The following is a 239465-nucleotide window of genomic DNA, read 5'->3' as shown; positions in this document are numbered from 1 at the left end:
CCCTGACAAGAAAGAATATGCAATGTTGCCTTAGCCTTTAAAGGTCTGTGCTGAATGATCATCAGCAGTGTTGGGCACGTTACTTTAAAAAAGTAATTAGTTATAGTTACTCACCACTTCTTCCAAAAAGTAACTGAGTTAGAAACTGAATGACTCTATAGTACTCTATATATAGTACGAAAGTAACTATTTCCGTTACTTTAAAAAGAAGTTGTTGTATGTCAAAGAATTTGAAATTTTCTGAGCAGTATTCGAGTCAGTTGAATAGAGAAGAACAGACAGGTAGTTGTGTTATAAAATCTTGTAATATTTATTGCACCTCACCAGCAACAGATTTATACTACACTTGAAGTGCAACAAAAAATAAACAGTAAACAATATAATAAAATAACAATCAGCAGTAAACAATATAAAGTGAGTTTAATAAATTAAATCTCTCAAAACTTCACTCTCACTCACTCTTCAGCAGATTTGAATTGCTTACCACACATGTCGACAAAAGCTTTGCCCCGGGACATAAATTACACTTTACATGCACGTCCTTTCCTTTTATTTCGACCAACTTGAAATAGTGTTTATAGCTCCACCTCGTAAAGGACAAATTTTCCTCTGAACGCTCTGCCATCATATCCCTCTGCATCTGTTTTGGGTGTGTGTTTTTGCCGCACGTGCTGTTCCAGTTTGTGTGTGAAAACACCGGCTCTGATTCGCTTACCATGACACATGACTCTAACCCTCAGCCAATCAGAATCACTTCCATCGCATCTATCCAGGGGGTACACAGATAGCCTCGTCCCCCTACTCCTCCCGTCACCCTCAAAGCGTCTGCCGTCCTCAAGATGGAAGCAGCATTTGTAAAATGACGTGCGGTCGAGTAACGTTTTGTGAACGCTGCCTTTTATTTTGGCTCAACAAGACTCAACACAATACAGCACACGCGTGGGAATGCGGGCTTCAACTCCGGCCTCCTAGTACTTGCCGGTTATCGTTTTTGCTGCCGTAAAGTAGGTGACGTGAAGTGCTGCAAACGTAAACACAGCGCTGCACAATGGATATATGACAGAATTCTTGCTGGCTGACAGTGGGGGATGGGAACGAGGCTAGCATTCAGGTGTAGCAAACACAGAAACGTTAGCAAGCTTTGGAAAGCATTGTCTGATTGAAGCAGGGGCAAACAGCCTGGAGTCATAAGAAGTACGTGCGCTATTCTCGAATCTGAGTCACCCCAATTCTTGGATGACAAATAAACAGAGCAGAGTAGACTTGCTACAGCTGGTGGTTTCTTCAGTTTATTCAGAGTAAGTAACGCACCGCTTTTGACCGTCAGTAACGGTAACTGCATTGTAACGGCGGAAAAAATAATTAGTTAGATTACCCCGTTACTGAAAAAATAACGCCGTTACGTAACGGCGTTATTTATAACGGCGTTATTCCCAACACTGATCATCAGACGCTAAAATCATACAATGTGAGTTCCGGATTTTTTTTTTTTTTATGTCACTATAAGTGGAAATGCATCTGATTGAAATTTCAGATCTCTACTTATTATCTCAGTGGGTAAACTTGCGAAATCACACGGTGCATAAATACTTCTGCTCCTCACTGTATATACTGTATATGTAAATTGTAATTAATATCATACTGTGCTATTATTATCATCATCGCCAAAATCAGTGCCAAATAAAAACTAGAGGAAGTCTGAAGTCATCACTTTGGAGTAATAGTGACGGCTATGTACAATGATTCACCTTTTATGGCTCTTCAGTACGGTGGCCCTGAAGTGCAAAACACAACAGCAAATCAAAAAACACAACGGCAAATTAAAAAACAAAACGCCAAATTAAAAAACACAACTGCAAATCACATAACAAAATAACAAATTAAAAAACAAAACGCCAAATCACATAACAAAAAAACAAATTAAAAAACACAACTGCAAATCACAACAAAAAAACAAATCAAAAAACACAACGCCAAATTAAAAAACACAATTGCAAATCACAAAACAAAAAAACAAATGAAAAAACACAACGACAAATCACATAACAAAATAAGTGTTTTGCACTTCAGGGCCACCGTACTAAACAGATTTCAGACAACAGCAAAAAGGCAGGAAACAAAGATGAGAAACGATGCAGCCAGTGCTCTTCTTCACCTCCAGGACAGCTGCCAGCACCCCCCTGTGGACATTGTACAACCAGCGTCTCCTGAGGGTCTAGCCAATACTGATGGCGCTGAAGCATCCACCAGCTCCATCGTCCAAGTGACTCAAGTCCAAGTAGACAGTGAAGTCCAGAGACTCTTATCAGAGAACATGACATTACGGGCAGAGCTGGAATCTTTGCTGTTGATAATGCTGATGAAAATGCAATGAATGTACATTAAATGTTAATTACAGAATATACTTTTTGCACATTACAGTTTTCTGCAAATGAAATTACAAATGCAAATAACTGATGAAATGAGTTCATTTACATGCACACTAATTATCTGATTATTAACAGACCTCTTCAGTTCTTCAAATCAAATCCTAATCAATAACATACAGCCTCCCCTAAACTCCTGGTTGGGAGGTAACAACAAATGTAAACAAAAAATGTAAACAATAACATCAGATGTGGGCTGCCAAAAACGGTTTTGAAATTATAATATCTTGGACACATATGGTTGTCAGTAGTGAAAGCATTTGAAAGAAACGTCATGATTTATGTCTTATGTAAATTTTATGTTATGATTTAATGACATATTGAAGGCTCTAACTTGTCCATATTGAATATTCCAATTTAAATGTTTTTTTTTTTGTGTATGTGTATATGTATATATATATATATATATATATATATATATATATATATATATATATATATATATATATATATGCAGATGACAGTTAATTTTGCTCTTAGCACAATATTGCTTTTATTGTCCATAGAGGGCATCAACAATAAATAAATAAAAACTATATATGTATGGATAGGTCTGATGCGACTGAACATTTTGAGTGATCGCAAGCAAAATAATATTCATAAATGACTTTGAAATGGGACGTTTTTTTCCTATGTGTCGCAAAAACAAATCAGCACACAAGGGTTAACAGGAGGACGCCTTGAGCCTAAACGCGTTTGTGTTTAGGTCATGTGCATCAGGTACGTGCATCTGGTCACGTTGCCATTCCTGAAGTAAGTCATTTATAAGTCCTAAGTTTCGTTGCAGTTGTTAATGCCTGTCATTTCGATCGGGTAATTACCCAAATGACAATGCCCGTAGTAGCGAGCGTTCTTCCAACAAACATGGCGGACCGGAAGTGGTAAATTTTATCAATGGAACGGTGTATTGATATAGTAATAAAATCACATGAGTAGACGACATGTCAGCCAACCTATCTACTTATGACAGGCCAACAACAACAACAAAAATGTCGCACTTCAACAAACAGGCAGTAGGAGTCACCCTCGTTTATCAAAAAAAGCCATTAATGTTCTACTTACGTCTTTGTAAAACCAATGTTGCATTGTTGTAGGTTTTCAAAGCTGTTGTGGCTGAAATGATGAAAACATTGAGCCGATTGGGGATCTGTATGCATACGTCATTTTGTGACGTAGGTGAGTAGGGTCTATATTTCCGCGTTCAGAGTGGTGGCGAGGCTTCCTGGAAGTTACGTCATGAGGTAGCGGTCGGCAGGACGGCGCGTCCCTCGTTGCTATGGTGTTGCTATGGCTATAACTCAAAAACTACGTGGTCAGTTATTATTATTATTTTTTTTTTATGTGACTTTTTGAGAGAGCGAATTATGCATTTAATACAATTCAACTGAGTAAAACACTTAAGAGCGAAATCTGAAAACCTTTTCAGTTGCCCTTTAAAATGAAAGGAACCAACAGGTTGCTTTGCAATCTTTTATTAGAATGCTGTCTACGTTAGCTCAATGGCTGCCATTGACAGCACTAGACATCCAATTCATTTTGACTTGATTGGACATCTAGCGCGGTCAATGGCATTGAAACTATAGCATTCGCAGCCAGTTTTTTGTGTGCATTTACAGGTCACCTCCTTTTCATTTTAGGGCATTTACAGGTTACTTCCTATTGATTTATTGTCACTCCCTAGTCATTTGGGGACGTTTTTAAATCACTTTTAAGTAACCAACATCAACAGGAAGTGACTTAGAAACGCCCCCAAATCAACAGGAAGTGACTGAAAATGAACAGCAAATGATGTGCAATGTCCCAAAATGAAGTCATTGCCTGGTATCGGCTGCCAATGAAATAGACATCCAATCTGTTTGAAGTGGGAGGGGTGGAACGAATGATTGGCTGCAACCCTCCCACTTCAAACTGATTGGGTGTGTGATAAGCTCATTGAAATTCACAGCAGGAGGAGGAAAAGAGCTACCCATGTATCGTTAATCGTTGTATTGTGGCGTTACTATTTACATAATTCACTCGGAGGAACGTATAAGGAGGGAGTTCCGCCCGGACCCATATAGTTGTTGCACTCCTCTCTGTTCAGCTGTGACCTCGTGCTTTGGTGTGCAAGTCCTGCTCCATTAAGAAATAAATGTTTTCAAGTGTTGACCAAGATACTCCGCCTCCGACTCCTTCCTGGCACTACAGTATCGCCATATCGTGAGATCGTTATCCTGAGTCTTGTATCGCGTATCGTATTGTGAGCTACCCAGAGGTTTCCACACTCCTACTGTAAATACCCCCAAATCAACAGAAAGTGACTTGAACTGCCCCAAAAATCACTCCTTGCCTCGCATTTACTGCCACTGTCAGCCATAGACGTCCAATCTGTTTGAAGTGGGAGGGATTCATCAATTTGCTGCCACCCACCCAGTGATAAAATAGTGATAAACTGGCGCACCGAAAGCGACACGTCACTTTTGCTCATTAATATTCATGACGTTAGCAATTGTGGCTCAGGAGGTCAACCTCCTGTTTGTCCCCAATAGTAAATTAATGGAAATAGTGTACAAACGAGATGTTTACTGAGCTAAACCTACCAATTCTGTCCGAAAATGATGTCCCTGGTGCCCAATTCACTGAATGGCTTCAACTTGCTGGCGTTAAACTGGTCTTTTGGACGTCGGTGCAAGTTGATACATTCTACACATTTTTTCCTCCGAGTTTCTGGTTTCGGGAAACGTATGAAGAAAACATCCTTCATTGTCATAATGTTCATAGTCGTTTCTACAAGTTCCATATCAGCAGTGTTTGATCGGCATGTTTATTTATTTATTTTTTTAAGATTACCAGAGAAAACAAGCAGAAATATAATGGGACTGTGTGTGAGGGCGTGTGTATAATGTCCCACTTCCGCGTTACGATGGCGACGTCACGGTTTAAAAATAGCATTCGTGCAGTGCACTATACACAGCAGAATGATGAACAGAGCGTTTTTCTGTTCATTAGTTTTTATTATATTGTGACCCATGTATCGGTAATTGTATACGTATATGGTGGGATCATACTTATTGTGAGCCTTGTATCACAAATCTTACCATATTGTGAGGTTCCCAACCCTAGTGCAAAGTCTGCAAGAAGACTTTTTCATGAGGTAGCCTATAAGGGGTTTCAAAGCCCTTGAGTTGAAAATGAGAGTAGAAAAAAAGCCAGCGGTCTGTCGCAGCAGCTCTGTGTTAACGGTAAAATAAGAGCAGCTTTTTTATTTATTAGAAATTGTTGCAACACGTTTTGGACTTAAATGATATTTTTTTCATTATGATTATTTTTACGGTCTTAAAAAGCATTGCATTTGACTTTTAAAAGGGTGCAAGACTCCTGTGCCACAGCTCTGCAATATGGAAGTAGATGAAGGCCACTATAGAAAAAAACGGTAGCCAAGATTCTCCGAATTCTGAGAATCAAGTTAGAATCTAACCCTAACTACCTTCTTTTTCTCCAGTGGCCCTAATCCTCTTCCATAACATAGGCTACGTGAACTAAGATTGTTACCACGTTCAGAGTCAGAATTAACGATGTCGTGTACCAGTAGAGGAAAAAAATTTCATTCCGAATGCCGAGCCATGACAAATTCATGAAGCTAAACAAGGATATGCATTGAAGATGCCTTCGAACAATGAACACAACTCGCTGATAAGGAAGAATGAAAAAATTGCCAAGATCCACAACTTATCCAAAGGTGAAGTACTTTTCCTATATTACTTTCCTGTATGGTAAATTGACATTTGGAATATGAACAAGAATGGTAGGTTTGTGCGAAATTGTCTATTAACCAGGGCAAAGTCGGCATCTTTATGATGAAATCAGGAGTGCCAAAATTAGAAAAAAACCAAAATGAATTAATAAATATAAAGAGAAATAAATAAAGATAATACAAGTATATTTTGTCTTTGAAAAACACAAATGGAAAAACAATGGCATTTTTTTCTTTGCCTTTGCTAAAGCTCCCCTGAATAATTTGGGGGTTTTTTTATTTAAAAATACAAATAATGCTGACATTCACTATGAAGTTGCCAGAATAGTAGTTTAAATCAATAATCATATGACCTGTCATTATTAACTTAAATATGATCATAAAGCTATCAGTGTCCCCTGACTTCATAGAGTAAGGTAGAGAGCCCCTTCAGTGCGTCTCTTTCCAATCTATTTTACTTGTTCATATAGATAACGCCCACATCTCTTAAAATCCAGTTCGTGTTTTCCCTGTGACCTTTTTATTATCGCAGTTGGTATTACCAGGAGCATGTGTGCGTGTACGTCTGACACATAGTCGTGTACAGAGCAGAGTATGAATAGATGGATGAAGGATGGACATAAGGTTTTTCAAGGAAGTCAGTATTTATCACTGCTGGTAGTAACAGTTAGTTAGCTCCAGCCCCCAGCTAACAGCAGAAAGTCGCATGTAATTAATGAACCAAATGCTCACTACAATCTCTGTGCACGTCTTACCTTTGTTGTTTTGCAGTCAAAGGTTACATCCCAGCTCCAGTGTTGTCACAGATTACTTGAAAAGTAATTTAATTACTGATTACACCTCAAAAAAGTAATCTAGTTACTTTACTGATTACTTCATTATCAAAGTAACTAAGTTACTTTAAAAGTAATCTATCAGTTACTTTTTACCCATTTTTCTCCCTTTGCCGCCTCAGCATATAAGAATGACAACAGAAAAATGTCGTCACATGTAATTGACTTTCCGATGATTGAATTTAAAGGGGAATATCAGAATTTCGCGCTACCTTGGCCACTTTGGAGCCCTGAAACTAACAAATATCTGACAAACTGCTTGCAATTTGTTGAAATCAACTCCACCGACCAATTAAACCCCGCTAACTCTAAGATTAAGCCTAATGTCAAAACATCTGAATTTCGGCTTATGGTTAACAGCACATCAGTGCCAATGTAAAACAATGCAAACTGACTGCACAAATTGCAAAGGTGGTGGCGGGCGTGGATGTGCGTGCACAACCTGGAAGTACTCCTCTCCGGTCAATTTGGCCACAAAACGTGGCAGCAAATAAGCACTTTACACTCAATCAGACTCATAACACATTCCACAGATGCTAAACGAACACGTCACCTGACGGCATAAATGTGCAACACGCATATGATGTAAACAAAGCTTGCCAACTTGGAGTGCTGAATGCCCGTTGTTGCTACAGCAAAGCTACGAAACGGCCACGCATGTAGGGGGTCCAACCTTTTGCTGATACCCTCCAGAATGAAGAAAAGGTACTCACCTTCATTCATGGATATCCACAGATCATCATTCCCTCGCAACGTTTCAACACTCGGGTCAAATGTCCACCCGCCTGGCCCACGCCTTCAGTCCCACAACACATGTGACGCGAGACCAAAACAGGAAATAGCTAAGAGGTTGTCATGGAAACACGTACCGGGAACCTTTTAGCATTTTCTATTCAAAATGCTCTTCGTACATGACTACAATATTCTTCATTCTACATACGTTATGAGGCAATGAAAAAATAGGAACGCAGAGACATTAAGGAAACTAACTTTAATCAGATTACTGGTGTAGAAAAATGAACGCGTTAGATTACTCGTTACTGAAAAAAGTAATCAGATTACAGTAACTCGTTACTAACTAACGCGTTACTGACAACACTGCCCAGCTCTAAAATAACGCTGCTACGTAGCTGCTGCTGGCAAGTTTGTCTGAAATGCATTGTGAAACCTAATAGAGTTAGGTGTGCACTCTTTTTACCACTATCTTTAGAGTGACTTCCTTCTGGAGCATCAGCTGTGTTTCTCACTTTACGCACAGGTGAGTACAGGAGCTGAGCTCATTCACTTATGATTATCATCAGTGGATAGTCTAGGCCTGTCGCGATAACAAATTTTAGATATGTGATATTATTGCGCCCCCCCACTCCCAATTAAAAAAAACAAAACAATTTACAATAACACAGTGAGACTACAGTATATATTAATAGATCAAGTACACCCATTTAAATGCGATAAATGTTTACTCTTGAATTAAAAAATACTGTTTAAGAAATCACATCTAAAAATAATAGACCATGCCTCTTAAGTAAAAGACAACAATATTAATACCGCACAGAAACACAGAATAAATAAAATGTGTTTTTCAAGAAAAAATAAAATAAAATTGCACTTAATAACAAAACTTTTCCCCTCATAGCTTCTGCTATGTTGTTCGATAGGGATGCAACGATACAGTTAAGTCACGGTTCGGTACGATTTTCGATACGGGGGACACAATTTTCGATTTGATTAAATGCATTTAATGCCCTGAAAAAAAAATGACAATTGTATTTTTTTATTTTTTATTTTTATTTTATTTTTTGCTAACGAGCAAAAATAAATTGCCATCATGTAAACATGCATTTTAGTGCATAATATTTATGTGCTTACTTCTCACTGATCTGAAGAAATTTTTTATAAAAGTGCTGAGAACAATCTTTACTGTTTGTAAAGTGAGGCGGGGCACACTGTTGATTGCTACAGCTCTCTTAGCAGCTAGGTTTGCTACATGAGCAAAACATCCTATTTTTGGTCCGAATCCATATGTATCACGTACTGAATTAACAATATTTGCAGCATTATCTATAGTCACTGATATGGATTGATTTGGCCTGCTTAACTTCCATTCAGTCATGGCGGTTTATAATTCATCGATGTAGTATATGGACCACGTGTCCCATAATCATTCTGGGCTCACGTCGCCAATGGCATGGGACGTAGCACAAGTAGTTTGCTACAGTATTTCATGATGTCTAGTGTGTGCGCGCATTAAATAAGTTAGCATTAGCAAACGCCACAGAAGTCGCGTCTGCTCATTACGGCACAACATCAGCATATGACAATCGACTTTCATAAACAGGACGAGTCTGAAGCACAGCGCTCTTAATTTACCACTCAATGTTCATCATGTCCATTCAGCTGTCCCTTGTCAAAGCGAGGTTGTTCGTAGCAGCCAAGTCAGTAACAATGTTTTGGCGGACTTTGTTGTAAATATCAGGAAGTGCATGCACGACTTTCCACCTCCACGATGAAACGTTCTTCGTCCATGTCTGCTGGTATTTAAACCGTGGTGTTTAATAAGACACTAGGCTGTTGTTGACTCCAGGCCTGGAGCCGCCCATTTTGACGGATGCGTCCCCAGCAAGAATAGAAAATCGGCTAAACCATTCGGCGGGCTCCGGCACGCCGAAGATGGTCCGCAGTCAATCCGGAGCACTGACGCGGCCGGTACAGGGTGAACAATAGGATATAATGGGAACGGATTGGCTCCGGCGCAATTTTTTGCCGGACCTGGAACGAAGATGCATTTTGCGTATTTGGTAACAAGGAATCAGAACTTTTAACAGCACGTCTGCCGCATGCGCACACGCACACGCACGTGCGCGCGAAACGATAAATCGCAGCGGAAAAATTACCGCCTTCATTTTTATATATCGTGCGATAAATGGAATTATTGCATATTGCGACAGCCTTAGGATAGTCATAATAACACACTAATAATAATCACTCCACCACCTTTATTGACCTGTCGGAGTCAGAGCAGAGGAGGAAAGACGGGGACAGGAGAGAAACCTCTACTTAAAAAGTGAGTCGGAGACTAATGATTAGAAAGGGGAGAAAGCCAAGAAGATGATTATACTGTATATAGCATACATACACCCCACCCCACCCAACCCCCTACACACATATACAGTAGGCTACAGGCCTACAGGTGTTTGGACACACCTTCTCATTCGTACATTGTCTTTATTTTCATGACTATTTACATTGTGAATTCTTACTGAAAGTAAGAAAACTATGAATGAACATGTGTGGAATTATGTACTTAGCAAAAAAAAGGGAAGATAACTAAAAACATAATATTCTATTATCTTCAAAGTGGCCACCCTCTGCTTCGATTACTTTTTTGCACACTCTTGCCATTCTCTTGATGAGCTTCAAGAAGTTGTCACCTAAAATGGTTTTTGACTTCACAGGTGTACCTTTTCATGGTTAATTAGTGGAAGTTATTGCTTTATCAATGGGGTTAGGACCTTCATTAGTGTTGCATTGAATGAGGTGTGCCCAAACTTTTTCTAACATGTATGTGTGTATGTATGTATGTATGTATGTATGTATGTATGTATGTATGTATGTATGTATGTACGTATGCATGCATGTATGCATGTATGTATGTATAACGTTTGGAAATATGTTGCCTTGGGTGTGTGTTTGTGTGTAAGGCAAACTAACCTGACCCAGATTATAATTCAAGTAATTAGTAGTATTTTCAGGGTTTAAAATTTCTTTCAAATATTTGGGAACAACAATTACTGTTTACAACATGAGGTGCATGGAGTGCTGCTGGGTGGAGAAAGTGTACTAATACTTCCAGTGCTCTTTGGTGGAGGGATAAAAAAAGTGATGATTCAAAAAACCGAGGCATTTAGGAAGTAGAAAAATAAAAAGCCTTTATTAATCATGGCTTTGTTCTGATTAAAAAATGTCATCAAGATGTCTTGATGAAGGCCTACACGGCCAAAACATGTCGACAATTTTTAATCAGAACAAAGCCATGATTTAATAAAGGCTTTTTTTTTTATATACTTCCGGAGTGCCTCGTTTTTTTTTTAATTAAAAAACTTACTGTGTTCTGAGCGAAAGTCATGGCATTAGCCTCTATGATTATATATATTGTTAGCTGTTTGTGAAGTTTTGTGCTTGTACTCTACATTTGCTTACATCCTGTGTAACTCCTGCGGGCTAAGCCCCCCTTGTTCTTAAAACCTATTGACGCCCCTGCTGATACAGCAATAACAATCCACACTAACGGTTAGCATGCATAAGTGGCGTCCGCACAAAATAAACAGTACAAACGGTGTTATATACAGGTGTTGCCTCTGTGGATACTTCACAAGCAATAGATGTGCAAGTAGGCTTGCAGCTGTCATTGTCAGCCCCCCCTCTGTTGCCTGGGAGCAAAGGAAATGCTCTCCTCCTCATGTGTGTGAGTGCGCTCTTCTTCATGTGCGCAAATATGTTCTTCGTATGTGCATGCGCTCTTACTCGCGTGTGGAAGTACTACCTGCTCTATGCTTTCTGTGCCAAAATAAAAGCATGAATCACAAAAGTCAATAAATAATTAAAAATAATAATAATAATAACCGACTGGAGAAAAAATGGCGGACTCCAGCATCATAAAGTCCAAATCACTAAAGTCGAGTACTTCATAACCCGGGAACTATCTGTACGTGTTTACTGTATTCCCACATATTTGTTCATTTTACTTGCTCTATTCATTTCCATATTGTTTGTCTTACTAAATTCTTTAACTTGACTCTATTTGGATAAGATAGGAATGGGAGCCCGCAGCTTCTTCTCTGGAGTAAGGACATAGGCAGGTAACATTATAGTGATCTGCTTGTGGCTGCCTTGTAAATTTCCACTTTCACGTGAGCCACTTGGGCTAAGATGGCCGTTGGCTTTAGCCTCCTTATACGTATTTTGAATAACAAAAGGTGTATGCGTCGGAAGGTCGAGGCCACATCTTCTCGAAGGGCACCGGAGACCTGGCCGGCCAGCTTTTAATTATTCATTAACGACAAAATGTATTTGACTTTTTGCTTTCTTTTGCTCCGGAATTGTGTGTCGTCATCTCCTGTTCATTTAAGAGAACCTGTTAAAAGAGACAATCAACATTTTTCTTCTTCAGTTTTATTTCATGAACAGATGTTTTAAAACAATGGTATCATCATAGATTTGAGGTAAAACTCCCGACAGTAACACAATGTAAACAAAACCGCAAACAACAATGCTATAGCAAAAGATTCCCAAAAAACAGCAATACTTGGTGCTGGCTGATATGTCTTTAATTTCATACCACTGTTTGATGCGATATTTATGACATTCTGAAAGTTTAAAAAGTATCAAACGGAACAAGATCAAATTGGTTTACATTATAAACCATATTTATTTAGCAATTTATTTCAGAATGCCATCAAGTGTGTGTGTCATTAGCTAACTAGCTTTGACAAAATATTGATTGAATCGAGCGATACAATGTATTGCCAGCCACTAAAACTCCTCAAACTACAAAATGAAGTGACAGTTCGTGTGGATTAACTCATTCGGTGCCATGGAAGTTTGACATCGGATGTACCGGTATATTTGTAATGATAAATGCTAGCCCCTTCTAGTTAAAACAGAATGGATGTCTGTGGTCTTCCAGCCACAGAGTAATGTAAATATGGTTGCCAACCGTCCCTTAAAAAACGGAATCGTCCGGTATTCAGTCACAAAAGTACGTGTCCCGTATTAAGCTCACAAGGGATGTGCTTTGTCCCGTATTATCATGAAAATTGAAAATAGTGTTGAATTTGTAAATTGAACAAAGACTGAATGGCGCTTTTTAAGAATATACTGTACGTATATAGGAGAGCTCATTCACCCGCCTCTCATGCTTTCTGACCAATGAGCTAATAGAACAATGACCATGCCGCTCATCTCAATGGTCGAGGAGGTTCTGTGGCTTGCCGTGAGGAAAAAAAAGGGAAGACAACATGAGAGTGTGGGAGATTTGGTGCAGCTTGACTAAAAAGGTTGTTCAAAATGGTGATCCTTTTTTTTCTCTTGTTCTTCTCTGTGTACTTTATTTTCACTCTTTGAATTATAATGTGTTCTGTCAATTTCCTTTGCATTTCCACCATAGACTTCATAATGATATTGACGGGTCATAGTCGACCTTCACTGCTCCATGCCTTCAAGTAGGGGGCCACCCCACAATCCGCTTGAGTTATTCGCAGCCGGTCGCAGCGACACATGCAGCGATTCAACGCTGGATTTAGGTTGAAATATGTACGAAAGTTGTATCGCATACAAACAGGAGGGATTGTCTCAGGAGTGATTTGTTCGAGGATTCAAGGTAATTATTATACTTTTCGTTCAAGAACTTTCAACATAAAAAGCTCTTTGTTTTAAGGATGCCACCATATTGAATAACAGACTAGACAGACATCGTACTTCGACATATTCACGTAAAATAACTGCTAACTGCACGCTTTTTTTGTGTTGCTTTTAACGAAGAATCGAGACTGTTTTACGCCCATATCTATAAAGAATTCAGGGATTTAAGCATTTATTCACCAGAATTTTCAACGCAAAAACCTCTTTGTTGTACTAAGGGGGCCGCCACATTGACTTAACGAGCAGCACATTTGACATATTCACATAAAATAAACGCTAACTGCACGTTGTTTTTTTTTTTTGTTTTTTTTTGCTTTTAACCAAGAATCAAGACTGTTTTGCGTCCATATGCATAAAGAATTCGGGGATTTAAGCATTTATTCGCAAGACTTTTCAACAAAAAAAGCTCTTTGACTGTAATCCACTCGGTCAGCTTCGGCCCCGCGCCCTGTGTCCCTTCTATCATTATGAAGTCTGTTTCCACATCATATTTGCAGTGAAACATTTGCGAAACTATAAGGGTACTTTGAATGCGCCTAAGTTTTTTTTTTTTTTTTTTTTTTTTTTAAAAAGGTCAAGCTCAGAGTTAACGTTTGCAATTCGATCACGTGATCGGAAATCGGGCTGATTGCGCCATTTTTCAGAGGATCGGAATCGGGTGAAAAAGATCGGGTTTTTAATTAAAAAATATATATATATTTATGCTTTTCTGCTTCGTGCTCGTAGAGCGCCACAGCCCTCACCCTCCCTCCTGCTAAGCCAGTACTTCTCAAATAGTGGGGCGCACCCCCCTGGGGAGGCGCAGAGCGATGCCGGGGGGGGCGCATGTGACCTCGGAGAACATGGTTTTTTATTTTTGAACTAAGGAAGAGCACACAGAAAACAGATAAGAAGAGCAGTGCGCCGCCGCCGTTTTCGAAAGCCGTTTTCCGACCCGACTCACTCACGCAGCGACTTGTGACGACGCAGTGTCTTGTCCGGGTCTCACGTCGGCGCCCGAGAAATGCCATTTTCGGCTTGGGATCGTCACGACGACCGCCCTCACTTACGGTTCTACCTCGGCCGCCGAGAATGCGCTTTTTTCGTGCTGTTTGCCTTTTAGCTTTGACTTTTAATACAGTGGATGATGAGGAAAGACCACTGTTTACTCTGTCTAAAAATAATTATAGCGGACAGCCAGAAAACAAATCAATTAAGACGCCACTTAAAGACATTAGACCCCAATCTCATTGATAATCCGCTTGATTGTTTTTCAGCGAAAACGTGCCGAATATTGCCAACAATCGTCCTGCTTTGTCAGTGTTATATCAGTAAACCAGTGAGCATTGTTAGCATGCTCATTGCAAAATAACTCCACACCATTGCAAAGGAGGTGTGAGCAGTAAAAATAAAAACTGTCCTTCTGTCCAAGGACACTCTTTTTTCTTTTATTCATTTTTGTTTTTTCGGTCAATTGTTTTGGCATATTGTCCTCATGAGTGAATGTTTCTAATGAATTTGAATTTGTTATTATTTACTGATCTTATTACATTTTATTTTTCTGTATCAAATGGTCAAAAATGTACGTTGAGTGTATTTTTACATTTTGGATGTGACTTTTTTAAATTCAGGCAAATTGATGCGCGTCAAGTCTTCTCAGTTACAAACAAAACAATGTTAATAAAGTTATACTTTATTATAAGTTGATCTATGTTACTTTTTTTCTTTATTAGAAAAAAAAGGACATAATGTTAGGCAGATGCGTATTTACAATAGTAATTTTATAGACAAATGATACTATTTACAGTGGCGGCAGAGAGCTTGGGGGGGGCGCGAAACATTTACATCTTCCTTGGGGGGGCGTAACAGAAAATAATTGAGAAGCACTGTGCTAAGCAGTGCGGCCAAACTGTCCAGCTTGTGTTTGACAGGTTTGTAGCTTTTATCTTGCCAGAGAAGCTTGGCAGCGCTACGATCAAAGGCATAAATCTGTCAATCATCGTTAAACTTGCATAAGTGTGCTGTGGCAACTCATTGTATAACTCTGTCAAGCATTTAATAAAGACAAACATTTTTCTACGCTATTCTTGTTGAAAAATGATTCACATTATAAAGGCGTCACGGTGAGACAGAAACACTTTTTTTTTTCGGTATCGGATTGTGATTGGTATCAGCAGATTCTCAAAATCAGGTGGGTTGGACTCGGATGCAAAAATATGCAATTGGGATGTCCCTAAATTTTATTCCAGTATTTTTTTGTTTTAAAAATACATTCCTGATCATTATTTTTTCCGTGTGTATATCACTCAAACATGTATCTAATTAATTCAGTTTTGAGTAAAAAAGCCGACAAGCTCTACCAATGAGGTGTCCCTTTTTTTTTTTTTTTTCTCCAGGCAATCGACAATGACCTGCAAGGCTCGCCCATCCCTTCAATATTGGCAGGAAAAATACAAATGAAGCTAATGGAAGCAGATTAGTTTCTAGTGTTTTCTATAACTATGGTGGCTAAACTGGGAAAAAAGCACACCCAGTTCATTACGCATGTTGGTCTCCAATCTATTAGGCTTTGTGTCACATTGCGAGAGATCAATAGTCAAAATCCGAGCAAGAAGCTGGTGTTTCAGCTTTTCCTGTCAACACGGCAGTGCAGACCTAAACTGGTCACATGTTGACTGGAGCTCCAGGGCATCCAAGTGCTTCACAGCCATATTTCCATCAAAATCAGTCCTGAAAAACCTCCAAGAACAGAGGCGGAAATAACTCAGTTGGGCACTCCACTTTCATGTGTAGGAATCTGCTTGCATGGCAGGCGCCGATCATCCGCAGGTCCGTCACCTTCATGAGCAACTTTGGCCAGAAATGAGCTACTTTATGTTTGCGGTAGTTGATGTAGTGTTCAAAAGCCAGCAGGAATTCCTCTTGGCAACGTTCGATCTGATCCACGCTACTCAGTCCTGGACGATCTGATGAAAAAAAGCAGGGATTAGATCAGGGGTCCCCAAACTTTTTCCTGTGAGGGCCACATAACTTTTCCCTTCTCTGATGAGGGGCCGGATAAGTTTGTAACAGAAAAAGTGTGATGATTGCAGGAGTGACTAAATGAACATTTTTTATTGTTTTTCAGAAAGCCACAATCAAATAACCGTTTCTTAATGTAATGTAATGTAATGTAATGTAATGTAATGTAATATATAATTACCAAATAACCCTCTCTGGGTTCTTCACAGAAAAAAGCCAGGAAAATAAATAACACAAAATATCAAAATGCTCTCTGGTATTGTTCAGGGGGCCGGACCAAATGTGAAGGCTGGCCGTATCCGGCCGCGGGCCTTAGTTTGGGGACCCCTGGATTAGATGTTCGTAAGGCTTTATTGTTGTAGAAACAATTGCTGAGTCAAATTTTATGTTATATGTCGAAAAGATGTTGTGTCGAAGCGATCGTATGTCGAGGTACGACTGTACTTTGTATCCCAAAAGTTGATTGATATGCTCTCGCCAAGAATCGATGTATTGTTTTAAGAGGTGTCACTGGTTTAAAAAAAAAAAAAAAAAAAAAAAGAATAGTGTCTACGTTATCTTATATATTAATGTGTACACTGCACTACCCTCCACACACAATCCCATCACGATGCTGAGTAATGGCTGCCAGTTGGGTACCTGGCAGCCACGGTAAGTGGGTCCCTCACTTTTCGTTATCTCGGGGCAGGGCCTCCTCCTCAAGTTGTATGTACAAGTGATTCCTATATTACTGGGTTCTACACCTCACCTGCTGATTTGTGTACGCTCCACCCTGCCTAATCACATCTTTTTTTGACTCACCCCCAGCCCCTTCTTTCTCCTCAGTCCCCCATATGGTGTCCACAGCAAATACAATTAGCTAACGGTGGCACCACTATGTTCTAAAAATACACGATAATATCTGTCGCCGATAATTATTGGCCGATAATGGCAATTATGACGTCACACAGATAATCCAGATAATAAAAAAATTCAACCGATAATGCAATCCGATAATTATATACTTGATTTAGCCTCCAAATGTGCACAGCCGAAGAATTGAGCACGCCGCCTCCTCAACCCCTCCCCTCTCTGAAGCCCCTGATGGAGGAGGGGTTGAGGAGGCGGAGTTACACGACAAGAAATAGTTGAATATTATGGCGGCTGTTAATAAAAAAACGACGCTCTCGCCATCTGCGAAACATGTTCGCAGAAGTTCCACGAGGCCGAAAGAAAGCGTCCTCATTCAAAACCACTAACCCAGCATCCACTTAAAACTGCATCACAAAGATTTTTGGAACGAATACAAGGCTGCTGCTGGCGGGAATGCTAAGGCTATTGTAAACACAAGCTAAACTACGGGGCTTGTGACAATACAGAGTCGGGTTGTTTGGGAAAGCAGCCCTAGGCGGGTGGTAAACTCGCATCTAAGGCTAAACACCAGCACGACTGGAGACCGATAGTCTGCAAGTAGCCGTCTTCCGACGGAGCCCGCTGCTCTGGCCGGTCCGGCAGACCGCCACCGCCTCGCCATTGGCGGGGCGGGCAGAGCCCGGTTCCCCGGCTTCAGGAACTCTGGCGAACACCCCGGTTTCTCGAGCGTTCCCCCACGGCGTGCGAGCAGAGCCAGGCCCCGAATGCGCCATGGCGAACCGGCCGGTGCGGGCGGATTATCAGGTAGGAACGTAGCTGCCGAGACGAGACACGTTTTTTTTTTTTACCGAAATGACCAGAGAGCCAAAGCCCTGGATAAAAAAATAATGCAGTTTATACGACCACCATTCTTCATGAAAAACATGCCAATCACATTTTCACCACGGACATTTGGAAAAGTGATGTCCAGTAAGCAAGCTTATCACGACGGCACAGTGGTTAGATGTTGATTTAAACATGGAGAAAACGAAGTCAGCCAGTCAATAATGCATTCAGTATGTAAAATGACGAGCGGTCAGATGACTTTGTAACGCTGCCTTTATTTTCGGCTTAACAAAACTCAGGCAAAAAAACAACACGCACGGAGATGCGAGCTCCAACTCCATCCAAATAGTACTGCCGTGTATCAGTTTAGCTGCTGTAAAGTAAATGTTGTGAGTGCCGCAAATGTAAACAAAGCGCTGCAGAATGGGTACATGACATCTCGCTCTTTTGAGTTAATCTTTTTCATAGTGTGCAACAAAGCATATAACATTAGCAATCACTTTTCAAATTAATTTAACTTATTTGTCTGCTTAATTACAGTTACAGTGGATAATCAAAACTTATTGGCACTTATTAACACTTATCAGTTTAAATATGCACATTCCTGTTGTAATGAAATAACAATAATATTCTGTAGCCACAAATATTATTCAAAATCTTTTCTTCCTCCAGGTTTTTTTTAGGATTAACTATAATAATTTATTTCTTAAAATAAGGCTGTTAAGATTATTTTTAGCTACCGTAAATTCCGGATTACAAGCCGCTACTTTTTTCCCTCATTTTGAATCCTGCTGCGTATGCAATGATGCGGCCAATTTAGCAATTTTTCTAACGACCACCAGGAGCGCTCGAGCATAAAATGCAAGCATAAGACACGTGCAATATGTGTGTCGAGGAAGACGCTAGTTGGCACTCTTACCCGTATTTTAACTTTGTGCTTTGTGCACGAATAAAAGTAGCAGACCCTCATCTTTGTGCATTAGTAGAATTAGCATAGCCTGGTACTCCAGACTCACCGCTGTTCCAGCTATTGAGTCTGGCCACCATTAAGCGGATAAAATTTTCAGGGCGGAGCAAGCCACAGCAAACAGACAGCTGAGTGGACCAATCAGCGACGGGCGGGACGAGGGACTTGCGCGCGGAAGTAAACATACGAGGAGAGCGGAGTCTATGTAACATGGCTAGCGCGAGACAGACTGTTGTCACTGACTTGTGTCGATGTGTTTTTGGTAATTTAAAACTGATTTTACCGTGGATTGGAACATATTTTCGTCTCTCCTGTTCGCCATCTGTGTTGTGGAGACGACTTCCGACACGGAAGAGTGACACCGCTCGTTAAGAGCACGTCACGCAAATAAACGAATCTGATTAATCGATTGATTTTGTACTTGCTCGAGAGGGCGTTAATGGGCTGGGTCTCAGACTATTCTCTCTGTGTTTGAAAAACACACGGAGAACAGTCTGGCCGTGCCAGGCAAGAATTAGCATACCCGCATCATGCTAGAAGAAATGGATATGACGTGCCGAGTTGAATTGAAGGCTTGGATGGCCAGCGGCGTCAGATCGTTTACAAAAGTGGTCGTATGCGAAGAGCAACTTTTGCAAAAGTCTGACAGCGTGGAGCAGCGTGAAAAAAATCCACCATCACCAACGGGTTTCGAAAAGCCGGTCTGCTGCATGAAGAGGACGACACGCTAAGGAGTGAGCTTGAGGAGTCAGCTAAGTGCCGTGTTGCTGGCGCTGTTTGGAAAGAAAAGTTAAGGTATTGTAACGATGACAAATAGTAACCCGTTAAATTAGGTTGCAATTCTTTATTTTGGAAACTCGTCGAACAACACACGACTGCTGCCTCTAGCAGCCGACGCACACACCCAGACAAACCCGCAACAACAACGACAGCACGTCTCTAGCTCTTCCGCACCTCCCTTACCTGTAAATCACGCACTGTATCATAACCCGATTCGTTAAAATATGGTATTTAAACTTGGAAAACTGTGTATTTCTTTATAAATATTTCAGTTTAATATGTGGGCACACGCGGCTTGTAGGCAGGAGAGGCTTATGTATGTACAAAATGCTTTTTCCTTTAAAAATGTACTGGGTGAGGCTTGTAATCCGGGGCACTCAATGGTCCGGAAATTACGGTAGCTATTTTTCTTCCAAGAAATCTGAGAGAAATACACTTGAAGCGCTGGCAGATAATTTCACTTATTTCCAATAGATTTACACTTAAAACTGACTAGTTTTAAGGAGGTGTGTTTTGCAGTGTATTAATGTTATATATGTTAGGAATGGCTTACTTTTAAAGGCATTTTTGTGCAACTTAGGTATTTACTCTGTAAGTAATTGTTGCCAAAAGTTTACCATTACACAATGTCAGACAATCTGTCATTATTTAGATGTTGGAATTGAATACTTGTTCATATTTTATGTTGAAAAAAAAAGAGCAATAAATTATATTTTTGCACAGTAACATTTTCTTTTGTGTATACTTTAAAATTTTACATAAGTCTTTTAATAGAATTATCGGCTTGACATTATCGGTTGGAATGAGGGGGAAATTATCGGTTATCGGTTGAAAAATGTATTATCGTGCATCACTACTATATTCATAGGTAATGTTTCCATTATCCAGTACGCCCCCACCCCCCACCCCCTTAACCCCTTCCTGCTCGGTGCTTTCTCCTACTAAACGAAACAATAAATAATAACAGTGGGAGTATATCATACTGCAATGTAAAAGTAAAACTGTTCAGACTATAAGGACACTCAGATTCCCATTCTCCGTGTCAAGCAGCTGAACAGGACAGGTTAAATTTTTTTTTTTTTTTTAATGGGTTCCTCCCAATCACACCCGTCTGTAGTATTAAAGTCCTTGAGCAAATTAAAGGAATCCTCAGAAGGGCTGCTCTCCAGCACATAATTCAATGATTCCAAAAAGGTAGCCTTGAAAGCAAAGGTAAAGGTAGCCTTTAAAGCATCCAGATTCATTGATTCATCATACAGTAACGTCTTGCAAACTTCAACTGTCCAACCATTTCCAATTTGATGTTCGAGCCAATCAGGGGAAGGAGGCGGGACCAGGAAAAAACTATCTGCTTCAATACAATGTCCGCGTGCAAACCGGTTCTTGTAGGTTGGTCACTTTCTGAAATTTGGTCAGAAATACACTTAATTTCCTCATTATTGAACAGCAAAGAACGCCAAAGGTTTTTTGATGTTTCGATGAAACTTAATGCTTAAATGAATGCTTAATGTGGATTGGTTGCCTTCTGGTGGCAAGCCAATCAGGGGAAAGAGGCAGGAGCCATAGGTGTGACCAGAAAGCAACTATCTTCTTGAATACAATGCTGGAATGCAAAGCGGTTCCTGTAGATCCATTCCCTTTTTTTCCTGAAATACACTTCCTAATTAAAAAAAAGAGCAAAGAACATCACTAAAAGAAACGACGTTTTCGTGAGTGTGACGAGAAGCGCCATTGTTACTGCCATGGAACTATCAATCTGGCTTGCCAGGTTACCGAAAAGGGTCGGAACTGAAAATAATAAAACTTCATTCATATACAATTATAAGTTGTTGGTTTTTTTTCGTCTAATTGCGGCTTTAATATTCCTTTTTCATGGTGGAATAAATTCATTTCTTCAAACTTTGAGTGGTGCATTCACCTGACTAAGGTGCTGGCAGTGTGGTTTCAGTGCGTGAATGTGAGTGCGAGAGGCTGGCCACCTCCGTATGAGCTCATGCAACTGAATGGCAACCAGTTCAGGGAATATTCTTACTAAAATTAGCTGGGATGAGCACCCTGTGACCCAAAAGAGGATAAGCAGCTTAAAATGGACGGTAGATATTCCTATTTCAAAGACTATTAGCCAAATCAAGTTTTCAGATATCAAGTGCTTACCAGATGAAAGAAGGATAACTGCCTGTAAAAGAGCCACCTCAGAGTCATCCAAATTAAAGGAGGACAATGAGACACCGAGGTCAAAAATGGCATCCGACACTACTCCGAGGCCACCGTTTTTGAGTTGACCTCTGGTGACTGCCATCTCTCCATTTAGCGTGAGTGTCTCACTGTCGGGATCATAACGGATAGCAGCTCTCAGTGACATGACTTCCATACAGCAGCCTTTCAGCAAGATGATCTGGTCTTCACATGGCAGCTGTTACCAACGAAAAAGAGAGAAGTTCCATCATGTTTTAATAATACTGAATCTCTTAGATATAAAGGTTGCAAAAGTGCAAACATCCTAAACCTAACCTGCTCGCTAGCTAGCAGGTTTTCCAAAAGTTAAAGTCACCGCTCGAGAGGAAGTGACATCAGTTTGCACCAAGAGCGTAGGTTTGCATAGGGACAGTAAGAACATAACATTACCAACTTTTCAGGATGCTCAAATTGTCCTCACAAACTTTTGATCATCCTTATTTGCATTATATAATGACATCTATTATACTGGTAATTTAGATTGTCTTCCCGTAAGGTTAGAAATGACCCTGTCATTATTAAGTGAATTCCAGTTCCCCCTTTTGACTTGCTGAATGTGCAGGTCCATTTTGAATGGACGGATGAACTATATAAATGCGTTTGAAAACAAGCATATTGGTGAGTTCAATCATTTTATCTCTTTTTTGTCTTTTTATTTCATAGATACAGTAATATTAAACCTATGATAACAAATGATATATTTCATTAAAGTATACATGTATATAGAAATGTTAAATAATAATTTAAAAAAAGTGTTTCAGATTGCTAGGGCTGGATGCTCATTATCTAATGACTTCAAATACATAGATCATTTAGAAGTTCTTGTAAAACGATAGAACTGACCCTATCATATTAAATGAATTACTTTCATTATGTTTGGACTAACATTTCCCCCTTTCCACTTCCTGAATGTGCCAGTCCATTTTGTCCCCCCAAACGCATGTTTGATTGGCAGGTGACTTTACCCTGAAACATACACACACGGACTCACAGCTTCGACAGAAATACAACATGTCGAGAACATGCCGCTTTCCGCCCCTTTCGAAGAGGAGGGATATTAAGTAACTAATTAGTAAGTCATACGTTTTTTTTTTTCTTTTCCGGCCAGCAGTAAGTAATGTAAAAGATGTCAATGTTGTGGAGGTGGGGAACACACCATTAATTTTGCCACTGAAAGTCTGACCTGCATCAAAGTTAGCATAACGTTAAACTATGTCAGTACTTCTCAAATAGTGGGGCGCGCCCCCCTGGGGGGGCGCAGAGCGATGCCAGGGGGGGCGCGTGTGACCTCGGGGAACATGCTTTTTTTTTTTTCTGCCGTACTGGAATAAAGTGTACTTGCGCATCCACTCAGTGGGTGGCAGTGGCGCTCTCATTTTCAGAGTGCGTGCAGTATTTTTTAACTAAGGAAGAGCACTCATCACACAGAAAACAAATATGAAGAGCAGTGCGCCGCCGCCGTTTTCGAAAGCCGTTTTCCGACCGGACTCACTCACGCAGCGACCCACTGTCTTGTCCGGTTCTCACGCCGCCGCCCGATAAGTGCCATTTTCGGCTTGGGATCGTCACGACGACCGCCCTCACCTACGGTTCTACCTCGGCCGCTGAGAATGCGCTTTGTTCGTGCCGTTTGCCTTTTAGCTTTGACTTTTAATACTGTGGGTGATGAGGAAAGACTGTTTACTGTCTCTAAAAATAATTATAGCGGACCGCCAGAAGCCAAATCAATTAAGACGCCACTTAAAGACATTCGACCCCAATCTCATTGATAAGCCGCTTGATTGTTTTTCAGCGAAAACGTGCCGAATATTGCCAACAATCGTCCTGCTTTGTCAGTGTAAACCAGTGAGCATTGTTAGCATGCTCATTGCAAAATGACTCCACACCATTGCAAAGGAGGTAATACTGAGTGTGAGCAGCAAAAATAAAAACTGTCCTTCTGTCCAAGGACACTCTTTTTTTCCTTTATTCATTTTTGTTTTTTCGGTCAAATTTTTTGGCATATTGTCCTCATGAGTGAATGTTTCTAATCAATTTGAATTTGTAATTATTTACTGATTTTATTACATTTTATTTTTCTGTATCAAATGGTCAAAAATGTACGTTGAGTGTATTTTTACATTTTGGATGTGACTTTTTTAAATTCAGGCAAATTGATGCGCGTCAAGTCTTCTCTGTTACAAACAAAACAATGTTAATAAAGTTATACTTTATTATAAGTTGATCTATGTTACTTTTTTTCTTTATTAGAAAAAAAGGACACAATATTAGGCAGATGCGTATTTATAATAGTAATTTTATAGACAAATAATACTATTTACAGTGGCGGCAGAGAGTTTGGGGGGGCGCGAAACATTTACGCCTTGCTTGGGGGGGCGTAGCAGAAAATAATTGAGAAGCACTGAACTATGTGAATTTGCTAACCTGCAAAACTCGAAGTAGGAAGCTGCTTAGAGAGAAGTGTCCCCCTGTATGTATTTTCTACAGTTAACGTTAATTAAACTGTGAGAAATGTAGTGAACTGAGGTTTACCCCCTTCTTCCCAATTTTCATTTTTATTTCATTTATGTGGTCTTAAAGCAGCTCAAAGGAGCTTTCATTTTTTGTTGAGTTTGGCTGTGCTTGTGGTCAAAAGCAGTTGTGTTTACCTGTAGGACGGCTCCATTTTTATTCATTTTTGTTATTCCCGGACTAAGGAAGTTTTTTCTGTCATATTTAATTTCTTTATTTAGACAATGTTGAGTGGTCTGAAGACAAATTTTAGTTTTTGCATTCCTGGATAGTTAAGAGATTATTAACAAGTTTGCAATTCTTGTGTGTGTTAATATAATTTCAATTATGTTCAAATATTGCAATTTACATTTGCTAATTGAATCCAGACATTTATTCTGGAAGTTTTTTTTTTAGTTTCTTTAATAGTTTTTGAAAACAAAAGTTTGAATCGAACGGTGTATCACCTGAACCAATACATATGAAAGTTTGCATAAGTCAATACAGATTTATTTTGCATTGATCATTCAGCCTATCAATTAATTAGGTTCATATTTGTATGAAATGCAGCCCTGCAGCCCAAACTAGGAACTTTTTGTCTCCACTAGAGGGCACTCATGCTCTTTGTACCAATGATGCTCCATTTCTGCATTTTTTTTCCTTTGCCAGAATTCAATGATTTTTGTTGTTGTTGTATTTCTTTGGATTAATGTGGTTATGTGATTGGTTATTGGACAATATAATAACAGTTCATATCGATGACCTTGTGCTGAGAAAAAATACCATTGTTTAAAAAAAAAAAAAAAAATCTATCATCGTAAACAGTTACTCACAATGTTACTCATTACTTGAGTATTCTTTTCATCAAATACTTACATACTTATACTTGAGTACATTTTTTGGATGACCATTTTTACGTGAGTAATATTATTTTAAAGTAACGCTACTCTTACTTAAGTAAAAAATTTTGGCTACTCTACCCACCTCTGCTTATTACATACAATATACTCACTATTTTTGTATTCATTCAAATTTGGCGGCCTTGCAAACAACGGTCTTTATTTTCACCAAATCTAATATTTTTTTGACTTCGAATGGAGAGTCACGTAGAAGATTTTCCAAGGTCATAAAATGTTAAGTGAATACACCTACCTCACAAAACATTGGTAACTTTTTGGCAAAGTCCACCACTCGTGTTATTGCAGGGGTGATAATTTGTGTAAAACGGCTGAATGCCTCTAAATCCACTTGATTGACTCCTGCTGTATTTACAGGCTGAAAAGAAAAATACATTTTTAGTGCATAAAAATACAAACAGTGGAAAACAAAACAGCTTATTTAAACTTGAAACATGTTTTACTCTCAAAAAGTAAGGAGTGCGTCAGATGTTGAACTGACATTGTAGTTAAAAAAAAAAGAAAGTTTTTGCTTTGTTGTAAACCCCTTTGAGGACCTCTCGAGTTTTTGTAAAGGGAAATATAAATATTTTTTTATTTCTAATATACAGTATTCCTGCATCCAATTATATATAGTGTCATAGAGACAGTGGTAGAATGTAATGTAATGAGGTAAAAGTACTTTGTTACTATACTTAAGTGCATTTTTGTGTATCTGTACTTTACTTGAGTACAAATACAAAGTGGTACTATTTCATTACATTTTACAGTACGTATCTACTTTTTACTCCAGTACTTTTGTCGTCTGTTTTAAACGTCACTTTTGTTTTGTTTTTCTCTCATTGTGAATAGATAGTTTTGTTTTCATGCCTCTGACGCAATCAATAACCACCGTGCAACTATACCGTTATTGAACACTAGACGGAGCAACACGAGTACAAGCAAGATTAGGCAGGTGGACAAGATATCGACCAATAAAAAACAACAGTAATAGCAGCACGGCTTAAAATGGGTGCTGCACACTCTTGTACAGTAGGTGGGGGGTATGCACCTGTTAGTTGCTTGCAATCCACCATTAAAATAAGTTAAGATATAAGTTAAAAAATAAGTTATAAAAATAAGTTTTTCGAGCGTGTTAAGCGTTCTTTTACAGTGCAGTCAATTTTATTACATTTTCCCATTCTGCACAGTTTTGTAATGTATCTATATTTAAAATCTATATACCATATATATATCTATATCATATTTTTGCATGGGGAGAAAATGCATTTAATTTTTACTTGTAAATTTTAAATCAAGTACTTTTGTACTTCTACTTGAGTCCATTTTTTCTTAGATATTTGTACTTTTACGCTCCCGTCAAGAATCGATATAGCGTTTTAAAAAGGTGTCACTGTTTAATGAAAAAAAGGGGTTGCTACCAAAATCTTTCATTAGCATACTGTCTACGTTAGCTCACTGACTCCTATTGACGGCACTAGATCTCAATTCATTTTGACTGGATTGGACATGTAGCGCCGTCAATGGCACTGAAACCAGAGTATTCGCAGCCTTTTTAAAACAATATATCAACTCTTGGCAGGAGCGTATTAATAACCTTTTAGGCCACAACGTATCGCGATATATCACCTTTTCGGTATTTTGTCGCACCCATACTGTCAACCATAAAGCTATGACTACAACCTCTTCCCTAAGATGTTTGTGTTTTTTTTTTAATTATTTGGGACTTTTCTTTACACGTGTCCTTGTGAGTTAGGAGGAGGAAAAATATATTATCCAGGAGAAGCACTGCATTGTGGAGCAGCGGTCAATGCAGGGCGTGTTACAATTCCACCAAAGGCAGACTGAATTTTAGTGAGTGCACTGGCAAACGTGCTGCGATGCACCACGTGATTTGTGTGGTAAATTCAAACATATGAAAACATTATTACTCAACCCATATGCAAGACAATTTGAAGAATAATTCACTTATATACGTATCCGTATTTCTTGCGTTTATAAGCATAAAGCCAACGAAGGAATATCTGAGTGTCTTTGTGGTCTGAACAGTTTTAATGTATCACATGGGTTAGGGTTAATTCTTCTTCTATTGATTTATAGTGGCTTGCAAGCTAAACGTTACTGTTTACTGAGGCTGGGCTGCTACTGAGGTGTGTTAACACCCCAGTAATGGCGGCCACCACAAGGAGCGACGTCCTCAAATCTCTACTCTGATTAGTCTATTGAGTAGAGATGCAGATCGGTGAGTCAAGAGGCGGAGGCCAGAAAGCAGTCGTTAATAAATCATTTACTATTTCTGTGCGACCTGGTAGCAAATGCTCTCCGGACCCGTACCGTGGGTACAGCTGATTTATAGCATACTCATTGAATGCTTTTTTATAAACTTTTTTTTTTTTCATTTTCACCTCAAGAAAAAAAGAAAGAAAAATGTGTTTTTATCGTTTAATCCAGGGGTCGGGAAGCTTTTTGACCAACTGACACATCATATTTTTTCAAATGTGATAAATGTCCACATTATGTTAGATCATACCTTAGTTTCCTTCATCCCCACTGCCCTCTGGTCAGAGTTATTGAATAAATTGCAGGTTATTTCATTAAGAAGCATTGTTTCCTCAACCTGTTGGAAAATCAATAGGAAGTGTGACAATATGAGATGAAGGCATAGATTTTGGACAAAAGATAAGCAAATCATCAGGATGTCTGAGGGCAAGTCAAAAATGATCCGCACATTGCTCTATAGTGCACCCTAGCTTTAGTTTTTTCATTTTTTTTTTTAAACACACATCGACTACGGTGTCACATGATCATGGTCAGTTGACCTAATTGTTTGAGCAGTTTTAACGTGCTATTTTCATTTGATAAAAATGGACGATCCACGAGCACAATGCACCAGAGAAGAACATCGTGCCGTGGTCCGATTTTTGTGGTCAGAAGGTTCACTGGGGGCTGAAATTCACAAAAGACTCTTAGGATGAAAGGTGGATTGAGAAAGTTCAAAGTGGCCAGACAAGTGTGAAACATGCAGAAGGAGCAGGACGATGATCAACCTCCACCAATGAAGACAAGACTGAGCAAGCTCAACAAATGATATTGGCAAACCGACATATGAGTTAACACAATCTTTGCAGATCAGTCATTCAGATCAGTCAGTCAAGATGCATTAAAGGTTTGTAAATTTGCTTCTGATGAAGCAGTGCAAAAAGCGGTGCATAATGTTTGTGTGACCAGCGAAAGACTTTCTTTTCACACGGCATTCATAACCTTGCCGACCGCTGGAAAAAGTGCATGGAAATGGGTGGAGGTTTTTTTATTTTCACTTTTGTGTTTTTACAAATGAATAAAAACATAAAAGTGCTAATCATTTTGACTTGCCCTCGTATTTGTTGAATATCAAGAGAGAAAAAACAGAAAACCTTTTCTTGAGGCGAGAGTAGCTTAATAGCGGGAGAAAAAAGTATGTGAACGCTTTGGATTTAAAATGTTTGCATAAATTGGTTCGAAAATGAGAGCAGAAATTCCAAAGAAATCACAATATACAACGAGTCTGCTTCAACTACGCCAACAATTCAATATTTTCATTTTGGGGGAACCTGCAAACATTCACAGGAGGAAAAACTAAGTGGCCCCTTTGCAGCGCGAGTGTACATTACAATAAATTAATATCTCACTTCTAGACCCTTTGAAAAGAGGTGCTAGCTGTTGAGTGAGGGTTAGGCCAGGGGTCTGCAAGTCAAGTCTGTCCAGCTTATTTTCCATGTCTCCGTGTGAGAGACTCTCTAACTGCCCAGATAGTCACTCTGGACAATGTGAGTGTAGCCTCCAGCACTACAGTTAAAAACCTAAGAGTTCTATTTGACCCAGACCTATCGTTTAAAGCTCATATTAAACAAACCTGCAGAGCAGCCTTTTTTCACCTGCGCACCATAGCCAAAATTAGAAATATTCTGTCTAAAACGATGCAAAAAAATTCATTCACACGTTCAATACATCTAGATTGGACTACTGTAACTCCTTACTCGCAGCTTGTCCTAAAAATTCCCTAAAAGGTCTTCAGCTAGTCCAAAACGCAGCAGCAAGACTTTTAACAGGAACTAATAGAAGAGAGCACATCACCCCTGTGCTCCAAGCCCTTCACTGGCTTCCAGTGGAGTTTAGAATTAAATTTAAAATCCTCCTTCTTACATTTAAGACCATTAATGGTTTGGGGCCATCTTATCTCACAGATGCTCTGGTTCCATACCGCCCCAACAGAACACTTCGTTATCAGAATGCAGGTCTACTGGTAGTTCCCAGGGTCTCTAAAAGTACAGTAGGAGTTAGAGCCTTTAGTTACCAAGCTCCCGTCTTATGGAATCAGCTTCCAGCTAATATTAAAGAGGCTGATATAGTCTGTACATTTAAGATTAGACTGAAAATGTTCCTATTTGACAAAGCTTATGGTCAGGCTAGTTGAAAACAGACTGGACTCACAGTTCAGTCTAAGCTGCCCTAGGAGCAATAATGCTGGGGGAAGCACAGCCACTGAGTCATATCCCCTGTTTTTCACTCTACCTACCACTTGTCTTTACTTTAGTTCTCTTTTCTAATTCTAATATCTAGTTGACTAGTCTCTTCATCACTAGTCACCCGGTGTCCCCTTTCCCACCTCCCCTCTGGGGGAAGGGCTACTTTTTCACCTGCAGCTGACTGACTATCCTGACCCCAGCCTGGATGGACGTCCTCTTTTCCCCCCCGTCTCATCTGGCTAGATTGACCCCCTCATGTTCCCTCACTCCATTGCATCTCTACACACTGCAACTCCTTCTGCTAATACCCATCATCAGTCCTGGTGCATCTATAGCCTGTCCGTCCTAGGAGTGGATCTCTCCTGACTGTGGTTCTCCCCAAGGTTTCTCTTTTCCCACTGGGTTTTTGGAGTTTTTCTTTGCCGCCATGGAGGGTCTGAGGATGGGGGATGCCCAGGACATGAACTCAACTCATTCATCTACTGTATCTGATTGTGTATCAAATTGTAAAGCCCTCTGAGACAACCTTGTTGTGATATAGGGCTATACAAATAAAACTGAATTGAATTGAATGTCCAACTTTAACACACTAGAATCAAATCATCGGGGTCGTTATCAGCCTCCTGCAGAGCTTACTGATGAGCTGATCATTTGATTCAGGTGTGTTAGAGGAGGGACACATGGTAAACAAGCTGGATAGCGGCTCTCGAGGACCGGACTTGCAGACCCCTGGGTTAGGCTGAGGCAAGATGAGGAGTAGATATGGCTCACCACCATTACATCTATCAGTGTTTTTCAACCTTTTTTGAGTCAAGGCTCTTTTTTCCTTATAAAATTCCCAAGGCACATCACTGGCAAAAAATGAATTTCTTTGGCCTATAATACCAATATAAAAACATCATCTTGAATAGGAATCAAACTAACACAACGAAAGACAGGTTTTATAATCATACATTAACCTTTTGCAGTGGAGTAGGTATCATTGCATTCCCAGCGAAAGTTAATCCCACTACTTCAAGTTCTTTTTTTAGTCTTTGGTGAAAGATAGCTTTCGCTGTATTGCCTATCATAAGAGACTTTTTGCGAGGCAACACACTTTGCTTTCCTTTGACCGTTTGAGCCTTTATCTGGGTCAGGATTTTTTCCAGTGTCCAGTTCTGAGTGTGCATCTTTCCTCTTCAGAAACCTTTCCATCGTAGTATTGCTAGCTGCTAATTCTACTGTCACCGCCACCTAACGTATCACTAAACGTAGTAATAAGCAGTGTTGTTAATAACATTATTAGAGTATAATGACGTTTGTAACGGCATTATTTTTTTTCAGTAGTGAGTAATCCAGTTAATTACTTTTACATCTTTGCAATTCTGTTACCGTTACGGAGGATGTGAAGGGGCGTGTTACTACAATTTGGTTGAATGAAGTGCAAGTTGTGTGATTTTGTCACACATTCAACTGCCCGCCTGCCATGGAGAGTGCAGAGCGGGAGGGGGGAGGAGGAAAGGGGGTGGTGACGCCGGTGCAAACGCGATGATGATTGGCTAGGTGGCTTGGAGTGTTAGCATAGCATTCGCATTATCGTTAGCATTTGCATTTCACACGGCAAGTGTCTTCTTAACGCCAAATTATACCGGATGTGGTGTGCGGTACGGATCCGCCAAGATATATCGGAGCCAATCCGTTTCCATTCTATTAAAATTGTTCAAATTATACCGGCTGCATATGCGCTGCGGATTGACTGCGGACAAGGTCCGTCATACCGGAGCCCGCCGTACGGTTTGGGCTATTTTCTATGTTTCCTGGAGACGCATCCGTCAAAATGGGCGGGGCCAGGCCTGGCGTCAACCGGCCAGGTGCTTATTTAAACACCAGCGAACATGGACGATGAACGATTGATTATGTAGGTGGAAAGTCATAAAGTGATATATAACACAGTATATATAACACATAATATAACACAATCTGCATGGAACAATTAATTAAATAATTAATGTAATAGATTTTTTTTGTATTATATAGATCAGTATTTTTCGATCGGTGTGACGTGAAAGATCGACAGGTGTGCTATGAGAAATTATCCAATATCGCATTTTTTTGTTGTTGTTGTACGTTGTCGGGCGGAGTTGAAGGACGAAGGATCGAGTAGGTAGAAGGTTTCCGTCATGTGAAGATGAGCAAGGTATTGCTTGTGTCGCTTTCACGAGTTGCTCAGATTTCTAGCCATCAGCCACCTTACTGTCCGCTATAATGTAGACCCCAGCACGTCCACTGTACATTATTTGATTAGACTCGTCAAGTGTCGAAAGTGTCCTTTTCATTTTATCCATCTGTGACGACCGTCAATTCTCCCCCTGTGTTTCATTCCAACACATTGTCGTGGCCGATGGCTAGAAATCTGAGCAGTTCTTGAATGCGACACGAGTAGCTATCCAACAGCACCATGGTGCCATGCAAGCCTAAACGTCATCTCCAAACGAAATACCCGTCGCTTCAAAACAAGTCGATGGACTATTTTGTTCGCCTTCACGAAAACAGAGAAACAGGCAACTTTTTTGAGAAAAACTACAAAGGTAAATGAGAAAGCTCTCCAAGCCTTGTAGCTGAACTTGTTGCTAAATCCCAAAAAATCCCCCACACTGTGGCAGAGACATTAATACTACCTACCTGCAAAGCCACTGTCAGCGAGATGCTCGGACCTGATGCAGTTAAAGACATTGCCCCTGTCTGATCTTTTCAAGCCTAACTGCTATGAAAAATAAAAATCAGAGAGAGACTGAGAGCTTTTGAAGAAGGGCTTAGTGTATTCTTTTTTTCAATTCCGGCCAAGATATTGGCTTTGTGTTCAACTAAGCAGACTCAAGTTTCACACTGAGTAAGTATAAATATTGAGAAATTATTTTATAATTAGATATACTGTGCAGAAAGTAATTTTGGAGCATTTTTGGTTCCTGGTGTGCCGCGAGATTTTTTTCAATGTAAAAAGGTACTGTGACTGGGAAAAGGTTGAAAAACACTGATATAGATAACAAATTTCAACAAGGACACAATCCCACTTCAACCCACCTTATGCATATTTGAAAATGACTCTTTGAAAATTTTTAGGGCAACTTCAATAAGGGTAACGAGAGGCAACATGTGGACTATTTGCATGGTTGCAACTTTTTATTTTGTGATTGTCTTGGACTAAGAAAATGATATTTGCAGTGATGTTAGCTTGGCCTAGGTTGCAGTACAAAAAAAAAAAAAACATTAGCGGAAAAAGGGAGGAGAAAATCTCACCAGGAATTTCCGCTTCTGCTTCCAGCGATTTTCCTGGGCATTTGTTGCTATATGGGCCTCGGTAATCATGTGAATTAGGTCCCACTCCTCCTGGGTCGGCTCAAGTTGATCCAATACTGTTTTCTGTCGTTCCTCTTTGCGGCGACGCTCCCGGTTTTCCTCAATCAGTTTTCGCTTGGCAAGCCTCTTGGTCTCATCCAACACCACTTTAAAGTTCAAGGGGTAAAATGATTGGACAGGATATCCCATGAGGAGGGAAATACATCAATAGTTCATTTCAAATAAACAAGTCGAGCCAATGACATGCCATTGTGGTCCTCTTGTTCCAAGTATTTAAAGAGCTTACTTTTCTACATTTTTGTTTAACTTCATGATTCAATTTATACTCCAAAATGAAACCATGGACTAAACCAACAGGAACCTACTTCAAGTGCATTCATATTTATGAAAATGTTAGGTCTATTAATCCTATGGCAGTCAATGTAAATAGGGTTGGGAGCAATGAATTTCATGTAATGAGATTATGTAATCGATTTATAGAAATTATATAAATGTAACCACTTACTATTTGGAAGAAATATGTAATCAAATTACAGTTGCTTTAATAAATTCTAATGACAGAAATTATAATCCCGCAGTCAAAAGTTTTGAGACACCTCACCACTCAGTAGGATGAGAAAGTGTCTCAAAACTTTTCTTTCCACTGTTTTTTTCCACCCTTGGACTTTTTATGTATACCATTGTTGCAAATTTGAAACAATGTTAGGGGAGGAGGGAGGGTTTATATTTAGAACGATTGTGGAGACTATTGAGTAGTCTAATATTGTATTTTATAGCTCCCTCCGTTCTCCTTGCAAGCTTTTCAAAAAGTTGAGTGCCTTTTCTCCTTATTTTGGGTAATATTCATAAAGGTTCTCCAAAGGATTTCTATTTGAACTTGACATTTTAACGGTCCTTAAAACCGGATTGCAATATACCCGGAGTTCCCAGAGGCCGAGACGACAACCAGTCAAGTCTGTGCACGGCCTCTTTTTTGAGGGACTGGCCTCAGCTCCGTGTCTGGGAGCCAAGGGTTGACGCAAAGCCAAACAACTGAAGAATTCTCTCAAGGTAGGAAATTCACTCAACCATACGTTATGAGTGATTTGTGTGTTTGTCTAAATTGTCTAAGGGCGATGGTGTCGGATTTGTATTTGAACTCGACACTCATTTTCAGAGTGTGCGCAGTATTTTTGCACCAAACGAGAGCACACAACAAAGAGCTGGAGATATGAAGTGCAGGGAACAAACCCTTCAGCGACACCATGAAAAAATATTTGACAGGAATGTCGGAGATCTTTCCTGAAAGCTAAGATGAGGAAATATGACGAAGCGTGTGTAGCGTTTGGCTTCACTTTTAACACAGTGGCAGGCGAGGAAAGACTGGTATATTTACTGTGTCTAAAAATGTTAGCAGCGGACAGCACGAGGCCAAATCAATTAAGACGTTACTTAAAGACATTAGACCCCAATCACATTGATAAGCCGCTTGATTTTTTTTTTCCAGCAAAGACGTGACAAATATTGCCAACAATCGTCTGACTTTGTGAGTGTTACATCAGGAAACCAGCGAGCACTGTTAGCGTCATATTAAGTTGCTCAGTGCAAAAAAACTCACACTGCTGATACTGCCTGCAGCTTGAGATATGGTTTGGTCATGCTGGACGATATATGTGCTGCATAAACTGTACCTCTGTCCAATGACATTGTCGTTTTTGTTTTATTCATTTTTATTTTTCAGTATCAAATGATCTTAAAATGTTCCCTGAGTGTATGCTAACTGTTTGGATGTGACTTTAGTTTTTAATTTAGGCAAATTGATGCGCTTTAAGTCTTTTCTGTTACAAACAAAATTAATGTTATAAAGTTATACTTTATTGTAAGTTGATCTATATTGCTTTTTTCTTTAACAAAGACACAATCTTATGCAAGGTTTACTTATAAAAAATTTAAAAGACAAATTACACTATTTACAACTTAGTATCCCAACCCTTTGCTTGGCTATTGTTGAACCTGTATGCTTTTGCCTCGATAGCTTGCTCTAATTTTTATTTCAATATAACCCTCCTCTGCATCTTGTAGACCAGTGGTCTCCAAACTATTCCACATAGGGCCGTAGTGGGTGCAGGATTTCACTCCAAAAAAACAAGACCACACCTTTTCACCAATCTGGTGTTTTATAAGTGTAATCAGTTGATTTCAGTCAGGTGCTGCTTGTTTTTGTACAAACCACATTGGTTAAAAGGCCTGTGCTTGATCGATATGAACAAAAACCAGAATCAACAGCGTCCCTCGAGGACCGGTTTGGAGACCCCTGTTGTAGACCCTTTTACTTCAGCCTAGAGCAAGGGTGGGCAAACTAATTCACATAAGGCCGCGGTGGTTTTCCATTCCAACCTATCAATAGGGTTGGACATCATTTCAAATTGAACGATTCCGGTTCCAATTACTATTCCGCATTTCGATTCAGGTTCCGAACGATTCTCGATTATGATTCTTTTAAGTGGCAGGGTCAAGAAAAGAAAAAAAAGCAGGGTCAAAAAAATTGCCTGGTTTATATTAAAGTCTTAACTTCTCGATGAATTTTTAAATTATATGAACTTCTCACAGGGCTAATTTTAACTTGTATATAAAGATCAGTCTTTGAACTTGAGCAATTTTTTCCGCTCGGCGGTCAGGGCATCGAAACATGGAATCGCAATTTTAAAATTCGAACGATTCCGGGAGCATCGGAGTAATAGAACCGGTTCCCATCAATGCTCGATGCCCAACCCTACCTATCAATAGGATAGCTTTTCACCAATCTGCTGCTTTGCAAGCCCAATCAGTTGTTTGCAGTCAGGTGCTTCTTGTTTCAGTAGAAACCTCATTGGTTAAACTGTTTGTGCTGGTTTAGTTGGAACAAAGACCAGGACCCACTAGGGCCTTTGAGGACCAGTTTGCCCACCCCTGATCTAAAGACAACACATGCAACAGATATATGTTGATTACGTCTAATGATTGTTTTGACTTACAGTCTGTGGCCATTCCGACAGCAATACACTTCTTGAAGCGACAATCCTGGCACTGGTTTCTATTCACCTTGTCTATGGCACAATTTCTTTCATACTTACAAATGTAAGTTTGGCAAAGATTTTTCTGAATTGTTCGTCTGAAGAAGCCCTAGACAGTAGATGCAGACATATTTAGACACAGATAGATAGATACATAGACATATTTTCACACATTCTTCCAAATAATGAATTACCGTAATTTGTGGTGTATAATACACTCTCATGTGAAACACCCCCCCCCCCCCACCCCCGCTGAGCTCCCTTCACCCACTATAAAAATCATGCTTCAAAAACTGGAATTATGACAATTATTCTATGCTAGGCCATAACAAATAATAGGCAATAGGCAATCACAAATTTTGAGCAGGCGATATATTGTCTCATAAATTATTGCCGATATGCGATTCTATTGTAAAATAAATGAAAAATAAAACAAACAGTAATAAATATTAAAAAACACACATGCAATGCAAAACAAGTCATTTGAAAGCTAGCTAAGTGCAGAATATGAAATCGGAGAGAAACTCAATGCCATTTTTGTTCTCTGCCAATTAGAGCCCATCAAAAGTGTTTGTCCTTGCTTGTCCTGCAAGTGCGCATACTAGAAAATTTGAAGCCAAATTATTCATTGCCAATCCGAGTTTTCATCATGGGTATCATTTTAAAGCTATTCTTAGTGTAGAATCTGAAGTATGCGAGATTAACTCCAGAAATCTTTATTTACATTTTGAACATGACGTGCTTTTGTTTCGAAATGATCACCGGAACTACAGTATGTTCACTAAGCCGCTAACCGTAAGCTTTGCACTCTGTTTTAAAAAAAAAAAAAAAGTGCACTGCTCTTTTCGTCATGCAATGGTGTCCACTGGAATGCTGTAAACCAGCGAGTTTTCATTTTTGAAGTGTAATCTTTTAACCGCAGTTTGCGTTTTGGAGAAGACTGCCAATGTTTTATAGCAGGCTAAAGTGGTTAGTACAGTGTCATTTTTCCATTTTCCATTAGCCTGAATGTAGCAATGCTATCATTTTATAATGTTTAGTATAGATGGAGTTCCTTATTTTGTATGTCTGAACTTTAATTCTACAGCGTGGTAATGACCAATAAAAACATGGAAGGAACTGGAGTCTCATATGCAATCAACACGCACATTTGACGAGTGCATGCACACGCACACACACGCACGCACTAATGTATATGTCACTGCCTGTCAATTAAAGTTGACATACATGTCCGTCAGTGGCATTGGCATACATTGATGTCAATGGAATCGCATAAATGGGCGTCCTTCACATGGAAATTTATGGCCGTCATCGGAACGGTGTCGATGGCCAAACAGTGTAGGCTGGGTGGTATGCTGAAGAAATGCCATTAAAAGGGGAGAAACATAGGAATATTAAAGATGGTAGCTTTTGCATAACATGCTAACTAGGCTACATCAATTAGCCGACACCTCGGACTGCTGGCAGGACACTTTACGGTATTAGCCCCTGTGCTCCAGAATATACAGTATATGCTTTTTTGCTAAGATGGCAGCGTAGAGTTGAAATGCTGCAGTGATATGCAAAATCAACACATTTATTATTACTTCCATGAGGTGTTTTTTGTTTTGCTTGCCTCCCAACAGCGCAAGAAAATTTGTTTTACTCTATATTTAGATGATGAACTTGGTGGGTTCTACTAATTTCTTTCCCATCTGGAAATCCAGAATGGGAATTGATACAACATGTACAAACACACATTTACACAGATTCATGGCGAGTATAATCAATAAGTAAGGCTAAAACAACTAATCAATTAAAATCGATTAATAGATTAGTTGCCAACTAATTCGATAATCGATTTTTTACGGCAGCTATGAGCAGTCTCGTTTAGGTCCTTGTTTTTGTGTAATGTGAGGCTGTGCGCACGCGATTAGAGCAAGAGAGAGCGAGTTCACTGCTGCTGCTGTTGGGTTGCTGAATCAATAATATTTCAAAGTGTCGAGAGTCACATAGTCCTTTTTGTTGTTAGATCCAGTGCGCCTCTGTCAGATGTGAGTAAATGAAGCCATTTATATTGTTTGTATTTTTTGTTGATGAGATGTTACTACTTAGCACAGAGCGCTAAGTTACGAATCAGTGTCTTAAGTGTCAGTTTGTATTGTTTTTTTTGGAGAAGCATATTAGCACTTGAGTTATTGTTAGATAGTAAAGTTGTGTAATTTCTTTTTATAAAGACACCCCACACATAAACTCATTCATAAAACAGCTTAGAGTCCTCTTTCAATACAAACTGAAGTTGTAAATTGTCATACAAGAGTGTGCTTTGAAATTGGATTTGGATTGTATTTATGAACAAGTGTCAATCAGCAGCACTTCCTTTTATTTGAATGAACAGGACTTTTTTCTGACTTGTTTACTGAGACATTCTTTTTATGTTTTATACTCACAACCTTTAATAAAAACTTTAACAAGTTTTACGTACTGTATTTTCCGCACTTTAAGACGCACCTAAAAGCCTTAAATATTCTCAAAGGTCGACAGTGCGCCTTATAATCCGGTGCGCCTTATACATGGATCTATTTTGAGCCACAACAGGTCTCACGGCAATTTCAGAGCGCAGCTCCATCTAATAGATGCATCACATAACCCCAGTCTCTCCTATGCACCTTATAATGCGGTGTGCCTTATATATGAAAAAAGTAAGCCATTCATTGAAGGTGCACTTTATAATGCAGTAATATACTGTATTTAGTTATAGTGAGGAAAATATGGTACTTAAACAATACAGTTGAAGACCATAGATAAGTCAGGAAGCTGTAATAAAATATTATTTTTGAAGGAAATATTCATCTATTTTGTCTTCATTGTTACTTAGATGCCTAGAACAACTTCAACCAAAAAAACGGACATTTATCCGATGAATCGTTTAATTAATCGTCCCATTAATTGATTACTAAATTAATCGTGAGTTGCAGCCCTACCAATAAGTAAATATATACCTTTTTCATGTAATAATAAAAGTATACATTATGACAGGTTTTCTTAACTTCACTTTGTGTCATGTACTTTATGACCCCACCCAAAACAAAATACTTGGAAGATTACGTTTTTTTTTTTCTTTCGCTTTTACAATACATTCAGCGATAGATTTGTTACCTTACAGCCTTCACAGGTAATACAGCGATAATGGTAGCCTGTAGCTTTGTCACCACACACAATGCAAAGCTCATCTTTGTCCATGTAACTTGGTATGTACCCTGGGGAGAAGAATATGATTACAATTGTTTACTTTATGAGCTACGTACAGAACTTTTAAATACAGTGGCAGTGTTGTACATGATTGCGTTGAATAACCGATCGTTCATCGTTCAAATGTGAATTGAACACATCATGTTTCTGTCTCATGAACGTTACCCTGAATGCGCTCATTCTAGCATTTGTGAGGGGCATTCATTACCTCGTTCATAAGCTCAGAATTAAAGCCTTTCTGACAAAATTGCAGATAAAGTCACAGGCACACCATAAACAATAACAAAAACAAACCTTAATAGCGGAAAACTATCCAACCTGGCAACCCAATCTGCCTGTCACAGCTGTGTTGTTTTAGCAAATACGACAGCAAGGACACGGGGACGTAACAAGGTGTTCTGTCAGAGTTTGCTCCTAAAGCTTTTATGGTGATGAATAGGTATTCTTTCACATTCAGGTGGTCTCTCAATATTTTCCAAAGGAGATAAATAAACATGTTACATGATAAGCATACATGAGCAATATGAATATGGCGTCAATAAATGCTTCACTGAAAAGGTTAACGGTGAGAGAGCGGTGTGAAGTTGGGTTGAGCACAGCCACGTGGTAAGATGTGTGTGAGGAGAACTTTCCTTTGTGTGCATACATGACCAAACATAAGTACCAATTCCTTTCCTCACACATAGTTTTTGGTTTTTACTTCGGAATCGCTGCATTTGCAGCCGTTTGTGACATTATGCTCATGCGCAGAACCGCAATGTTGCAATTTCTGATGGGGTGCAAAATCTGACAGAACATCGGCCCAGTACCAACATTTAAGCGAGTTTAACTAACAGGTCGGTACCTATGCGGATTTGAAATTGAATATGAAGATGAATCCGACTAAGTTTTAGAGTTAAAGTGCATAAGATACAGTAATTGCTGTCTGTGGTTCTATATTGACGCTGTCAATAATAGCTTGCAGCAATAATTGGGGAGAAGAAAGAACATAACTACTTTTTACACATGAAAATTAAATGTTTTTTTCAAAAATTTTGAATTTAAAATTTGTGAACTGCAATTGAGAAGCCCATGTTCCCAGGCCAATTGAGAGATATAGTCTCTCCAGCACGTCCTGGGTCATCACCCCTGGTGGGACATGCCAGGAACACCTCTCCAGGGAGGCATCCGAAACAGATGCCCTAACTACCTCAGCTGGTTCCTCTCAATGTGGAGGAGTAGCGGCTTGCCCCTAAGTCCCTCCCGGAAGACCGAGCTTCTCACCCTATCTCTAGGGAAACTCATTTTGGCTGCTTGTATCCCGGATGTTGTTCTTTCGGTCACAACCCACAGCACGTGACCATAGATAAGAGTAGGAACATTGATACACTGGTAAATCGAGAGCTTTGCCTTTTGGCACAGCTCCTTCTTAACCACAGCGGACCGGTACTGAGTCCGCATCACTGTAGACGCTGCACCGATCTGCCTGTCGATACCCTGCTCCCTGCTACCCTCACTCGTGAACAAGACCCCGAGATACTTGAACTTCTCCACTTTCGACAGGATCGCATCCCCGACCCGGAGAGGACCCTGGTCTCAGATTTGGAGGTGCTGATCTTGATCCCAACCGCTTGACACTCAGCTGCGAACTGCTCCAGTAAGAATTGGAGATCAGGGCTTGATGAAGCCAACAGCACCATATCATCTGCAAAAAGTATAGATGCAATATTGAGGCCACCAAACCGGACCCCTCAATGCTTCGACTGCGCCTAGATATTATGTCCATAAAAGTTACGAAAAGACAAAGTGACAAAATGACAAAGGGCAACATTGCAGGAGTCCAACCCTCACTGGGAACGCTGCCTGCCGCCAATTCGGACCAAACTCTGACACTGGTTGTACAGCGACTGAACAGCCTTTACCAGGGTGCTCTGTACCCGTACTCCTGAAGCGCACCCCACAGGACTCCCCGAGGGACACGGTTGAACGCCTTCTCCAAATCCACAAAACACATGTAGACTGGTTGGGCGAACTCCCATGAGAGGACCCTAGCTACGGAAGCCCGTTACGCACAAAAAGGTGATTTCAGCAATAGTCTTGACCATGTTGCGGTCGCTTTCACACCTATTCGATATAGGTGTGAAAGGTGCACCACGGTCCTCTTGGAAGCAAACCCAGACCACCTCCCCGGCGAGTTTCGGACAGGCTGTTTGGTCCGGACCAGAGTTAGCTGGTTGGTATTCACACCATATCAAAACTCCACAAACTTTTTTATTTGGTCCATAACAAACAGGGCAGGTGTAAATACACTCTTATAAGCTTGCATAAAATGTCAAAAAATAATTAATCATGCAGAGTCATGCAGAAGCTGACACATGCTTTCCTGGCTGCATTGCAAGGAATAATTCTGTATCTGTCGTGATCTCGATCACTGGTGTCAAATGTGTGGCACGTGGATCAGAAGTGGCCAGCAAGGGGGTCCAATCTGGCCTGTGGTGTTGTTATGCCTGACAGTTATGTTGTAGCATATTCATACTGTACATACAATTTATACAAATCACATGCTTTTCTTTTGATATTGGTGCCTAAAACCAGAGATTTGTGCCCTACTGCACTTGGCTCACATTTGTTCATTCGCCCCCATCAAAATGACATTCTACGCCGCCAATGTCAGCCAGTGAATTAACAAAGACAGGAAGCGACCCAAAATCACACACCCTGATGTAGTAGATCACCGGACCATCTAGGTGGCCAGACAGACAAAAAAATCTCGATGTGCCAAAATAATTAACTTTCCATGTTCAGTCCAATATTTACTGAAAAAATGGGTATATATTTGGTTTATACACACACACACACACACACACACACACACACACACACACACACACACACACACACACACACACATATATATATAAAACACTATATATATATATATATATATATATATATATATATATATATATACTGGACTGTCTCAGAAAATTAGAATACACAATATTCTAATTTTTTGAGACAGTCCTGTGTATATATACAGGACTGTCTCAGGAAATTAGAATACACAATATTCTAATTCTCAGGAAATTAGAATACACAATATTCTAATTTCCTGAGACAGTCAGGAAATTAGAATATTGTGTATTCTAATTTCCTGAGACAGTCCTGTATATATACACAGGACTGTCTCAAAAAATTAGAATATTGTGTATTCTAATTTTCTGAGACAGTCCAGTATGTATGTATGTATGGTGGAAAAAGACAAGGCTGAAAAAGCAGTTTCTGCTCTTGCACACCTCTTTAAAATAAACTGCTGTATTTTAGAACAGAAAAGAAAAGAACTGTTGTGTTTGATAGAACAATGTGTCTATACTGTATGCTGCCATCGCAGATTCATGGCACAATAAGCCTCCGAACTATTTGGTGGTGCGTCCCCTCTTCCCATCCCTGAGGGCCGGTTGATGGGAGCGCGGGTGGCCCGGGGGACGACCCTGGATCCGGGGGGGGGGTTGACGATGGCTTCTTTGCTGGGCTGCGGGAGGAGGGATGCGCTGCGCTATGTCCTCCCCTATGTGTTTTCTATTGTTAACGTTACTTAAATCCTGAGAAATGTAGTGAACTCTGAAATATGGAACCAGAAAAACGTCAGCAAGAAGCTGCTTAGAGAGTCTGAGTTTCACAGGAAAGTGTTGACAGTAAAAAAAAACATAAAACACATGCTGATGTTTTCTTCTTGTAAATGGCTTAGTTTAGAATTTAGAAGGAAAGAAGGCGACAGCATGTTGTGACTTTACACTTTTGAAACCAAATTAGTTCATTTTATTAAAATGTATTCACTTATTTTCTACATTATTTGTTTCAAAATATTTTTATTTGCAGCCGATGCATTTTTTCCCAGATAATCATGCAATAATCATAATCGAGGTAAAAAGTTTAATTAATCCCAAGTTAGATTTTTTTTTTCCATAGTTGCTCAACCCATTGATGCTTGTGGACAAAAGGAGTAGTGTTTTACCTGAAAGATTCCGTTTTTATTTATTTTTATTTTTCCCATACTAAGAAGTTGTTTCTGTTACATTTAATTAATTTATTTAGACAGACGATGTTGAGTGGTCTTCAAACAAATGTTTTTTTTTTTTTTCATACCTGGAAGGTTAAGAGATTATTTACAAATCCGTATTTATTGTATACATTAATATAATTTAAGTTATGTTCAAATATTGCAATTTAAATTTGCTAATCAAATCGAGACATTTATTCTGGACGTTTTCAAAAATTTTTCTTTTGTAGTTTTTCAAAACAAAGGTGTATCAAACGGTGTATCACCTAAACCAATACAAATGAAAGTTAATATACTGTAAGTGAATACAGATATATTTTGCATTGTTCATTGAGCCCATGGGTGCTCTTTTTTTTTTGCTCCAAGATCAACTTTTCAAGCAGAAAAGCTCCCGCAAGCTACCTTAAAAGCAGGAAGGTGCTGGGGAGGTGCGGGGTGCTGCATTACCTCATATGTTGGTTACACAACATAATTACCTATGTACATTTAAATGGTGCTGCAATCTCAAACGTAGCCCACACAACACAACATACACACAACATAATCATAATTAACTACTAGTATGTACATTTAAACAAGATTTTTCTTTTTTTTTTTGGGGGGGGGGGGGGACTAGCGTTGTGATCGATGTAATGAGCACCCCTGATTTAGCCTGTCAATTAATTAGAGTAATTGGTGAGAAATGGAGCCCTGACCCCCGTTCACCCTATCTGCTTGGTCTGTCGCGTCCCCAGCAAAAAGTGTACATGCGTGCTGTTATATCGTCCCTACCAACATTAAAACCAAACTTACGCCCTTGGGTGAATGTAAAACTTTTAAAATATATAATCATTTTTGCATTAAAAAGAAAAAAAAAAGCAAACAAAATGCGTTTAATCGCGATGCCAGTTAACCATGGACTGCATGCCATTAATCCTTTAATCGCTTGACGAAGCTAGTATTAAAATCCGAGGAAATAATAGAACAAAAAAGGATCAGAGAGAAAAAATTGTGAGTTAACTACGAGTTAACAATGCGATTAAAAATTGTAATCATTTGCCAGCACTAATAAAAACATGACAAAGCCATTTGTCTACCTCGTTCATAAACAATGGGGTCAAGACTTACGTAACTGACACTTTGACCAAGGGATGTGCTTTTGACAGTTATCCAAAAATTTTCCAATTGTAACTTATTGTTGGTGAGAGTTTGGATCAAATTCTTTTGAGAAAGACATCAAACTCTCAAAACTCTTCTGAAAGTTTGCAAAGCCCACATGTCCGCATACGTACATTCGTTTATTGACTAGTGTATGCTTGTTAAAAATGCATGTAACAGAAAATTAGGAATATAAAATTAGTGAAAAATTCTGCTCACACTAGAAGAAATAGATAGAAATTCTAAGCATCATTTAATCTGTATAATTTTAGAATTCACCTCAGTACATTCTGCTTTGTAGCTCTCTAAAATATAAAGTATAGATTAGCATTGGTAAAAGTAATGGCTCTTTAATTAACATTAGGTAATGCATTTTTAGACAATAACTAATGCTTAAGTGACATTATATTAATTCATATAGTCCTTTATCTAACATTATAATAAGTTATAAAATATGTAACATAATTAATATATTAACGACTACCCAAGGGTTACATTTGGTTTACTGCACAATAAGGGTCCAAACAGTATTCAGTAGTAGTTAACTATGGTTAAGTCAAACTTACGTACCTGTGCGCACATTTTAAGGTTAATATTAGGTAACTAACCCTAAAGTTAGGTTTGCAGCACTCAATGACTCACAGAGCAATGTTTCCTAATTTGGAAGAATATATTCACTTACTCGGACCAGTACACATTAATAACTGTGTATTAACGCACTAATGTTTAGGTGAATTAATATGCATGAAGTAATGTTAATTAATATATTAAATAATGTTAGATACGTGATTATAATGTTACTAAAACATTGGTTATTGTCTAAAAAATGCATTAACTAATGTTAGTTAAGGCACCCTTATTGCAAAGTGTTACCGATGCATTTTTTTGAGGGGGGCGGGGGGTGGTCAATCGTTATCTTGAATGAGCCTTCTGTCGCTTCTCGTTCCAATCAATAATAATCCAATCAATAAGAAATCCGGCTGCATGACGCCAAGACTTGGATTTATGCTGCGACTTAAATTGGAAAGACCAGACATCATTGATTGATTGATTGATCAAAAAGTCATGCCTAATTATTCCAATGAAAAAGACAGGAGAGACAAACTAAAAAATGACTTTTACATGAACCTGAAAGAGCAAAAGTCACCTACCTTTCTTGTGTGCTCCTTGCATCCATTGCAGGTGTGGAAGGTCTGATTTATTCTCAGGAAAATGCTCAGGTTGATGATGGAAATTATTAAGGGGGACCTCAATGCTACAAATGTCACTCTTAATACCAAAAGGGACACCGCTATACAAACAATTATAGTGCTGGCTAGATGGCCAAACCTGCTCAAGGCAGGGCGGATGGTGAAGAGGTTGGGGTTCGTACCCTGGTCCTTCACCTGTGTACAAACAGTGTTCTCCACCACTCTGAAATGTGTATTCCCCAATCACAGAGTGAGGCATCTCATAAATGTCTGCTGGTATGCGGTAATTCATGATGGAAATACACAGTATCCAAATCCAAATCAATTCTGATAACTGAATATTCTTAAAACAAAATGAACGAGAGTTATTCAATTTCTCAAAAATCCTGGGAAAAAAATCCAGTCTCCCAACAAGACAAGTGGTGGTTATAAATATGACTACACCCTGCTGTCACAGTCCACAGGAAGCAACTGCCCACCCACCACCAACCGGCTGAATTGGGACGTAGAGATTTATGACGACGTAGAGCCCTAATCTCACACTCCACAAATCCTTGATGTGTCGCAGACAGTGCCGATGTCACAGATTAAGACCTTTCACATTGCACCTATGCTAAATACCCACTAGTACAAAGCCAGTAGAAAGCAATTCTAAACAAAACACATTCTATGGATTTGAAAATTTTGACATAAGGCTTAATCTTCAAGTTAGTGGGGGTTTAATTAGTCGGTGGAGTTGATTTCAACAAATTCTGTGTAATTTCTTAGTTATTAGTTAGTTTCAGGGCTCCGGAGTGGCTAAGATAGCACGAGTCAATGGTTTCTGCTTAGCATGCCAATAAAAAACAACATACGCACGCATTGGTATTTCAAACAATTATCTGCATTTTTGAATTTATTTGAACATGTAAGATCTGTTAATATAATTTTTTATTGGCATGCTAAGCAGGCATCATTTGCCACGTTTACATGGAGCCAAATATTCCAATTACAATCGGAATATTTGTTCAAACCGAATAAATGTGTTCCATATAAACACCTCATTCGGAATGAACAGGCCCAAACCGAATGGAATTTCATTCCGATTCACAGGGGTGGAATATTCCTTTTCCCAAACCGATTAGAAGTAAAATTATATCATGTAAACAGGGAAGCGGAAATGTGTCTGGTTGCGTTCTTTCTGCACATGCTCCGTACTGACGTGGTGACATCACTTCAATTTCAATTTAATTTCAATTTCAATTTATTCACACACACATTCATATTTACAAAGTGTACATAATATCTCAGTGCTGAGCCAAGATTATGTGTGAGTCAGGTCTCCTTAAGAAGCTACTAAAAGCTTATAGTCAGGAGCCTGCATACATTAAGACAATCACAAGAAACATTATCAGATCATTATCAGATGAGCAGAAGGGTGAGTTGCAGTTTTTTTACAATGTTCACATACTAAAACATAATAATGTACAATAACTCGATATATATATACACACACACATACACGCCCACACACACACAGAGAAAAAAAAAAAAAAAAAAAAAAAAAGAAATACTTCCCTAGAAGAAAGTTTATAACCTAGGTATGTTGGAATTGTTATATTTACTGATCAGAATACTTTTTAGCCTATTTTTAAAGATGGAGATGGATTTCAACACTTTTAGATTTTCGTCGAGCTCATTCCAAATCTGGGGGCCTCTATTTGTAATGCTCAGGCTGGTGCTAACAAGTCTTCTCTTTTTTCCACTGATGAGGTCTTTGTTTCTGGTGTTATGAGTATGGAGAGGAGTCCAGACTGGAATGAGCTCAGACAGTCTGCTATTCATATTATTTACAATTTGGAACATTGTACATGCGTTATGAAATGTGTTCAAATCAGTGAGTCGGAGAAGGCGTAAACTATAAAATAAGGAGTGGGTGGGAGCATTGAAACCAGCCCAGGACATGGCCCGTACTATCTTCTTTTGTAGAGTTTCTAATTTCTTTAGGTGACTGGAGAACGTGTTGCACCATATGATGTTACAGTAGTTGATATGGGGCTCAAACAAGGTTTTGTACAAGGTAAGAAGTGTGGTTAAAGGGAGATGGTGTCTTATTTTGAAGAATAGTCCAACGTATTTAGATAGTGTCGATAAAAGGTGTTCTATATGGCATTTGAAGTTGAGAGACTTATCAATGAAGACTCCCAGGAACTTGGTGGAATCAACTTGTAATAAATTGTCATCGTTTACTTTCAGACAAATCCTGTTTGTGTCAACTGCTTTCTTGTTTGATCTAAATACTATGTAATTGGTTTTGTTGATGTTGAGGGAAAGTTTGTTGCACCTGGTGACGTAAGTAACGTCACTTGCAACATGGCTTCCAAGCACACGCACAGCGTACCCACACAACTTTTTAAATGAACGGCGTATCATTCTGAAGTTTTGTTTCCACTCGAAAAGTTAAAACAGCAGCTGATCTGACGATCGATCTCCATGTTTTGCAACGTGACGCTTTGTTTTGATTAATCTCCGCATGTCAGACGGCAGTTGTCAAACGTCCTTTCGGAATAAAGGCAGACACATGTAAACGCTGGATCGGAATAGATGAAGTGACATGTAAACAGCTGATGTGAAATTTCCATTCGGAATGATTTGAATCGGTATGAATAAAAGTCAGCATGTAAATGTGGCTATTGACTCGCGCTAGCTTGGCCACTTCGGCGCCCAGAAACTAACGAATAACTGACAAACTGCACGGAATATGTTGAAATAAACTCCACCGACTAATTAAACCCCTAACTCGAAGTTTAAGCCTCAAGGCTGAGTTATGCTTCTGCGGCGGACATACGCCACCAAGGCAGACCCGTTTTACGACCCTTCGCCGTAGCTTGAAGTGCATCTCCACAATTTTCTGACTTCACGGCGTGGAGACATGAAACTAATGGACTGTGATCAGTACGCTCAGATTGTTGTTTCCGGTTCAGCGCGAAATCACCGCCATTTTCAAACATTGTTGTGTTTGTTCGGAGGCGAATGGCTACACGAAGCGGTGACACAGTCAGCCAAAAACTGCCAGTTTGGCTTGGTGGTGAATAGAGGAGGAACGCGTTCCCTTGCCGCAGAACTATCGAATGCTCATTGACACCGTCGTCCTTACGCCGTCACCGCAACGCAGAAGCATAACTCAGGCTTGATGTCAAAAATTCTGAACTGCGCCTTTAAAATAAAGACCTAGCCGTTAAAATGTTGTATATAAAAGTTGAAAGGCAATAAAACAACAACAAAAATGAATGAAATGAACAAAAACCCTACAAAGTATTTCAATATGATAATAATAATAATAATTTTTCTAACAAATCATGCGAATAGCACTTTAGAGACGGTCCTTTGCTTTGCTTAGCCAAAACTACACCTGAGGAGGCAAGATGGCTATTTACAATTTCTTTAAACCTAAGCTTTCAAAAGCTCTATGTATAGATATATATGTGTATATATAGTATATTGTTAGTTTATGTTATTGCTGCTACAGCGTTTTTGGGGTCATCAACATGTTTTGGCCCCCTTCCCACATAAGTCAGACTCCGCTTATGGTGAAGATACTGCAAAACTCAAGTTCACGCAGGGACGTAAGTGTACTTAAGGTTTAAACTCAGCCGTGGGAGCTAAATACGGATCACAAGTTCCCAACACCTGTAGTTTCTCTGAATAGCTGTGTTTTTTTTCATTATTCAGATGATCTAAATAGTCCTTCCTACTTAAAAAAAAAAAATGGAAAAATGCTGGTGCTGGCCATGTTTGTTTTATGGTCCAGAAGAACCACCTGACTGAAAGCTATGAATTGTCTCTCAATGTTACGTTTGCAAAGTTGAGAATGCAAAGCTTTAGTTTACATTATTTATTTATGTATTGTTTTGTCGCAGCTGAAGTTTTTCTTTGAAAGAGCAAGGGTATAGGTTTGCATCGGTACGGTACCAACTTTTCAGGATGCTCAAATTGTCCCCACCATCTTTTAAGCTACCTTATTTGCATTATATAATGAGTGTAGTTACTGTATATGGGTAATTTAGATTGTCTTGTTAAGGGGAAAATAGACCCTACCATTATTAAGTGAATCATTTTCATTATCTTCAGACTTACATTTATCTCTTTTCACTTGCTGAATGTGCCAGTCAATTTTTTCCCCCTCAAATGCACGTTTGATTGGCTGATGATTTGACCCGCCGCCCCCTCCTCCATCCACAAAGACGCAGACGCACACTTAACCCGCTGACAGAAATACAACATTTCGCAAATTTATTTTTGGGCCAGCACAAGCCACTCACTGTAAGTGATGTAAAAAAAAAAAAAAAAAAAACGTCAATGTGCTACTAGAATTCTGACTTGCATCAGAGTTAGCATAGCATTAATCAGTGTGAATTTGCTAACTTGCAAAACTACTTCGGTTAAGCCAGCCTCCACAAGGAACAACAAAGTCAAGTTAGCTGTGCTCCATTTGGATCATTGTTTGCATTATGTGCATAACCGTAGTGCAACGCGGTTGCTTCAGAGTGCGAGTCCCAAGCATGGGTCCACTTCAAAGGGACACTGACATGAATATGAACTGACATTATAAATTAAAAAAATATATATATATATGTGCAATGAAATCACACATCAGAGTATCATGAGTGAATTTTGGTTTGAGTCTTGTGGTAGTCTACAATGCCTCAGATGTAGATCACTCCTTGGATATCTCAGATTTTTAAAAAATGATTTCTTCCCCAAAACACTTTTATATTACACTACTTTAGTTTGAGTCAAGGGGTGCTCCAGTGTTATCCAGAAGTGGACCCATTCTTGGATAGTTACCCTTTTTTTAAATAAAGGGCCATGCACTTCAAAATGTTTCTTTAGCAGTTTTGGAAACGAAAGGTTTGGATCGAACCTTGTATCACCTAAACCAATTTACATAAAATGTAGTATAAGTAAATACAGATTTATTTTGCATTTATCATCTAGCCTATCAATTAATTAGGTTCATATTCTTGAGAAATGTAGCCCTGACCCCCGTCCGGTCTTATTATGTCCGCTCCCCAGCAAAAAGTGTACATGCAGGTTATGTTGTTATATCGTCCCTACAAATGTTGAGACCAAACCTACGCCCTTGTTAAAGAATGAGTGGAAAACAAGGGCCTAAAATTATATCATGTTTTATAATTGTAAACATTCCTATATTGGATGACTTTATTTCAATTCAAAACCCTTTGTTGAGCATGTTAGTGGTTTTCATTAAAATAAATCACTTTTTTTCCCCAATTCGAATGTTGCTTATTTCTGTCTATTTTTGGGCTAAATATGGTCATGAGAAAAACAAATATTTGCTCATATAGATGAAGTTGTGGTGAAACGATACCAAGCAAGGAAATGTTACTTTTTTTACTTGGCATATAGAGAAGCAAAACATAGTATTCAAAAACATCCAAAATAGGCTCAGGGCTTTAAGGCTTAATCTGTCTCCTTAGAGATATAAAAGCTCGACATTGCAGTTGGATAACTGTCTTGCATTGTTGCACTCAAAGAGACAACCACTTACTTAAGTTTGCATTTTTATTTGACCCTTTTCAAACCAACTATTTGGTGTATTTAGTTTTGATGTTACAAAATTGTCATGTCTTGTTGTTCATTGCTTTTTATGATTGTTACACATTTTGAAAAAAATTCCACTATTTAAATCAAAGCCTTTTCTAAGCTAACTTGGCTTAAAATGTGTTTTTTTCTTATAGGGTTTTACATACATTTTAAATGTACTAAAATGTAAATGGATGGACTACAAGCTGCTACTTTTTTCCATCATTTTGAATCCTGGAGCGTGTTCAATGATGCGGCCAATTTATCGATTTTTCTAACGGCCGCTGGGGGCGCTCGAGTGACACACATGGAATATATTAGTCAAAGAAGACAGTAGTTTGCACTATTACTATTTTAACTTTGTGCTTTGTGCATGAATAAAAGTAGCAGACCCTCATCTTTGAGCATGAGTAAAATTAGCAGACCCACATCATGGAACATGCTAGAAGAAATTAAAGTGGAATGAGAGGTTTGGATGATCAGCGGCGAGAGATCGTTTACCAAAACCAGCCGCATGTGAAGAGCAACTTTTGCACAAGTCTGCCAGTGGATCCAGATGGCATGGAGCAGTGTGAAAAAAATCCACCATCACCAATGGGTTTCGAAAAGCCGGTCTGCTGCGTGACGAAGAGGACGGCACAAGCTCAGGAATGAATTTGCCTCATTGAAAGCGACAGCAAAAGAGAGACTGAGAAGGTGCGTGGCGAAGTGTATCTGAGCCTATTCATATCCGACACTGAGGGTGAAGACTTCCATGCTTTTAGTGCACAGGAGGAAGATGAAGATGGCTAACAAAGTCTTTTATGTTTCTAATAACCAGCCCCGTTAGTGCTGTACTGCCGTGTTGCTGCTATGTAACTGCCGTGTTCCTGGAGCTGTTTGGAAAGAAAAGTGAAGGTGTGTTACTAAAATTAAAAAAAAAAAGACACCTGTATTTCTTTGTAAATATCTCATGTTACTATGCGGGCACATACGGCTTATAGACAGGAGAGGCTTAGGTATGTACAAAAGGGTTTTCCCTTTAAAAATGTACTGGGTGAGGCTTGTCATCAGGGGCGCCCAATCGTCCAGAAATTACGGTAGTCCAAAAATTTTTTTAAAAAAATAGATAAGATTGTGATTTTATTTTTTAAAAATTGTGATTTGATCTTTTTGCCATATCGCCGGCCCATAGTGAATAGTACAGTGGTAAAAAAAAAAGTAAAATACAGCTTTGCATTCTCAGCTTTGCAAATGTAACATTGAGAGACAATTCATATCTTTCAGTCACGTGGTTCTTCTGGACCATAAAACAATCATGGCCATCACCAGCATTTTTCCATTTTTTTAAAGTAGCAAGGACTATTTAGATCATCTGAATAATGAAGAAAAAAAATAGATATACAGAGAAACTACAGGTGCTGGGAACTTGTGATCCGTATTTAGCTCCCACGGCTATGTTTGAACCTCTAAGTACCTGTACGTCCCTGCATGAACTTGAGTTTGGCAATATCTTCACCATAGACGGAGTTTGACTTTTGTGGGAGGGGAGGCAAAACATGTTGATGACCCCAAAAACGCAGTGGCAGCAATACATTCTGAATAGCCATCTAGCCTCCTCAGGTGCAGTTTTGGCTAAGCAAAGCAAAGGACCATCTCTAAAGTGCTAGTCACATGATCTGTTCGAAAAATAATTTTGACCCATTATGAAATACTTTGTAGGGTTCTTGTCCATTTCATTCGTTTTTGTTGTATGCTGTTTTATTGCTTTACAACTTTTATAGACAACATTTAATGGCTAGGTCTTTATTTTAAAGGGGCAGTTCAGAATTTTTGACATTAGGCTTAAACTTGGATTTAGCAGGAGTTTAATTTGTCGGTGGAGTTTATTTCAACATATTTTGTACAGTTTGTCAGTTATTCGTTAGTTTAAGGCTTCCGGATTGGCTAAACTAGCGCGAGTCAATGATGCCTGCTTAGCATGCCATAAAAAAACGATATTACCAGATCTACCAAAGTCAAATAAATTCAAAATGCAGATCATTTTTCGAAATACCCATGCGGCCAAGCCTGGAGATTTTTAAGACAAGTAATTCTTAAAAGATAAATGTTAGTATGAGTTGTAATAATTTGATATCAAAACCCCTCTTAATGTTTTTATTTTAATAAAGTGTGTAAAATTATTTTAAGTGATAGGTCGCCATTCTTGTTACGTCGCAGTGCGTGACGTCACTGGTCCCGTTGCTGAAATTCCAGCGTGTCACTCGCTAGCTTTCCCTACATGTCGTCAGTTCTACCCTTCCTATTTGAACCAGATCTGAAAAGTGAAGAGCAGGACAGCACTGTCTGTCGTTCACAAGACGAGCTTCAGGAAAAATACGTGCAGCAAATACCTGATAAGACAAAAGTTGGGCAAAACTGGTGATGCGAGAGAGCGCTGTTGTGTTGGGAACTCCGGTTGGGAGCGAGAGTGTACGCTGTCCGGTTTTATTAGCAGATATTCAAGGTAAGCATATTGCGTTTTCAAACTTATCCCAATATAATTATGTAGAGTGTTAGCATCCAGAGCTGTCGTGTGCCTTACATACAGTACAGGCCAAAGAGCACACCTTGTGTAATCCATGTCTTGTACATTGTAACGCGTGGTAGCTAGGATACGTGTATAAAAGTACCAAAAAGGGGAGAAGCTTCCACTATGCACATTTATTCACAAAAAATAATATTTCCACCTTGACCACTCTTCACATGGGAGCTCAGCAGTAAGCAAACACGCATTCCCTGACTAACTCCAACATTGTTGTGAGGTCCACGTCAGAGTCACTGTCATCACTGTAGCGTGCCATAGTGCTTTAATTATTTAGTATGATTCGGGGAAAACTCCCACGAAGAATAGTCAACATAAAAGATAGCAACAGTAATCCAAATTCGCGTTTTTACTCACTCGAAGATCCAGGAATTAGACTGATCCCATGGCAATGTCGCAGCCGCGATCAGGCCGTCAATTCCACAAAATAGACTGATCCAAGAAGCCGCCGTGGGACCGACGAATCAAAAAAATGGACGGATCCGAAACCAATATTGCAGACGTGGTGGGACCATCGGATCCAGAAAATAGACTGATCCCTTACTTGACTGAGGATCCAGGAAAAATGTTCGGGCGCCAGTTGTAACGCGTGGTGGGTAGGGTACATGCATACAGGGACCAAAAAGGGGGAGAAGCTTCCACTTAAGCACATTTATTCACTAAAAATAATAATTCCACTTGACCACTCACTTCATTCCCTTTGTTTCCATTTGACTGGAAATTGCATCCAAAAGCAGCACATCGTGGCATTTTACTTCACGAGTTTAGGCAGCAATAAGCAATTGTTTAACACGCTACACATTTGGAAAGATACCAATTACGTCATCACTGCGAGCCCGCAAACCATGGCGCCAACTAACGGTCAGAATATGGACTAAATATTATAAAATCTTGCCATTGATTTAACATTTTATGTGTTTCTAACAACATATTTTAGTACTACAGAACAAATGTGTTTTATTAGAGCCTACATGTATTTAAGTCAGAGGATCACTTTAATAAAAAATCAGTCAGAAAGCTGTCGCTAGGTCAGAATGCTGGTGCCACATTGTAAATGCTAATATACAACTCAAACCCAAACTCAATTTTATCAACCTGTTGCGAACACAAATTTGTAATATGCATGTAGTAATTTGGGGCTGGAAAACATGGATAATTTGATGTATCTTGGTTAAGTCAAATTTAGAAAAAATTCTTTCAGACATGCGCAGATCTGCCTGATCTATTTCAAGCTTTTCTGACAGCAAAACATTCCCGCAAACGTCCACGGTGAACTGCACCATCAACCAGAGTTCTCTTCAGCACCTTCACTTACTTTAATTGCTTCACATCGATTTGGTAAGTAAATATTTTTCTCTTTAATAAACTGTCATGTTGCCTTGTTGTGTATGGCAACGTGACACTTTATAAAAGAGTAAAATATTGAAGCGCCTGTTATTTATCTGTTCCTTCGCAACTACTGCCGGAGTACTGTATTGTATATACGTATGTATATGTATATACTGTATTGGGTAGTTGTGGCAACCACGACTTGCTGTTGTTATGTCATGTGCGTTCTATCGAATAAAGTTAGCTGTTTCTTGTGGTTGTGTGGTGTATGGGGCACAAGAACAGTAATGTTAAAGCCAAAATTCAGTCTCTGTCATTCTCGCCACAATATTTACTTACCAAATCAAAGTGAAGTAAGTAAAGGCATTGAAGAAAGTTTTGGTTATACAAAATAAGGTTATACTACAGATTGTTCATTTTACACAAAGCATTACAAAACATTCAGCTGCCTGTCAAGAGCCAATGTCTCTTGTGTCTTAAATGCATTGTTAAGTATTCTTAAAAGCATCGTTGAGTGTTCTCCTTTCATTTATTTGGGGGTAGGGTCATCACCGTTTGAAAATGTGTTATTAATAAATAAGCATGTGGTGTTTATATTGTAGAATTATTTCAGGTAAAAAAAAAAATTAAAAAAAATTACCTGCATATGAAGAATGAGCAGCATTAAAGCTGACTAAGGTATCACTTCAGTACTGGAAGCTCACAATCAATAAATTACTGTAATCTAATTCATTCAAGTAACTTTATGTCCTGCAAACTCAAAATAAACAATTCACTATATTGTTATTATTATTAAGGTTCATTTATTTTGAGTCCTTAAAACTTGCCATCTGTTTAATGTGAGTAACAAAAATTACATTTTCTAAGGCAGCTTTTTTGCATTTTTTATAAGTCAACTTATCATATTTTACAGTGCAGAGTCCAAATACAGTGCTACTTACGAACATCTCTAGATACAGAATTTTCAGGTTAAGACACACCTCAACGGGAAAATATTGCATCTTGTTACGAAATAAATTTTAGGATACGAAAGGCAAAAATACTTTATGGCTGGTACTTGCATCTCCCAGAGTTAAGAGTTTACTGAACGTAACATACTTACAACTCCTCTGCCATTGGCTATTGCCTAGCATTCCTGGCATCCAATTGGCTAAGAGGGAACTCTACTGCATGTGTATGCGTGTACCCCAGCGTCCTCTTCATTCGTCCCTCGTGTTCCGACAGCTTTACATTCTTTCCTCTATTCTTGGTTTTTTACATTATGCACAACTCTCATTTTATCTGCATTGTACAATAATCTAATCGTAAGATGTATTTATTACATGTTTTGATGCATTTTTATACATTATAAAAGATTTATGTTTGAATTTTGGGGGGCTTGGAAAACACATCTGTACTTACAGAATTTTCAAGTTATGAAACTACTTCCAGAAGCATTTAATTTCGTATGTAGAGGTATCACTGTGCAAGGAAACTGGACCATATTAGACCGGTTATGAAATGGTTAAACTGGCTTCCAATGTGTCAAAAAAATTACTTCTTGTCTACAAAACACTTAATGGGCCTTGGATCAAAAAACACGCTTGATTTGTTTGACCGCAATGAAGCATCTAGACGCCGAAGGTCGTCTGGAACTGGTCTGCTGTATCTTCCATGAACAAGAACCAAGCAGGGTAAGCCAGCATTCAGTCACCTTTAGAACAAGTTACCTGAAGGTCTGAAGTGTGCTTAACCCGTTAGATAAAAACTATTGTTTACTACAGTATATTCATAAAGTTTTTTGCTTTTTATTAATTTTTTTGCTTTATTTCCATTTCAGTTATTTTTTAATACTTTTGATTATTTAATGTGATTTTTATGTATCATGTTATTTCCTCTTTCAATTGCCTTTGTTTTTAACTTTCTTTTTGATTTAATGTGATTTTTACGAATCATTTTATCTCTGTGGATCTTCAATTGCCTTGTGTTGAATTGTGCTATACAAATAAATTTGCCTTGCATTGCCTAAATCCTAGAAACAAAAAAGTACAAAATATTTTTGAGTTTGTAAAGTCAAGGTCAGACACTGCTATCTTTTTAACACACCTCATTCAAGTACAGTAATTGCCCAATTGCACAGCCTTAAAGTGCATGTGACATGAAAAAGCATGTTTATTTCATAATACACGCGGTATTTTATGCTCCTGAATGATATGGACCGCTTGGATGTGTATGGAAGCGATGGCTATATTTATTTAGTTTTTTTAATCCCACGGCATGAAAATTATTGACTTCCGGCTTCGGTCTTGCATTGAGGAGGAGGGCGCTGTTACGTGTACAGTTGAAGGCGTCCTCTTCACTTTCCAGCCGTACTGTTGTGTATGAGGACTAAGGATTCAGCTGATTTTGCGGATTAATACGTTTATTTTTCGCATCACGCCAGCCAAACGGCTGCAGAAAAATATTGCTGTATGAGTGAGAGGCGTGTGCGCCTTTTGGAGTTTCAAAAGGTTCCCATTCACTGTGGATATTGGCCAAAACAAGTCCGACTACTGTGGGACCATTGGACTTACGAGGAAGTGAGTAAACGTCTTGTTTTGTATTATGTCAAATACGAATACAGCGATTACAAAGTAAACACTACAAACGTTCTTTAAAGAAAGGACTACTTACGTTTGATCATTGATAGGCATGTAAAAAGCTCTCTTCATGCACATTAGCTGCACATTAGCTGCACAACAACTGCAGCCGCCCTCCTCCGGGAACGAGCTGTATATTGCTCTCCGCCGGGCGGTTTGCCGGTCCACAAAGACAGTCAACAACCCAGTCGTCATGTCAAATAATCCGGGCTAGTTATGTGTGATTTTCCGCTTCGAAGACTTTGAAACATCACTTGGTTCGGGTTAGCATGTCAGATAGCTGTCACGCCTCTTAGTTTGTTTACATTCTCCGAAGCCGGGGAAGGGAAATGACATGTGTCCGATTTAGGTGTCATAAAATATTGTTTGGGAGGTGCGACAGTAAAGGTGAAGTCAACAGTTTCGACCATTATGGAGTAATTTTGCCATGTCGTCCTGAATAAGTGCATTTTTATGATTTCGTATTCCATTTAGCAGAAGACTGTTATTTGTCATGACCATGCCATTTATTTAGCAATTGGGGAAAATACTTGGATAAAAAGAATATCCTGTAAAAATATTAAAGTAAAGAGACAGAAACAATGACATTTTGCAGCTCTCTTCGTCGCGTTTTCCTCGTTCTGAATAATTCCCCCTCAATGGGCTGAATTGTAAAACCGATGAGCCCAGTCTCCCGCTGACGTCATCCACCTGTTGGGGACGCTCGAGCCCTATAACGGTAGGCGTGGCTAACCGGCAGATTAAAAGACTAATTTCTCGTCATCTGCGCTTTGCTAAATTGTTGTATATAGTCGAATCGTCTCAAAATATGATTCTAATTCACATAATAATGCTATTTAAGACTTTTTTTTCTCCTGTCGTATGCTCTTTAAGAGTGTGTATGTCATGAATGCTGGGTCTTGTTGGTTTTCTGAGAATCTACTGCACCTACTGGTAACTTGTTTGCCATGTAGCAATTTTTTTTTTTTTTACGAAAAACCCTGAATTAATCTGTTGTGACATTATTTTGAACACTATTGTATATGGAACAATCAATCTTGCAGGTTAACTTTAACTTGTGTAATAATTTTTTAAAGTAACTCGGCTCTTTCACCAACTTCTACGGTCAAGCAGTCAAGGACGTAGATTTGCATTATCCAGGAACTACAGACTCACCGCTGTTCCAGCCATTGAGTCTGGCGGCCTTCCCACGGATCAAATTCCCAGGGCGGAGAAAACCACAGCAAACAGACAGCGGAGTGGACCAATCAGCGACAGGCAGAGGTGACGTTGGTAAAGCGACAAGAAATTCTTGTGCAGCGCAAGCGGAGAACAGAGAAGTTAATTTAACATGGCTAGTGCGAGACAGACTGTTGTCTGACTTGTGTCGATGTGTTTTTGGTCATTTAAAACTGATTTTACTGCGGATTGGAACATATTCTCGGCTCTGCTGTTCGCCATCTGAGATGACTTCAGACGTGCAAGAGTGGCGTTGCTCATTAAGAACACGTCACGCAAATAATCGAATCTGATTGCACGGATGATTTCGTCCGGCTCGATAGGTCATTAAGGAGGTGGGTCCCTGACTATTCTCACAGTGTTTGAAAAATACAGGGCGAACAGTCTGGCCATGCCAGGCAAGATTTGCATTGGGACAGTAGAGATATAACACTACCAACTTATTTGCATTATATAATGAGTTCAGTTACAGTATATACTGTAGGTAATTTAGATCGCCTTTTCATATGTTATAAGGATAGAATTGACCCTACCTTTAATAAGTGAATTATTTTCATTATGTTCACACTTACATTTGTCCCTTTTCACTTGCTGAATGTGCCAGTCCATTTTCCTCCCCTCAAACACTCAAACAGTCTGTTGACTTGACCCCCAACCCCTCCTGCCACATAGACACACGCACACTCACAAATGCCCGATAGATTCCTGTGGACAACATCCGCCCGCTTCGAAGAGGAGGGATAATAGAAGTTTTTTGAGGCCAGCAGCAGCCAATGTAAGTAATGTAAAAAGATGTCAATGTTGTGGAGGTGGGGGAAACACCACTAATTTTGCTACTGAAAGTCCGACCTGCGTCAGAGTTAGCATAACATTAAACTGTGTGAACTTGCTAACCTGCAAAACTACCGCGGTCAGCTCAGCCTCAACAAGGAACAACGAAGTCAAGCTAGCCGTCCTTCATTTGGATCATTTGAATTATGTACATTTCGGTATTGAAACGCGGTACCTCATGAGCAAGGTCACACTCTGCATCTGGTGATTTCTCTTGGGCTTCCGATCTCCATCAGAGAAATAGTGTATAATGCTATCTCGAACCACTTTCCCATCATTTTTTAATTTTCTGGCCCTTTGTCTGCCGGAAAGCCCACTTCTCCAGCTTGTTACCGCCGATGCTTCACTACATCTATAGCAGGACAGTTTGTGGTTGCCTTTGGAGACCTATAGCAGCATGCTGATGCTGTGTTGCTTTCTCCTCCCCGCTCAGACAGTCTACTCTCCACTTTCTCTTCCACTTGGTCTAGTGTTTTAGACTCCATTACCCCTTTTCAGAAAAGCACCAAACTCAAAGCCACTCCGTAGTTGAATGACTATACCCGTCTGCTCAGAAAAAAATGATGGCAAGCCAAACGGCCATCCATCCAGGACTGCTTTGTAACAGTATTGACTCTGGTATATACAACCACACCCCACTGCAGGCTAATCGGGAGGATTGGGATGAATCCCGGTGGGTCGGTCCAGGTTTTACACATTTTTAATACTAATATAAATTTTTTGGTTGGTATTTATTCATGACAGTGAGTAATACTTACATCCTGTTAAGGCTGTTACTGTGAGCCATTTAAAAAAAAAAAACCTTTCAAAATTGATTTTTTTTTTTTCCCAGACGCATTCTGATGTGTGCGGACGGGAAAAAAAATGTACAGCTCCCCCTGCTATTCGGAGTATGTTTTGAGCCAAATTAGCTACTTGCTCGGTGCTTGGATCATGGATAAAAAGACCGAGGGTGGGGCCGGAAAAAAAAAAGAACTACAAAAAAAAAAAAACGCACTTGTAAAAGAAGCTGAAGAAAAATTAGCATTTTTTTAATGCAACGAGAATTAAAAATGCAAATTACACCGTGCGATACGACAACAACATGTAACCGTGGAAACACTGACGTGTAGCACCTCACAGGTGCAGAGCAGGCAGGCAGAATTGCCATGTTCAGTGAGTGAAGATTAGAATTATTATCATCAATTATGTGGCGTCTTTAAAGTGCCATAAAATTGACTTGAATTGATCAGAATTCTTCGTAAAAAGGGAAAAAAAGAAAAAGGATTGGGGGGTTTATTACGTTTCTACCTTGGAGGTCTTGGAAACTATATGTCTGTAACTGTAAGTATTTCTATTCATTCATTCATTTTCCATGACGCTTTTCCTCACGTGGGTCGCGGAGGTGCTGGAGCCTATCCCAGCTAACTATGAGCAGAGGGCAGGGTACACCCTGAGGTGGTTGCCAGCCAGTCGCAGGGCACAATGAGACATACAGCCATTCACGCACACACTCATACCTATGGACAATTTAGAGCAGTGGTCTCAAACCGGTCCTCAAAGGGCCGCAGGGGGTACTGGATTTCATTCCAACCAAACGAGACAAATACCTTTTCACCAATCTGGTTTCTTACAAGTGTAATCAGTTGATTGCAATCAGGTGCTGCTTATGTTAGTAGAAACCTCATTGGTTGAACTGTTTGTGCTGGATCTGTTGGAACAAAAACCAGGACCCACTGCGGCCCTTTGTGGAGTCGGTTTGAGACCGCTGATTTAGAGTGTTCATTCAGCCTAACATGCATGTTTTTGGGATGTGGGAGGAAACCGGAGTTCCGGCAGGAAACCCACACAGGCACGGGGTGAACATGCAAACTCCACACAGAAAGGCCGGAGCCCGAGATTGAACCCTTGATGTCAGAACTATGAGACCGATGTGCTAACCACTCAGCCACCGTGCCGCCGAAGTAAGTATTTCTATATGAGCAAAATTTGTTAATAGGTCCTGCTGTATGGAAGCTCACCTATACTTATAACTTGTGGCTCACGTGAAGTGTGAGTTCTACATGGTGTTTGTATACCGGCATGTATTGTGCAGTTGTGTTGAGCGTATGCATGTTTCTTTGTTACAGTTTCACAAAGTTTAACGTACGACTTCATATAAAAAAAGAAAAGACCAAGCCTTGTGTTTTATTGGAGGACATTCAATGTTAGCCAGCCATTGGACAGTGCAGAAGGAAGCACACTGTTTTGGACAGTACACTTATCTGTTGGGCAGTACACTTATCTATTTTGTATTTTTTAAGAGATAAAAAGTAACCAAATAATCCAGACATACAATTTCCAAAAGAAACAAAAATATACATGTTTTTATTAAAAAGAGGAGGTATTGTAAGAATTTTGGAACTTTTGTTCAATTTTTTTTTTTTTAGATAATATAAAGTGGGCCGGTCTAAGGCATGAAATTCCCAGGCTGAAAATGAGTCCCACTCCGGCACTGCCCCACCGTATAAACGGGAGTAACGCCGTTATAAATAACGCCGTTACATAACGGCATTATTTTTTCAGTAACGGGGTAATCTAACTAATTACTTTTTCCGCCGTTACAACGCCGTTACCGTTACTCTCAAAAGCGGTGCGTTACTTACTCTGAATAAATTGAAGAAACTACCAGCCGTGTCGAGTCGACTCTATGCTCTGTTGATTTGTCATCCAAGACTTGGGGTGCGTTCAGGTTCGAGAACAGCGCACGTACTTCTGACTCCAAGCTGTTTGTCCCTGCTCATTCAATTAGACAATGCTTTCCAAAGTTTGGTAACGTTTCTGTGTTTGCTACACCTGATGCTAGCCACGTTCCCATCTCCCACTGTCAGCCAGCAATAATTCTGCTTCCATCATGAGGACGGCAGACGCCTTGAAGGTGACGTGAATTGTCGGGAAACGAGCCTTCCTGAATGCCCCTCGAGAGATGCGATGGAAGTGATTGTGATTGGCTGAGGGTTAGAGTCATGTCTCGTGATAAGCCAATCAGAGCCGGTGATTTCACAAGCAAACCGGAACAGCGGGTGCGGCAAACACACACACGCAAAACAGATGCACAGGGTCGGGATGGCAGAGCATTCAGAAGAAAAATTGTCCTTTAAGAGGTGGAGATATACTAGACACTATTTCAAGTTTGTCGAAATTAAAGGAAAGAACCTGCATGTAATGTGTAATTTATGTCCCGGGGCAAAGCTTTTGTCGACATCTGTGGTAAGTAGTTCAAATCTGCTGAAGCACGTAACAAGTTAACTACCTGTCTGTTCTTCTCTATTCCACTGACTCGAATACTGCTCAGAAAATTTCAAATTCTTTGACATACAACAAGTTCTTTTTAAGGTAACGGAAATAGTTACTTTCCCTGGTAACTAGTTACTTTTACTATAGAGTAATTCAGTTACTAACTCAGTTACTTTTTAGAAGAAGTAGTGAGTAATGTAACTAATTACTTTTTTAAAGTAACGTGCCCAACACTGGTCAGCTGCCACCTGTGAGGAGTTTTGGAGCTTTCTTTAAAAACAAACCTTCTTCAGTAAGGCAGAATGTCTGCAACTCAGGTATCTCATTGGATAATGTGCGTCCTCCAGAACTGCTCACTGTCTTTGAGCAATTTGATCTTATTTCATTGTCATCTTTCACTGAAATAGTTAATGGCATGAAACCCACTAACTGTCCCGTAAGTGTAATGCAGGCTAGGCTTCAGATGAAAGTTTTTAGGTTCCTAGGATCATGTCTGCTGGCTCTTATACAGTAAATACCTCTCTCAGCTCCAGTTCTGTCCCAGCTGCCTTTAATCAGGCTGTAGTCAGATTCCTTTTTTAAAAAAACACATCTCGACCCCTCTGTGCTGTCCAATTTTAGACCCGTCTCCCTCTTGCCTTTCCTTTTCAAAGTTTTAGAAAAAGTTGTTTATGTTAAATTGCAAATGTTCTTAGAGACAAACTCCACCCTTGACAAGTTTCAATCAGGCTTCAGATCTAGACACCGCAGTGAGGCAGCACTGTTAAAAGTGCATAACGACATTGCCCTTTCTGTGGATAATGGAAATTCAGCTGTGCTTGTTTTACCAGACCTCACAGCAGCATTCGATACGGTCGACCATGCAGTCCTTGTATTTCGTTTACAGCACTTCATAGGCATCCATGGCACGCTCTACAATGGTTTAAATCGTACCTGGAACCCTGGACCTTCTCGGTAATGATTGGAGAATTTTCCGCCTCACAAATGTCTCTGTCTAGCGGGATGCCGCAAGGTTCTATTTTAGGGCCTGTTCTGTTTGCACTTTATCTGTTACCTTTAACATTAATTATATTTAAAAAAAAAACATAATTTCTCTTTTCATTATTATGCTGATGACCTGCAGCTGTATTTGCCCCCGAGACCCAACACACTAACTGCTCTCACTAAATTGATGGAATGCATATCCGATGTGAAGCAGTGGCTAGCACATTTTTTCATCTTACCGAGAGCAAAACTGAAAGTATAACTTTCGGCACGCCAACCATGAGTAATGCCCTTGAGCCCAACTCTGGCGCTCTGGCGTCCTTCTTTAAGACACACGTTAAAAGTCTGTGATATTTGATAACAAACTCAACTTTGAAAAACAGTGTAGTTCTGTTGTAAGAGCTATTTTTTTCCAGCTCTGTCTCTTGGCCAAAGTGAAGCCTTTTCTTAGGCGCCATGACCTTGAAAAAGCAATCCATGCCTTCATAAGCTCAAGGCTTGACTACTGCAATGCGTTTTATGTTGGTCCTCCCAAGTACTCTATTTCTCGTCTTTCAAAATGCTGCTACTCGATTTTTTACCGGGTCACTCAGACGAGAACATACTACCCCCATGCTATCATCGCTCCACTGGCTCCCAGTTCAATTAATTTTTCAGTTCAATAATTCAGAATTGATTTTAAAGTTTTACTGTTTGTTTTTAATTCTATTAATGGCTAGGTTCTTTCTTATTTGTCAAAGATGTTAACCCTCCGTAACTCTGGCAGGGCTCTTCGTTCTACCGTCCAACTTCTTCTGCGAGTTCCAAGGTCGAGATTTATAGACCCTGCGACAGCATAAAAAAAAATCTTAAATAGCATTATTATGTAATATTAGAATCATATTTTGAGTCGATTTGCCTATATACACCAATTTGGCAAAGCACAGATGATGAGAAATTAGTCTTTAAATCTGCCGTTTAGCCACACCTGTCATTATAGCGCTGTAGCATCCCCAGCTCGGGCATGACGTCGGCTGGGTCACAATTTCAGCTGATTTAGAAATCAGCCCATTGAGGATGAAGATTCAGAACGAGGAAAATGCGACGAAAAGAGCAGCAAAATGTCATAATTGTTTTGTCTCACCACTCAGAGGCGTCGCATCCCATTAGGCAAACCAGGCAATTGCCTAGGGCCCCCAGCCAGCAGGGGCCCCCAGAGGGCCAACATATTTAGCACACGCAACTTTACTGAACTGTCGCAACGACAAGTGCGACAGTGCCAGTGAAAGCCTTGTGTCTGAAGGGGCCCCTTCACTCGCTCTACACTCCCCCCCTCCTTCATGTTACTCAGAGTGAGAGTGAGTGGCGATTTGGCTTTTTTTTAATTGGCGTATATCCAAAATGAAGAGAAGTTATCCTTCTGGAAGCGACAAAAGAAAGAAAAAAAAAAGCAGAAGAGGAGAAAAGGAAGCAAGACAGCGGTGAGTGTACTATGTTACTGTAGTTTTATGTCCTAATGTAGTAGAAGCCGGGCACTTTGAGTGTCCTAAAAAGCGCTCTATGAGACCGAGGCGTTATTAGGCCGTCAGGTCACCTACCTTTTCGTTCAGTTTCGCTCCGCTACCAGGGGCACTAAATAATTTCTTCTTCATAAAATTGATTTATTAGTTCTAAGTAAGAATCTGTGGAGTTCACCCTCTGAAAACGTGTCAATTTTTTGTTCACGGTGTTGAAACCCCGGGAGTATTTTGCGTTGAGGCGCATTGATCTCTGGTGTGCGCGTAGTGCCATTAGGTCGGGAGTGGTGTGATTTTGGTCACATGAGCCAATCAGGTAGCCGCTTTCTCCTCACCATAACAACCAGATATCAACAATGGCGACTACAACATCGGAGAGTGAAGAGCGAATGGAGGAAAAAAAGTTAAAAAGAGAGTGCCGAACGTGGGAATTAAACGATGCTACATGCATCTTTTTTCCGTGAAGAATGAGGACGTCTTGGACTTCACTTATAAATGGTGGAACACGAACAGAACCTGCTTAAAAAGTGGCTTTGTCTTCACGACGCTAACAAGTATCTTGCAGAAATATACCAACATTGCGTGGATATGGATTTTGAAAATATTCCTGGTGACGCTGGATTCAACACTACATGCTACCGGCGTGTTACTGATATACAGATATTGTTGAAAGCAAGCCATTCTGACCACCCTGCGAGTACTAGCGAAGTTGCAGAAGCGTCTGAAACTCCCAGCAAAAAACTTCGTTCCCGTTCAGGTTTGCCCATCGCTTCTGCTGACCCTGTCCTTCCAGCCATCTGCATCATTTGCAAAAAAAAAAGTTTCAAAGTATGCTCGTTTGGGATCGGAAGGCAAACGGCAGAGGGATCATCTCGCCAAAGCAGACACATTGTCGGCAGGTATGTGCATCACACACACGCGCCCTTTTTTTTTTTTTTTTTTTAACAATATGACCGATATTTATTAATGGACTGAAAATAATTTGTTGTTAATTTTAAGGCTATAGTTTAGTAAAAACGCGAGCTGCTGAATGATTTATCGAGTGAATCCAGCAGTGGTTACCAAACTCGGGTTAGCTGTGCCCCTCACATAGATCACAGCAACCCCCCCCCCCACCACCACCACCACCACCACCACCAACCTCAACAAACCCTTTACTTTTAAATCTGTGATGTGCATATACTGTGAAAAGCGGTGATGTGACAATAATACTTATTATAATTCTTTTTTGTGTAAAGGCCGGTTGCTGCAGGCAGCAGAGATGAAGAAAGACTCTTCAATCCTTCTACATATCAAAGACAAAGACTGTTGCAATGGAGGTGCCATACCATAAATCCTGTTACCGAGATTACACCAGGTTCTTAACCAAGTCAACAGCAACACAAACTGCAACGAGGGACGAAGAAATGTGAGTTATTACATTGCACTATTCCATTGACACTTTGCTAAAATTACACATTTCAAAGATTGAACAATTGGTCAACAACATGTCACTAGTATTCTGCTTGCCTTTAGCCAAAGCATTGACAGTGTTACTCTTTGCACATCCTAAGTATGTGTGTTTCAGACAACCCTATGCTGAGAGCTACAAACTCTTTTGTGAATAAGTGGTCCGTCAAAGGATTATCGTTGACAAAGAAGTGCTCAGAATGGACAAGCTAAGAAGGTTGTTCGTGAACACCATGAAGAACCATGAGGATCTTGATGCTTCAGACTACAGGTAATTTATAAATCTTCGTACAATTTTTTAAAATTTCTTTTATATTTAGTCTCTAAAAAAGGCTTTGAGAGAATGTTTAATTTTATTCTTTGGTGTATTTGTGCGAATGAGAAATATAAGTGCAAGAGTGAATGTGTGGGGGGGGGGGGGGGTGATGTGAATATGTGTGTCTTGTGCTCATCTTTCCCTTTAACTTTGTTTCAGGTAGGTTTTGCTGAAAAGAAAATTGAAGCGTGATTTCCCCCAGTTGGTTTTTCACACCCCTTTCCAGCGCACCATGTCTGAAATGTTTGTTTATTTTTTGAGACATTATCAACAACAGACAAATTTTTGGACAGGATACCTCAGTCATCGGCTACATTAGCAACCAAATCTACTGAGGTAAGCTAAGAAAGTGACACTGAACAAATGGCTAGCACAACATCTGGTTGGAAAACCAGCTCTTGGCCCAAGTGTTTGTTCAGCCCTCATTGGCATCCATACATTCACAGGTTGTGACTCGACCAGTGCCTTTCATGGCAAGGGCAAAACAAAGACATTTTCTCTTGCTTGTCAACAAGAAGAATACCTGACTGCGTTTACAGATCTGGGTAGTAGTTTTAACCTTTACCAGTCTACATTTGAGGCATTAAGCAAATATGTGTGCCATCTGTATGGCCAGTCAGCTGCCAAAAATGTCAACGATGCAAGATACAAAGCATTCTGTATGGCATCGTCAGCTTTGCCAGAACTGTCCATTCCTCCAACAAGTGATGCTTTCTTCCAACACAGCAAAAGGGCAAACTACCAAGCAGCAGTAATGCAACATTCTCTGATTGGTATGATGTGTGCCTCTTCACCAATTGGCAATGGATGGGACATTGAGGATGGTGAATTAACAGTAACATGGATGACTAGAAATCCTGCCCCACATAGTGTGCTACAGGTAGTCCACTGTGGTTGCAAGATAAGCAAGTGTGAGACTGAAAGATGTTCATGCTTGTCTGCAAAAATGTCTTGTACAGATTTATGCCACTGCCAGAACTGTGAAAATATTTCAAAGGAAACCAAGAGAGGCACATGGGATAATGACACTGATGATAGTGATATTGATGAGTAATCACCCACCATGTAAAATCTGTCCTATGTTTTGATTCATTATCAAGATGGTACTCTCCATTTTAACACTTAAAAAAAAAAAAAAAAAAGTATGTTTTCCCTTTTCCCAAAACATAGACCTTTGTTCAATTTGACTGCCCAAAAAAATGGATGTTCCAATGAAGTGCCATGGTTTTATTGTGAATGCACATTTGATATATATATATATATATATATATATATATATATATATATATATATATATATATATATATATATATATATATATATATATATATATATATATAATTTTTTATTTTTTTTATTTTGTGTGTGTGTGTGAGAGAGGCAGGGGTGGGGGTGTAAATGACATGCTGTGACATAATCTGACACTTTAATAAAAACTCTTTGTTACAATTATCTGGGCTCTTAATGCATCTATTTTCATCCAGTCCATTTTGTCTTGTTCCAGTTTCGAGTGGCATGGTAGTATTTTCAGCCATTTTTGGCCATTTTTGGCCAATGTGTGCTGCTTCTTGTGCACTTTTCATTTCATAGTAGGTTGTGAATTGTTTTCATATATAAAACATAAGCTTTTAGATAAATGTAACATATGTGCTTCATGTGCTCAACCTCTAGTTGAAGTGATGTTTTTGCACAGATTTGCTACATTTAATGATCTAAATTCACATATGAGTATACTAAACCACCAATACTTGTTTCTGATAATAAGTACATTTATGTATGACGTTTGAGAAAGATTTTGTGTTGCCTAATTTAATGTAAGACATTTTACAACCAGAAATGGCAGCACCAGATTTTCGTTTTTTGTTATTTCCCTATACAGTGCCTTGCAAAAGTATTCGGCCCCCTTGAATCTTGCAACCTTTCGCCACATTTCAGGCTTCAAACATAAAGATATGAAATTTAATTTTTTTGTCAAGAATCAACAACAAGTGGGACATAATCGTGAAGTGGAACAACACTTATTGGATAATTTAAACTTTTTTAACAAATAAAAAACTGAAAAGTGGGCGGCGTGCAATATTATTCGGCCCCTTTACTTTCAGTGCAGCAAACTCACTCCAGAAGTTCAGTGAGGATCTCTGAATGATCCAATGTTGTCCTAAATGACCGATGATGATAAATAGAATCCACCTATGTGTAATCAAGTCTCCGTATAAATGCACCTGCTCTGTGATAGTCTCAGGGTTCTGTTTAAAGTGCAGAGAGCATTATGAAAACCAAGGAACACACCAGGCAGGTCCGAGATACTTTTGTGGAGAAGTTTAAAGCCGGATTTGGATACAAAAAGATTTCCCAAGCTTTAAACATCTCAAGGAGCACTGTGCAAGCCATCATATTGAAATGGAAGGAGCATCAGACCACTGCAAATCTACCAAGACCCGGCCGTCCTTCCAAACTTTCTTCTCAAACAAGGAGAAAACTGATCAGAGATGCAGCCAAGAGGCCCATGATCACTCTGGATGAACTGCAGAGATCTACAGCTGAGGTGGGAGAGTCTGTCCATAGGACAACAATCAGTCGTACACTGCACAAATCTGGCCTTTATGGAAGAGTGGCAAGAAGAAAGCCATTTCTCAAAGATATCCATAAAAAGTCTTGTTTAAAGTTTGCCACAAGCCACCTGGGAGACACCAAACATGTGGAAGAAGGTGCTCTGGTCAGATGAAACCAAAATTGAACTTTTTGGCCACAATGCAAAACGATATGTTTGGCGTAAAAGCAACACAGCTCATCACCCTGAACACACCATCCCCACTGTCAAACATGGTGATGGCAGCATCATGGTTTGGGCCTGGTTTTCTTTAGCAGGGACAGGAAAGATGGTTAAAATTGACGGGAAGATGGATGCAGCCAAATACAGGAACATTCTGGAAGAAAACCTGTTGGTATCTGCACAAGACCTGAGACTGGGACGGAGACTTATCTTCCACCAGGACAATGATCCAAAACATAAAGCCAAATCTACAATGGAATGGTTAAAAAATAAACGTATCCAGGTGTTAGAATGGCCAAGTCAAAGTCCAGACCTGAATCCAATCGAGAATCTGTGGAAAAAGCTGAAGACTGCTGTTCACAAACACTCTCTATCCAACCTCACTGAGCTCAAGCTGTTTTGCAAGGAAGAATGGGCAAGAATATCAGTCTCTCGATGTGCAAAACTGATAGAAACATACCCCAAGCGACTTGCAGCTGTAATTGGAGCAAAAGGTGGCGCTACAAAGTATTAACGCAAGGGGGCCGAATAATATTGCACGCCCCAATTTTCAGTTTTTTATTTGTTAAAAAAGTTTAAATTATCCAATAAATTTTGTTCCACTTCACGATTGTGTCCCACTTGTTGTTGATTCTTGACAAAAAATTAAAATTTTATATCTTTATGTTTGAAGCCTGAAATGTGGCGAAAGGTTGCAAGGTTCAAGGGGGCCGAATACTTTTGCAAGGCACTGTATATATATACAGTATATTCCTGGCTTTTGACAAAATTGGTGCAGGGAAACGTTGGGTGAACTTTTAACCCAAAGTTCAGGAGGGTATTAACTATCAAAAAATGCATTAAACAAGTAGTGCCCAGACAGTGGAACGAAACTCATTTTCTAGGCACTTTTTCAGGGTCCACCCCAAGACCTATATTATACTTTTATGAAATATGCTATTGCTTCAAGTCCAACTGTCCCTCTTACTTGCACACGCTCGAAGGGCCCCATGTTGCTTGTTGCCTGGGGCCCTTAGCTCTTGAAGTACAATGGGTGTCCCCTTTTGGGACACCCTTGGGACACCCTGGGATCATCCCCAAGGGTGTCCCATTTTGGCACACCTTGGGATCCGCCCCCAAGTCGAGCCTAGCCTTTTTTTTGTTAATGGGGCCATTATTTATGCAACGCCAGCCGCATCCCATTTTTTTTTCTACTCCTACCCCTTGGCCCTTCAAACGGAGCAATAAGGGGTAGGGCTTGAAACGTCAGCCCTACGAATTGGGACACCTCTTTACACTCACGGACGTCATAAGTTCATTTGGCCAGTTGTTACGTAACCAAAAGCGACGATAAACAGTGCACTAAGTGCACTTGTGCGGTTAGCAAAACTGAAAAACAAAAACAAACATTACAAATGAAGAAACACAATGAATAATAAACTAACATTACAATTAGTGGTGTCGATTTTTTATTTATTACACCCCTAATTAGTGCACTTTTTATCGTGATTAATCTTTTTTAACTATTACTTTTCTGACTGAAGAAAACACATTGAGAGTAGATAATACTGGTCATCAGCTGTTAGAATATTATTTGGATATATAAAGCTTGTTTCATTTAATTTAAGCAAAGCAAACAAAACAAACATTTGTAACTAACAGAAGGGTCCACAACACATTCACATAGATGTGGCGCACTAGTTCAGTTTAATGTAATTTGGTTTCAAATTGAATGTAATATTTACACCATTGTATGAAACCTGAATGACAGTTTGTTTCTGAACCAAGAGTGGTATTTACTAATTCTTGCATATTTTTTTCCAGAAATTTCATGTGTGGTGCTCTTCATTTCACCACTGTTGCTTGGTTTGCTTAATTGTAGTATTTCTAAATATCTATGTATGTCAATGTATATCCACAGCAAATTGTTAATTGATCTTTTCAAAAATGTTTTTAACATGTAGAGCAGGGGTGTCCAAACTTTTTGCAAAGAGGGCTAGATTTGGTGTGGTAAAAATGTGGGGGGCCGACCTTGGCTGACGTCCTTTACTTAGAACAATATATTTAAGCAAATTTTAGCTAGCCATTCTGTGTGTCACATTTGCTTTATTTTTTTTTTCAATTAATCATTTCAACAATCTCGCAACTAGCCTTTGTGGCGTTCTCTTTCAACTCACGGGATCTTGTTGCTGTGAAATAAAACTAGCTTCAAGTTGCTTCAATTTCTCGCTGCGTATCTTCCCTGTAATCTTGTCGTACATGTCAGCGTGTCTTGTTTGGTAATATCGCCTCACATTGAACTCTTTAAAAACAGTGGCTGTCTCTTTGCAAATGAGGCAGACACAGTTGTTGCGTATTGCGTCCAATTTCCACCTATCCTTGAAGCGTCGGCCGTCGCAGTTAACTTTTTTGTTGTTGTTGATTGTTGCCATTTTAGAAAACTGGAAGTCAAGGGTCACACCGGGTAATGTTGCTTAGAGTACTGCTGCCTTTTAGTGGGTAAATGAGGATCAACATTTAATGTGTAAGCTACTTCATATGCTGGTAGCAGTACTGCTGGCCAATTTATTAGGTCTGTGTGTGGGCCAGACGTTATTGATCTTATGACAGTGGCTGAGGGCCGGATGAAATTTGACCACGGGCCACATTTGGCCCCCGGGCCGCACTTTGGACATGTCTGATGTAATGGGTATTCAAACAAATACATTCGAATAAATTAGAATTATTAAAATACTATGATTAAAATATCCTCAGAAGCTTAGCAGTTTAGTGTCAAGTAATAAGTATCTGAAAGTAGCCTTACTGAAGGTTTCGCCCAACCCCCTCCTGAGCTAATGGCTGAATTTGCAAGTAAAGAGAAAGTAGCTTGACTTAGGAAGGGCCAAACCAGTCAGGCAGGTTTGCAAGGAAGTTTTCGCCCAACCCCCTCCTGAGCTGAATTTGCAAGTAAAGAGAAAGTAGCTTGACTTAGGAAGGGCCAAACCAGTCAGGCAGGTTTGCAAGGAAGGTTTCGCCCAACCCGCTCCTGAGCTAAATTTGCAAGAAAAGAGAAAGTAGCTTGACTAAAGCCTGAGTTATACTTCTGCGTCAGACCTACGCCGTCAAGGAAGAATCGAGTTACGACCCTACGCCGTAGCCTGACGCGCACCTCTCGATTTTTGTAACCTTCGCGTCGCGTAGACGCGTATGACGTAGCGAAAACGGACTGTGATTGGTCCGCTCAGACTGTTGTTTCCGGTTTACCGCAAAAACACCGCCATTGTACAATAGAATCAAACATTGTTTTCTACACGCAAAAATGGACCAAGCTGACGGGAGTATCATCGAAGAGCAAGTCTCGTCAAGAAATTATTATTGTGATTGCCAAATGGCAAGGTCGGCGATCGAAAAAATAAATAAATGGAAGAACCACCGAGACGTGGGTGGTCGGAATCGAGTGGCCACATGAAGCGGTGACCCAGTCGGCCAAAAACTGCCAACTTTTTATCACTTTATGTCGTATTTTTGGTTGGTGCACTTCATCATTTACTGTGTACATATGTTTCAAGTATATGAAGAATAAAGCACAGATTTGGTGTCAAAAGAGTTGTTTTGATGTTTAATTTTCAATAACAGACAGTTCACACACACAATACATCATCACTGATTGAGAGTGCCTCGGTGCTTTTTATGATAACCTTAAAATCAAGCCTCCCAACGCAGTTTGGGAAGTTCCCTAGACGCCAGAAATCTGCTATGGCTTCCCACTGGCTGGTTGTAGGACACGGCAAACAAATCAGGCTGGAGGGCTTTGCAGACCTTGAACGCAGTGCTCGACGCCAGTTTGAAGCTAGCCGCCACAGCTAGCTCTCTCCACCCGAGTCTAAAACTCTCTGCGCGGCATCAAAAGTCGGCCAGACCGCCTCGAAACCGTCTTCTGCGTCGCCTGCCCGTCAACATTTGTATGTTCCATATTTATTCAGTGTTGATGAGCAGAATATTTACTTTCAAGAGTTCCATCTTGCGTTGTTTATTTTTCTCCGACTAGCGGAAGTAAACAAGCATGCCCCAAAACCGTACAAACATAACGCCACGTCCCTCTAGTGGCTTGGCGGTGAATTACAGAGCAACGCGTTCCCTCACCGCAGAACTATCAAATGTCGAATGACGCCGTAGTCGCTACGCCGTCACCGCAACGCGGGAGTATAACTCAGGCTTTAGGAAGGGCCAAACCAGTCAGGCAGGTTTGCAAGGAAGGTTTCGCCAACCCCCTCCTGAGCAAATGGCTGAATTTGCAAGTAAAGAGAAAGAAGCTTGACTTAGGAAGGGCCAAACCAGTCAGGCAGGTTTGCATTTGTTTGAATACCCTCTACATTTTAGAAACATTTTTGAAAAGATCAATTAACAATTTGCTGTGGATATACATTGATATACATAGATATTTAGAAATACTACAACTAAGCACACCAAGCAACAGCGGTGAAACGAAGAGCACTACACATGAAATTGCTGAGAAAAAATATGCAAGATTAGTAAATACCACTCTTGGTTCAGAAACAAACTATCATTCAGGTTTCATACAATGCTGTAAATATTACATTGAATTTGAAACCAAATTAAATTAAATTGAACTAGTGCTCAACATCTATGTGCATGTGTTGTGGACCCTTCCGTTAGTTACTATAGTGTTTGTTATTTTTTGCTTTGCTTAAATTAAATGAAACAAGCTTGATACATCCAAATAATATTCTAACAGCTGATGACCAGCATTATCTACTCTCAATGCGTTTTCTTCAGTCAGAAAAGTAATAGTTAAGAAAGATTAATCATGATAAACAGTGCACTAATAGGTGTGTAATAAAAAAAAAAAATCGACACCACTAATTGTAATGTTAGTTTATTGTTCATTGTGTTTCTTCATTTGTAATGTTTGTTTTGTTTTTCAGTTTTGCTAAACGCACAAGTGCACTTAGTGCACTTTTTATCGTCGCTTTTGGTTACGTAACAACTGGCCGAACGGACTTATGACGTACGTGAGTGTAAAGAGGTGTCCTAATTCGTAGGGCTGACGTTTCAATCCCTACTCCTTATTGCTTCGTTTGAAGGGCCAAGGGGTTGGGGAAGAAAAATAGAAACGGGATGCGGCCGGCAGTGCATAAGTAATGGCCCCATTTACAAAACAAAGGCTAGGCTCGGCTTGGGGGCGGATCCCAGGTAATATTAGGGAGCACCAAAACCCCCTGGTACTGCTAGTTAGGGACCCTTGCTACGCCTCTGTCTCCACTCCAATATTTTTACAGGATTTTCTTTTTATCTAAGTATTTTTCCCCAATTAATGGTATCGTCAGGACAAATAACAGTCTTGTGCTCAATGGAATATGAAATATTAGAAATGCAAAATTACTGCATAATGGTCAAAACTGTCGACATCTTGTACCTCCTGAACGGTATTTTATGCCACTGGAGTTAGTCCGGCTTTTGTCATTTCCCTGCCCCAGCTTCAGAGACAGAGGAAAGAGCGTAAACAAAGCAGAGGACGTGACAGCTAGCCGACCTGCTAACCCATACCGAGTGGCGTTTTCAAGTATTATTCACGCCTTCCGAAAAAGAAAAAGCACACAAAACTACCCCGTTCATGTCGCACGGCGGCGGGGTTGGCTGTCTTCACTGACAACTTGCGGCGAGCAAGTTACAGTTCGTCGTTGCCCTGCTGCGTGGAAGAGTGCTCGTTGAGGAGGAAGCAGCTGGAGAATGACCGCCAAGCAGCTGTTCCAATCTTTTTCGCCTTTCAATAACGGGAATTAAAGCACAAAACTACCCCAAGTCATGTCACACATGGCAGCGAGGGTGACAGCCTTCACCGATTGGCAGAGAGCAAGTTCGTCATTCTCCTGCTGCGGGCAGGAATGCTCATTGAGGGGTAAGCAGCTGGAGAATGACCGCCGGACAAACCAGCTGACATTGGAAGAGCGCATGGCTGCCCGAGCCCAACCCGAGGATTGTGGTCTATTGCAGGGCACACGAAGAGGGGTCTTGACGATATGGCGAACCGCAGACGAGAGTGGAGGGCTTCATGAGCAAAACCCGAGTATAGAGTTCTCTCGGCGGGCAAGTGAAGAGGATCGAGGGGGTGCACGACAAGCCGCCGGTCGTCAGCCATGTGGCCTTTTCGGTGGACAATCAGCCACGAAATGCAAACCAACTCCTTATTAAAACGTGTGACATTATCATGAACTATATTTTTCATTATTGTTAAGCACTTGGAGGACCTTTTGGGTTTTTGTAAAGGGCTATACAGTATAAAGAAATCTGATTTGGCTTCAGAGTGCAAGTCCCTTTATTAAAAATAACAACAAGAAAACGGGGAATATTCCGAGAATGGGTCCACTAAAGAGGGACATTGACATGAAAAAAAAAAAATCTGCGAAATGAAATCACACATTTCATGTTTCATGTTTCGTTCGAATATTCGGGTAGTCCACTATGCCTCAGATGTAGATCGGTAATTTGATATCTCTGATTTCTTTCATTAATATTTTCCCAAGTCATATTTATATTACAATACTTTAGTTTGACTCTAGGGGTGCTCCGTTGTCTCCTAGAAGTAGACCCATTGTTGGATAGCTCCCCATTTTTCTGATAAAAGGACTTGCACATCAAAATGTTTCTTTAGTAATGTCCCGTCCCCAGCAAATGTGTACATGCAGGTTATGCTGTTATATACTGTATATTATGGGTTAACATTGTTTTATATACAGTATAAAACACAGATAAGGCTGAAAAAGCATTTTCTGCTCTTGCACCCCTCTTTAAAATAAACTGCTGTATTTTAAGCCAAAAGAGTTGTTGTGTTTGATAGAACAATATGTCAATACGCTGCTAAAGCAGATTCATGGCGCATTAAGCCCCCAAGCTATTTTTAATTTGTCCCTTTTACCCTGGAGACCCCTGTTTACAGACGTCGCGCAACCGCTTTTGTTTCAACCCAGCCATAAAAAAAAGGTAAATAATCATATTTATTATTCGAATATTGTTTTTGCTTAGAATCATTGATGTCTAATATTTAGTTTAAAAAAAAAAACAACTTAAAAAAATTATTCACTCACATATTTTAAGCTTCTATTTTAAACAAATTTCGTCACAATGAAAAAATTTGCGTCTGTAAATAAGTCACGGATATCTACCTCGTAACTATTGCTTAATTGTATTTTTTTTGTTACTGTCACATTTTCCCCAATATTTTAGATGATAAATAATTGATCCAGACAAAGAAAAAAAAAAAACGTTTAAAAGGGTAAATATATGAAAATGAAAATCTCAACCATTCTTTGATGTCTGCGATTTCTGCATCACGACCCTTGTTATATTACCATGTGTCACCCATAAAATCCCCCAAAAATCCGGCTGTGGCCATTCACTGCTATGTCTTGACACTCGTTGATACATGCGACACGGAGTTTTGGGTTGGAAAAGAGGTAAGTACGCGATAATATCTCATTGAAATCATGGCGTCTTTAATCATGCACCCTCATGCTCTCACCTCCAGTTAGGGTTTTGCTGTTTAAAAAATTTTTTTCTCCAAAAATGCCCTACAGTTCAAAATCTTTCTTCCCCCAGAAAATTGAGATTTTAAGCTTTCCAATGATGTATCACACATGCATATATATTGGACAATTTTTAGAGTGGAAATTCAAGTCACCTGAGTGTTTTCTGCCATATACTAGTATATTATGCTATTAAATATATCCCTAACAATGTTGAGGCCAAACTGACGCCCTTGCAAGCAGTTGAGGTCGGCCGGTACATGCTCCAGCACACTCATAAACCTTCTGAGATGAGCCAGTGCGGAAAATGATAGAATGAGTCTTTGTATTTCATACCTGTGGGAGACTTGCTTTTTATATTAAATATATTATATTATTGTTGTGTTATTTTAACCTTTCAATTACCTTCATAACAGATATGTGCATTGATACGTTTTCTTTCATTTTCAAAATTCTTTCAAATGAATATTAGCATCACAGAAACAAAAGAGGAATTATTGACTTTGTTACTGTAATATGTGTGAGTGGATGGCAAGTAGCTATAACTAAGCAGTAACAGCTGGTATGAGGTAGGCCATTTGAGGCAAATCTGAGCGCAAAGAAGGCTTGATACCAGTTTAACTTTTCAATGAGGTGATGTCCTTGACATGCACTAATCTTGTTTGGAGTTTAAATGACTGTCATGTATTGTTAAGTGTTTATCAGACAGCAGCGCCTATCAATACTAAAGCAATCTGTTGTCTGGCTGGACAGTATTAATTCTAGGTTGTTTTTTTTTTTTTTTTTTTGCTTTACATATTGAGTTTTAAAGGATTAAAAATAAATGTCATTTTTAAAATGTGTTAAAGTACTCACTTGTTATTTTTCTGTAAGAAGAAATGTTAATAAAACACCTAGTACAAATAGGATAATAGTGAATCCCCCTTCAAAAACACATTTCGTGCACATTTTTGCAGAGATCTCATGATATTTTAGCCATTATGCACATGTACACTCACTTGTTCAAATCAACTATTGTTTTCATATCTACAATGTTTGCTCAGTATCAAAATAGTGTACCACTGACTGACCACTGATATTTTCCATCAAAATATGTGATTATAATATCTTTATTTTACTATAGTATTTAAAAAAAAAAGGGATGAAAATATATGTTATTAAATTAGGCCACATTGAAAAGTACTTTTTTCCCTTTTTTTTTTAAACAACAAGAAAAGACTTACCCTCTGAGGTGAGCCTCCTTTTGGTCTAATTGAATATCATCATATGAGCTCATTTTTCCTGTGTCAAGAAATGATGATGTCTCCAGCCTATGAGCCAATGAAATTGATGAGACTTTCTTTCTTTCAAAGCATTTCTTTTTGGCAACTATTGCTTCTTATCCATCCAAATAGTAACCAGGAATAAATGTCTCTGCGTCTGTTACGTTCCCACAGTGGCTCTTGAGCAGGTTTGCACAGACAAATTCCTTTTGGTGATTGATTACCTTAGGGGGGTTCAAAGCCGGTCATGTACAGTTTTTGGACATAGGTCATCTCCCTTAACCTGGGCCCTCAGCTGACTCGATACGCTGAGCCAGATGTCCTGAGCTACTCTTTCTTACCTGAGGACATGTAGGTGAACAATTCCTTGCAATTTAGGGAAACAACAGAAGGCTCCCTCCTTTACTGGTTAGCGTTTGAGAGGATTATCAAGCAGTTAAGAATGCACAATGCTGAAGCAATGTAATAGTCTACCTGTCATCAAAACGAGATCTTCATGAACAGTGTTGTTAATCCTACTTTAAAAAGTAATTAATTACAGCTACAAATTACTTCTTCCAAAAAGTAATTGAGTTAGTAACTCAGTTACCTGAATGTATGAGTAATTAGTTTCTTGGCAAAGTAACTGGTGTTACCGTTCATGTTTTTTTTTTTTTTCATTCCCAAAAAACCCCCCAAAATATAGTAACCTTCGCTATGTTTGGAAGTCATTTAATGTTCTGAATCAACCGTTAAAGTTGTAAAAGTGATCCACGGATAGAAAGATTTGTAGTTGTTAAGAGATAAATGTTAGTGCAAGTTATAATAATTTGATATTGAAACCCCTCTTGACAATTTGTAAAATTACTACTAGTAATTACTACTAACTAGTAGGTCGTCATTGTTGTTGACGTCGCAGGGCGGTGACGTCAAAGGGCCACGCTGTCAGAACTCCACCTGTCACTCTTAAAAATGTATGTAAATCTGACGTTAGTAGATTGTTGTTATTGGAGATACATGTGTGACAGTGTGGCAGTTTTTTTTTTTTTTTTTAAGGTTACTTTTTTTTTTTTACATTTTACATTTTTAAGGATACATTCACATATCAAAAGTAGACAGAAGGGGACTAATGCAATCGGTTCTTGTTTCGTGACGTTTCTGGCGCAATGCATTGTGGGTTTTCGTGTATTGCGGAACAACAACAAGCCCGCGACGTGATCCTTTGCTAGGCATCCATTCTGCGTGGTAATCGTTGAAAATGGTACACTCGTGTTGTGTGAAAGACTGCCATTCTAGGTCCCATGATAGAAACGAATGCAAAAAGGATGGGATAGGCTTTTTTTTTTAGCATTCTTGACTGGAAGAGAAGATATGGAACTCAGATGAGTTGACCAAGAGGCTTCGAATGGTTGCAGCGGTGAGAAGAAAGGCCATCACTTTTTATTCATCAACTGAAAACATGTCGGTCTGTTCCCTATATTTCCATAAAGGTAAGTAACTGGAAGTGTTAATGTTCTTCGGATGCTGATACTGACTGCATTTAAACGCTTATGGCGTGTGGTTGTGTTGTTTACTTTGGCTAACCACGCTAGTGTCTAAGAGAGGCTAACTGTAGCCCTACTGGCTAACTGTGCATAAGCAACAGGCGTTCACCGTATGGTACTAGTACACAAAAAAACAGTTCAAAGGTAACAAAGTAAGGGTAGTAATGAAGATGTAACAGCACACAATGAATGTTTATAAGTATGGGAGATGTGTTAGAAAAAAAATGCAATATTTACCTCCCGCTTAGGCTACTGATATGCTTGACCAACCACTCTGTGGAGGAGACTACAGATCTACTAAATCACCAGAAGAATCTTCTGCTTGTTTGTTATGCCTAATGATCAGTTAAACTTTAAAAAAAAAAAAAATAAATAAAAATAAAAAGTCTGTTGCATACAAATCAGTGCCATATGAGGTCAGGTCCCACCAGTTTAGACACACTACAAAGCTTTAAAATCCATTTTAAGTTACTAATGTTAACCTGTTGTATGACTGATACGACTTTTATAATTTCAGGAAAACCAGCATATGAAATAAATGAGGCAGACCCTGACTGGGCACCATCCTTACGCCTGGGACACACATGTGTTCAGCCCACCAACGTGGACCGCTCTTCTAGGCGAAGTAGGCGTGAGAAATTGAGGATGGAGGAAGACTGAGCTACAGGAGGAGCCGTCAGCGCCCTTTAGATGCTCCTTCTGACCTTCATGCGCCTGCGTTTGGACCTGCCTACACTACACATTGCACACATATTCCATGTTTCCCGTAAGACTGTGTATTGAGTGTTCAGTGGCATGGTGCCCTTTTTACATGCTAACTTGAGATGAGCAATTGTTTGACCCAACAGAGAAACACTCTATAAAACAAAGCCTCACGAGTTTGTTGAGTCCTTCTGACACAGAGTTGCAGTGATTATTGAGTTTTTTGAAATTTTTACAGAGAAACCATCAAATCTTAAGGCGCCTGCGCAAATGTTTTCTAGTTACAAGCATAACTACACCATGAAATACCTAACTGGAATCACACCAAAGGGGGGAATTTGTTTGATGTCAAAAGGTTGGGGTGGTCGCACAAGTGACAAACATATCACCTTGAACAGTGCTTTTTTTAATAACCTTTTGCCCGGGGACATTGTCTTGACTGACAGAGGCTTTGATATTCAAGAACATGTGGGTATGTTATGTGCAGAGGTCAAACTCCCTGCTTTCACAAACGGTCGCTGTCAGTTAGCTGGTAGAGATGTGGAGGAGACTAGGAAGGTGGCACATTTGAGGATCCATGTTGAACAGGTAATCTTTGCCAGAAGTATAATATCCAACAGGAACTATACCTATTAACTTGGTTTTGCCATGTGACGGCGAAGATTGCACATTGTTGGATAAGATTGTTTACGTATGCGGTGCCCTTACAAACCTTTGCCCAACTGTTGTGTTATACCATTTACTATGCTAACCGTTTCAGCCTTTCAAACTTGGCTGTTATTGATATTTTGTATTTGGTTGTGACTTGATTGTATTTAATAAAACATTAAGTCATCTTGAATCCTATTCTTTGTAAGTACAGCATGTGTCAATACTGTATTATATATATATATATATATATATATATATATATATATATATATATATATATATATATATATATATACACACGCATAATAATGTTAATACAAAGGACGACAGTTAACTACTTTGGCCAGGTACTTTTAATGTTGCCAAATTGTCAGTTAAAACAAATCACAAACTACCAACCACCACTAAAGTGGAGCACAGAGAGCAGAACCAACACATGTCTTTATCTGTTTCATGCGGTGTAGACCAACACAGGTTAAATAATAATGGAGCAGTGGCCTATACTACGAACCGAGTTCAACCTCCCCAGAAGTAATCCAGTTTACCATCGGGTAACCGGAGTTGACAAAACCTGGTTGTCTAGTTTGTGGTCAATCGGTGCTACGACGCTGATTATGAGGTTGATTAGTCGAACCTGTGTCAACCCAGTCAGAGTTACTGCGCGTTCACATAAAAGGGGGCGGTGACCAGAGTCAAACACTACTTTTGACGACGGCACGGGCACCTTACTTCACGGAGGAGGAATGCGCGATGATCATGCGGAATTATGAGGAATTAAAATCCACCCTCACCGCGAAATCCAACACCGCTTCGACGAGTAGAGCGCAACGGGTCTGTTGACAGCGAATTTACAGATCGTGTGATTTGTGAATGCGTCAATATGCCAGTTTACTTATGTCCATGAAAAGAAATAAAGCCTGCTGTCAGGACAATAAAATAAGATTTGGGACATTAACAGTAAGAAATAATTGTCACGCATCACCACACGAAACAGGATGATTGTATGTTTAGTCCCCTTGACTGTACGAATACGTATGTTCTTTTTTTTAGTTTGGACCTAAAAAATCCAGCCCGACCCGAGCCGAGTCCAATCAATAAACTTGATTTGCAGGCCCGAGCCCGACAATCCCCCCCCCAAAAAAAATTATGTCATATTTGTGAGGACTCAGGAAAAGAAGGAAATGCGGGGATGCCATGCGTTGTTGCGTAAATAAAAGCCCGTGTTTTGTAACGATTTTTCACAGTTAAACAAGACTGTAAGATGCATATTCAATAAACATTTATATCTTTTATATTTGTGCGTCTGTCCTATCAGTGGATTTGACATTTAATTTAATCTCCTCGAGTTGGCAGAAAAAAACGCAAGTTTTCTCAATGTTTAAATAGTCTACATATTTCTATGATTATTATAAATGCATCAATTTGAAGCGTTTCCATACCCCACTCCGAATCGCACGGCATACAGTGTTCTTACGCAGATATTCAGCATCACCGATGGAATACATATAGTGTCCCTGGCGAAAGAGCGCACGGACAGGCACACACAATCTGCGCGGTTGTGAGGGCCTGACTCGGCGGGTTACATTAGTGACGTCTGCCTAGATCAGTTGGCACAGGTAAAGAATTCCCTCAGCTGAAAATCTATATCTTTCATGGAGAACATCTTCCGGGTACGCCAGCGGATTCTGGCGGTCCCGAAATACCCGTGCCCTCCGGAGAGAGCCCCTCACAATCCGCGCGCCAATGTCGTATAGGTCGTCCAAGTACGCTGTCATTGTCAGGAGGACACGTCCGCGGAGGAGTGCTGTTTAAATAGAGCGTGGTTAATTGGAATCATGATGTTAAGCAAGATCTAACTCTGACACGACCAGGTTTGGCGTGTGGCGTGTGTTGCCATGGCAACACTTCTCGGTTCCAACATATCCACCTTTCGTAGTCTCGCATAGCCGCGAACTTACGTCGCACGTGATAAAGTTACTCTCGAAGTTACCCTGCTAAGCCAGAAAACCGGCTTCGTAGTATAGACCACAGATCTCATTATCACACGCAACCATGTCATCTTTGGTCTCCAGACCACAGCAGAGGCACCATAACTGACGTCATAACTGACAAATACCGATCTCTCGCTTCCTTTTCAAGCTTCTCCACATAAGGAGTCTTGTCGTTCTTCTGGCTTTTTCCCATTTTGATGTGACATTCGCGTGGCTGCTTACCCGCAAAATTGTCAACAAAACAAACGTGACCGGGGCGGATGTAGTCCAGTGGCCTATACTACGAACCGAGTTCAACCTCCCCAGAAGTAATCCAGTTTACCAGCGGGTAACCGGAGTTGACAAAACCTGGTTGTCTAGTTTGTGCTCAATCGGTGCTACGACGCTGATTATGAGGTTGATTAGTCGAACCTGTGTCAACCCAGTCAGAGTTATTGCGCGTTCACATAAAAGGGGGCGGAGAGCAGAGTCAAACACTACTTGTGACGATGGCACGGGCACCTTACTTCACAGAGGAGGAATGCGCGATGATTAAAATCCACCCTCACCGCGAAATCCAACACCGATTCGGCGAGTTGAGCGCGACGGGTCTGTTGACAGTGAATTTACAGATCGTGTGATTTGTGAATGCGTCAATATGCCAGTTTACTTATGTCCATGAAAAGAAATAAAGCCTGCTGTCAGGACAATAAAAGAAGATTTGGTACGTTAACAGTAAGAAATAATTTATCGCGCATCACCACATGAGGCAGGATGATTGTATGTTTAGTCTCCCTGACTGTATGAATACGTATGTTCTTTTTTTTAGTTTGGGCCTAAAAAATCCAGCTCGACCCGACCCGAGTCCGATCAATCAACTTGATTTGCAGGCCCAAGCCCAACCCCCCCCTCCCAAAATTTTATGTTATATTTGTGAGGACTCAGGAGAAGAAGAAAATGCCGGGATGCCATGCGTTGTTGCGTAAATTAAAGCCCGTCTTTTGTAACGAATTTTCGCTGACAAACAAGACTGTAAGATGCATATTCAATAAACATTTATATCTTTTATATTTGTGCGTCTGTCCTATCAGTGGATTTGACAATTTAATCTCTTCGAGTTGGCAGAAAAAAACGCAAGTTTTCTCAATGTTTAAATAGTCTACATATTTCTGTGATTATTATAAATATTTACACAACGAAATAACGCTGGAAAGTCCGTTAAATATATTTCTTGTATGAGAGCAAAGCTCCGCATTCGTTTACATTCAGCGATTTCAACAATCAATTTGAAGCGTTTCCATACCCCACTCCGAATCGCACGGCATACAGTGTTCTTACGCAGATATTCAGCATCACCGATGGACTCATGGAATACATATATTGTTCCTGGCAAAAGAGCGCACGGACAGGCACACAAGCTGAGCGGTTGTGAGGGCCTGACTCGGCGGGTTACATTAGTGACGTCCGCCTCGATCAGTTGGCACAGGTAAAGAATTTCCTCACTTGAAAATATGTCTTTCATGGAGAACATCTTCCAGGTACGGCAGCGAATTTTGGCGGTCCCGAAATACCCGTGCCCTCCGGAGAGAGCCCCTCACAATCCGCGCGCCAATGTCGTATGGGTCGTCCAAGTACACTGTCATTGTCAGGAGGACACGTCCGCGGAGGGGTGCTGTTTAAATAGAGCGTGGTTAATTGGAATCCTGATGTTAAGCAAGATCTAACTCTGACACGACCAGGTTTGGCGTGTGGCGTGTGTTGCCATGGCAACACTTCTCGGTTCCAACATATCCACCTTTCGTAGTCTCGCATAGCCGCGAACTTACGTCGCACGTGATAAAGTTACTCTCGAAGTTACCCTGCTAAGCCAGAAAACCGGCTTCGTAGTATAGGCCACAGGTCACTGAGATACACGAAAGATGGCGGCTCAGGTGGTCGTGATGACGTAGGTGACAACAACCGATTGGCTGACATACTGACATGATGAGCAAGGATAGCTAGCTCTGTTTGGTTCAAAATAATGCCCGTTTTCTCTCCCTAAGAGAGTTGGCTGGAAAACGGGGGACTGAGAGGTGTGGTTAGGAGCCTAACCCCTCTCCGTTTTTTTGGAACAATAAATAGAGGGGGAAAAAAACAAGCTTGATGAATTAAAGGGGCAATGCAAGGGAAAATTGCTCAAAATTTTGTATGGCTGTCAGAATGGCACTGCCGATAGTCTCCGCCAAATTGGATTACCGGACATATTTTCTTTCAGCCCACCTTGCCCTTGACCGACTGTGAGAAAAAGGGGATCTTTGCAGTTGAAGTTAGAGAAGTCAGCATTGCTGTCCAGTCCAGTCTAACAGAGACCCCTCTTGGCTATTCATAGTAACTTTACTGGGCTCATGTACGTAAAAGTGACATGAAAAACACAAAATTCTCTTTAAATAATTTCTCCTAAATGTGTATTTTACCTATATATTGTTATCATCACAATGATTTATGTCCAAGAGCCGACTGCCACCGTTGAGTAGGTTTTATTCATTTTCAAGCAACGTAAACAAAGTCTGAGCTGCTCCAGCTTTTTTTGCTACTTCCTGTCTCCAGTCATGTGAATTTGCACATTAGCTAAATATTTAGTTTCAAATGTTTCCAGATTTAACATTTAGATTTAGTATTGAAATATATATTTAAGATTTACATTTAGGATATATATTTAACATTTACATTTAAGATATACAGTATATTCAACATTTACATTTAAGATTTTAGGATATGAATTTAAGATTTAAATTAAATATTTAATTCTTGATTTAAACAATCAGGTTCAATATTTATTATTTAAAAATAAATATTTAATGTGCTAAATAATGTTGTAAATGTGTAAAAAAAAAAAAATAATAAAAAAACTAAAATTTTCACACATTATGAACACTGTGTGGCGCTAAATGTGAGAAAATGTTGTAATTTTCAGCATGTGCTGCTTTACAAAAGGCATCCCATATACGTATACTGTATAATGAAATGCACGCACAAAATGCAAAAAGATAATTAAGTCGAAAATACATTGTACTTTGGATACAAGTTATGGCAATATATATATATATATATATATATATATTTTTAATATATATATATATAACTGTTTTTTTTTTCTATCCAGATGGAGAAGTCACACCTTGCATATATTAAAGTCATATAGGCACCTCTGAGTGAACTTCGAGTCAAATTCAAGTATCTCGAGGCCGGGGCGAGTGTCCTCTATTTTGGAAATGAAATTATGGTCACCCTATCATAGCTCAATATTTAGTCATTTGTTTGCATGTTTAGTACTAATACTGCTACTTCAGCAGAATGGTTTTGCTTACCACTAATGATACTAATAAGTAACTAATAAGAATCTAAATAAATGCACAGAAAAAATATATACTTGAAACTCAGCTGGAGGAAGTGAAACTGAGTGTGTGTAGTAGAAAGTGAATAAACTCAAGAAAGGAATCCCTCGTTTGAATGTGGACACCCGTAAACACTGTTAGAACAACAATGCAGGTTTAAAGCAGGCTACAAGCATCATTTATTTGCTAAATGCCAAACATAAAATTAGCTGTGTAGTGTGTGTGTCATGTTGTAATGTCACCAAGCAGGCGTATTCATATTGTTGTTGTATTTTTTATATACTGCATTTATCACTTGCAGCAGCAATCATGTCTCTTGCTATTTATATAAATATATAAGTAAATACTGTATGTACTTACGTAACACATCCTCAATGTTTTTCTTTTATTAATTCACATTGTTCTAACGAGGCAACCGGGCTGGCAGTTACATTGCTGCAAAAGGTGCCCTTTTTCCCCTCTGAGCACCTACCCCATTGTTACATCTGATTGGTATAATGGAGTCATGTGGTTATTGTTGTGATGTCTCATTGGTGAAACTGAGACAGCCACAGTCCGCATCTCTGGCAAAAATAAAGTGGAAAAATTGAAGGACTCAAGAGTTGGCAATGTAAGACCACTTGAGCCAATTGGTTCGAGAAAGAGTTCATTTCTCGAGCTTCATGGGAGCATGGTACCCCGTACTGGTCAAGTGTATGATCACAGTCAGTTGTTGCTCAACCACAAGACTGATTTATTGTTTTTTTGTATGTGTTTGTTAGTTAGGAAGGAATTAATTTACAAAATATTGTTTGACCAAATCCTCTTTGTATAGATTATCACATATGTATGTACAGTGATCCCTCACTTATCACGTTAAGTGAAAAACCGCGGAACAGGGTAACCCCCCCACCCCCATTTTCAACATACATTTTTTTGTGTATCTATAATATCAATAAGTGGATATAAAATCCTATAAAGGCATGTTATCAACAGAACATTAAAAAGTATTAATATTAGGTCTGTCAAACAATTAAAATTTTTAATTGAGCTAATCACAGCTTTAAAATTAATTAATCATAATTAATCGCAATTCAAACCATCTATAAAATATGCCATATTTTTCTGTAAATTATAGTTGGAATGGAAAGACACAAGACGGATATATACATTCAACATACTGTACATAAGTACTGTATTTGTTTATTATAACAATAAATCAACAAGATGGCATAAACATTAACATTCTGTTAAAGCGATCCACTGATAGAAAGACTTGTAGTTCTTAAAAGATAAATGTTAGTACAAGCTATAGAAATTTTATATTAAAACCCCTCTTAATGTTCTCGTTTTAATAAAATTTGTAAAATTTTCAATCAAAAAATAAACTAGAAGCTCGCCATTGTTGATGTCAATAATGACACAATTCTCATGGTGCTGAAACCCATACAATCAGTCGCACCCAAGCGCCAGCAGAGGGCGACGAAACACACACACAAAAAAAAAAGTAACAAGTGGACATCACACTGTGCTGTCATTTTAATGTTTGAGCGGGGCATGTGCGTTAATTGCGTCAAATATTTTAACGTGATTAATTTAAAGAATTACTGCCCGTTAACACGTTAATTTTGACAGCCCTAATTAATATAAACAACATACATAACAATGTATAAATAATACTGTACATTCTCTCATAGGATACCTGTGTGTGTAAATGTTCATAAATACGTAGATGAAAATCAAGTGTACATAAATGTTTTTAGAACTCTTATTCTTGTAACAAGATTACTTATAACAAGATAAAAAAAAATTCTGCGATGCAGTGACTATGTGAAAATTGAGTCGCAAAGTAGAGAGGGATTACTGTAAAAAATAGTGTGTAGTGTGTGGGTGTGAAAATGATTCCCCAAATGGTATTATCATAATACAACAGGTTGCACATTATTTTTTTCTGAAATTGGCATGAACGTAATCAAGCAGAGGACAGTAAAAGTGTAACTTGAACACTGATGTACACTTGGTACAGCTGGGCAGCGAAGCTTCGGACATCATCATTTTCGGAACCGGCCCTAAATGAAGCGAGCCTCGGCACACGCTTCACAGAAATTTCCAGTCATTACTCGACACACGCTCCGAAGACTCAGCGCACCTCATTACATCATTAAGTAAAAAGTATTGCGTGGTAAAACTACTCAAGTACATTTTTCTCAAAAAGTTACAGGATTAGGATTCGGGGAATGGAGTGGATCCCAGAGTAGACTCAAACCCGATGTGATGATGAACAAGACAATTTATTAGCAGCAAGATCAGGAAAACACAATAGTGGAGTTTTCCGCTTATTGTGGTCGAGCCAGTGTGAAGCGATGCAGCTCGGAAAGGTGACAGGCGTATAATCCGAGAAGCTTGCAAAAGCAGGACCTGGGGCGAGAGCAAATACAGTAAATCGTGAGCCGGTGATCAGTTCAACAACAGGCATGAAAATCTCTCACCTTTCGACGAAATTTGCCGTTTTAAAGTCAAAAAGGGCAACCTACGTGAATTGCGTAGATCCGAGGAGAAATTCTTTTTGGGAGGAGGGGGGGTCGGGAGGTTTTATTTATTTATTATTATTATTATTATCATCATGTGATTAACTTACTACGTAAACTGATCGGTTCTTTAAAAAAGGTGACACGGACAGTCAGCAAATCCCTCTAGATGCTTCGCTGACGAGAACCAATCATCGGCCCAAGCTGCGTGCCATTATTCCAAACGCGCACACTCCTTACGTGAAACAAGGAGTGCTCGGCGAGCCTTTGGTTGCAATGCAAAGCTGCGAAAACAAAAAGCAGGCCTTATCCACACCGGGGCAGACCAGAGCGCAGCATACACACTTGCCTGTATTTGCCAGCAGATTGAATTTGGTGAGTAATGGTTTCAATCGTTTTCACATTTTGCGATATAAAAAAGTTAATGCCATTCGTTGCAGCTTGCGTTGAACACTGCCAGAGCTAGCCAAATCTCCCATGAAAAAAAATAGCTCCCGTTAAATTGGCGTCAAGCTTGTGTATTTAGCGGTAATATAAACGAAGAAACACACTGTTGAGTCAAATTAAGCGGCATGCTCTCGGATTAAGGGGTCGCCTCGCATCGCATCGCTCCCGTCGTCCGCCTTAGACGCGTTATTTTCGGCTGGGACTTGAGCTGACGGCCGGTGTTGGCACAACACCGGCCCGACGAGTGGTGGGAATGACTCTTGATTCTTAAAGCTTTTCAGAAATACAGGGATTCCTCGTTTTTCGCGGTTAATGGGGACCAGAACCCGCCGCAATAAGTGAAAACCGCGAAGTAGCGCCCCCCCCCCCCTTTTTTTGTGTGTGTGTTCAATGTATTTATTCAGATTTTACATTGGAAAAAAGATACATATACATAAGACGTTTTTTCACTTTTTTCACCAAAGTATCATTTATAAATGGTTTTCAAGCACTTCAAAATGTAAGAATTATGATAAGTTTTGAACATGTTACTGCCCCACTGAATTATTTCTAAACAAGAATAAAGTAGTAAGAAAATGCTTGGCTTTATTAAATGCTTCATACTGAGTCTACTCAAACCCTCTCAGGCTTTGTTAAACGGCGATTGACACATGTGCAAAGTTTTTCTTTTTATATATATTTTTTTGTTTGAAGCAATTTATTTGATTGAATAATAAAAAACACAAATGTCCTAGCCAAAATGTGGCCCAAACACAAAACATTACTTCAATGGAAAAATTTGTTTCAATCAAGAAAAATAGTTTTCAAATGCTTTTTTTGTCTCAAATTTATTTTTGCAATCAAAAACATTTTTTTTATTGAAGTGACTTTTTTGGGATTAAAAGTATAACTGTATTTTGATTGAAGCAACTTTGTTTTTGATAGAAGTAACTGTTTTTCGATTGAATAATAAAAACACAAATCTACCTCCATCGTTATTGAGAGAGAAAGAAATTAAGAAAGCTTTAAAACTAAAAGCCACCGGGGAGTCTGTTTTTTTTTTTTTTTTTCTAAATATTTATATTTCATTACATAGACATGCCTCGTAGGGAAAGGAGATTGAGGGATAAAAAAAGGAGTTGGATGAGGCTGCTAAAGGCAGTGGATACCTCATCAGCTGGGTGAATAGCAGACCTGGTAAGAACAGGTTTGCTAGGATAGTCGGATATTAAATACAATTATAAACACAATTACAATGTTATTTTTCTATAAGATTTTATGTCATTGCTTTATTAATCATTAGGTGCTAGAGTTGTTAAGTATGGATAATGATGAAATAATAGTTTTGAGAAAACTGTGCTGTTGGTGGCTCAGTGACCATCTGATGTGGTTTGTTCTCAGATGAACAAGTTGAGGAAGGAAGTTTTGATGCAGAGGTTGAAGGAAGAAAAGAGGCAGACTGACTGAGTCACAGCCAGAAAGTGTGGATGACAGTTTTGATTTGTATTCACTGTTGCCCCCTCCCAATTAAAGTATGTCACAGTCGCAGCCAATTATTATCTAAAACTGGTTAAAATTGAAGTTATGTTGTTTTAAGGTGTATTAAATACTTGTTCATGTGCCCCTTTTGATCTACGAGCACCCGCCCCTCCACCGGTCTCTGCACGGCCCTGCTGAAACACAGTGTGGGTCGACAGAGCTCAATATTTTGTTGGGGTGTACAGTGTACTGGAACATATTTCCTCCACTCTCTTCTCACTTTTTTAACCCCTGACCCATTTTCATGCCTGCAACAATGAAGACTGCGGGCTGCAAATGACGTAGGAAACAGACTAGTTGATCGGGCGACAAGCTGGCAGCGTCCACTGGCTGACTGATTGTCATTACCGGCACCTGTGGCCACTCCACCTGTCTGACGTCCAATCTGCAATCAGATCAAAACACGCACACCTGCCCGAGGTGGGCCAGCTCTCAAGGCCCAAGTACACTGCATGCGTGATCGTTGCGGTTCCGATCCGGTTCAGTGTTGCCTGCGTGCCACGCAGTCCGTCAAAAACAGGCAAATCATACCGGCTGCTGCACGGCTGCGGTCCGCCAACCTCGTCCCCCCCAGTGAGATCTCGCGTGATCGCGCGCGATAATGTGCCATTTAAAACAACGAAAAACACACGGAGTCTATACTCATCAGAGAAGCAGAGAGAGAGCACATATTTTCTTTGCATATTGATATTTTAGTTAATCTGGAATTAAGAGACAGACATGACTGAATCAGGACAGAAAAACACACATAACAGGACACCTTGCAGCTTCCTTTTTTATATTGTCCTTATAGAAAGGATCTGCTGCATCATAAATGATTTTGTGGGTTTCCACCTCCACGCTCGTGTTTAAACTGTGATTAGGCACCTGGGCTGTTACGTCCAGGCCCAGCTCCGCCCATTTTGTCGGATGCCTGTCCAGCAAATATAGAAAATAGCCTAAAATAGAACATAGCCTATACCATCCGGCGGGCATGCGGTGGTTCGCAGTCAAGCCAGAGCCGGACCGGAAACGCAACGATCACGCATGCGGTGTACTTGGGCCTTAACTGTTACAGCACAGGTGTCAAACCGATTCCAGAAAGGGCATAGTGGGTGCAGGTTTGCTTTCCAACCAATGAAGAGGACACCTTTTCACCAATTAGATCTTTTACATGTGTAATCAGTTAAACTTTGTCAGGTGCTGCTTGTTTCAGCAGGAAGTTCATTGGTTAAACTCTCTGCGTGTTATCGATTGGAACAAAATCCAGCACCCACTAGGCCCTTTCTGGAATCAGTTTGACACCTGTGTGTTACAGAGTAAATGTAACTCGTTATTACCGACCTCTGATAAGTACTTTCCATTTCTGATATACTTTGTAAATCTGCGCATGTCTAAAAAATTTGTTCCCGCCAAAAATGTGATGTACGAACACATGATCGGATCAATATTTTTACGGTCCGTGAAAACAAGGTATCCGATCATAAATTTAATCCAAATTCTGATCGGATCAAAGACATTTGTAGCCTATCAAGATGATTTAATGCTCAAACCGTCACAATTCATAAAACAGTGGACACATTTTAGATACTGGCAATGCAAAGCGTGGCATTTGTTCCTCCAAATCCAAATGAGTTTGAGAGGGCAATCCTTCTGCCCAAAGTCGGCCACGGCTGCGCGACGCACGGAACATAATTGAGATTGAACTCTGGTTCGGTGCGGTCCAGATTTAGTGTCGGAGGAAGGACACCGTGGTAACATGCCAGAGCGGTGATTGCGGTCTCCAGCGCTCCCGCAGCTCCGAGCAGATGTCCAGTTGCTCCTTTGGTGGAGGACACAGCCAGGCTTCCTGCACTTTGGTGAAAAAGCTTCTTAATTGCAGTGTTTTCCGCTGCATCACCCAAAGGAGTAGAGGTGGCGTGGGCATTCACATAAGACACATCTTCAGGTGAGATGCCAGAATCTTTAATGGCAGCTGACATGCATCTGTGCAGTAATCAGGAAAGTAGTATGATTGTCTTGTATTGTTTGCACACCCCCAACAGTTTATTTAAAGTGTATCTTTGGCGGTCAGCTGAAAAAAATATGCTGATGCATATGGTTTAAGAAGAACTGCAACCAAATGGGTTTATGCTACACTCGTTTGTTAATTAAAGGGGAAGTTCAGAATTTTTGACATTATGCTTAATCTTCCAAGTTTAATTAGTCGGTGGAGTCGATTTAAACAAATTCCATGCAGTTTGTCAGATATTTGTTAGTTTCAGAGCTCCGGAGTGGCTAAGCTAATGCGAGTCAATGGTCCCATCTTGGCATGTCAGTAAACAAACAATATTAACACATCTAACATTGTCAAATAAATTGAAAATGCAGTCAGTCTACCGCTTTTCGAGGGCATACAGTATATCCTCAAGCTGTCAATTTCTTTAAAGAAAAAGTTGAAGACATCCTTAAAACCAGAGCGATGAATGGCTTACATTCTTTACAAAAGAGTAAACCATTTCAAGATGAGCTATAATGACCTTATGCTGAGTTACCTGAATGCCCCATCGCCATCTGCAACGGGTGTGGTGATGTGGTTGGCATCTCCTGAGAGTCCATATCCCAACACCTCAGCATACATTTTGGCTCCACGTTTGATAGCGTGCTCCAGTTCTTCTAGCAGGAGTACAGCGGATCCCTCACCCATCACAAAGCCGTCTCTCTCTGGATGAAACGGCCTTGAAGCAAGTTTGGGATTGTCATTCCATTTAGTGGCAAGAGCACGAGCTCTTGCAAATCCAGCAATGGCGAGAGGTCCAACACAAGCGTCTGTTCCGCCTGTAACCATAGCAACGGCATCACCGTGGGCAATAAACCTTGCAGCATCCCCAATAGCATGCGCGCCAGTGGTGCAGGCTGTGGAGACAGAATGGTTCGGCCCCTTTAAATTGTGCTTGATACTGATGTGCCCAGCAGCCATGTTTACTAAAATACGAGGCACAAAGAAAGGGCTAATCTTCTTGTAGCCGTTTTTTCTAAAAGCTAAAGATGTAGATACTATTTCATCCAGTGACACCATGCCCATGCCAACAGCTACACCGGTGGTGAGTTGTTCATGGGAGGTTTTAGGGTACCATCCCGAGTCTTCCAGGGCAAGCTGAGCAGCTCCAAGTGCCATCACAGTGGCTGGTGACATGCTATTGATCTCTCCGCGAGATGCAAACATTTCCTCCTCATATTGTCCTTTTGCGATTCCTCTAGGGACCAACGCCGCTACTTTACATGGAATACTTTTGTATTCTTCTGAATTGAGAGCTACAATGCCACTCTGCCCCTTTATAAGAGCTTCCCAAGGTAACACCGTCCCTATACCCAGAGGACATACTAGACCTATGCCAGTAATAACAACCCTTCTTCGTTTCACAGTGCTGTGCCACCTAAAAGTCTGGTTTAGACACACGGGCATAGGAGTTTTAAACATGAGCCTTCCACTCTGTATTAATTGGAGATTACCCCAAAAGGACCGCGATGAAGAGAGCATAACGACGTATTCCCGTGCCTTTAGTAGATTTAAACTCGGTGAAAAACAGACAGGGCTGTTTTGTTTTTGTTTTTTAAACAAAAAGTACGTTTAGCCGCTGGTGTTGTTGTAATGCTTCACTTTCGCTTCCACTGCCGCTGTTGGTTGTGTTCAGGCAATCTTAGCAAATGCCAGTATCTTCCAAACGTAAATTAATACATAACCCATCAAACATACACTCTTATGTGTAAAAAAAAAAAAAAAAAAATTTTTTTTTTAATAAGCATTCCGAATCAATTTTTTTAAATGACACTACACCCATATCAAACATTATTTCAGGCTGCAAACCACTCAGGCGTCATTGGGACTGCTATACTCAAGACCCAAAACAGAAAGCTGCCACTGCCAGAGCCAAGGTAGCTAGCAATGAACTCGGAAGACGGAGGAACTATTAACAGTAATTAAACATAAAAAACAAAACTACTATAATGGCGTTGTCAGCAGCGGTTAGGATATTATGTGAGAACTCAAATGAAATCTTCTTTGACGTATGTAAGGTATTACTTTCATACGCCGACGATATTTTAAGGTATGTTTGTTAATAGAAGTGCAGTACTCACAACACTATGGTTTACTGTCGAGGGACTTGATCAATGTTCGCATATCAACTATCTGTCTTATGGTGCCTGATTTTAAACTGCATGTCCATGTTCCCGTTTTCGACAAGTTTAGTCAACATAAAACCATATATATTTTGCTGCTCGAGCCAAACTGAGCTGACCTATGTGCTCCAACGATGGACTCAATATTCCACAATGCACTGTATGTAAACAATAGACCAAGCACAGATCAGCAAACTGAAGAGTAGACCAATCAGAGATCGTTGTCTGTAATGGAAGCTTGCTAATGATTTTGTAATGGGAAATCTTTACACTTTCCCGACCTTGAAATACCCAACGACGTTAAATAATATTAAAATGCATACGAAAATATACTATAATCTTCATATCGAGACCTTTAAGTTTAGGATTTCCCAGATGCATATTTATGAAAAAGGCAAGGAAATGTGCAATTGCTTTTGAGACCATTTCTGTCATCTTGGCCGATTAGAAAGGTGTTTTTAAAAAACAAACCAAAACAAATCTTTTCGAGTTTATGTCATGATGAGGGTAACTTAGTTCGAATGGATTAAAATACCAGTATAAGAAACATTAAACCATACTTATTTGTTTATTTATTCCTTATGTACAGCATCGACTGGAGTAACCAAAAAAAAGTCACCAAAAAAAAAAAAAAAAAAATTCCCATCAAAGCAAGAAGCATTAAAAAAAAAAAAAAAACCTGACAGCCTTTTTCCGCCAGAGGGTGTAATTATTTTTACTTGTACAACTTCTTTGTAATATGAAACTATACTAACTGAATGATCTTTTTCACCAGGCATCCTAATGTGGAAAAATATAGATCAATACATATAGACAGTCCTACATTCTCTGGTAAGCTGCTGCCTATCAACGGTGCTGTGGAATGCCTCTTTGAAATGGGCTTTGTGGAGGTAAAGAGTTTTACTGTTTCTTACAAAGTGTTTGAATGAATGCTTAACGCGCAAATCTTACTGTTAATACAATATATGATGATAAATGAAATATATATATAAAAAAAAATGAGATATAGCGCTCTCAAAATTAATGGATTAATAGACAACTCTTTTGCTAAGCGATTAATCATTTTGAGCTATATCCTAACTTTTAATTGTAGAGATCCTCTTATTGCAGGTCTTAAGTTTAAACCGTAAACATTTTGTATGAGTTCTGTAATGAATGCGTACTGAGTATCTTTGGAGTAATTAATCCAACTAAACCCAGAGTCAGCTGGGATAATTTCCAGCAGCCCCACGACCCTTCTTGCAGGTAAATCAGGGGTGAAAGTGGTAGAGAACACCGTTCCGGTATAAAATTCAGGAGCGGAGGTGCTTTAAACTCGAAAATATGACGGCAACTGTCAAACCTCGTGTTAAAAAAAACAAAACTGTCAGGTTTCCAAACATGCATCAACAAAAGTACAATCTACCAACGTCAGATTTACATACAGTTCACAATTCTTAACAAGCCTAATAAAGTGCTTTTGTAGCATCATCCGATTCCACCGATATTGATCATTTATTTATACCACATGCGTACATTCAGATGACAAGATATAAACTTGGCCTGCAAGCAGGACTGAACGGGCCCTCGCAGTTTGGCGCAACTTTGACGGTACGCAGCTCAGGGTGGTGGAATGTGCTCGAAACTTGCCTCTTTTTGTTTTTTGTTTTGTTTTTTTATTGTGGAACCTCTTTTGTGTTGTGGGCATGGCTGACGGAGATGTTTTTGTATATCCTGAGATGAAAAATGCATTTACACACCCAGGTGAAAAAAACCCTATTTAAGAGGGTCCGACAAAAAAGGAGACGCTACTGAGCTGTGCAGCCATGCCCTTATTGAAAACCAAAATGAATCATCTAATTGGGCCAATTTGACAAAGTGTGCCAAATTTTGTGGCTCTATAAGCTGACTAAATCCATGAAGATGTCCATTTCCGTTTAATGGCGAACAAAGCGTCATCATGGCAACAGACAGCGACATGTGGACACGGGCCTTAAAATCTGGTTTTACAAAAGTTCTTGTAACTACACTGCCCAACTTGAAAGGAACTGGACATGTATTAGTAAAATGAGTGACCTTCCGTTGCCACTAGTTGGCGCTGTAGGGTTGATGCAAATGACCCCTACAAAGGGTACGACTCTTATCAAGTACGGGAAGTTTGGCACAGATATGTTGTATATCTGCCAAGTAATGACTGTTGGAAATTTGTGGTGAGAAAAAATGGCGACAGTCATTTTCACTTTCCTGTTTGGAAACATCTGCTTCAACAAAACCTCAATATTTTTCATCAGGCACCTGAACACATGTCCTAAGGCCCTGATGCAGGTTTGAGGTCAACTGATGTTTTTTTCCCTTGGAGGAGGAGCCTAGTAAAAAAATGGCATTTTGTGTTTCCAGCTGGGGGCGCCAGGCCTAATGACTAATATTTCATTGCAGTCATGTTCAGGTTGGGATACCTCTCATACATAGCAGATATGAAAAGGACTGAACCTTGCATCAGGGAGTTCTCAATCACTTTCTGAATTTGTGGTGTTGCCAAAAAAAGGCTGACTTTGGCACCCTGCCCAGGTCAAGCCAATGAATGGAAACTCATCATTTTGATAACTTAAGATTTCATTTTTCTCATGAACAGTTTCACCAATTTTCAGGGGGATCCAACTAAGTCCCGAGGCGCCAATGTCTCAAATGTGCACCCTGCAAATCGACTGTCTCAAATGTGCACCCTGCAAATCGACTTAAATTTCACATTCAATCCAAAATACCCGATTTCCTGTTGGGTTTGGTATATAGGGCCAATAGACTTTTTAGTGCAGTTTTCCACAAGGTATCGACTCCCCGATTTTCTTTGCTCTACGTTGAAAAAACCTAATAGGAGAGGCCTTTTTGACAATCACAAACTGGTAATTGATTCAAATTGGTCCAATTCGGCCTGGGAGGTTGTTCTGCCTGACAAGCACGTTGTAGCTCATTTATACTGTACATACAGAATCACATCCTTTATTTTTCAAACTGGTGATTTTGCACTCCTGCACTTGGCTAACTTTTGTGTCCGCAGTCACATTCGTTAATTCACCACCTCCGTCTAAATGGAATGGACGTCTAGCGGCGTCAATGGCAGTCATTGAATTAACAAAGAAGTGACCAAAAAAATCGCCCAAAAACCAACAGCAAATGACCTGAAATCAACAGGTAAAACCCGGGAATGCCCCAAAATCATCAGGAAGTGACCAATGAACAGGAAGTTTAATGGAAATGCCCTAAAACTAGCAGGAAATGACCCTGAATGTACAGAAAGTGACACTGAGAAACCCCAATATGGAAAGGAAGTGGCGCACCCGTAAGTACCCTAAAATTACAAGAAAGTGACCCAAAATTAAATCACTGGTTTCCACTGACAACAATAAACGTCCAATTGACTTGAACTGGGATGACTGGCTGTGAATATGGATATTTTGGTGCCATTTATGGCGCTAGACTGGGAGGGGGCGAATTCGTTTATTCGTCACCTACCAGTCCAAATGGATTGGACGTCTAGCGCCATCAATGGCAGCCAGTGAGTAAATTTATTTGGCGAAAAATACAATGGTTGGAAGATGATATATTATATTCAACACATGATTACTTAACAACAAAAGCCTCCTCCTCAACAAACTCATCATCAACAATAATTTAGATTTTTTTTTTTTTTGTCTCACAAGATTAAATCTCCTAAAATCAAACTCCTCTCCCGTATACTCTTACATTGACAGTCCCAGATTAGGATGACAAGGCGGAGGCATTGCTTCATCAGTCATTCATTCAATGCAACTGCAATGACAGCATGTAGACCAGTGGTGTCCAAACTATTCCACATAGGGCCGCAGTTGGTGCGGGTTTTTGTTCAAACCCATCATGAGGACAACCTTTCACCAATCTGTTGTCTCACAAGTGTAATCAGTTGATTGCAGTCAGGTGCTGCTTGTTTTAGCACAAACGTCAGTGGTTAAACTGTCTGTGCTTGATTGGTAGGAACAAAAACCAGGACCCACAGCGGCCCTTGATGACAGGTTTGGACACCCATGATGTAGACATTGCTCTATCAAACACAACAATTATTTTGTCTTAGAATACAGTAGTTTGTTTAAAAGTTGGGTGCAAGGTCAAAAACTGCTTTTTCAGTCTTGTGTGTGTTTTCCACCATATATTTGAAATTCTAGGCAGACACACATTTGGTATTTCCCAAGTCTGCATCATTGTACCAGCTGAAGATAATCAGAGAGTCCATAGCTGCACAAAGAGCCCAGAGACTTGGTGGAGGGCAGCATGACCACCTTTCGACTGAGGCGACTGCAGAAAGACAAACTTCATCAGACTCGTCCCTTCTTGATAATCCATCATCACAGGTAATCTTAAAGAGCTAATAAAGAGTTCAAGTGTAGAACATATTACTCAATGAAATTCCATTGAATGCATCATTCAATGTCTCAAAAAGAAAATAAGAAAAAAAACTTAGAATTGAGCGCGTAGTTTTGGAGTTACTGCCATAGCAACACCTTAGCAACAGGGACGCTCCTTGCTGCCAGCCTCTGCCTGATGACGTCAGTTACAGAACGCCATGCCAGCACTCCATTTACGGAAGTGAAGCTATCCTCGCGTTAATTCACAACAGTTATCTCAACCTTAAAATACAACACTTGCGATAACCATTTGGTTATTTCGGAACTGAAGGGCACCTCGGAACGTGAGCCTCACAGGCTTTAACCAGAATTTCATTAACGTGAAAGACCTTTTTGTGGATTTTTCTCCCAATTTGCGACTCCTCTCCGACGATGTCCGGCACAAGCTTGCTACAGCAGATCTGATGTGTGATTTTCAAAATAAAGCAGGTAAAGGAACAATTTGTATTTTACGTGCTATTTCAGATGGCTTATGGCAAATAGTACGTGAATAATGGACTATTATGTATTCATTTAGATGTCAAATTACACAAATTAAAAATTGAAATGGATGTTTAAATCTTTATAAAATACTCATTTGCAAGGTATGGCGGCTTTTATTGTGGCAGTGCTCCAGAATCTATGATATGTATCGGGGTTTCCCCTACATATAACACATTGTTGCGCAGCGCCACACCAAAATAAAAGGTGCCACGTCTTGCAAATGAGATTTTTTTTTTTTTTTTTTAAGACTGTTTCAAACTAGTGGCAGCCTAGTGTAAATGGTTCAGCGGCAACCTATTCATTGTGTATTGTACGTTATTATGCGCCGCCACCTTAAGAGATGGTGGAGCTGTGACGCAGGGGCAAGCGAGTAGGAAGAATGGGAAAACGGGCGATATAGCGGTCGCATGTTGCGGCAGCCCGCTGTTATTTTGTTATTGTTTTTCTTTATTATTGTTGCCACAATAAAGTGGGTAGGCCAATAGCGACTCCTCTCCTTCCCCCCATCCGGGGCATTACAGTATTTTGGATCGGACTTTTCGGCGAAAGTGAGCGGTGGACGGCAGTCTTGGATGGAACAGAATGAATTTGCACCGAGAGGCGGGGCCCAAAATAGAGCGCCGCTGTGCTAACGTCAACAACAGATCCAATAGCAGAGGGGCGTGCGTACTTATACCTGTGCTAACAGGCTGTTTCAGCTGACGGATACGTAATCATGGCTGACGAAACCTTGATAGATGCGTTTTTTTTCCAAGTTTTGTGAGCTCTGGAAGACTCGAAAAATGACTGCCATACCTCTCCTTGCTAAGCTAAGTGATACCTCGATGTGCTTTCATGTGGAAATGTAGTTCACGAACAAAACAAAAAAAAACATCTCACCGAAACTAGTAAAACTCTTTAAATGACTATTTGAATTTCCCCCCCACTCCTTGAAATGGGTCCGTTAACAGAAGCACTATGATTGTTGCGGTAATGTAGTACATACTAATTTCAATTTCTATTTATTCAATCTCACATTCATATTTACAAAGTGTACATCTCATAATGCTGAGCTAGGATCATGTGTGAGTCTGGTCTCCTTAAAAAGCTACTCAAAGCTTATAGCCTGGAGCCTTCGTACATTTAGGCAATCATAACAAAAATTATAAGAAGAGGAGAAAGTGTGATTTGTCGCATATACTGTACTCACCCATGCCACAACTGGACCTGACCCAGGCCAAAGCAGGAGTTTTCCTATGGTTGAAGCAGGGCTTGCATATGCGGTGATATAGGACACATATCATGAATGAGATTTTTGTCTTTTTCATTTTAAGTGGGCCATTCTTTCAATAAGCCATGTAACTTGCTTGATCCAAGGTTTTGAACATGCATGATACTGGTGTGTGTGTGGCCACAGCGTACACATCTGACGTTGCTTAGTTGTTCGCAGTGTGCTCAGGGAGCTTTGTGTCTGCTTAGAAACATGAAAAATTAGAAGGAACATTGGGCAGAACAAAAGCTGTTGAAGGACACCATGAACAAAATCTGCAACCTGCAACAAGCTGGTATGAGAGGATCTACAAAGGACAGGAAGCTTGGTGTGAATAGATCACCTGTTGGAGAAATTATTAGAAAAGGGAAGGGATACCCAAACAATGATAATCCTTCTCGATCTGAATTTAAAATTTTCCGGAGTGCAGTTTGGTACAGTTCAGAGAATTTTACTGACATGAAGAACCAATTTAGAAAACTATTTGGTACATATTCTGCAATGTTTAATTCCACCCATAAACATATTTACAGATACGTTCCTCAGTTTAAATAAAGTCTGGGACATACATATTTTTGAAACAAGCATGTTGCATTATTTTTCCAACAGTCGAACAGCAAGGACTTCTTTGTGACTCTTCAGTCAAACTTCCAACGTGTTCTACTGTATGAGAACCCTGAGCTTCAGCAGAAAGCCAGAACCTGCATTCCTTACAAGCAACTGTCCTCTGCTGCTGAGCAGAAGCTGAAGTTGGCTAAGGAGGCTGTGACAGGTACAGAAATTGAAATTTCAAATCAGTCATTTATGCACACAAAGAACATATCATATACATGTATCTTTTTGTGATACCATTCTGGCATTTTTGTAGCTTGCAAACTAGGAAAAGAGGACTTCCTGGTGCTGGAGTTGCTAAGGTGGTTCAAAAATGAATTCTTCTCCTGGGTTGACTGTTTGCCCTGCAGCCAATGCAGTGGCCCGACACAGAATACTGGTTCACTCAGCCCTACCGTCAATGATCTACGCTGGGGTGCCACGCGAGTGGAGAACCACTACTGTGAAACCTGCCAGTTATCCACCAGATTCCCTCGGTTTGTTCTGTATTTGTCTACTACAGAGTAGTGCACAGTAATATATACAGTGTATATATAAATATATAATATATATATATATTAGGGGTGCAACGGTTCAGTTAGGCCATGGTTCGGTTTGAACCTCTGTTTTGGGATCACGGTTTCGGTTCGGTTTCGGTTTGCGTTTTGCATTTTTAAAAAAATATTATTATTTTTTTTTAAACTGCTTGTATTTAAAAAAAAAATGAAATAAACACTTAAAATGTAAACATTTTCAACTGTTAAAATGCCTCTTAGCTCTTTGGCTAGTGTAGTGACTGACTACTGAAATACACACACAGTAGTAAAAAAGTTACTTGGCAAAGTAACTGGTGATACCTTTCATGAAAAAAACAAACAAACCCAAAAATATAGTAACCTTTGCTATGTTTGGAGGTCATTTAATGTTGTGAATCAACCGTTAAAGTTGATAAAATTGCTCCCGTTTTTGTATTAGTTCCCTTCTGTCTACTTTCGACATGTGAAAATTTTAAAACTGTTTCATCCTTTAAAGATACACTCAAGTCAAGATATTGCCGATATAGAAGTATTTTAGATAAAAAGTTGCTTAGGTTCGTTCGGAAGGTTTAGTCCAACAGAGCCTTTCTGAGAAGTGTACTGCTCTAAAATGGCGGCTGTTTACTAACGCTACCGAGTCTGTCATTTCGCATGTAGTTCTATATGCATAAGATATCTAGGCGTAGATTGTATGCTGTCGGCTACAGTCATGAAATATTGGAGCCACCTAGCCTAAGCATTGCGTTTGCTACAGCGTCTCAACAATTTCAATTTAATTCAATTTTATTTGTATAGCCCTCAATCACAACAGAAGTCTCAAAGGGCTTTACAGAGGCAATATGATACACAATTAGAAATGAAGCAACAAAGATGAATAGATACAGTTCAAGTCCTGGGTATCCCCTATCCTTAAGACCCTCCATGCCGGCAAGGAAAAACTCCAAAAACTCCAGAGTCAATTGGGAGAAAAATGAGAAACCTTGGGGACTACCACAGTCAGGAGAGATCCACTCCCAGGACTGATAGACAGGAACCCCAGAACTGCTAATGGGAATTAGCAAGCGAAGTTATAGTCCGTAAAAATACAGTGGAGTGAAGGAGCAAGAAGAGGTCCCTCTAGTCAGATGAGACGGGGGTAGCAGCGAGGACGTCTATCCAGCCAGGGGTCCGGACAGTCAGGAGGCTGCAGCTGAAAAATAGCCCCTCCCCAGAGGGGAGGGGGGAAAGGGGACACCGGTTGACTAGTGATGAAGAGACTAGACAACTAGATATTAACATTGGAAAATAGAAATAAAGTAAGACAAGTGGTAGGTAGAGTAAGAAAAGGAGATAGAACTCAGCGGCTGTACTGCCCCCAGCATTATAGCTTCTAGTGCAGCTTAGACTAAACTGTGAGTCTACTCCGACTTCAACTAGCCTAACCATAAGCTTTGTCGAATAGGAACGTTTTTAATCTAATCTTAAATGTGCAGACTGTCTCGGCTTCTTTAATACTAGCTGGAAGCTGATTCCATAAAACAGGGGCTTGGTGGCTAAAGGCTCTAGCTCCGACAGTACTTTTATAAACCCTGCGAACTACCAGTAGACCTGCATTCTGAGATCGGAGTGTTCTGTTGGGGCGGTATGGAACCAGAGCATCGGTGAGATAAGATGGCCCCAACCCATTAATGGTCTTAAATGTAAGAAGGAGTATTTTAAATGTAATTCTAAACTCGACTGGAAGCCAGTGAAGTGCCTGGAGCACAGGGGTGATGTGCTCTCTTCTATTGGTTCCTGTTAAAAGTCTTGCTGCTGCGTTTTGGACTAGCTGAAGACCTTTTAGAGAGCTTTTAGGACAAGCTGCTAGTAGGGAGTTACAGTAATCCAATCTCGATGTAACGAACGCGTGAATTAATTTTTCTGCATCGCTTTTAGATAAAATATAACAAACACTCTTCCCTCTCAGTGTCTGACTTTTCTCGCGTCATTCAACCAACTCATTAACGAACATTGTCTCGTTGCAGAAACGGTAACCAAATCCGAACGGATGAAAAAAAAAAAAAACGTAATGCAGATTTTGAACGTAACGTACGGCGAACACATTTAAAAATCAGTGCTCACTTGTACAAATTACAACGAGACCATACAACTTGACAGGTATGAATTATAGTGGACCGTCACAGTTAGGTATTAACACTCTGTAGCACGGGACGTCCAACTATCAATGGTCAGGGCGAAACTATGTGCTTTAGTGAAATCCTCTTCGATGGCTTTGCGTGCCATTTCATAAATGTCGGGGATTACGTTGTTGGAGAAATATGTCCGCGAGGGAACAATGTAACGCGGGTCAAGCGTTGCAAATAAATTAACGAAATTCGCCGTGTGTTTTGACTGGTGTCATCTTCGGGGTTGTCCTGCCCTGAGAAAGTGACATCTGTGGGTGATGCTGGCTGAGGTGTCGGAGTCATGTTATAAAAGTGTTGCCATTAGCATGGGGAACAAGCGCTGAGAAATGCTTGCAATTTTATTTTATTTTATTTTTTCAGTATTTTCCCTCCCTCCACATTGTAGTCCACGGGGAAACCAAAATGTTGCCATACCGCAGATTTGAAAGAAGCCGGTGCTTCCTAAAATTCGGTCTCTCTACTCCTCCGCTCGCTATAGCTATTTGTTTTCTTTCTTGTTTCACTTTCACTTCGCTCGTAAGCGAGGGAGGGCGTTACACGGCTTCTATTACACAGGTGCTTGACAGCGATCCGACATTTACTTGCGGGGCGGGAATTTCTCCACAGCGGTGCTTCACGTCACACACAGGCACACAGAGCTCGACCAATTAATTCCACAAGCGTTCAGAATACATTAATTGCAAAACCGAAAAGGCGCTGTTCATAAAGGCGTATTGAACCGTACAGGGCGAACCGTACGCGGCTTTGAACCGCAAACCGTTGCACCGCTATTTTATATATACATATATAATGGTGGAAAACAATGAGGTGACTTGAAGTTCCGCTCTGAGACCCCCAATTTGGCCAACTTTCAAAACTGTCCGATATGCATGTTTGATACATCATTGGAAAGCTTAAAATCTCAATTTTCTGGGGGAAGAAAAATTTGGAACAGGAGAGCATTAAAAAAAAAAAAAAAATTAAACAGCAAAACCCTATCTGGAGGTGAGAGCACCCGAGAGCAGAATTCCAGACGCCATGACTTTAACGAGATATTATCGCGTACTTACCTTGTTTCGATCCAAAAACTCCATGTAGCATGTATCACTGGGTGTTAAGACACAGTTGTGAATGGCCACAGCTGGATTTTTGGGCGATTTTATGGGTGAAACATAGTCCTATAACAAGGGTCGCGATGCAGAAATCGCAGACATCAAGGAGTAGTCGAGATGTCCTTTTTCATATATTTTCCCTTTAAAATGTTTTTTTCAATTTTTCTTTGTTTGGATCTATTATTTATCATCTAACATATCGGAGAAAATGCGTCAGTAACAAAAAAATACAATTCAGTAATAGTTATGAGGTAGATATCCGTGACTTTTTTTACAGACGCCCTTTTTTTCATTGTGACGTAATTTGTTTAAAAGTTTAAAATATGCGAATGAATCATTTTTAAAGTTTTTTTTTTTTTTTTTTTTTTTTTCTGAAATATTAGACATCAATTAATGATTCTAAGCTAAAAGTGACAGACATTTTGAATAATAAATATAATTACCTTCGTTTTATGGCAGGGTTGAAACAAAAGCGGTTGCGCGACGTCTGTAAACGGGGGTTTTCAGGGTAAAACAGACAAATTAAAAATAGTTCGGGGGCTTAATGCACCATGAGTCTGCTATGGCCACATATAGACACATTGTTCTATCAAACACAACAGTTGTTTTGGCTTAAAATACAGCAGTTTCTTTTAGAGAGGAATGCAAGAGCAGAAACTGCTTTTTCAGTCTTGTCTGTGTTTTCCGCCATACAGTGGGGCAAATAAGTATTTAGTCAACCACCAATTGTGAAAGTTCTCCTACTTGAAAAGATTACAGAGGCCTGTAATTGTCAACATGGGTAAACCTCAACCATGAGAGACAGAATGTGGAAAAAAACAGAAAATCACATTGTTTGATTTTTAAAGAATTTATTTGCAAATCATGGTGGAAAATAAGTATTCGGTCAATACCAAAAGTTCATCTCAATACTTTGATATGTACCCTTTGTGTGCAATAACGGAGGACAAACGTTTTCTGTAACTCTTCACTTTTCCCTTGGTGTAAAGAAATCAACTGTGGGAGCATTTATTAGAAAATGGGAGACATACATGACCACTGATAATTTCCCTCGATCTGGGGCTCCATGCAAGATCTCACCCCGTGGCGTCAAAATGATAACAAGAACGGTGAGCAAAAATCCCAGAACCACACGGGGGAACCTAGTGAATGACCTACAGAGAGCTGGGACCACAATAACAAAGGCTACTATCAGTAACACAATGCGCCGGCAGGGACTCAAATCCTGCACTGCCGGACGTGTCCCCCTGCTGAACCCAGTACATGTCCAGGCCCGCCTGCGGTTCGCTAGAGAGCATTTGGATGATTCAGAAGAGGACTGGGAGAATGTGTTATGGTCAGATGAAACCAAAATAGAACTTTTTGGTAGAAACACAGGTTCTCGTGTTCGGAGGAGAAAGAATACTCAATTACATCCGAAGAACATCATACCCACCGCGAAGCATGGGGGTGGAAACATCATGCTTTGGGGCTGTTTTTCTGCAAAGCGACTAGGACGACTGATCTGTGTAAAGGAAAGAATGAATGGGGCCATGTATCGAGAGATTTTCAGTGAAAATCTCCTTCCATCAGCAAGGGCATTGAAGATCAGACGTGGCTGGGTCTTTCAGCATGACAATGATCCCAAACCCACAGCCAGGGCAACAAAGGAGTGGCTTCGTAAGAAGCATTTCAAGGTCCTGGAGTGGCCTAGCCAGTCTCCAGATCTTAACCCCATAGAAAATCTGTGGAGGGAGTTGAAAGCCCCTGTTGCCCAACGACAGCCCCAAAACATCACTGCTCTAGAGGAGATCTGCATGGAGGAATGGGCCAAAATACCAGCAACAATGTGTGAAAAGCTTTTGAAGTTACATAAAACGTTTGGCCTCCGTAATTGCCAACAAAGGGTACATAACAAAGTATTGAGATGAACTTTTGGTATTGACCAAATACTTATTTTCCATCATGATTTGCAAATAAATTCTTTAAAAATCAAACAATGTGATTTTCTGTTTTTTTCCCCCCACATTCTGTCTCTCGTGGTTGAGGTTTATACATGTTGACAATTACAGGCCTCGCTAATATTTTCAAGTAGGAGAACTTTCACAATTAGTGGTTGACTAAATACTTATTTACCCGACTGTACATATAACCCCTAATCCTATAATTCATTTTCCAATAATACAACGATAATCTTGCTTCCTAATATTTTTATTTATGGACTACATATCAGGGCAAACAGCTCTTATCATTTTGTTAATGTGCCTATCACAAGGTTACTACTGCAAAAAACAATATTCTATGGCGATTTTTAACCATGGAGATCATCAAGTTATCCAAGCTGTATAGAACTTGCTAGGCAAAATTCTAATGTGTCCACATTTCTTCCTGTGTTTAGATGATCTTGAACTGACAAACAGTAGACATCAGTGAGGTACGAGTGCTTTGTTACTGGGCATTTAAAAAATAAGAGCAACAGGGCAGCTGGATACCGCGTTCCCTCTAAAGCAACACATTAACCTTAGCAATAAACCTAGCCAAGCCAAAAAGAACAAGTTATGATGAAACATTGTGATGGGGGAAAAACACAATAAAAGTCAAATTAAAAAGAAAATTCTAAAATAAGCTTTTCCTAATGAGTTGCTAACCTTTGTCATTAAACCGAACCATCCAATAGCTTGTCATTTCCAAATACTGAGAGCACAATGGTAGTTTTTAAAGTGTAAAATAAACAATTAAAAAATAAAAATCAAGTGATTTACTTACAGAGACTCACATGGTTGCTGTGATAACATTCATGTTGTTCAGTCGCTCAATAAGTTGTCTTTAGATGTGAGCTGGAAGTCTTTTGCAGTCAGTCTTTAGTTGTTAGCCCAGCATAAGTTATTATCCATTTTCTGACATTTACCCGTTTTTCCCTTTGTATATAACACAAGGTACAACAACCCGGAGAAGCTTCTCACAACCAGAAAGGGACGATGTGGGGAGTGGGCCAACTGTTTTACCCTATGTTGCAGAGCTGTTGGCCTTGAGGCTAGGTACATCTGGGACAGCACAGGTATGGGTTTTAGACACATTCATCACCGTCCAAATGTTACTTGAGGGTTCGTACAGGGTCCTTGAAATCCCTGAAAATGCTTGGATTTTACTCGTCACATTGACTACAGTAGATTTGTGTCCGTGCGTGCGTAGTTGGTAGTTAAATCAAGCGAACATTGTGCATACAGAGTAGTATTTAAATGCATATATGTGCATATCAGTGGTAGATCAAATATTTACTTTTTTTAAGTTCAGATACAAGTGCAGAAAATGTAAGTACAAGTATCTAAGAAAGAATTTACTCATGTAAAAGTACAAAAAGTACTTGCTTTAAAATTTACTTTATACAGTCCCTGACGAAAGTTTTGTCGCTTATCCATTTTGTAGAAACAATTGCTAATAACCGTACTATTAATTATTCAATTGTTTTCAGAAATGGCTCATAAGAAAGCTAAGACCCTCCCAAATGATGTTGAATGTACATAAATATATTTGTTTCACTGAAAAAAGATTTATCATTTAATGAAAACATAAAGGTTAAATTTTGGCAAGACAAACGTTTTTTCGCCTACAGAAAGTAGTGTGAAAATTACAGTTACATAAGTTACATAACACAAGCGAATTAAGTAGTGGTGCTGTGAGATCCAAATTTAATATTTTGTATGACTTCCATGGGCTTGAAGGGCTGCATCCAAGCGGTTCGGCAAGGATTCATACAATTTATTGATGAAGTCATCAGGAACATAAAAGAAAGCAGTCTTGCATGTCTCCCAGAGTTCATCAACATTATTGGGTCTCGTCTTCCATGGTTCCTCTTTCATCCTACCCCAGACATGCTCAATGATGTTCATGTCTGGTGACTGGGCTGGCCAGTCCTGGAGGAGCTTGATCTTCTTTGCCTTGAACTTTGAGGTAGAGATTGAAGTATGCGACGGAGCACCATCCTGCTGCAGAATCGGTCCCTTTTTATCGTTAGGAATGTAAGAGGCAGCTAAGATTTTTTGATATTTCAGACTATTTATGTTGCCTTCCAGCCTTCAGATCTCTCGGGGTGCAGACAATTTAAAAACCGTGTGGCATGTGCCCAAAGGCCCAAAGCCTGTCAAAAGGATGGACGCTGGAAAAGTGGCAAAAGGTGGATTTTTCAGATGAATCTTCCATTGAATTACACCACAGTCGCTGCAAATATTGCAGGAGACCTACTGGAGCTCGCTTGGATCCGAGATTAACTCAGAAAACTGAAGTTTGGTGGTGGCAAAATCATGGTCTGGGGTTACATCCAGTATGGAGGTGTACGAGAGATCTGCAGGGTGGAAGGCAACATAAATAGTCTGAAAGATCAACAAATCTGCCTCTTACATTCCTAACCATAAAAAGGGACAAATTCTGCAGCAGGATGGTGCTCCATCGCATACTTAAATCTTTACCTCAAAGTTCCTCAAGGCAAAGAAGATCAAGATCCTCCAGGACTGGCCAGCCCAGTCACCAGACATGAACAGGATGAAAGAGGAAGCATGGAAGACGAAACCCAAGAATGTTGATGAACTCTGGGAGGCATGCAAGACTGCTTTCTTTGATGTTCCTGATGACTTAATAAATTGATGAATCCTTAACCGCATGGATGCAGCCAATGGAAGTCATACAAAATATTAAATTTGGATCTCACAGCACCACTACTTAATTTGTTTTATGTTATGTAACATACTTTTGTATTTGAAGTACATTTTTTGTTCAATTTTCACACTACTTTCTGTAGGCGACAAAACTTTTGTCTTGCCAAAATTTGACCTTTATGTCTTTATTAAATGATAAATCTTTTTTCAGTGAAACATATTTTTGTATATTCAACATTATTTGCGAGGGTCTTGGCTTTCATATGAGCCATTTATGAAACCAATTGAATAATTAAAAGTCAGGTTATTAGCAATTGTTTCTCCAAAATGGATAAGCGACAAGACTTTTGTCAGGGACTGTCAGTAAAAAAAAATAATTTTCTCCCGATGCAAAAATGTAATGCATGTATGTATGTATGTACTGTGTATATATATATATATATATATATACACAGTGAGGAGCGGAAGTACTAGCACCCCTTGTGATTTTGCAATTCACCCACCTAGAAAATAGGTAGAGGTCTGAAATTTCAATCGTAGATGCATTTCCACTCATAGACATAATCTAAAAAAAATCTAGAAAACACAGTGTATGCTTTTTTTAAATACATTATTTTGTCATTTACTGGGGTTCATTAGTATTTGCACCCCTGAGAATCAGCAATAATTATGACATTCAAAGAGTTGTCAGTCTTCCCCATTAGTAAACACCCACCAACTACCCGTTTCAGCCCGTTATTGTCACCTGTGCACCTCACAGTCAGTCATAATCTAACTGCTACCATGGGCAAGACCAGAGAGCTTTCAAAAGAGACCAGAGAAAAAATTGTTCCAAAGCTGGAAAAGGCTATTGGACAATTGGAAAGATGCTTGGTTAGAGTAAATGTTAGAAAATGGAAAAGGCTAAACATGACTGATAATCTACTTTGGACTGGGGCTCAAAGTACAATATCTCTTTGTGGGGCATCACTCATGATGAGAAAAGTGAGGGCTTAGCCTCGAACTACAAGGCAGGAGCTGGTCAATGACCTGAAGAGAGCTGGATGCACAGTTTCAACGACTACTGTCATTACAACGTTACGGTGCAAATGTTTAAAATCATGCATTGCTCAGAAGGTTCCCCTGTTGAAGCCAGTACATATGAAGGTCCATCTGAAGTTTGCCAGGCACCATCTGAATGATGCAGAGGGGGCATGGGAGAAAGTCATGTGGTCAGATGAGACCAAAGTAGAACTTTTTTGGTGCAAACTTTACTCGTCGTGTGTGGAGGAAAAAGAAATATGAGTACAATCCATACAATGATGTACGTAGATACCAAACATCACAGCAAAGCTTCCATTGCGACAATAAAAGTATTTTGTGTATTTCTGTCGGTAGAAACATTTGTATTTTTTGGGCTAAGCGTTGTCTTGTCATTTTTCAGATCATGTATGGACAGAGATATACTCCGTTTCTCAGCGCCGCTGGCTGCACTGTGACTCATGCGAGAATGTATGTGATAAACCTTTACTGTACGAGCTTGGCTGGGGGAAGGAACTTTCCTATATTATGGCCTTCTCACGGGACCAGGTATGTTGCACCATTGGCATCATGTATGCACATTCATTTACTTTGATATTATGAATAGAATATTTTATAACGTGAAAAACTGTAGTACCTCAACATACGATCCTTTCGACATCTGACGTAAAATCTGACTTATTTGTCTCGACATATGACGATGTGCTCGAAATATGACAATTTATGACAGCGCTGCAATGTCATAGTTTTCTCGCAAGACAGCAGCACGGCAGATTTTCTTGTGAGAGAAATCAACATGGATCCCAAGAAGGTTAGTGCAGGTGGGGAAAAAAGAAGCTTTCCATTGGAATCAAGAAGGAAATAATTAGGGATGTCCTGATCCGATCACGTGATTGGAAATCGGGCCGATCGCGCCATCTCTCGCTATCCGTTCTCCCATTCTTCCTACTCTCTTCCCTCTGCGTCACAGCCCCCCAGTCCGTTTGTCTCTTAAGGGGGGCGCGCTTAGTTATGGGCGTTCCAATTCACATTGAATAGGTTGCTATGAACCTTTCACACAAGGCTACCGCTAGTTTGAAACGGCTATACTGCTCCCCTTGTGTGTAAGCGGACACAAGTTCGCAGCAAGTCAAACTCCATTCAAAAATGAATGCGGGAGTCAGGAAGCAGCATCCAAGCTCCAGGTGCTTTTATTTAGCTGCACTGTCACATCCAAAAATGAACCCAGGTGAAACTAAAAGAAATAGAATGTACAGAACGAAAATGATTGACAGGTCTGACTATCAATATGCTATATATGTCATATATATATGAAGCCAATTCCTATACAATGCCTCTCAATATTCTAATATTCAAATGAAGCATGCAGCAGCTGCCAAAGTTTACAAAGTGGTCAAAACGCTCCAAATATGACACATAAATCGCTAAATAACTATATGTGAAAAATGTTGTACTTACAGACGATGCCTTCGAAGGCGCAAACAACACGACAAGTTTAGAATAGCGTGAGCACAATAAACAATGCTGCCCAGCTCTCGTCAAACGGCGGACTGACGAAACGACTACAAAAATGGCCGCCGCGGTACTTCCTTCCTGTCGGACGGCTGTCAAAATAAAAGCAGGAACGAAAAATGCACATTGCAAAATGAAGGGCAGAACAACGGCCTTTAAAAAAAAACCTCATTTGCAAGGTGTGGCAGCCTTTATTTTGGTGTGGCGTTGCGCCACAATCTTATATAAGTAGGGGGAACCCTGTAGTTTAATTTTTACAGCGTTTCAAAGACGCCACGTGCTTGAACAGGCCATGAGACTTTTGATTGCAAGCTTTTATGTGGCAATGTGACTGTATTGTTAAGTCTGATTGCTATAATAGTCATGTGATTTCCATTGCGACGTCTCATTGGTGAAACTGGTAGAGTCACTGTCGGATCCTCTGGCAAAACTAGTCAAAGCTAATATGTAGAGTGAGGAGGAAAAAAAACTCTAGCCCAGCGTAGCAGAGTAACAGCGTTACTAACCCTTCACATATCTACTGAAGTAAAAAGTATGGCGTGGTAAAACTTCCCAAGAAGTACATGTTACTCAAGTAAATGTAATGTGTTACTACCCATCTCTGATAATAATAATTTTAATCTGTCAGTGTAAATACGAGGTTAGTTTTCTAAATATGCTCTGCAATTGAATGCAGAATTGTCGTAGCCCGGTACACCAGACTCACCGCTGTTCCAGCTATTGAGTCTGGCGACCGTTGAGCTGATCAAATTTCCAGGGCAGAGCACACCACAGCAGACAGACAGCGGAGCGGACCAATCAGCGACGGGCGGACGTGATGTTGGTAAATCGACAAGAAACTAGCGCGAGCAGAGAACGGAAATGTTTATTCAACATGGCTAGCTCGATACAGACTGTTGTCATTGACTTGTGTCGATGTTTTTTTGGTAATTTAAAACTGATTTAACCGCGGATTGGAACATATTCTCGGCTCTCCCGTTCAAAATCTGTGATGTTTGCGGAGACGACTTCCAAAGCGCAAGAGTGACATTGCTCGGTAAGAAGACGTTACGCAAATAGTCGAATCTGATTGGACGGATGATTTTGTTCTTGCTCGAGAGGCCGTTAATGGGCTGGCTCCCAGACTATTCTCACAGTGTTTGAAAAATACAGGGAGAACAGTCTGGCCGTGCCAGGCAACAATTGTCCAGGCTGTAGAAGAAGTAAGATGTTAGTTTACTGCCGCTTGCTTTTTCATGTGCCCCTGATGATAAATGGAAAAAGATCTCAGAACTCTCACTAAAGTGAATGTTTTGGTGTGTTTTGCAGGTGGTTGATGTGACATGGAGGTATTCCTGCAAACATCAAGAGGTTATGTCAAGAAGAACAAGTGTTCATGAGACTTTGCTGCTGCATGCCATTATTGGACTCAATGCTTTGGTATGATTTTACCTTTTCCCTGTAAAACTTGATGCTGTGTTGATCGTAATGTAAAATCTGGCTTCATACCTCAGAGACAACGCTCCCTGAGTGTCGAAAGGAAAGGCGAACTGAACAAAAGGCTACTAATCGAACTTGTTGAGTTCATTTCTCCCAAAAAACCCAAAGAAGGCGAGCTGGGAGGACGCATCTCTGGGTCTCTGGATTGGAAGATAGCAAGAGGAGAGGCCGGAGGTTCAAATTCACAGGTTACTATGCGGGTGCTGTATATGTTGGTAGTATTATATAGTGTGAATTAGTGAATTAACCCTTATTTTAAAAATTCTCTTATTTGTCTGTGATCTCAGGGCGCAGGCTACGTGTTCACGCCCACTGATAAAGAGAGGCGGGACAAGTTCATGCACGTGTTGTACAATGCCACTAAAGATCAATACTGTCGAATCTCCAATGACTTTAAGGTCATCCCCTCTTGGGATCGATGTGTGTGGAGGAAGGAATCTGTCTTTAGGAAGGTGGAAAATGACTGGGAGATGGTACGATTACTGCTTCGGGATCAAAAAATATACATATACAGTTGGGCTGCAGCTATCGAATATTTTAGTAATCGAGCATTCTACTAAAAATTCCATTGATTAATCGAGTAATCTGATAAAACTTTTTTTTTTTTTTTTTTTTTAGGGAAAGAGCATAGAAATGAGAAAACAAGACATTTCACCAAATATTGAACCATTTTTAGACAATCAATGTCTTTTAGATGTACACTGTTGAAAACAGCCAACAGTTACATGTCAAATGTGTCAAGAAAAAAACATCTAATTCACTGCTTTCACTCAGGAAAAATTATATTACAGGCAGGGGGTCTCGACAGATCAGACCCAGGTGGCCTTTCTTCTGGGACATGTCCAAACTAGAACTTTGTAACCTTTTTCCTTTCTGACATTCCATATATATTTTGGGACATTCTTCTTTTAATCACGCCTTATATTAAATCATTACATTATACTAGCATTATATACAGTGCTGGCCAAAAGTATTGGCACCCCTGCAATTCTGTCAGATAATGCTCAATTTCTCCCAGAAAATGATTGCAATTAGAAATGCTTTGATAGTAATATCTTCATTTATTTTGCTTGCAATGAAAAAACACAAATGAAAATGAAGGGGGGAAAAAAGGTATCGGCACCCTCAGCCTAATACTTGGTAGCACAACCTGTAGACAAAATAACATTGAACAACCGCTTCCGGTATCCATCAATGAGTTTCTTACAATGCTCTGCTGGAATTTTAGAAAATTTGTCTTTGGCCAACTGCTCCAGGTCTCTGAGATTTGAAGGGTGGCTTCCCCAAACTGCCATTTTCAGATCTCTCCAGAGGTGTTCTATGGTATTCAGGTCTGGACTCATTGCTGGCCACTTTAGAAGTCTCCAGTGCTTTATCTCCAACCATTTTCTAGTGCTTTTTGAAGTGTGTTTTGGGTGATTTTCCTGCTGGAAGACCCATGACCTCTGAGGGAGACACAGCTTTCTCACACTGGGCCCTACATTATGCTGCAAAATTTGTTGGTAGTCTTCAGGCTTCATAATGCCATACACACGGTCCAGTAGTAAGCAGTCCAGTGCCAGAGGTAGCAAAGCAACCCCAAAATATCAGGGAACCACTGCCATGTTTGACTGTGGGGACCGTGTTCTTTTCTTTGAAGGCCTCATTTCCCCTGTAAACTCTATGTTGATGCCTTTTCCCAAAAAGCCCTGCTTTTGTCTCATCTGACCAGAGAACATTCTTCCAAAACAATTTTGGCTTTCTCAGGTAAGTTTTGGCAAACTCCAGCCTGACTTTTTTATGTCTCTGGGGCAGAAGTGGGGTCTTCCTAGGTATCCTATCCTATAGTCCCATTTCATTCAGACGCCGACTGATAGTACTGGTTGACACAGTTCTACCCTCGGACTGCAGGACAGCTTGAGCTTGTTTGGATGTTAGTCGAGGTTCTTTATCCACCATCCGCACATTCTTTCGTTGAAATCTCTCTTCAATTATTCTTTTCCGTCCACATCTAGGGAGGTTAGCCACAGTGCCGTGGGCTTTACACTTATTGATGACACTGCTCACGGTAGACACAGAAACATTCAGGTCTTCAGAGAGGGAATTGTAGCCTTGAGATGGCCAATGCTTCCTCACAATTTTTCTTCTCAAGTCCTCAGACAGTTCTTTGGTCTTCTGTCTTTTCTCCATGCTCAATGTGGTGCACACAAGGACACAGGACAGAGGTTGAGTCAACTTTAATCCATTTTAACTGGCTGCAAGTGTAGTTATTGCCACCACCTGTTATGTGCCACAGGTAAGTAACAGGTACTGTTAATTACACAAATTAGAGAAGCATCACATGATTTTTCAAAGGGTGCCAATACTTTTGTCTGGCCCATTTTTGGAGTTTTGTGTAAAATGATAATGATTAATTCCCCCCCCCCCCATTCTCTTTTGTGTTTTTTCATTGCAAGCAAAATCAATGAAGACATTACTACCAAAGCATTTGTTATAGCAATCATTTTCTGGGAGAAATTGAGCATTATCTGACAGAATTGCAGGGGTGGCAATACTTTTGACCAGCAGAGAATACATGTATATATAATATATATAGATCATATTTCTTACCTAAAAATGTGGTGAATAAATTCGTTCTAAAGTAGCTTTCGTATCGTGATTTTTTTTCTTTGTTTTAAATATAAATCCCCTAATCTGTTACAAAACACATTAAATTTGCTGTCATGTCATGTGATTGCAAGTTTTCATTTGTTGTAATGTTTTGTCGCTATCTAGTGGTGCTTAAATGCAACTTGTTTGTTAGGGTCATTCTCCAGACGACTTAAACTCATAGCAAACAAAGAGTGCTAAAAGACAAGCTAACTTAGGCATCCATTGCTTGCTATTTCATCTCACTGTTTGTGCCTTTTACTTGATAAAGCACAGGTGTCAAACCGATTCCAGAAAGGGGCTAGTGGGTGCTGGATTTTGTTCCAACCGATAACGCGCAGAGAGTTTAACCAATGAACTTCCTGCTGAAACAAGCAGCACCTGACAAAGTTTAACTGATTACACATGTAAAAGATCTAATTGGTGAAAAGGTGTCCTCTTCATTGGTTGGAAAGCAAACCTGCACCCACTAGGCCCTTTCTGGAATCGGTTTGACACCTGTGTGATAAAGCATGGCTTATAAGTTACATTTTTTTTCATATACATGAACAGTATGTAGCGCATGGTGTGATATTTCGTTTGTTTACATTTATGGTCAAACATAATTGTGGTTAGAACTACATTACCCAGTGTGAGATGTGATTATCCATTGGGGCCACGGGACATTATATGTAAGGAACTGTACACACACTACACTGTGCAACTGGTAGAGTGAAAATGAAATTTTTCCTTAAAAATTTGAGCAGGATTTTCACGCCTCGTCTGCTTATTAGAATAATAAAATGGACAACACCGTAGTTACATTATGGCACTTGCGAGTGGGAATGATCTATTATAGTACATATTATCCATCTTTAAATGAATTATATTATGTACTTTGAAGCAAATAAGAATTATTTTTATATCGATTAATTGGGCAATTAAACGATTCATCCATCCATCCATCCATCCACCCTTTATCTTCCGCTTAGTCCGGGGTCAGGTTGCGGGGGCAGCAGCTTTAGCAGGGAAGCCCAGACTTCCCTCTCCCCAGCCACTTCAGCCAGCTCCTCCGGCGGGATTCCAAGGCGTTCCCAGGCCAGCCGAGCGAAATTGTCTCTCCAGCGTGTCCTGGGTCGACCCCGGGGCCTCCTGCCGGTGGGACATGGACACCTCTCCAGGGAGGCGTCCAGGAGGCATCCGAACCAGATGCCCGAGCCACCTCAACTGGCTCCTCTCAACGTGGAGGAGTAGTGGCTCGACACCAAGCCCCTCCCGGATGACCGAGCTTCTCACCCTATCTCTAAGGGAGAGCCTGGACACCCTGCGGAGGAAACTCATTTCGGCTGCTTGTATCCGGGATCTTGTTCTTTCGGTCAAGACCCACAGCTCGTGACCATAGGTGAGGGTAGGAACGTAGATCGACTGGTAAATCGAGAGCTTCGCCTTTTGGCTCAGCTCCTTCTTCACCACAACGGACCGGTGCAGAGTCCGCATCACTGCAGACGCTTCACCGATCCGCCTGTCAATCTCCCGCTCCCTCCTACCCTCACTCATGAACAAGACCCCAAGATACTTGAACTCCTCCACTTGGGGCAGGATCTCATCCCCTACCAGGAGAGGGCATGCCACCCTTTTCCGGCTGAGGACCATGGTCTCGGATTTGGAGGTGCTGATCTTCATCCCAACCGCTTCACACTCGGCTGCGAACCGCCCCAGTGAGAGTTGGCGGTCATGGCTTGATGAAGCCAACAGCACCACATCATCTGCAAAAAGCAGAGATGCAATGCTGAGGCCACCAAACCGGACACCCTCAACGCTTCGGCTGCGCCTAGAAATTCTGTCCATAAAAATTATGAACAGAATCGGTGACAAAGGGCAGCCTTGGCGGAGTCCAATCCTCACTGGGAACGAATTCGACTTACTGCCGGCAATGCGGGCCAGACTGTGACACTGGTCGTACAGGGACCGAACAGCCCTTACCAAGGGGCTCGGTATCCCATACTCCCGGAGCACCCTCCGCAGGACTCCCCTAGGCACACGGTCGAACGCCTTCTCCAAATCCACAAAACACATGTAGACTGGTTGGGCTAACTCCCATGCACCCTCGGGGACCCTGCTGAGGGTGTAGAGCTGGTACACTGTTCCACGGCCTAGACCAAAACCACACTGCTCCTCCTGAATCCGAGATTCGACTTCCCGACGGACTCTCCTCTCCAGCACCCCTGAATAGACTTTACCGGGGAGGCTGAGGAGTGTGATTCCTCTATAATTGGAGGGGACCACCACCCCGGTCTGCCAATCCAGAGGCACTGTCCCTGATGTCCACGCGATGTTGTAGAGGCCTGTAAGCCATGACAGCCCTACAACATCCAGAGCCTTTGGGAACTCCGGGTGGATCTCATCTACCCCCAGGGCCTTGCCACCGAGAAGCTTATCAACCGCCTCAGTGACTTCAACCCCAGAGATCAAAGAGCCCACCTCAGAGTCCCCAGACTCTGCTTCCTCAAAGGAAGGCGTGTCGGTGGAATTGAGGAGGGCTTCGAAGTATTCTTCCCACCGACTCATGACGTCCCGAGTCGAGGTCAGCAGTACACCATCTTCACTATACACAGTGTTAATGGTGCACTGCTTTCCTCTCCTCAGACGCCGGATGGTGGACCAGAATTTCCTCGAAGCCGTCCGGAAGTCGTTTTCCATGGCCTCGCCGAACTCCTCCCATGTTCGAGTTTTTGCCTCGGCGACCGCCGAAGCCGCAGTCCGCTTGGCCAGCCGGTACCTGTCAGCTTCCTCCGGAGTCCCACAGGCCAAAAAGGCCCAATAGGCCTCCTTCTTCAGCTTGACGGCATCCCTTCCCGCTGGTGTCCACCAGCGGGTTCGGGGATTGCCACCACGACAGGCACCAACCACCTTACGGCCACAGCTCCGATTGGCCGCCTCAACAATGGAGGTGCGGAACATGGCCCACTCGGACTCAATGTCCCCCATCTCCCCTGGGACAAGGGAGAAGTTCTGCCTGAGGTGGGTGTTGAAACTCTTTCTGACAGGGGATTCTGCCAGGCGTTCCCAGCAGACCCTCACAATACGTTTGGGCCTGCCAGGTCTGGCCAGCAACTTCCCCCGCCATCGGAGCCAACACACCACCAGGTGGTGATCAGTTGACAGCTCCGCCCCTTTCTTCTCTCCCCTCTTCTCGCCCCTCTCTCCTCCGTGAGTCATCACCTTATCGTGGTGGAGGGGTTTGCGTGTCCCAATGATCCTAGGAGCTATGTTGTCTGGGGCTTTGAGCCCCTGGCAGGGTCACCCATGGCAAACAGGTCCTAGGTGAGGGGCCAGACTAAGCATGGCTCAAAATGACCCCTTATGATGAGAAAAATAAATGAACTCCAGTTTCCCTTGCCCGGAAGCGGGTTACCGGGGCCCCCCTCTGGAGCCAGGACTGGAGGTGGGGCTCGAAAGCAAGCGTCTGGTGGCCGGGCCTGTCCCCATGGGGCCCGGCCGGGCACAGCCCGAAAAGGCAACATGGATTCCCCTTCCCATGGGCTCACCACCTGTGGGAGGGGCCAAAGGGGTCGGGTGCGCAGAGAGTTGGGCGGCAGCCAAAGGCGGGGGCCTTGGCGGTCCAACCCCCAGCTGCAGAAGCTAACTCTTGGGACATGGAATGTCACCTCTCTGGCAGGGAAGGAGCCTGAGCTGATGGGTGAGGCAGAGAAGTTCTGACTAGATATAGTCGGACTCTCCTCCACACACAGCTTGGGTTCTGGTACCAATCCTCTTGAGAGGGGTTGGACTCTCTTCCACTCTGGAGCTGCCCACGGTGAGAGGCGCTGAGCAGGTGTGGGCATACTTATTGCCCCCCGGCTTGGTGCCTGTACGTTGGAGTTTACCCCGGTAGACGAGAGGGTAGCTTCCCTCAGCCTTCGGCTGGGGGGACGGGTTCTGACTGTTGTTTGCGCTTATGCACCAAACAGCAGCTCAGAATACCCACCCTTTTTGGAGTCCTTGGAGGGTGTGCTGGAGAGCGCCCCCTCTGGGAACTCCCTCGTTCTACTGGGGGACTTCAACGCTCACGTGGGCAATGACAGTGAGACCTGGAGGGGCGTGATTGGGAGGAACGATTAATTAAACGATTCATTAGATATCTCTTTTTTTCAATTACCGTCACAATTTAACTTGAAGTTGTTTTTAGGCATGTTGTAAGTTACAATGAAGACAACATGGATGACTATTTCCTTCCCCCAATTTTTTTTTTTTTTTTTACAGCTTCCTGACTTACCGTTATTTTCGGACGATAAGGCGCACCTGACTATAAGCCGCCACCCACCAATGCCGTTTTTGTTTGTAGATAAGCCGCACTGGTGGTTAAGCCTAAGCTGTCCTGACTGTATTATGGAATATTTACAATAAAAGATACTAACCGGTAACACTTTATTTGACAGCGGCATCATAAGACTCATAAAACCAAATGAACCATCATGAACCAATTGGCTGCAAAGCTTCACTGCTTGAAGAAGCTTCATTTTGCCTTGGGGGAGACGGTCAACCTCCTAGCATGCATTGCAGCGCTACAGATGTAAAAAAACAATCAAATTTCATGTTCTGTGCAAATTATTTCTTCAGTTACTGTTCCAATTGTTTTAATTGCTAGTTATGGTATTTTGGCAACACAATTTACAGTGGCGCTATAAGACCATGATAATTATGTCATGAAACTGCCATGAGCATTAATTAATGCTTATGACCGATGTCAGTTTGTGTCATCCAGCAAATGGATGTAAAAGATCAAAGCTGGACATCCAATGTATTTAGTGACATAATTTGGCAGATGACACTTAACAACATCTGTCATATGCATTCATTAATGCCCATGATAGTGTCATTTCATAATTATGATGGTCTTATGGCAGTTTTATGACACCATTGTCAAATAAAGTTTTACCTATTAACACAAATACTGTAAATCAACAAAAACACTACACTGGATTATAAGTTGCAGGTTTCAAAATGAGGGAAAAAAGTAGCGACTTAAAATCTGAAAATTACAGTAACTACTTTTTTTAAGTACATAAAACTTTTTTAAATAAAGGTTCTGAATATAAAACAAAAATTTCTCAGTACACAAATCAGGCAAAATTCCTGCTCATTCAAATTAAAAAAAACTTGCTGATTGACATCTTTTGTTTTGGACAAAGCGCTAATATAAATTGTTTTAATGACTCTTTTATTTTCTTTAAACAAACTAACCAACAAAATTGAATGGGGAGGAGGCAGACCAGAATGAAAAGGTTTTCTTGATCAGTTGTTCATAAATACAATCCAAATCCAATTTCAAAGCACACACTCTTGTATGACAATATACAGTTTGAATGGGAGTTGTGTGTTGAAAGGAGATTAAGCTGATATATGAATGCGTTTATGTGTGTTGTTTCTTTATAAAAAGAAATGCGACAACTTTACTATCTAACAATTACTCAAGTACTAATATGCTTCCCCAAAACACAATACACACGGACACTTAAGACACTGATTAGCATAATCACTAACTAGCTTAGCGCTCCGTGTTAAGTACAACAAAGAATACAAACAATACAATTGGCTTCATTTACTCACCTCTGACGCAGGCACATTGGTTCTAACAACACAAAAGACAAAAAACTCGACACTTCGTAAAGTTGATTCAGCAGCCCAAACAGCAGCAGTTGCAGCAGTGAACTCTCTCTCTTGCTCTAATCACTGACACGTGCAGCCTCACAATACACACAAACAATGACCCAAACAGAAACTACTCATAGCTGCAGGAAAAATCGATGATCAAATTCGTTGGCAATTTATTAATCGATGAGTTGTTGCAGCCTTAGAAAAAAGCTTGAATTCTTCGTGTACAGAAGCTTTCGTATCTCGAGGTGCAACTGTAAATAAGTCCTGCAGATTTGTCGGCGACCACAAGAGCTTTACAAAGACGCAGCTGATATTAAAATTTTAAATAGACAATTTATTTTAAATGTTTATCTTATCTCTTTTGTATTTATAGTCATTTATATTTTCACTTTTATTTGTTTTAATTTTAGCAGCTTTGGTCCGCCATCGATTGTAGTAAGGAATGATGTAGTTTTGTTTTTCTCACTATAGGTATATATTGCTCGAACTGAAGGCTCATGTACAGGACAAATCAGCTGGAAATTCAACTTTGCTCCCGCGCAATTAAGTGTACAGTCCGTTTCAATCAGGGCCTGTACCCAAACTTTTAATTGTGGGGAGGTCAACTGGCTCTTGCAATCGGACACGATAACAACTAACTTTATTGGAGGTATATAACATCCTTATTGCTATTCCACAATGTCAATTTATTTGCTAATTATCTCTTATGTTTCAATTCACAGATGGGAGCATGAAGTCATTCAAGTGTCTAAACGGCTGCCATGAGTTCACTGTCACTGCCCTGCTCAGTGGCGGAGAAGGGAATGCATCATGGCAACACTCCCAGCTCTTCAGACAGAGTCTAAAGGAGAAAGAGCAGTCTTCATTTGAAATTCTCATTCACCTAAAAGACACATGAAGAATGAACGTATTGCTCCGGTATCAAGTTGAACTGCCATATCAAATCTTGCTGGTAAAAGCAATACCTACCTACTGTCAACAAATGACCAAATTATATTTCAAGATGTGAAAAGCGGTTGCTTTGGCTAAAATAGTACTATGATTGATAAAATGGTGCTCGGTGCTGGGAATAGTGGCTTTTGTGATGTATTTCTCCACTGGTACACAGAAAAAAATCAATTCGGTGTTTTTTGTCAATGTACAGTGGTACCTCGACATTCGATCCTTTCGACATCAGAATTTTCATTTGTTTCGACATGCTCAAAATACAATTTACAACAGCGTTGCAATTTTATTGTTTTGCCCCAAGACGGCAGCACAGCGGGGAGAAATCCCAAGGTTAGTGCAGGTGGTCAAAAAAGGAAAATGGTGACGCTTACCATTGAAATTAAGATGGAAATGATGGAATATATCTATGATCTCGACGGTCCTCCTCTGACCGCCAGTCTTTATAAGTTGAGGTGGCAACTGGCAATTATTTTTATTGTAGCATCGTTAAGGAAGTCTGCTGCTTCGTCAGGGGTTTAATCATTTATTTCAGAACTTGTGTAACACAACACAGCTACTGTCCGCCGTGGCTGACGCCAACATCAACAGAACACGGAAAAAAAGTTAAAAACTGTAACGCGCCTCTCTCACTCTGTCGTCAGTCACACGGTGCATTCAGGAACAGCATGCAAAACTAGAACCCGATTGGTTATATTACTATTCCAATTAGCATTTAGAATTTGTTTTGCTATGTGTAATTGTACCTGCAGTATTTATGAGGGATTTAGCATTGGTTTTCGGGCCGTGAAACAAATTCATCGAATAATAATGCATTCCTATGGGAAAATCCCACTCGACATACGACCTTTTCGACTTTACAACTCAAGTCTTGGAACTAATTAAATTCTTATGTAGAGGTACCACTGTATTAACATTTTTTTCGCTGGACATAATAAAGGTGGTGTCAGTCCCTTTAAAGCAGGAGTCCACAACCTACGGCAGCAGGCCCACCTACACATTTTTCCTGCTGCCCTGAACAATACCAGAGATGCAATAAGAATTTTTTTTTTTCCCCCCATCAGTCCAGCCACATGTTTGAGGCTTCTACATGCATGGAATGTGACATTGTCGTAGTAAGAATTAGAGGTCAAATCGGGCCTAAAAAATCCAGCCTGACCAGGCCCATGCCCGCGGGTATTGAAGCCCGACCCGGCACGATCAATTAACTTGATTTGCAGGCCCGAGCCTGAAATAAACCCAAAATTAGTAAGAAAGGGAGGGGATGCGTCAGTCAGACCTGGACAAAGCAGTGCTTGGGATTGGTTGCGTTTTGTGTGATCACATTTGTGACGATGCCATAATGATAAATTAAAGCCTCTCTTAATACAGATGTTTGACGATCATTTCTGACAGTGCTGTTTTTTTAAATGCTCGCTCAGTGTCGAGGTGCCATTCTCTCTGCTCTCTTGTGAGAGCAAAGTGCCACATTTGTTACATTCAGCTGACGCTGGAGCAACTTCAACAATCAAATTGAAGCATTTTCACACCCCCGTCTTACCTTTCTTTTCAATTCCCCCATCTTTAGTTTGTTTTTAACTTCTTGCTGCTTCAAATCAAAATACCAAGGTCAAAAATGTGTCATGGATACAGAGTGGAAGATTAAGAAGAGGGCATACGACACCTCCGTTTTATCCAAATCATTTATTTTATATCAAGTATTCCTCGCCAAACTCCTCCCATGCCTCTGCCTCCTCTGTTTTTGCCTCTGCTACCGCCAAAGCTGTTGTCCGCTTGGCCAGCCGGTACCTGTCAGGTGCCTCAGGAGTCCCACAAGCCAAAAAGGCCCGGTAGGCCTTCTTCAGCTCGACGGCATGCCGATTGCAACCACCACACGCAAAACACGCAACTGACTTGAAGTTCCGCTCTGAGACTACCAATTTGGCCAAATTTTAAAATTGTGCTATATGCATATGTGATACATCATTGGAAAGCATAAGATCTCAATTTTCTGGGGGAAGAACGATTTTGAACAGGAGGGCATTTAAAAAAAAAAAAAAAAAAAACAGCAAAACCCTAACTGGAGGCGAGAGCACGCAAGGGCAGGATTATAGACGCCACGATTTTAACGAGATATCGCGTACTTCTTTTCGATCCAAAAACTCCATGTAGCATGTATCGATCGATTATTTATCATCTCAAATAACAGAGAAAATGCAACAGTAACAAAAAAAAATTAATTAAGCCATAGTTATGAGGTAGATATCTCTGACTTTTTTACAGACACCATTATTTTCATTGTGACGTAATTTGCTTAAAAGTTTAAAATATGCGTGTGTATATACACTCACCGGACACTTTATTAGGTACACCATGCTAGTAACGGGTTGGACCCCCCTTTGCCTTTAGAACTGCCTCAATTCTTCGTGGCATAGATTCAACAAGGTGCTGGAAGCAATCCTCAGAGAGTTTGGTCCATATTGACATGATGGCATCACACAGTTGGTGCAGATTTGTCGGCTGCACATCCATGATGCGAATCTCCCGTTCCACCACATCCCAAAGATTCTCTATTGGATTGAGATCTGGTGACTGTGGAGGCCATTTGAGTACAGTGAACTCATTGTCATGTTCAAAAAACCAGTCTGAGATGATTCCAGCTTTATGACATGGCGCATTATCCTGCTGAAAGCAGCCATCAGAAGTTGGGTACATTGTGGTCATAAAGGGATAGACATGGTCAGCAACAATACTCAGGTAGACTGTGGCGTTCCAACGATGCTCAATTGGTACCAAGGGGCCCAAAGAGTGCCAAGAAAATATTCCCCACACCATTACACCACCACCACCAGCCTGAACCGTTGATACAAGGCAGGATGGATCCATGCTTTCATGTTGTTGACGCAAAATTCTGACCCTACCATCCGAATGTCGCAGCAGAAATCGAGACTCATCAGATCAGGCCTGAATCGGGCCCAATCTTCTATTGTCCAATTTCGATGAGCTTGTGCAAATTGTAGCCTCAGTTTCCTGTTCTTAGCTGAAAGGAGTGGCACCCGGCGTGGTCTTCTGCTGCTGTAGCCCATCTGCCTCAAAGTTCGACGTACTGTGCGTTCAGAGATGCTCTTCTGCCTACCTTGGTTGTAACGGGTGCTTATTTAAGTCACTGTTGCCTTTCTATCAGCTCGAACCAGTCTGGCCATTCTCATCTGACCTCTGGCATCAACAAGGCATTTCCGCCCACAGAACTGCCGCTCACTGGATATTTTTTTCTTTTTTGGACCATTCTCTGTAAACCCTAGAGATGGTTGTGCGTGAAAATCCGAGTAGATCAGCATTTTCTGAAATACTCAGACCAGCCCTTCTGGCACCAACAACCATGCCACGTTCAAAGTCACTCAAATCACCTTTCTTCCCTATACTGATGCTCGGTTTGAACTGCTGGAGATTGTCTAGCCCATGACTACATGCCTAAATGCACTGAGTTGCCGCCATGTGATTGGCTGATTAGAAATTAAGTGTTAACGAGCAGTTGGACAGGTGTACCTAATAAAGTGGCCAGTGAGTGTATATCACTCAGCACACAAGGTGGACATCTTAACAGCATTTATTTAACTTCCTGACTCCCCACCACCAAGCATCATGGGAGATGTAGTTCACTCTCACTACTGCTACAGCGGGTGAATAATTTTTTAAAGTCTTTTTTTTCTTTTATTTAAATGAAATATTAGACATCAATTAATGATTCTAGGCTAAAAATGACAGACATTTTGGAAAATAAATCTAACTAGGCCTGCAAGCAGGACTGAACGGGCCCTCGCACGGGCGCAACTCGGACGTCACGCAGGTCGGGGTGGTGGCAGACAGCCCCCCTCTAATCATCTAATGAGAACCTAAGATGCTTTAAACTCGATTCTTTTTTTGGGTTTAGAAATTGTTTTGAGTTTTCGAGCATGCAATGGCCACAAATTCTGCTGCCACCAGTTGGCGCTACAGAGTCGATGCAAATGACCACTACTGGACTCTTCAGGGTAAGACTCTCACCAAAGCATGGGAAATTTGGAGCAGCTATCATGTATATCTGCCAAGTTATGACTGTTGAAAATGTGTGGAAAGACAGAATGGTGACAGTCATTATCACTTTCTTGTTGGACCCTTCTGCTTCAATCAAACCTCAATCATTTTCATCAGGCATCTGAACACATGTCTTAAGGCTCCCCTTATGCAGGTTTGAGGTAGATTGATTTTTTTCCCTTTAGAGGAGGAGTGTGGCCCGTAAAAAAGGGCATTTCCTGTTCCCACTAGGAGGCGCCAGGTACAAATGGTAAATTTTCAATCCAGTCCTGCTGAGGCTGGTATACCTCACACACATGCCAGATTTAAAATAGATTGAACGTTGTATGAGGGAGTCATCAGTAATTTTCCAAATTCGGTGTTTTGCCGAAAAAATGGCCGACTTTGGCACCCAGCCCAGGTCAGGCCCGTGTATGAAAACACACCATTTTGATAACTTAAGATTTCATATGCCTCATGAACAGTCTCGCCAATTTTGAGGGTGATCAAACTAATTCCCTAGGTGCCAAGGTATCAAATGTGCACACTGTAAATCGATAAAAATTTCACATTCAATCCAAAATACCCGATTTCCTGTTGGGTTTGGAATACACATGCAAGAGACTTTTTGGAGCAGTTTTGTACAAGGTATTGACTCTCCGAATTTAATCCCTCTACGTTGAAAAAACCTAAATGGAGAGGCCTTTTTGAAAATTTCAAGGGGGCCCCACTGAGCCATTTTGTTACATGTTTTCGTAACGTTCAAGATTATCAAACGTTAAGCAAAGCCGCATGTATGTGCAAATTTTGGTGAGTTTTCGTGCATGTTCAAGCCTCAAAATGTAAACTCTTACTGTGAACCGATAAAAATTTCCCATTCGATCCAAAATACCCGATTTCCTGTTGGATTTGGAATATGGATGAAAGAGGCTTTTTGGAGCAGCCAAATACTGTATATTAACACGCTTCTCCATCCATCCATTATCAACACCCATACGTTTTTCGAGACCACTTTTACTTGTCAGGGCCGCGTTTCGGTGCTGGAGCCTATCCACTTTGACTGTGGGCAAAATCCAGACCACACTAGTTTTGTGCCTCACTATAAATATATTTATTTAAACATGTAAATGCATATGCTGTATATACACACACACTCATACAGTGTACATGGCTTAAAGTGCAAAAAATCTCTGTGGCTGAAATGTCATTTTTCTCAGGTGGAGAAGGGAGGGATTGCTATTTGTTTTGCTGACAAGCACTGTCTAAATTTGTGACCGAGGCCGTGTCTATTTAAGTAGCTGGCATGTTGCTTTGATGCAGTTTTATTTATGCCATTTTATATTTGGAAAGCTTTAATCAAAGACTAAATGTAGATGACGCAATGCAACATAAGGCCGTGGCTTCATTTGGTTATTTGTTAACTCACAGGTTAAATTGACTAACAACAACCATAGTAAAATGCACAGCAGTGTTGTTTTCGTTAACGATCGCAGTATTTCGTTGACGAACCTTGCTTCATGTCGATGGCGTGACGAAGATGACGAGCTAAAAACGTGTCTTGAATGAGTGTAACATAGCAAGACGATTGCCAATGCATGACATATGCTTAATGTATGTGTATTTCGTCAACCTGCATCCTTTCAGTGTTTGGTCGTGTCACTTGTGTGACGTCCTGTCTTTTTAAGATATCATAGACGTACAATTTCTTTCAGCAAATAGTCTGTTATAATTTTAATATGTATTTTCGCTGTAAATGGAGCGCTGCGTTCAGGCTAATATATTAGCTTGTTTGAGCTGCTAACGTGAAGAACCCGTATTTGGACTGTCTAAAACGTGTTCTCGTCATTCAATATTCATTCCAAATCGTTTGAAACCGTTTTTTTTTAAAAGACTAATGTATAACCTTTAGTTTTTTTTTTTTTTTTTACAGACGAAAACCTTTTGAGTATCGGTCTACTAAAACGAGACAAAAAGTAGACGAAGACTACTCAAAACACATTTGGAAATGACTAAAACATGACTAATAACTATTTTTGTCCAAAAGATGAAAATTAAAAGGGCTGCCAAAAACAACACTGGTGCACAATTGTCTAAGTCCATTTCAAGCGCAACATAAACAGTACCTGTACAGTATCATCAGCTAGTACACTGTTAAGTTCCATTGCGCATATTGTAAACCAAAATAACTGTTAAGATGCCAGATATCCTAGCAGTGCTGAAGTGTGTTACTCTGTGACAGACGGCTACCTCCCTCGCCCAACTCGCTTCACAGCGATATAGCAGTCCCCACCACGGGTGCCTTAGCTCATCAGAAGCTCTGCGTGTGTTGGGTGCTTTATTAAAGGAGCAATATGTAAAATGGGTGGCCAAAAATGGTACTGCAATCAAAATACAGTGGTACCTCAACATACGATCGTTTTGACATTTGACTGGTCATTTGTCTCGACATGTGGCAGCATGCTCGAAATACGACAATTTATGACAGCGCTGCAATTCCATTGTTTTTCCACAAGACAGACGCATTACGGATTTTTCTTGTGAGAAATCAACATGGGTCTCAAGAAGGTTAGTGCACGTGGTGAAAAAAGGAAAAAGGTAACAATTGCCACTGAAATTAAGACGGAAATGATAGAAAAATATGAGTGTGGTGCACGTGTCAGTGGTGGCTCAGAATATGTCTACGGTCTCGACGGTCCTCCTCCGACCTCCGTTCGCCAGTCTTTACAAGTTAAGTTGTTATTATTGTAACATCAGCAATCATTTATTTCAGAACTTGTGCAACGCAACATGACTACTGTCCGCCGTAGCCCATGCCAACAACATCAAAAGTAAAAACTCTTGCACACCTGATTCTCTGTCGTCAGTCACACAGTGCGTTCAGAAACAGCATGCAAAACACAACCCCCAAATTAGAACCCGATTCGTGACATAATTATTATTATATTATACCAATTTATATTTATAGTTTATTTGTTTTGCTATTTGTAATTGTACCAGCAGTATTTATGAAGGGTATAGCTTAGGTTATTGGGCTTTGGAACAAATTATACATATATATGACCATTTTGACTTACAAACCCGGTCCTGAAACGAATTCAGTTCGTATGTAGAGGTACCACTGTACTGAAGGGCACAATATCCCCTTCGGGCTACCAGGTACTGTAAGTGCTTTGCAATGGAGAATCAAGATGCATTACCATGCCAATGTGCTGGTCGGTATACTTGGAGCAGAGGTTACTAGTAACGCATTACATGTACTCCGTTACATTTACTTGAGTAACTTTTTGAGAAACTTGTACTTCCAAGAGTAGTTTTACTAGGCTTTACTTTTTACTTTTACATAAGTAGATTTGTTAAGAAAAGAACGCTACTCTTACTCCGCTACTTTGGGCCACACAAGAGTTGTTTCATTTTTCCTCTTTATTCTACATATTAGATTTATTATTTTTTTGGCCAACAATGCAAAGAGTAGAGACGTGCCTGGTGTATTACCGGGGTAGTCCGACCAATTTCACCAATGAGACGTCGCAACAATAATCACATGACTCCATTATACCAATCAGACGCAAGCTTGCCGTTCTATCTTCACGTCGGCCTGTTTAATCATGTGGTGTTTTTAAGGCACCGTAAAAAATGAAGTACAGTGTACCCCAAGTATTTAGTCAACCACTAAATGTGCAAGTTCTCCCACTTGAAAATATTAGCGAGGCCTGTAATTGTCAACATGGGTAAACCTCAACCATGAGAGACAGAATGTGGAAAAAAGAAACAGAAAATCACATTGTTTGATTTTTAAATAATTTATTTGCAAATCATGGTGGAAAATAAGTATTTGGTCAATACCAAAAGTTCATCTCAACACTCATCCAAATGCTCTCTAGAGAACTACAGACGTGCCTGGACTTGTACTTTCTTCGGCAGGGGGACACATCTGGGAGTGCAGGATTTGAGTCCCTGGCGGCGCATTGTGTTACTGATAGTACAGTAGCCTTTGTTACTGTGGTCCCTGCTCTCTGTTACAGGTCATTCACTAGCCCCCCCCCCCCGTGTGGTTCTGGGATTTTTGCTCACTGTTCTTGTTATCATTTTGACACCACGGGGTGAGGAGGGAGTTGAAAGTCCGTGTTGCTCAACGACACCCCCAAAACATCACTGCTCTAGAGGAGATCTGCATGGAGGAATAGGCCAAAATACCAGCAACAGTGTGTGAAAAGCTTGTGAAGGGTTACAGAAAATGTTTGGCCTCTGTTATTGCCAACAAAGGGTACATACATAACAAAGTATTGAGATGAACTTTTGGTATTGACCAAATACTTATTTTCCACCATGATTTGCAAATAAATTCTTTAAAAATCAAACAATGTGATTTTCTGTTTTTTTCCCCCACATTGTCTCTCATGGTTGAGGTTTACCCATGTTGACAATTACAGGCCTCTCTAATATTTTCAAGTGGGAGACCTTGCAAAATTAGTGGTTGACTAAATACTTATTTGCCCCACTGTATTAGATATAGAGCACTGCCTTCAACATGACTTGAAAGCACTGATTTTAACCTCTCTCTTATTTGGGACCGATTGACCATGGAAAACCAGAGATATGATCCTGTTAATTTCAAACTAGTAATTATGAAGGAACTCTTCATTATTCAAACCAGGAACTATTTTCTCCACCAGATGGCAGTCATGCTCTTTGGGTGAATAATGCTGTATTTATGTAATAAAAAAAAATCCAACAAAAATATAAGCAGTTAATAACAATGTTACTCATTACCAGAGTATTCTTTCTTACTTGTGCTTGAGTCCATTTTTTGGACGACTACTTTTACATGAGTATCATTTTGAAGTAAAGCTACTCTTACTTGAGTAACATTTTTGGCTACTCTACCCACCTCTGACTTGGAGTACAATTGCATACGAGTTCACAACTTGTAGTACATGTACACACAAGCACACGTACTTGTGGCAATACAAGATGCAAGTACATGTACTTACTAGTGCACGTATATCTTTGTCATATTTCTGCAAGCTTAATGTTCAAAGCCTGGCAACCTGGACAAACCCTAAGACCTTATGTTGAAATTGGCTGATTGGTGGTGGATTGGTCCGTTGTAAACAGAGAATCAAAACGATAAAACTTTTTAAAATGGAAAAATCTCAGCTTAACCACTGAGAACCGTGTTAGAAGTAGAGTTGTCCGATATTATCGGTTAGCTGATAAGATTGGCCGATAGAAGCATTTTAAAAAGATATCGGCTAATATCCGCATCAGTTTTTGCCCAATATGCATATGGCAGTGCTGTCATGTCCTCTTATTGGCTGCCTGTGTTTCCAGTGTTTTTTTCGCCCCTTGCCGGTGCTTAGGTGTAATTAGTTTCAGCACGTTCTGCTGACATCATCATATTCCAACGCGATCTCATTGCGAATAGAGAGCGCGAAATGGACGAGCTAACATCTGCAGCCAGTTCTTGCCCTCTCACCATGCCGTTTGTGCCTTATGCAAGTATCACTTGTAAGTTATATCCTTCCCGTCCGTTCCTGTTTTATAGTCATGAGCATAGTGTTGTATACTGGAGATGTTTATAGCTACTGTATTTCGCTTGATTTACATCTGTAGTAATATGTGGTTACAATATTTCATTGCTTGCAAGCTGAACTATCAGTTGCTATTCAAATTGACACATATTGTATACCTTATTTTGTGACTTTATTTCATATTATTGACAATGCTTTGTTGTTTTCAGTTTTACAAAAAACTATCGGAGCTCTCGTCAAGAAGAGAAAGAAGACCAATTCAGCGACTGATTTGTTCAGAATGAGTGCCTTTTTGGCACTTTGCACTTGATCCCAAAAACCTTTGGATTTTTGCACCTTTTTGATTTCAACAGTTAATATAGTGGTGCAATATCGGCACTTTTTCCATGACTTTTATTGAAATTGGTGTCTTGTTTTTCACAGAATGTTTATTTGGAAAACCTGGAGTAGTTACATATATAATTATTAAAGCATCCCGTGGGGCATCACAATACAATTAGCCAATATTCTACGCCCACGATCGCATATATCGGTATCAGTTTGATATCGAATTTTTGGAGTTGGACAATATCGGGATATCGGTTAAAAAGTCATTATCGGACAACTCTAGTTAGAAGTATTTCCAATAAACGTTTTTCTTCAATCCATCCCTTTTCTGTAGCGCTTATTCTCGCGAGGGTGGCAGGGGTGCTGGAGCCTATGCCGTCTAACTTTGGCCAAAGGTTTCTTTCATGTCTACTGACATATCAGGGCCAAGTACGAATAATTGAAGTGCAAATTGTACATATTGCTCCTTTAACCGATGCGTTGTAGCTTTGGGGTCACATGACATAAAAGCACTCAAATGCGTTTTCATCGAGCTGTGCACGGTGCTGTTTTGTTAGCACCTTGGGCTTGTTAAAAAAAGTTCATAACCCCGGAATTCCAGTCCTGGGCGAGAGTACTAATACATACAGATACACTGTGTATATGCATCCATTTAGAGAGCTTATTCATTGAAATGTTTGAAACAAAACACAATACATAATTTAACAAATACAGTATACTAGCAGTTTAAAACGCATATCCCTTCCAGAGTGCTCCAACATTTCCCCAATAAATTCTGCACAAGACAAGCTAGTATTTTCCTTGTCCTAAGAACGGGAATAATACTGAACAGCACATTGAAGGTGGCAGTCTTTGTGTGGAAAGTGGTTATCGGTGTTTCTACGTCATGCAGTTAGAAGAGGGTTTAGCACACAGGCTCCCCTGGCAGCGCAGAAGAAGGTGTATTTGGGAGAGTCATAAGTGAGCAAGAGAATAGCTCTGCTTTGGTCTAGCTGCTGGCTGGACTGTCTGTTTGCACTTCTGCAGTCTCTGAGGGTAAACGAGGCTCCTCTGGAAGATCATCTGTTGTGGTGCTTGTAGAGGCTTGAGCAGGGACCCCCTGAAGCCCTGTCCCGTCCTCACTCTCTTCAGACTGTGCGGCTGACGTGAGGTGTAGGGATCCCGGGAGTTTAACGGGGCAAAATGCAGAGCCGGTTGGAATGAAGTTTACCTTGTTTTTGTCAGGACAGGAGAAGAGGGGAGCAGATGCTGCCGTGGACTGCCTGGAGCTGAAATACATCATGTGCAGTCTTACAGGGTTGTATATGCACTATTAAAGGCAAGATAAAGAGTTCAATTCTTGAGCGTTTTGCCCGTTTAAATTGTATTGAATGCATCACTCGCTGTCTCAAAACCCATCTTACAAGAAAAGAAATTGAATTGACCATGTAGTTTTTGATTTACTGCCACAGCATTCCCTTAGCAACGAGGGATGTGCCTCGCTGCCGGCCACCGCCTGATGACGTCATTTACAGAAGACCTCGCCTCGCCAGTACTCCAATACGGAAGTAGAGCACCACGATATCCTCGCCATATATTGCAAACATTTTCTGGGTTTTACTCCCATCATGCCATCTAGATGTTTAGCGATGAATTGCTCACACCAGACAATCAGTGGCCCAAAAAACCTTCTTCTACAAGGATATGGACATCTTTTGTGAGAGTCAAGCTGAAGAACTTCTCTTCGATTGTTTCTTTGTTTTCAAAATTTCAGCGATGACAGCCTTGAAAGCCTGCATGGGAGAATACAACCTTGGTTTTTCAAAGACGTAATTACACCCTCACTGGCTTTTCTAATTCTAAAATTTGATGCAATTCTGTTGATATAGGAGGGCAAATCCATCTGCCTGTTCGACTACGTTCATACTACAGGTCTTAATGCACAAATCTGATTTTTTTGTGTTTTTCCGACTCGAGTGAGGCATTAACTTGATGGTCTGAATGTGACATGTCGCATAGAACTGGACCATTTCAAATCCGATCTGGGTCACTTTCGTATGTGGTTCAAATCCGATCTGGGCCACATTTTTCCAGACTGTCGCGGCGGTCTGTACTGTCCAGTCTCTCAAATTGAAATTCATGCAGCAATTACGTCATCAAAAAGCGAGAGAGACGCTACGGTAGCGGTGCAGCTGTGCTTTATTAGCGCCTAGCTTGCCTTGAACACGGCTTTTTAGGAAGGGTCGGACTTGACAACAGTCATTAAAAAAATAAAAATGGGTTAAGGATAAGCCTGAGAAGGATCGGTTTTCTGTCTGCTCCATATAAGTAATATTTCAACATTGCTTACACGGCCGAGAGTCGGGGCAAACTGCTCGTATGTGTGTGTGTGACATGCACGGACAGCGCGTGCATGCTATCGATCCATGTACTTTGAATATAAACCTGAATTGGGATTATTTATGTCTGATATTTGTGTCCTCTTTTTAAAAAGAAAAATATGATATCCCTGGATTGACGGATGACAGCCAGCATTTGTGGTCATTTGTTTTGATGCTTCTGCGCATGCAGGTCGTCTTACTCAGCGCGTGTCGGACTGCGAATTAGTGCGCATGCGTAATACTTAAATGGTCTCAATGGACAAAGGCGGTCTGAACGGGCACGCCAAAAAAACAGATATTACAAAAAATCGGATTTGTGCATTAAGACCTGTAGTATGAACCTAGCCTTAGTTGCAGTGTGACCTGTTTTTTTGTTGTTGTTGTAGTTGCATGCTTGTAAGTAGATTAGTCAAGTAAATAGGACAGCCAGCGGTGGAAAGTAACGAAGTACTTTACGTTACTGTACTTAAGTTCTATTTTGTGTTTTTGTAGTGGTGCTCGGTACCTTCTTACTCCACTACTTTTTAAAATGTTGCCCCCATTAAATGTTACTTTTGTTTGTTTCTTTCTTTCTTTTTCTCACGTTAGATTTCTTGAAATAAGAAAAATAAATAAGCTTAAAAGACTTATTTGAAGCAATAAATTAGTATATTTCATCTTTAAAAAGATTTAACCTCACCATTAACCCATTAACCACGAATACGAGGGACCACTGTATACGTATATTACATTTTTGCATCGGGAGAAAATACTTTTACTTTTTATTTGTAAACTTTAAAGCAAGTACATTTGTAGTTTTACTTGAGTCCATTTTTCTCTTAGATACTTTAACTTGAATGGAACCTCAGACTTGTAGGCTGTAAAAAGCCACAAATGTTCTCTTTTATTAAAATATGTTATTAGAAACACAATGTTTTGACCTACAGAGGATGCCATGTTTTATTGATGCTCAGGGTGATGACGTAGATTGTCAGTGTCACTCGACGAATACTACCGTGTCACTGCAATTCCTTCTACGCGGCGAGACGTCTAAAACATGCGCACTTCGGTTAAAAGTCGCAAGTACTTACTATTTGTGTTTTTATTATGTAATTTGTATTATTATGTAAGTTTTTTTTGGTGGGGGCGAGAATGCAGTGAGCAAGAAGGGGTTATGGCGGAACAAAAGAAAAGAGAGAGAAACAGAAAAACCACAAACAACAACAAGAAATACATTAAACTCCTACTCTAACCATGAATATGTTGGAGCTATCGTTAGCTAGTTATATTTCCGGTTGACACCATGTGGGGTGTATGATAACCAAGGTAAGAGTGGGGTGGGGTCTGAGAGATAAGTGTTTGGGAGGGTGAAGTGTACCTAAATCACCAATGTGGTCTAGAACCCAGTATTTGTGTGAATCCCTTGCGAGTTTGAGTATGTTGGCATCGTATTCTATGTGGTCTCATCGCTAATCCTGACACCGAGGTTTCCTACTTGAGTTTGTCTAATTTCACCTAGTCATGCATGAGTCCCATCTAACAAGTGATAGTCCCGCAGGCGAGTAGAGATGCCGCGTGGGTGCCACCCCAGGGCCATGGCTCTTCCCCAGCCAATACGGGTGGTGGTGGTGGGGGGGGTGTACGCTACCCATCCGTCCTCCCGCAGCCCAGCCAACAGGCCATCGTCGTTACCCAGGGATCCAGGGTGGTCCCCTGGGCCACCCGTGCCCCCATCAACCAGCCTTCAGAGATGGGAAGAGGGAACGCAACCCACCCCCGCCCGGCACACGAGTCACAGCCGCAGCCCCCTAACTAGCACGCCACATCGCGGGACCCCCATCGGCCCACCAAGCCCATGGCAGGGCCCCCGCCAGAACGGCCGAAATCCAGCCGACCCACTGGCATCCAGCCAGCGACTCGCGCCGAAGCGCAGAGCGGATACCCAGGCAGAGAAGAGAGGGGAAGGCGGAAGCAGGAGAACGCTGAGGAGCTGCCACGGGGCTACGCGACATCGGAGCCCCGACATCCCCCCACTCCTGCGGCAGGCAGCCCAGGCAGAGGGGAGGCCACGCCCCGGGAGCCACGCCATAGAGAAAAAGTGTGGGACCCACCTACCACCCTATTACTGTGGCTGCCAGGTCCCCGACTGGCAGCCACCAGCCAGCACCATGATGGGATTGTGTGGGGAGGGTAGTACCGTGTATGCATTAAAATAGGAGAGCTTGGCTTGGGGCAGTGGAACCGCTGCATGGAAATTCTACCCAGCCGTCCGTCCCACCACCCCTTGCTGGAGCTCCCCCGTGGAGTATGATGGATGCGTTAAAAGAGGTGCAGGAAAGGCGGGGCCTGCTGTGAGGAGGTAACCGTGAGTTAACCCCCGCTACCCAACAGGTCCCATCTATCCCACAACCTTGGTGGTGTGATACATGAAATTCAAGGGGGAGCCAGCCCGGGACTGTACATGAATGAGTATGTAGGTGCCAGGGTGAAAGATATTTACAGTGCAAAGTGAGGAGTGCATGAATTAAGAAGCAGGCTACCTCAGGCGTGGCCCTGTCCGCCAGAACCACCCCCAGTGGCCCAGCATCCACCACAGATCCCCCCGCCGCCCGAGCCCCCATACTTTTAAGCAATGTGTTTTCTTGTGGTAGCTTTACAGCAGATTGCTGATCCGTTGACCACATTAGTCAAGTAGCATATTTAAACCACCCTTATTTGATATTACTACATTTGAGTATTTTCTTAAGGCATCTTTAGTACAGTATGTTCTGTCTGTATCTGCATCTGCATCTAAACAAAACAAGCTAAAAGAACACGGTAGTACTCTGGGTGTCATATTAACCTCTTGTGGATGTTTTGCTGGTGTAGCACATTTTGGCAGAACACCGGTTTTGTCCTACTGTCGTCACCCATCTTTCTTGTTCATTTTGCTTTTGCTTCTCGTTTCGTGAAATATCGACAGTGCCGTTGGGCTCATTAATGTTCCTCTCGGGTTCAAACTGAAAGGGTTGAACAGATGACATGTTTATGTCACTAGGGTCATACTTTGGAAGCCCGGCAGCGTAACCATGTGACGTCACCGCCCTGCGACCTCAACAACAATGGCAACCTACCACGGTAGTTAAACTAATTTTACAAATTGTATAAAAACGAAAACATCACGAGGGGTTTCAATATCAAATTATTTCAACTCATAATAATGTTTATCTTTTAAGAACTACAAGTCTTTCTATCTGTGGATCCCTTTAAGTAATGTTTGAGTACTTCATCCACCACTGAGAAGAGCTGACAGGTCATTTGAGTGATTCATTCATATTATATCACATCAAATATCAAATACTGATAATTACTGATAATTATTTCACAGAATGACAGGGGATAAAAAGGTTCAGGGAGAAATTACGATGCTAAACATTGGCTTACAACTCTTCGTTTCATGAAATGCTCTGGTGATGATGATGATGATGCTCTGGTTCCATATCACCCCAACAGAACACTCAAATCTCAGAATGCAGGTATACTGGTAGTTCCCAGGGTTTCTAAAAGTACTGTCGGAGCTAGAGCCTTTAGCCACCAAGCCCCTGTTTTATGGAATCAGCTTCCAGCTAATATTGAAGAAGCCGAGACAGACTGCATATTTAAGATTAGATTAAAAACGTTCCTATTCGACAAAGCTTATGGTCAGGCTAGTTGAAGTCGGGGTAGACTCACAGTTCAGTTTAAGCTGCACTAGAAGCTATCATGCTGGGGGAAGTACAGCTACTGAGTTCTATCTCCTTTTTCTCACTCTACCTACCACTTGTCTTACTTTATTTCCATTTTCCAATGTTATTATCTAGTTAACTAGTCTCTTCATCACTAGTCACCCGGTGTCCCCTTTCCCCCCTCCCCTCTGGGGGAGCCTCCTGACTGTCCGGACCCCTGGCTGGATGGACGTCCTCGTTGCTACCCCTGTCTCATCTGGCTAGATGGACCTCTTCTTGTTCCTTTACTCCACTGCATCGTTACGCACTGTAACTTCGCCTGCTAATTCCCATTAGCAGTCCTGGGGCTTCCTGTCTATCCGTCCTGGGAGTGGATCTCTCCTGACTGTGGTACTCCCCAAGGTTTCTCATTTTCTCCCAAAGACTCTGGAGTTTTTGGAGTTTTTCCTTGCCAACATGGAGGGTCTAAGGATGGGGGATACCAAGGACTTGAATTTATTTATTCATCTTTGTTTACTTATTACATTATTATATACAAATAAAATTGAATTGAAATGTCTAGCCCCCAATTGGCATCATTACCATCTTCTGCTGTGACGAGTAAATCGTCGCCATCTGACGCCTAAGGTTCAAACATGTAAGAATAAATTTGAGATAATCTTCCCCAGGAGCCCTCGTCATCGCTAACGTCTCGAAAAAGCGATCCTGAACGGGTACTTTCGCCGTAAATATCAGTAACGCTGGTGCTGCTATGCATAAAGTCCGCCATGTCTTCTATTGCGTTCTGTAAATGACGTCACACTTCCGGGAAGTCAGTATTGACGGAATGCTAAAAAAAAAAAAAAAAAAAAAAAAAAAAAGAAATTGTCTCGTAGTTACACGTAAGAAATGATAGTCGTTTCGACGAACTCGTCCAAAGTTTAAATTGGTCAAATTAGGCCGAAATTCGACAAACTCTTCACCTGCCCTTGAAGATACAACCATGTGTATCAGACAGCTTACCTCATCTCCTCAAAGGCTTTTATCTTCTCACAACCTTCAGGTGGCTCTCGCTTGAACATGTAGCTGTTGTTAGGTTTGGGTGATGAGGCGAATTTGGGTAGCGGCGAGCTACTTTCACTGTCTGGAAATAGAAAGGCACACTTATAAAAATAGTTTAGAGTCTGAACTTTGAAAGCATTATTTTGGAAGCTCTTGATTTGAATTAATTGTGTAAAAGGAAGCAGGTACAGCCAATACCCCTGTCTCGGGGGTTCGCAAATCATGTCTGATGAGGTGTCTACAGTAGTTTGAAAAAGTATCTGATCCTTTTGTAATTTCTCACATTTCTGCGTAAAATCCCCATCAAATGTGGTCGGATCTTTGTCAAAATTACACAGATGAAAAAACTGTCTTTCTTTAACTAAAACCACCAAAACATTTATAGGTTGTCATATTTTACTGAGGATAGCATGCATTATGACAGAAGGGGGAAAATAAGTGTGTGTACCCTCTGCCTAAGGAGACTTTAAGAGCAATTGAAACCAATTTTTATCAATTTAAGTCAGGTGTGTGCTTAATCACTGATGAGGGGTCTAAAGCTGCCCTGCTCACTATAAAACACATACCGGGTAAGAATTGTCTTGATGAGAAGCATTGTCTGATGTGCGTCATGTTAGGTCAAAAGAGCTGTCTGAAGACCTGCGATCAAGGATTGCTGATTTGTATAAAGCTGGGAAAGGTTACAAAAAATCATCTCTAAGAGTCTGGATGTACACCAATCAACAGTCAGGGAAGCTGTCTACAAATGGAGCGCGTTTGGCACTTTTGCTTCTCTCGCAAGGAGTGCCCATCCACCAACCAGATGAAGCCAAGAGTTCAGCGCAGAATACTCAGAGAGGTAAAAAATAACCCTAGAGTGTCTGTTATAGACATTCAGAAATCACTGAGACAGTCCTCTATCTCTGTACACACATCAACTATATGGCCAAGAATGGTGTTCATGGGAGGACTCCACTGAGGAAGCCACTGCTGTCTAAACGAAACGTTGCTCGCTTACTGTTCGCAAAAAGGCACTTGAAAACAAATGAATGAATGAAAACAAAGAATTGTTTGGGAGTGACATGCAATGTCATGTGTGGAGGAAAAATGCAACAGCTCACCAACATCAACACCATATCCCCAACGTGAAGCATGTTGGAGGGAACATCAGGATTTGGGGCTGTTTTGTTACCTCAGGGCCTGGACAACTTGCAATCATTAATGAAGGAATTCAAAAGCAAGAAAACCTGAGGCTATCTGTCAGACAGTTGAAGCTAAAAAGAGGATGGGTACTGCAACAAGATACAAAGTAAATCAACTTCAGAATGGTTTCAGAAGAACAAAATACACGTTCTGGAGTGGCCAAGTCAAAGTCCAGACTTGAACCCCATTGAGATGATGTAGCCTTACCTAAAGACAGTGATTCATGCCGGACATCCCAGGAATCCGACTGAACTACAGCAGTTTTGTAGAGAAGAATGGGCCAAGATGATTCCTGATCAATGTGCCAGACTGATCTGCAGCTACAGGAAGCATCTGGTTGTTATTGCTGCCAAAGGAGGGCCACAAAATATTAAATGTGATGGTTCCCTTACTTATTTTTCCACCTTCTGTCATTGTTTGCATACTATCCTCATTAGAATATGAAAACCTATAAATGTTTGGGTGGTTTTAGCAGACAGTTTTTTTTCATCTGGGTGATTTTGACAAAGATCAGCTCACATTTGATGGTGATTTTATGCAGAAATGTGAGAAATTCCAAAAGGTTCAGATACTTTTTCATACTACTGTAGCATTGTTGTGCCCTTTTGTAGTCTTTGGACAAAATACTTGTTAGTCATATTTAAGTCCTTTCAAAATGTGTTAGTCTTCGTCTAGTTTTTGTTGACGAATACCCAAAATGTTTTTGTAGATAAAAATTCAAAGGTCTTGGTCCAAAAATAAAATAAATAAGTAACAAATGAAAACAACTTACAACAGCGTTTCGGCACAAATCCACTTAAGTATGCCGTGCGTGGTAAAAGTATGTTCACACCGTAGGCTATAGTGAGCCAATTCTGATTTTTTCGCATTCATCCGACTCAAGTCAGTCACATTCTTGACCGTCTGAACAGGCCAAGTCGCACATTTCGGATCCAATTTGGGGCCAATTTCGTGTGTGGTTTGAATTCTGATATGGGCCACATTTTCCAAAATGTAGCGGCGGTCTGAGCTCACAAGTCTGCCAAATCAGAATTCATGCAGCAATTACGTCAGCAAAGCGCGGCAGGGACTGAGCTGTGGGCAGGAGGCGGGCTTGACCACAGTCATAAAATAATAAAATGGAAAAAAAAGAGCTTTAGATGTAATATTATTGTCCAAAAAAAATCAATAACTTTTAACAATATATTACCTATTCAAAAGCAATAAACGTTTATTCCTAAATGAAACAAACTACAGGTAGTCCCAGGTTACACACAAGTTCCATTCCTACGATGACAACGTAATTAACCCTTTAGGTACCCCTAAATGCCTCCTAAATCTCAAAATAACCATCCAGAAACATGTGTCATACATCATTGTACTGTCGCCGCCAAGACGTTGAAGCTAAGTAGTAGCTAGGCAGCGAGCTAATCTCCAAATTGACGATGTGAGACGTCTGCGTGGTTTGCCGACTTCATCCAGCTGCTCATGACATCAATGCAGAATCAAACTAAAATAAAAATGAAATCAGTTTCATCTTCAAAAACAGCAATTCAAGTTTGCGTTTATAAGTAGCTGCTGATAAAGCAAAAACCATCCAAACATTTAGCATGTATCAGATAGAGTCTGCACATCATCAAAAGATAATCATATAAACTCGCCCAAAGTATTTATTGTGCGTTTTCAATTGTGGTTAAACAGTACAAAAGGTGTTATATGCAAGTGTTGCCTCTGTGGAGGCCTTACAGGCAATAAATATGTGTGCAGGCTTGCAGCTGTAGTCTTTCCCCTCTCTCTCTCTTTCTCTCTCTCACTTGGCTGCGTGACTTCTTCGTGGGAGCAAATGCGCCTTTCCTCCTTGTCGTGTGTACCTGTGCTTTTACTCGTGTGTGGAAGTACTAACTACTCTATCCTACGCCAAAATAAAAGCATGCATCACAGAACAAAAGTCAACATTACAAAAATTAAATATAATAAAACAACTGGAGACAAAATAGCGGACAAGACTCCGAAGTGGGGTACGTCGTAACACGGGGACTACCTGTATAATATGAATAAAAAACATTTTTAAAAATATCATTTAAAAGTAAGCTTAGTGTAGAATATGAAGCAGGTGAGAAAGCCAATGCAATTTTTGTTTTGTGACAATTACAGCCCATCACAATCTTTGATTTTGGTCCGAAATGAATGTAACCTTGCTATGGAATGTGCATGTTAGCAACTTTTAAGCTATATTATACCATTTTTTTTGCGAATCAGACGTTTCATAGTGGGTGTCATTTGAAAGCTAGCATTGTGCAGAAATATGAAATAAGTCAGAAACCTGATGCAATTTTTGTTCTGTGCCAATAAGGGCCCATCAAAATGGATGATTTCGTGTACCAGGTGCGCGTCGGTGTGTTGTATGGTGTGGAAAACTCCCTCCCGATGCCTTCAAGAGAGCACGCTGGCAACTAGAGCTGCAGCTATATGCAGACCTGTCCAAAGTGATTGTCATTTAGACAAGTGAAGTGACAGCTTTAGACACTTTGAACAAAGATTTTCTATTTTTTGCTGATGGAGATTTTCCATAAATGGTCTCAAAGCAGGCACAGTATGTGTAACAGGCAGTGTGTAACAGGCAGTAAACACGATGAAGGAAAAACAAAAGATGAAGAACGACTGTATAGTACAGCACTTTAAAGTACCTGTGACAGCATAAAAATCTTTAATAGCATTATTATTTGAATTACAATCATATTTTGAGATGACTCAATTATATACAACAATTTGGCAAAGCGGGGATGACGATATCTAGACCTGCCTGTTATTAAAGCGCTCTAGCGTCCCCAACTGGATGATGACATTAGCAGGGTCACAATTTAAAATGATTTAGAATTCAGCCCATTGAGGGGAAAGATTCAGAATGACGAAAATGCGACCGAGTGCAGCAAAATGTCATAATTGTTTTAATCTCTGTACTCCAATATTTTTTTTATCGAAGTATTTTTCGCCAATTGCTAAATAAATGGTAAGGTCATGACAAATAACAGTCTTGTGCTAAATGGAATATGAAGTATTCAAAATGCATTTATTCAGTACAACAGGGCAAAATTACTGCATAATGGTCAAAACTGCCGACTTCTTTCTCTCCCGAACGGTATTTCATGCCACCAGAGTCCGTCCGCTTTTGTCATTTCCTTGCCCCGGCTTCGGAGACGGAGGAAAGAGCGTAAACAAAAGAGGAGGCGTGACAGCTAGCAGACATGCTAACGCGAAACCCAGCAGCTTTTCCAAGGCTTATTCTCGCCTTTCAAAAACGAAAAATCACACTAAACTACCCTGACTCATGTCATACACGGCGTTGATTGTCTTTACTGATCGGCCAGTGGCGAGCAAGTTACGGCTTGTCGTTCTGCTGCGGCCACAGGGGGCTAGCAGTGTTTGTCGCCGGGAATGAACGCCGAAAATAGCCCAAATTCTCGGTGGACAAAGCATCCGATGTCGGAGCGAGGGGTGGCTCGTGGCCAAGCCGAGGAAAGCGCATTCTCGGCGGGCACACAAATAAGACCGAGGGGATGGAAGTGACCACGGTGTGTGACAAGTCACCGGTCGTCAGCTGAGTGGTCTTATTGGTGGACAAGGAGCATTGTCATCCACAAAATGCAAGCCACTTCCATATTAAAACGAGTGCCATGATCCCAGTATTTGATATATAAAACAACTAGCTTACTCACTTCCTTGTCGGGCCAATGGTCCCACAGTTGTCGGACTTATTTTGGCCATTATCCGCAGTGAACGGGAACTTTTTGAAACCCAAAAAGGCCCACAACACGCTTCTCTCTGGTGCAGCAACAAAAGCCTGCAGCACATTGGGCTGTCGTGATGCGAAAAATAAACGAAATAATCCGCAAAATCAGCTGAATCCGCAGTCGTTCTGTATACTGTAGTATTGACGGTGTACTGCAGATGGTTAGCCCGCTCACGTCACATACGCATTCTTCGTCAATCCAGGAAGTCACTCATTTTCATGACACCGGATTAAAAAATTAAATAAATATATCGAGCGCTTCCACACACATCCAAGCGGTCCATTGAGAAGCATAAAATACCGTGGAAAATATCAATTAAACATGTCTTTTGCTGTCATAGGCACATTAAAGCTTACTCAGCCAATGTCTTTCACTTATAAAACATTGCCCCCTACAGGTAATATAGCACAACAGCATGCTTTTAATGTGGAACTAGGGGATATTTACAGCAGACGGGAGCGTCACTACAGTGAAAATTGAAGCAATTGTTTGTGGTTTAAAAAGAGTGTAATAAGCAAGTTCATCTTCTCGACTCTGCTTGTTGTATGACATCTCGGCCCAGCCTTCTTCCACTGAATGTTTGACAGGAATACGCCAAGAAAAAAACGAACCAGTCCTTCTGTCACAGGATGGTGCATTGCTGGAATCAAAGACGTGGGCGTTTTAACACGCTCATGTGCCGACGGCCAAACGCACGAACGAATATATCGCAGTCGGGAAAATTAAGGACCTCATTTTTATATACGGTGCGATTAATTGACTTTTTCCATATGGCGACAGGCTTATTGACAATTCACCAGACTCACATCATTGTACGACCGGCAGATTATGATAATTCTCAGTAAGATCTCATGGGAAACTGTTGATTTTATTAGGATCCTCTTTTAAACCTTTTAATGCCTGCAATATGAAGCAATTGTCAGAGAATCACAAAATTTGAAAAATAAGGTCTCAATGAAAACTTTTTTGCAAATTTGTAAAAAAAAAATTGTAAAAAAAAAAAAAATATATATATATACATATATATATATATATATATTTATATATATGTGTAATAAGCGCTCTAATATCTATAACCCTTGCTAAATCCTTTTTTTTCCTCATGGAACCTGCAGATGCATGAGTTGACTTGCATTCATTATTATTTTTTTTTTTGAGGAAAGATATTTCAAAATACTGAATTAGTCTCAAAACCATGAAATACTAAGTGTATCAAATGTGATACATTTGGCAAGAAGGGGTTAAATTTTATCCTGAGATGATGGTATTCCATTGAACGTCCTAGTTTTCAAGATGGGGTGGCTCCAGGGTCATTTTTTAAAATAGAGCATGGTTAATAGCCGTATCTCAGTTAATTCCCACAAAACCTGCCTTTACATGGTTTAAATCAGAAAAGACATCAGAAATAACCAAATTCATAGCCAATGAGAGAGAAGCGATGGCACAAAGGCAGAGCGCGGTGTCGCTTGCCGTTGGAGTCGCATCGCATTTTGGGTTTCAGCTCAACAGCAATGACTTTGGCATGTTGAGCCATGAAACAAAATGTTTACCACCTTTATCGGGATCATCCAGTAAATCCTCCGTGGAGTAAGGACTGCTGTCGTGTGATCCCGATGGACAGGCGGGTGAAAGGCAGGGTGAAAGACTGGAGCAACTGCTGGACCTCCCAGGGCCTAGGGGAATTTGGCTCTCAGTGCCCCTTGAGCTGCTGCTGCTGCTGCGTTGCTGGGGGGGAAAGGGCGCCCGGCGCCCATCGGGAACTTCAAGTGACTGTGTTACATGTGAAACAGCAGAGACATAACAGATAAAACAAAGTTGTTTTTTTGTTTGGAAATGAAATGAATCTGAAATTACAAAGGTACCTCGGCATACGAACACTTCTGGTAACAAAATATTCAGCTCACAAAAAGCTTTACAATACTATGACAATACTACGTACTGTAAAAGATACTGTACATCATTCCCACTGGCAGAAAATGTTAAAAATTCCATGAACGGGTCTGTATTGTCCTCGCTAAAACGTTGGCGCAGGACAGCGAGCTAACCTCAGAAAGCATGATACTAAATATCTGTGTGCTTAGCTGCCTTTATTGACATCCTGACATCGACGCTTTGCAGAGTGAAACTGAAAATAAAATGAAAAAAATCAGTCTCATCCTCAAGACAGCAATTATAACTTGCTGCTAATACAACAATAACACCTATGCAAATTGTTTGCATGTGTTAGCTCGTGCCTGCACATGGTCCAAACCAACTTCATAACTCGCTTTAAAGCTGTAATGTGAAGTAATTTCATAACATGCCAAATAGGGTCACAATTAAAGTAATTAAACATTGTCCAACAAATAAAGCATTAAAAAATAATTTATATGTTGTATATTTGACAAAATAATCGCATTTCCGAAGTTCGAGCCTAAAAGTGGACGAACCCAGAAGTGATACGTCACACCGAGAACAGCGATGGTAGCGCTCCATACGGCCGCCCTACAAAGCCCTTCAAACAATGCTTCAAACAGCGATATAAGTGATAGATCAAGCGCAAGTGAGGAGACCCAAGTTTTTGAAGAGTTGGAGGAAGAGGAGGAGGTGGGAATTTTATGTTGGACCGTACATGTATTAGCCAGACGCTAATCAGGATGCAAACAATGTGCCTAGACTACCTGACATTGAATGGAGACAAGACCCATCGAGATGACAAGATTGGTAAGATATAGGCTGTTATTATTTCCCTGATTTGAAGAGGCATTTGCACATAATTTTATGTTTTTGTTAGGGCTGTCAAACGATTAAAATTTTTAATCGAGTTAATTACAGCTTAAAAATTAATTAATTGTAATTAATCGCAATTAATCGCAATACAAACCATCTAATATGCCATATTTTTCTGTAAATTATATATATATTCTGTAAAATAAATTTTTGGAATGGAAAGATAAGACACAAGATGGATATATACATTCAACATACGGTACATAAGCACTGTAGTGGGCATTTCACTCTACTGTCCTCACTCCGAAGCGTCTACTTTTTCCAAAGCCAGACCGCTAGTGAACGACGCCTTAATAATCAGACTTCTTCCTTTTTCATCCGATTTATTAATAAAATGGCCTCAAACCATTGTCCTCTTTAGACCGTCGTAAAACTACAAAAAATAGTACACAAGCATTGCATTAGTAACAACGTTAGCTTAGCATGCTATACAGGTTCACTAAACATAAACAAAAAGCATCTCATACAAAAAATATAACATTTCACTTACTAACATAACACGCACATTCTTAACAACAACCATACTTACGGACAAATCTTGTCAGTATCATATAAGCACAACATTACAACGTAGGCGTCAGCCCGAGACGTCATGTAGCCATATTGAACTGGCAAGAAAACAATAAACCATGTCGCAAAGCGACCACAAGAGTTCGCTGTTAGACAGCACAAAAAATCTTGCTGTAAAACTTACCAAAAGGCAGAATACTGTCTGAGCGGGACATGTGCGTTAATTGCGTCAAATATTTTAACGTGATTAATTTTAAAAATTAATTACCGCGCGTTAACGCGATAATTTTGACAGCCCTAGTTTTTGTCTATCTGATGACATTGTTTAAAAAAAATAATAATCAGACTGCATGTTCATTTTGGCAGATCCGGCAGCGCTCATGCATATAAAATAATAATATAAAAACGTTGGGGGGGGGGGGGGGGGGGGGGGGGATGAGTCGCTGATGGCTTTCTCCACTTTATTGTGGCAACAATAAGAAAACAAAATAATAGCGGACTGCCGCCACATTCGACCGCAAAGTTTTGCTTCACGCTCATCTCCGCCTCGCCTCGAAGCTACTACTACTTCCTGGGGTTATCGGCAGGAAGTGGCGTCTAATGGCATGAGGAAATGTAGTTTTTTCACACAAGCGAACAGATTACAAAGCACCACTTCAGTGTTGTCCCGAGACTACATTTCCCATGATTCACTGCAGGACTTGAGCTGTCAACGTTCACATTTGACAGCATTCTGCCGCGGTCCTCCTCGCCAGCTGTTAGCTCGCCATTCACGCTCGTTTGCATTTGATCGCTAGTCTGATACACTCCCGCTTTTTTGGTGAGGTCTTTTGTGTTTATTCGTTATTGGATCGTTTTTGTTCACCACTGTAAATAAGAGCACTGAAGCAAGAAGGGGTAAGTTGCCATTTCTGTTCAACCCATTTTCTCCTGTTTTTTTTTTTTTAGCGTAAGAAGCTAGGTTAGTGGCTGTCTTTTCTTCGTTCTTTTTCATGATGAGGGTTTACTTAGCGGTTGGGGTTCAAGTGTAGATTCCTTTTGTTTGTTTGTTGTTTTGGCCTGGGCTTACCCTGAAGTCGCGCTTCATCTACATTTTGTACATATTGCCTTGAAAGGTGGAAAAGCTCTATATAAGTATAACACCATTTACCATTTACCATATTCATTGCGAGTTTGTTGTGTAAATTTTGTGCCACTTGTGAAATTGTGTGGCTCGTTTTATGTTACGCCCTTCACGAGCCGTCCTTGGGACGTAACACTAGCGAACACAACAACAACTATGCCACGACTATTGCCACGAGTTGGCTTTCGGCTAACGTCGCTAGCTTCTACTGTACATTCCACAACAGTTGGCAGCTCTGCTTTGACAAAGTCATCAGTCATCTATCCAAAAATCACACTTAATTTTTGGCAAATACTTGATCATAAGCAGACCGGTTAAGGAAGCAGGCATCTTCGAAGTGTTTGCAGCAGAGAAGACTACTCGATGATAGCGTGAAATTCATTCGCTTCGTGCGAACGAAAGATGTCCATTTACGTGCCCTGCTATCCTTTGGCCACTCATACAACTTTTCGTTTGAGTGAGAACAAAACATTGCCACACACCGCCGTGGCATCTTACCGAGAAGCAATGCAACAAAGAATACTATTCAATGGCGGACTTCCCTCGCACTTCCCGGTGTGACGTTATTTCCGAAGATTGCCGAAGAAAAGCATTTTCGTTGTCAAGGGCGTTGCTATGGGTTAAACAAAGAATCTGGAAGGGTTGCGTTAAAAAAAATAATGAAAATATGCTTATAATTGTTCAGCCATTTATATTATTCAAAAACATGGTTGGCCAACCTTAGTTCACATTTCCCCTTTAAGTGTCCAATGATAAGTGAAAACACACAACAAACAACATAAAACATACAAGCATTGCCTCTGTAGATGTTTTAAAAACATCAAAACTGACTACTACTTGTGTAAGAGTAATATCTTCAGTGTTGTCTGATAGAAATACATAATTAAATACCTGCAGAAATGTAAGGGGTGTACTCCATTGTTCATAATATTCAAAAATGTGTTCATAATCTCATAAATGCAAACACAATTTAATAGCCGTTCAACACAATTTCGCTTTTGCTTCCAGCTTAAGACACATTGGTCGCCTGCTGTAAACAGTGCGAATGAGTGTTTGACTTGTGCATGTACTGCACATGTGCCACTCACATCCTGTTGGTACTCACATTGGGTTGCAACAAGCCTCCTACTGGTCAGCTTTAGGCTTGTCATTACCAGATAATGACGGGCTACCGGATCGTGACAGATTGCTACTGCGCATGCTTGAACCAACGACATTTTCTCTTTAGTGATGACAGCAGATATAGATGTGTATGTGTTAGATTAAACGATTAAAAGAAGGGGGTGATACTCTTTTTTTATCTGGGTGGGGGGTGTTTTTTTTTTTTTTTAACCATCCAATGATTATGCCACAAATAGAAAGAAGTAAAGACAATGCCTTCAAATGCTGAAACCGTTTTAATATACATGTGTAGAACATATATTCAAACAAACTACAGTCCCCGGGTTACAAACGACTTCTGTTCCTACGCTGGCGACGTAAACCGAATTTCCCCGTAAGTCGCAATTAACCCGTTAAGTACCCCAAAAATAACTATCCCAAAAGTCCAAAAGTATTGTATTTTGTTACATTATGGAGGATACACTGCCCTCTCGTGTCAGCGTTGGGCCTGCCCGGACTGTCGCCTTATGACTGAGGAGCAAACTCTTGTCTGACATGGATAAAGCACAGCTGTGCTCTGGTTTGGCCCACATGAGGCAGTAAGTTGTTTCAGCTAATATATGTTTGTGTATGCATTTGTAATTAAGATCACAGCTACAGTTAGTGGAGTTACGCATGAGCGATTTGCTATGAGAATTGTAAATACATTAGCCTTCGTAGCATTTAAGCTGGCAGACTTTTGTTGGGCAAATTAAGCTAAATTAGTCGACTAAAATTACGTATTGATCAGACTAGATAGACGTTTGAACACCAATTGTTTTGTGTCAAGTGTTTTATTGTTAAAATGCATGTCGTTTTGAACATAAGTGTACATATACAGTATGTGTTACAGCTTTACAAATTGTCAAAAGTGAAGGAAGTAAAAAACTTCAAAAAGCACAATTGCCTTGTTTAATGTCTGTAAAGCTGAACAACTTCATATTTAGTGAGGGCAGAACACGCCATATTAATAAAGTTAAGTAAAAAATAAGATACTGCAAAGTACAATAATGTATTGTTTACGCGACAAAAAAAAAAAAAAAAAACAAGAAAAAAACCCAGACTGGAGACAAAATGGCGGACGAGACATGGTTTGACATGTGGGTTTAATAATGTTTTGTTTATGTCTGAATTTTACTTATTAGGGACATCGCTGCACCGTAAAAAAAATCTTATGATAGGTGCTGGATTGCAAGCAACTTTCAGGTGCATACCGCCATCTAGTGTACAAGAATATGCAGCGCCTATGCCTTTATCCTTACAATCTATACGAAACTTATAGGGAAAGTCTGAATTTTTGACATTAGGCTTAATCTTCGAGTTAGCGGGGGTTTAATTACTTGGTAAAGTTGATTTCAACAAATTCCGTGTAGTTAGTTAGTTATTTATTAGTTTCAGGGCTTCGGAGTGGCAAAGCTAGCGCGAGTCAATGGGCCCGTCCTAGCATGGCAATAAAAAACAATATATGCACGAATGAAAATCACCGATGACCTATGCAATCCATAGTGTTGGCGATGTTTTCAGGATGAAGTTATTAAAGCTTACCATTGCATGTCAGTAACTGTAGTATGACTATGAACAGCAACATTTGTAATCCAATAATTGCTCTGTAGGCAACAGGCTGAAGAGATGAGTGATATTTTTTCCACCGGTGTGTTTATGTCGTAGCCAGCAGCATTTTCCACAATTTGTATTGTTTCTCGTTCTTCATAGGGAATTTGTGGAAACTCATTTGCCCATTTCTTCTGTCCGTTTCTACAGCCTCTAAAACTTTTCTCTAAAACTTCAGTCAAGACTAATACTGCATTCGAGGAAGGTGGGAAGTCGGAGTTCCCCAACCTCCGACCAAATCGCGAAGTCAGGAAAAAAAAGTACCCCGACTTCATGAGTTACTTCAATCAGACGTCACTCGACGAAATGAGCTGCCCGTCGAAAAGCACACCATCAATAGTAACACTAAAGAAGACAGTTCACAGTGTGGTCTATTTACCTTTGCGGTCCTTTTTCCTCCACTATTTGATCGTTTACGAGAAAGCAGGTTTGCTGGAGGTCCACATGTCTTTTGATGGCCCAGACAAAAAAAAAACGATTGAAACGCTTTGAGGTGGCAACTTGTACCATCTGAGTGGGCTAAGTACGACTTCCCACCTTCCTCGAATGCAGCACGAGCAAGAGTGGCCGAAGCACTCCTCTCTATTGCGGTCGCAACGCGGGTAAAAAAAAAAAAAAAAGTCCCGCAGAAATAAATGAATTACGGCAATTTGGTGTTGGCCGCATGGATGTTTTGAACAACAATCTGCATTTTGAATTTATTTGACTATGGTAGATCTGTTAATGTTGTTTTTTTATTGGCATGCTAGGACAGGACCATTGACTCGCGCTAGTTTAGCCACTCGGGGGCCGTGAAATTAATAAACAACTAACAAACTTCATGGAATTTGTTGAAATCAACTCCACCGACTAAGTAAACCCCCGCTGGCTCGAAGATTAAGCCTAATGTCAAAAATTCTGAACTTCTGCTTTAATGTCTTTTAAGTATTTTAAACAGTGCAGTTTAAACAGTTTTCCTCTACCGCCATCCCAAGTAAACTCTTCAGAGACCATTACAATCCCCCCAAAAAAGAAAAATTTATATTTATTTTTTAATCAACCATGTACAGTACATATCTACATCTCCCATCATCCCTCGAGAGGAAATGGCGTTGGTTTCTCGCATGCACAGTAGCAATCTGTCGCAATCCGCTAGCCCGTCACGATTGGGTAGTGGCTTGCTAGTTTTGTAAATATTGTAAGATTTTTTTATCTTGAATGGGAGAATATGCTATGTTGCTTTAGCCTTTTAAAGTGTTTACTGAGCGATCCTTGCACTCTAAATGTAAATGTAGCGTTAGCTTTAGCATAGCGAGCGTTCTCTTAAGCTCCCACTCAATTTGAATATGTGTTAAGAAGTGTTTTGTGAATTAAAATCAACAAAGAATAGACACATAATTAGAAACATGAGAGAAAAAAATGGAGCCCTACCTTTAACTCCTCCTTCTCGCCATGGTCTTTGATAAAGACCTTCTCTAGCTCATGGTTGATGCCCTCCATGCTGCTGGGTACCCGGGAGATTGAGGGCTTCGACACGGTTATGTTGGACAATGGCATCTGGACCGACTTCGACATGGAAAGGCGCTAATGCAAAGAGAAACGTCTCAGCATTTGTAATACCATGATTAAAACACACTTATATCTAATCACTGACCAATTGAAAATTTTAGTAAAATATAAAATAGTAGCTTTGCTGTGGTATGTAAACACCTGTTGGTTTGGGTGCATTTGAGGGGGTTACTTCCTATTGATTTGGTCACTTCCTGTTGATTTTGGGGCATTTCAGGGTCACTTTCTTTTGATTTGGGGGCATTTTGGGGTCATTTCCTATTGATATTAGGTTACTTCCTTCTGATTAGGGGGTATTTCTGGGTCATTTTGTGTTTAAACTAGGGCTGTCAAACGATTAAAATTTTTAATCGAGTTAATCGCGGCATAGAATTAATTAATCGTAATTAATCGCAATTGCAACTAGAGATGTACCGATCCGATATTTGGATCGGATCGGACGCCGATATGGGCAAAAAAATGCGCATCGGTATCGGATCGGAACACGGGAAAAATTCCGATCCAGACTTCCGATCCAGTTTTTTTTTTTTTTAAGTCCGGTCCGGGTTTTCCAGCGCACCGATTTACATAATCCATTCACGTTTTTGCTTCGGTTTCCCTAAAATCCGGTCCGCATTTTACGGCACACCTTCAACACACTACATTTACATGACCGTCTGCCAATTTACCGAGAGATTTTATCGGTAAAAATTTCAGCTGTATGGGATCAATTCACCTTAAAGGATGACAGAGACGAAGAGGCAGAGAGCAACATATGCCACAATAAAGTCAAGCATAGTGGTAAAGCTGTAAGAAGTTTTAATGCAACCAACCTAATCAAGCATTTAGCGAAATACCACCACAAACAATATGAGGAGTATGTTGAGAAAACCGAAGACAAAAACAAAGGTCCTACGCAACTAACACGGGCAGAAACTTTTGCTATGCGTGACAAACTGGCACTCACCCAGGGAATAACAAGAGTCATTGCCGAAGAATTCATTCTGGATGACGAGCCATTATCTCATGTGATTAGACGCACCATCCAACACGCGATTCGGCCGCTGAAGATTCGAGAACGATTCACAAACATCCAAATTCCGATTATTGAAATATGTCAAGTAAAGCGGAACTAATACATAGCGCAGTCTTCGGGACGCAATGAGAAACTGACCGCATTGCGTCCCGAAAGTAAACATAACTTGTCTTAGACCCAGGTAATGCCAATGCTCAACTCACGGCTTTAGCTCAACTCATGCCGCTGGACAAAAAACACAAGAATACCTGACTTCTGCTGACAGCTGCAACAAACTACGTCAACGTCGTTTTACTGGAGATAATAGATATCTTATGTATATAGAACCAGATGCTACACGACAGACTCGACTGCGTTAGCAACATTGAAGTATTGAAAACCAGATGCGTTAGTAAACAGCCGCCATCTTAAAACAGAAGACTTCCCTAGTAGGCTGTTGTGAACCTTCCAAGCGAACCTAATTAACTTTTTATCTAAAATACTCCTAAATCGGCAAAATCTTGACTTGAATCTATCTTCAAAACAGTTTTAAAACTTTCATATGTCGAAAGTAGACAGAAAGGAAATTATGGAATAACGGGAGCAATTTTAACAACTTTAACAGTTGATTCGCAAAATTAAGTGAATTGAATGTAGTTTAAAGCTGCTGATACAGAATGGGGACTTGAGTATTTTATTTACTGTTTTAAAATGTTAACTTGATACTGAAATAGTCGTTTATTTAAACCTGAGAGGCTTTTTATACAATTTTTGTAACTAATGCACGAAACATTAAAAGCATCTAAAAGCTTGGGGGATTTGTTGGATTTTCCACTGAGGTTGTTGGTGTGTTTTGCTTTTTTAAGACAGTTTACAATAAGAGTGTGACAATATCTCGATACAGCGATATATCGCGATATTTTGCAACCCGATCGGTTATCGATATGCTCCCGCCAAGCATCGATACTTTTATTTGACATATTGGCCATAAAATGGAGTATGGATGCTGTAAACTGCTCAATGTTTGTTGAGCAATTCCTTGGCGGTCCACTAGGGGCGCTTAACAGTGGCGGTGAAGGTAAAGTGCGCACAAGTCGCCTATAGAAGAAGAGCGATCCCAAGTGGGTTGAAAAAAAAAAATAAAACTTCGTGAGAACGGTGGAGGAAAAAGTGAGAAAAATATTGCTGAAAATCACACATGTGGACACACTTTGGATTTTACACCAACAATAAAGGAAGTAAGGTGAACAAGGACTTCGCTGTATGCAAGAATTGTCTAATAAAATAAGGTTCACTGGCAGCTGGTGACTAATTGAACACCGGATTTCTGTGGCGCATCACTTGAGGTAGGAAACTTTTGCAATGTACTAGTAATTGATTTTTTTCATTTAAATGTATTATTTTGATGACATATTTGAGAACCACTTTCCATCTAGTTTACTACACAAACTGTTATGACTGCCATTTTGATACAATAAGCTATAAAAACGGTTTGAATAGCTTCCAAGATATATTAGGTGACGTGCATGATAATTAATGTGTCCTACATATTAAAAACAGGTAATTATTGCATTTTTAATTTCTATTCATTCAATTCATATTTTTTTTTTAATTCACTCAATACTTCCAACACACACAAAAAAATCAGAATTTCAACTCAAAAGCTATTGAGTAGCTAATGTTTTTTATTTATTTTGTTTTTAAGTTGAGGAAGAATGTGACTGAGTCTGACGTCACAAATGCTGAAGCAGATGGTGGAAGTGCTCAAACCAATGCTTTTGACAACAAAGGTCATATACAAAGAAAAGACCCACCAATTTTATCATTGCTCCACTCAAAGCTCAACTGCTGACTGACACTCACAGCACTGTTAAAAATTTTCAAAAGATTGAAAACTTAAGAAATTAAGGGTGCCATTCATCATGATTTCGCCAAGAAATATCAGTGGTTGTGGTTTGTTTCCTCTATATGTGCAGGTACACAATTATCAGTAGATTTATATTTTACAGCAATGTTACACTGAAAAGGTGTCAATGTTTAATAAATGACTTAAACAGTATTTTTTCTATGTTGAAATATGTTTTTTTCGTTTCAACAGTTGTATCGTAGAATATCATCTATCAAATTTCTGACCAATATATCGATATTTGCTGTATCGTGATATCGTGAGATAATCGTTATCGTGAGCCTTGTATCGCGAATCGTATCGTATCGTGAGGTGCCTTGAGGTTCCCACTCCTAGTTTACAATATCATTTGCACGTTTTACTGACTGACTATGCCATTTCTGTTTGTTATTTATAATGTTTTGTGTTTGTCACTGAATAAACAGGTCAGTTTCTTGTTACCAACCGTTGTGTGTTATTCAAACTCACCTAATTCAGCTGGCTAGTTGTTATCAAGGGTACTAAAACCTTTTTCAACATGAGTCTGACAACTAAGTAAGGAGGCTAAATAACTTTAAACTTTAACACATGCTCAGATAGGTCGGTATCGGCCGGTATCGGTATCGGATCGGAAGTGCAAAACAATATCGGTATCAGATCGGAAGTGCAAAAACCTGGATCGGGACATCCCTAATTCAAACCATCTCTAAAATATGCCATATTATATGCAATAAATCCACAAGATGGCATTAACATTATTAACATTCTTCCTGTTAAAGGGATCCACGGATTGAAAGACTTGTAGTTCTTAAAAGATGATGCTGGTACAAGTTATAGTAATTTTATATTAAAACCTCTCTTAATGTTTTCGTTTTAATAAAATTTGAAAAATTTTCAATAGAAATAGAAGTCTTTCAATAGAAAGACTTGAATTTCTTAAAAGATGATGTTAGTACAAGTTATAGTAATTTTATATTAAAACTCCTCTTAATGTTTTCGTTTTAATAAAATTTGAAAAATTTTCAATCCAGAAATAAACTAGCAGCTCGCCATTGTTGACGTCGCCGAGCGGTGACGTCACATGGGCTCCCTGCCGTTCTTCCACAGTGTCTTTAACTACGTAAGGTAGTGATTGAAATACACCACACGGTGTCAATGGTGAGTTTTAAATCAATTAGAGATGGAGCCAGCGAGTGCGTTTTGTCCCTCGACTGACGCCGTAGTTTCCAGGGTTCATTGTACCTTACGTTCTGAGTGCTGGCTTCACAACGTACGAGAGCTCTGATAGTTTGTATATTGCGACTAAATATTGCCATCCAGTGTATTTGTTGAGCTACACTAAATGTTTGAATAGAGTTTGACCAAAGTCTGAGTAAGTTTTGTGTATATTTTGCATAGCTATTTTGATTGGGAATGCCAGTTCTCTTTGTTGTTTAACTGTGTGAGAATAGGGCCTCATTAATACAGATTGAAGCGCTTTTCTTTTTGTGAACTTTTTTTTTTTTTTTTGAGAGATAGGAATACTATGTTTTTGTGCTTTCACTAAATGATACTTATGTTTGTTGTGACGGAGTTGCCAAAGCTTATGCCAATAAACGGTGTGGTCCAATGAACACCTGTGTCCACTCGCCTTTCTCTGCCTCTTAGCTCTCAATGTGCACAAAACGGTGTCACTGTAATCTGTTTGAGGCAATGCATGAGCTGGTCCTTCTGCGCATGCGTTAAATGTTCAAATATTTGAACATGATTAATTTAAAAAATTAATTACCGCCCGTTAATGCGATAAATTTGACAGCACAAGTTTAAACCTGATAACTTTCTGTTCATTTGGAAGTATTTCAGGGTCACTTGTACAGATCTTTTTCCTTTGATTCATATAAACATATATCTGTTCATTTCACATTGTTATACAATTCCCAATAGCACTGTTTGTTTCTACTTTGTGAACACCGTGGATAAGTACTGACTTTTTTCTTCTTTACTTACTATCTATATGGTCACTTCCTGTTGATTTGGGGGCATATCAGGATCACTTCCTGTTGATTTTGGGTTACTGAAAAGGAAATGACTCTAGAATGTCCCCAAATGAATAGGAAGTGACTCAAAATCAACAGGAAGTGACCTGTAAATGCCCTATATATGAACAGGAAGTAAATGCCCAAAAATACTGGCAGTGAAGGCTCGAGTTAAAATGCCATTGAAGGCGCTAGACGTCTAATCCAGTCAAAATTATTTGGATGTCTAGCAGCCAGTGAGCTAACACTATCCTAATGAAAGATTTTGGTAGCAACCCAGATAGCAGACCAAATGTTGATTTTCCATCAAAATCATCAGTATGTTGACATTAAGATTTTCGACAATAAACAATGTTGAATCAATGTTGCAAATATCGATGACACATGGCAGTGACATTGAAACAACGTTGTTCTATGGTATGGCAATGGTTGGGTTAACATTGTTTTATAGTTGATGAAATAATGTTGACAAATAGTTGATGTTTGACTGCCCCGGAAATATGATTTAAAAGTCATCGAATTATGGATGAGTGGGAGTTATGGTCAAAAAATAGTTGAGTTCGCGGTTGAGCGGGAAGATAGCGTATCACCTCAAACAAACTCCACAGGAAACGCCTCATTTAAGGACAGCCATAGTTAAAGGTAAGCCTGTTGATTTTCCTTGATCAGCAATGATGTCTTACGGTAGAATAAACCGTGTTTGTCATCAAAGTTGTATAGAAAATGGTTTGCCTGGCACAACGTGACAAAGTTGCCGAAATTTTAAGAAACGGTGCATTTGCTGTGATTGGCATACAAGTGAAGACCTACTTAGCCTGGATATTAGCTAAGTAGAACTTAGTTCAGGCAGACATTATTCTTTTTCCAATTAAAGCGCTAAAATCACTCGATATGACGCAATCAAGTCTTGTCTAAATTAATTTATCGAACACCAAGACTGTATGGTCATTTTTACATCGTAGCTAGCTAACTAGCTAGCTCCGTTCTCATATGTAGCCCTAATTTGGTTTGGGATTTGTTGAGAAACTCACTTCACCACAAAATAATGAAGTATGTTAAACTAACCTATGATACCTGGTTGAATTCCTTGATATGAATTACCTGTGAATGCTGGTTTGTTGGTATTTTTCAGATTCACTGAAGATAGGGATGGACGCGTCGCAATATGCATTTGCTACTATTGTGCAGAAGTGGCTACGCTATGCCCCAGACCGCGCTGGTGGCAAAGTTCAACGCGAAGCTCGTCAGATTGAGCCAGAGGTTTAAGTTTGAAATAACTTTACTAAGCCTTAATGAAGTTTTCTATTGTTGTGACTAAATTAAAAATAATTTGAAATCTAGCCAAGTTTGTATTTTAGCTATTTATTTCTTCATTATTAAATCATTTATTTGATATACATCTATATATTTTTTTATTGTTTATGTATAATATCTTATTAGTCAGCCTGGCTGTTTCTTCTGTCTGTAAATATAGCAGGACCTATGGGCATATTTGAAAGCATTAATAGCATCATGGGTGAAAATGAATGAAAACACAACATTGATTCAGCGTTGTTCCAATATTATTAATAATCGAAATGACATTTAGGTTTTGTAAGGATTTCAACGGTGGAACAACATGAATCGAGGGTGCAAAAGTGATGACAAATCAACGTCGGGTGTCAATGTTTCAACATCATTTCATCACGTCTGTCTACTATCTGGGTATATGGCGGAAAACACAGACAAGACTGAAAAAGCAGTTTCTGCTCTTGCACTCCTCTTTAAAACAAACTGCTGTATTTTAAGCCAAAACAACTGTTGTTTTTGTTAGAACAATATGTCTATATGGTGCCATAGCAGATTCATGGCACATTAAGCCACCGAACTATTTTTAATTTGTCCGTTTTACCCTGAGAACCCCCGTTTACAGACGTTGCGAAACCGCTTTTGTTTCAACCCAGCCATAAAACGAAGGTAATTAATCATATTCATTATTCAAAATGTGTCGTTTTTAGCTTAGAATCATTCATTGGTGTCTAATATTTAGTTTGAAAAAAAAAAAAAAAAAACGACTTTAAAAAATGAGTAACTCGCATATTTTGAACTTTTAAACAAATTACGTCACAATTTTTTAAAAAATGGCGTCTGTAAAAAAAAAGTCACGGATATCTACCTCATAACTATTGCCTAATTGTATTTTTTCGTTCCTGTCGCATTTTCCCCAATATTTTAGATCAGGGGTGTCCAAACTTTTTGCAAAGGGGGCCAGATTTGGTGTGGGAAAAAATGTGGAGGGCCGACCTTGGCTGACGTACTTTACATAGAACAATATATTTAAGCAAATTTTAGTAAGCCATTCTGTGTGTCACATTTGTTTTGTTATTTTTTTTAAATTAATAGCTTCAACAATCTCGCAACTAGCCTATGTGGCGTTCTCTTTCGACTCTCGGGATCTAGCTTCAAGTTTCTTCAATTTCTCGCTGCGTATCTTCGCTGTAATCTTGTCGTACATGTCAGCGTGTCTTGTTTGGAAATATCGCCTCACATTGAACTCTTTAAAAACAGCGACTGGTGCTTTGCAAATGAGGCAGACACAGTTGTTGCGTATTTTAGTGAAGAAATAGTCCAATTTCCACCTATCTTTGAAGCGTCAGCCGTCGCTGTCAACTTTTTTCTTTTTGTTGATTGTTGCCATTTTAGAAAATTGGAAGTCAAGAGTCACACGGGGAAATGTTTCTTAAAGGGCTGCTGTCTTTTAGTGGGTAAATGAGGAGCAGAATTTGTGTAAGCTACTTAATATGCTGGTAGCAGTACTGCTGACCAATTTATTAAGTCTGTGTGCAGGCCAAACATTATTGATCTTATGACAGAGGCTGGGGCCGGATGAAATTTCCCACGGGCCGCATTTGGCCCCCGGGCCGCACTTTGGACATGTCTGTTTTAGATGATAAATAATCGATCCAAACAAAAAAAAAATTGAAAAAAAAAAAAAACGTTTAAAAGGGTGAATATACGAAAAAACAAATCTCGACCACTCCTTGATGTCTGTGATTTCGGCATCGCGACCCTTGTTACATTACCATGTTTCACCCATAAAATCCCCAAAAATCCGGCTGTGGCAGTTTACAGCTGTGTCTTGACGCTCAGTGATACATGCTACATGGAGTTTTTGGATCGAAACAAGGTAAGTACGCGATAATGTCTCCTTAAAGTCATGGCGTCTGTAATTCTGCTCTCGTGTACTCTCACCTCCAGATAGGATTTTGCTGTTTAAAAAACATTAAAAAAAAAAAAAAAAAAAAGCCCTCCTGTTCAAAATGTTTCTTCCCCCAGAAAATTGAGATTTTAAGCTTTCCAATGATGTATCACACACATGAATAACGGACAATTTTGAAAGTTGGCTAATTTGGGGGTCTCAGAGCAGAACTTCAAGTCACCTGAGTGTTTTCCACCATATTTAATTATATTACTAGCTGTAGTGGGTAGTTGCCAACAACTACAGCAATTAGAATGAGGTGTTTCCATCGATTTTTAGTGACTACTATAAATATTCTGTCCCTTAGATGTCCCCTACTTCTCCAGATATGATGAAGTACTAGCCTTCCATTGCTACCCACTACAGCAATCATAATGAGAAAGGTGTCAAAATAGACTTCTGCTTAATATTTTTGACAATTTATTTCATTTGTTTCTCTGTGAGGCAGACTTTTACTTGCTTTTTTGCCTCATAAATGTTTAATTCCGACTGTAATATGAATTCTAGGCATGAGCCTGCCTCGGTGTACGTCACTGATACATATAAGTGGTACCAAAGCTAGGACAGCCCAGACCCGATGACCTAATTAGACAGCTAACAAACTAGCCATCACAACAATTATCGCGAGTAAACAGAACGGTTCCATGTATTGTACAGTATAAAAACTCTCTCAGGTAAACATTCAATTGTCACTGCTTTGTCGTATTAATGAAATTACAGACACGTTGTCAAATGTAAAAAACTTCCCTCTAATGGTGGATAGTGCGTGTTACAAATAGACGTGCAAATAATTTAGACGCCGCCATCATTTTTGATGATAAATGCTGATCTACCACATCCATCATTATAAATCCTCACCAAAACAAAATGCCGCGTCTGACGATGATGACGTTAAGAAGCAACTAAGTGGAGACTGAAATAAATGGTTCACTGGTGACCTAATACACACGTCGGCTGCTATGCATTATATAAAATAAACTGCGGTTTCGAAACTCCGTAACGTCTCTACTACTGCCTCATCCTTAAAATGCTATATTTTTCGATCGGTACTAGCGTCACTCCACTAAAAGGAGACAGAACGCTACTTAGCTTAGCACTGTGCTATCCAAACGATGATAGGTGTGTTGCAAATACGATTTGCATTACCTTCAGATGATGAAAATAGGAATGTGCGTGTTGGTGAGCTCGTGCTCATCGAAGGTCAGAGTCTGTGTGCACCCGCCACTTGCCCACTCCGTCCGATCTGCGCCTGCCTGCCTGCACCCGGGCTGGCGGGACTGGAGCCGAGCGACCGGACGAGTCAATCCAGTGTTGTTTCCAGCTACCGATGGGGAACATAACACGGTTGGGGTGTGCTGCTTTCCACGCAAAGTCTTCTACGGCCACATGGCGCGCATGAGTCTGCAGCTGGATCACGATGTAAGAGGAAAAAAACAGAGGATGAAAGTAAGACTCTCCAAGAGTGATCACAATGATGATGCGGATTCAGATGAACTTAAATAGCTCCGGTTCCATCCTATCACCATTTTACATTTGCCATGATTATTTTAGTTCAGCAAAATCAAAACAACCATATAAAATAACGACAGGCCAAAAAATTCACCCAAGTAAGAGTAACGTTACATAAAAAATAATACAAAAGTAACAGTTTTCACCCCCCCCCCCCAAAAGATATCCAAGTAAAAAAATTAAGACTTCGAACGAGGTCTTTTTTTTTTTTTAATTACATTTTGAACGATTGTATATTTTGTTTCTCAGCACATCTGTATAAACTATTGCTATTATACCGTACTACCAGGGCGTTACTAGATCTAATACATGGGCACTGGCGAACGAGCCAAAACAATATATATACATATTTTTACTACTTGTCTGTCATAAAAAGTCAGAAATAGCATTTTAAACTATATGCAATCAGACCAAAATGCAAGTTTCTGTTAAAAAAAAAAAAAGTGTCTTTTTTTGTTTTTCAGCCATCAGCATTCAAAATTAAAATTAGCACATCCCTTGTTCATATTCAATTCACCTCTGCTTCATGCTCATCAACTTCCATCTCTCCTTCACTTCTTCCTACACTCTGCTGCTCTACTTTGTCTTGACAGAAATGGGGATATATTACTGTAACCGTTATGCAATTAATTAGTGTTTCTCAACTGGTAAGTTGTGACCCAAAAGTGGTTTATGTTGCCAAGGTGGGTTACCTAGCTTACCTTTCTCATTCCTCCTTGATGCAAGCAAATAACTTTATAATATCCATTTGCAAGAGTAATGCTGTTTGAGTCAAAAATAAATTCAAAATAAGATATCTTGTCACAGAATATGGTGACCATTGTAACAAATAAAATGTTTTTAAAACATCTGGAAATGATGATGAGCACACATACAAAATTGTTAGAGGTTATATCCCAAATGTAGACAATTAGTTCATACAGATTGATTCTATTCATTTTGGTTATATAAACACATACCAATAAACAGCACCAGTATTGATACAGTTCAAATACCACATATCAAAACAACACAATATTAGACAAATCTCGAGTGAGAGTCTCTCACTCAAATTGCATCGAATTGTCAATGTATTCATGACTAGTTAGCTAAAAGACTGCAGCTAATCTGCGACTTCAAGTTGTGAGCAGAGTAGTTCACGACCTTTATCTGCCCGATACTTAAAGAGTACAGTTGAACCATCTAAATTCACAATTCATGTGAACAGGCCAGGTACGTGCAGAGGGGGGCAGAGGGGGCTTGAGCACCTGCCCCTTTGCCTCTACATGCCCCTTTTGACTGGGCTTTTTTTTTTTTTGGGTGCGTATGTGTGTGCTGGCTGACTGTGCAGGCACGCCATCGAGTACTTGAACACTGAAGAAAAGACCTTTAAAAAAAATAATAAAAAGCTGTTAAGCCGCCGCATTAACCCACCCCCCTTCCCTCCTGCACGCTGTTCCTCTGTGACCTGGGTGTGTGGTGAGGAGTCTGAGGACATATGGTGATTGAAAACAGAAGGTGTTACCTTATTGTACCGTGTTTGACCAAATAGTTAAAATTCTTACACCAGGTTTATTGTAGGGATTGTTTACAATAATTAATAATACGTCATTTTGTCTTATATAGTTTTCTACTTTAATAATTAATTAGCCCCCACTCCATGGCTATTTCGATCAGTGTGTCTATACTCTCTATAGGCAACCATATTTGTCCATTCTCTTCACGTTATCAAGAAATGTACACATCTTTAAATTCTCGTTTCAATCTAAATTTAACGTTTGCAATCCATCCCTTTATTTCATTTTCTGTGATTCCGGTGTTTGTATTAATCTTAATGTGATAATTTGGTAATTACATTTTTATGTATTTTGTGGTTAAAAATTATATTGTTGTATTGTTCCCGCTAGTCACCCTTATTGCGTGTTCTCTCCTCTCTCTCCTCACAACGTTATTGAGAAAGAAATCAAGAAAGCTTAAAAAAAAAAAAAAAAGCCACCAGGGAATCTGAATTTTTAAATTTAAGATTTATATATCATTATGTAGACATACCTTGTAAGGAAAGGAGCTTGAGGTATAGAAATAAGAGCTTGATGAGGCTGCTAAAGGCAGTGGATCCCTCATCAGCTGGGTGAAGAGCACAATAGGGAAGAATGACAGTTTTCAAGGATATTAAGGTATAAAATACAACAATTATAAACACAATTACAATGCCTTTTGTATATAACATTTTATGTCATTACTTTGTTACAGAGTTGTCAAATATGCATAATAATGAAATAATATTTTTGAAAAAATTGCTGATGGTGGCTCAGGCTACTTCTACACTAGGACGGATAATGGCCTTAAACGTGTAATTATTTGGACGATATGGCATGTCGGGTACACTAGTATGCCTATTATTTGGATTTGTTGTTAGATAATGTAAGCGGGTAATATTACCCGCCGTTTAATATGGACTGCTGTCTCCGTACAACAATCAGATACTGAGGAAATGACATCATGCCATCACCATTTGTAGTGCGGCATGACGGCATCGTAAACAATGGAGGCGTACGATCACGATGTGGCATTCCTGCTCCATTATTCTTTAACACACATTTTTCTTGAACCTTCAAACCACGTCTCAATAATATGCTTCAATTCAGTGCCCATTTGTGGTCCTTCCATCGCGTATGTTGCAGGGATGAACGTTTTTTAGAGCACCGTAAACGTAATTGTGAACAGGTATAAAAATAGTCGGCAAAATACCCTAGACAAAATTATCTGTCCTAGTGTACACGTAGCCTCAGTGAACATCTGATGTGGTTTGTTCTCAGATGAACAAGTTAAGGAAGGAAGTTTTGATCTAGAGATTGAAGGAAGAAAAAAGGCAAAGACTGAGTCACAGCCAGAAAGTGTTGATGACAGTGTTGATTTCTATTTACTATTCCCCCCTATCAATTAAAGTTTGTCACCGTCACAGCCAATTATACTGTAAATCTGGTTAAAATGGAAGTTATGTTGTTGTAATGTGTATTAAATTTTTGTTCATGTGCCCCTTTTGATCTATGAGCACCTGCCCCTACATCGGTCTCTGCACGGCCCTGGAATAGGCAACCAAACAAACATCAACACAGAGGTAAAAACGAATAAGGATGGGCAGCTTATCCTGCACTAACCTATAAAGCAGTTGGGAAGATGTCACTTGCACCGTCGACTTTATGATTGGCAGTTTGGCACACGCACCGTAATATTAATGCTGCATTCATGTGTTGTTGGAGTAATACAAAAAATGATTATCTATGCATGGTGTCTATACAAAGTGCCAAACAGTCCCACGACTTGTGATGAATTGTTGGAGCATTAAAATAGGTTGCCCATCTTTGTAGCAACCATGTTCTATGCTATCTGAGCCAAACAACCATGTACAAATAAGAGTTGCTACACTCTCTGATCTCATCACGGGTGGTCACGTGGTCACATGTAGGACTGAATAGTTCCAGGCAGCGCTGTAATGGTTTTCGATGGAACTGACAGCTGTAATTGCTGCATTTATAGTGAAAATTGATAAAATCACGTATCTAAGTATTTGTTTGATTATCTCATTGAGGATCCGCCATTTTCCAAGCGATGTCTGGAACTATTGAGGCTCCATTGCCCAGAAGTAAAATTGTATAATGGATCCCTATGGAAGTGTAGCAACTCTCTTTCTACAAGGCTCTGTGTGCATTCAAATTAGAGGTGGGGTCAGTGTGCTTGTTGCCCCGCCCCTAAAACCGCCAGTGCTGATTTGTATCATGGAGTCACGTGAACTGGTCAAGCCACTGTGGGCATCTCCAACAAAATAAATTCAAATGTATTATGTAGAACAAAGAGGAAAAATGTAATGACTGTAATGTCATAGCGGAGTAAGAGTAGCATTTCTTCTTCATAAATCTACGTGGTAAAAATACTTTTAGAAGTACATAAGTACAAAGTTTACTCAAGTGAATGTAATGCGTAACTACCCACCTCTGATAATGATGCAGATTAATTTAAATAGCTCCAGTCACATCATATCAATATCTTAAAGGAGCACTACTGTGAGAAAAAAAGTTTCTTGTTTTATAATCAGAACCTTTATTTGATTTTTTTTTGTACTTACAACAGTACAGTTGTACAGTTAAGTCAGGAAGCTGTAATAAAATATTATTTGTGAAGGAGGTAGCCATTCATTTTGTCTTCAGTGTTACTTAGGGCACTTTCACATTAGACCGAGAGAACCAGGGTCCGATTGGAGAACTACCTCGCAACAACGCTTGCAAGTGACTTGTTGAAAAGGTTCAGTATACACACTGTGCCGACTGACAGCATTGCATTCACAAGGTAAGCAGGCTGCGCTTAAAGCAGACAAAGACCCACGATTTTTGAGCGGACCAGAGTTCGTTTGTTTGGTCCAAGTTCGGATTGCGCGTTCACATTTAGAAAACGAAGCGGACTAGCTGAGAAAAAGAAATCTGGTCCGTTTAAAAAGGACCAAACCGTGCTAGTGTGAAAGTGCACTGTAACATGCCAAAAACAACTCATTAAATTGTGACCGTAATTGCAAAAAAAGTGCCATTTATCCAGCCGGTTCAACAGACATTCCGTTGCTTCTCATACTGTTGTCATATTAGCATGACTAAAGATCAAAGATGCTGGATAATATGCAGTAGCAGCTGCAGTAAAGACCATTTTTTGCTTTCCAAAATCCGTTGAAAACTACTCCAAGTTATTTAGGACTGACTTTTCTAAAGTGAAGTCATATTGAAAACACATTAGCATAGAGTTGATGTCGTTTGACAGAAGTATATCTGGAATAAAAGGGATCCCTCTCTGCACGGCTCGGACTTGAGGTGCCAAAGTGAAGGGGATGTCACCAAGGAGGTCCGGGCCAGGCGAGGTAGCCTCCACTGCAAATGTCCTATCTCCCAGCTTCGTGAGTGATGGATCTGTAGATGAAATGCTTTCTGTCTGTTGAATGGGAGCTGGAATTGACTGGAAAAAGGACAAACAGAATTTGTGTTCACATTTTTTTTTTATGTTTTATTTTTTAGAAAATGTGTTTCTAAGAGTTGTTTTGCCACCCCATACTTTTTATTTTTCCTTGAGTGGATTTGTGAAGAAGAAAGAGATGCCAACAGTGGCTCAACCAGTTTCAACAATGAGACGTCGCAACCAATGTTCCCTCTTATTTTTCATGTGTCTGAGCAGGCACACAAGCTCCCTGAGCACACTGAGGACATCAGATGTGTACGCTGAGGCCACACACCAGTATTGCGCCTGATCAATACCTTGGATCATAGAAAGTTTTTTATAAACCGCTACATATTCCTTCATTTTGAATCCTTTGGTTTATAGTCCAGCGCATCTTATTTGTTGATTTATTTGTGTTAATAAGTTACACTTTATTTGACAGCGGTGTCCTAAGACCATCAAAATTATAACATGACACTGTCATTGGCGTTATTGAAAGCTTATGATACATGTCATTAAATGTCATCCAGCAAATTTTGTCACTAAATTTGTTTAATGTCCAGCTCAGGTCTTTTAAACCCATTCAAAAGTGAGATCATTTGCCAGATGACACTAAATGACATCCGTCATAAGCATTCATTCATGCTCACGACAGTGTCATGTAATAATTATCAAGGTCTTAGGATGCCGCTGTCAAATAAAATGCTACCGGTTAATATCTTTGGGTGTAGATATCCCATAATACAGTGAGTATAGCTGCGGCTAATAGTCCGGTGCGGCTTGTCTTTGAAGAAATACCATTTTTGTGTCAAATTTGGTGGGTGGTGGCTCAAAGTCAGGTGCGCCTTGTTGTTTGAATATTACGGTACATGGCTCATTAAATGAATCAAATTACAGCAGCAATTTTCATTATCGTAGTTTACTTTTAATATAATTGATTTGGCCCACTTAAAATAAAAAGACAGTGTTCAAAAGATGTGTACTGTGTTATATGTTAGAGTTCGGCTTAAACCATAGGAAGAGTCCTGCTTTGGCCTGGGTAAGGTCCAGTTGTGGCATAGGTGAGTAAATAAATAAAAAATTAAAAAAAAAACATAATGAACAACCACAATGGGAGTATATCAAACTCCCCCATTAAAACTATTCAAACAATATAGGGCTATACAAATAAAATTGAATTGAATAAGGACTCTCAAGATTCCTATTCTCTGTGCAGGTAGCTATACAGGACAGGTTTAAAAAAAAAAAAAAAAAAAAAAGAATCTCAGTCAGTATCACCGCTTGTTCTTCTATTTGCACATACTCCGACAGCCATTCCATCTTAAACAAACCACATTTCTTTTTTACTTTAGCTTGATGAGTTTAGTATCGCTGCCCGTTCCTTTCGCCATGATAAGGTGTTAGCATTTGCGTCTCTCTTTTTGATATTAGGCTTAAAGAGCATACGACACGAGAAAAAAAGTCTTAAATGGCATTATTATGTGAATTAGAATCATATTTTGAGACGATTCGACTATATACAACAATTTAGCAAAGCACAGATGACGAGAAATTAGTCTTTTAATCTGCCGGTTAGCCACGCCTACCATTATAGGGCTTCTGCGTCCCCAACAGGTGGATGACGTCAGCGGTAGACTGGGCTCATCGGTTTTACTATTCAGCCCATTGAGGGGGAATTATTCAGAACGAGGAAAACGCGACGAAGAGAGCCGCAAAATGTCATTCTTTCAGTCTCTCTACTCCAATATTTTTACAGGATATTCTTTTTATCCAAGTATTTTTCCCCAATAGCTATATAAATGGCTTGAGAAGGACCAGTCAGCCCGTCGAGGGGGAACTATTCACAACGAGGAAAACGCGACAAAGAGAGCGGCAAAATGTCATTGTTTCTGTCTCTTCAATATTTTTACAGGATATTCTTTTTATGCAAGTATTTTCCCCAATTGCTAAATAAATAGCATGGTCATGACAAATAACAGTCTTGTGCTGAATAGAATATGAAATAATAAAAATGCATTTATTCAGGACGACATGGCAAAATTACTCCATAATGGTCAAAACTGTCAACTTCACCTTTACTGTCGCACCTCCCGAACGATATTTTATGACACCTAAATCGGACATATGTCATTTCCCTTCCCCGGCTTCGGAGAATGTAAACAAACCAGAAGGCGTGACAGCTAGCCGACATGCTAACCATAACCGAGTGATGTTTCAAAGTCTTCGAAGCGGAAAATCACACATAACTATCCTAGATTATTTGACATGACGACCCGGTTGTCGATTGTCTTTGCGGATTGGCAAGCCGCCCGGCAGAGAGCAATTTACAGTTCGTTCCCCTGAGGAGGGTGGCTGGAGTTGTTGTGCAGCTAACGTGCTGCTGCTAATGAGCATTAGGAGAGCTTTTTACATGCCTATCAATGATCAAACGTAAGTAGTCCTTCATTTAAAGGAAGTTTGTAGTGTTTACTTTGAAATCGCTGTATTCGTATTTGACATAATACAAAACAAGATGTTTACTCACTTCCTCGTAAGTCCAATGGTCCCACAGTAAGTATCCACGGTGAATGGGAACCTTTTGAAACTCCAAAAAGGCGCATACGCCTCTTCCTCATACAGAATGATTTTTCTGCAACCGTTTGGCTGGCGTGATGCGAAAAATAAACGTATTAATCCGCAAAATCATCTGAATCCTTCGTCCTCATACACAACAGTACGCTGTATAGTGAAGAGGACGTCTTCTACCGTACACGTCACAGCGCCCTCCTCCTCAATGCAAGACCGAAGCCGGAAGTCACTCATTTTCATGGCGCGGGATTAAAAAAACTAAATAAAAATAGCGATCGCTTCCACACACATCCAAGCGGCCCATATCATTCAGGGACATAAAATACCGCGTGTATTATGAAATAAACATGCTTTTTCGTGTCACAGGCACTTTAATCTTCTAGTTGGCAGGGGTTTAGTTAGTTGGTGGAGTTGATTTCAACAAATTCCGTTCGTTTGAAAGTTATTTGTTAGTTTCAGGCCTCCGGAGTGGCTAAACTAGCGCGAGTCAATCGCACCATTATAGCATGCCAATAAAAAAATGATACAGAGCTACGAACAGATCCAACAGTCAAATAAATTCAAAACACAGATCATTGTTTCAAAACACCCATTTGGCCAAAATATTGTCACACTAAACTGCCGTAATTCATTTCATGCTGCAGGACTATTTTACGTAATACGACCCCAAAAGTGCTTCGGTCACTCGTTCTACCGCTGCAATTCAACGAAGGCGGGAAGTCGGACTTATCCCCCTCGGAGGGTACCAGTTGCGACCTTAAAGCATTCCAAGCCAATGTAAACAGCAAAGATGGCTGATCGCCACAAGTTGTTTTTTATTTTGGCCTTCAAAAGACATTTTGACCACCAGCAAACCTGACTTCTCATAAGCAATCAAATAGTGGAGGCGTACCAATGATATTTTTCCCAGATCAGACGTTGGAAACTCGGACTTCCCACCTTCCTCGAATGCAGCATCAGTCTGCTGAGTTAAATGACGGCTGGCAAGATGGCAAAATGTGCATTTAGAGGCTGTGGAAACATACAGACAGAAAGTTTCCACAAATTCCCTATGAAGAACGAGGAATGTGCATATGTTGTTTTTTATTGGCAGTCTATAATGGTGCCATTGACTCGCGCTACCTTAGCCACTCTGGAGCTCTGAAACTAACAAATAACTTGCAAACGAAATGGAATTTGTTGAAATCAACTCCACCAACTAATTAAACCACTGCTAACTCGAAGATTAAGCCTATTGTCAAAAATCCTGAACCTCCGCTTTAACTCGGTGCACTGTTGTCCGCTAGTTAACTTGCACGGCAAGTATGGGCATGCCACATATGGAGAGGGGTCTGGCTGCAGAGACTCTCTTGCACATTTGCGCAACAATGTCATTAGTATGATTGGCTGCCTAGCGTAAGTGAAGTAAACTGTATTGTATCATTGGCTAGACACCTGTTGCTCATTGAGTTACGGTAGGTTGCAAAATGGTTATAGAAATCATTTTGTTGGTTTAATTAACTAGATTATATCCGTTTTAAAATTAGATATCAATGAATACTGTAGCACTTGACAAAAATTGGCAGTGGAATGTTGCTCCAGTAAATCAGCACACTTCACTTTTAACTTTTCTCCACATCCACTCAAGTCATGCACTTCAAAACTTTATACAATCAAGTTGTAGCAAGCCACCAATGGGAGCGTTGCGTTGCCGTATCGAACGCACCATAGGAGTGTCGCGCTGACACATCACTGTGGTGTCGATAATAATCCTGGTGACGCTACAATACATTTCTATTCAATTTTATTTTGTGTGCTGCATAAATTTTCTTGTGCGCTAAGTGTGTGCAAGCAGTGCACGATTGCGCAGCTTCGATTATGATTCAGAGGCTACGATTCGATAATCAATCAATTGTTGATGCCCCCCCCCTTTTAATGTTTCATACATTAGTTCCAAATTGTTAAAAAAAAAACTCTCAGGCTTAAATAAACTACTATTTCACTATCAAGTTAACAGTTCAAAACAGTAAATAAAATACTCAAGTCCCCATTCTGTATCAGCAGCTTTAAACTACGTTCAATTAATAGAATGTTGTGTTTCAACCGTTAAAGTTGTTTAAAATTAGTCCCTTATTCCATAATTTTCCTTCTGTCTACTTTCGACATGTGAAAGTTTTAAAACTGTTTCATCATTTAAAGATAGATTCAAATCAAGATTTTGCCGATTCAGGAGTATTTTTGATAAAAAGTTAATTAGGTTCGCTACAACAGAGCCTTCCAGAGAAGTCTACTGTTTTAAGATGGCGGCTGTTTACTAACACCAGCATGTCTATCATTTCGCATCTAGTTCTCTATTCATGTTCTAACACCACCGTCATCTGTCATTTCGCATCTAGTTCTATATCTATGTGATATCTACCGTAGCATTATTTGGCCGTATGTTTGTACAACTAGCAACTGGGCGTTGTTTTGTGGCGGCTGTAGGCCGCAGCCAAACTTAGAAAAAATATCAAAATATAAATAAATATTTAAGTCAGGTATTATTGTTTTTTTTATCTAGTGCCATGAGTTGAACATTATATTTACTTTCGGTCCATTCTTCATTGTGTCTCAAAGACTGCGCTGACTGTGTTTTAGTTCCGCTTTACCTAGTATAATTAAATAATCGAAATATGGATGTTTGTGAATCGTTCTCGAAACTTACACGGCTGTATAGCGAATAATCTAAGAATCAGAAATTTCGCACGCCTCTAGTGGGAATTTGTCATGGGCTAACTGCACGTACACGCTAGATTATTTTCAATTGAATAGCTTAACCTTGTTGTTTTATAATAATGCAATAATGCAACCTAATTAAGATAAATTAGAAACTAAAACACAACAGAGGTCTCTAACAGCACAACAAACCTAATATAAAAAAACATTTAAAAAACAACTTTGACAATCACTAATGATTGTAAAACTAATCATCGGCCCCTATTCGATGATGCATAACCACTCACCAGCACCCCCTGCTGACACATTCCCATCATGTTTACATACTTTTATTTCTTTTCCAGATTATTTGCCTTGTTTTGAATGATTATTTACGGGTGGCATGGGGGGGGGTGTCACTGGAACTTAAATTCATTATCTCTTATGGAAGAAAATACATTCACAATACTAGCACACTCAAGTTACGAGCTTGGTCATAACAAGCTTGGGACAGCCACGGCAGCCGTGGCGCAGTTGGTGGCTCAACTTGTCCTGGGACCGATGAGTGAGCTGTTCGATTCCTGGCTACGACTGCCCACTGTTGAAGAGTCTTTGGGCAAGGCAATGAACACGAATTTGCCCCAATGGGTTGGCAGCAGCACCATATGTGTGTGTTAAAGGGTAACTGTGTGCTAATGTAAATCACTTTGAGCATGCTAACAGAGGTGGGTAGAGTAGCCAAAAATTTTACTCAAGTAAGGGTAGCGTTCCATCAAAATAATATTACTCAAGTAAGAGTAAAAGCAGTCATACAAAAATGTACTCAAGTACAAGTTAAAAAAAAAAAAAAAACTCAAATAACGGGTAACATTACTTAACATTAACATTAGTAACTTATTATTTTTATATATTAACTTATTATTTTTGTTTGATTTTTTTTTTTTTTTTTTTTTTTTTTAAACATTAGTATTTTTTTTTCTCTCAGCACAAACGTATCTATGTGAACTGCTGATATAATGATACTGTACAATAACCCATTACAAAACCAATTAAGCCAAAGAATTTTTTTAAAAAATCATTAAAGACAGAAAAAAAACAGTAATGAAGCATTATTCGTCCAAAGAGCATGAATGCCCTGCCCTCTAAGAAGTAAAATAGTTCCTAGTTTGAATAGTGAATACTGTAGTTCCTTCATAGTAACTATTATGAAATTAAAAGGATCATATCTCCGGTTCTCCGTGGTCAATCGGTGCTAAATAAAAACAGAGTTTTAAATCCGCCATTTCGATTCATGTTAAGGATAGTGCTCAAATACTGTCAAATACTTCATTCTGTACGGTGCTTTAAAGACTCGTGATTGAACAGGCTTGCGTGATCATAGAACGGCAAGCTTGCCTCTGATTGGTGTTATGGAGTCATGTGATTATTGTTGCAACGTCTCATTGGTGAAATTAGCAGTCCTACTCTTGGCAATAACATCGCTAGCAAAAAATAAATCTATAAAGTACAATAAACAGTAAAAATGTAACGACTCTTGTGTAGCCCAAAGTAGCGGAGTAAGAGTAGCGTTTTTTTCATCACAAATCTACTCAAGTAAAAGTAAAAAGTATGGCCAAGTAAAACCATAGACTTAATAATGATATTGACGGATTAGATTTGACCCTCAGTGCGCCACGCCTTCAAGTAGGGGGGCCATCCCACAATCCGCTTTAGTTATTCGCAGTAGGTCGCAGCGACACATGCAGCGATCCAACGCCAGATTCATGTTGAAAAAGTACGAAAGCTGTACTGCATACAAACAGGAAGGATTGTCTCAGAAGTGATTTGTTCGAGGATTCAAGGTAATTATATTTTTCGTACCATGCATGCATTGTGAAATGTGAAAAAAATCAATGGGAGAAATTAGCCGCTACAGCATTGGCATTACACTTTGACATATTTACATAAAATAAACGTTACCTGCACGTTTTTTATTTTTGCTTTTAACCAAGAATCTTTTACGTCCATATCTATAAAGAATTCAGGAATTTAAGCATTTATTCACAAGGATTTTCACCGGAAAAGTTCTGTTTACATATGGTGGCCGCCACATTGACTGACAGACTAGAATCATACTTTGACATATTTACGTAAAATAAATGCTAAGTGCACATTTTTTTTGGCTTTTAACCAAGAATCGAGACTGTTTTACGTCCATATCTATAAAGAATTCGGGGATTAAAGCATTTATTCACAAGAATTTTCAACGAAAAAAGTTCTTTGTCTGTGATTCCACTCGGTCAACTTTGACAGCCACGCCAACAACGCAGGTCCCCTATTAATCGGCCCAGCGCTCCGTGTCCCGTCAATATCATTATGAAGTCTATGGTAAAACTACTCTTAGAAGTACATTTTTCTCAAAAACTTACTCAAGTAAATGTAACAGAGTACATGTAACGCGTGACTACCCACCTCTGCATGGTAACCATGTAGATAAATGCGCTATATAAGTACTCTCCATTTACCATAACACCTGGTGTAAAGTTCTCTACCATTGGTGTTTACTTCCACTTCTGCTGTTTCCAGTACATTGCTGAGTAGTACGAAACGTTTTTCTTTTGATGATATACTTTCACAACTTGATTATCTTATTGCATTGAAACTAGAGATGTCCCGATCCAAAATTTTTGGATCGGATCGGACGCCGATACGGGCAAAAAAATGCGCATCGGTATCGGATCGGCAGACACGGAAAAATTCCGATCCAGACTTCCGATCCACTTTTTTTGAAAGTCCGGTCTTAGTTTTCCAGCGCACTGATTTACATAATCCATTCCAGTTTTTGCTTCGGTTTCACTAAAATACGGTCCGCATTTTACGGCACACCTTCAACACACTACATTACCGTCTCCCAATTTACTGAGAGACTTTATCGGTAAAAATGTCAGCTGTGTGGGATAATTTCACCTTAAAGGACGACCAAGGCGAAGAGGCAGAGTGCAACATATGCCACAATGAAGTCAAGCGTGGTGGTAAAGCTGTAAGAAGTTTTAATACAACCAAACTAATCAAGCATTTAGCGAAATACCACCACAAACAATATGAGGAGTATGTTAAAAAAAACGAAGACAAAAAGAAAGGTCCTACGCAACTAACACTGGCAGAAACTTACGTGACAAACTGGCACTCGACAGTCCCAAAGCCCAGGGAATAACAAGAGTCATTGCCGAAGAATTGATTCTGGATGACGAGCCATTATCTCTCGTGAGTAAGACGCACCATCCAACACTTAGAACCACGATACAACATGCCCAGCCGTCATTACATCCTTGAGCAATTCGGCCGTGGAAGATTCGAGAACGATTCACAAACATCCAAATTCCGATTATTGAAATATGTCAAGTAAAGCCGAACTAATACACAGCGCGGTCTTCGGGACGCAATGAGAAACGGTCTGCATTGCGTCGGGAGAGTAAACCTCATGCTTGTCATAGACCCGGGTAATGCCAATGCTTGACCCACGGCTTTAGCTCAACTCATGCCGCTGGATAAAAAACACAAGAATACCTGACTGCTGCTGACAGCCGCTACAAACTACGTCAACATTGTTTTACTGTAAATAATAGATATCATATTTGTATAGAACTAGATGCGAGATGACAGACTCGACGGCGCTAGCAACATTGAAGTATGGAAAACTACATGCGTTAGTAAACAGCCGCCATCTTAAAGCAGGAGACTTCCCTAGTAGGCTGTTGTGAACCTTCCAAGCGAACCTAATTAACATTTTATCTAAAATACTCCTAAATCGGCAAAATCTTGACTTGACTCTATCTTCAAAACAGTTTTAAAACTTTCACATGTCGAAAGTAGACAGAAGGGAAATTATGGAATAACGGGAGCAATTTTAACAACTTTAACAGTTGATTCGCAAAATTAAATGAATTGAATGCAGTTTAAAGCTGCTGATACAGAATGGGGACTTGAGTATTTTATTTACTGTTTTAAAATATTAACTTGATACTGAAATAGTCGTTTATTTAAACTTGACTTCATACTTTTATACAATTATTGTAACTAATGCACGAAACATTAAACGCATTTAATAGCTTTTGGTGGTTTGTGGGATTTTCCACTGAGGTTGTTTGTGTGTTTTGCTTTTTTAAGACAGTTTACAATAAGTTTACAATATTATTTGCACGTTTTACTGACTGACTATGCCATTTCTGTTTGTTATTTAAAATGTTTTGTGTTTGTCACTGAATAAACAGGTCAGTTACTTGTTACCAACCGTTGTGTGTTATTCAAACTCCCCTAATTCAGCTGGCTAGTTGTTATCAAGAGTACTAAAACCCTTTTCAAGTTCGAGTCTGACAACTAAGTAAGGAGGCTAAATAACTTTAAACTGTAACAATTGCTCAGATAGGCCGGTATCGGTATCGGATTGGAAGTGCAAAACAATATCGGTATCGGATCGGAAGTGCAAAAATCTGGATCGGGACATCCCTAATTGTAACCCTTAAAAAATATAACTGGAAATAATCTTATCATCTTAAAAAAACGATCTTTTTCGACACGATTCCGTTCCTGTAAAAATGATTGGATCGGGGACATCACTACTATTTTCTGTGTATTACCAAATTCGACACTTTGCATTATAATTTCACAAAAATCTCTTTTTAATTTGGCATAAAGTCACAAAATGCTCACCTTGGATGGCTGGACAACAACATTGGTTGAAGGTTGTCCGATGTTCATCAACTGCATCTTTTGCCTCTGCTCTTCAACTGTTTCTCCTGCAAAGAAACACGTCATTTGTTAAACCTAAACCATACATTCATTATGAATGATTTTTCTGAGCATTAACACAACCCTTTTCAATTTACACAATACATTTATCTTGGGTATCTGGGATTCTGGCACAAAGACATTTCCCTAAAATGAAGTTGTTACAACAAGCAACTCTTTGGGGGGGGGGGGGGGGGGGGGGTGATGACATTACAGACTGTAATTTGTAGTAGGTGTCAGTACTAGCTAGTAGTACTAACGTGCTACATTTACTTGAGTGATTTTTGGACAAAATTGTACTTCTAATAGTTTTACCATGCCATACTTTTTAAATTCACGTGAGTAGATTTGTGAAGAAGAAACACTACTCTTACTTCGCTACCTTGAGCGAGACTAGAGTTACATTTACTAGTGTTACATTTTTCCTCCTAATTGTACATATTAGAATTTTTATTTTTGCCAGAGAAGCCAATAGTGGCCCTAAAAATGAGATTATTTGACAAACGTCTACATTACTCGAAAGGATCATGGAAAACCGGAGATACGATCGTTTTCATTTCACGGTAGGTTATATGTTTTTCCACTACAGGGCAATCATGCTCTTTGGACAGGCAATGTTTCATTTTCTAGTCTTAATTCACAGGTTTTGTGTATTTATTTTGGCCTAATATAGTCACGTAATGGTTTCAGTAAAAGAATAACAGTTCAGAGAGATGACCTTGTGCTGAGAAAAATATATACCATTGTTTAAAAAAATAAATCACACTGTAAGCAGTTACTCACACTGTTACTCATGATTTGAGTATTCTTTTCATCGAATACATGAGTACATTTTTTGGATGACTAGTTTTATATTAGTAATATCATTTTGAAGTAAAGCTACTCTTACTTGAGAAAATTGGCTAATCTACCCACCTCTGGCAGTAGTGCTGGGTGGATAGGATTGTGTAACTCAGCTAGTTCGACTACAAAAACAAGATGGAATGCTATCTCTGCCTCGACGCTTCAGTCGCACAATATTCTTGGCAATTTCCCCCGCACTTTCATAGTCTGTGAAGAACTTCATTACAATATCTGAAATCAAGATTTGGACAAAACACTGTACTTGAATATTTATCATAAGCAGATGAGGGGAGTAACAAGTTACATTTACTCAGTCACATTTACTTGAGTAACTTTTTGAGAAAAATGTACTTCTAAGAGTAGTTTTACCATGCCATTCTTTTTACTTTTACTTGAATAGATTTGTGGAGAAGAAACGCGACTCTTACTCCGCTACTTTGGGCTACACTAGTCGTTACATTTTTCCCCTTTATTCTATTAATATAATTTGTACATAGACTTCATAATGATATTGACCGGTCAGATTCGACACATGCAGCGATCCAACACCGGATTTCTGTTGAAAAAGTATGAAAGCTGTACGGCATACAAACAGGAAGGATTGTCTCAGAAGTGATTTGTTCGAGGATTTAAGGTAATTATTATATTTTTCATTTTTTCACCAGAATTTTCAACGTAAAAAGCTCTTTATTGTAAGGCTGCCGCCACATTGTCTAACAGACTAGCATCATTCCTCGACATACAGTCGGGCAAATAAGTATTTAGTCAACCACTAATTGTGCAAGTTCTCCCACTTGAACATATTAGAGAGGCCTGTAATTGTCAACATGGGTAAACCTCTGCATGGGTAGACATGGGCAAACCATGAGAGACAGAATGTGGGGGGAAAAAAACTGAAAATCACATTGTTTGGTTTTTAAAGAATTTATTTGCAAATCATGGTGGAAAATAAGTATTTGGTTGATACCAAAAGTTCATCTCAATACTTTGCTATGTACCCTTTGTTGGCTAACGGAGGCTCCTCCATGCAGATCTCCTCTAGAGCAGTGATGTTTTGAGGCTGTCGTTAGGCAACACGGACTTTCAACTCCCTCCCCAGATTTTCTATGGGGTTGAGATCTGGAGACTGGCTAGGCCACTCCAGGACCTTGAAATGCATCTTACGAAGCCACTCCTTTGTTGCTCTGGCTGTGTATTTGGGATCATTGTCATGCTGAAAGACCCAGCCACGTCTCATCTTCAATGCCCTTGCTGATGGAAGGAGATTTTCACTCAAAATCTCTTGATACATGGCCTCATTCATTCTTTCCTTTACACATACAGTCGTCCTGGTCCATTTGAAGAAAAATAGCCCCTAAGCATGATGTTTCCACCCCCATGATTCACAGTGGGTATGGTGTTCTTCGGATGCAATTCAGCATTCTTTCTCCTCCAAACACGAGAACTTGTGTTTCTACCAAAAAGTTCTATTTTGGTTTCATCTGACCATAACACATTCTCCCAGTCCTCTTCTGGATCATCCAAATGCTCTCTAGCGAACCGCAGACGGGCCTGGACATGTACTTTCTTCAGCAGGGGGACAAGTCTGGCAGTGCAGGATTTGAGTCCGTGGCGGCGCATTGTGTTACTGATAGTAGCCTTTGTTACTGTGGTCCCAGCTCTCTGTAGGTCATTCACTAGGTCCTCCCGTGTTGTTCTGGGATTTTTGCTCACAGTTCTTGTTATCATTTTGACGACACGGGGTAAGCTCCAGATCGAGGAAGATTATCAGTGGTCTTGTATGTCTTCCATTTTCTAATAATTGCTCCCACAGTTGATTTCTTCACACCAAGCATTTTACCTATTACAGATTCAGTCTCCCCAGCCTGGTGCAGGTCTACAATTTTGTCTCTGGTGTCCTTCGACAGCTCTTTGGTCTTGGCCATAGTGGAGTTTGGAGTGTGACTGACTAAGATTGTGGACAGGTGTCTTTTATATCGATAATGAGTTAAAAACATTAATACAGGTAACGAGTGGAGCCTCGTTAGACCTCGTTACAAGAAGTTAACCTCTTTGAAAGCCAGAAATCTTGCTTGTTTGTGACCAAGTATTTATTTTCCACTCTAATTTGAAAATAAATTCTATAAAAAGCAAACTGTGATTTTCTGTTTTTTTCTTCACATTCTGTCTCTTATGGTTGAGGTTTACCCATGTTGACAATTACAGGCCTCTCTAATTTTTTCAAGTAGGACAACTTGTACAATTGGTGGTTGACTAAATACTTATTTGCCCCACTGTATTTACGTAAAATAAATGCTAACTGCACTTTTTTTTTAGCTTTTAACCAAGAATCGAGACTGTCTTAAGTCCATATATAGACCCTACTCACCAACGTCACAGAATGACGTGTCGCTGTATCCGGCCGCCATATTGTCCGTCTCTGTTTAGCCCTATTCTCAATGGTTTCAATTAGTCGTTCAGTTTATAGAGCAATTCATGGAAGCCCCGGTGCTTTCAGACGCTGTAAACTCATTGGATGCGTTGCATAAAAGGCGTTATGTGGAAAAGCTTCAGTCTATCCATTCGCCAGATCCATATTTGATGCCTAAATCGATATTTTTCGACCCGCTGTCTTCGCCCTCTCTGCCTGACATCTGCTACCCTGATATCTACAACTATCTTGTCCACACAAAATCAGCCTATTCTCACGAAAGTTTGAAAAACTTTAAGAGCAGCACTGTAAGCAACATTACCCTGTGTGATTTCTAAAATGGCGACAATCAAAAAAAAAAAAAAAAAAAAGTTGACTGTGATGGCCGACGCTTCAAGGATAGGTGGATATTGGACTATTTCTTCAATGAAACACGCAACAACTACAGGTATGTCTGCCTCATTTGCAAAGAGACAGTCGCTGTTTTCAAAGAGTTCGATGTGACGCGATAATGATATTACCGATCATGACACGCTGACATGTACGACAACATTACAGGGAAGATACGCAGCAAGAAATGAAAGCAACTTGAAGCTAGTTTATTTTTTCACAGCAGCAATATTTCACAAGAGTCCGAGTGTCGAAAGAGAAAGCCACAAAGACGAGACTGTTGAAATTATGAATTAAAAAAAAAAATAAAGCAAATGTGACAAACAGAAGGGCTTGCTAAAATTTGTTTAAATATATTGTTCTATGTAAATCAGCCAAGGTAGCCCCCCACATTTTTACCACACCAAATCTGGCCCCCTTTGTAAAAGGTTTGGACACACCTGTTTAACTGATGATCCCTAGACGAGGCCAGCTTCTTTCACTTGGTACCAGCTAAATATTATTCAAAATGTAATGATGGTGGAAGAAATAAGCATCTTGAATTTGAAACTGTATGTTGTCGGCGATTAGCCTCGCAATGATCTTAATTGTGGTTGTCAGCCCAAAACCCTCGAAATATATATTAAATGCATCTTACCAGATATAAAATGACTACTACATAATCCGTGGTAATCGTTTGGAGCCCAGTTTTCTCGTCGAATTACAGCAGTCCAACTCGCTCTCCTCTCCGGGTCTCTCGGAATAAGGTAGAACTTCAAGTCTCTCCGTCTATCTTCTCTGTTATTGCAACCAACCGCCACACACGCCTTCACCATTTTGATTATTAATGTTAACGAGCAGAAAAACACGCCATAATAGGAGGAATTTACGTAGCGGTAATGCATCAACCCGACGAGTAGACGGACAATATGGCGCGGAGGCGTGGTTGTGATGTCATGTGAGTAGGGTCTATATAAAGAATTCAGGGATTTAAGTTGCCTGGTACACCAGACTCACCGCTGTTCCAGCTATTGAGTCTGGCTACCATTCAGCGGATACAATTTCCAGGGCGGAGCAAGCCACAGCAAACAGACAGCGGAGTGGACCAATCAGCGACGGGCAGACGTGACGTTAGTAAAACGACGAGGGCAGGACGACGGACTTGCGCGCGGAAGTAAACATACGAGGAGAGTGGAGTTTATTCAACATGGCCAACGCGAGACGGACTGTTGTCAATGACTCGTGTCGATGTGTTTTTGGTAATTTAAAACTGATTTTACCGTGGATTGGAACATATTCTCGGATCCCTGTTCACCATCTGTGTTGTTGAGGAGACGACTTCCGACGCGCAAGAGTGACGTTGCTCGTTAAGAACACGTCACGCAAATAAACGAATCTGATTTGTCGATTGATTTTGTACCTGCTCGAGAGGCCTTTAATGGGATGGTTCCCAGACTATTTCTCTCAGTGTTTGAAAAATACAGGGAGAACAGTCTGGCTGTGCCAGGCAAGGATTTAAGCATTTAGTCACAAGAATTTTCACTGGGAAAACTGTTTACATATGGCGGCCGCCACATTGACTGACAGACTAGCATCGTACTACGACATTTACGTAAAATAAATGCCAATTGCACTGTTTAATTACGTGGCGTCTTTATTATCTATTTATTTAATTTCTAATGGTGCTTGACACGGAGAATGGAAATCTGAGTGTCCAATTGGTCTGAACAGTTTTAATGTATCACATGGTAGTATGACATTCTCCCATTATGATCATTTTACATGCCTCCTTTATTTGTAGAAAGCAGCGAACAGAAAGAGGTTGTGGGGGGACAGAAGAAATGAAAGAGAGAGGGGCAGAAGAAGTAAAAACAACAACGAGAAATACACTGAACGCCTACACTAGCTATGAATATGTTGGTGCTATCGTTAGCAAGTTGTATTTCCGGTTGACAACATGTGGGGCCTGATGACCAATGAAAAAAGCAAGAGGGGGAAGAGTCAGAAAGTTAATTGATTGGGAGGGGAGGAGTGTACACCAATTAGACATGTGAGGTGTAGAACCCAGCATTTGTGTGGATCCCTTGTGAGTGTGAGTATGTTGGCATCCTATTCTATGCTATCTGACAGCTAATCCTGACACTGAGTTTTTCTTCTTGAATGTGTCGAATTGCACCTAGTCATGCGTGAATCCCATCAGACATGTGATAGTACTGCAGACGAGTGGAAATGCTGCGCGGGAGCCGCCCCAAGGCCACGGCCCTTCCCCAGCCGATCATTGGGGGGGGCGCGCCGGCACAGCCCAGCAAGGCGGCCGCTATCATCCACTCGGGATCCAGGGTGGTGCCCCAGGCCATCCGCGCCCCCATCAACCGGCCTTCAAAGATGGGATGAGTGGACGCGCCACCACGCCCCACACCCACCACCACCCCTGTCCGCCCATCCGGCCCACGAGCCACTGCCGCATTCCCCCAACCGGCACGGCACATTGCGTGACTCCCAACGGCCCAGAAAGCCCAGGGCAGGTCAGGATCCCCACCCAGAGCAGGCGTTACCCAGCCGACCGAGGGAGGATTTTGATTTTAAAAATGGCTAAACATGGTGTCGAAGGTTTGTGCTGTTAAAGTTTTCGTTTCTGATGCTATTGTTTTTGAGATAATAATTGAGTGATGATGTCATACAGCCCCAAAAACGGTGCCATTCCTTTATGCTGACTTTATGCTCGTTTGTGCAATAAAATTTTTCGTGTGAGCTGCTATCGTTTGAGATATTAAGATATTATTTTTGATTGATGACGTCAATCGCAGCACCTCCGTTGCAGCTGACGAAGTGTACCAACTTTCTCAAAAATACAGGGGTGTCCCAACAACTACCACAAACGAATAGCACCCCATACTGCAGTAAATGGGGGGGCTGTGAGTCACGTCATCATTTGAAATTAATGGCTCAATATCTGAGCAGAGTACTTACTTACTGTTCATTGGTCACTCCCTGCTAATTTGGGGGCAATTCCAGGTCACTTCCTGTTGATTTTGTTTCACAGTTGCTTAAGCAGTTACTTCAATGCCTCATTTAGCATAACACACAAACAAAACCTAAAAAATGTATTATTACGTCTTTGGGGTGGTAGAGTAAGACTTTCCCAAAAATGTATCAAATGTTCTTGGTATTGAAAGAGTTGATAAGCTGCCATTGAAAGAATTGGGGGCGGGGGGAGAGAATCACTGGTTTTGTTTTGAAGATGTGATTTTGAAGATGCAAGGCTGCTAAGGCCGGTGTTGTACCGAAATCTGCGATCCGTCAGAATCTGTGACGAAGGAGGGCGATGTTGCCGACAGCAAGGCTGACAGCAACGACGAAGAGGAAACGAAGAAGAACACTTACGCTAACGGCGTGAACTGCTACGTAAACGAGGCTCGCTACAAGTTGCGAGGCTTATTTTCCCTATTATTAACGTCGTGACATTCGATCATGACATCATTACTAAGAAAATGCTTTAAAAGTTTTGGATATTTCATGTAAATTTTTGACATTGTGAAATAGTCCGCTGTAATAAATTGCTATTATTCTTCATCATGATGAGGTTATTATGTAAATGTCCCATTAAATAAATTACATAAAATGTATGGCTTTTGATGTTGTGAAAATGTGCGCTTTTCTAAATTACAGTGCCTTGCAAAAGTATTCGGCCCCCTTGAATCTTGCAACCTTTCGCCACATTTCAGGCTTCAAACATAAAGATATGAAATTTAATTTTTTTGTCAAGAATCAACAACAAGTGGGACACAATCGTGAAGTGGAACAACATTTATTGGATAATTTAAACTTTTTTAACAAATAAAAAACTGAAAAGTGGGGCGTGCAATATTATTCGGCCCCTTTACTTTCAGTGCAGCAAACTCACTCCAGAAGTTCAGTGAGGATCTCTGAATGATCCAATGTTGTCCTAAATGACCGATGATGATAAATAGAATCCACCTGTGTGTAATCAAGTCTCCGTATAAATGCACCTGGTCTGTGATAGTCTCAGGGTTCTGTTTAAAGTGCAGAGAGCGTTATGAAAACCAAGGAACACACCAGGCAGGTCCGAGATACTGTTGTGGAGAAGTTTAAAGCCGGATTTGGATACAAAAAGATTTCCCAAGCTTTAAACATCTCAAGGAGCACTGTGCAAGCCATCATATTGAAATGGAAGGAGCATCAGACCACTGCAAATCTACCAAGACCCGGCCGTCCTTCCAAACTTTCTTCTCAAACAAGGAGAAAACTGATCAGAGATGCAGCCAAGAGGCCCATGATCACTCTGGATGAACTGCAGAGATCTACAGCTGAGGTGGGAGAGTCTGTCCATAGGACAACAATCAGTCGTACACTGCACAAATCTGGCCTTTATGGAAGAGTGGCAAGAAGAAAGCCATTTCTCAAAGATATCCATAAAAAGTCTCGTTTAAAGTTTGCCACAAGCCACCTGGGAGACACACCAAACATGTGGAAGAAGGTGCTCTGGTCAGATGAAACCAAAATTGAACTTTTTGGCCAGAATGCAAAACGATATGTTTGGCGTAAAAGCAACACAGCTCATCACCCTGAACACACCATCCCCACTGTCAAACATGGTGGTGGCAGCATCATGGTTTGGGCCTGCTTTTCTTCAGCAGGGACAGGGAAGATGGTTAAAATTGACGGGAAGATGGATGCAGCCAAATACAGGAACATTCTGGAAGAAAACCTGTTGGTATCTGCCCAAGACCTGAGACTGGGACGGAGATTTATCTTCCAATAGGACAATGATCCAAAACATAAAGCCAAATCTACAATGGAATGGTTCAAAAATAAACGTATCCAGGTGTTAGAATGGCCAAGTCAAAGTCCAGACCTGAATCCAATCGAGAATCTGTGGAAAGAGCTGAAGACTGCTGTTCACACTCTCCATCCAACCTCACTGAGCTCGAGCTGTTTTGCAAGGAAGAATGGGCAAGAATGTCAGTTTCTCGATTTGCAAAACTAATAGAAACATACCCCAAGCGACTTGCAGCTGTAATTGGAGCAAAAGGTGGCGCTACAAAGTATTAACGCAAGGGGGCCGAATAATATTGCACGCCCCACTTTTCAGTTTTTTATTTGTTAAAAAGTTTAAATTATCCAATAAATTTTGTTCCACTTCACGATTGTGTCCCACTTGTTGTTGATTCTTGACAAAAAAATAAAATTTTATATCTTTATGTTTGAAGCCTGAAATGTGGCGAAAGGTTGCAAGGTTCAAGGGGGCCGAATACTTTTGCAAGGCACTGTAGGTACTGTATTGTATTTGTGAAATTATGGAATTGTCCGCTCTTATAAATTACTTTCATTCTTTTAACTTATGACTCTTCCACACATGCACTCACAGTTTTAAATGCATAAGGATAATGATATAAATATATGCAGTAGTCTGTGATTGATCTCGCTGTATTTTCCTTATGCTGTTGCCCAGCCCATCAAAGACAAATCCTTACTAATCTGACATTATTTTACCGTCATCTGAATATATAATACCTCACAAAGACCTCCAGAAACTATATTTTTATTGTCACAACCTCTGGTAGGTGCAGACGTGGCTGTCAGAAATTGTGATCCTCCCTATTGTGTCGAAAATGAAGTCACCACTAAGGCTGTCTGCTGATTTTCTGACCCCCCCCCCCCCCCCCCATACTACATCTCCTCTCAATTGGACCCCAGAGTTTGTACATTTTGTCATCACTAAACATCACAGGAGGATCACAATTTCTGATAGGTGCAGATGTGGCTAACAGAAATTGTCAGCATCAGAAAATGTGATCCTCCTGTATTGTGTCTAAAATCAGTCAAGTCACCCTTAAGGCTCTTTGCTGATCTAATGATAGTGATATTTAGTGATGACAAAATGTACAAACTCTGGGGGTCCAATTGAGAGGAGATGTAGTAATGGGGGGGGGGGGGGGGGGTCAGAAAATCAGCAAAGAGCCTTAGTGGTGACTTCATTTTAGACACAATAGGGAGGATCACAATTTCTGATAGGTGCAGATGTGGTTTACAGAAATTCTCAGCATCAGAAAATGTGATCCTCCTGTATTGTGTATAAAATCAGTCAAGTCACCCTTAAAGCTCTTTGCTGATCTAATGACAGACCCCACTTCATTCAAATGACAGTAAGGGAATGTCAAATAAGTAAGGAATTGCCTTCGATGGGCTGGGAAATAGCATAAGTAAAATACAGCGAAATCACACACTAACTACCGCATTTACATTTATATCATTCATTGTCCTTATACATCGAAAATTGTGTATGCGTGAGCGTGTGAGGAAGAGTAATAAATTCATAATGCAATTTATAGGTGCGGATAATTTCATAATCTCAGAAATACAATACAGCAATGTAATTTATTAGAACACACATTTTCACAACGTCAAAAGTCATACAATAAATGTAAATACATTGAAGAGGATATTTACACAATAACCTCGTCAGGAAGAATAAGAAGAAAAATCGCAATTTATTGCAGCTTACTATTTCACAATATCAAAAGTAATCTATTCAAGCAGAAATTTTCGAAACATCAAAAATTCATAATATACTGTATGATATAGCTACTGTATGTGATTTTTTGAAGCAGACATTTTCCAAATGTCAGCGTCATGATTAAATATCATGACGTTTATTCGGTGAAAGGGAAAATAAGCCTCGGCAACTGCGAGTGAATAGCCTCACTTACGTAGCAAATGGCTGTTTACGCCGTTAGCGTAAGTGGCCTTCTTCGATTCCTCATCTTCGTTGCTGTCGGCCTTGCTTTTGGCAACATCGCCCTCCTTCGTCACAGATTCTGACGGATCGCAGATTTCGGTACAACACCGGGAATATGTAACATTTTAATTTTTTCAAAAACCAAGAGGTGTCTTACCAATGATGACAAAGCCTCCATCCGCTTCCCTCTCCGTTGTTGACTTCTTTGAGACTTTACGTGAACCCAAGAATGAGAACATGGTCGCTCTGTATAGATTTAAAAAAAAAAAAAAAAAAGTTTGGTGTAAAATGTACCACAGCACAATACATATTGGTTTCAAAGTACAATACCATACTGCCCAATAGCACTCGGCCCCAATAGTCACAAACATGGAAAATGAATGAATGTTTCAATGGCGTATCTAAACGACGTAAATTAGACCAACGGTTATTGATACGTCCAGCATTATCCCGCAACGTACTTTGACTTTAAAAGTACACATGTCGGCCTAGCGAATCAACAATTGGTTCAAAACTTATCATATTTAAATGACGTCAAAAATGTTTAACTCTTCCCAAGGATCATTTTGAAAGAGTTAATTTCGAAGACATAAAAGACAAAATACAAACAAATATCCGATCACAATTCATTTGCCCAAAATTACCGTGTTGTTGTGACCTCTCTGTTTTAGTGTCCGTGTAGAAACATTTACTAGCATGAGTTCCAGTGCTTGCGAGTGCGTAATATCGTTTGAATATGTTTATTTTATATTTATTGTATTACTTTGTATTTTTGAGGAGGCGCGGGGGGGGGGGGGGGGCACAATACAGAATACAAAAATTACAAATCAACCAGTTCACATGACAGAAAACGTAGGTACATTAAATCACTTGAAAGCGTTACAATATTGAAACGAAGACTGTATATATTGTCTTCAATATTTCTGAATGAGCTTCAAGTACAGATTTGCATATTTTGTTCGCTATTATATTTAGAGACTTGAATAAAATTTCAACTTCAATTAAGAATAATTTAATATTTGGGGCTGAATTTAGATTTGTGGACATGACATTTTCCCAACAACATATAAAGATTAATCTTTGTAAATATATATATTTTAATATATTTTGGATTCAAATTCAGATCTTTTGTTTGGTTACTTTTACACATCATATACTTCTTAAATTCAATCCAAAATCTAGCAGCAATGGGGCAACCGTAAAACAAATGAGTGGCATTTTGATACTCAGCCTTATAAAATAAATAAATAATAAAATACATTTGTTGTCAACGTCCCTAAAACGTGCTAGGTAAACATTACGTGGGTATTTATTTCCTCCGGAGTTTAATGTTCAACGGACAACGGATATGTCGTACAGGGCTATTTGGGTATGTTGAATTATATTCATAAAGTTTGCCGTGTGGTGCATTCTTACGTAAAGGGCAAGCTCTCCTCCCGCGCGGCTCACAGTATGACTTAAAGTAAGGAATCAATGTTTTCGCGCTAAAACGTAGTTTGTTGGTTGTCAGTTTTGCATGCGACAGTCAAGATGTCGACCATCCTGGATCTTCCGAAGCCCCGAATTAATTTTTCTATGTTGGGGCGATATATCAACAAACCCGTCTGTTTTGTTGGGCGTGTTGAGAAGGTGACTAACGTGATGCAGAACACTTATTTAGGGGGTTTAGTAAACGCTTGTAAGTGTACTCTTACTAAAGCTTGTTAAGTCAATGATCTGATGATGTGTTTCTCCTTATTCTTTTGTTCGCTAGGTACACCCAACTGGAAAATCGTTTACGGTCGTGGATGGAGAGGGACAATGTGTATCTGTCGAATTGAATGACCCTGTGAGTATTTTATATTCTCGCTCTGCCTGCAACAGATCGTCAACATTTTTACCTCTTGTTATCTAAACATCATATAACAAGAGGTCAAATGATGACTATATGGCCTCACAATTGTATATGTGATATGACAATATTGATATGAGGCTAACAGTCCAGACATTTAAAAAAAAAAAAAAAAAAAAAAGCTAAGAACTATGAAATTACGCGTGTCAACGATAAAAAAGGGACACAAACCACAACTATTCCTCCAGCATGGTTAGGAATGTTCACAATCTATTTGCAGCACCAGGACCTTTAATTCACTTTACAAGACATACTCACGTCATCATTGAAGGATCAGACGCATGAACCGGGAAACGCAGAACTGGAAATAAAAGCACGAGCAGTTTCCAAAATAAAAGTGCCGCTCTAAATTGTAAGTAAATTAATTAAACTGTTTAACGACTTGAAGAATTCTTCACAGAAAGAATACATATACAAGTAGTCCCCGGGTTACAAACGAGTTCCGTTCCTACGATGGCAACATAACCCAAATTTTCTCGTAAATCGAAATTAACCCGTTAAGTACCCCTAAATCTCAAAATAACAATCCAAAAAAATGTAGTACATGTCACATTGCTGTCCTGGCCAAGACGTTGAGGCGAAGTCCGAGCTAGACATAGCTCCGAAATGACGATGCCAGACATCTGACTTTATTCAGCTGCTGATGACATCGACACTTGCAGAATGAAACTAAAATAAAAATGAAATTAAATCAGTTTAATCTTCAATAACAGCAATTTAAACTTACGTTTATAACTAGCTGCTAATACAACAAAAACAAGCCACACAAACGATAAGCATGTATCAGTTAGCATCTGCACGTCATCAAAAACAATCACATAAACTCGCTCCAAGTAGTCGACCACAATTGAAAACCTACAATAAACAGTACAGAAGGTTTTATGTACAAGTGTTGGGTCCGTGTACCTTTCGGTTATTCGTTTTTCCTTCTAGTTTTGGAAAACAACGGAAAACGAGCCCAATTCTGTTTTTTTTTTGTTTGTTTGTTTGTTTTTATATGTTTAACAAAAAACATATGAATTGTCTCCCGTTTCCCGATTAAACACTGGAAATTCAATAACGGAAAAGGAGCCTTGATCAGTGCTTCAAATATCAGTTTATTGAACTGGAGTGGAAAAACAAAATACCCCTAATATTTGTATTCCACCAAGTTCACTTTTGCAATGAGCCATGACCCGGAAGACGATGTTCTTCTTCTTTTTAGTATTATGCGGCTCCAGGAGGGTCTTGTTTACTTATAAGAAGAAAAAGAAGAATGTCTGCCGGGCGATGGATCATTTTGAAAGCGAATTTGATGGAATAAAAATATTGTTTACCGTTCTTGAATTACCACTTTTTAATCAGGAAACGGGAGACAATTCATTTCCTGTTTTTTGTTAACGCATATATAAACAAAAAATGGATTGGACTTGTTTTCAGTTCAGTTTGCTGACATACTGACACGTGAGCAGCATGGATATTAGTTAGCTCTGATTAGTTCAAAGGCGCAGGTTTTCTGGGACAGCAAAAAAAGAATAAGCTTGTTGAATTAATGCAATGCAACGGAAAATTGATCAGATCTTTTAAGAGAAAGGAAAGAGTTGAAGAGACCTATTTTATTTTCTCTGATGGGGAGGTTCAGAACATCTTCCATGTTAACCCTATAATGCCTGACCCCAGAAATATTGAACAGAAAATTCGGATATTTTCAATTTGAAAGCTTTATGTGGTCCTAAAACCTAATAAAAAAAATGTGAACTTTTTTTTTTTGTGTGTGTGTGTGTATATATTTATATATTCTCTAATTTGTATCATCATACATTAAGCATTACATGCTGTTCTCGTGGTAAAACAAATACTGTATAACTAAAGTGAGATTGAACATAATAAGGTTTTAAACAAAAATTTTTTTACTGCAATGAGGTTCAGAATGGCTTGTCTCAAATGGCATTTGGCAATGTAGTTAATGTGCACTTTGGACTTTTTTTGTTGTTGTTAATTTACCTATTTTAGGCAACTTATTTATTTCCTTATAATATGAAAAGTTGTGTTTGCGTTCTCTTCAAAATATATTCTATTTCGCTGTGCATAATGTAAGTCATTTGTATTTATTTTTGTTAATGTATCTTACTATTTTGCACATCATTGAAAAAATACAATTTGGAATGAGAATCAGTTTCTCATGTATACCTTGTTACAGTAAGTGTAATGCAGTAGCCTAATGCATTATTAAAACCTGTCATGTTTTATTTTGTATTATAGATATAACTGCCAAAAGCTGTTTTCTTTGCCTTTCTGTGGTTTTAGGAGGGTTGATCTAATTCTTGCCACTTTCACCCCCGATTTTAACATGTTTTAGAAACCCAAATTGATCTTCAAAATTTTTCATACATAGAAGCTGAATTTGGTTTACTTTTTTGTCACTTGCAGTTGACCATTTACGGTGCACATTGTCTTTTTTTTTTCTTTTAGCTTGGAGAAGAACTGTCTGGAATTGTGGAGGTCATTGGAATGGTGTCAAATAAAGGAGCTCTAATGGCCACCACATTCAGCATGCTCAGAGATGAAAAAGGCATTCCGTTTGGTAGGTCATCTTGTACGAATGTGTCAGATGATCTGATTTAAAATGATATTTTGTCAATGTGACCCACAGACCTGGAACTCTACAATGAAGCTATAAAACTCATCCACGATTTCCCCCAGCACTACCCTTTTGAAGTGGCTTCAAGTGGATGAGCTTGTAATCTGTTTTTTGTTAAAAAAAAAAAAAATCTGGTTTGTTGTAGGTTTAAAAAGTTTGTTTAATGCGGAAAATATTTCTAATTAAAACTTTATACATTTAGATATTACCCCGACTCCATTTTAATTCATGATTTATATATGCACTGTGGTCTGAATTATTATGCAAATTTGATTTAAGAGTATAAAGAGTATATCAAAAGAAATATATTTTTTCCATTAAACTCATGAGTGGCAATGTGTTTCCCATACTCTTCAGATCATTGACATCAATCTCGGACATGTGATAAATGTTTTCCCAAGTAAGCCCAATTAAAGGAAAACTGCTTAAAAGTGATGTTCCACAATATTAGGTAGGATACAGTTTTCAAGCTAGCAAGCTAGTACAGTACCTTGCTGTATGAAAAAACTGCCTATTTCCAAAAAAATATGTGACCATTGAACTGTCCTGTAGTCACATGTTAATATTAGGGGTGTGACAAAATGTGGTCTGGCGTGGTTCAGTGGAAGAGTAGTCCTTCCCCAACCCAGAAGTGTTGGGTTCAATTTTCCACCCTAATGAACTAGTCTAAGTATGCTTGAGCAAGATAATGAACCCCGTGTTGCTCCTGGTTCTTCGTCACCAGCAGTGTTTTTAATCTTACTTCAAAAACATAATTAATTACAGTTACGAATTGCTTCTCCCAAAAAGTAATTGAGTTAGTAACTCAGTTACCTGAATGTAAGAGTAATTAGTTTCCTGGCAAAGTAACGAGTGTTACTTTTCATGTTTTTATTTCCCATATTCCTAAACAAAAAAAAACAGGTCACACTATGTGAAGTTTTAAGTGGTTTTGGGACAATTGGCCATAGCCCAATTCTTTACCCTAAACTTAACTACACACAGGGTTAACGACACGGGGGTATTGGGGATATTGCGAACACTAGATAGTAACCTTTGCTATATTTGGAAGTCATTTAATGTGAATCAACTGTTGTTAAAATTGCTCCCGTTATTGCATTAGTTCCCTTCAGTCTACTTTCGACATGTGAAAGTTTAAAAACTGTTTCATCATTTAAAGATAGATTAAAGACAAGATTTTGCCGATTTAGGAGTATTTTAGATTTTTTTAAAAAGTTAGTTTCGCTAAGAAGGTTCTCTACAACCAAGCCTTCCTGAGAAGTCTACTGATTTGAGATGGCGGCTGTTTACTAACGCCGCCATGTCTGTCATTTTGCATCTAGCTTTGTATACATGTGATATCTACCGTAGCATCATCTGGGCGTAGTTTATAGGCTACAGTCAGGTATTATTGAAGCCACCTAGCATTGTGTTTGCAACGGTGTAACAACTCCTTTGCCTCCTCCCCGCTCTGCTCTCTCGTCTCCGTGAGTCTGTGTCTCTTAGACTCTTCTCGCGTCATTCAACCAACGTAGTAACGCACACCTCTACATCCTCAGTTACAGTAACGGCGTTGCAAAGATGAGAAAAGTAATTAATTAGATAACTCACTACTTGAAATTTTTTTTTACCGTTAGTAACACCGTTATACTCTCATGCCGTTATACTCTTGACGCTGTTATCAACAACACTGGTCAGTGGATGCGTATTAGGGTGGTCCACTACCATAGGGAGAAAATTAAAAGTATGAATTTCTTTGCTCCCTGGGTTGATTCTGTTTCCATTTAGGTAGAAAACAATGTGTGTAAAGTTTGAAGTCAATCAAATAATATTTAGGGGTGGCTCAAGGTCCCGATCTATCAGGCACCTGGATCCCCCCCAGTGTTCGTCGGACAACTGGGTATTAGCCGCTCATAGACGGGGGTATCATGCTTGCCAAGCACTCATTGTTGTCCAGATGCTAGAAGAGACATTGAAGATGTGGGAAATATCTTACTGTGTTGTGATACAACAGAAGGAACTGTAGTTGGTCTTCCTTTGTTGTATGTCGAGCATTAAAATCCTCAATGAGTTTGACCCCTCGCTCTGCACATCATTGATAACTGGAAGATTTTTTAGTTTTGTTAGACCTGCCTTGAATGAAGCATTATGTTTCCAGTCTTCAGGGTTTTCATTAAGTAAGTCGCTGTTGATTTCCAGGTATTTCAGCAACCGGATGGACTTGTGAGTTGCAAAGGATTCAAGTGGTGGAATCATGGCACCTTTCAATTCGAGACGTTTTGGGGGATCCTCATCAGCAGACTGATTGCTTTCATCTGATTCTTCAGGGATCATGGCTGTCACTATACACTGCTTTGTCAGTGTTGAAACAGTTTCATTAAACAAGGACAATGCCACAAGTTCCTCTGATACATACCACAGATGATTCTGCAATTTGTCTCTGGCTGCTCTTCCAACACGGTCATTATGATAAGAGTGCAGTTTCCTCAGTGTCTCTAAGTCTGTTCAAGGAGCAACTGCTGCATCAGGGGCAGAAAACCATGCTTCCACATATATGAGGATGGAGAAAATACATCACAAACACATGACTCTTCAGCCCTAGTGAGATGTCTCATTTGACCACGGAACATCCAAATATTGAGACAATATAACACTTTTGCCATCCATCTGGCATGATGAAAAGCTCCAGGTTTCTTGAAATTGAAATCAGGAACGTTTCCTCCAAGGCAAACAACCACTAACTCTAAAAATTCCTTGTAATCATCTGTGTGCTTACCCTGTGCCAACTTGGATTCTGCAAACTCTAGGATATATTCCCTGTCAGGTTGCAGCAGCTCTAAGTCCTCCCTAGTTTGATACTTGGACTTGTCAAGGGATTCCCAGTTCTTTTGGAACCGACGGAATAGTTGGACATCAGGACCTGAGGAAGCTCCAGAGCATGTAGCGAATACTGCACCAAGAAGTATTTCATAAATATGATGGCGGCATGCTAAATTAAGGACTGCATGTCCAAGTTTCTGTTCTAGAGGAATGCACGCTCCAGCCCGACGTCCTGTGTTTGATGCAGTTGTATCAAACTGGAAGACGGTCAATGAGCTTCGTTGAACAAAGGAGAGATGGCAATAATTCACCATCCCAATGCACAATGCAAGTTTTTCCTTCAGCTTTGAATGCATTGTGTAGATCCATCCATTGTTGGCGACGGTGTTTTTCTCTGTATCGTTTAGCACTCGAATAGCTGATATTAATCTCACTGGGAGCATGTTCCAAACTTTTGTCAGTTTCAGCCACTACAAACAGAGCATTCCTATCTGTCATACCTGTCCTATCCAGAGCTGCTGTAAGCTCTGGGGTCCTAACATTCTTTGGTCGACACTGCTTCGTCTGCGGAGTTTCTTTCTTCTGTCTTTGTTCTATATCTAAATCCGCAGTTGATGAAGAGTCCTCTTCATCTAGATCAGTTGTATGTGCTGATGAGGATTCTTCCAATACAACCTGACTTGTAGACGCCTCAGCTTCACCAATGTGTTTTTGTCTGCGCCTCTTCAGCTCATTTTCTCGCTGTTGTGACCTTGCTTCAGTTGCAGCAAGTTTGGTGTCCAATGCACCCATTGAGCCGCCGTGGCCAGGTTCTTGATGTGCAATTAAGAAGTCTTTGTCTTCTTGAATGCTAATTAATGACATTGCATTAGCATGTGCCACATCAAATAGGTCCTTCATTGCAATTTTGCATTCTTTCTCATTTACCTCATGATGATGATGCAATGTGCACTCTGAGGGAGGATCTCAAACTTGTAGACTGTTGAGCCACCTCTAAATGTCATTTGATTAGCTTCTAATTTTGCACACATTGTTTTCTTCCAAAATGGAAACAGAATCCACCCAGGGAGCAAGAAAATTCAAAAATTAGTTTTTATGGACCACCCTAATGCGTATGTATGTAGTGTAAAGCGCTTTGAGGGCTTTGAAGGTTGAAAGGTGCGATACAAATATAACTCAATTTTTCAACATATCGAAATGGTGAGATATCATGATACTTTGCATCCCAAAAGGTTATCGACACGCTCATGCCAAGAATCGAGACATCCTTTTAAAAAAGGTGTCATTGATTTTAAAAAAAAAAAAAAAAAAAAAAAAAAACAGAAACCAACAAAATGCTACCAAACCTTAATAGTGTCTCAGTTAACTCTATGGTTGCCATTGATGATGCTCGACACCCAGTCCGTTAAGACTGGGAAAAGTGAATCGAAACCAGCGCGTTTACAGTGACTCTTTTTGATTTTCAGTTCATTTACAGGTCACCTCCGTTGAGTTTTGAGTCACTGTCTATTCATTCCTGGGTCACTTCCTGTTCTGTAACCTAAAATCAACAGGAAGCCACTGCAAATCAATAGGTAATGACCTAAAATGGCTTTAAATTACCTTGTTGCCTGCATGGCATTGGCTGTCAATGACAGCCATCGAAGTGGGAGGGGCCCGTTAGATGAGGGAGTGGTTCATTCGCTGTTACCCTCCCAGTTCAAATTGATTGGACATCTACTAGTCATAAACTCACAGCAGAAGGGTGAAGATAGCTTGGTTTTCTGTTTATTAGCTATTTTGTAGAATATCCTATAGAACAGGGTTCAGTAAATCCGGACCTAGCAAATCTTAGCGTATCATGAGGTACCAAGAAGTTCCCACCCTAGTTAATATGGGACCCCTTGCTTTATACCACTGTAATAAGCCTTACTTCATTTGAACTTGTGCGTTATTGGACAATTTCAGCTTTCATTTCTTTGTTGGGTGTTAGAATAGTGTCTCAGACCTGCTGCTTGGATATGAACTGTCTGGATGATGCTCCAGAAGTTCTCAATAGGGTCGAGATCCTGAGATGATGGTGGCCACACCATCAGTTTCTCTTCTCGTATGCTCATAGCAGCCAGTGACTCAGTGGTGTTCCTTGCAGCATTAGATGGGGTATTATCATGGATGAAGATTATTTTTTAATCGGAAGGTATGGTTCTTATTTTTGTACCATGGCAGAAAGCGGTCAGTCAGAAACTACATCAGGCATGAAAATCTCTCACCTTTCGGCGAAATTCGCCGTTTTGAAGTAAAAAAGGATGACCTACGTGAATCGTGTAGATCCGAGGAGAAAACTTTTACGGGGGGTGGGGGGGGGGGGGGTTCGGGTGTAGGCATGTGCCGGTTACCTTCACGGTTTACCATGCTATGAAAACGTGGCGGTTACAAAACCACAAAAATTTTCCGTCATACTGTAGTACGTATTCGTTATTTTTCATGTGTCGAAAATGCAGCCAGAAGTGGCTTGGCGCGGCAGCGCTTACCCCTTCCCCTGTTTGATGCTGCGAGTGTCAGTGACGCTATTCCAGCAAACCCAAAAAGAAACACTCCAAATGCAAGGCGTAAATTCTTCAATTTATTGATCTCTCAAATCGTGGTAACTGAAATATACCAAATGAATACATTTAAAACGTTGTACAATCGTATTTTTCCACGTGTGAGTCGCTTCAACAGTTTAGCTTCATGAAAAAGTTCGCCAAAAACAAAACACACATTTTCCTTTCAAATTCAATACACAAAGTTACTAAAAACTTACAAAGACGAATGATAGGCAAGGCTTAGTTAGGAGAGCAACTTCATTGAGGTTAATCACAGCCGCTGAGAGAGAATCAAGTTTGTATGTGGGGAGGAGAAAAAGAGTGTCAAAGATCGCTAATTGCGACAGATGATCTTGTCCTAAGAACAAATTCACGTTTGCTGGACGAGGTGAGGTCTCACTCCCAATTTTTTTTTTTGATGAATGCATTCGCCAGCATTTTGAATTTGGTGAGTAATGGTTTTAATCGTTTTCATATTTTGCGGTATGACAAAGTTACTGCCTTTTGTTGCAGCTTGCGTTGAACACTGCCAGAGCGTCCGGTGAAAAAATAGCTCCCGTTAAAGTAGCGTCAAGCTTGTGTATTTAACGGTAATTATAAAAGCAGTTTTGTCAGTAACGCGTTATGTGAGTAATGCGTAACTGTAATCTGATTACTTTCTTTCAGTAAAGAACAATCTAACGCGTTCATTTTTCTAAATCAGTAATCTGAGTAAAATTACTTTCCTTGATGCCTGTGCATTACTATTTTGTTATTGCCCCATAATGTATGTAGAATGAAGAATACTGTAGTCATGGGAGTGACATCACATGTCACATTTTCTAATCAAGGATGGGAAAAAAAGGGTCACGTGTATTACCATGATGCGTGAGCCGTGAGCGCTGGGAGTTTGCGGCCAAAACAACACAGCCTTGCTTCCCCTCCAGGATGCAATGAAATAGGCAGGAGATATACTACAAACGGCTGCATTTGCACACTGGAAACACAGCCATTACGTCACAATTTTGTCCAGTAAAGATGACAAAAATATCTCCGTGCGCTGCAAACTTTGCGCTGGCTCAAAAAGACTGTCGACCGCTATAAGCATCCAATTCAAGCACCACTTGGACTTACAGCACAACAGGTAACATGAAAGCCAGGACTTTTTGATACTGCTCGTGCTTAATCCTCGGTTCAAGCTCAGTTGTTGTTGAAAGTTTTGAAAGCTTAGGTTTAAAGAAATTCTAAATATCCATCTTGCCTCCACAGCTGTAGTTTTGGCTAAGCAATGCAAACGGCTGTCTCTAAGGTGCTGTAGTCACATGATCTGTTCGAAAAATAATTTGGACCCATTATGAAATAGTTTGAAGGATTCTTGTTCATTTCATTCATTTTTGTTGTTTATTTTATTGCTCTAAAACTTTTATAGACAACATTTTAATGGCCATATTCAATGGTCTTTATTTTAATGGGGAAGTCCAGAATTTTTACATTAGGCTTAATCTTTGAGTTAGCCGGGGTTTAATCAGTCGTTGGAGTTGATTTGAACAAATTCTGTGCAGTTTGCCAGTTATTTGTTAGTTTCAGGGGTCCGAAGTGGCTAAGCTAGTGCGAGTCAATGGTGGTTGAAATCAACTCCTTCAACCAATTAAACCCCCGCTCGAATGGGAACATATTTCCTCCACACCTTTCTCACCTTTTTAACCCCTGACCCATTTTCATGCCTGTACATAGTTTGCAGAGGTCATTTTCACATACTACCAGATCTCTCTACATGATTACAGCCCAAAACATGACACCACCACCCCCTCGCTGTAATCTCAGCCTTGTTGGGATCTTGTGGCCGTTCCCCAGCCATCCCCTGCCCCAGCCATCTAGGCTTGCACGGCACTCATCGGTAAACTTAACTATTTGAAAATTAGTCTTCATGGATTTCTGAGGCCTCTGCAACCGTTTGTGCTAGTAGTTCTGTTTATGGGGGTGGCCGATTATTAGCTTTAGCACACTTCCAAACTTCTCAAAGGGCGTGGTACTCTAAATTCAAATACCTCTTTGCTGCATTGCAATGGGATTTTAGCACCTTCTCTTTTGATCCAATGAAGTTGTCTGGAAGAAACTTTTATTTTGCCTTTATCTGCACAAACTCGCCTATCCTCTGAACAGTTCGATGGCCACGCTAAAGTTTTATTGGAAATATGCAGTGTTTTCATACCCTAAGCAAAGTACTGTACTATTGAAGGAATTTAGTCCTCCCAGCCCAAACTGCACGGGGAGGCCGGCAACAGAACGGAAATGTGCTCCGTCGCTGACTCCCCCGAGGAGCCAGGCTAAGGAGGAAGCTAAACTCCGCGCGTTCCTGTGTTAACCCTTTGCACACTGACTCCATGTTTCAAAAGCTTGAAGAACACTCGCCGAAAACAGGTTGACAATTTATTCGTCGACAATGGTCAAAGACAAGGCAAAAACAGACGACGGAGGGACAATTCTGGATCCAAAACAAGGCTACATGTTTCCGAGCAGAAGAAAATCTGTCTTATCTCAGTGTCCAGTCTTTTTGAAGTCTTTGCTGACGCGGGTCTCGTCGAAGGCGTTTCTGGGCGTTGCTTTGGGGCCGCCCCCGCTGTGGCCGGTTTTGGGCGGTTTAGGTTCGTGCGCGGATTGGGACGCCCGCTATCAACTTTGCTGTCCGGGCTGGTGGTGCTTGTTTTAGGACAAAACGCTTTGTCCTTGGAGTTTGCTGAGAGCAGATTCCCCGAGTATGTGCGTCACTCTTGTGATAAGACGGCATTGTGTATCTCTATTTCTTCTCATTAAACTATGGTGTGCTATTTATTTTATATTAGTAGTGTAGTCCTACCGTAAATATGAAAATGATACACATTTCCTGATTAATTATATTACGTGTGTTAGCCTAATGCAAACAGTTAGACGGTGCCTACGAAAACCTGTACCATATGTATGTGTTAGACTACATATGTGTTAGACTAATGCAAACAGTTATATGGTGTGTGCGATGACGATATCGTTTCCCCTTCATTCCCCCTCTCGAGCCCCGACAGGGGATCGAAAAAACATGGATGTGGCCTTAGAACTTAGCTTTGTCAAGTGGTGGAAGAAATGTAGCAATTGATGAACAGTTTAAACAGGGATGTGCGAAATTTGTCCCCCTCAGGACTCCTGTTAAGTACTCTTTAAAACAATATGATACCGCCTCAAAGGGTTAATCCTTGGTTGTCTTCGGTCCCGTGGCTATAGGCATCAGCTCACAGTGCCCTCTTTGTACAGGTGCATTGAGACCGATTTTTCATGATCAAATAGACGGGCTACCCATCAAGTTATTCCTGTCGCTAGGAAAAATGAGATATACATTCAGTTAAATTAAATTAAATTAAATTAAAATAAATAAAAATAAAGTTAATCTTTAGTTAAGAAAAATGAGAGACACACTAAGCTAAATTTGGTCCATTGAATAACAACCTTTAAATCAGGAAAAGTGAGAACCGTACTGAGTTAAATTTTGGTCCAGTAAATGAAAATTTAAGTGCCCCTCTTTTCACTTCCGTAACGTTAGGGTCAACCACCACCTGTAGTAAGAGGGAACTGTGCGCAGCCCTGAAGAAAAAGGAATGCAACAGTGTGTCAAACATCTCAGAACAGCTTTTAAATGAAGAAAAAGAACAGCACTGACAAACTACTACATCTAAAAACATAACACAGCAAAAACATTCCCCCATTGACTAGAGAATGGTGAAAAAGCGGTACTGTACAAAAGCGGAATGTTGCCATACAGAAAAACTTGGACACCATGAACTCGAAACTCGAAATAAACGTCTTCACCCCTTACCAGTTGTTGAAAATGATGGACACAGACGCCTGTAGGCAAACTTTATTCCACCCCAATTAAAGAAAAACTTTATTCCGCCCCATTGACCAAAAAATGAATAAATATCCTAATCAAAAGTATATAAAAATAATAAAAGTTATATTCTCCACCCCAAATGACAAATATGGCTAAAGGCTAAAGAATAAAACTGGGACTTAAAAATGGCACAAATCTACCGAGTACTATGATTTAGAACCTAACGAAAAAATAGTAGTCTTTGAACAAAAATCCCAAGAACGAAAATGAATCTATGGTGATTGTGGAGATGTAAAACAATCCAGTGATATGACATGTGTCGAGGAATTACAAAACCCAAATGTGACTGCAAAAGATCGAAAAAATGTGACGGAAAAAATAAACCCCACTACATAAACAATGTGTATTCCCACCACTTACCAACAACGCCAGGGGCACCTTTCCACACCACATTTCTAACAGCAACATCCGCATGTGAAATCAATAAAAGGGAAAAAGGAAAGAAAATCCAAACCTTTTAGCGAAAAATAATATTACAAAGAACAAATAAACGAGAGCACTATAGCGACAGGGACCATGACGCTAAACCTATTTATTTCCATAATCAATTGTCGCTTCCTAGGACATGGGTCGTATGGGAATTTGTTTATTTTCTCCCAGTCCGGATCCGTCATGGTTGCCCCCCACCCTAGTGGATCCTAGTGTAGCTGTAATCTGTTCAACTCAAAAGAATACAGAGCCTCCAACATATTTTAAAACACTCCCTAATTAAAGCATAGAACGACTTTGCCTTTGTGTAGAACACAAACAATGAGCTTAAGGTGTCTCAAATATAATGCGGTACCTACAGGAAAGTTAATCATTAGAAAGTGAAAATAAAATAATAAAAGTAAAGAATCTTAATCAAATACATCTGGGACTATGTGGTGTACTTAAAATATGCTCACATGTTTTAGTTTTTTCCTAATGCTTGTCGAGACGTCTGAGGCACGGTAATCTCTCTAACATTTAAATACTTTCTCAAATTCAAAAAGACCGGAAAACATTCACCCCGACGAAACACAGCATCGTCAGCTGGGGTGAGTATAAAACCGTGGGGACAGTCGTGACGGCTGTCCCTTGGCGATGAACCATTATTTTGTGAGCACCTGTTCTCACACAGCCACCAGCTCACGGCTCGTGCGGTACCGCGGTCACAGCCCTGAGGGAATAGGTGGGGTCTGGAATCAAACCTTTGATCCTCCAACCATTGGCGATCCCTTCTCCCACCCGCGCAACCGGTGGTCCGTGTGCCGGTGCGATGGCTCCGCTTGTCACACCCAGTTCCAGCCCTGCTAGCGTTCAGGGCGAATGTCCTCCCATCCTGTCAACATACACATCTGGTGTTTCAGGGGATCGATAAACAGAAATAAGGATAAACTTAAGAATAGACAATTTGTCATACTTACTTATCATAACTGGGCCTATTTGTAACCTTACCACCTGAAACGTCCCAACCGCACCAGTCTCAAAACTCCAACATGTGATGTGGCAGATTATTATCCTTAAACCTTGAAATCTTTTGGGAAACAATGTGGTCCGGGAAAACTTTAGATCGTTGTAATGGCCTCTGCGTGCTCCTAAAATATGTCGTGCTATTAAAGCTAAGTGAGATTATGAATAGTATTATGTTTATAATAATTTACTGTTTGTTGGGCCTAAGAACTGTATGTTTAGAGTTGAACAGACTGTACAGGTCAATAAAAATTTACAGTTGTCCGCATCCATATTAACTTTCAGTAATAATGTTGGTGTTATCTTGGCCCACTTAACCCCCTCTAGCCATGCCCACAATTGCAATTGTAAGCATGGCTATATCACTCATAGCTACTACTCAAAGTGCATTATGAATACCCAGTACATGTTATCATTCCCAAGTTACATCAGCTTGTGTGATACCCCAATTATCTAGACCAAATCAAAAACTATCCCCTATGGTGGTCTAAATGCCATCATTTGAGATTCTAACTCCTTTTTTTTTTTTTTTTTTTTTTTTTTTTTTTTTTTTTTACCAATAAGCTTAATAATATTGATCGTCAACAACCCTAGTCACAAGGAATCATTTTGTCAAAGGATGGGAGTTGTACATTCATTTCTACGGTGTGTGGTTGTCTACTACACGTTTAAACTGTTCAATGGTTACCATTGCAACAATCAACACAAAAACATTTATATGTCTTATTATTTCCAGTTTACAAACCCCTCATGTCCAATTCAGATCCCAAACAAAGCCACTCAGCAATAATTAAAATATTTATGTCTTGGAAAGTGATGCCTTTTCCTTTGTTCCTTATGTCATTCAAAATATGTATCTTTCTCCCCTTTTGTGAAACAATTAGGTCCCCCGAAAATAATTGCAAAATAACAAACCAGTGAATAGGATCAATAGAATAAATGCAAGTCAACCAGTTTGACTTTTTATAAAAAAATGGAAAAGAATAGAAATAGATGAATAGAATTTTTAGAAAAAATTCTAAAAAAATATGAAAAATACAGTTAGCACAGACATGGAACTAAACAACACTTTCTCCACTCCTCCTTTTTTTGTTTGTTTTTTTTAAATATTATTCAAGTCCTTAAAAATAAAAATCTGTTCCATAAAGGTGTCCAAAGGAATGGAAAAATATCACATGAGAGTAATTCATCAAAAGATCAAGAACAAAAATCCAAAATGAAAACATAAAAATTGTCTTATACTGGGGAAATTGTATTTATAGGCAGTAGACTTGGAAAGGTATTCTGAAATTAAATTAACTCATCTCTAGATTCTGTCTCATTATCGTTGTATCGTTCGAGTATTATTCTTAACTTTTAACATAAGCAACTTCCCCAGCATAATAAATTGCATTTGGCACGATGCCCGTGTTTGTTTACGTTCTCAAATTTAATTCCTCCCCTCTTATGTAATTTGTTAATTCGATTCCTACTGTGGTCTTTCTCTTAAAAAATTGGTTGCTAATTTCCCCTATAATTTCAAAGCACAAAATTTACCTACATTGGTCTTGTCTTTTCATCCCAGATCATGAAATTGGTGAAAATGTCTTATTCCCCTTTTTTATTTTATTTTATTCATTTCTTGATTTCTTTTTTGCAAGGATAGCCCAATTCTATCCGCAGGTGACCCAAAAGATTATATTTTAGTGAAATCTGGCATTTTCAAGTCTTTTTAAAAACCTAAATCCACTTTTACATTGTCCCGTATATCAAAATTAACACATATAGGAGATTCTCCCTCCGCATTCTTCCGGGAGTCAATAGTGGCTAGGGAAGGACTGTCTTATCTATTGTTTTACCAAAACAACCAGAGACTTGAGCTTGAGATGACCCACTTTAAAACTTTGCTCTTTCCTAAACTTTAACCCTTTAGGCAAGGCATCTCAAACTTAAATTAGCTTCTATAGACTCCAAATTAAACGGAACTACAAAATAACTCCAAAATCAGTTTTACGAAAGTGCAAAAGGAAAAGAAAATATACTAAATGAAATTATTTCCTTCAAGTGTCTACAATGAAAAGAAAATATCCAAGTTAAGATAAAAATAAAAACTAATAAGACTTACTATTTATCTCATTCTGGGAACGTTATCTCCGATGTAAATTTGGAATCGTGATAAGTGTTATGAAAGAACCATTTGCTTTTTTTTTTTTTTTTTTTTTCAAAGATGTTCTAGTTACTTTAAGGGGTGTTATGAATGTCAATTAGCTCAAATATTTACAATTCTTATATTGCATTGTTACATGTTTTATTGTGGCCCCCTATTTGATAATTTGTCAATTAACTTTGGTCATGGCCTGTCTCGACAAAGTTGGCCACTTATTTCCTACTCTATTTTCATAACAGCAAAAATTAGTTCAATTTTAATTGTCTTCTTATATCAAAACTACAATCAATAAAGTTATCCTGTTGTTCTTTGGATCCCAGCTGAATTCACGACAGCCAATTCTATCAACATGTGATCCAAAAGTGACACTTTCCCCATATTCATCATGCTTGAATCCCCTAAAAATTACATTTCAAACTATTCGTCATACTAGAAGCGAGCCATGATATCAATTCCCCGTTACTAATTTTAAGGTGTTCTTTGCTGGTTCGGTTTGCATGTTTGTTATTCTAATAATTGTAAGTTCGTGGTTGAACGCATCACTTTAATATTCTTTTGTTTCTCTACATTCTTTTGTGAGTAAAAATCTTCTTGTTAGAAAAAGCTTTTTTTTTTTTTTTTTTTTTTTTTTTTTTTTTTAAATCTATAACTTTACCAAACATCCAGGGACTTCAGCCCTCCTTGCTCTGCTTGGCTGGAACAAGAGCAAGAGGGGCCTCCCGCCCATCGGCCCGCGCACCTCATTTTGAACACTGTGTTCCTTTTCTAATCAGATCTACTGATTTTTTAGAATTTTTTACATATTGTCCCTTTTTTGGCTCTCAATTTTATCTTAAAATGTTAAACAAGGACTGGAAAATTCCCAGCTTCAATTCTAGCCTCCCCTTATAATCAATCTTGGCAAACAACCCAGCGGATGCCGTCGAGGACCCCATGTTGCAAATAGGGGCCACCGACGGCCCGCCCTCCTTATTTTGAACACAGTGTTCTTTTCTAATCAGATAGCCCAACTCCAGGCGCCATGCCAACGGCTGTCTCCCAGAACGTTAACAGGGGCGCTTCCTATTTTTTCGGCTTCATTTCGAACAACACTAAGCAAAACAAAACGTCCACTTACTTTAACAAGAGACTACACGACACAACAACTCGTCTAATTTCTTCCCTGTACCCTCACAGCCCTCCTTAGCGCATTCATATAGCCATTTGTCACGGGTCCCTGACCTAAATCTCCGCTGGGCGAATGTGTTCATGGCCATGTTTATTGTTCTGCTTACCGCAAGCAGCGAGGCCCTCTTTGCTGTTGGGCGTCACTTCCAACAGCGGGCTTAATACCTTTATTCTTTTTTAAGGGGGGACCACTTCCTAGGGCCTCCACAACCCAGCTCTCAAACCTCCGACTCGTCAGCCCTGAGGTGCGGAACCGCTACGTTCCAGTCCCGGTGGCTTTGGCCCGGCCTGACGCTGCCCGCCAGCCAAACCACCACAACCTTCAGGACAAGTATATGTCTATCCAAATTTATATGTATACCTCTAAATATACATATAAATGCATACACATATTGCGCGTAACAGACCCCTCATCTAACTTAAAAAGTGGGTCGTCGCATCTACTCTATACTCAAATATACATGCCCATATCTATCCCATACACATATCTTTGTATGTATATGCATACATGCGCATGTATATATTACGTATGTCCCACCACATCAAATCGGGAAACAACAACCTGTTGTCTAGGAGCCAACCAGCCTGAGCGGGAGGGAAACGCTGTGTCCCAACCTGTGGTTGGGAAGCGCGAGTGGGGAGGGTGAAGTTGATAAAGGGGTGGGGGTCTGGTGTTCACGGAAGATTGGTGTTTAAGTATTTTCTAAATTATTGTTCTTTTATTTAATATTTAGGAATGAGTAGCCAGTAACTGGCTAATGGTTTTTTAGTTTTTAGTCTTAGAGTGTTTTTTTTTTTTTTTTTTTTTTTTTTTTTAGTATTTTCTAAATTATTGTTCTTTTATTTTTTATTTTAGCAGGATCCTCTTACATATTTATTTTAGCATTTTATTTAGTATTTGTGATATAATTATAGTATTTTAGTATGTAGGAAAGGAATGGAGAGGGTCGCGCGGTTGCGAGCGCACATAGACGTGCGCGCGCAAGTGCGCGCGACAGGCGCAGGCAGCGGCTCACAACCTCTTTTGTGTTGTTAAGTTTCTCGCAATTTAATGAGGCTCCGGGGACACCGCTTCCTAATAACCTAAGCTTGTCCTGTTTTTTCTTTTTTTTTTTTCTTTTTTTTTTTTTTTTTTTTTTTTTTTTTTTTTTCTTCGCCCAGCCTAAACTACGCGACGCATGGCGTATATGTTGCACTCTTTCTGAATCAACCCCTCTAGTGCTAAGACTAATGAAGACTGATGTTACACTACACTTGTTTCCCCTTATTCCTTCAACCGAATGCACAAATCACAGTTAGACAAAACACAAAATGGTCGAAGGTCGCTTCAAGCCAACTTTCACCCGCCTTAAATTATGACAAAACGTCTTTTTACCTTTTCGGCTTTTAGCGGTGCACCTAAAAGGGCTCCAGTTGACTCTTCCGCAGCCGTTCGTCCATCCCCTCCGTCGTCTGGGCCTATCACGTCGTCAAACCATCACGTCGGGTCACCAACTGAAGGAATTTAGTCCTCCCAGCCCAAACTGCACGGGGAGGCCGGCAACAGAACGGAAATGTGCTCCGTCGCTGACTCCCCCGAGGAGCCAGGCTAAGGAGGAAGCTAAACTCCGCGCGTTCCTGTGTTAACCCTTTGCACACTGACTCCATGTTTCAAAAGCTTGAAGAACACTCGCCGAAAACAGGTTGACAATTTATTCGTCGACAATGGTCAAAGACAAGGCAAAAACAGACGACGGAGGGACAATTCTGGATCCAAAACAAGGCTACATGTTTCCGAGCAGAAGAAAATCTGTCTTATCTCAGTGTCCAGTCTTTTTGAAGTCTTTGCTGACGCGGGTCTCGTCGAAGGCGTTTCTGGGCGTTGCTTTGGGGCCGCCCCCGCTGTGGCCGGTTTTGGGCGGTTTAGGTTCGTGCGCGGATTGGGACGCCCGCTATCAACTTTGCTGTCCGGGCTGGTGGTGCTTGTTTTAGGACAAAACGCTTTGTCCTTGGAGTTTGCTGAGAGCAGATTCCCCGAGTATGTGCGTCACTCTTGTGATAAGACGGCATTGTGTATCTCTATTTCTTCTCATTAAACTATGGTGTGCTATTTATTTTATATTAGTAGTGTAGTCCTACCGTAAATATGAAAATGATACACATTTCCTGATTAATTATATTACGTGTGTTAGCCTAATGCAAACAGTTAGACGGTGCCTACGAAAACCTGTACCATATGTATGTGTTAGACTATATATGTGTTAGACTAATGCAAACAGTTATATGGTGTGTGCGATGACGATATCGTTTCCCCTTCACTATCTAGCGCTTTTCAGCAGCAGAATGTTTTTCTTCTCCATAGTGCTTGAAACCTGGTCTGCAGCACTTTTCCTTTATTTGGACTCACCTGGGACACAATTTATCACAGGTGTCAGAGATTGAGGTCAACGATCGACAGAGCCTTCAGACTCACTGCCAATCATGGGTTTAATGGAAAAACATTTTCTTTCTATGCTCTTAAACCAAATGTGCATAATAATTTGGAACATCATGTTTTTATATAATTGTGAGTTTTGAGCGTTAACACTCTTGAAACGCTAGGTGACGCCAAATACTAGTTAACAATCTTGACTGCATTCCATGCAACTCTAACCTCTGAATTCTTACCTAGCAAACCAGATTGATTGTTCTCCAACCCCTAGCAAAAAGTATGGAATCACCAGTCTCGGACGAGCACTCACTCAGACATTATATCATGTAGAACAAACTCAGATAAAAAGCTTATAAAAATAATGAATTAGCTCAAAAGTGCAACTCTTTAACATTCAGGTACACTAAAAGAAATGAATTAAAAACCATTGTGGTGGTCCGTAAATGTTAATTTTATAGAGCAAGTGCAGGGAAATACATATGGAACCACTCATTTCTGAGGAAAAAAATATGGAATCATGAGAAACAAACAAAGAAATAAAATCAAAACACATCTCTAGTATTCAGTAGCGCCACCTCTGGCTTTGATGACAGCTTGCAGTCTCTGAGGCATGGATTTGATGAGTATTCTTCATCAATTTGGTGCCAACTTTCTTTGATTGCAGTTGCCAGATCATCCTTGCAGGTCGGAGCCTTGCTGTGGACCATTTTTTTCAGGTTATCAATAGGGTTGAGATCTGGGCTATTTGCAGGCCATGACAGTCTTTCTCCAAGGAATGCGTTAACAGTTTTAGCTCTGTGGCATGATGCATTGTCATCTTGGAAAATGACAAACATATCTTCAATTGAAGGGACATGAAAGCTGTCTAAAATTTCAATGTAAACTTGTGCATTTATTGAAGATTTAACCACAGCCATCTCCCCAGTGCCTTTGCCTGACATGCAGCTCCATATCATCAAGGACTGAGGGAATTTTGGTGTCTTCTTCAGGCAGTCATCTTTGTAAATCTCACTGGAACAGCACCAAATAAAAGTTCTAGCATCAGCACCTTGTCAAGAGTCAAGAATCTGCATTGGACAAGGTGTCAAGAGTCAAGAATCTGCATTGGACAAGGTGTCAAGAGTCAAGAATCTGCAGTGGACAAGGTGATGATGCTGGAACTTTTGTTTGGTGCTGTTCCAGTGAGATCACCTTGTCAAGAGTCAAGAATCTGCATTTGGACAAGGTGAGGATGCTGGAACAATTCAGGAACAAAAAAAAAAAAAAGCAAAAATCCTGGCCAGCCAGGACAAATGTCCCTGAAAGCACCACCAGACGCTCCCAAGTCGATCTGCCAAGACTTCAAGTTTATACAGTTTATATTTGTCGTAACAAGCGGCAGCCCCAAGATGGAAAGAATGGAAAACTACTCTGGACTAACATCAGCAGCGAGAACTCCCTGTCCATAACCTTAAAGTGCCTGTGACGCGAAAAAGCATGTTTATTTCATAATACACATGGTATTTTATGCTCCTGAATGATATGAACCGCTTGGATGTGTGTGGAAGCGATCGCTATATTTATTTAGTTTTTTTAATCCCGCGCCAGGAAAATGAGTGACTTCCGGCTTCGGTCTTGCATTAAGGAGGAGGGCGCTGTGACGTGTACGGTAGAAGACGTCCTCTTCACGCTACAGTGTACTGTTGTGTATGAGGACGAAGGATTCAGCTGATTTTGCGGATTAATACGTTTATTTTTCGCATCACGCCAGCCAAACGGCTGCAGAAAAATCATTCTGTATGAGGGAGAGGCGTATGCGCCTTTTTGGAGTTTCAAAAGGTTCCCATTCACTGTGGATATTTCCTGTGGGACCATTGGACTTACGAGGAAGTGAGTAAACATCTTGTTTTGTATTATGTCAAATATGAATACAGCGATTACAAAGTAAACACTACAAACTTCCTTTAAATGAAGGACTACTTACGTTTGATCATTGATAGGCATGTAAAAAGCTCTCCTAATGCATTAGCAGCAGCACGTTAGCTGCGTTAGCTCCAGCCACCATCCTCCGGGAAACGACCTGTAAATTGCTCTCCGCCGGGCGGTTTGCCGATCCGCTAAGACATTCGACAACCGGGTCGTCATGTCAAATAATCCAGGGTAGCTATGTGTGATTTTCCGCTTTGAAGACTTTGAAACATCACTCGGTTCGGGTTAGCATGTCGGTTAGCTGTCACGCCTTCTGGTTTGTTTACATTCTCCGAAGCCGGGGAAGGGAAATGACATATGTCCGATTTAGGTGTCATAAAATATCGTTCGGGAGGTGCGACAGTAAAGGTGAAGTCGACTGTTTTGACCATTATAGAGTAATTTTGCCATGTCGTCCTGAATAAATGCATTTTTATTATTTCATATTCCATTCAGCACAAGACTGTTATTTGTCATGACCATGCCATTTATTTAGCAATTAGGGGAAAATACTTGGATAAAAAGAGTATCCTGTAAAAATATTGAAGTAAAGAGACAGAAACAATGACATTTTGCCGCTCTCTTCGTCGCGTTTTCTTCGTTGTGAATAGTTCCCCCTCAACGGGCTGACTGGTCCTTCTCAAGCCATTTATATAGCTATTGGGGAAAAATACTTGGGTAAAAAGAATATCCTGTAAAAATATTGGAGTAGAGAGACTGAAACAATGACATTTTGCGGCTTTCTTCGCCGCGTTTTCCTCGTTCTGAATAATTTCCCCTCAATGGGCTGAATAGTAAAATTGATGAGCCAAGTCTACCGCTGACGTCATCCACCCGTTGGGGACGCTAAAGCCCTATAATGGTAGGCGTGGCTAACCGGCAGATTAAAAGACTAATTTCTCGTCATCTGTGCTTTGCTAAATTGTTGTATATAGTCGAATCGTCTCAAAATATGATTCTAATTCACATAATAATGAGATTTTAGACTTTTTTTTTCGTGTCATATGCTCTTTAAGCAAGATTCCTTGTACACAAAACAGTACTGGTTCCAGACATGTACAAAGTAAATAAAGACGATGTTATGAGATAATAAATAATTATGTGTGACGATGTGAAATGAAAAGATATATATTTATGTGAATAAATGGAAGTATGTATCAACAATAAGCAAGTTACATCATAAACATACAGTACATGTGCAACATGAATACAGTGTAAATAAATGCTTAACAGCACGGGGAAGATGTTAACGGTGAGGGAGTGGTGTGCAGTCGAGTTGAGCACAGTCACATTGTGGGATGTGTGTGAGAACTTTCCTTTGTGTGCGTCCATGACCAAACCTAAGTACGTATTTATTTATTTATAGAAAGTTTTTTGGTGTTTACTTTGGAATTGCTGCATTCGCGGCTCCTTGTAACGATAAGCACATGCGCAGAACCGCAAAATTTCCGATGGGGTACAAAATCTGACAGAACACTGAGCCAGTTTCAACATTTGAGTTTTACGAACAAGCCACTACCAATGCAGATTTGAAATTGAATATGAGGATAAATTTGACACAGTTTCCGTGTCAAAGTGGAGAAAATGATTGCTGTCTGTGGTTCTATATCGACTCTGTTATTAATAGCTTGCAGCAATTATTGGGGAGAAGAAAAAATCTAGCCACCCTTTGATTCGTTTAATTGTCATAGTTTTTGGTCATGTGTTCAATGAACGCATGTTTTGTTTTGAATACAAAAGTTTCATTTGTTTTTAGAACCATTAACTTTAGTTCAACATTTGATTAATGAACTATGAACTGAACGGTTCATTTTAAAATTTGTGAACTGGAATTTGAACTGGTTCATATAGAAAATTAACTTTCCCAACACTGTTCACAAGAGAGTGATTATGCAAGCAAGTTATCATCATCTGAGAGTCAGAGCGCCTGTCTCGCATGGCCGCCAGGTGGCACGTGAACTCTCTCCTTCGCTTTGCCTCTCCACTGCCCATAGCCTGGACTGGTGAAGCGTTTCCCCTTGGCTTCCGGTTTTTGCCAACACCCCCAGCTACAGTTCTGGATCTGATCTGGGTGCACGACTGCACCTGTTTCTTCACTGTTAGCTATTGATGCCGCAATTGTTACCACTCTAGTTTAGTGCATCCAGAAAGTTTCCTTCAATACTTCGTTGAAAATTTCATCCAAGAGTTTCATTTTTCATCCGAGATTTTCCACTGGGAAAAAGACCGGAAACGGAACACTTGGAGGGGCGGGCTGAAGGCTCAGAATCCGGATGCCACATCATGTTTGTTAAGGAAAATTGGACGTTTCTCCCTTTGAGTGGAACGCCTGATATCGTGAGGCTAATCTTGCCTGGCACCGCCAGACTATTCTCCCTGTATTTTTCAAACACTGTGAGAAATAGTCTTGGACCCAGCCCATTAACGGTTTATCGAACAACAAGTACAAAATCAATCGTCCAATCAGATTCGTTTATTTGCGTGACGTGTTCTTAACGAGTAACGTCACTCTTGCGCGCCGAAAGTCGTCTCTACAACAACACAGATGGCGAACGGGAGAGCCGAGAATATGTTCCAATCTGCAGTAAAACCAGTTTTAAATTACCAAAAACACACAAGCCATTGACAACAGTCAACATGGCTCGCGCTAGCCATGTTAAATAAACGTCTCCATTCTCCGCTCACGCTAATTACTTGTCGCTTTAACAACGTCACGTCTGCCCGTCGCTGATTGGTCCACTCCGCTGTCTGTTTGCCGTGGCTTGTTCCGCCCTCGGAATTTGATCTGCCGGACGGTCGCCAGACTCAATCGCTGGAAAAGCGGTGAGTCTGGTATACCAGGCAAAGGCTAATCTGTCCCATGCATTCGAATCATTTTTGCTTGGGTTGCGCCAGTGCTTACAAGTGATCATTAAACAGGCACGTGCGGGGGCAGAGGGTGCTTGAGCACCTGCCCCTTTGCCCCTACATGCCCAAAGTGCCCCTTTTGACTGGGCTTTTTTTGTGCGTATGTGTGTGCTGGCCGACTGTGCAGGCACGCCACGGAGTACTTTACTTGAACACCGAAAACACCTTTAAAAAAAAACAAACATAAAAAAAGCCATCTGTGTGCCGCTAAGCCACTGCATAACACCTCCCCTCTGCACGCCAACTCGCTTGCTGGCCCGGCGAGTGTCGGGCCACTCACCGGCCACCCCACCAGCAGCTGCGCTGGGACGGGGATTAACAGCCCCGTGCCTTCCGTGTCGAGGCACTCCGGTGTGACCCCGATGTCACTGCCCCGCCCAGGTGCGGAGGCCGGCCGCTGATCACTTCTGGGTCGCAGCACCCCGGTGTGACCCCGATGTCACTGCCCCGCCCAGGTGCGGAGGCCGGCCGCTGATCACTTCTGGGTCGCAGCACCCCGGTGGGACCCCGATAGCCAGCCGTCGCCGACGAGCACGCGGCTTGTGTGAGGCGGAGAGGCCACCGGCAGCCGCGCGGGGGAGGTTTCCTGTGTTGAGGCAAATTACTCTTAAGCTCTTGGATGGAGGCGCCTGCCTCACATCGAGCCGGTCGAGAAAGAAATTAAGAAAGCTTTACAAATAAAAGCCACCCTGGAATCTGATATTTTGAAAAAAATTAAAGATTTATATATCATTTTGTAGACATGCTTCGTAAGGAAAGGAGGTTTTAGGAATAAAAAAAAGGAACTGGATGAGGCTGCTAAAGGCAGTGGATCCCTCATCAGCTGCAGAGCACAACTGGTAAGAATAGCACAGTTTGCAAGGATATTCAGGTATAAAATACAACAATTATAAACACGATCGCAATGTTATTGTTCTATAAGATTTTATGTAATTACTATATTGTTAGGTGCTAGAGTAGTCAAATATAAATAATAATAAGGAAATAATAGTTTTGAAAAAACTGTTCTGATGGTGGCTTAGTGAACATCTGATGTTGTTTGTTTTCAGATGAACAACAAGTTGAGGAAAGAAGTTTTGATGTAGAGATTGAAAGAAGAAAAGAGGCAAAAACTGACTGAGTCACAGCCAGAAAGTGTTGCTGATTGTGTTGATTTCTATTCACTATGCTCCCGTCCCAATTAAAGTCCGTCACAATCACAGCCAATTATACTGTATAGCTGGTTAAAGTTATGTTGTTGCAAGGTATAATAAATACTTGTTTATGTGCCCGTTTTGATCTATAAGCACCTGCCCCTCAATTGGTGTCTGCATGGACCTGACATGAAAGGAAAATGGCGACCAAAGAAGAAAAAAGAAAATGCTTAGAAATGAAACAAAGCGAGAAATAATAAGAAAAAAATAAAAACATGAAAAGGGTCTGGTTGTTGGTGATCTTTTTAAAGAGTATAAGCTTGGCTAGCTCTCACTTTAATTGCAATTTACAAACATTAATCCTAGCTAGCATCTTTAAGTTACAAGTTCAGAAGCTTAAGTCTGACATGTTGGTGAAATTTATTGACGTTGAAAAGATTAGCCACGAGCAAGATTTTTTTTCCCTTGGTAAAGTGCTTAACATAATCACATTATGTGCTGGACAAATCCTGATGGATATACAGTATATGGCTCATTTGTGCCAGTAGTGAGAGCATTTTTAGGTTGGATACACCACATGCTTCAACTGATACAATGAATTTTTGCCTCAATAGCACAGTTCGGTTATGTAACATGACAGCATCAAGAGTAAAATATTGTATGGATTCACATGTCGTCAAGATTAGAATCAGGCCTCCAAATGTAGAAAAATATCTGATATGTACTGGAAATCTGCCAAGGCAAATGCAGCATAGGCATATTGCCATCATCCGATCGATGCAGGCTTGACGTCATCAAATGACATCAATGGGTGACGTACAGCCACTTCTGGCCAAACATTCATTCATCTTCTGAACCGCAATACAAATAAATTCCTTGTGAAACAGCATCTGAAAATTCAACAACCATGCCAGCACAGTCACAGTTTTTTGTTTGGTGTGAGGTAGCCTGATCAATCATGGATGCCAGGCAAATATGGAACCCCAAAAGAGTCAAAACAACATTTTGAAGTAAATACGATTTTGATAAACAACAAACAACTGATTAAGGCCCTTAAAATGTAAAATAAGGTAATAATTTTAGGAAAAAGATTTTTGAAGATAAACAGCATCTTTCAAAAAGTTAATTTTGATTTCATCGTGTCTTTTTCCACAGTGGCCTTTTCCATAATGTCGTTTTTCAGCACAATGACTTGGTCTTATTGGGATCAAATCAAATGAGCTCTGTAACCTTTCTTCATATGCACGTGTGTAACTATAAACACACTATGTTTATCTTTGATTTTTACAGGATTTGATTATCCAATAATCAGGATTATTAGTTTGTACTGTGGACGTTCAAATGCTAATTTCTAACCGTCTGTAGTATTCACTGTAGCATTAACTTTAGCGTAGCGAGCGTCTTCTTAAACTAATGTTTTCGTTTCGTTGGTGTCGGCTAAGGCTTTCAGTAAAAAAAAAAAAAAAAAAAACTCTCACAGTTGGCGTTGTCCTTGCATACGCTTCCACAGTACCAAAACTGGTGGACAATTAGCATTTTGAAATTTCACAAGCACCCTGATACACGATAGAATTCATGGTGGATTCTACAGTATGATGTTGAGTTGGCCAGGTCCAGTTGCAGCAAATCATCCCCAAACCATGACACTTCCACCTCCATGCTTCACAGTTGGTATGAGGCCCTTTTCCTGGAATGCTGTATTGGGTTTGCGCCAAACATGTCCTCTAATCTGGTGTCCAAATAATTCCATTTTAGATTAATCTGTCCAAAGAACATTATTACAGAAGTCCCGGTCTTTGTCTACATGAACTCTGGTAAACGTCAGTCTGGCCTTCATGTTCTACTTGGAGAGAAAAAGTTTCTTCCTTGCACAGCTCCCATGAAAGTTGAACTTGTGAAGTCTCTTTCTGATTGTAGATGCATGCACTTTCACATCAACAGTAGCAAGAGCCTGCTGTAGGTCCCGTGATGATATTTTGAATTTTTGGAGACTTTTTTTTTTAGCATCTTGCGTTCTGTTCTCGGATGAACTTGCTTGGACGGCCCAACCTGGGCATGTTTGCAGTTGTTTTGAATGTCCTCCACTTGTAGACTATTTTCAGGTCAGTGGAATGCCTGATTTTATATTCTTTTGAGATCTTTTGAAATCCCTTACCAGACTCCTAAGCATCTACAATCTTCTTTCTGAAGGCCTCAGACAGCTCCTTTGATCTCACCATGATGTTTTATCTCACTTCAACAGTCAGGGGCACACCAAACTAAATATGAGGTTTAAAGTGCTTATGACAGCAAAAAGTATGTTTATTTCATATTTCATGCGGTATTTTACGCTCCCGAATGAAATGGACCGCTTGGATGGTTGTGAAAGCGATTGATATATTTAATACATTTTCTTTAATCCCGCGCCATGAAAATGAGTGACTTCCTGGATTTACGTAGAATGCGAATGTGACGTCAGCGGGATAAACTTTTCAGTATACAGCCAATACTACAGTATGCAGAACGACTGCGGATTCAGCTGATTTTGCATATTATTTAGTTTATTTTTCGCATCGCGCCAGCCCAGTGTGCTGCAGGCTTTTGTTGCTGCACCAGGGAGAGGCGTGTGAGCCTTTTTGAGTTTCAAAAAGTTCCCTTCACCACAGATAATGGCCAAAACAAGTCCGACAACTGTGGGACCATCGTGAGGTGAGTAAGCTACATGTTTTATAACATGTCAAACACTGGGATCATGGCACACCTTTTAGTAACAAGGTGGCTTGCATTTTGTGGGTAAACTGAAAATGCTTCCTGTCAACCGAAGAGGCCACACGACCGGCGGCTTGTCCCACACCATGGACGCTGGCCGATAAAGGTGTGCCCGCTGAGAATGTGCTTTTCTTGGCTTGGCTACGAGCAGCATCCCACCCCGACGTCGGCCGTTTTTTTCACCGAGAATTTTTTTAATTTAAAATATAAAATATTTATATTAAATTTTTTTTTTTTTTTGCAGTTACAGTATAATTGTTTAGTTGTATTATTTGAATCTCTCTTGATTGTTAGAATTGATATTAAAAATGCATATGACCAAATATGTTAGAAAACACACAGGCTTCTATTGGGTGTCCTAATTTTTTCACATGACTATGTATTCCTGCCACTGAAAATGAATGGGAAATTTGGACGTACATGTCAATGACCTTTCATTAGAGATGAACAGTTTTTGGCAAATTTTGGGGGAACTTTTAGTTTTTTTGCAAATTCTGTATACTACTTTGATGCTCCTTACCATCCTTGACTTTTGGATACGTAAATCATGCGATTTAGTCGAAAATGGTAGGACTAGATACATTTTGAAAATATTTTGTTTTTCTCAGAAAAACCTGTGTTTACGGGCAAATGGATAATTTTGGGGGGGTCATTAGAAAAATTCCCGGCGTCGTGCGGAAATTTCGGTTTGTTTGATATTTAAATAGTGATGGTCAGTCAAACGGTGCGGCAAGCTGAAGAAAAGCCATCCAGGGGGAAAAAAGGAATTTTAGTATCTGGACCTATGCCTTGCAAAGCCCCATCTAAAAAACCTGAATTTTACTATCTGTGCCTTTGCCTTGCAAAGCCCCGTCTAATAAAGTTGAGGAATTTTGCCTTGCAAAGCTCCCATCTAAAAATGGCACAATTAAACTGATAATTTAAAACAAAAACAAAAATCATTGGAAAAATACTTTCATTTATTTTCATTTTACTGTTTTTCTTTCCACGACAACCTCCTCTGACCACACATCACTGATATTAATAAAGTGTAGTGTACTACAAGGCTTTGAAGAATATCCCATTTGACTAAATTGCTGTTTAAAACATCTCAGATATTTGTATCGTTCACTCGTGCGTGACAAATAAGAGGTACTCCATGTTTTTTCTGGAAGCCATTAGGGATATTAAAAAGGCACTCATGATTTTCTAAGTTACAGGAGCTTTTCTTTTTTTTGCATTCCAAGGTCAAAGAGGTGAAAAATACACATCTTATTTGTGGTCAAGGCACAAAGAATAGCGATGCTTCTTTCAGCCTCAGTGCTGATGTAATTATATTTCAGCGAAGCCCGATTATCCGCATGGATGTGAGAAACTGTTTTGTCCTCAGAGATGAGGGTGCTGAAGCAGTTCTAAAAACTCAAGCGATGATTGCTTATGCACCGAGTTCAAACATAACGATAATTATCCTTGACATAATAGCCGTGCGACAAATCAATGTACATATGGTTACCAAATGCATTTGTTCTGCATCTGTGGAAATTGAAGATTGCTTTGAGCACGACCTCCCACTGACTTGGCTACGTCAAGTCTGACTTGACTCATCCTTTGTTGTCCTTTCCATTGTCTGATGAATAACATTGTTTATTCTCAATCAGGCCTCATAGCACCAACTATAGGGTTACTTGGCTCATTGACTATGATCAAGTCTGATCAATTTAGGAGCTTGGGCAACCTTAGCTTGTCTGTACAGCATTTACTTTAAAAAAAAAAAAAAAGACGTCTCTTGATCAGAGAGCTTTATATGCAACCAGAAAATGCAATTTCTTGAGAAATTGCGATTGTAGCTAAGCTGTAATGGTTGGCATATAAAGTACACAGAGTAAAAACACACACAGTGGTTAGCACGTTCTGAGATCAAGGGTTCAATCTCGAGCTGCTGCCTTTCTGTGTTGCGTTTGCATGTTCTCTCCCTGCCTGCATGGGTTTTTCTCTGGATACTCCGGTTCCCTCCCTACATCCCAAAACCATGCATGGTACGTTGATCGAACCCTCTAAATTGTCCCTATGTATGACTGTGGGCAAATGGTTGTTGGTCTCCTTGTGCCCTGCCATTGGCTGGCAACCGAATAAAAATGTACCCCGCATACTCTCCATAGTTAGCTGGGATTGGCACCAGCGCCCCCGTGACCCTCGTGAGGATAAGCGACTTTAAAAATGAATGAATGAAAGGTTTCACATATGCATTAGGCTACTGCATTACACTGGAACTAGGTATAAATGAGAAACTGATTTCCATTCAAAATTGTTGCGTGCTAAAATGCTTGCGCAACTGCATGCAGGTCACAGTTAAGGCCGAGTTATACTTCCGCGTCAGACCTGCGCTGTCAAGGAAGACCCGATTTACGACCCTGTGCCGTAGCCTGACGCGCTCCTCTCGAATTTTCTAACCTTCGCGTCGCGTAGACGTGTATGACCTGCCAGAAACGGACTGTGATTGGTCCGCTCAGACTGTTGTTTCCGGTTCAGCGCAAAATATCCGCCATTGTAAAACATTATTTTTCTACACGCAAAAATGGACCAAGCCGAAGGGAGTATCATTGAAGAGCAAGTCTCGTGAAGACATCATAAAGTTTGCCAAATGGCAAGGTCAGCAATTGAATAAAAAAAATGAAAGAACCACCGAGACATGTTTGTTTGGATTCGAGTGGCCACACGAAGCAGGGACCCAGTCGGCCAAAAACTGCCAGCTTTTTATCACTCTATGTCGTATTTTTGGTTGGTGCACCTCAATATTTATTGTGTACACATCTTTGCTGTGAGTCTGTGACTTATTTACGTGTCACACTTCAAGTATATGAAGAATAAAGCATAGGTTTGGTGTCAAAAGAGTTGTTTTGATCCTTAATTTTCAATAACAGACAATTCACACACGATACATCATCACTGATTGAGAGTGCCTCTGTGCTTTTTATGATAGCGTGGACATCAAGGCTTCCAAAACAGTTTGGGAAGTTCCATAGACGCCAGAAATCTGCTATGGCTTCCCACTGGCTGGTTGTAGGACACGGCAAACAAATTGTGCTGGAGGGCTTTGCAGACCACGGACAAAATGCTGGAGGCAGTGCTCGACGCCAGTCTGAAGCTAGCAGTCACAGCTAGCTGGTTTCCACCCGTGGCTAGAACTCTATGCGACCAGCTCGAAACCGTCTTCTGCATCGCCTGCGCCTCAACATTTGTAGGATCAACATTTATTCAGTGTTGATGAGCAGAAGATCCACATTCAAGCGTTCCATCTTGCATTTTTTTTTTTTCTCCGTTAAACTAGACAAGAGGAAGTCAAGAAGCATGCCCCAAAACCATACAAACATAACGCCACACCCCTCTAGTGGCTTGGCGGTGTATTACAGAGCAACGCGTCACCTGGCTGGAGAACTGTCGAATGACGCCGTAGTCGCTGCGCCGTCACCGCAACGCGGGAGCATAACTCAGGCTCTAGCCTGGAACTCCAGACTCAGCGCTGTTCTAGCTATAGAGTCTGGGACCCAGCTCCTTATTGGCCCTTTCGAGCCAGAACGAAATTGTCCGTGCAATCAGATTCGTTTATTTGTCTGACGTGTTCTTAACGAGTAATGTCACTCTTAAGTCGTCTCCACAACAACACAGATGGAGAACGGGAGAGCCGAGAATATATTCCTATCCACGGTAAATTCAGTTTAAAATGACAAAAAAAAACATTGAGTCGCTAAAACCAAAAGTCTGTCTCGTGCTAGCCATTTTGATTTAAACTTCTCCGTTCTCCGCTCTCCTCGTATGTGTACGTCCTTGCATTAGAGTGTCTTGTCGCTTTACCAACGTCACGTCCGCCCGTCGCTGATTGGTCCACTACACTGTCTGTTTGCTGTGGCTTGCTCCGCCCTGGGATTTGATCCGCTGAACAGTCGCCAGACTCAATAGCTGGAACAGCTGTGAGTCTGGAGTTCCAGGCTAGGTCACAGTGGTATTGTTAAAATGAAAGAAATGGCGAGAAATTATTTTTAGTGGCCAGGATTAGATAAACAGAAGAGACGGGGAAAAATTGTTCATCTTGCCAGATGCAACAATCCACCTGCAGCCCCACTTCATTCTTTAGATTGTCCTCAGGAGCCTTGGTATCGCATTCATATTGACTTTTCGGGGCCTTTCGAAAATCGAATGTTGCTGATTGCTATCGATGCCCGGCCAAATGTAGCTATCATGAAATCAACCACATCGGAAAAGACAATTGAGAAGTTAGGAGAGATGTTTAGCCGTTTCAGAGCCCCGGCACAACTCGTGTCAGATAACGACCCCCAATTTGTGTCAAAAGAAATGGATGAAAATCCTGCAAGCCAATGGGGTTCAACACATCAAGTCGGCTCCCTATCACACGGCAGCCAATGGTTTCGCAGAGAGGTTCGTGCAGACCTTCCACCACAAATTGTCCAAATGAATTTATTAAGGCTGTGACAGAATAAATGGTACGTTTTAGGGTACTGCAACTTCCAAAGAGGTGTCTTTTCATTGCCCTACAAGTCATATTGTGACAATGCAATCACAATGCCGATTTGCTTTAAAGACTGAAATCCCACACAAAATTGCTGAGGTGACCCAGGTCAAATTGTAACATTGTCCTTCTGACCTCTCAACATTTCATACCTTTGAAACTCCTTAAAGCTTTGAGCGATCTCTCACTCCCTGTTGAATGATTGTTGGGGTCAAATTTAATATATTTTTGTCAGCGCTCAAGCCGTCACAACTTTCAAAAAAGTATTTTTATTTTAGATATGAGAGCGTTTTTTTGGTACAGTATTAATGTATAGAGGACTAGAATTTTCCAGGGGACACCTGCGATGTGAAAAATCCTAATACTGTACAACATTTTGTTAGATGTCAACTACTGTTCTCTCTAGTAAAGGCGATGTTAAATTAAAGGTTAAACAGTACTGTATATTTTCAACCTGATAAACAGATATGTTGCACAGTTGTCCTTTTACTCTGCTGAAAATCTCACTGATGAGACGGTAGTGAAGCGAGGGGAAAGGGTTTTTACTTCTTTACTATAATCCAACTAGTGTGTAAATCGTGAAGAAAAATAAATATCCTGGAATATTGGGATTAAAATTTACATAGTCAAATTTGCCTCCCTTTTAACCCGTTATTCATTCAATCATTTTTCATACCCCTTTGTCCTCATGAGGGTTGTGGGTGCTGAACCAATCCCAGTTGACTGGGGGCAGAAGGTAGAGTACATGTTCTCCAGCCAATCGCAGGCAATCATTCACATTTATACCTAGGGGCAATTTGGTGTGTCCAATCAACCTTGCGTGTGTGTCTTTGGAATATGAAAGGAAACTGGAGTACCTATGGCGTCCTAGTGGAGAGGGCACCATATCGCTTTAGGGGGAAATAAATACTCATGCTATGTTTTCTAACATTTCAAGTACTTTTCAATATGCTACATATAATGATACCTCTACACACAAATTTAATCGCTCAAAGGATCTGGTTTGTAAGTCGAAATGGTCGTATGTCGAGCGGGATTTTCCCATAAGAATACATTATAATTTGATGAACTGGTTCCACAGCCCAAAAACCTAAGCTAAATCCTTAAAAAAAGGGTACAATTACTAATAGCACCTACACATAGCAAAACAAATGAATTATAAATACAAATTGGAATAATAACAATAATAATAATAATGAATGGAAATTTTCAAAAAGCGTTTTTATTGTCACCTTAACTTATAAAGACTAGCAAACAGAGGTGAGAGGAGACGTTGGGTGCATGTGGATACAGTGAGCTGTGTTCTAATTCAACAAATGCATTAAATAAGACACATGTAAAACAAATGATGAAAAAATAAGAAATAACAAAAGCGTTTTTATTGTCACATTAACATACTGGCGAACTGAGGTCGGAGGGAGGACACAGCAGGTGTATAGGTAGGTAAACAATGGACTCGCGACATTGTCATGAATTGTCGTATTTCATGCATTTCGTCATATTTTGAAACAAATTTTACGTTGCATGTCAAAAGGATCGTATGTCGAGGTACAACTGTACAAAGAAGATATTCATTCTTTTTTTTAATGCCTTCCGCTCTATTCTATTCTAGAGGTGATTTTCATAATACTGGTTCCCCCACCTCATATTGTCGATTTATGTATGCCCCAGCCCACCTAATCACGTTTCCTTTCGACTTTCCTTCCCTCCTCTGTTTCCCTAGTTACCAGGCCCCCCCACATGATGTCCATGGGTAAATATAATAAGATAACTATTAGTGGTGTCCTGATCGCATATTTTTGCACCCGAATCCGAGCCACCGGATTTAGAGAAAGTGCCGATACCGAGTGCCGATCTGATACTGAAAATAAAGTCTTTTTTGCCACATATACAGATAGTCCCCGGGTTAGGACGTACTCGACCATCGACGGCGATTACTTTATTCCTTTGACTTGAGGTATCCCCGGAGAAAAGAAATCGCATGGATTTAAATCAGGTGAACGGGCGGGCCGACCGATGTCACCACGCAATGAGATCAAATGACCATGGAACATCCCCTCAAAATCTCCATCGCACATCAAGAAGTGTGGGCTGTTGCCCCATCCTGTTGAAACCAAACATTGTCCATATCATGGAGCATATTCAGTTTTGGTCTGAGAAGTCTCTGGCATCTTACACTATCGATCAGAGTTCACAGTCACGTTGTCTTCTTTGAAGAAGTACGGACCCCATATACTGAATTCTGGGGGTTCAGCCATTTTTTTCAAAATACTTTTTTTAAAAGTGCAAATATAAACTCTGAGGTAATTTTTTTTAAGGTGCGTTCAAAGTCCCCTCAGCAATAACATTTTCGTAAATGATCACTCCAAATATAATGTGGCAATACAAATGAAATTGACAGAACACAAAAGTATAATACAATTAGTCAAAACAAAGTACACAGAGATAAACAAGAAAACAAATTACCATCCTTTTGAACATGCTTTTTACTGAAGCATCGCTCAAACCTCTTATCTCCGTTGTCTTCCGTTATCATAATTGTAAGCGACGTACCTCGACCAATGAGATGATTGGGATTTTGTATTGTAATTGTTCAGTCAGCTCATTGGTCAAAAAGCAGGAAAAGCGGGCAGATGCATTTCCCTGCATATTCTTGTAAAGCACCATACCAGTAGTCGCTCGTTCTACAAATTATTTTTAGTTTTATGATAATACGGGACAAAACGCGTCCCTTGTGAAGGGAATAGTATCTTTTCTCATATTTACCGTTTGTTTGTATTACTCTAACACACTTAATATATTCAATCGAGGAACAGTATTTTTCTCATATTTACTGTTTGACTGTTTGTATTACTCTAACTCACCCAATATAAAATAAATAACATATCATAGTTTAAGGAAAACAAGCAGAATATATTTGACATAGGGCATAGGAGATACATGACGCCTTCTGACCACAGAATGCCAATGCATGTGTCATGCAGTTGACTGAGCAAGATTGACGCTGACTACCAGGTGATAGGCAAGGCAATCAGCTCTTCAGGACAGTCCAAAAGAAATGGCAGGACGTCTTGTACTACCACAACACCCGATAACAAAAAGAACTTAAAAAAAAAAAAAAGTTTGATAGCGCAGCGCCTCTCAGACGATGAGGCGCGCCGAACCTCCCACCTCAGTTGCCACATTAACCATGACCCAGCAACGGTGACACACAAACTTGACTGCCGAAATCTGCAACAGAAGAAGACCCAAACACGCCCTTCTTCTTGCCCACAGTCCGGCCAACGAGAGCTTTCAAAAAGGCTGAATGTTTAAATAATCGTCGTCATTTTTTCTTGGGAATCTTTTGTTGACTTGTCATATGGCGACCCTGGAACCAGTCTGCCTCCTCACCTGGGTCTGTTGCTGTTTTGCCTTGCCGTTTGATCGCAGTCGACCTAAATAAACTGTCAACTTTTGTTTCAAAGCTTTTTTCCAGCTTTCAAAATGGAGTCAGTACAAGGGGTTAAGACTAAGGTGAACGCGCGGAGTTTGGCCTTTTGGCCGGGTCATCGGAGTTTCACCGGCCCGGGTCGTTGGAGCTGTGCCAGCGCGGGTCCAGCGGTTCGGCTGGCGTGATTCCGGCAATCTGGCTAAAAGGTCAGATTCCATCACTTGAAAGCTCAATACGTAAATTTGTAGTTTTGTATCTGAATACAGGACGATCCCGTTTTTCATGGGACGGTTGGCAACCCTAGCCGTGTAACCCACCTCATTTCAGAGCACTTGCCCTTCCTCATCACTTTCCTGATCACTAATTGTTTCCACCTGTTTCCCCATTTCCTTCTGTGTATAAATAGTCAGTGTCTCCTTATTTTTGTGCCAGAATGTTATCGTTTTGTTCAAGCGACTCCTGCGTTCCTCAAGCATTTTATTGTTAACCATTTGAGTTTGTTTGCTACGTTGTGTTTTTGACATTGTTTTCATCATCCTTGGTTGAGTGATTTTGTGTTTAAGGATCCTGCGTTGTTTTTTCTGCCCTGAGTGAGTGCTTGTTTGCCAAGAGAACTCTGTATCTGAGTCTTGCCTTGAGTCCAGACCTGACACAAATCATATTGGCTGGTGTATGTCAAAAACACATTAATACCTGAAATTACAGAACTTCAAAATACTTCCAACTTAATGTACCTTTTGACATTAGAAATTGCAGGTCATGAGTTTTTACTTTTCACCATTCCGTTGAACGAGAGTCTCAAAACTTATGACTAAGGGTGTACAGTTCCCTTGAACTCCCAAGTCATGACCCTGAAGTTCCGACAGAAAAAAAAATAACAATCAATCCTACTACCTTGGAGTTTCAGAGCAAACTGAAAACATGTCAACATCGAGGTGGTTTGTTAATTTTCTTCTTGCAACCAATCCTCCTACGCTTTTCCATTTAAATTCTCTGTTCTTTGTGAACGGTCAAGGCTTTGCACCTTTTATCAGCATAACCTTGAAACATGTTCTATTTCTACATTTCCATTTTCAACTCCACACATGCAAGTTTAAAAAAAAAAAAAAAATACTCCTTGCAGTTTCATTCCCATAAAGTGAACACAGCCTTGAGCCTTCCTTTGGGCAAAATGAAAAGGTCAACATTTCAGGAAGAAAAACCTTTCATTCTGAATTACTGCCAAAGGTCTGTTGCATGTTTTCAAAAATTTAAATCTGTTCCCATCTGAAGCACACAAAAATAAACCACAATATTAAGTAGGAAGTTTGGAATAAAATATATATCACAGTTTATGTATTATCAGGGGTGAAAGTGGCTAGAATATTTTGACGGATCTCCCTGACATGAAGGTCGCCACGGAGCCAGATTTTTTTTTTTATTGGGGGGGGGGGGGGGGGTTGAAACCTCCTAATACTACTCCTAATACACATGCATATGGCTACTGCATTAAACATACTATCACAAGGCAAACATGAGAACCTGTTTTTTATTAAAATTTGTATTTTTCAATGATTTGCAAAATAACAGTTAACAAAAACAGCCGTAACCCCAACCTCTATATCTAATTTGTATTTTCTCTCATTTCCTCACATCTAAATGCAAAACCTCAATTTTAACTACTTAAGGATATAAGCTGGATGTACATTAAAATTTAAGATGAAGTAAACATTTATCTATTTATTTTTAAATAATAAAGATATAATTAAACATTCACAAAAATAAATACAAAACCAACCCCGATAAGTGAAAAAGCCCGAAGTAGTAAACCCCCCCCCCCCCCCAAAAAAAAGAAAAAACAAAACTCAATGTATTTTTTCAGAATTAGCATAGGAAAAAGATGCATACTGTATAAGACGTTTTATTTTTCAGTTTTTTCCCCAAAGTATAATTAAAACAATATATATATGGCAGAAAACACTCAGGTGACTTAAAATTCTGCTCTGAGAACCCCAATTTGGCCAAATTTCAAAATTGTCCTATATGCGTGTTTGATACATCATTGCAAAAGCTTAAAATCTCAATTTTCTCAATTTTGAAACCCCTACCATAACTTGAGGTGAAAGCATGAAAGACGATAATTAAAGACGCCATGATTTTAACAAGATATTATTGCGTATGTACCTCTTTCCGATCCAAAAACTCCATGTAACATGTATCACCCAATGTAAAGACACAGCTGTGAATGGCCACAGCTGGATTTTTGGGGGATTTTATGGTTGAAACATGGTACTATAACAAGGGTCGCGATGCAGAAATCGCAGACATCAAAGAGTGGTCGAGATTTTCATATATTTACCCTTTCAAACGTTTTTTTCTTCTTCTTTTTTTCCCAATTTTTCTTTTTTTGGATCAATTATTCATCATCTAAATATTGGGGAAAAAGCGAAAGTAACGAAAAAAAATACAATTAAACGATCGTTATGAGGAAGATATCCGTGACTTTTTTACAGACGCTAATTTTTTCATTGTTTAAAAGTTTAAAATATGCAAGTGAATATTTTTTTAAAGTCATTGTTTTTTTTTGTTTTGTTTTTTTTTTAAACTAATTATTAGACATCAATTAATTATTCTAAGCTGAAAATGAATGAGATTTCGAAAAATAAATACGATTACAGTGGTACCTCTACATACAATCGCTTCGACACACGAACTTTTCGACATCCGACGTAAAATTTGACTCGCCATTTGTTTCTACATCCGACAACATGCTCGAAATACGACGACAATGGCAGCACCGCAGACGAATGCACGGCGGATTTTCTTGTGTGACAAATCAACACTGGTTTCAGAAAAGGTTGGTACAGGTGGTGAAACAAGGAAAAAGTTGACGCTTACCTTCTAAATGAAGATGCAAATGACAGAAAAATATGAGCGTAGGGTGGGCATCCGTGAAATGGCTCAACAATACATCTCCACGGTCCTCCGACGACCATCGTTCGCCAGTCTTTATAAGTTAAGCTGACAATTCTTATTGTGGTAACATCTCCAGAGAAATCGCCAGCTTCGCCACGTTTTCATCATTTCTTTCACAACTTATTCAACACAAAACGCCTGCTGTCTGCCGCAATTGACGATGTTCTCAAGAAAGCATTGAAAGCGAAAGTAAACTCACCCGCTCCCCTCCCTCTTTGTCACGTCAGCCCCGCGGTGCCTTCAGGTACAGAAAAAAACGTCCGCCTTATTAGAACCCGTTTCGTTACACTATTACAGGAATTATTATTATTATTATATTATTAATCCGATTTTTATTTATTATTTATTTGTTTTTCTATATGTAATTGCCATTTGTAATAGTACCAGCAGTATTTTTTAAGGATTTAGTGCAGGTTTTTGGGCTGTGGAACGTATTAATGGAATTATAATGTATTCCTATGGGAAAATCCTGCTCGACATACGACCATTTCGACTTACAAACAAGGTCCTGGAACGGATTAACTTCGTATGTAGAGGTACCGCTGTACTTCTTTTTATGGCTAGGTTGAAACAAAAGCGGTTGCACGACGTCTGTAAACGCGGGTTTCCAGGGTAAAATGGACAAATTAAAAATAGTTCGGGGACTTAATGCACCATGAATCTGCTGTGGCAGCATATAGACATACTGTATTGCTCGATCAAACACAACAGTGGTTTTGGCTTAAAATACAGCATTTGATTTTAAAGAGGGGTGAAAGAGCAGAAACTGCTTTTTCAGCCTTGTCTGTGTTTTCCGCCATATATATTTTTAATTAATGTTTCTAAGCACTTCAAATGTAACTGATTATGATTTTTTTGTTTTTACTGTCCTGTTCAGCTGCTTGACACAACGAATGGAGATCTGAGTGTCCGATTGATCTGAACAGTTTTATTGTATCACATGGGAGTATGACATACATCCATTGTGATCATTCAACGTACCTCGTTTGGAAGGAGAAAGGTCATCCCTCAGCCTAGAAAGGGGGCCATTGCCACCCCCCAGGGATCCAGGGTGATCCCCCGGGCCACCCATGCCCACATCAACCAGCCCTCAGGGATGGGAAGAGGGGACGCACCACCAACCTCCATGAGTATGTAGGTGCCAGGGTGAAAGATATTTACAGTGCAAAGTGAGGAGTGCGGAAATTAAGAGGCAGGCTCCCGCAGGCGTGGCCCCATCCGCCAGAACCAACTGGGTTCACTTCCCGCTGGTCGGGGCAAGCGCCAGGGCCCCAATCAACCCCCACCCCGGACCACCCCCAATGCCCCGCTTCTGCTCGCCGCACAAGCACCCACCTCGCACCACGGACAGGCGCCACACCAAGCGCCGGAGACCAGGGAATATCCACCCCATCGGCAGGGGACAACAAGCCATTTTATGATATCATGATATGTTCTAAACATGTTACTGTCCCACCGAATTATTTTCAAACAAGAATTCAGTAGTAGAAAAATGCTTGGGTTTATTAAATGCTTCATTAACTGAGTCTACTCAAATCTGCTCGGAGCTGCTCACTTACACACAATGAGTTGCCACAGCAACTGTTTAACAAGTTAAACAATGATTGACGCATGCGGCGCTTTTGAAGCTTGTGACTCTGGCAAGATCAAACACATTCATCTGTCAATTTTGGTTAACTTTAATAAGTAACTGTGCCTGCCTGCCTGCCTGCCTGCCTGCCTGCCTGCCCGACGAACAAAAAGCAGGGAGAAGAGAGTGAAATAACGCAATCGGCTCGGTACAGCGCATCTGTATTCATTCTTTTTTTTTTTTTAATTGAAAAAAAAAAAATCCGCGATGGACTCAGGGCGCATAAATGAACAAAAAAATGTCTAACGTGCACATTGACATGAAAGATGTTCTGAATCTCCCCATCAAAGCAAATAAAATAAAATAAATAAGCCTCTTCAAATCTTTCCTTTCTCTTGAAGATCTGATCAATTTTCTGTTGCATTGCCTTTTTTTACCGCATTAATTCAAAAAGCCTGTTCATTTTTTATTTTTTTGCTGTTCTTGAAAACATGTGCATTTGAACCTATCAGAGCTAACTACCGTACTTTCTGGACTATTGGGCGCCCCTGATTACAAGCCTCACCGAATACATTTTTAAAGGAAAAACCATTTTGTACATACATAAGCCTCTCCTGCCTATAAGCCGCGTGTGCCCACTTAGTAAAAAGAGACATTGACAAAGAAATATACAGTTTTCAAAATTTTAATAACACACCTTAACTTTACATTCCAAGCAGCGCCGGCAAACACGGCAGTTATATAGTAGCGGCACGTAAGTTACATAGCATCAGCATGGCGGTGCAGCACTAATTGTGCTAGTTAATAAAAACATAAAAGTCTTTGTTAGCAATCTTCATCTTCCTCCTGTGCATTCAAACCATGGAAGTCTTCACCCTCAGTGTCGGATATGAAGACGCTCAGATCCACTTCGCCACGCACCTACTCAGTATCTCCTTCGCTGTCGCCTTCAATGTCTCCCATAATGAGGCAAATTCACTCCTAGCCTGTGCTGTCCTCCTCGTAACGCAGCAGAATGGCCCCTTCAAAACCTGTTGGTGATGGCGGACTATTTCACAGTGCTTCACGCTGCCAGGCTCCCCCAGCAAACCTGTGCAAAAGCTGCTCTTTGCATGCGGCGAGTCTTGGCAAATGATCTCTCGCCGCTCGTCATCAAAGCTTCCCATACAACTCGGATTGCCAATTTAATTTCTTCGAGTATTTTCCATGATGCAGGTATGCCAATTCTACTCATGCACAAAGGCGGATGCACAACGCAGTTAAAGTTAAACTACCGGTAATAGTGCAAACTAGCGTCTTCCTCCACACATACAGTATATTCCATGTGTCTCACTCCCACATTCCATGCTCGAGCCCCCCTGGCGGTCGTCAGAAAAATACACAAATTGGCCGCATCATTGCACACGCCGCAGGACCCAAAATGAGGGAAAAAAGTAGCGGCTTGTAGTCCGGAAATTACTTTGCTGATTACATGTCAGCAGGGCTGTCAACAGACTTGCAGGGGCCAGGGGACAAGAGACCATTATAGGGCACCCCACCCAACCCCTGCCAATGGCTTGTCACGACAACATACGCAGTACTTTAACGCTTTGCAAGCAATGACAGTTAAAATTTTCAAATTATTTGAGATGGACAGGTAAATTTAACAGGCTGTAATGTGATGTGACACAATATAAACAAACAATGTCCATCTATTGTCCCATATAGGCTACAATACAATATAAGTGAGAGTGCTATGCCTGCCTGCTAAGCAACAAAACCGTATACAGTAAACATCCTGTGCCCGCCCCCTCCACATCCCTGGGGTTATTAAGCCCTCAAACAGTGATGCGCCTCGATTTTTTGACATCAAAGTCATTTATAACATCAGTGAAATCCAGCTTTTGAGCAAGCTCACACTCAATGGAGAGCATGGTGTTACCGGCACCCCGCTGTCCTGCTACAATATGATCGGCTTTACCAATTTGGCACAGATGAAGAGATGGGCGAGCGTAAGGGGGTGAGATAGGAGTTGTTGAGAGTTGTTGCGCGGTAGCGCTGAGATGAGTGGCTGTGAGTCTCACATTGTTAATAAAAGTTCCAGCAAAAAGCCATCCGACGTGTCTCTGCGTTTTTATGCACATCGCCACCTTCCCAAAGGAAGACCCGGACAAACTGACGACAAACAAGTCGCCCACCCGTCCACTCCACACTACTGTGCGGAGTTGAGAGCAGCCCAACTTACCATAAAGTGCAGTTTGGTAACAATGACTAGGTTGTTAAGCCTGCCCTGCGATATGGTGGAGTGTAGGTAATTTTTTATTATTCCTTTTTACCGAAGGCTCGCTCTCTTCCAGCTACAGCCTCTGGCAAAGACAAGAAAATGCGTAGCACTTGAGTGCGCCAGAGCGGGGTCAAACCATTCTCTGCTAAGACAGGGGTGGAGGGGGCGTTTTGCAAAAAAAGGAAAAAATATATATTTGAAATATTTAATATGTTAAAGTTTTTCCTATATACCGAGTAGAACATAATATTTAATCAGACAATGATTTAGATAAAAAAAGAAATAAGCGAAAGTAAAGTAAAATAAATTAAGGGTCATTCCCTTTGATCCTGAGGCCCAGGACAACATAGCCCCTGCCTGGGGCTTGCATTTCAGTATGTCAGCCAATTGAACAGACAACTGAGTCCATTCGCACATCGCTGCGACTGCTCTCACCTGGTCTCGTCAGACTCCGATAACTGATGCAGCTGCGGAGAGCTCAGTGCCGCCCGCAAAATAGATAAAAAATAGCGGTGGAAACGGATGACTTTATTACACTTTATTATGCTAGTTGTTAACACTTGTGTATGTAAATCTGACGTTAGTAGATTGTTATTCTCTTGGAGATGCCTGTGTGGCAGCCAGGCAGGTTGTTTTTAGCCTGCGGTTTTGACAGTTGCCTGTCATATTTTCGGGATCAAAGCACTGTTCCGCCCCGTTCCAGTGACGAATCTCTTAACAGAACAGTGTTCCGGACAGTTTCAGCCCACTTTCACCCCTGTTTATTATTGATGGAAGCTTTGCTGATAGCTACCTACTGTATCTATGTTATTCCTTTTTATTTCAATGGGTTTCTTGTTGGTTTCGGGTGACTTCTTTGTCATACATTGACTGCCATTAACGGCACTAGACGTCCATTCCATTTTGACATGGAGGGAGCGAATAAACGAATGTGAGTGCAGACACAAAAGTGAGCCAAGTACAATAGTGCACAAATCTGTGTTTTTTATGGCGCCAGTGTCAAAATAAAAGCATGTGATTCTGTATGTACAGTATAAATGAGCTACAGTGTGCTGGATTGTACCACCCGGTGGGCCGCTTCTGGCCCATGGGCCGCATGTTTGACACCCCTGGCCTAATAGGAAGATGACAGCAGTTTTATATAGTGTATAGATGTGGGCGTCATGGCAAAGGTAATGTTTTCAGGGACAAAGAGAGGAAATTAGATAGCAGTCCTCTGTATTTCCTTGTCACTGTAATTACCTTGTAGAGCCAAAGTACCACTTTTAGTGTCTCTTCTGCTGTCAGCACACAATACAGCATGTCCTAAGGGTTGCAATTGAAATGCAGTGAACAACAGCAGAGCAAAATAAAAGCATCTTATGCACTGAATCTATTACCAAAGAAAAGTCATTGATCCTATCATGGCAAAATGCTGTCATCCATTCTGTATTTACCAACAACAACATATTTTTATTTGAAGAAAAATAGACAAATATTATATTGCATACTCTATGGGTCTGTATGCAATTGATACACTACCTTTATATCCAATCCACTTATAGCCAGGGGTGAAAGTGGGCAGCAACAGTCAGGAACGCAGTTCCGGTATAAGATTCAGGGCCGGAATGCTGTTCCGGTATACGGTGCTTTGATTCCGAAAATATAACGGCAACTGTCTAAACGCTATGTAAAAAAAAAAAAAAAAAAAAAATATATATATATATATATATATATATACAAAGCTGCCACACATGCATTTCATCTCAGAGATGAAAACAATATACCAACATCAGATTTACATACTCAAGTGTTAACAACAAGCATAGTGCTTGTTTAGCGTAATCTGTTTCCACCGATATTTATTATTTATTTTATTTCACGGACGGCATGGAGGTTTCCCCAGCTGCTGCAGTTACAGTATCTGAGTACTGACATGTGATCACCAGAGATAGTTAGCTCTGATTGGTTCAAAACAGCGAGAAAAAAAAAGAAAAGAAAAGAAAAGGCAATGCAACAGAAAATGGATCAAATCTTTAAGACCAGGGAAAGAGTTAAGGTGGCTTATTTATCATATTTAGTTTTATTTGCTCTGATGAGGAGGTTCAGAACATCTTAGAAGTCGATGTGCACTTTGGGCTTATATTTATTCATTTTTGTTAGTTTACTTATTCATTTCCTTATGATTTCAAAAAGTCAATGTTTGCGCGATCTTCATAATATATTCCATTTCACTCTGCATGATATAAGTCATTTGTACTTATTTTTCTGAATGTACAGTATGTTACTTATATCTTCATTATTAAAAAAACACAACAAAAAAGTAAATGTTTACATTATCTTCAATTTTAATATCCTACATCCTATGTTCTTAAGTAGTTAAAATTGAGATTTGGTATTTAGTATATGAGGAAATGAGGGAAAACAAAAATTAGGAGATGGAGTTTGGGGTTATAGCTGTTTTTGTTAACTTTTATTTTGCAAATCATTGAAAAAATACAATTTTGAATGAAAATCAGTTTTGTATGTGTTATAGAAATAACTGACCAAAACAGTTTTCTTTGCATTTCAGTAGTCTTGTAATTGTATTTTTTTTGTTAACGTCGCATTTTCTCAGATATGTTAGATGATAAATAATCGATCCAAACAAAGAAAAATTGCACACAAAAAAAAACCTTTAAAAGGATAAATAAATGAAGAACAAAATCTCAACCACTCCTTGATGTCTCCGATTTCTGCATCGCGACCCTTGTTATATTACCATGTTTCACCCATTAAAATCCCCCCAAAATCGAGCTGTGGCCATTCACAGCTGTGTCTTGACACTCAGTGATACATACTACATGGAGTTTTTGGATTGAAACAAGGTAAGTACGCAATAATATCTCTCTAAAGTCATGGCGTCTGTAATTCTGCTCTCGCATGCTTTCACCTCCAGATAGGGTTTGCTGTTTAGAATTTTTATTTTTTTTAAATTTAAAAATACCCTCCTGTTCAAAATTTTTCTTCCCCCAGAAAATTGATATTTTAAGCTTTCCAGTGATGTATCACACGCGCATATCGGACCATTTTGAAAGTTGGCTAAATTGGGGGTCTCAGTGCAGAACTTCAGGTCACCTGAGTGTTTTCCGCCATATTTACAAAATAAGATGCATAGTACAAATACAATACAAACAAGGAAAAAACAGGGAGCGGGACCATAAAAGAGGTAAAAGGTCTTTTTTGTATTGTATTTGTAAGACAAAGAACAAAAATAAGTTTGAAAGTGTAATTTAACTCATTGGCTTTCAATGATGGCAATCGACATACAATTCATTTGAACTGGGAGAGATGGCCCAGTTCAACTGGATTGGACATTTATTGGCAACAAACTCATTTAAATTCACAACAGGAGGATGAAAAGAGCCACGTGATTGGATGTCTATCGCCATCAAGCTTAAGGTGACCACTTCCATTAAGTCAAAATAGAGGATATATTAAAAGAAAAAAAAAAAAAAAACATCAGACTTGCGGCGTATTTTCATTAACAATAAAGTTTTGCACGGTTTATATATCATATTTGCTAAATATATACATTTTGACAATTGATTTAGTTTACAGTATCGTGTTTTCCAAATTGCAACGTGCCCCAAAAACAAACCTTATTTTGAAACAGTGTTGTGCCAAAAAAATCCTACACAGCGAAATGTCTCACCAATGCCCACATCAGTTAAAGCACAGCAAACCAAGTTCAGCAGTTAAAGTTAAAACACCTCTTTTTTTATCTTCTCTCTGTATGGCTTTCGCCAGCACTAATTAACTCTGAGAAGGGTGACAGGAACCCTGCGACACAAAAAAACTTCAAATGTGCTGACTACTTTACGGCATACAGTGTATCACAAAAGTGAGTACACCCCTCGCATTTGTGCAGATATTTAGGTATATCTTTTCATGGCACAACCCTGACAAAAGGACACTTTGACACAATGAAAAGTATTCTGTGTGCAACTTATATAATAGAAGAAATTTATTTTCCCCTCAAAAGAACTCAAAATATTGCCATTAATATCTAAACAACTGGCAACAAAAGTGAGTACACCCCTTAGAAACTACATACATCCCTAAATGTCCAAATTGAGTACTGCTTGTCATTTTCCCTCCAAAATGTCATGTGACTCGTTACAGGAGTGCTGTCAGCATTGCTGTAGAAAATGAAGAGGTGGGGGGGTCAGCCTGTTAGTGCTCAGACCATACACAGCACTCTACATCAAATTGGTGTGCATGGCTGTCACCCCAGGAGGAAGCCTCTTCTGAAGACGGTACACAAGAAAGCCCGCAAACAGTTTGCTAAAGACATGTCTAAAAAGCACATGGATTACTGGAACCATGTCCTATGGTCTGATGAGATGGACAGGTAACTGGCAAGTCCAGCATAGACGGTTTAATCAATGAGGATTCTGCTAAAATAAGTAGCGCTTGACTGCAATCAACTCATTACACACCAGATTGGTTAAAAGGTGTCTTTTTCATCAGTTGTTTCATCAAATGTTGACACAAAATTACAGCTCGTCACAAGCCATATACATAATTAAACATGACCGTAATTTCCGTTATGTGGATATCATTGCTCATGGATAGTAATTGAATTGTTGTTTCTCGGGAAGTTATAGACTACATCGTAAAAACATGTTTCTATACTGTATTTGATTAGTTGACACTACATGTTCTAGTTGCAATTACCAGTAACCTAGAACCTTAAAACACAGGAGCAAAGGTCCAGCATCTCCTATGTAATCAAGGCCAGCCAATTCTTCATTGAGCAGAACTTTATTTTATTATATTTAATCATTTACTTCAAGTCTTCCCGGAAATTTGACCATGGTGAGGTGGGAGAAGTCAAATTGTTTGGCTGTGGTGTTTGTGGTGCAGCATTATTTTTGGCAGACCTTTTTGTTTTAGTCTTAATCAAATGACAAAGATGGTTATTAGTCTTAATCATATTTTAGTCATTTCAAATTGTGCTAGCCTTCCTCTAGTTTTAGATGATGAATAATCAAACTAAAGTCAAAGGTTTTAGTCCAAAAATGAAAAAAAAAGGTTTCCAGCAATTTCGAATGAACATTGACAGACGAGCACACATTGTAGCCTCTACAAGGATATTTCCCAATGATTTTATTTTCAAGC

The 239465-nt window shown here is 40.1% G+C and overlaps 6 protein-coding genes across 16 annotated transcripts; 2 read left to right on the top strand and 4 right to left on the bottom strand.

Annotated features, from left to right (window-relative positions):
• Positions 1–11751: 11751 nt before the first annotated feature.
• Positions 11752–79307, bottom strand: thrb (thyroid hormone receptor beta). 3 transcript variants are annotated; one of them, XM_057828136.1, is made up of 8 exons: positions 79071–79307; positions 39469–39569; positions 36292–36439; positions 33239–33444; positions 27988–28074; positions 25714–25836; positions 21991–22249; positions 11752–16357 (listed from the first exon to the last, which is right to left on the bottom strand). In XM_057828136.1, the coding sequence occupies exons 2-8, from the start codon at positions 39550–39552 to the stop codon at positions 16116–16118; spliced, it is 1149 nt and encodes a 382-aa protein (XP_057684119.1). In that variant the 5' UTR covers positions 39553–39569; positions 79071–79307; the 3' UTR covers positions 11752–16115. The 3 variants fall into 3 exon arrangements, with proteins under 3 accessions (XP_057684119.1, XP_057684116.1, XP_057684117.1); XM_057828133.1 differs by lacking the exon at positions 79071–79307 and adding an exon at positions 45889–46377; XM_057828134.1 differs by lacking the exon at positions 79071–79307 and adding an exon at positions 45889–46022 and having other exon boundaries at positions 39469–41245.
• Positions 79308–88575: 9268 nt separating this feature from the next.
• oxsm (3-oxoacyl-ACP synthase, mitochondrial) lies at positions 88576–99717 on the bottom strand. 3 transcript variants are annotated; one of them, XR_009061856.1, is made up of 3 exons: positions 94315–96104; positions 89798–93766; positions 88576–89726 (listed from the first exon to the last, which is right to left on the bottom strand). XR_009061856.1 is itself a non-coding variant. In XM_057827568.1 (3 exons), exons 1-3 carry the CDS (start codon positions 99705–99707, stop codon positions 93364–93366), a joined length of 810 nt encoding a protein of 269 aa, XP_057683551.1. In that variant the 5' UTR covers positions 99708–99717; the 3' UTR covers positions 88576–93363. The 3 variants fall into 3 exon arrangements, 2 of the variants coding, with proteins under 2 accessions (XP_057683551.1, XP_057683550.1); XM_057827568.1 differs by adding an exon at positions 99662–99717 and having other exon boundaries at positions 88576–93766; positions 94315–94675; XM_057827567.1 differs by having other exon boundaries at positions 88576–93766.
• On the top strand, positions 95669–127547 carry ngly1 (N-glycanase 1). Of its 2 annotated transcripts, none has more exons than XM_057827565.1 (12): positions 95669–95868; positions 96717–96831; positions 100117–100302; positions 102698–102860; positions 102957–103176; positions 109387–109508; positions 112526–112671; positions 114943–115053; positions 115128–115301; positions 115401–115586; positions 123850–124027; positions 124101–127546. In XM_057827565.1, exons 1-12 carry the CDS (start codon positions 95768–95770, stop codon positions 124274–124276), a joined length of 1878 nt encoding a protein of 625 aa, XP_057683548.1. In that variant the 5' UTR covers positions 95669–95767; the 3' UTR covers positions 124277–127546. The 2 variants fall into 2 exon arrangements, with proteins under 2 accessions (XP_057683548.1, XP_057683549.1); XM_057827566.1 differs by lacking the exon at positions 95669–95868 and adding an exon at positions 95892–96335 and having other exon boundaries at positions 124101–127547.
• Positions 127548–128153: 606 nt separating this feature from the next.
• Positions 128154–164555, bottom strand: glcci1a (glucocorticoid induced 1a). Of its 2 annotated transcripts, XM_057827570.1 has the most exons (6): positions 164229–164555; positions 154813–154965; positions 147803–148019; positions 141259–141379; positions 135424–135481; positions 128154–135353 (listed from the first exon to the last, which is right to left on the bottom strand). In XM_057827570.1, the coding sequence occupies exons 2-6, from the start codon at positions 154954–154956 to the stop codon at positions 135168–135170; spliced, it is 726 nt and encodes a 241-aa protein (XP_057683553.1). In that variant the 5' UTR covers positions 154957–154965; positions 164229–164555; the 3' UTR covers positions 128154–135167. The 2 variants fall into 2 exon arrangements, with proteins under 2 accessions (XP_057683553.1, XP_057683552.1); XM_057827569.1 differs by having other exon boundaries at positions 128156–135481; positions 164229–164549.
• Positions 164556–168640: 4085 nt separating this feature from the next.
• umad1 (UBAP1-MVB12-associated (UMA) domain containing 1) lies at positions 168641–192472 on the bottom strand. 5 transcript variants are annotated; one of them, XM_057828481.1, is made up of 5 exons: positions 192370–192472; positions 190092–190180; positions 189906–190013; positions 179475–179560; positions 168641–169565 (listed from the first exon to the last, which is right to left on the bottom strand). In XM_057828481.1, the coding sequence occupies exons 1-5, from the start codon at positions 192420–192422 to the stop codon at positions 169290–169292; spliced, it is 612 nt and encodes a 203-aa protein (XP_057684464.1). In that variant the 5' UTR covers positions 192423–192472; the 3' UTR covers positions 168641–169289. The 5 variants fall into 5 exon arrangements, with proteins under 5 accessions (XP_057684464.1, XP_057684465.1, XP_057684466.1 ...); XM_057828482.1 differs by lacking the exon at positions 192370–192472 and adding an exon at positions 190579–190596; XM_057828483.1 differs by lacking the exon at positions 192370–192472 and adding an exon at positions 190396–190569.
• On the top strand, positions 191384–194724 carry rpa3 (replication protein A3). The gene is made up of 4 exons (XM_057828485.1): positions 191384–191563; positions 191688–191762; positions 194277–194388; positions 194458–194724. The coding sequence occupies exons 1-4, from the start codon at positions 191465–191467 to the stop codon at positions 194538–194540; spliced, it is 369 nt and encodes a 122-aa protein (XP_057684468.1). The 5' UTR covers positions 191384–191464; the 3' UTR covers positions 194541–194724.
• Positions 194725–239465: the final 44741 nt, after the last annotated feature.

The sequence above is a fragment of the Corythoichthys intestinalis genome, chromosome 22 (genome assembly GCF_030265065.1).
Source record: "Corythoichthys intestinalis isolate RoL2023-P3 chromosome 22, ASM3026506v1, whole genome shotgun sequence".
NCBI lineage: Eukaryota > Metazoa > Chordata > Actinopteri > Syngnathiformes > Syngnathidae > Corythoichthys > Corythoichthys intestinalis.
Note: the sequence above shows the minus strand (reverse complement) of the source record. Positions and strands in the feature narration are given on the sequence as shown.

Excerpts from the sequence above, each read along its gene's own strand:
- thrb (XM_057828133.1), bottom strand. The coding sequence starts at position 46,219 with ATGAATTACCGCATACCAGCAGACATTTATGAGATGCCTCACTCTGTG. Across the intron at positions 28,075-33,238 it reads AGCAGAAGCGGAAATTCCTG|GTTGAGGAAACAATGCTTCT; the intron begins GTGAGATTTTCT and ends ATTTTCCAACAG. Across the intron at positions 22,250-25,713 it reads AGTTACCAATGTTTTGTGAG|CTGCCATGTGAAGACCAGAT; the intron begins GTAGGTGTATTC and ends CGTTGGTAACAG.
- rpa3 (XM_057828485.1), top strand. The coding sequence starts at position 191,465 with ATGTCGACCATCCTGGATCTTCCGAAGCCCCGAATTAATTTTTCTATG. Across the intron at positions 191,763-194,276 it reads CTGTCGAATTGAATGACCCT|CTTGGAGAAGAACTGTCTGG; the intron begins GTGAGTATTTTA and ends TTTTTCTTTTAG. Across the intron at positions 194,389-194,457 it reads TGAAAAAGGCATTCCGTTTG|ACCTGGAACTCTACAATGAA; the intron begins GTAGGTCATCTT and ends TGTGACCCACAG.
- oxsm (XM_057827567.1), bottom strand. The coding sequence starts at position 95,300 with ATGCTCTCTTCATCGCGGTCCTTTTGGGGTAATCTCCAATTAATACAG. Across the intron at positions 93,767-94,314 it reads GATGGCGATGGGGCATTCAG|ATGCATGTCAGCTGCCATTA; the intron begins GTAACTCAGCAT and ends ATTACTGCACAG.
- glcci1a (XM_057827569.1), bottom strand. The coding sequence starts at position 154,956 with ATGTCGAAGTCGGTCCAGATGCCATTGTCCAACATAACCGTGTCGAAG. Across the intron at positions 141,380-147,802 it reads ACTGGATGATCCCGATAAAG|ACAGTGAAAGTAGCTCGCCG; the intron begins GTGGTAAACATT and ends TTCTATTTCCAG. Across the intron at positions 135,482-141,258 it reads AAAGCCTTTGAGGAGATGAG|CTCCAGGCAGTCCACGGCAG; the intron begins GTAAGCTGTCTG and ends GATGTATTTCAG.
- ngly1 (XM_057827565.1), top strand. The coding sequence starts at position 95,768 with ATGGCGTTGTCAGCAGCGGTTAGGATATTATGTGAGAACTCAAATGAA. Across the intron at positions 96,832-100,116 it reads TTGAAATGGGCTTTGTGGAG|GCAGACACACATTTGGTATT; the intron begins GTAAAGAGTTTT and ends TTGAAATTCTAG. Across the intron at positions 115,302-115,400 it reads CCGGAGGTTCAAATTCACAG|GGCGCAGGCTACGTGTTCAC; the intron begins GTTACTATGCGG and ends CTGTGATCTCAG.
- umad1 (XM_057828480.1), bottom strand. The coding sequence starts at position 190,305 with ATGTTTGTGACTATTGGGGCCGAGTGCTATTGGGCAGTATGGTATTGT. Across the intron at positions 190,014-190,091 it reads TGGAGGCTTTGTCATCATTG|AATCTGTGACGAAGGAGGGC; the intron begins GTAAGACACCTC and ends GCGATCCGTCAG. Across the intron at positions 169,566-179,474 it reads TTGTTGTCCAGCCATCCAAG|TCAATTCCAGCTCCCATTCA; the intron begins GTGAGCATTTTG and ends TCCTTTTTCCAG.